At 42.5% G+C, this 288,358-nt stretch overlaps 1 protein-coding gene across 3 annotated transcripts; it reads left to right on the top strand.

Annotated features, from left to right (window-relative positions):
• Positions 1 to 48,843: 48,843 nt before the first annotated feature.
• On the top strand, positions 48,844 to 166,778 carry LOC139415311 (leucine-rich repeat transmembrane protein FLRT2-like). 3 transcript variants are annotated; one of them, XM_071163349.1, is made up of 2 exons: positions 48,844 to 49,196; positions 74,701 to 80,638. In XM_071163349.1, the coding sequence occupies exon 2, from the start codon at positions 75,183 to 75,185 to the stop codon at positions 77,196 to 77,198; it is 2,016 nt and encodes a 671-aa protein (XP_071019450.1). In that variant the 5' UTR covers positions 48,844 to 49,196; positions 74,701 to 75,182; the 3' UTR covers positions 77,199 to 80,638. The 3 variants fall into 3 exon arrangements, 2 of the variants coding, with proteins under 2 accessions (XP_071019450.1, XP_071019451.1); XR_011634956.1 differs by lacking the exon at positions 74,701 to 80,638 and adding an exon at positions 165,498 to 166,778 and having other exon boundaries at positions 49,007 to 49,196; XM_071163350.1 differs by lacking the exon at positions 48,844 to 49,196 and adding an exon at positions 71,983 to 72,441.
• The last annotated feature ends 121,580 nt before the right edge of the window (positions 166,779 to 288,358 follow it).

The raw sequence follows: 288,358 nt of genomic DNA, 5'->3' as shown, positions 1-288,358 counted from the left end.
TGTTTTGTCGAGCGATCGATAAACTTACACAAACGCTTGGATTGCTTTCGCTGTAAAGCATATTTTCAAAATCTGACACAACAGTTGGATTAACAAAAGGCTAAACTGTGTTTTCCTATACTGCACTTGTGATTTAATGAATATAAATATTTTTAGTAATATTGTTTGAATTTTGGGCTATGCAATTCAGCGTTTGTTGATGACAATTATCCCGTTAACGGTATGGCAGCCATAAGAAGTTAACAAACTACAGTTTTGGCAAGTCGGTTAGGATATCTACTTTTTGCTTGATAGAAACATGGCAAACGATGTTTATATTCAATCCTCAGGTTGTTTTTAGCCTAAATAATCGATGATATTTCAACCGGACAATATCGTTGTCAATATAAAAGGTAAACAAGAAAGGCACTCGTTCTGTGACACGGCAGGGTCCACTCATTCAGACTGCTCTTACTCCCTCATTTTTCAGAATATAAGCCAGAAACCATTTCTAAAGACTATTGACATCTAGTGGAAGGCATAGGAACCGTAATTTGAGTCCTAAGTCAATGGATACTGTAATGGCATTGAATGGAAAACTACAACATCAACAAAAAAATCCTACTTCCTGACTGGATTTTTCTCAGGTTTTTGCCTGCCAAATCAGTTCTGTTATACTCACAGACATAACTTTAGAGTGTTTTCTATCCAAATCTACTAATTATATGCATATCCTATTTTCTGGGCCTGAGTAGAAGGCAGTTTAATTTGGGCATGCTTTTCATCCAAAATTACAAATGCTGCCCCCTACCCTAGAGAAGTTAATTTCAAAAAGGCTTTATGGCAAAAGGCTTTACGGCAAAAGCACACCATGCGATTATCTGAGAACAGCGCCCGCATACAAAAGCATGAAGAATTTCAACCAGGCAGGTGCGCCACGAAAGTCAGAAATAGCGATATAATAAATGCCTTACCTTTGATGATCTTCTTCTGTTGGCACTCCAATAGGTCCCAGCTATATCACAAATGGTTCGATAATGTCCTTCTTTATATCCATAAAAATACAGTTTAGCTGGCGCGCTTCAGTTAATAATCCACCCAGTTTCCCTCCATCAAAATGCACACAAAATGAATCCCAAACAAGTCAAACAACGTTTCTAATCAAACCTTAGGTACCCTAAGAAGTGGATAAACAATATAATTTAAGACGGAGAATCGTTATTGTCTTTACCGGAGAAAAATACCAAAGAATGCTCTCTCGTCCATGCGCATGGAAAAGCTACAGCCATCTACAGCCACCTACAAAAGCCAGCCGACATCTAGTGGAAGCCCTAGGAACTGCAATTGGAGGATTTTGCCTTATAATTAAAGTGAAAGCCATTGAAAACAGTGGTAGGCTGAAATTTTTTTTTTTGGGGGGGTGGTTTGTTCTATGGGTTTCGCCTGCCATATCAGTCCTGTTATACTCACAGACATTATTCTAACAGTTTTAGACACTTTAGATTGGTAGATGTGGATAGAAAACAATTACATGCATATCCTAGCTTCTGGGTCTGAGTAACAGGCAGTTTACTTTAGGCACGCTTTTCATCCGGGCGTCAAAATACTGCCCCTTATCCCAAATATGTTTTAAGGACAACAAAGTCAAGGTATTGGAGTGGCCATCACAATCACCTGCTCTGTCAGGAGGAATGGGACAAAATTCACCCAACTTACTGTGGGAAGCTTGTGGAAGGCTACCCAAAATGTTTGACCCAAGTTAAACAATTTAAAGGCAATGCTACCAAATACTAATTGTAGTGTATGTAAACTTCTGACTCACTGGGAATGTGATGAAAAAAATAAAAGCTGAAATAAATAACTATCTCTAATATTATTCTGACATTTCACATTCTTAAAATAAAGTGGTGATCCTAACTGACCTAAAACAGGGCATTTTTACTTGGATTAAATGTCAGGAATTGTGAAAAACTGAGTTTAAAATGCATTCAATGTCTGCTTTTTTATTTTTACCCATCTACAATAGGTGCCCATCTTAGCGATGTATTGGTTGAATCACAAAGTCCATGCAACTTGTTATGTGACTTGTTAAGCACATGTTTACTCCTGAACATATTTAGGCTTGCCAAAGGTGTTGAATACTTATTGACTCAAGACATTTCAGTTTTTAATCTTTAATTAGTTTATAATAAAATGTGTAATTTCACTTTGACATTATGGGGTATTGTGTGTAGGCTAGTGACACAAAATCACAAAATGTGGAAAAAGTCAAGTGGGGGGTTGAATACTGATGGCACTGTATCTAATAAAACACAGTGGGATTTTCTTTAATGGAAGCTTCTCTATTGTTAAACATGGAAAGTGTGGTGAAGTTCTCTTGGCCCTTTATTATTATTTTTTTTACCAATGATCTTCCACTGGCATTAAACAAAGCCTGTGTCCATGTACTGTATGTGGATGATTAAACCCTATATGCGTCAGCTACCACAGCTAGTGAAATCACTGCAACCCTAAACAAAGAGTTGCAGTCAGTTTAAGAATGGGTGGCTAATAACAATCTGGTCTCTTAACTAAGAACATTGTATTTGTTACAAATAATTTCCCTATGTTCTAGACCTCAGCTGAATCTGGTAATGAATGATGTGGCTGTTGAGCAAGTTGTCATGGTCAAACCATATTCATTCAATGGTTGTAAAGATGGGGAAAGGTCTGTCCGTGATAAAGAGATGCAATGCCTGCTTTTTTGCCAGGCTCAAGTTTAATCGTATCTTGATTATGGTCAAATGCTGCAAAGAAGGACCTAGTTAAGCTGCAGCTGGCCCAGAACAGCGTGGCGTGTTTTGCTTTTCATTGTAATCGGTGGGCTAATATTGTAACGATTATTGGAGGACCAATGCGCAGTGTGGTACGTGTTCATGCTCTTTATTACAACAAGCGAACACTGAAACAAAACAATAAGTCAGCTCCTGGCTGACTTACGGCTCTGGCAGGTCCTGGCTGACTGGCTGCTCTGGCAGCTCCTGGCTGACTGGCGGCACTGGCAGCTCCTGGCTGACTGGCGGCACTGGCAGCTCCTGGCTGACGGGAGACTGGCAGCTCAGGACAGACTGGAGGCTCTGGCAGCTCCAGGCAGACTGCCGCCTCTGGCAGCTCCTGGCTGACTTACGGCTCTGGCAGGGCCTGGCTGATTGGCGGCTCTGGCAGCTCCTGGCTGACTGGCGGCACTGGCAGCTCCTGGCTGACAAGAGACTGGCAGCTCAGGACAGACGGGAGACTCTGGCAGCTCCGGACAGACAGGAGAATCTGGCAGCTCAGGACAGACGGGAGACTCTGGCAGCTCCGGACAGACGGGAGACTCTGGCAGCTCCTGGCTGACTGGCGGCTCTGGCAGCTCCTGGCAGACTGGCGGCTCTGGCAGCTCCTGGCAGACTGGCGGCTCTGGCAGCTCCCGGCTGACTTACGGCTCTGGCAGGTCCCGGCTGACTGGCGGATCTGGCAGCTCCCGGCTGACTGGCGGCACTGGCAGCTCCCGGCTGACAGGAGACTGGAAGCTCAGGACAGACGGGAGACTCTGGCAGCTCCGGACAGACGGGAGACTCTGGCAGCTCCGGACAGACGGGAGACTCTGGCAGCTCCGGACAGACGGGAGACTATGGCAGCTCCGGACAGACGGGAGACTCTGGCAGCTCCGGACAGACGGGAGACTCTGGCAGCTCCGGACAGACGGGAGACTCTGGCAGCTCCGGACAGACGGGAGACTCTGGCAGCTCCGGACAGACGGGAGACTCTGGCAGCTCCGGACAGACGGGAGACTCTGGCAGCTCCGGACAGACGGGAGACTCTGGCAGCGCCAGGCAGGAGGAGGACTCTGGCAGCGCTGAGCAGGCGGCGCACCTGTAGGAAGGAGACGGAGAGACAGCCTGGTGCGGGGGGCTGCCACCGGAGGGCTGGTGCGTGGAGGTGGCACCGGATAGACCGGACCGTGAAGGCGCACTGGAGCTCTCGAGCACCGAGCCTGCCCAACCTTACCTGGTTGAATGCTCCCCGTAGCCAGGCCAGTGCGGCGAGGTTGAATAGTCCGCACTGGGCTGTGTTGGCGAACCGGGGACACCATGCGTAAGGCTGGTGCCATGTACCCTGGCCCGAGGAGACGCACTGGAGACCAGATGCGCTGAGCCAGCTTCATGGCCCCTTGCTCGATGCCAATACGAGGCGCTGCTATGTATCGCACCGGGCTATGCCTGCGCACTGGGGACACCGTGCGCCTCACGGCATAACACGGTGACTGCCCAGTCCCTCTCTCTCCACGGTAAGCACGGGGAGTTGGCTCAGGTCTCCTACCTGACTTAGCCACACTCCCCGTGTGCTTCCCCACCAAGAACATTTTGGGGCTGCCTCTCGGGCTTTCAGCCACGCTGCCGTGCTGCCTCCTCATGACGCCGCCTCTCGGCTTTCGCTGCATCCAGCTCTGCCTTGGGGCGGCGATATTCTCCCGGCTGTACCCAGGGTCCCTTGCCATCCAAGATCTCCTCCCAAGTCCAGGAGTCTTGAACCCGCTGCTCCTGGGTTCCACGCTGCTTGGTCCGTTTGTGGTGGGTGTTTCTGTAACGATTCTCGTCCTCCTCTTCTGAGGAGGAGTAGTAAGAAGGATCGAAGGACCAATGCGCAGCATGGTACATGTTCATTCTCTTTATTACAACAAGCGAACACTGAAACAAAACAATAAACGACACGTGAAAATACCAACCGAAAGAGTTCCGTGTGGAACACACAGAAAATAAACACCCACGAAACACAAGTGGGAAAAGGCTACCTAAGTATGATTCTCAATCAGACAACTAACGACACCTGCCTCTGACTGAGAACCATACCAGGCCAAACGCAAACACAACATAGAAAACGGAACATAGACAACCCACCCAACTCACGCCCTGACAATACTATAACAAAGACATAAATACAAGAACTAAGGTCAGAACTTGACAAATATCGATACTATGCATTTCAGTCTCTCTTGGCTAAGAGTTGCGGAAAGACTGACTGCATTGCTTCTTGTTTTTATAAGAAACATCAATTTGCACTGACACACTTAATCCAACAGACATGCCACCATGGGTATTTTCACAGTCCCCATGTCCAGAACAAATTCAAGGAAATTGTCACGTGTGCTCCCATTCCGGCCTCTAGGTCACCAGGCTGCTCGTTAGAGCGCACACCTGTCTCCAGCATTACGTGCATAATGACACTCACCTGGACTCCATCACCTCCTTGCTTACCTGCCCTTTATAAGTCTCTCCCTTTGATTTCTTCCCCAGTCGTCATTGTTCCTTTTTCATGTTGGTGCTGTTTGTGTCTCTTGTTTCAGTCATTTATTAATTAAATGTGTTCACTCCCTGAACTTGCATCCTGACTCAGCGTACATCATTACAGAAACATTCAGTATTATACCGTACAGAGCCATGATTGAATAGAACTCCCTTCCATTTCATATAGCGCAAGTTGAACAGCAAACCTGGTTTTAAAAATCAAATAAAGCAACACCTCGTGGCACAACGCCTCTCCCTCATGTGACCTACATTTTGTGTGTATGTATGGACATGCATGTGTAACTGATAGATGCATAGACACACACACACACACTACATGTTAATGTTTTTAAATGTATGTAAATTGTTAAGTCTTTTGTTTGAAATTCGTTTTTGGTATGTGTCGGATCCCAGAAAGACTAGCTGTCGCCGTTGGCTAATGGGGAACCTAATAAAATCAGTTAATGTTGTACATATGTTCAGAATCTTACATAAACACTGGCTGGACAAAACATATTGTCCTGTTAAAGTGTTTAAGTTCTCAGTTAACTACTTTTAGCTATTAGTCAACTCACTGTAGAAGCTCAAACATAAAATATGACACTGAGAAACTTCCATGAAACCTTTTGGAGAGCAATTCAATTCTATACCGTACAGAAACATCTTGATCTTTATTTTCTCAGTGCATCGTTAAACAGTTGTATACATTTCATTAAGCTAAGTTATAATTAATTACTCCCACCGTGGACCTTTTGGCATCATTATAAGAGATATAAGAGAGAAATTAAAACACACACAAACTGTATAAGTGATAGAAATCAAATGACTGAGAGAGGGCCCACTAATTAAAAGGATCTAACATTAGCTGATTAGTGAAGAGTTCCAGGCTTATCAGAAGCCTTCTCCACCAAAAAAGGAAAAAAGATCTCAAATGAGATGATTGCTATGAAGGCATTTAAGTCAATAGTAGAAGGCTCCATTAAGAGTTTGTTTACGACATTGTTTTGGGGATTTAAGACATTTAGAGTAGTGTTTTTGCTTACGATCACAACATTAAGTCTAGACTATAGACTCTAAACGACCACAGATATTGTCATGTTACAGCACCGTGTGGTACGGAAGTCCAGAAAGTACATATGATTTTTTTTAAGTATTCCCTCCTTTTGCCGAGATTCATTTTGTCATGATCAAGACATAAACATTTTTTTTTTGTAGAAATCACAAAATAAGCTGTGGACGCATTGATGATAGATTGACAGTATAGCTGAGGCGGCATGTTTTTTAATAATTACTACACTAACGGATGGTACATTTCATGCTAGCATCATGCTTTCATTTGTGTTTATAAGTAAGAATGCTAGCAAGCTAAATGGCCCTTACCTTGAGCTAAGGCATTTAAGTCCTGAACGATGCGGACCTCCCAGGCTGTGTGCCACCCCCAAGACCACAGCCAAAAGAATGCAACAGCAACACAACTAATCTGGCTAGTCTTGTGAGTGAGAGAGAGAGCTAGCTAGTTAGGTAGTCTTGTTAGCTAGCTAGCTTGTTATCTGTGCTGGTTGTTAGCTTGCATAACTAATAGTAAGGGACACTTCATGTTTTATGGTGAGCTGCATTCCTGACGGTCTGATCAGATTCAATTTCAGCTTCAGAGCTTGATCAGATTCAAAAGCATCCTCAGAGGCTGATAAATTAGGATTCTGACTTCATAGGTAAAGCTCCTTTACAGGCAGATTAGCAGTCAGTGCATTATGTATACGATCAAGAGTGAGTCCGCTCTATTCCTGGCATGTTGATCAGATTCAATAGCAGCCTCAGAGGCAAATAAATCAGGATGCTGCCTTGTAGGCTGTCTGCAAGGAGCCTTACATGTGAAACAGTCTACAAAGCAGCATCCTGATTTATCTGCCTCTGATGCTGCTATTGAATCTGATCAGCCTGCCAGGAACAGAGTATACCCACTCTGCATAATATCCATCAGCCTATAAATCGCTAACAGTTAATCTGAAGCTTACCTATGAAACAGCTTACACACAGTCTATAACCCTTAGTCTACAATGGTTGCGCGGAAATCTAGATAACATAATACAAAAATCCCCATCAAAATACGTCATTTTTTGCATGGACTGCATCCGCTGATATTGCCCTTCCTAATCTGTGGTGAAAAGTGGCAGAGCTAGAGCGGTGTTTGTCAGACCATGATACATCCCGAAGATTGGCCAGCAAAACTATTATGACCACTCTTGAAAGCTGAGACTCTCACAAACACTATGGTGTTCTCCATTTTGTTATAGGACGCCAAAAGCCCCACAAGACTCGTCTGAAGGTACCAGGTACCAGTTAAAAAATGAATGAAAGTATATATGGAGGAAGTTTAGTGCCTAAAATAAGGGGATAAATACATGTAAAAACAAATCTAAATAGTTTTCTGAACTCTCTCAGATATCGGACAGACACTTCAGAACAAACTTCCTTCAGACTTTTTTGGGAACTATATGTTTTTTACGTGTAGTGAATCTGTTATTCAGAGAGTTTCTATTGGCTAATAGAAGTAACACCAAATTCATTGTTTCATCCTCAATTTTTTTGTTTGTTGATATTCTACCTTAAGGGGTCTTGTAATGCTAAATAATCTCTGGTATGACAATCTTAAAACAATTCCATATGTTAGCTTAGAACCCCCTCTCCCCTGGTTTAGACAGGGTTTAGACTCTAGAGGGTTAAATGCCCCATGAGCACATTATAATCAATGCTGCAGCAGCCACAGGGCTCCTTGATGAGGTGGTTATTGTTCATGGTGCATCTGAACAAATTAATGGATGATGCGTGGTACTTTTTGATTATGTCATTATCTCGACAACCTTTGGAAAGAGCCCTCACTGCTGCTCGATCAGCCTACTTTTCCAACCTGATTGAGGAGAATAAAAACAATCCAACATTTGTTTTTGACACTGTCACAAAGCTAACTAAAAAACAGCATTCCCCAAGTGAGGACGGCCTTCACTTTAGCAGTGATGAATTCATGAACTTTGTCAATATCATTAGAAATTACAGACTCCTTGTTGAATCTGTGTATTTCTCCAAAGCTCAGTTGTCTTGAGTCTGCACAGAACTGTATGTCTCAACACATTCACGAAAATAGTAATGGCCTCTAAGCGTTCCAGCTGCCTACTGGACCCTATTCTTACTGAAAGAGCTACTAATTGTGCTCTTCCCTACAATGTTGAACATAATAACCGTCTCCCTATCCTCTACAATGTCAGCTTTCACTGCTATGGAGATTGATACTGTCACGACTTCTGCCGAAGTCGGTCCTTCTCCTTGTTCGGGCGATTTTCGGAGGTCGACGTCACCAGCTTTCTAGCTACTGCCGATCCACTTTCATCTTCCATTTGCTTTGTCTTTGTTTCACACACCTGCTGTCAAAACAAAACAAAACAAAGATGCTAGTTCTATGTCGAAAGAAACAAAGAGAGCTGCTGTTTGATCTGACAATTAATCTTAATGGTTGTACAGTCATCTCAAATAACATTTTAAAGGGCCTCTGCGTTACTCTGGACCCTGATCTCTCTTTTGACGGGCAGCTTTTTTCCATCTTCGTAACATTGCAAAAATCGGAAACTTTTTGTCCAAATATTATTCAGAAAAGCTCATCCATGCTTATGTCAATTCTAGATTAGACTACTGCAATGCTCTAATCTGTGGCTACCCTGATAAAGCACTAAATACACTTTAGTTAGTTCTGAATATGGATGCTAGAATCTTGAATAGAACCAAAACATTTGATCATATTACTCGAGCGCTAGCCTCTCTACACTGGCTTCCTGTTAAGCCAAGGCTGATTTCAAGACTTTACTGCTAACCTACAAAGCATTACATTGACTTGCTCCTACTAATCTCTCCGATTTGGTCCTGCTGTTCATACCTACACGTACTCTACGGTCACAAGACTCAGGCCTCCTTATTGCCCCTAGAATTTCTAAGCAAACAGCTGAGGCAGGGCTTTCTCCTATAAAGCTAAATTTTTATGGAAGGGTTTGTCTATCCATGTGAAAGACGCAGACTCGGTCATGACCTTTAAGTCTTTACTGAAGTATAATCTCTTCAGTTGGTCCTATGATTTAGTGTAGTCTGGCCCTAGGGTGTGAAGGTGAATAGCAAAGAACTGGAGTGACGAACTGCCCTTGCTGTCACAGCCTTGCCGGCTCCCCACTCTCCACTGGGTTTCTCTGCCTCTGACCCTATTATGGGGGCTGACTCACTGGCTAAGTAGTATTCTCCCTTGCCGTTCCTAGGAGGGGTGCATCATGTCGTGCCAGGCTTTTTTTTCTATTCTCGACTTGAGTGGATTGAGACACTGACGTGATCTTCCTGTCTGATTTTGCGCCCCCTCAGGCTTGTGCAGTGAAGGAGATCTTCATGGGCTATACTCAAACTTGTCTCAGGGAAGTATGTTCATGATCTGTTGATGTTCTCCTAGTGGTGTGGGGGCTATGCTTTGGCAAAGTGGGTGGGGTTATATCCTGCCTCTTTGGCCCTGTCCGGGGGTATCGTCGGAAATGGCCACAGTGTCCCCCGACCCCCCTGTCTCAGCCTCCAGTATATATGCTACAATATTCTATGTGCAGTGGGGCTAGGGTCAGTCTGTCCTATCTGGTGTAATTCTCCAGTCGTATCTGGTGTCCTGTGTGAACTTAAGCATGCTCCCACTAATTCTCCCATCTTCCTCGCTCTCTCTTCCTCTCTCTCTCTTTCCTCCCAGAGGACCTGAGACCTAGGGCCATGCCCCAGGACTACCTGGCCTGATGACTCCTGGCTGTCCTCAGTCCACCTGGTTGTGCTGCTGATCCAGACATGATCCAGACATGCTACTTTGTCTTGCTGCAACTCCAGTTTCAAGTGTTCTACCTGCGGCTATGGAAACCTGTCTTGTTCACCGGATCTGCTACCTTGCCCCGGACCTGCTGTTTTCGACTCTCTCTCTCTCCCTCCTTTATTTCTCTCCCTCCCTGTCTTTCTCCCTCTCTACTGCACCTGCTGTTTCGACCTACTGAATGATCGGCTATGAAAAGTCAACTGACATTTAATCCTGAGGTGCTGGTGTTGAACCCTCTAAAACCATAGTGATTATTATTTGACTCTGCTGGTCATGTATGAGCATTTGAACAACTTGAAGAAGGATCTGGCCTTAATGGCCATGCACTCTTAATCTTCACCTGGCACAGCCAGAAGAGGACTGGCCACCCCTCAGAGCCTGGTTCCTCTCAAGGCTTTTACCTCGGTTCGTGCCTTTCTAGTTTTTCCTAGCCTACATGCTTTTACATCTGTATCTCTTGCTGTTTGGGGTTTTAAGCTGATTTTCTGTATAAGCACTTTGTGACATCTGCTGATGGGCTTTATAAATAAATGTGATGGATTGATTGATAATGCTGTAACCACAAGAACATGATCTTGTGATCTAGACTGTAATGACCAAGTGGGAGACAGAAAGCTGGTTTCAAGTGCAGGGCGCAGCAGGTGTTTAATGTAAAGGACCACAGGAGGAGGCAGGCAACAGTACAGGCAGGGAAAGGGCTAGTAACATCTGAGGCTAAGTTACAGGCAGAGAACAGGCAAAAGGGGTTGTTAGTGAGGCAGGCAAAAATTATCATACACGGGAGGAGTAAATTACGGGGAAAACAGAGCTCTGAATAGAAGTGTGTCACAAACAAACAATACCTCACAAAGTTGGGGTGCAAAGAACTGAACTAAGTAGTGTGTGATAATGGCATACAGGTGTGTCAACATGTGATCAGAATCTGGGTGATTGGGATCTGGAGAGTGAGCTGAACGATCACGGGATCTACGTGTATGAGATTGTGAGTTGGAAGCAGACGTTACATAGACACCACAACTTTTGTTATGGCGATCATGAGATAAATAAGTTGCGATCTCAACATGAGACAACAAATGTTGTCATTTGGTGCGTCTTTAGTAAGTATTAGAAAGATAATACACTGGTAATTGTAAACATACCAGACAATTTTAACGTATTGTCCTAACACTACTTTACATTTAGCTCATTACCAACTATAGGAGAACATTTGCATTTATAGTAGGTTTAAATTGGGTGAAAAAAGTCCACAGTTTGAGTACTGTTACTTTGCAAAGTTATATAATGCATCAATATTTAGCGCTTGCTATCTGCCAATAGATGGATCTCTGCAAAATGTGTGTCCTCAGCTCCTTCACTTCCATTTCCTGAGATGACGTTTCCTTTTATTTTCTCAAGTGTTTTTGTTTGCCTTGAGACAAAAATCAATAAACTCATCCGACCCATTTGGTCATATTGAAACAAGCAACAGGTGGGAAAATGTTCTCGATGTGAGGGGGATATTTCAGCGTCTGAGCCAGTAGGAATATTGCGGGATGAACGCAGGCCTAAATTAGTCACACACAAGGGATTTACATGTTCAAGTGCAGAGTGCAACAGTGTATTTTTTTGGAGAGCAACTGGCGAGACATTATTTTCTCCAGCTTTCCCAGCCACTTTCATTTGGCTGACAGGCAGCACTCAATTTGTTAGGGGACAAAAACTGAGGAACAAAAACTATCAATCAAAAGATCCGGAAGACTGGCGGGCATACCAAGAGCATTTACAACTCAACATCTCTCACAGAGAACAATCCTAATGTCATCTTTTATTTTTAGATGATTCCATATCTCTTACTACCTCTGTCTTTCAATTCAATTGAAGTGCTTTATTGGCATGGGTAACATGTTACCATTGCCAAAGCAAGTGAAGTAGATAATAAACAATAAAAATGAACAGAAAACATTACACTCACAAAAGTTCTTAAAGAATAAAGACGTTTCAAATGTCATATTATGTGCAAAAAGTTCAAGTACAAAAGGGAAAATAAATCAACATACATATGGGTTGTATTTACAATGGTGTTTGTTCTTCATTGCCCTTTTTGTGTGGCAACAGGTTACACATCTTGTTGCTGTGATGGCACATTGTGGTATTTCACCCAATAGATATGGGAGTTTATCAAAATTGGGTTTGTTTTCATATTCTTTGTGGATCTGTGTGATCTGAGGTACGTACAGTGGGGAGAACAAGTATTTGATACACTGCCGATTTTGCAGATTTCCCTACTTACAAAGCATGTAGAGGTCTGTAATTTATATCATAGGTACACTACAACTGTCAGAGACGGAATCTAAAACAAAAATCCAGAGAATCACATTGGATGATTTTTAAGTAATTAATTTGCATTTTATTGCCTGAAATAAGGATTTGATACATCAGAAAAGCAGAACTTAATATTTGGTACAGAAACCTTTGTTTGCAATTACAGAGATCATTAGTTTCCTGTAGTTCTTGACCAGGTTTTCACACAATGCAGCAAGGATTTTGGCCCACTCCTCCATTCAGACCTTCTCCAGATTCTTCAGGTTTCGGGGCTGTCGCTGGGCTATTCAGAATTTCAGCTCCCTCCAAAGATTTTCTATGGGGTTCAGGTCTGGAGACTGGCTAGACCACTCCAGGACCTTGAGATGCTTCTTACGAGCCACTCCTTAGTTGCCCTGGCTGTGTGTTTTGGGTCGTTGTCATGCTGGAAGACCCAGTCACGACCCATCTTCAATGCTCTTACTGAGGGAAGGAGGTTGTTGGCCAAGATCTCGCGATACATGGCCCCCTCCATCCTCCCCTCAATACGGTGCAGTCGCCCTGTCCCCTTTGCAGAAAAGCATCCCCAAAGCATGATGTTTCCACCTCCATGCTTCACGGTTAGGATGGTGTTCTTGGGGTTGTACTCATCCTTCTTCTTCCTCCAAACACGGCGAGTGGAGTTTAGACCAAAAAGCACTATTTTTATCTCATCAGACCACATGATCTTCTCCCATCCCTCCTCTGGATCATCCAGATGGTCATTGGCAAACTTCAGATGGGCCTGGACATGCGCTGGCTTGAGCAGGGGGACCTTGCGTGCGCTGCAGGATTTTAATCCATGACGGCATAGTGTGTTACTAATGGTTTTCTTTGAGACTGTGGTCCCAGGTCTCTTCAGCTCATTGACCAGGTCCTCCCGTGTAGTTCTGGGCTGATCCCTCACCTTCCTCATGATCATTGATGCCCCACGAGGTGAGATATTGCATGGAGCCCCAGACCGAGGGTGATTGACCGTCGTCTTGAACTTCTTCCATTTTCTAATAATTGCGCCAACAGTTGTTGCCTTCTCACCAAGCTGCTTGCCTATTGTCCTGTAGCCCATCCCAGCCTTGTGCAGGTCTACAATTTTATTCCTGATGTCCTTACACAGCTCTCTGGTCTTGGCCATTGTGGAGAGGTTGTAGTCTGTTTGATTGAATGTGTGGACAGGTGTCTTTTATACAGGTAACGAGTTCAAACAGGTGCAGTTAATACAGGTAATGAGTGGAGAACAGGAGGGCTTCTTAAAGAAAACCTAATAGGTCTGTGAGAGCCGGAATTCTTACTGGTTGGTAGGTATCAAATACTTATGTCATGCAATAAAATGCAAATTAATTACTTAAAAATCTTACAATATGATTTTCTGGATTTTTGTTTTAGATTCCTTCTCTCACAGTTGAATTGTACCTATGATAAAAAATTACAGACCTCTACATGCTTTGTAAGTAGGAAAACCTGCAAAATCGGCAGTATATCAAATACTTGTTCTCCCCACTGTATGTGTCTCTAATATGGTCATACATTTGGCAGGAGGTTAGGAAGTGGATATCAGTTTCCACCTCCTTTTGTAGGCAGTGTGCATATAGCCTGTCTTCTCTTGAGAGCCAGGTCTGCCTACGGCAGCCTGTCTCCATAGCAGGGCTATCTATGCTCACTGAGTCTGTACATAGTCAAATCTTTCTGTAAGTTTTGGTCAGTCTGTACTCTCTGTTTAGGGCTAAATAGAAATCTAGTTTGCTCAGTTTTCTGTTGTTAATTATTTAAAGTAATTCATTATATTTTTGTTTTCTCGTGATTTAGTTGTGTCTAATTGTGTTACTGTCCTGGGGCTCTGTGGGGTCTGTTTGTGTTTGTGAGCAGAACTTCAGGACCAGCTTGCTTAGGGGTCTCTCATCTCTCTGTAGGTAATGGCTTTGTTATGGAAAATTTGGGAATCGTTTCCTTTTAGGTTGTTGATGATTTTAACGGCTATTTTCTGGATTAGCGAGTATTGGCTTAATTCTGCTCTGCGTGCATTATTTGGTGTATTACTTTGTACATGGAGAAGATTTTTGCATGCAGAGTCTCAATTTGGTGGTCAAATCCCATTTTGTGAGGACTTGGTTGGTGAGTGGACCCCAGACCTCACAACCGTAAAGGGCAATGCGTTCTATAACTGATTCAAGTATTTTTAGCCAGATCCTAATTAGTATGTCAAATGTTATGTTCCTTTTGATGGCATAGAAGACCTTCTTGCCTTGTTTCTCAGATCGTTCAAAGCTTTGTGGAAGTTGCCTGTGGGGTTGATGTTTAGGCCCGAGGTATGTATAGTTTTTTTGTGTGCTTTAGGTGCATAGATGTAAATTGTATTTGTTGTTCTGGCAACTAGACCTTTTTTGGAACACCATTATTTTTGTCTTCCTGAGATTTACTGTCAGGGCCCAGGTCGGACTGAATCTGTGCAGAAGACCAGAAGATCAGCAAACAGTAGACATTTGACTTCAAATTGTAGTAGGGTGAGGCCGGGTGCTGTAGACTGTTCTAGTGCCCTCGCCAATTCGTTGATATATATGTTGAAGAGGATGGGGCTTAAACTGCAACCCTGTCTCACCACATGGCCATGTGGAACGAAATGTGTTTTTGACCAATTTTAACGTCAAATTTTTTTCCCCCAACATTACTTTCCATCAATTTGTATAGCAGACCCTCATGCCAAATTGAGTCAAAAGTTTTTTTGAAATCAACAAAACATGAGAAGACTTTGCCTTTGTTTTGGTTTGTTTGTTTGTCAATTGGGGTGTGCACGGCGAATGTCGTACTGTAATTTGGTACAAAGACAATTTGTCATTTGCTCAGTACATTGTTTTCACTGAGGAAATGTACTTTCTCTTTCTCCCTCTCTGTCTCTTTCTCTTGCTCCTTATTTCTGTATCGGTCTGTCAATTTCTCTGTATGTCATCCTACATTTCATCACCTGCTGTGATTTTGGAATTGGCAGGGTGGACATGCCATTTGTCAATTACACTAACCCCGGTGTAGACTGGAGTGGTGATGATGGGAAATTGACAGTTGCTGTGCGGGTTGCGTGTCCTGCTGTGTAAGGTGTGTTGGAGGTGTGTGTGTGTGAGGTGTAGGAAGCCCCTGATGTGTTGACACCCATCGTCCCCTGTGAGTTGCGTTAAGCAGTGAGCGGCAAGGGTGTCTCGGCAGACGAGTTGAGGCTCTCAGTCTTCCATCCTCACCTCGCCCCCATTTATCTTTAGAGGGGTGGAATCTCTCTCTCCGTGTTCAGGCACATCCACCACCAGCTTCATAACTCACTCCTCAGTGGGCCTGACAACTTTTGTGTGTGTGTGTGTGTGTGTGTGTGTGTGTGTGTGTGTTTGACAATCCCCCGACACAATCAGCTTTCTGTCCACACTGAAAATGTATCACCGTTTCCTCCTCCTCCCTGGACGTGACGAGACAGGTGTGAACGGTTGCTGGCTCGGCCTTGGATAGACAATAATGTAAACATAGAGGAATGTGATACACATCACAGGCTCTGGTTAGAGGGGGGGGGGGATCTACAAAATAAATTAAACATTATCCTCTGTACGCCCCTCTAAAGTTGCTATTTTAACCAATTGCCATCGTCTGTCAAGTATTGAGCCGCTAAAGGACCAGTTTGCTTTAGCGGTGATTTATGATTTATGCATGGCATATTATCAGTCCTGACTTTAGACATCACTTTAAATGTTTCAGATTCCTGCTCTAAGTAGAGCTGCATTTACCACATACGCACACATGTACGCAAGCATATGCACACACACACACACACACACACGCACACACATGGCGGGTCTCATTTGATGAATGTCCCCAGCCTAGGAGCTCATCTGTTCAGACTGACAGAAGGAAAGGCCATGGGATTAGCCACTTATTAAACAGACAGAGAAGACCCTTCTCGCCTCTTTAATCACCAGTGTTGTTGTGGAGACCGCAGGAAAGTGTTGCCAGTTACCAACCATGAAACCAAAAAGCTAAGAATAGGTAGCACAGCATGTACACAAACATGAAAAAAGAAAGACAAATTGAAATGAGAGAGAGGAACAAAGTTAAAGATGTAGGTTTTTAATTTGATCAATGCAGGAATGTTAAGGACATTTAAAACAGAACAGTTTAAACTTCTTGTGTATTTGAGGTTTAAAAAGGCTTCTAAAGTTAGTAATTTCCACTTTGAAATGTTTGTTCATTAATTATAATCCACATAATAATTCACATAACCTGTTGCTGCAGGATTTTTTTCCCCTGCTGTAGCAAACTCTCAAATTAAGATCCTACATCTGTAGGTGACATTTATAAGTGAAGCTAGCTACCTGCAGGGTGTTTGTGGCTTTTGCTGTTCTTGAATGTCTGATTCATTCTTCTGTTCTTCATTGTATAACCGGAGCCAGGGATGAAATTAGCATATTGGTCAATCCATATCTTGTAACACACTGGATAGTCATTATTTAGGAAGTAAAAATCACACACACTTACAAAGCCCAAAAGAGGATATTTGTTGATACTTATGCCTCATTTCTGCATGGGACATAAGGCAGCTGAGATTCATGCCAATTATCAGCATATTTCAGATATGTGACAGACGGTCCAATCTTTCTTAAGTCACTAGTTTGGGCTTGTAGCTCATCCTAATTTTACATTTACACAAAATAATAATTTTTCAGTTTGAGAGAACGTGAGAACACATGTCCATACCTGTAATTTTAATGAATCATTTCTGCTTGAGATTTTCCTTGGGATTTCAATGATTTAGTTGACAACCCTAAATGAATTTGTGAAAAAGAAGAGCAGGAATGAATTTCATTGTCTTCATTTCCCATTATAAATGAAGAGTTTTCCCAATAATTTTTCTGTGAAACAGGACTAGAGTTTCTTACAGTTACGTTTTTTTTCCCCCCTTGATAAGTCATGCTGTCAGGGAAAACGTACAATCTTAAGACCAATGTTTTTACATTGTGAGTGTAATGTTCCACCATGTTGATGCTTGCTTCCTCCCAGGAAAGTGGACGCATGGCACATCAAAGCCCAGGTGGGGAGTGGGTATCTTACGGGTGAATCGAGTCGGGACAACGTTCACATCCCCAGATAAAAGAGCCAGACTTCACAGACACCACAACAAACCCTCTTCACTCCCACATCCCAGGTTTCACCTGTTACAATGTCGCCTGGCTTCAAAAGGCTCCCGTTTCATCTTTTTGTGTCTAGGTGTGATTGTGTGTGCGTGCACCCTTGTACATGTGTGTGTCTCTGCCAGTACAATATGTGTGTCTGAGCCTGCATGTGCTGATTGTGCATATTTTGAACCATTCGCTCTTTGTCACCTCTGTGAACTGCGATGGCAGTGGCTGAGTGTAGCAGAAGCTTTTGATGCCAGACAGACAATGCATCCTCACACGGAGACAGGATAAGCAGGGAGGTAAGTGTATGTCTGTCTGCCAGCCGGATGCTCCGGTCATGGTCATGCAAAGAACGGAGAGGAGAGAGGTGCTTGTACTACTGCTGACTGTCCTGAGACACCAGGACAGAAGGCCTTGATTTCTGTAGACAGGGAGAAACAAGAAGAGATGCGGTGAGCCTGGCATCATTTGACATTTGACATTCCGTTCACTTTTTTTGTGAGGATCAGGAGAGGATAGGGGAGGAGGGGAATTGGTAGAGAAGAGAAGACAAGAGGACCCAAGCTATGTGGAAATGTTTTAAGAATGTCACAAGGTCAATGAAGACCCATTGAAGGATTTGATGAAAACACAAACGCATTGAATAACAAATTCACTATATGGAACAACAGATTCTGAAGTGTTAGACCTATATCTGAGAGATATAATAAAGATCAGAAAACATTTATTTTTTTTAAACAGCCTCCATATACTGTGCTTCCATTCATTTTTTCAACTGGTCCCGGGGGACCTTCAGACGAGACTTGTGAGGCATCCTAGAGCAAAACAACTTTCAAGTATGAGTTTGTGAGAGTCTCATCTTTCCAAAGAGGGGTCATGTAATTTTTTGATTGTTGAATCTTCAACATAGAAATGTTACTGAAAATTAATTTAAAGAAACCCAAATTATATTTCGAAAGTTAGAGCTAAATATTTGAAGCATATGTTTTCTAATCAGTCTCCCCCATCTACACTGAATGATGTTAACTGTAAGTGTTTTCCCGTAATGATATTAATAATGTAATACTAACAAATGACTCATTTCAGGAATTTCAGGAAACTAGACATATGTCGAATTGCACTTTATTACTTCACAGGAGAGCCACTAGAACGTAAATAAAAAAATGTATTAAATCAAAACATATTTTTTTGCAGAAACGCTTTCTGGAACATGTGAACTGTCATGTGCCTTAATAACACATGTGTATGCCATCTGTAAATACAAATAATATTGTTAAAATGTATCAAATGGCCACCAGGGCAATTTACATTGCCCCCCCCCCTTGTTTTTACACTGCTAACTACTCGCTGTTTATTATCTATGCATAGTCACTTTACCCCTACCTACATGTACAAATGACCTCGACTAACCTGTACCCCTGCACATTGACCCTGTATATAGCCTCGTTATTGTTATTTTATTGTGTTGTTTTTTATTTAATTTTTTACTTAAATATTTGCTTTGCTACATTTCTTGAACCTCATTGTTGGTTTAGGGCTTGTCAGTAAGTGTTTCACGGTATTCGGCGCATGTAGCATGGCATGCAGCATGCTTCAGGCTATAACATGTGCCGGTCACTATGTGTATATAATCCTTTCTAACGCAGCTGTTTTGAAAGACATCACGTCGTATAACTGCAAAGGTGTTGCTTTCCACTTTCTGCAGGACCCAGTTTTGATACCAGTGGAATTAGAGTATGATAGCTCAGGAGATGGAGAAAATTCTGGCATTTGTTTACAAATATGCAGACAGAGTCGAAAAAAGAACACAGAAGGCTGTTGTATAAAACACCTATCTCCGGATTACATCTTCAAAACTAAGGCAACCATGGCATCTGTGACAGAGAGGGAGAACTGTCCATCCATGTATATGGGTATGGTAGTCTAGCTAGCTACATTTTCAGCTATGACATGTTTCTAATTTTGTCAGAAAGTCGTTTTAATTTGAAGTTAAAGCTTACTGTCAGCTAGCTGGCTCACTAGCTAAAGTTACGTGTATGATCTGTGTAGTACTATTATTTGCATCTCTTAACTAGCTAGCTAACATTGAACCTGGTTGGTCAGCTATCTGCAGATTCATGGGTAGTAATGTTATGAATTGGGATTATGGTAAAAAAAATATCTAGCTAGCTACTAAGAACAGATATAGCCCTTGGTTCACTCCAGACCTGACTGCCCTCACCGAGCACAAAAACATCCTGTGGCGGACTGCAATAGCATCGAGTAGTCCCCGCGATATGCAACTGTTCAGGGAAGTCAGGAACCAATACACGCAATCAGTCAGGAAAGCAAAGGCCAGCTTTTTCAAGCAGAAATTTGCATCCTGTAGCTCTAACTCCAAAACGTTCTGTGACACTGTAAAGTTCATGGAGAACAGGAGCACCTCCTCCCAGCTGCCCACTGCACTGAGGCTAGGTAACACGGTGACCACTGATAAATCCATGATAATCGAAAACTTCAACAAGCATTTCTCAACGGCTGGCCATGCCTTCCACCTGGCTACTCCAACCTTGGCCAACCCCCCCCCCCCCCCCCCCCGCAGCTACTCGCCCAAGCCTCCCCAGCTTCTCCTTTACCCAAATCCAGATAGCAGATGTTCTGAAAGAGCTGCAAAACCTGGACCTGTACAAATCAGCTGGGCTTGACAATCTGGACCCTCTATTTCTGAAACTATCTGCCGCCATTGTCGCAACCCCTACTACCAGCCTGTTCAGCCTCTCTTTCATATCGTCTGAGTTCCCCAAGGATTGGAAAGCTGCCGCGGTCATCCCCCTTTTCAAAGGGGGAGACACCCTGGACCCAAACTGTTACAGACATATATCCATCCTGCTTTGCCTATCTAAGGTCTTCGAAAGCCAAGTCAACAAACAGATCACTGACCATCTCGAATCCTACCGTACCTTCTCCGCTGTACAATCTGGTTTCCGAGCCGGTCACGGGTGCACCTCAGCCACGCTCAAGGTACTAAACGATATCATACCCGCCATCGATAAAAGACCGTACTGTGCAGCCGTCTTCATCGACCTGGCCAAGGCTTTCGCCTCTGTCAATCACCATATTCTTATCGGCAGACTCAGTAGCCTCGGTTTTACTAATGACTGCCTTGCCTGCTTCACCAACTACTTTGCAGACAGAGTTCAGTGTGTCAAATCGGAGGGCATGTTGTCCGGTCCTCTGGCAGTCTCTATGGGGGTGCCACAGGGTTCAATTCTCTGGCCGACTCTTTTCTCTGTATATATCAATGATGTTGCTCTTGCTGCGGGCGATTCCCTGATCCACCACTACGCAGACGACGCCATTCTGTATACTTCTGGCCCTTCCTTGGACACTGTGCTATCTAACCTCCAAACAAGCTTCAATGCCATACAACACTCCTTCCGTGGCCTCCAACTACTCTTAAACACTAGTAAAACCAAATGCATTCTTTTCAACCGCTCACTGCCTGCACCCGCACGCCCGACTAGCATCACCACCCTGGATGGTTCAGACCTAGAATATGTGGACATCTATAAGTACCTAGGTGTCTGGCTAGACTGCAAACTCTCCTTCAAAACTCATATCAAACATCTCCAATCTAAAATAAAATCTAGAGTCGGCTTTCTATTTCGCAACAAAGCCTTCTTCACTCACGCCGCCAAACTTACCCTAGTAAAACTGACTATCCTACCGATCCTCGACTTCGGCGATGTCATCTACAAAATAGCTTCCAATACTCTACTCAGCAAACTGGATGCAGTTTATCACAGTGCCATCTGTTTTGTTACTAAAGCACGTTATACCACCATTCCTATACTATTTTTATTTATTTACTTTTCTGCTCTTTTGCACACCAGTATCTCTACCTGCACATGACCATCTGATCATTTTTCACTCCAGTGTTAATCTGCTAAATTGTAATTATTCGCCTACCTCCTCATGCCTTTTGCACACAATGTATATAGACTCTTTCTTTTTTTTCTACTGTGTTATCGACTTGTTTATTGTTTACTCCATGTGTAACTCTGTGTTGTTGTCTGTTCACACTGCTATGCTTTATCTTGGCCAGGTCGCAGTTGTAAATGAGAACTTGTTCTCAAATAGCCTACCTGGTTAAATAAAGGTGAGAGAAAAAACATGTGGAAACAAACGGCTCCGCTATGACAAGTAACCATTTCAATAGAATATTCATGATGTCACTGCGACAACTGTTGATAGATGTATCTGGTAAATTCACTCTGGCTATCTGTTCAGATTTCAGAGCACTCGTCTGAGTGTGCCATAGCGCAGAATAACTGAAAAATGTACGTACACTCAACACCCGTTGAATATGGCCGTTGTCAGGAGACGTTGGCAAAAAGGCATAATAAAATTATTGCCAGCAGCACACTTGCAGTCACCAATGCTCTGGATAACATAAAATCAGCCTAACCAGCTCTGCAAGGGTGAGTAAAATAGTCAGTGAGCTGTTCCCTCATTTGTGTCTGGAAGTTGCTAGAAAAGTTAGCTTGGGTGCTTGACTGCTATTGTTAGAACAGAACGCTCTAATCAACCCTACTCCTCAGCCAGAGCGTCCATTGTGCTCTCTGAATGTATGAATGGACAATGTGACAACGCTCTGAGATTACCAACACCCAGAGCGCACTCTGAGCACACACTGGCACTCCAGATTGAATTTACGAACACACCCACAGTATAAACCAACCTTTAGTCTTCAAATCTGTGGTTGTTTAGTACATGGGCTCATATCTGAATCCTTAAAGAGCTGGGTGGGGCTAAAGCTTAAGAGGGTGTGAATGATCCTGAATAGGTGTAGACAAAGAAGAGCTCTCCAGTAGGTGTACCAAAAGATTCAAGGGACATTTTCTCAAAAGTGTGGTTACAAGTTTATCAACTTTCAAACCAGAACTACTTTCCCATTGTTTCTCAACTGTAGTGTATGATATGCCATTTTCTAGCTCTGAGTCTCTACTTTTATCCAATGTAAAAAAAAAACACTTTCAAATTTTGCTACAAAAGAATCAAGCAGGTCGGTCACAAATGTACAGCAAGATCTTAATAAGCAAAATTATTAAGGCAATTAAATAATTTCCATCTGGAAAAACCCCATGGCTTGATGGCATACCAGTAGAGGTATATCAAACCTTTTTTGATGTACACAAAGATCCATTATTAGCATGTTTGAACTACTATAAAAATGGTAGACAATCAAGAAGGTCTCATTTCACTATTACTGAAACAGGACACAGGTGGTAAGTATAAAGATAAAACTGGAGGCCTTTTACACGTCAATGTTGGGAAGCAAAAATCCTGCCAAAACGCACAGAATGAAAAATATTTGAACAGATATTGTTCATTTTGATCAGACTGTTTTTTTTTTACATGGATGGATGATACATTGGAGATAATATACAACAATGTGAAACATCATAGCAGATTTCGAAAACACTTTTGATAAAGTATGACTCAAATTTATATATACATGCCTGGACTGTTTTAATTCCGGTGAATGTCTTATACAGTGGGTTAAAGTTAATTATTGTGGGCATCCTACAGCCACACAACCGACATGTGAGAGTCTCATCTTTCAGTATAGGGGTCATATCAGTGTGTAGCACAAACTGTTCAGACGCTACAGACGAAGTAGAAGTAGGCAGATTGGTTGTACCGACTTCAGACGAGTCCTGTGGCGCTTGTGGGGGTCATTGAGAAAAACGGAGAACACCATCATGAGAGTTTCATCTTTCTATAGAGTAGGCCAAACCGTCCGTACGCAACAGACATTTCTGTGAGAAGACCGATTTTTGGAATGTCTCATAGTCTGACAAACACTGCTGTAGCTCGGCCAGCTTCCAACGCAGATGCTGAAGGCAGCCCATACAAAAAACCCAGATATCTCTAGCTTTAGGATTTTGATGGGGATTTTTATTATTATGCTTATTACATTTCTCTAGCCTCTCTGGACTAAACCCCAATTATGGTAAGTGTATTCTATTATGTATTGGATCGTTAAAATACACAACTTTTGCATTACCCTGTAGCTTACAAATAAAATGGGGTGATGGTGAAATAAACATACTTGCTATTTATATACCTGAAGATATAAATGAACATAACAGATGAAATTTCAATAGAAATTTTAAAAATAGACTAGATCCTGCAACCATTAACCTGTCTAGGAATGAACCCCTCCGCAACAGCCAGTGAAAGTGCACGGCGCCAAATTCAAAACAACAAAAATCACATAATTAAAATTCCTCAAGCATACAAGTTTTTTACACCATTTTAAAGATGAAATTCTCGTAAATCCGGCCACAGTATCTGATTTCCAAAAGGATTTACAGTGAAAGCACCACAAACGATTGTTAGGTCACCACCAAGCCACAGAGAAACACAGCCATTTTTTCCAGCCAAAGAGAGGAGTCACAAAAAGCAGAAATAGATATAAAATGAATCACTAACCTTTGATGATCTTCATCAGATGACACTTATAGGATTTCACGTTACACAATACATGTATGTTTTGTTTGATAAAGTTCATATTTATATTAAAAAATCTGAGTTTACATTGGCGTGTTACGTTCAGTAGTTCTTAAACATGCGTTAATATTGCAGAGAGCCACATCAATTTACAGAAATACTCATAATAAACATTGAATAAGATACGACTATTATACATGGAACTTTAGATAAACTTCTCCTTAATGCAACCGCTCTGTCATATTTTAAAAAAACTTTACGGAGAAAGCAAACCATGCAATAATCTGAGTACAGCCTTTAGACAACAAAGCAGCCAAAAAGATACCCGCCATATTGGGTAGTCAACATTACTCAGAAATAGCATTTTAAAAATTAACTTACCTTTGATGATCTTCATCAGAATGCACTACCAGGAATCCCAGTTCCACCATAAATGTTTGATTTGTTCGATAATGTCCATCAGTTATGTCCAAATATCTTCTTTTGTTAGGGCAATAACTCCAAAAGCGCGTTCAGGTTGCGCCGAACATCGGACAAAAAGTTCCGTTACAGCCCGTAGAAACATGCCAACCTAAGTTTGGAATCAATCTTTAGGATGTTAACATAAAACTTCATTAATGTTCCAACCGGACAATTCCTTTGTCTGTACAAATGAAGTGGAACGTAGCTACCTTTCACATGAGCGTGCCAGCCCGAGGCTGTGGCAATCTGTCAGACCACTCACTCAAAGAACCCTTATGAGCCCCTCCTTTAGAGTAGAATCCTCAAAACAGGTTCTAAATACTGTTGACATCTAGTGGAAGCCTTGGGAAGTGAAACATAACTAATATCACCCTGTGTCTTCAATGTGGGCTGAGTTGAAAAACTACAAACCTGAGGTTTTTGCCTGCCATATGAGTTCTGTTATACTCACAGACATCATTCAAACAGTTTTAGAAACTTTAGAGTGTATTATATGCATATTATATTTTTTACAGCTGAGTAACAGGCAGCTTCATTTGGGCACGTTTTTCATCCAAGCTACCCAATACTGCCCCCTACCCCAAAGAAGTTAACAGGTAAATAAATGCCTGTCTATTTATGGAAACATCACACTCATTAACTCTTTAGTTATATCACAATTTACTTCTTTAATTATGAGGCTGCCTATTCTAGATGACTCGTTTTTAACATCATTTGAGCAATGATTTTAGTATTTCACTTTATTTGGAATGCTAAACTAGACAAATTAAACATATCTATTTATATAATGAATATGATTTGTAGGGGCTGAAATGATGACATATTAAATCATTAAACCTCTCAATAAAAGCTTTACTCATATGTAAATTACATTTAAATTCGAAATGGTTCCCCAGGGATTATAACGAAAGCCTCATTCATTGTTAAAAAATGGCCTTTTCCCTTTATACAGATTACAATCTCCCAAAGTATCACCCTTCCTTTAACAAGCCATACAAAGCTGTTTACAACTTAAACGTTATCCTTCAGAGAAGACAGAACAAATAATCATAACAAATATTAATGTTGAACTCAAATATACTAATAGATTAAAATAACTTTCTTTGTGGAATAAAAAAGTTATATTTATTAACGATATTATGAATAGGAATGGAGGAATGGGAATGTTTCCTCAATCCAAAGTTACAACAGACTGATTGCAGCATTACTGCAAAACCTGTAGAAGGCAAGTCTAAGCAGGAGAGGGTAGGGAACTTGTTTGTCTGCCATATATTACAGACCAAAATTGGCTGAAAAAGATTAGCATAAATATACCAGTTTAATTTGAGGGCAAAAATGTTGACAGCTGGTATTTTTAATGTACCGATTCCATGGCACAAGGTGTATGAACTGATACACAAAACAATGCTTGATTCAACACAATTTAAAAGATTATAGAACATTTTTGCCACCAACAGAATGTTATATGTGGGGTATACAACCATCTCAGCTCTGCCGATTTTGCTGCAAAGAGACAGAATCATTAGAACATTTATTCTGGTTTTACCATCTTGTATTTTGTTTCTGGTCATTTTTTTTAAAAACATTTCAATTTTACCTTTATTTATTTATTTTATCTTTATTTCTGGTCATAGGTTCAGGAATGGCAGAAAAATCACAATGTTAATTTAAAATGAACCCTACAAATAGCAGTGTTGGGTGATTCTGAAAGCCATAGTCAATCAACAATACAATAATACTTTTCCTTATAATAATATGTATCTTTAATTTGCAATCTCTGTATACTATGCAATTAGAAAGGTTCAAAATTCATGTAAGACGTCACAGCACAGTTGAAAAATATATGGCACATGAAAATCAAAAAAGGGTGGTCTAAGGATATAGGTGGCTTGGACTGAGAGTTGCTGAAGGTTGGGATTATAAAGCTCATGATCGGTAATATTTATTGCTGAAAACACTATACTGTATATAATGTATACTGAACATGTCTGAGTACTATTTATCCACATGTAATGTGTGTATGTAATGTTTTCATGTTTATATATAGTGGGGCAAAAAAGTATTTAGTCAGCCACCAATTGTGCAAGTTCTCCCACTTAAAAAGATGAGAGAGGCCTGTAATTTTCATCATAGGTACACTTCAACTATGACAGACAAAATGAGAAAGAAAAATCCAGAAAATCACATTGTAGGATTTTTAATGAATTTATTTGCAAATTATGGTGGAAAATAAGTATCTGGTCAACAACAGAAGTTTATCGCAATACTTTGTTATATACCCTTTGTTGGCAATGACAGAGGTCAAACGTTTTCTGTAAGTCTTCACACACTGTTGCTGGTATTTTGGCCCATTCCTCCATGCAGATTTCCTCTAGAGCAGTGATGTTTTGGGGCTGTTGCTTGGCAACATGGACTTTCAACTGAGAAAAAAAATCCAGAAAATCACAGTACCATTCAAAATGTTGGACACACTTACTCATTCAAGGGCATTTCTTTATATTTACTATTTTCTATGTTGTAGAATAATAATGAAAAAACACATATGCTGAGCACTTGTTGGCTGCTTTTCCTTCACTCTGCGGTCCAACTCATCCCAAACCATCGCAATTGAGTTGAGGTCAGGTGATTGTGGAGGCCAGTTCAAGTGATGCAGGACCCCATCACTCTCCTTCTTGGTCAAATAGCCCATACACAGCCTGGAAGTGGGTTGGGTCATTGTCCTGTTGAAAAACAAATGATAGTCCCACTAAGCACAAACCAGATGGAATGGCGTATCACTGCAGAATGCTGTGGAACACATGCTGGTTAAGTGTGCCTTGAATTCTAAATGAATCCCTGACAGTGACCCCAGCAAAGCACCCCCACACCATCACACCATGTAGTGGTTTCTTCTGAGCAATTCGAACATGAAGGCCTGATTCACGCAGTCTCCTGTGAACAGTTGATGTTGAGATGTGTCTGTAACTCTGTGAAGCATTTATTTGTGCTGAAATTTCTGAGGATGGTAACTCTATAATGAACTTATCCTCTGCAGCAGAGATAACTATGGGTGTTCCTTTCCTGTGGCAGTCCTCATGAGAGCCAGTTTCTTCATAGCACGTGATGTTTTTTGCGACAGCACCTGAAGAAACTTTAAAAGTTCTCGACATTTTTCACATTTTCCAGGTGACTAGCTCACGGCGCTGGTTGAGAGAATGTCAAGAGTGTGCAAAGCTGTCATCAAGGCAAAGGGTGGCTTCTTTGAAGAATGATCAAATATAAAAATCATTTTGATTTGTTTAACACTTGTTTGTTTACCACATCTTATTTCATAGTTTTGTTGTCTTCACTATTATTCTACAATGTATAAAATAGTAAAAATAAAGAATCCTTGAATGAGTAGGTGTGTCCAAAGGTTTGTGGATGTGCGGCATGTCTAGTGGGGTAAGTGTATGTGTCAGAGCTGTGTGTAAGTTGACTATGCAAACGATCTGGAATTTTCAACAAATTAAGGTTTCTTATACAAATAAGTGGTGCAGTCAGTCTCTGCTCAACACTTAGCCAAGAGAAACTGGCATGCATAGTATTTATATCAGCCCTCTGTTTACAATGAAGAGCAAGACGTGCCACTTTGTTCTGGGCCAGCTGCAGCTTAATGGCTAGGTCTTTCTTTGCAGCCCTTGAGAATAATCAAGATTAGACAAAACTAGAACCTCTGGACTTTCTTTTTGGAGTGTGTTGTCAAGAAATCAGAGTGTCTCTTTATTATGGATATACCTCTCCCCATCTTTGCAACCATTTAATCAGTTTACAATCTGAGGTAACACCAAGTAATTTAGTCTCCTCAACTTGTTTAACAACTCATTTATTACTGACCACCTATCCCAAAACTGACTCCAACTCCTTGTTAAGGTTTTCAGTGACATCATTAGCTGTGGTTGCTGACACGTATATGGTTGAGACATTAGCATACATGGACACACAGGCTTTGTTTAATACCTGTGGCATGTCATTGGTAAAGATTTGAGGGCCTAGAGAGCTGCCCTGCGGTACACCACACCCTACATGTTCGTCATTACAGAGGCTTCCGTTATAGAAAACCCTCTGAATTCTGTTAGATAGATAGCTCTGAATCCACGATATGGCAGAGGTTAAAAGCCATAAAACATACCTTTTCTCAACAACAGGTCATGGTCAATAATATCAAAGGCTGCACTGAAATCTAACAGTACAGCTCCCACAATCTTCATATTATCAATGTATTCCATCCAATAATCAGTAATTTGTGTCAGTGCAGTACATGTTGAGTGCCCTTCTCTATAAGCATGCTGAAAGTCTGTTGTCAATTTGTTTACAGAGAAATAGCATTGTATTTGGTCAAACACTATTTTTTCCAACAGTTTGCTAAGAACTGACAGTAAGCTGATTGGTCAGCTGTTAGAACCAGTAAAGGACACTTTACCTCTCTTGGGTGGCGGAATGGCTTTGATTTCCCTCCAGGCCTGAGGACAAACAACTTCCTCCAGACTAAGATGAACCATTCTTTATGACAGATAGGAGTGGCCACATCCTCAGTATCTTTCCATCTAAGTTGTCAATACCAGGAGGATTGTCATTATTGATCGACAACAATACTTGTTCCACCTCACACACTAACTACTATCAATAGTTAGAAGAAACAATTTCATAAATTCATCAAGTGCAGCGTATGGATGCTCCTTATTAATCACATTAGACCAATAAATATTTACAACATCATTCATTCACATAGCACAATCTTTAAACACTATTTTAGGCCCAGTGAGAGAGGGATAATTCCATCACCCTCTCTGTTCCTCCCCAGGTCAACGGCTCTGTCTTCAAGAGCAGTGTAAGCTAACTAACACACTGCCCTTTCCCACCTGGACAAAAGGAACACCTATGTGAGAATGCTATTCATTGACTACAGCTCATCGTTCAACACCACAGTGCCCTCAAAGCTCATCAATAAGCTAAGGACCCTGGGACTAAACACCTCCCTCCGCAACTGGATCCTGGACTTCCTGACGTGCCGCCCCCAGGTGGTAAGGGTAGGTAACAACACATCCGCCGCGCTGACCCTCAACACAGGGGCCCATCAGGAGTGCCTGCTCAGCCTCCTCTTATACTGCCTGTTCATGACTGCATGGCCAGGCACAAATCCAACACCATCATTACATTTGCAGATGACACAACAGTGGTAGGCCTGATCACCGACAACAACGAGACAGCCTATAGGGAGAAGGTCAGAGACCTGGCCATGTTGTGCCAGAACAGTAACCTCTCCCTCAACGTGATCAAGACAAAACTGATGATTGTGCACTACAGGAAGAAGAAGACCGAGCATGCCCCCATTCTGCAGTGGAGTAGTTTGAAAGCTTCAAGTTCCTTGGTGTCCACATCACCAACAAACCAACATGGTTCAAGCACACCATGACAGTCGTGAAGCGGGCACGACAAAACCTATTCCCCCTCTGGAGACTGAAAATATTTGGCATGGGTCCTCAGATGCTCAAAAGGTTCTACAGCTGCACCATCGAGAACATCCTGACTGGTTGCATCGCTGCCTGGTACGGCAATTGCTCGGCCTCCGACCGCAAGGCACTACAGAGGGTCTAAGCTTCCTGCCATCCAGGACCTCTGTGCCAGGTGGTGTCAGAGGAAGGCCCTAAAAATTGTCAAAGACTCCAACCACACTAGTCATAGACTGTTCTCTCTGCTACCACACAGCAAGTGGTACCGGAGCGCCAAGTCTAGGTTCAGGAGGCTTCTAAACAGTTTCTACCCCCAAGCCATAAGAGTCCTGAACATCAAGTCAAATGGCTACCCAGACTACTCGCGTTGCCCCCCCCCCCCCCCCCCCCCCCCTCCCTCCCCTTCCCCTCTCCACACCACCACCACACTCTGTTGTCATCTATGCATAGTCACTTTAATTAACTCTACATACATGTCCATACAACATCAACTAACCGGTGCCCCCGCAAATTGACTCTGTACCGGCACCCACCTGTATATACTGCTATTTTTTACTGCTGCTCTTTAATTACTTGTTACTTTTATCTCTTATTCCTATCCGTATATTTTTTAAACTGCACTGTCGGTTAGGGGCTCGTAAATAAGCATTTAACTGTATTCGGCACATGTGATTTGATTTGAACTAGATGTACTCTTCAATTGTGTATCACTGCGGAGGAAGAAGCCATGCAATAGAAACTGTTGTTTTAGCACAAGGACTCCCAGAGGGAATGTCCCTCAACAGTATACAATGAGAGGTTCACACTATAGCTCGCATTTACCTCTTAATTTAGTGAGGGATGAGTTCATCTCTCTCGCTCTCTCTCTCTCTATCTGCATAGGCTCCTTGCTGTGTTATAGGACAGCATAGTGCTATATCGATTTTATAAAGCTCTGCTAAATAGCCTTCACAGTTTATAAAACAGGTCATTGACCTAGCATGAGCTGAGCTTCAGGTGATATTCCTGAATGACATGCATTCAATGCTACAGTGCATTCGGAAAGTATTCAGACCCTTTCACTTTTTCCACATGTTGTTATGTTACAGACTTATTCTAAAATGGATTAAATACAAAACAATCCTCATCAGACTTCACAAAATACCCTAAAATGAAAAAGAGGAAACATGTTTTTCGATATTTTTGCAAATGTTAAATAATGAAAACAGAAATACCTTATTTACATAAGTAATCAGACCCTTTCCTATGAGACTCGCAATTGAGCTCAGGTGCATCCTGATCATCCTTGAGATGTTTGTACAACTTGAATGGAGTCCGCCTGTAGTAAATTCAATTGATTGGACACAATTTGGAAAGGCACACACCTGTCTATATAAGGTCCTACAGATGACAGTGCATGTCAGAACTAAAACTCCTGAGTCCTGAGGTCGACGGAATTGTCCATAGAGCTCCGAGACAGGATTGTGTCGAGGCACAGATCTGGGGAAGGGTACCAAAGCATTTCTGCAGCATTGGAGGTCCCCAAGGACACAGTGGCCTACATCATTCTTAAATGGAAGAAGTTTGGAACCACTAAGACTCTTCCTAGAGCTGGCCGCCTGGCCATATTGAGGAATTGGGGGAGAAGGGCCTTGTTCAGGGAGGTGACCAAGAACCTGATGGTCACTCTGACAGAGCTCCAGAGTTACTCTGTGGAGCTGGGAGAACCTTCCAGAAGGACAGCCATCTCTGCAGCACTCCACCAATCAGGCCTTTATGGTAGAGTGGCCAGACGGAAGCCACTCCTCAGTGAAAGGCACATGACAGCGAGCTTGGAGTTTGCCAAAAGGCACCTAATGGACTCTCAGACCATTATAAACAAGATTATCTGGTCTGGTGAAACCAAGATTGAACTCTTTGGCCTGAACGTCAAGCCTCACATCTGGAGGAAACCTGGCAACATCCCTATGGTGAAGGATGGTGGTGGCAGCATCATGTTGAGCTGATGTGTTTCAGAGGCAGGGACTATGAGACTTGTCAGGATCAAGGGAAAGATGAACAGAGCAAATTACATAGAGATCCTCGAGGAAAACCTGCTCCCAAGCCCTCGGGACCTCAGACTGGGATGAAGGTTTGTTTACCTTCCAACAGGACAATGACCCTAAGTACACAGCCCAGACATCGCAGGAGTAGCTTTGGGACAAATCTCTAAATGTCGTTGAGTGGCCCAGCCAACACCCAGACTTGAACCTGATTAAACATCTCTGGAGGGACCGGAAAATAGCTGTGCAGCAACGCTCCCCATCCAACCCGGCAGGCTTGCGAGAATCTGCAGAGAAAAATGGGAGAAACTCCCCAAATACAGGTCTGCCAAGCTTGTAGCGTAATACCCACGAAGACTCAAGGATGTAATCGCTGACGAAAGTACTTCAACAAAGTACTGAGTAAAGGGTCTGAATACTTGTGATATTTCTGTTTTTTATTTTTAATACATTTGGAAACATTTCTACAAAACTGTTTTTTCTTTGTAATTAAGGGGTATTGTGTGTAGATTGATGAGAAGAAAAAACATTTTATTCAATTTTAGTATAAGGCTGTAATGTAACAAAATGTGGAAAAGGTCAAAGTGTCTGAATACTTTCAGAATGCACTGTAAATACTCACTTCCATAGGGTTTAGTCTAGATAAAACCATAATGTATCTGTACCATTTGTTAGAAGAGAATCATATGTGATATTATTCTTTTAAATGTGCATCGTTGGCTCACATATCCTATATCTCCTAGGGCTTATATCCTATGGCTGTTAAACTCTACTTACATAGGAAGCATATTATGCATGTAAGATAAATTCTGCAGTATCTCTCTCTCTCTCCATTTGAGCCGAAAAATAGTAGAAAACGTCATGAGATTTCAATTGATTTTATACTGAAAACAAACAATTCATGGGAGGACTGACCGGGTCTTTTGTGTGTGATAGTCAATGTTCCCACTCTAAATTTACATTATCTTTATATCCTAAAAAAAATATTGATATCAGGTCGAATATTTCATAGAGTATATAGGTAGGTATGTTGGCATCTCACATATTTTAGCCTTTTAGTTATGTCAAACCTGAGAGCATTTTAGTTCTCCTACCCTTTCTGCCGCATGGCTTGCGGTATTTGCATGGTTCACATTCTAGGAAAAGTGCATAACATTTTCAACAGGTGGCTGGCTCTACGTGGTGATATAATGGCATAAAATCCAGCCCGAATCAATATGTTTTTAGAAAAATGTGTGTACTACAGAGGAATGTAATTGGTTCTATTTGAAACAGCGCCCACACCTCTCTCGCTTGCTCGCTCTCTCTCTCTCTCTCGCTCATTCTCTGTCTCTCTGCATGCAATTTTGTCTCAGTGTGGCAGATCAGTGCTTTCTAAATTGTTTATCCAAGTGAAAAAGCACAAATATTTTATTTCATTTGAGAAGATACATGATAAGCCAATGAAGCATGACTCATATTACAGTGAGCAGAAATTAAACCCAAGATTAAAGTGTGGAGAAAGCAAACCCAAGCTTGACAAAACCAAAATAAGCAGCTTTGGGAACACTAATGTAACCCGTCGATAAACAAAATGATAGATCATTACCTAGGATTAATTTTACATTTCTGTAACCCCCAAACTAATTTCCTGATTATCTTGATTAAGATGCGCATAGTTTAGGATAATGTTTTGAATTAATATTTCATCAAATGTTTATAGAACAACATTTATAGCTACTGTAGTCCTTGGTGATACACAAAAGCAGAGATATAACGTTTGTGTGCGTGCGTGCGTGCGTGCGTGCGTCCGTGCGAGTGTAGGAATGTGCAGACAGGAAAACCTGCAGGGCAGTTCTAATACTCCCCAGACTAGTGTTGCTATGACTGAGGCAGGCAGGGGAGAGGGGGTATAGACTTGTCATACCTGAAATAGACCTGATATATTTAACTCCTTCCTTAAATCCCAAGCTAGCATCAAGACAAAGTAGAATATAAACTGAAATACATGTTCAAATCAAAAGTCCCCCCCCCCCCCCTCTGTCTGCTCTCTAGATATAAATCGGGCAGAAAGATTTCACATACTGCTGACAACTTGCACACCTGAGCGATATACTTAATCTACTCACCTGAAAATCAATGAAAGTGTATCAAATCATCCCGAACGCAACATGAACTCTCAACCTATTCCCTCGATGGATGCTCTCCAATCAAACTGAATAGCATGTGGTTTTCCCAGCAAACACACATTACATGTTATAGTCGCAAATCCTAATAAATGTACATCTTTAATTTGCACAGTACTTCCACAGATATTCATATCTAAGAAATCCCAACCTTTGGGATGTTAAACGGCCTATCTGTTAATCCAGAGTTAATTACAGTAGAGATGTGTTCACAAAGCTGCCTTTGTTGTACTTCAGGAGTTTACACAATCAGACTGACATGTCTGACTGTAAGTCGCTTTGGATAAAAGCGTCTGCTAAATGGCATATATTATTATTTTGTTCAAGAGGTGAACTCGCCTAAGGCCGAGTCTTTGACAGCTTTAACTCTCACTGCTATTAAAATGGCCGCTTTTTCCTAACAGCGAAACAACGAAACACTGTCAGCAGGCCCCAGTATGAAACACGATACAATAGCCAATAAAGTTATCACTTAACCCTTGGATCTTATAAACAAAAACACACATACAGTATGTAGGATCTTATTTTGATCACCCTGTTGCAGGAAAACTTTCCTGGATGCAGGACATTTTAAACTTGTAGTGTACTTAAGGTTTAATAAGGCTTCTGAAGCTTGCAATTTCCACAAAGATATCCATTACATTACCAAAGGAGAGTAAGGGAATCCAAATAAATAAATGAATGAATGGAACATGTGTGGTCTGTCTTTTCACATGGCTATTTAGGGTGTTAACCATATTTTCACTGAATAGACAATGTCTTTTTATATTCATATCTTCTTTAGATTTCAATCGCCAAATGATATCAGCTGGGAAACAAACCCAACATGTACAGAATATATCCATAGTTCTAAACACCATGAAGAATAGCGAGGGATCTTTTTGGATACATTGATAATTGGGATCAATCCTCTATCACTGGGTAACCGGGAGACCCTTTATAGCTTATTGTCCTTCATATCCTCGGCTAAGAGAACAATGGACAAATTACATTAAATGACTTCATAGAATAGCCAAACTGACACCATTGATTGGCTTATTATATGGCAACTCCCTCTAACATGGGGTTGGTGGCACGTAGCTGTTGATGAGACCAAAACAGATTCCTGTTGCCATAGGGCAGGCATATGTGTGTAAACTGAAATGGAAGACCTGGTTTCAAATACTATTTGAAATTATTTCAAATGCCTTAGCTATGCTTGATTAAGATTGCCTGTTTCAATGGCACCAATCGATGGCACCAATAAAAATGCTTCCATCTGGCACTCCAGGCAGGTAAAAGCAAACACTCAAATGATTGAAAGATTTCAAATAGTACTTACACCCAGGTCTGGTAGTATGCAGCCATGGTCCCCCAGCTGCCCATGCAGTCATCCTTGCCCTGCCTTTCCTCCGGCCGCCATCACAGCAGCTGAGGATCCATTTTAAGAGTGATGCATTCAACAGCTGGTGCTGCCGAGCCCAGGTCTGGTAGAGGTGGATGAGGAGGAGAGGGGGAGGAGGAGAGGGGGAACTGTCTTTGGAAACACAGGACATGGCACATGTCTGACTGTAGGCAAGCAGCCAAATGGGAAAACAATGTTGAGGAAGGAACATGGACTCTCAATCTTCCTCTCCCTCTCCCTCTCTCTCTCTCTTTTCACATACAGTACATGAATAGATACCTGCCATCATTCACCCTTCGTGTAGAATAGGCTCCTGGAAGCCCTGAGAATAGTTGCGTGCTATACCCATGTGCTGAATGTTTTGGAAAACTGAGAAAGAATTTGGCTGGCGTACACAGCATACTGTCATTGCTGGCCAGGTGTGGACATGCTGAGACAATGCACCACTTGTGGTTTTGATACATGAACTGCTCAAAAAACAAGAAATGTGAAAACCAGTGAATTGTGGACGCAAATCCTTTTTTTGTTTTGTTCTGGGCCCATTTTCCCAAAAGTGATGGAACAAAGTCTTACGAGTGTTTTAAAGACGCATCGTTCTAACAACGGCCGAAAGATGGAACAACACCACACAGATAGTCGGATCAGCTATCTATATTAAATTCTTACCTTAGCATTAGAATTATTTCACAATACTGACGAAGGATCAGCTCCTAGAGAGACACAGTTGAAGTTGGAAGTTTACATACACCTTAGCCAAATACATTTAAACTCAGTTTTTCACAATTCCTAACATTTAATCCAAGTAAAACTGCCCTGTTTTAGGTCAGTTAGGATCATCACTTTATTTTAAGAATGTGAAATGTCAGAATTATTTCAGCTTTTATTTCTTTCATCATATTCCCAGTGGGGTCAGAAGTTTACATACACATACTGTCACGCCCTGACCATAGTTTGCTTTGTATGTTTCTATTGTTTTGTATAGTTTGTTCAAGTGTTCTCTGTTCATTAAACTCACGATGAGCACATACCACGATGCATTTTGGTCCTCCGATCCTTCCAACTACTCCTCCTCGGACTAGGTGGATGACGATCGTGACACATACTCAATTCGTATTTGGTAGCAATGCCTTTAAGTTGTTTAAGTTGGTTCAAATGTTTTGGGTAGCATTCCACAACATTCCCACAATAAGTTGGGTGAATTTTGGCCCATTCCTCCTGACCGAGGTGGTGTAACTGAGTCAGGTTTGTCGGCCACCCTGCTCGCACACGCTTTTTCAGTTGTGCCCATAAATCTTCCATGGGATTTAGGTCAAGGCTTTGTGATGGCCACTCCAATACCTTGACTTTGTTGTCCTTAAGCCATTTTTCTACAACTTTGGAATTATGCTTGGGGTCATTGTACATTTGGAAGACTAATTTGCAATCAAGCTTTAACTTCCTGACTGATGTCTTGAGATGTTTCTTCAATACATCCACATAAAAATGTTCCTCCCTTGAGACGCCATCTAGTTTGTGAAGTGCACCAATCCCTCCTGCAGCAAAGCACCCCCACAACATGATGCTGCCACTCCCGTGCTTCAGGGTTGGGATGGTGTTCTTCGGCTTGCAAGCATCCCCCTTTTTCCTCCAAATATAACGATGGTCATTATAGCCAAACAGTTCTATTTTTGTTTCATCAGATCAGAGAACATTTCTCCAAAAAGTATGATATTTCGCCCCATGTGCAATTGCACACCCTAGTCTAGCTTTTTATTGCAGTTTAAGAGCAGTGGCTTCTTCCTTGCTGAGCAGCCTTTCAGGTTATGTTGATATAGGACTCGTTTTGCTGTGGATGTGGATACATTTGTACCTGTTTCATCCAGCATCTTCACAAGGTCCTTTGCTGTTGTTCTGTGATTGATTTGCACTTTTTGCACCAATGTATGTTCATCTCTAGGAGACAGAACACGTCTCCTTCCTGAGCGGTATGACTGCTGCATGGTCCAATGGTGTTTATACTTGGGTACTATTGTTTGTACAGATGAAAGTGGTACTTTCAGGCATTTGGAAATTGCTCCCAGGAAGGAACCAGATTCTGGAGGTCTACAAGGTCTTGGCTGATTTGATTTTCCCATGATGTCAAGCAAAGAGGCACTGGGATTGAAAGTAGGTCTTGAAATACATTAAATACATCCACAGGTATACCTCCAATAGAATAAAATGATGTCAATTAGCCTATCAGAAGCTTCTAAAGCCATGGCATAGTTTTCTGGAATTTTCCAAGCTGTTTAGGGCTGAGATCCCGCTAACGGGATCGATATGACAACAGCCAGTGAAAGTGCAGGACGCCAAATTTAAAAACAACAGAAATCCCATAATTAAAATTCCTCAAACATAGAAGTATTTCACACCATTTTAAAGACACACTTCTTGTTAATCCCACCACAGTGTCCGATTTCAAATAGGTGTTAGGGCGAAAGCACTACAAACGATTATGTTAGGTCAGAGCCAAGTCACAGAAAAACACAGCCATTTTTCCAGCCAAAGAGAGGAGTCACAAAAATCTGAAAAATATAAAATGAATCACTAACCTTTGATGACCTCCATAGGACTTCATGTTACACAATACATATGTTTTGTTCGATAAAGTTCATATTTATATCAAAACATCTCAGTATACATTGGCGCGTTATGTTCAGTAGTTCCAAAAACATGCAGTGATTTTGCAGAGAGCCACATCAATTTACGGAAATACTCTATTATTATACATATTATAAATGTTGATGAAAATACAAGTGGTTTGCATGGAACTTTAGAAACACTTCTCCTTAATGCAACCGCTGTGTCAGATTTCAAAAAAGCTTTACGGAAAAAGCAAACCATGCTATAATCTGAGTACGGCACTCGGAGACCAAAAAAGCCATAAAGATATCCGCCATATTGTGCAGTCAACATTAGTCAGAAAGAGCATTATAAATATTCACTTACCTTTGATGATCTTCATCAAAATGCACTCCCAGGAATCCCAGTTCCACAATAAATGTTTGTTTTGTTCGATAATGTCCATCATTTATGTACAAATAGCTACTTTTGTTAGCGCATTTTGTAAACAAATCCAAAGTCATGAAGCGCGTTCATTAGGAGCAGACGAAATGGTAAACCGTTCCGTTACAGTCCGTAGAAACATGTCAAACGATGTATATAATCAATCTGTAGGATGTTTTTAACATAATAATGTTCAATAATGTTCCAACCGGAGAATTCCTTTGTCTGTAGAAAAGCAATGGAACGGGTGCTACCTCTCACGTGAACGAGCGTCACGAGCTCAAAGCATTCTGCCAGACCTCTGACTCATTCCCCTCTCATTCACCCCACTTTACAGTAGAAGCATCAAACTAGGTTCTAAAGACTGTTGACATCTAGTGGAAGCCTTAGGAAGTGCAACATGACCAATATCCCACTGTATCTTCAATAGGGAATGAGTTGAAAAACGACCAACCTCAGGTTTTTGCCTGCCATATTTGTTCTGTTATACTCAAAGACATCATTCAAACCGTTTTAGATCCAAATATACTAATAATATGCATATATTAGCAACTGGACTGAGTAGCAGGCAGTATACTCTGGCACCTAATTCAACAAAGCTACTCAATACTGCCCCCAGCCATAAGAAGTTAAAGGCACAGTCAACTTAGCGTATGTAAACTTCTGACCCACTGGAATTATAAGTGAAATAATTTGTCTGTATGTCACGACTTCCACCAAAGGTGGCTCCTCTCTGTTCGGCGGTGCTCGTCATCGCCAGTCTACTAGCTGCCACTGATCCTTTTTCCTTTTCTTGTGGTTTTGTCTGTTTTGTGTTTCACCTGGTTTATTAGGGGGTGTATTTAAATCTCGCCATTTCCTCTGGGATTTGTGCAGGATTGTTTCGGTTGCATTTTCATGGGTTTTGTTTTTTACTTCTTGACGTGCCCATCCCTGTCGCGGGATCATTTTCGTCAGCAACCGCTGAATAGCATAGCGCCACAGTCAAATATTATTACTAAACAATATTCATATTCATGAAATCACAAGTGTAATATTGCAAAACACAGTTTATCCTTTTGTTAATCCACCTGTCGTCTCAGATTTTGAAATGATGCTTTACAGCGAAAGCAATCCAAGCGTTTGTATAAGTTTATCGATAGCCAGCATAGCATTATGTACACTTAGCATCAGGAAGCTTGGTCACAAAAATCAGAAAAGCAATCAAATTAACCGTTTACCTTTGATGATCTTCGGATGTTTTCACTCACGAGACTCCCAGTTACACAACAAATGTTCCTTTTGTTCCATAAAGATTATTTTTATACCCAAAATACCTCCGTTTGTTTATGTTCAGAAATCCACAGGAAAGAGCGGACACGACAACATTCCTCGGGTTGTTTTTAAAATATATATTCGATAATATATCAACCGAGTGTGTAGGTTTTTCAATAACACCGGGTGGAACAATGGCCGCTTTACTCTGTAGCGCAAAACTCACTCTGAGAGCCCCCACAGCTCCACTTACACAATGTGATCTTTCACGCTTTTTTTTCAAAATCAAAGCCTGAAACTATGTCTAAAGACTCTTGACACGTTAGGGAAGCCATAGAAAAAGGAATCTGGTTGATAATCCCTTGATTTCAATATGATTGAAATGCCTAGACTGTTTTATTATTGTTTAATGCAGTCATCTCGATTTGCATCGGTAGTCAACTTCGTTCTTAAGTTATCAGAGGTTCCAGGGAGACAGATAAACATATTGTTTCTACGTTTAGCAGATATCTTCTGTGTATAAAGTGACACGCAGGGCAAACAAAAAAGCATCTAACATCACACTCAGCTGTTCTGCGAGTGGTCTGAGGCAGTCTGTAAATAACGAGTGTTTTCAAGTGCAACTTTACTAATGATGGTTTTGGGAAAAAGCTCAGAGATTTAATGTTCCTACAAAGGGTCTAACAGTGAGCTTAGCCTTCAGATGCTTTTGGAAAACAGAACCCAGTTGTGTTTACATAGGATAAGCCAGGGTGGTGTCAGGTAGCTGAAAAATATGCCTGTCTCTGTCTGTTTCAAGTGTTTATGGACACAGAATTAAGGAAATGGGTGAAAGAGAAAGAGCGATGCAGAGTGAGAGAGAGAGAGCGAGATGTGAGAATTAGAGGGAGCATGCTTAAGTTCACACAGAACACGAGGTCGATAACATTTTCGGCCTTAAAACAATCTCAAAACTTTCACTTCAGATCTCCATCGCAACTCAATCACCTCTCTACCAATGCTCTTCAGCAGCTGTGTGCAAGGTGCCCAATTTCAACAAGTGAGGTTGTAGATACTATGTAAGTTATAAAGTGGGTGCATGCCTCATGAAGGTGTGGCTACGGAAAATATTTGTCAAATGGAAGTAAATCACTCAGGGTGCTTCTGAACAGGAACAGTGGGGACAACCTCTGTATCACTGCCAGCTAGCATTCAACTCAGTGAGAGAGAGAGAGAGAGAGAGAGAGAGAGAGAGAGAGAGAGAGGGAGAAAGAGAGATAGGTGAGAAGGAGAGAGAGACTAGGTTGAGGGAGGGAGAGAGGGAAATAGAAACAGATTGGTGTGAGGGAGAGAGAGAGAGAGAGATGGGGTGAACAGGGGAAAACAGAAAGAGAGAGAGGAATAGAGATAGACAGAGAGAGAGGGAGACAGAAGGGGGAGGTACAGATGGGTGGCTAGCCAGAGGTGATGGTTATTCACATCTCAGGCCTCCATTTTATCATATTTCTATGTTTCACTTCTCTCTCTCTCACTTTGTCTCTCTCTGGTCTGCAGACTACAGACAATCTCAAAAGCTTATGTATTAAATCTATTGCAGCCACTCGGATATCATTTAAGATTTCCCATAGTAATGACGTGTAGAGTAGCCCTCAGATTGAATTGCAACTACACGTTTATTGAACTGGTTACTGTCAGGGCAGGGCTGTTGTATAATGTCTATTATCAGGACCTTCCCGTAAGCTCATCTCCATAGTATGCTTTGTTATTGTTTCAACTGCTGATTGCCACTTTAAAAGGGATGCATTCAGTCATATCCTCCATATATATATTAGACTCCCTGCTGATTGGAAGAAAAGGGTAAAAGATTGAGCTCAGGGAACGAGAGCCAAGTCAGCATTTACTCACTCACTCAAGAAATCATGGAACTCATTTAATCAAAGTGTAAGATCGAATTCTGGAATGAGCACGACTGCAACTCCTTTTAGGTTATTTTTCTGCTGCATCCCAAAACAAGAAATGAATATGTTCCAGTTTAATAATACCTTGCATTGATTATGCACATGCTCCTCCAGTAAGTTTATTTTTTCAAATAGATGGATTTTTTTTATTTTATATGTCTGGTTTTTCTGGGGGGGGGGGGTTAAAAGAGCAGCGCTGTCACATCCCTTTTGTGAGACACGCACGCACACGCACACACATGAACACACATGAATACACACACACACTTCCACCCTGCCACAGACACGCACACACACCCACACACATAACCTCCGGCTGCCCCGGGTGCATCTATGAATATTTTAGTGAGTCAAATGGATATCATATCTGACTGAGTGGACCTGGTACAGGCAGTAACACCACAGGTGGGGCATAAGCAAGAACCAGTACACAATGGCCAGGCCTTGCTGCAGGGTTCAAACAGTATTTTTTTTATTTTTTATATTTTAGCGTTTGTCTGAGCTTGGCCTGGAGTGATAGATGGGCAGTGTTTGGAGTTTTTATGACAATTTCGTTGGTTCCATTTCGCCAGACAAGCTCAATCAAGTCCTTAAATACTATTTGAACCCAGGAATGCTGTCCATGTTAACATAACACAATGGCTATGTATCAGATGATTCTCTGGCCTCGCTCACACGGAGGAACACATCTAGAACAGGATTGGCCCTAAAGCCTTTACAGTACAGGCAGTTTCACACAAACCATGCATTAAAGATTGTACTTTTTGCAATGTAATTTTTATGAAAGAGAAATGCACAAGGAGGGAATGTGATACTTTATTTGATAATAGTTTCCTTAATTTTAGGCAAACGGGAAAACTACACTTTGTAAACTGTAGCCCAGACCTTAAACTCGAGGTCGTACAAAAGCGCAGCGTCAATTATTTGGATATGAGAGGTCCATTATTCTTGGCGGAGGACGCTGAATCTGTTCATGGTTCTTAACTACAGTGACACAACAGAGTTGACAATGCAGCACTACTCGTACTTCTAAGACATCCTCATCTCTTTTCTCAGTGAATTCACCATGTTTCATCACACTGGCTCGCTCACACACACAAAGACACTGCAACACGAAAACTAATATGAGTGACATTCCAGTCGCATACAGTATATGCCTTGCGGTCCTGCTGAATTTCCAGGGAGCATGTACTGTCTGTCTGCCGTTAGTGTAATAACTCATAAAAACCTCTCACCACTGCTGGTAAAGACATTTCTAAAGTAAATGTGGCTCTGGTTGACACCGCAATGTGTGTCTAGTAGGACCGTTGTCAACATGGCACCGCCTGTCAACGTACTGTAGTCATCCTCAGTGTCGCCACGGCACCGCAGTGTATTCTAATCTCTTCTGCAGCTTCGACACAGCAATGAAAACGGTGTGACGCGGCGAACGACGTGTCTGTGTGCTACTGTTGAACATGATGAGGCCTGATGAGGAAACGTCTGGACCCAGTTTTAGAATGCTAGTTTGTGTGTGTATACTGTGTGCATAGCCACGGGAAGTAGGGGTGCTGAGGGTGCTGCAGCACCTCTTTAAAAACAATCGCAATTTTTATTTATTTATATATATATAAAGTAGTGCACTGGGCCTTTACAACTCCTGCTGCAGACCGATATAGCCGGGAAAACCATTTTCTCTCACAAAAGTAGCGCACTGTGCCTTTCCTACCCCTGTATTCAGGGCTGGTCCGGGCCATTCTGAGACAAAAAATAACTAGAATAAAACTAGAATAGTTCTAGTAAGTAAAATTATGTTGAAAACATGTCTAAAATATGTATTTCCTAGACGTGTAAGTTGGGTTCAATTTAGGTTCTGACTAAAAGGTGAAAAGACGTGTTTTCCGGACATTGAAATCAGGTTCATTTTCGGTTCTGAATGAAAGAACAGCCCAAAAACCAACATCCGTGGACGTGGAAATGGAAATTGAGGCTGGTCTGGACTGCACCAAGAAAAGACGTCCAAAAGACACGCACCGTCGGTCCGTGCATGTTTACTTGGGTGTAGCCTACCATATCAGCCTGTAATGGAATTTTATGAATGCACATCTGTGTTAGGCCTACCATTTGTTAAACAGGCTGTTGCTTTGGCTTTATCAGCCCTAATTCCTGTAATCAATTTGGCTATTTAAGATTGAAATACCAGCTAACCAACTTTATCAGGAGTTATCCAGAGCCTATTTGAAATGTGTTTACACACTGGGAAATGCATGATCCTTTTTTATTTTTTTTGGTATGATCAGCTCATCAAAAATATACAGATACAAACTTGAAACCACTGATCATGACAATTTATCCCATGATGTGAAACTCCAGGACTGCAGTTGTGAGTAGCCTGATTTTGCATTCCATATTGTCCATTTTACATTGGCATGTCCTGTTTTTAGGATATATTGTTTGTTAATAACAGGGCAGCACATTTTGCACTTGATTGTGCCCCATTTATATTAGGCTTTTTGACCAGAGAAACCTGCGTGATGAAAAAGTGTCTGACCGTCTCATTACATTGTCATCCATTTCTCCAAGCTGTAGGCTACAGAACAAGCGACATGCTCTTTCTTCCATATACTATATCTGCAACATGATTTATGATAGATCATTTTTTTGACGGAAGGTTGGTGGAGTGTGGCAGCTTGTCCGCTGGGAATGGACAAGCGGAAATATTTTGCGGCCCTTGCCTTTGACAACGAGGGCACTGCTTATCACAGGGCGGCATCAGAGAAATTGTCATCGTTTTTCAGCAGAATTCGGGGAGATTTTCTGTGTGGTTGGAGATGCGTCTTGGTTAGTTTAGCTCCGAAAAATGGCACCATGATCAATCTACCACCGTAGGCGGTCGCCTAATCCTGCCTAATGAGTGATGCCTGTGTTAGCAGACCAACATATCCCTCTGCAGCACGGGAAATATTTATCTGCTTCACAAAAGTAGTTCACTAGGCCTTTACTACTCCTGTATTAGGGGACCGATACAGACGTCTGCAGTGCGGGAAGAAATCCCCACCCCTCATTCCCATTACCCCCAACCCCAAAGATCTTCCCGCGGCTATGTATGTGTGTTTGCATATGTGCGTGCGTGTGTGTATTCGGACTAAGGTGGGGGGTAGTGTTAAATTGATGAGGGATAGGGCTTAGGCATCGGTGTTGCGTGCTGACTAGAGAATCAGGAGGGTTTTCTTTTTCAGTAGCGTGCCACAAACAAGTTTACGACGTATCCATTCCATATGGTTCGTCCAGGAAACAGCCTTTATTAATACCGTTAAGAGCACGTCAAAGAGTGACTTATGGGCCAATGGGAGCGAATGTGAAGGTTACATTGTCCAGGCAGATCGCTCAACGATTGCTTCGAAATTGCTTCGAAGTCTGCCTATCTCCTGAGCCGCTAGGGGCAACAGTCGGCGCTATTACCATCAAGTAGGCTTGGGTTTTGCTGTGGCTTTGTGGATGGGTGTGGCGGATGAGCATAATTCTATGAATCTGTTCAATCCCAGTGGTAGACATTTTAAAATATATATATTATTTTAACCCTATCCCAAACCTTCACGCTGACCTTAAACATTCGGAATGAGTGCCTAAACGTCATGTTTTAAACCTATCCAAACCCTTTACCCTTAACCTTCACATTTGACATTTGGAGAAACGTCTAATTCTGCAGTGAGACTGTGAGAGGTTGTTGACATTGTTGGTGACGTTTAACAAATAAAAGAGGGAGTAAAAAAAAAATGGAAAGAAAAACATTCTCAGGGGGCCCCGTTGGCTTTCGTACGAAGACCATATGCCTCCTCGGCCTGTCAGGAGAGAATCAAGATGGCGGTGGGCCCCTTTGGGGTTCGTACGAAGACCAAATGCCTCCTCAGCATAGCAGACGGTGGCCATGTTAGCGGCCATGTGTCCAGGTGTTGTCTTTTAATTGGCATTTCCGCAAGTAATAAAGATTTTAATTTGCTCTTGATTTTAAAGTGCTTTCATGCTGTCTCCAAAATGATGTAATTTGACAGGCGTCCCGGGCAGGGTAGCAGCGGCCTCAACCCTGCTTGCATTGGTGGAGAGGTGCGCACACACACGCATGCACATGCGCACACACACACACTCTCTTCACTTAAAGGTTGTGAGCTCCCGGCGAGAGGCCACTGTCGGGGATTTCCAGGAATATGTTTTCACTTAAGACTCAAAACACCATAAAGAGAGGTAGTAGTTTGCACAATAAACGTACACTTTCATTTCATTTTGAGCCCTTCCACTGCGGTTTTAGCTGGTGGCTTTATGTTTGTAATGTATAAGAGAGCTGGGGGGCAGTGTATACAACAAACGTTTGATAATTTGAGGTTATGGAATTTCCTTTGATGTGTGCAGTGGGGTTTGTTTCTAGTTGTTGGACAGAGATAGGGAATGTGTTTGTTTACCCAACATCAAACCTTTGCTGCTTCCTATAAACCAAGACAAAACACTTTTGTTTTCATCCCAGTTTAATAATTATAATTTTAAACACCTTTAGTGTAAGCAATTTAAACGGGAATCAGGCCCACAACATGTTTATGACTTCTCACCATAGCAACCTGCCATATCTAATCTTAGTTAGTTTGAAAGCTCCCTCTCTCTCACCCTTCTAATCAAGATTCTGGAAGGAGATAGGTCTCCAATTACTTATATGCTAATGACCTGAGAGTAAACATACAGGGATGTTATTATTTAGGGGTGTGGGGGGGGGACATTTTAAAAGTTATTTTCCTGTTTATGTAGTGCGGATGCCTAGGGGACATGACCAGAGCCAAGTGTTAGTAAGCTGGGCGTGTCGGGACGTGTAACACCGACCTGACTCATTTGGCTGAGACAGATCAGGTGATTCACCAGAGGATTAAACTCAACCTCAAGTTCAACCTGTCAGGCTGTGACAAGGAATTAACATAGAGTACAAACTACATTAGATCAACACATAGCTAGGTACTGAAAACGGACTCAAAACTAAGTTGACACTCAAACAAAGATTTTTAGCATCAAAACTATATTCTGAGAAACATACAGTTCAAATATGGCAGCAATTAGACAAAACATGGCTTGAAAAGTAAGAAGAAACTTTAAGTGAAAAAATAAAAAGCTTTTTATAACTTGTTTTATGCCTGGCACTGTTTTTAAATGTTAGACCTCCCCTGTGCCTATCGGAATTCCAGGAGCAGCAGCATCGCCAAAGAACACAAAAACAAGCTGTTTGCTATCACCGCATTCCCATGGGATTGGACCCACCAGGGTGTGCCCATCCCGCACAAACATACACATACACACTGCACGCCACACTCACACACACTTCCATCCCGTAATGAGGTGGGAGTTTACAGTCCCAAAAGGCCTCAGAAAGGAGGCTATCTGTGCGAGCGATTAGCCAGTCCCGCTCTTGAATCAGCCACAAGAGAAAAAGGGATCAAGATTCCGGAGATGTGGGATGTGGGGCCTGCAGTGTTCATTCACACACTTCCTGTGAAGTTCCCAGAGGCTCTGAAGCAACGCTGATCTGGCAGTTCGAAGCTGAAACAGCAACAGCAGGCAGGGAGAGTAAACAAAGCCCTGAAAAAGAAACAAATAAATGCTCCAACCCCCTGTTACCAGCCCAGTAAGTTATGATTGTTTTGGAACTGATATGGGATGATGAGTTAGTTCATTTAAATTTTTTCAGAAACCAGTTTGTTCCTTTCCTAATTGGCAAGTTTTGTATGGATTTAGCCTGAAGAAAATATGACTAACACCAACAATCTCACACCTCTGTCCTCTCTCCTCAGGTGGAACGGAGGAACATAAAAGAACTATAGAAATCATCTAGTTAGACAGGAGAGGCCCCAGTTCCAACAAAGCAGGCGCCTGTCATTTCCCCCCTCGAGCATTAGACAGTAAAACACACACCTCGGCTGTTGTCTCTGTTCAAAGCACAGAGCCTGTGCAGTTTCTGAGCGAGGGGTAAATCGACAGTGGGTTCGAGTGCTAAATGCGCTTGCTAAATGCGCTCTGTCCTCATGTTCATAGCCTACAGCTCTCAATCCACCTGGGCGCTCCTCTAGCCCTGCGGCATGTCTGACTCCTGGCCCTTCTAAGGAACTGTACGTTATGGATGGCCCCCCCTTCAGTAAAATATATTTTTACCCAACCCTCCCTGCACACGCAAAAAAAGCCAATAACATGTCTACCATTTACACTCTCTTCTTGTACAGACCAGAGCCTTAGGTATGCACTTTTAGAAGCTGTTCTTCTTCATGTCAGCATTACATGGCAACGTAGCAATTTTGATTGTGCACAGGGCTGTGGGCTAGTAGGTTGTGGGTTTCGACGACCGCCTCGGACAAGAGCAGGGGGCAGAGATCTTCTTTGTAAGAGAAAAAATATACGATTCATGCATTTCGATGTAATTTCACATGAGCAGGTTGACGACTATTGGGATGAATCTTGTCCCGGAGGCAGAACTGAGCGATTTCTGCATTGTAAAAATGATCTGAGCATGCACTCTGTACAGTATAACTATAGGCATTCTTTCATTTTATTGAGTCCACAGGCACAGGGTGCACCTGATATTTCGCAACCAGCAGAGAATCAGGGATGAGGGGCAGAATTGGGCAATTTAGAAATGTAATCGATTACAAATTACATGACCCTCTACTAGACTAGATAAAAAAAATACTAAACCCTTCCCCTGACTGAAATTGGAAAAACATGGCCCTCCCCCATTTTTCTCCCAGGCCCAGTTCCAGAAATGTCAAACAGTCCCTAATTCCTCTTTTTTTTTCTCAGTGAATCTCTTGGAACTCCCCCCCATCATTCCCCTGATAACTCCCCCAGGTGCCCTCTAGTGCCCTCTGACCTCTCCATCGCCTCTGCCTCTCTGTGAGCCTGCTCTCACATTCCTCCAAGACACCCCAGCCCTGAAACACGAGACCACGGTGAGCTCATCGCCACTCTCAGGAGTTAAACAACATAACAAAAAAAGACAACCATTGTTGGATGGGTTCAAACTGGTTGTGTGTGTCGGTGTGTGAAGGTTCAGGCTGCTCAGGGGTTAAGTTACATACACTCCTCACACAAGAGGAGGAAGCGAAACGACTGCCGGCGTCCTGCTCTGTCTCTCTCTCTTTCAGCTCTTTCTCTCCTCTCTGACTGGTGCCTGTAGTTTCCTCCCGACACACGTCTGCCGCTTGCTACATGCTGCCCGACAGACACTGCGCTCTTTTAAGATAACGAGCCCTCACTACCCTGCCGTCCAGGAGCTGTCCTGGGATGCTTGTGTAACTCCGGGAGGTCGCCGCTCTCTCTCTGACCCTGATTTGACCACCAGCTGCCTCAAAAACGGTAAGAGCCCCTCTTCTAATGAGTGTCTGACAACATGTGAGAGAAAGTGAGAGAGAGAGAGAGAGAGAGAGAGAGAGCGTGAGAGACTAACAACACCCCACAGCACTTAAAGCAAAGCTCCAAACTCAAACTCCCTGGATCTTTGTGATTCAGGCTGAGATAGCTAGGAGAGCAGAGAAGACACACTTAATCGGTGCAATCATAATTAAACCAATCAGTGCGTCTGCATAAAGAGGTAGAGTTTGAGCGAAGGAAGAACGTATTCCCGAAAGGGAGCAACTTGATCTGAATACAAGGAAGCTATTTCTAAAATGTAAATGGTGCTATTAGATACAGTAGTCTATGCATTTTTAAGGCATTGGAGAAAAAAAATCCAGTTCATTGACTGTTGTACAATTTGAGCTATGTATTTTTGGCCAGTGAAACTTGTTTGTGTAGTGTTTACTACGATCATTCCCTTGTGAAACGTTTCAGAAAGATTGTAATGCGTTCAGACAGAGCAAACCTAGAATGACTTATGGTATTTTTATAGCCTGATAAAGTAGGGTATTATTCTGGGAAGCTGAGAAAGACAGGCTCTTGTGAAGATAATGGTACATCGTAAAAGCTGGTACACACTTTTGATATCTTGTTTAAATATTTTTGAATCACTTTCCAGATGAATATTATAAAATATTTGGTGAGGCGTGGCAATAATTCACTGCTACTTATCAGTGAGAGGTGTTGTTCATTTAATGGGCTTTTATCTGTTGCATTTGACAGGATATGACTGTTGTATACTCTTACGTTAAAATCAAAATGATCAAGAAAAACATTTAGACGCATTAGCCCAACCGTGGAAGAGCTCTGGTTGTGAATGAATTTAAAAAAGGATAAAAAGAGGATAGGATTTGATTTTAGATACCTTCTTTTCACACTTTGTTTGCACTGGGGGTTCTCATACAGTTTTAATTTCAGTGGAAAAAGCAGGAACTCATAAGGCCCTTGCCAAAACTGCAGTTTGTATATTGAACAATTATTGATCAAACCCCACAATATTTTTGTAATACTACCATGTACAATTGTATTATCCCTCCCTTCAAATAACACATTTCTTCAGAAACCAGAACTCTATTCACATACTATTTAATCATGATGTAACTATGACATCAGAACAACATATTGCTACTTGCTATGTGATAGGAGCATCAGGTTTGGTAGCAGGTTTGATACCACTACAAAGAACAGTTACAGGTCTCCACATAGAATACATCATACCAACCCTCCATCAGTGTCTTGAGTCATATGACTGTCGGGAAACTCAGTCATGAATCAAGCATTGTCTAGAGCAGCAACTTGGACTCAGGGCACAGCCCAGAAATACGGGTAGGGAGGCCAGGGAGAGCAGAGCATGCATGGCAAACTGAGAGCCTGGCATAAGGAACCGTACTGAGTTATAACCTACTGCCTTCGACACTCACCTTCTTCTGGGCATCAGAAAAAGGGGGAGAGAGAAATGGCCTCCCGCAGACGATAGAAAAATAGAACCAAATACCCGCGGGTAATGTAATTAGTGCTAAAGGAATGGATCATGTGTAATTGACCTAAAAAGTCTATATGTGGAAAAATATACTGTACTAGAATTTGTGAGCTAACTTTTCCTTGGAACTTGATGACAGATTCATGTAACTAAAATACAAATGTTGTGTGTCTGAATAATTGAAAAAGTATTATCCTAAAATAGTGCATAAGCATAGTACGATATATCAAATAGTTTGATTATTTACATTTTCACCATCGGCCACATTTAATTAGTTCCCCCTGGGCACATACATCAATTCAAAAGCTAGTTTTGATTTGCATTTGCTTGAGTTGTCAATTAATGTGAATTCAATGAACAAAAAATGTCACGTGTCATTGGATTTAGGTTCAAAGTTGGGTGAGAAAAAGACAAAACTCCCATATGTTGATGACTTTCTTCAAATCCAATCGGTTATCCACATTGATTTAATATCATTACATTGCATTTTTTTTGTTTGGAATGACAGTCTTTGATTCCACCAGTTTTTGCCCACTGGGTTGTTTCAAAATTGAGCCCAATACCAGATTAATAAAATATGAATTTTGTTTATTTAGACGTCAATGATTTTTATTTATTGATAGGATTATAAAAAAAAAATAAAGATGAATCTATAACACAAAAACATTATTTTATCTGATTCTAACCCACTTTCAGATGAATCACTTAAAATGGTTTAGCCTTCTCGTGATAACTGCGCTGTGTGCGTCCTCTCTTGGCTGGAGCATGGATATCCAGAGAGCAAAGTAGTTTGTGACTGACTGAATTCTGAGAGTCATTTTATTGGCTGTGAGCAGCAAGGCTGGAAGGGCCATTGTTGTTTGTTTTGGAACGTTCAGAAGGCGGCCAAGAGAGCACTCCGGAGCTCCGAGCTGCCAGCAGCCAAGGCTTCCCGGGCAGTCTCTCTCGCTCTCGCTCTCTCTCGCTCTCGCTCACAGTCTCTCGATTTTCTCCTCTGTCCAGCCACCGTGGACTCATTTAACAGGCATCACGTCTCTGACCACTGCCCACCGACTCCCCCTTCATGCCTTAGTGCCTCTTCCACTCTCAATCAGACAGTAAACCATCAGTCATTATTCATGTTGCTGTTGCAACATCTATTCCATTCCATTCCATATCATTCATCGTGGATATAGTCTGAATTCATTGAGGTTTAGTCAACAAATACATTACCACATATCCAAGATAAACTTTGTGGACCTTGTGCAAGCCTGGCAGGCAGATCTCTTATCCATGTGGCCCGTGATATGTGTGTGTGTGTGTGTGTGTGTGTATTGCTTTGGCAGTAGCCCAACAGAGGGCTGTAGGCCTGGGCAGCAGTGTGATCACCTCTCTGCCTTTTATCAGCCAGAGGGAGAAAGTACTCTCCCCTCTCCCTGCCTATCTTCCAGCAGCCAGTAATGCCAGCCAAGCCACTCACATTTTCACATGACCCACAGACCTGGCCTGGAGCAAAGCAAGGCTAAACTATCATATCCCACGACACACCTTATTTTTGATTGTCAAAAAAATTGACAGCCCTCCAGCTAAACATCTGAGAGAAAGCTTTTGACAAGCCAACTTATCTCAGGCTTAAAAATCAGGTCCACAAAACTGGTTGACTGGCTGGCCTCATTCATATTCTGTCAGAGCTGTTCAAACTTAATGAGTCAGATGTGTTTTTGCTCCGAGAATGGAGAGAAAGTGCATGTGTTTGAATAATCCACATCAAACGAGGCGCTATGTCAGGGGAGGGTTACGCATATATTTTCCTAGTTATTCCCATCCAACACCAGTAAGCAGGACAGGAGCAGCGATGAGAGGAAGAGGTATTGTTTTGATCAGGCAGTAGGAGAGGCAGCCAGGACCAGGATGTTGTTTTCCTGCATGGGGCAGCTAGGACATATGGAGGATATTAGGCTCTGTTATTTTTCTCTCTCAGCCTGACACTGCAGCCCTAGTGAAACATGACTCAGGATGAATGGGTCTTTTAGACCAGTGTCTGTACTGGGATTTTTTTTTTAAAGAAACACACGCATGAACGCACTCAGAAACGCACGCCCACACGCACACACACACAGAGAGCTATCAGATACCTCACGCTGACCCAGCTCTGCCTCTCTCCCCTACCCAATCCTTTTTTGGTGGTTTCTATTCCCATAATGTTATCCCTGATAGAAGAGAAGAAGAAAAAACATCCTTCTGTCTGAATACAGATAAACAAGACATTGACTGACTGTGGTTATCTATATTCCTAAAGTAGGCTACCATCCCGAATCGGCTAGTTGGACTCAATGAAACAAAATGCGGCCACTAGGGGGCCCACATCCATTTATTTACGAACTCAATCAGGAAAAATGGAACACACAAGGTGTAATTTCAAAAATCTCTGGTGCATCAGCAGTTTTCCATTTGTTATGTCAGTCACTCAGTTATCCCATGTCAGCAGTGCTCTGCTGTATGCAGAGGGGGTCCAGATTTAGAGGGAGGGGCCAATACGCAGAGGGGGCCTATACGCAGAAGGTGCCTATTCGCAGAAGGTGCTCCCAATCCAAATCGCTCTTAGGGCCCCACACCGGCTAGAGGCGGCACGGGTTTAGGCCCAGAAGGGCCCATATTCAGAGCCCCTTTGTTTTGATTCTGTCTGAATCGCTGCGGGTTGGACCTCCTTATTAGATTCTGTCTGCGTTTCCACTTGCGGTGCAGACAAGCCTCTGACAGCCTTTATCCAGTTACATCTGAGCCCAACAGCGCTGGGGTTCACTTTTATTCTGCCATTATGAGGGCAGAGGGCTCCTAATGCATATCGCTAATGCCACCTGGAGTTAGAGCAAACAGGGCTGACTGCCACACAGCGGGGCTCCAACGCCACAGCAACAACCCACCGTTTAAACTCAAACAAACTGCAGCCAACCAATCAGAGGGAGTGTCTCAGCCTTGGGCTGACCAGGGTGATTTTTAGCCAGTGAGAGTTATAGAGACATATTTAATGGGCTTACTCGCATCTCTCTTGGAGGGTACAGCAGATCAGGGCTGTCATTTGCTGGAATGTTCTTGTTGCTGGGATTTTTTTTGTTTGCTGCATCGCGTGATGAAGTAGTTAGACTACACATGTCAAGGTTCATCTATCCCTGTGTGTGTGTGTGTGTGCGTGTGCGTGTGCGTGTGCGTGTGTGTGTGTGTGTGTGTGTGTGTGTGTGTGTCTACGTCTGTGTGTATGTTCAGTCAGACAGTACAGAGACCTGTAGTTCTGAAATCTGTATCGTGTCCATTAATTCAGCTCATTCGAGGTGGGATCGGATGGCCTTCCCAGAATCCCCCAGGGACCCCGGCGTTTCTCTTTGAGGGTGCCTCGTCGTCCCCACATGATACAGGATTCAATTTCAAACCCCTCAGCATATCGCCCAGCAATTGCTTTCTACTGCAATTTATTATGGCACATTAAAAGATTCCAAGAAGTGAGTGAGTTTGTGTTGGCACTAAAACAATGGTGGTCAGTTACTTCTCCTTCACACTCAGCATAGCTAGAAGAGTCACCCTTTTTTGTTTCTGCTGAGCTCTAGCTGTTGCAACATCAAGCCCCTAAAAAAAATCTGTCTGTTGCCACTTTTCCATAACAATATCAAAGAAGAGGAGATGGCTGTGGGCCCATTGGTTGACCTGGTCTCCTGGGGCATATAGGCTTACCGGCTCAGAATATGCACTGAGCAGCATCAAAGCCCAGAGCGCTAAGGCTGATAGCTTGTGGTGACATTGCACTGTGGGACTGAGGCAGTCTCGGCCACCATTACACGTATGCCCTGGATCAGCCAGTTAGAATCAATTTTCCACCCAAGATGTCTCCCTGCCTCCCACATGTTGTTGAAGCATATGGCCCATTGAAGCGAGAGGAAAGACAGACAGAGGGAAAAATAAGTCCAGTGGCACTGCTGAAAAAATACAGACTGACACTAGCCTACAGGAAAAGTGCACTAAACTGAAGAAAAAAAACGATTCAAAAAGGCAAGAAACAGAAGCAGTTTTTACTAAAAACATTTAGAGCAAAAAAAGGTGAATTCCTACTGGATTAAAACTTAAAGTTTTGTGTAAAGCCACATCATGATCTACTAAACCCTTCTCTCATCTCCATACAACCACATAGGCTGTGCATTTCAACACTACTTCTGTTGTAGCTATATTCAGAACATAGGACTGTATCAATTCAAGATTTCTCATCGGTAGGTCTTTGCAGGTCGACATGACATTCCTGGGCGCGTCTGTTTTGTGCTGCGCTATTTCAAATGCACTCATGAGTGGAATTTGTTTGGCTTCACTTGAATGTTGCAAGTCAAATGCCATGGAATAGACTGCCTTTAAAACATGCTCATCCTGGGTGTGGTACGTCAATGAAAATAAATGTGACTTTGTGTGTGTGTGTGCGCATCTCTGTAATATGGCTTGGGTTTGTGGATGCGCTACCGCGTATGTGCATGCTGATGTGCCTACATGTGCACGTGTGTGTGTGTGTGTGTGTGTGTGTCTTGACATCTATATGTAAAAGCCCATTACGCAGGGGAATATGTCTATACATGGAGACAATAGGGGTCAAGTGTTCTCCTTTTACACAGAGCAAACGCTCACTCAGGGAGAGGAGATGAAGTGTTGGCCCTGAGAAAATAGTCCCCCAGTGTCTACTGTCTATATAGGCTAAATACCAAACCTGTCACTGGAACCAGATTAGAAAATGATGAAGCTTGAAACGCCCGTTGAATAAATGTATAAGGCATTTTTGTCGATATTCTTCAAGAATCAATCAATTAAATTATCGAAACATTTGCCTTTGACCATCCCCCTTTGTCATTTTTTTAACTCCCTTATATAAAAAACAGTATCTCTAGAATTGTAAAAGTATTAGGATGATAGGAACATTTTACTGTAGATATACAGTACCTGCCTGTACATTAATGTACTTGATTAATAAACAATAAAAGGAGTTAAGCAATCTAGACACACTACACAGAGAGACGTCTGAATCCAAATTAGACTGAAACTCCACATACTATATGAAACAAATATAGTTGACATTTCCCTTATAACTAAGGAAATACAACATCAAAAAAAGCATTTACAAAAGTATCTAGCCCTTAACTAAGGACAAAGGTGTTATTTTTTTAAATCCTTGAACATGAAACAGATTATGAGGTTTGGACGTTATTCAACAAACACACCGCTAATTACTCCATCAATTAAAATCATTAGCGTTTTTGACACTACACATTTAAGTGCTCATTACTCGTGCTTTAGGTTAGCATGAACAAATGTACCAGTACACTGGAGTATGCATGGTAGTGTGTTTTTCTTCTCCGACGCATCCAACACCACCACAGTTTTTCTCTGCAGATGTTCACAGCCAAAAAAGAAGAAGCCATATCAACAACCTGAACATTCTCCTGCTGTCACAACAGAAATCTCCATAATGAGATATAATAAGCTTTAGGGTTTTGGCCGAGTACGCCACGTATTTTTCTGTTACAGACTCGCATTAACTCTCTCCATCTGCTAACACTCGTAGAGTACAGCGAGCAGCTCGGTTTTCCTTCCATTCTCCGATGTTCTACCATGGCCTGGTGGAGAGTAGGGAGAGTTATGTGGCTGTTGTTGAGTTGTGCTGAGTTAGAGCTCCGGAGTGAGCGGCCTTGGACCCTGTTCCGTTGGAAGACTATCAGAGTGCACAGTCATTAGAAATCCCTCATTTTCACTCCACAGTGTAAAAGCCAGAGTGGCATCCGCCTCAATAAGCCCAGCAAAAAGAATCGCCTCCATTGGAGGAAATTGGCTGTGGGTAAAGAGGGAGAGTTTGAGGGTGAAGTTATTCTTTGGTATTTATCGGCTCTGGCTGGCTCGGTAAACAACGCTAGGGAAGAATCAAGTCAGGCTTTTTCCCCCAGTAAGTACTATGAGTATTAAGGATGTGACAAGTAGCTTTTATAAAATCCCTTAATGACCACAGAAAGGATCCCTGTTGAAATGTATATTTTCATTCATCAGGCCCTATGCTATGGCACTATTCTATAAGCCTACTGTGTATCCTCGACTGAGGCCATACTTTACTATGCAATTTACTGTAAACGGCTGAATGACAGCTATATCAAACTAATTGTTGTGTTGTTTTAAAAGCTAATTTTCTAGTGACAGGAAATGCTTTTATTTATTTTTTGATTATTATTTTTTTTTTTACAACTTCTTTATCTGGTAAGAAAACAGGTGTTGTTTGCATTCAGAATGTATCTTCTCTGAAACCAGAGAAAACACTGCTGATTGATCTCAGTTAAATGAATTCCCGTTCACCTGATACTAATCCAGTAGATGATTTCATGGTCTTCCCGAGGGCGTTTTTCACAAAAGAGCGTATTCTCAATCAACATGCCTAGAGACACTGATCAACTCGTGACACAGAAGGTCAATTATGTGCTTTAAACCTTAATAGACCAATGAACTACTTGTGAAAGGGAACCTGATCCTAGATCTATCAACTTCTCGGTGTAGAATTACTGTATTATGTTAGCTTCAACAGAGCCAATACTATAGGCTCTCATTGTTGAGTTAAACTGAACAAGTGAGTAATGGAGCAGTTGGCCTTTGTTCTACTTGGGGGGGGGGTGACAGAGGAGGGAGGGAGGGTAGGGGTAGATGTTTGGCTACGCAGAGCAGGAAAAAAAACGCTGCTGCATTGACAAGAGCGAAAGGGTGTAATTGCTGCCTGGGAAGGGGAAGTGTGAGAGAGGGAGAGCAAGGAATTACCTGACACTCGGTGTGTGTGTGTGTGTGCCTGACACTAGGCTGTTTGTAATTAAATGCTGTCAGTGGGCCGGATAGGTCGGAGTGCGTTGTGAGATTAGTAGGCTCAACTGGGCACGCTCAGTGGCGGTTCTGTTTGCTCTACCTCACCCTGTCTTGTATCCAGTGTAGAAGCCAAGAAAAACTCCAGCAAGATAAGTGACAGGTCTCTCCTCCTCCCTATCACCATTGTGATCTCTCTCTCCCCCCACCTCTCCCTATTCTTGGCATAGTTCAACTTGGATTCCTCTCTGTAAGAGTAATAACAATGACTTTCTGACTGTGTTACTGAAGTGCTCTGATGAATGCTGGGGAGTTGAAAGCACTACTTTCTCTGACACCTGTAGACAGTGGTGTGTGTGTGTGTGTGTGTGTGTGTGTGTGTGTGTGTGTGTGTGTCTGTGTGTGTGTGTGTGTGCGTGCAAGTGTGTGTCTTAGCACTCATCTGTGTCTGTGTCTGTACGCGTGCATGTGAATGAGTGATTACCTGTGTGCACGCATGCGTGCCTGCGTTTGTGAGCTTATGACCCATACCCAAACTGACACAATTCAGTTGGCCATTCTTCCTTTTCACGTAATCTCGTTCCTCTACTGGTCGGATGAGCATAGGGTTTCATAACGCAAGATGGAAGAGAGCCTGTCTCTTGTCAGAGATAGCACTCACCTGAAACAATGTTTCAGGTGACAATAAAACAGGTTTAATTGAGTTACTTTTCCCTCAACTTCTTTCTCTTAGTTTCTAGCAAGTCAAGCTAGTTCACACAGAGCAGCTAATGATAGCTAACTAATTAAAAGCTAGGCTAGGTTGAAGATGGTGTAGCTACACCTCATAAACAAATGTCATGACCATCACAAGAAACTTTTCCGAATTAAAACGTGAGGCTACAGTCATATAATATAATTGGCTTTAACATCCAATGTTGTACGCAACGGACTGCAAATTTGGGATGTGAATGGGGCGTTACATTCTTGCATGCGTGTGTATGTGCAGACAGCATAAATGGCTCCATTTATAAGCTATTCTTGTTAGCCAATCAGTTGAACTGGACCGAAGCCAACGCTCAAGTCCTGAGGTGGGTTTTCTAACACAACCCCTGTGCCACACGACAGTTACCGTTCCCCCAACAAAGTCCAGACATGCACAGATAGCTAGAGAGGAATGTGCTAACACTCTCCTTCCAAAAGATACATTTAAGAGGACATTGTTTGAACCTACATCTCTCTGGCAAACTGCCTCCCCCACAAAATATCTCTAAAACACTTCCATGTGCACATCTAGAGCATTCCCCTGTTCTGACTACCAATCCCAGGCTTTTCACCTCAGTCACTGGACGCCCAGGAGAAAACAGATACTCATGAGAAATACCTGCTCACTGTAATTGGGGGAAAGGGGGATATATTCAACTGACATGTGTCTTCAGTGGGTTAACTGCCTCGCTCAGGGCAGAACTACAGATTTGTACCTTGTCAACTCAGGGATTGATTCGATCCAGCAACCTTTCGGTTCCTGGCCCAACACTCCTACCTGCCATAACAGTTTCGAATAACGCCGGGGGAATTTTTGACATGCCTCACACGTGTTGACTATTGTTTTCGATTTCTCAGGGAAACAGAGCCAAGGTTGTTTTATTACAGTCATAATCTCACACTGCAGACATATCCGTGTGTTAACAGTTGTTGGGCAGGACAGACCTCGATGTCAAATAAAAGTGTCGGATCTAAGGTCGTGGGGAGAACAAAGGGGTTCACTGTTTGTGGGAATACCACTTCACCGTTTCGCGGACGCAAACCTACCGACCTGCGGTTTAAATGAGTTTGTCTTTGCCCTTTTTTTCAGTTTGTTTTCCTCGTGCCTGCTGTTAATGTGAATATGGTCACGCTAAAGCCACCCTAAACCACCACATTAATCACAACAACAGTCTCAACAAGTAGTTCGGCATGACAAATGTGTGTGTGGGCAGTGTGTGCACACGCACAGCAGGGAGCACATGGCGCTTAGTATATGCACTACACACATCAAGATTGTGTTTAATCAGAACCAGGCTTGCTTGCTGTATGTGGCGAAACATTGCATAGAACACGTGGGTTGAATGGCACGTCCATACAACAAAATCTGATTCTGTTCTCAGGGTTCTAAGAACGTTTTTATTTTCTTTCTGACAGGTCACAATAGTACACAGTACTAGCAGTAAATACACCACGCAGAACAAGGATGCTGCTGCATCTAAATATAACACAACATAGTCTCCGCTCCTTTTGGTGTACAAGAACATGGAATTGATGCATGAATTTCTTAGCATCATACTCCTAAATATATGATTCAATAGGGAAATCAATGCATTTCAAGGCACAAACTAGAAACATCGGTTTAGAAAGTGAAAAATCCATTGACGAATGTCAATATGCAGAAATTGCTCCACAATTTCCTGTTTGCTAAAATTCGAATAGTTTGCCTAATTTCAGTTTGTGACAAAACAAGCAGACGTGTAGAGAATCATTGTATAATCTAAAACAAAAATATTGTATTTCCAGCTGTTTGAAGCTGGTGTACAAAACGGAAGAACGGAAAGCATAGAAATAGCGAAAACATAGAACAAATCACCCGCTTCTTAGACTTGCTTTCAATGAGAATGACCGATATAGAACTCAAAGTTCTATGTCAATTTGGTCTGGTTGTCCAAAAAAGTTACATATTGCAGCTTTAAGTTGGCAAAGAAAATGAAATGTGACAAAGCTAAAGAGTTCAGTCTTGCTTCAGACAGATGGAAAATCTAACTAATGGAACTGCCCCCATGGGCAAAACCACATAACATTCATATCAAAGCCAATACATCTACCACATGAATTTCTAACCATGCAATCAGGGCCTTTGGCAAGTCAATGAATACTGTTGATCAGCCAGACGATAAGGGGAACCAACAGTGCACTGGAACTTTGTATGAAAGCAATGTTCTTATGAGTTATAAGACTGTTGATATCAGACCTTAGTTATAGGAATATTGTCCTATCGCAAATCTCGGCAATTTAATCTAGGAGCAACAAATCAAACCCATGACTGGAAGAAAAAAAGGGAGAGAGTTTAAACCTCCAAAGAGTTGACAGTCCGTATCATTGACAAGATTACATTGAGTATCTGAGAGGAAAATCAGTACGTTGTTGCTTTGTGTTTACCTTAACCCTACACAACTGTAACAACATACTAATGGTATTATCATTGCTGCCACTGCATTGCAACGTTCCTTGTGTTGCTTAGTCTTCGATCATCTCTTATTGCACTTTCATGAACATATTTCACTTCGTTGAAGTCCATTAGACCATGATTTCCATTAACCCTTAATGGTGACCAGTTGTCCAGACGTCTTCCACTTCCTCAGTAAAGTGTTGTTTTGGGCAGTGGCCCTTAAAAATAACTAATGAAACTAAAACTATGATCACTCAATTTATCTTAATGCAATCGGACAGGTTTACACACTGTTTTTTACTTACCTGGAACAAGGAAATGAATCTGGAGTTTTGCATTATGAACGGCGAGAGAGAGAATGGACCGGAGGTCCCGAGTAATACAAAATGAAGTCCTGAATTATATAGCGGGACTCCAGCTACTGAACTTTGCTACAATACCATTTTTAATTTATTTTGTCATTTTTTTTGAGTGGCCTGAGAGTCACCGCTGACTGACTCCCGGAAGAATAGAGCGAGGTGATTCTGGCCCGCTCCCTGCAAAGCTGAGAGGAGAGATATTAGCCATATGTGATTAATTTACAGCGCTATGCTTCAATTAATCTGCGCAGGGTGGCAGGCGCCAGGGTTGGGCCCTGTTCCACCTGCGAGAGAGGGAGAGTGAGAGATGAGAAATGGGAGATGAGAGAAAGAGAGAGGTGGGTGTAGAGAGAAAGAGAGTTAAGAGTTATTTTTTGGGGCACCGCAGCCCTGTGAAGGATGAGGGACGAAAGGGGATCCTTTTAATCGATAGATCTTACATAATCACTCACACAAACCCCATTCCCTCCTCTCCCTACTCCTCTTCAGTTACTCTCCATCTCTCACTCTGCCCTCTTCCTCTCCCTCTTTCCCTCTGGAAAGAGTACACTAATACAGAAATATAATAACAGAAGGTCACACTTTATTTGGATAGTCCGGATTCACACTATCTGCTGATAAACAGCTGAGGTTATGTTTAGAATACGTTTTAGGGTTTGGAGGGTTCATTTTAGGGTTTGGATAAGGGTTAGGGCTAGAGCTAAGGTTAGTAGATAGTTAGTTGAAATGTTACTGATTGTCTGTAGCTAGTCTGTAGGATATCTACTATCCCAAAATCTACAATCCCCCAAAAAGTGTTACCTAATATAAACCTGGAAGAGGGAAGCACATGTTCGGAAGGCGCTGTGTGATTCACCAGCCTCGTCTCAACAGCAACTGGGTAGTGTAGTGCTTCTAATCTTCTGATGTTAGAGATCCATAGGAGACCGCCTGAGGATGTTTGCGATACTATTTTCAAATGGGAAGACTCTCACTGTGGCAGTAAGTGAAAGCTAAGGGGTAGAAAATGGTAAATGCGAAAACCACAGTGACCAGATGGTACAGATTGGTATGTGAGGGCTATTGCCTTAGCGAAAGCTATATGGGGTAAATATTTTATTTGCACATCTCGGTAATCTTGTTCAGTAGGGAGTTGGGAGAAGGCGGTAAAGGTCTCGCGAACAAAGAATTAGATATTACATATCATTAACTCATCTAGGAAATAGCAGCTACTAAACAAGTTCTAGGGAGGTAAACGTATAGAATATAACTATCCGAATTTCACAAATACTGTGGATGCACTATGAGATTTAAAACAAATATTCTCATCCAATGCCCCACATTTTTAGCAAAAAATTATTAATAAATAAACAATAAATAAATGTTGGAGTCTTGCCTGTTTTACTTGTTATTTTGGCATTAATACGTGTCAAATATCAGTTTGCAAACAATGTAAATATATATCATTGAGTTAATAAAGCCGCATACAAACATGATCTCGTTTATGTTTTCTTGAGTAAGCCAGCTCAGTGCTTTCTGTGGTGGTGCAGTTGGCCGTGAATGGCTCACTCATGGGGAAACTACGTCACCGCAAAGTCTAAGGGGAGACTTCAAAAATTCAAGCTCTTTGGGTGCTGACATAGCGATTCATTAGAAGTGCCCATCCAAGAAGGCTCAAGGTCATTGGCCACAGATAAAATGGTGTCAAATCACGTTATATGTACAGTAGCTTTGATTGGACTGATCATGTCAACATCATACTTTCAAAATCTTAGCTAGCAATCATCATTTTGAATCAAGTCACTAGCAAATCTTTGTCATATGAAGAGAAATTATTGATAAATTGTATTGGTGCTCATCGGCCATTGGACATAAACATTACACAACAATTTGAAATCGCAAATTCAACAATGAGTGGTTTGGAAGGAAGTGAGCACAGCACAAGGTAAGTTCAAAAATGTATTGTATGCTGCTGCCTAAATGATGTAATATGCCAGGGAGATATGTGTACTGCAGCTAAGAAAGTATTACGAAGTGTATGTTGGGTAGTAAGATGTTAGTAGACCACATGCCCCACGCTAATAATTTGGTCCATTTTACCGCTCTTAATTTTTCCTACTGTTCTGACTTGGTGGTGCACGTGCACATGTAGCCTATAGCCTGTTTTAGAGAAATGTAATCATCGAATATTGTAAGAGCTTTCATTGTCTGCTCATATGACCCTGTTATTTATCCTACGGTTCTGACTTGGTGTACAGGGAGAATACTGTCACTGTACATTTCAAAATAGTTATATTGACAACGTCCGTCTTAGCTCGCTCATTAATGTCTTAATCAAAACTACGGATTGCCCCTCATCCGCTCGTCGTCCCCTTATGTCAATTGTCAGTAGAAATCACATTTGTTTCAACAAGTCAGCCATATCAGCTATATTTTTTTTTAAAAAGGTAGTAAATGAGGCGGAATGAACTGTTTCGCTGCCAGCCAGGTGTAGCAGTGGTAAAGTGTTGGGACAGCTTTATGTAGGCCCTAACAGTTTGTGGTCACCGTTTGTCACCGTTACAGTGCAATTCATGTATTGTTAAGTGTTGTGTAGTGGCTTTGCTGGAATGCATACATTTTTTTATTATTATTATTATACATTATTTTCACCACCAAGATGTAAATCACCACTGTTCTAATCAAAAGAAAATATGTAATCTGCAAAAAAGAATTTGCATCCCAATATTACACTTTATATACATAACGAAATACTGGACTTTCAGCGACTTCATATAAATTGTTAATTCATTATGAAATTATGACATATTAATAATATTCCACCCATGAGGGCATTAGGTAATTTGACTGCAGGAGAGGGCTACCCAAAGTCCTGTATTGTTGGAGGGAAGATTTAGATTGCGAAGAACAATAAGAAGCCCCACAATGCAGCCCCCATACTGTATCCTGAGAAATGTACTTTATCTTTTCAATCAGTCTTAGAACAGTTACAACCCTACGCAAGCGAATTAGCACATTCAAAATCGGGCAACTAATCCACTGTTACTGGGTCATGCTGAGTAGAAAACCCAAGACACAGAAGACTAGAACTATAATTAGGATGTGCACACAGACACACGTGCACACGCATGCACACACACGCACACACTCCATGCTACAGACATCCTCTGGGGATACTCTCGGGAGATAAGCAAGCAGTGATTTTGGCCATACAAATGAAATCACTAGTTTAATTGATGTCGCAGGGTCTTTCTCCACCCTCCTCTAATTAGGAGTCAATGCAATAATGAATGAACTCATCACGAGAATGCAAACACATTGAAATCTAAATATGGAGAACAGACCTGGGTTCAAATACATGAGTATTTAAGTATTTGTCTATTAAATATTTTCAAATGATGTGGTGCCAAATCAATCATTTTTTATTTGAAGTATTTGAATGCATTTCCAAATAATTTCCTATAAATAGCCTACTTTTTGACTTGTACTTGTTTCTAAATGCATGGGAGTGTTTAAATATATGAATATTTGGACATTAAAATATACCTGTCTGCATGTTTTCAAATACCTTTAAATACTTTCATAGGGTATTTCCAAATACATTGCAATATTGAAGTAATGTCATTTGTTTTATATATATCCAAATACTTACTTTGAAATCTATGTGAAGTGAAAGTAAATAAAATCATTGAAATAGTTTGAACACAGGTCTAATGGGGAAATGTATTAATATAGAGGTAAACTCTGGCTTGGGAATTAGTGAATAAATCTTTGGACAGGTAAGGCAATCCAAAAATAAACACTATTTGTCAAAGATACGTTCTATTTCGAGACTATAGCCTATCTTATTTGACCATGCCAGGGCAACTGGCTTTTTGGGTCCAGAGTTTTTTTTGTGGTCAGATCACAAAGCAGGGAAATTGTTCAAGGTTGATGTCGAAATTATACTAGGGGAAATAGTGAGTGCGATTCCTATCAAGTAGGCTTGGGTTTTGATAGGGCACTAAGGGGATGCAGGATAGTTGGAATCCCATGGATGAGGATCAGAAGGTTGCGTTTTCAATCCCAGTCGTGGACACATTTCTTTTAACCCTATCCCAAACCGTAACCCTTACGTTAACCATTCGGAAGGAGTGGCTAAACTTAACCTTTATCTTAAAAAGTTGACCTTTGTAGAAATGGAATGATACAAAGCAGAAGAAGTCAACTCAGGGTGTCAAAAACACTTCAAAATTCGACATTTGGAGAATGTGGCTGAACGTTTAATTCTGCAGTGAGACTGTGAGAACTTGTTGGACAAAGACAGGAACAACTCCTGGCCCTATGAGAGCTGAGCCATATGATGTCAGCAGATCATTCAGGCAGTAGTAGCCAGCTATGTGTCCATCATGCAGACATACTGAGAGGTGAGGTCTGGACAACAGCAGGCAGGCAGAGACTCAGAGAGAGAGCTATAGCCTGGGAGGTACGCGCTAGCTCAAATCCACATCCAGGCTATGAACAGCTAGACTAAGACTTCCTCTCCATTCAGCTCAGGAGGGGAAATTCACCCCAGATGTGACTTCAAACAGAAAGAAATCCGGAGGGATTGGAGGTGGGATAAGCCCCATCCTTTGCGTGACCCAAAGACCTGTTCCTGGCATCGCTCTTTCTCTCTCTTCATCTTTCTTTCTATATCATTCTCTCTGTCAATCTGTTTATTCTCTATCTCTAGAGAATATCTATTTCTCTCCCTGTCGTTCCGTTTCACTCTCTCTCTCTCTCTCTCTCCCTCTGTCTGTCTGTCTACCCACACTCTCCCTCCCTTTCTGCCCTCTCTCTTTCCCCTCTCTCTGCAGTAGGCTACTACAGGGACCAGCTTGTTATCAGTCAGTCTGTTTCTCCGGTGTGACATTATCACAGGGAAGCCTTCAATAAGGGTCTACGGCTACCATTTATACTCCCCCATAATTCACATCATGTCCATGTGAGAGCTGAGCTCCTGATGAATTGACTACCAGGTTGTTTGAGCCCTGCCTCCTCCTTCCTCCCGCCCAACAGTTTGACAAGCAGCTTTATTCTCTTAAAAGGAACTGTAAGCTTTACAGGTTTCTCTTTATTTCATTTAATGGAGTGCCTATATAACACCTGCAGTACATCGACGGAAACACAGTCAACAACTGATATGGCGGTTGACTGTTGAAAATGGGGCTTTTTCTTTGGTGGGAGTTGTGCCGTAAAAATGTAACAATGGTAGATTTATAATTGACATGCATAAAAATGATGAAGGAAAAATGTAATTCATCAACTGTAAGCTTAGAAACAGTGTCCGGCGTTTCTCCCAGTGTTGAGATTATAACGTGTGGTCAACATGACCCACAACCCAGTTAGGCTCTATGCTATTCTGTCACTGAGAGATGCACAGTGGTATGGAAGACAATTCCTGAGAGGAGTGTGTAAAGATGAAGGAGGAGACCTGAGGGGGATGACGTTTTGTCACAAAGTTAGTTTCTCTGCCTAGTATGGTAAATATTCTCCATCTGCTGCATTGTTTGTCTTAAATCTTCTGCATTTCAAATGGAACAGAAACCTTCAGTCGAATATCAGGACGTTTGCGGTTAGGTTCTGTTGACACGCTGCTTGATATTAGTACCTGTGTAAGGGTCACAGTCTGGTACACAAAGTGACGGGAATTGAAAGTATCAAAGTTAAACAGAATTGAAACACAATATCAGCAGGTCTAGCAGGTTCAGTTAGTCAATGATGATTCGCCTATAAAGAACAATAAAAGGATGTGTGGGGGGGTTCACTGGACCTCCTCCATCTGTCTTCAAGAACTAAAAGCTGCCAAGAGGAATGGAAATACTTTAGGTTTAGGAGATTTCCCCAGATTAGAGATGTTTTACTTGTTTTCTCCCTGTGAAGGGTACTTGTCTTGCATTGGAAATTGAAATTACGATCTGTCAAAAATTCAACTTCGAAAGTAATAATGATTGGACCACCACACTGCAACAATAAATCCTACTCATCAAACCCACACAAATTAAACAGGCCTATTTAAGGGATCAGTGGCAGCTAGTAGACCGGCGACGACGACCGCAGAGCGCCACCCGAACAGGAAGGGGAGCCACCTTCGGTGATATTCGTGACACTGTCAGCTCTGCAAAAAATACCAAAATTGGTTAAAGAAAATTGTGATAAATAAAAAAGTTTGCCAGTTTAATTAAGGACCAAAAATTGACAGCTGTGCCATACAGATTGCAAAATAGTTGGGAAGAGATTTACGATGTACCTATTCCGTGGCACATGGCTTATGAACTGACACACAAAATGACTCCGGATTCAAAACTTCAAGTTTTTCAATTTAAGTCATCATACAAAACTCTTGCAACCAATAACAAAAATATATATATCCCCCATATATAACATCTACAACCATCCCAACTCTGCAGATGTTGCTTAAAAGAGACAGAATCATTAGATCATTTGTTTTGCTACTGTCCATGTGTAGCTTGTTTTTGGTCGCAGGTTCAGGAATGGCTGAAGAATTGCAACATTCAAATGGAGTTAACTCTGCCAATAGCACTGCTGGGTGATCTAAAAAGTCAATCAATCAATAATATACTCTAATAATACTCTTAGCAAAAATGTTTATCTTTCATTTATAATCTGGAAAACCTATGAGAATAGAAAGATTCAAAACTTTTGTGAAACATCACAGCACAGTGAAAAAAGATATGGCAAATAGAAATCACAACTGGATGGTCTTCAGAGATAGATGGGAGGGGTTGAGGATAGCTGAAGGACTGAAAACAAACATAAGTTAACTAATGTAAAATATACTGTGTCCATAAAATGTATATAGTATATATAAGATTGAAGTAGAAACCTACTGTAAGTGCTGTTGTCCATTAGTTTACTCCAATTAGGGTAGGGATGGTAGGGTTAGAGGAAAACATATAAATACATACACTACTGTTCAAAGGTTTGGGGCCACTTAGAAATGACCTTGTTTTTTGAAAGAAATGCTATATTTTGTCCCTTAACATAACATCAAATTGATCAGACATTGTTAATGTTGTAAATGACTGTTATAGCTGGAAACGGCTGATTTTTCATGAAATATCTACATAGGCGTACAGAGGCCCATTATCAGCAAACATCACTCCTGTGTTCAAATGGCACGTTGTGTTAGCTAATCCATGTTTATCAATTTTAAAGGCAAATTGATCATTATGAAACCATTTTGCAATTATGTTAGCACAGCTGAAAACATTTGGGCTGATTAAAGAAGCAATAAAGCTGGCCTACTTTTGATTAGTTGAGTATCTGGAGCATCAGCATTTGTGGGTTCGATTACAGAATCAAAATGGCCAGAAACAAATAACTTTCTTGAGAAATGAAGGCTATTCCATGCGAGAAATTGCCAAGAAACTGAAGCTCTCGTACAACGCTGTGTACTACTCCCTTCACAGAAAGGCGCAAACTGGCTCTATCCAGAATAGAGAGAGGAGTGGGAGCGCCCGGAGCACAACTGAGCAAGAAGACAAGTACATTAGAGTGTCTAGTTTGAGAAACAGACGCCTCACAAGTCCTCAACTGGCAGCTTCATTAAAAAGTACCCGCAAACCACCAGTCTCAACATCAACAGTGAAGAGGCGACTCCTGTATGCTGGCCTTCTAGACAGACTTGCAAAGAAAAAACCTTCTCAGACTGGCCAATAAAAATAAAAGATTAAGATGGGCAAAAGAACACAGACACTGGACAGAGGAACTCTGCCTAGAAGGCCAGCATCCCGGAGTCGCCTATTCACTGTTGATGTTGAGACTGGTGTTTTGTGGGTACTATTTAATGAAGCTGCCAGTTGAGGACTTGTGTGGCATCTGTTTCTCAAACTAGTCACTCTAATGTACTTGTCCTCTTGCTCAGCTGTGCACCATGGTCTCCCACTCCTCTTTCTATTCTGGTTAGGCCAGTTTGTGCTGTTCTATTAAGGGAGCAGTACACGGTAGTGTGTATATATATATATATATTATTTTAAATATATATATATATGGGGGATTGGAAATGATGCAGACAATGACATTGATAGAGGCCAAAATCTATTTGCAATATTAAAGCTGATCCACGCCTTAATACACACAGATGGGCATGGTAGCTCAAAAGTAGCTAAAAGTAAACTGGTATTAACACTGGCATACACACACATACATTAAACATTATATCAAACAACTGTAAAAACTTTTCTTGACTTTAGAGAAATATTTTACAACTCCATCATGCCAATTTCCATCCACTGGAATTATGCTGCAAAACATGCAAATTAAAATGGTCTATTTTCCCCTGCATTCTTCATGTCTAATATATAATTCATGCTGTGTACAGTTGTGTGATTTATGGATAAATAACATTTTGTGGACAGGACATGGCAAAGCAGTCCATCTTTGGGATGTTGCTGACAAAATGAAACATGAAAGGCAGAATGAATCTCACAAAATTGTCTCATGCAGAGTCGATAATACAGAAAACCAATGGAATCGCCATCTGCTGGCTTCGAGTTGACTTTTCTTGCTTGGGCGGCGCTCCAAAGGTGCACATCGCATTAGTGCCGTAGGCGCAACATTGCGTTAGGACTAAAAATGTCAGCAAGCACTGGTGACAAAACACAGCAGCATTCTGGTTTTCATGGCATTTCTCTGCTATTTCGAGACTAGCTAAATCTGCAGCAAGGGCAGAGAAGTGGTCATATCAATATTTTTTATTTTTTATTTTTGTACATTTCAGAAGTGATATTTGGCTGTAAGGCTAGCATGAGGGACAAGAAGTAGCTAGCCGCAAAGAGGTTTGTTTTCAGAAATGTCTGCTAACTGTGTATGCTGCTAGGTATAACCAGCTAGTTACTAGCTAGTTCAATTTCTCTCACAATTCTAAAGCCAATCATTTTTTTAATAAAAACAGCATATTATTGACCTGAAAGGTTAGTTGTGCTAGCTTATCCAAGGTCAGTGACACATAGAGAAACAATATACTGTCTACCTATGGGAACAACTGCAACCTTTTTGCAAGCAACATTACAAATATTATTGAAATCAAATAAAATTAACCTCATTTTTTATTTTCAAACTAAATTACAAGGTTGGATTTGCACTAAACGATTGTATATGTCAGCACTTTAAAAGCATGTACAAAATCTGGTGTAAGGTTTGCCTTACATACATTGTCTACTGGTATCATTTTACATTAAGAACATGTAAATTATCTACATGTAAATGTGTGAGTTTAGCTATTCTCTGCCTCAGCTGACGGGTGTCCATAGGCCAGTAACAACATAGCATGGCAGCAACACAACAGCACAAAACATGGTACAAATATTATTGGGCACAGACAACAGCACGAAGTGCAAGAAGGTAGAGACAACAATACATCAAGTAAAGCAGCCACAACTGTCAGTAAGAGTTTAGATTTTTATATATATATATACTGAGAGAGCGTAAAAATCAAATAAAACGATTGGACATCTTACAGCTAGACAAAAATAAAATGTTAATTTGTGAAAACAACACAGCGACAGAACCCCTTTTATTGCAGGGTTGTGATTAGTGATTAATCAACACTGACACTAGTTCATTTTGAATAATAGCTTAAGAAATAAAACAAGTTTAAACACTTCATATTTAAAGAATCAATACTTCAAAATGTACAAAAAAGATTGTCGTAGTCATAGACTGTTCTCTCTGTTACTGCACAGAAAGTGGTACCAGGGCGCCAAGTCTAGGACCAAAAGGCTCCTACTCCCAAGCCATAAGAGTGCTGAACAATTAATCAAATGGACACCCGGTCCATTTACATTTTTTTATAATGTCCTCTCACAAAATGACTTGCCCAATCCAGTAGCCTACACTTTCCCTTTACTGACAGCCAGAGCTGCAATTTTTGTTTTTAATTTACAATCATTCATCAAGAACTCTAGCTAAACAGGTGTAAAGTCAGCTACCTAGTTAGCTAAATAGCTGCTCAGTTGAGTTAGCCTACAAAGTGGCCCACTGTAGCCAGCAATCTAGTTGGCTAGTGAGCAAATAATACATTGTTTTTTAACATTTTATAAATGAATTTATTGACTTGAATAGGTTTTTGGGCATCCAACAGCCATGTGGATGAGTGGAGATGAGGCAAAAAGTGTCACCAGAGCGGTTTAGAATGTGTTTACCAGCATAATTCACTTTCAATAGAAAAATATATATGAATCGCAAACTGTAGGCAACACTTGATAACTTTAAAATGAGCATGAAAGGGTGTGCAAAGCTGTCATCAAGGCAAAGGGTGGCTACTTTGAAGAATCTAAAATCTAAAATGTATGTTGATTTAATTAACACTATTTTGGTTACTACATGATTCCATATTTGTTATTTCATAGTTTTGATGTCTTCACTATTAATGTACAATGTAGAACATAGGCAAAATAAAGAAAAACCCTCGAATGAGTAGGTGTGTCCAAACTTTTGACTGTAAATGTAGACAGAATTAAGCATAGAGGTCTGCCGTCCTGAAAACCGAATAGAAATGTGAAGTGAGCATGGAAATGTAGGCTACTTTATCCAGGTCAGTCTAGTCGTTGCGTTTTGGACCATTGCTAATAAACTATTGTGTATAGGAAAACTATATAGTGACAAATGCGTAGGCTGAATATAAAGTTCTCCAGAAAAACAAGAAAGTTGAAATTCCCTGAAAACAGAGAAAGTATGAGGGCAGCAGTGTTGGGAGGAGCAGTACGTGGCTCCTAGCCATCTCTCTCCGAGCTGCACCGGGAGACGCATTCTTTATTCAGGGAAGGGTAGGGTAGGAGGGACCTGAGCGACGATGGGAGAGGGAGAGAAGAGAGCGAGAGAGAGAGAGAGAGCGCAAGACAGAGTTGAGCGGTGCACTGCACACACATCACTATCAACGGAATTCATTTTAGCAAACATCTCTCTGGGATTCCGAGCATAGAAGGCAAGTTTATCGTCCCCAAAACAACCCGGATACCTTGGCAAGTGCGTGTTCACTGTTTCGAGAGAAGTCGGTGCTGCCTCTGGTCCATATAGTCCCACTCTCCCGCTCGAATGCATTGCCCAAGGTTTTGAGGCGGGCTGAGCTGAGTGTAGTCATAGGTTGAGCTGCATGCCCCGGAATTGCAGAAAAGTGCGGACAGAGCAGAAGATTGTTCCCCGACTCAGGCAGCATGTTGTCCGGTAGACCCACGGGTGGCATGGCGCTTGGAAGCGATTCGCACAAACAATACCGAATGGCGCTGGATCATTGCGCACGGTCATATTCTAGGATTGCATGAAGGATAAAGAAAAGAGTTGAACATGGTACAGGGGCATACAATGAATATGGATAAAGCCTCGTCTAAGGTAGGCTACAGTAGCCCAAATGTTTAATAGCAGCATAAAGGCTATATAAACAACTATACTACAACTTATTTAAATAGTTTATATAGAGTTCTAGGCTGTATGAGTAGATTGAACTAGATTAGATTTATTATGGATATATATACATAGATGCACTGCCATTGTTAAGAGCTATGGTGCTAATTTTATTCCCAGCCAAACTGATGCCTAATATATTCTATTCTCCTCACAACCCTCTGCTATCTCTAAAGGAAATGTGGTCAATTTGTAAATTCTCAGTTCGTTTTCTATCGTTTATTTATCAATCCATTATTAGATGTCAAAGATCAATGCTTAGCTACAAAGCGCATTGCTTTAGATTTTTGTTTTTCTTCAGAGAAAAGCAAAGCCTCCGTTTTCATTTGCAATCTCAATGCTCAGCACGGCTCTCAATCCCTTTTGTAATAATTCATTCAATTGAACACCACTCGCTGGGCTGCCTTTGAAGTAGCCTACACCTGATCCGCTTCTTATCGCCTTTTAAATAGCCTATCCTTTTAAAAAACTTTTAATTGCGTTTCTGTCGTTTAATCCAGTCCTAATCGGATTGAACCTGGCCTCAACCGAAAAACGTTATTTTATCTTTTCACACATACACCTTGCTCTCTGCCCATGTCGTTTTTGGGTTTGGATACATTAAAGGGCAACTTTATTGTGTCCATAGGATAATTTTGTTTAGCCTTGCTTAGATGTATTTTTACTCCACAATTCATTCCAATGTCCACAGTCTTTATTTATGCAGCTATAATCATTTGAGATGTTTTTGCTGTGGCAGCACATTTATTGCAGCTTGTGGTATCTCCTTATTTCCCCTGAAGCTTATTCTATTAAATGTAGCTCCTTTCAATTTAGAAAAGTAGATCACAGATGTATTTCATATTGTTTTGCTTCATCCTTATAAGTAGCAGTGGTGCCACATCTCACCACTCATCAACCTATAATTGCAGAGAACCTTAATCTCCCCCTATGCCCATACCTCCTATCCTATATGACCTACGCCCTCTATATACAATTCAGACCATCAAACCCATTATTTTTAAATGTATGGGCCTCTTGAGCATTGACATGTGCAGTGTTCCTGTTAAGTTAAAAGCACTGGTGACAAGCAGTATCTTTCAATCTTCTGGATAGAACATGTGTGATGGGCAACTCGAATACTGGGATGTGGGGAGCTGAGGCCTTACTGTAACTGGGTGGCCTTGTGCCCACGCTAAACCTCTAAACCATTTTGAGAAATAGTCCAGTATCGATCATTTATCACAGGTGGAGGAGCTAACTTATTTTCCAATCCCATTCCATTTGACAGGCTGTGTTTGTCACTCTGGGATTGGTATAAAGTCCCACTATACATCCCCCACCCCACACACTCCCCTTTCATTTCATTTTTGCGGTGCCTTATATCATGTATATGTGCTGGAGATGGTTGGTGGTTTGTCTGGCCTACTTATGTAATGTGCATGGTGCACCTTAAGAGGTAAAACAACACCTCTCTCTGTCTACTGTAAGCACAATGTGTTCATCAGCTCTAACTTCAAAGCACTGTCTGCTCTAACAAAGGCAAAGAAAAAGAAGAGACTATTTTCACACAAGTCAAAGGGCTGCCCAATAAGTCTTTCAGGCAGTATTTTTTGCTTTCAGGCAGTATTTTTTGCTTTCGGGCAGTATTTTTATCTCCTTTCTGTTGCTTTTTCTCATTTTATGTCTCCGTTATGTCTAATTTATGTTTCAGACAGTTAAAAATAATTGCAATGTGTGTATTAGTGTGTAGTTCAGCACTGAGGCATTGACTTGTTGTTGTAGAAAGCGCAGAATGTCCATGCTGTTCTAGCAGCTATTATATTCTCTCCTCTATGACTGAGAGGAAGGAATGAAAGCCCCTTTATGTCTGCTAAACCGGATGTGCTAGAGCGCTCCTGCATTTTTATCAGATGGTTTGAAATTTTGAAAGAAATAGCCTGTGCATAAATTTCAAAGGTGTCAGTGTGTGTGGATCTCTGTGCGGGTTAAGTATGATTGTGTGTGTGTGTGAGAGTGTGTGTCTACGATCTATGTGTTTATGGGTCTGAATATGTATGTGAAATAGAGTCATTTTTTCAGCCTTTGTGTGCACGTGAGTTATAGACAGCTCTTTTTTTCTCACGGAGCGAAACAGACCACCCCTGAACCGAACCCCCCCCCCCCCACCCTCCATTTATCTCACCTTTCTTTTGTCTTGTGGAACAGGTCTCTGGATCCAAATGTCACACCACCTGGACGCTGCCCCGGGCGGGGACCAGCAGTGTGTGACGTTGACAGGCGTGTGGCGAGGAGAGGAGAGAAGGAGGTCCCGGACACGGTAGCTCTCAGCTGCGACTTGGCATTAAATTGGCCCAGGCTTGGCCCTGTGCTTTGAGGAGGAGCTGAGATTGTGGAGCCCTGCCATGGTCTAATATATCAGCATGGATGGAGTCAGAGTCAGCTTCAGTCAGAGGACCTGCTCTTCCTAATGCGACACTCTTTCCTCTTAAAGCTGAGGACTAACCAATTACAGGGGGATTAAGCCTAACCCTATGGCTTCCTGTTCTACCACCCCGCGAAGAAGTGAACTGAGCATTATCAAACTATTTTAGGGGATTTACTTCATCGCCTTCAATCCTTTTCCCTTTTTAATAAATTTTATTGTGTGTTGCTTTTTAAGGCCGTTCCCCTCCTTCTGTTTTTCCACTATGGAGTTTCAGGTCAGGCTGTGGAATAAAAATTGGGGTTCATTTCTGCGTTTCTGGTTGACAGTCCTCCTGAGCCTCAACTTGCACTTCAGCCGCCCCGCAGCCTCGTGCCCGGAGGAGTGCCGCTGCGACAAAACATTTGTTTACTGCAACGAGCGGAGCCTGACATCGGTACCTCTGGGGGTGACAGAGGGCTACAAGATCCTCTACCTCCACAACAACCAGATCAACAATGCTGGGTTCCCATGGGAACTACACAATGTGGCCTCCGTGGAGACGGTGTTTCTCTACGGCAACCAGCTGGATGAGTTTCCTCTCAACCTGCCCAAGAACATCCGGGTGCTCCACCTGCAGGAGAACAACATCCAGACCATCTCCAGGGCTGCCTTGGCCCAGCTTCCCCGCCTAGAGGAGCTCCACCTGGATGATAACTCCATCTCTACCGTGGGGGTGGAGGAGGGGGCGTTCCGGGAGGCCGTCAGCCTCAAGCTGCTCTTCCTCACCAAGAACCACCTGAGCAGTGTCCCCATTGGTCTTCCGGAGGACCTCAAGGAGCTGCGATTGGACGAGAACCGCATCGCCATCATCGCTGAGGAAGCGTTTCAGAACGTGACGCGGCTCCAACGCCTATTGCTGGATGGGAACTTGTTGACGGACGAGGGCGTGGCCCCGGGGACGTTCCAGGAGCTGTCCACCCTCCGGGAGCTGGCGCTGGCTCGTAACTCTCTGACGTTCCCCCCACCCCTCCTCCCGACCCAGTCCCTTGTCAAGCTCAGCCTGCAGGATAATCAGATGGACCATATTCCAGTGATGGCCTTCTCCGACCTTCAGAGGCTCGAAAGACTGGATATATCCAATAACCAGTTGCAGACACTGACACAGGGGGTCTTTGACGGCCTCATCAGCCTCAGACAGCTCACCGTTCGGAACAACCCGTGGCGCTGTGACTGCACTGTCAAATGGGTGGTGGTGTGGCTCAAGTCACTGCCAGGCTCCATCAACGTGCGCGGGTTCATGTGCCAGAGCCCCGAGAGGGTGCGCGGCATGGCAATCAGAGAACTTACCCTGGATGCTATCCAGTGCTCAGGTGGGACAGACCTCCAGCATGACCTCTGGCCCACCCTGCGCTCTACGCCCCCACACCCCCAACTCCCCACCACCGCCTCCACCACCTTCCTTACCACCGCCATGACCACTTCCATCCCCATCTCCACATCCTCCTCTTACCTCACATCGCCCTCCCTTCCCCCTGCCCTGCCTCCCCACCCTGCTGGACCCCTGCCCCCTTACGAGGATCCCCTACAGATATCCTTCCACGTGGTCAACGCCTCCTGCATCGATGTGAGCTGGGCTTCCTACTTCACCGTTACGGCCTACAAGGTGACCTGGGTCAAGATGGGCAAGAGCCTAATGAGCGACGTCAGCCGCGAGAGGACGCTGAGTGGGGACAGGCGGAAGCTAAGCTTGACCAACCTGGAGCCAAAGTCAGTGTACCGGATCTGTGTGTATGTACTGGACACCCTCAACTCCTACCGCCCAGGTGAGGATACAATATGCTCAGAGGCCAGGACCAAGTCGGCCTCATCCAACTCCAATAACAACAAGGCCACAGGGTCAGAGCAAGCCCAACAGGATGCCCACTCCACCCTCCTTTTGGCCGGGGTGATCGGTGGGGCCGTCCTGGTCGTCCTGGTAATACTGCTGAGCCTGTTTTGTTGGCACATGCACAAGAAGAGCCGCTCGGAGTCGTCCAAGTGGAAATACAACCGGGGCAGGAGAAAAGACGACTACTGCGAGGCAGGTACCAAAAAGGATAACTCTATACTGGAAATGACTGAGACCAGCTTTCAGATAGTCTCGCTGAACAATGAGCAACTTTTGAAAGGGGATTTCAGGATTCAGCCCATCTACACACCCAACGGAGGCATCGGCTTCAGAGACTGCCACCTCAGTGACAATAGCTTAGCCTACTGCAAGAGCAGCAATGTTCCCAGCACCGAGTTCTGCCACACGTGATGCTTCTCACAGGATATTCCCACGCTGGTTGTCTGACAGAAAGAAACAACAAAGTAGTTAAATATACTGTACCATATATATTTCCAAGTTCTGTCTACGATGTAATTTATACTGTGGACAATAATGTGGAATTCTATCTGCAATCTTTTTTATTCTTAGTAAAAAAAGGAATACATATGTTTTTTTTTAATCAGCGGGATTTAAATACAGTAAGTGGTTTTTGCTCAAGTATTCTCTGTACATAGACATTTGTACAATATGGCACGCTGGGTTGGTTCTGACGAACGGTGTCCTGTCTGTCAGGTTTTTGGGTTGTTGGGCGCTATGAGGGCTGGGATTCTTTGCTAACCACAGAAGCAAAAATATGGCCTTTGTGCAGAGCCACCCCCTCACAGAAACACTAGTTAAGATAACACAGTGGTCTGGGAAGTCTGGGAAAACTAACACTGCTGATTAGACTGCAGTGGAAAATAAGCACTGGTGGTATTTTTTTTAAGAATCAAAGTGCACTTCCTAATGCAACAGAGAGTGTAAGCAGCCATTCAAATGAGCTTTTTGTGGAAATCCCATCAGAGGAATGGGCACACTTTTCAACACCCCCTTTTGCCCTCACAAGACTAAGTGAACACGTTTGAATGTGGAAGGGATGGGAGGAAGACTACCTTAACAGGACTAAGTGAACACTTTTCAAGGTGGTAGGGATGAGAGGGATAATGCCGTCGCTGTTGGATATAGATTTGCCTCCAATGATACAGGAGTTTTTTTCTCCAGTTGTGGCCACTAGGGGGCATGTTTTCTCAGTCAGTGTAGAGTAGAGCGAGGTACAGGTAGTCTAAGAGATCCCTTACCTCCAGCATCCCATGAGTCCATTACCTCAGATGCATTACATTACTCATTCTCAAATGGCATTGTTTAGAGTATTAATGGTCGCGGAGCTACTTATGGAATCATTTAAAATGAACAGTGCTCAGCTCTGTTGTTCAGCGGCTAAATGATACAGATATTATCATGGCGGAGGTCCACGAGGTTGCGTTGCGTGTCTTGTCTTTGCCGGGTGGTGTCTGCCGCGATGATGAATGTGGAGGAGATACACTCACAGTTATACATTCCTCTGCCTTTCTTAAGTCCTTTATTGTTAAGTACTCAAATGAAAATTGAGTGAGTCAGAATAAACAATCAAGGCGTTTTATCTGTTATCTGCTTTACAATGTGTTGATAGAAGGACTTTCCTACTGTAGCATGTGATGTGTTTTATTGTCTACATGGGATTGACCACTCTATTGATTGATTGATTGATTGGTTCGAGCTACACGTTCATCGTCAATTCCAAACCATGTCGGCTCCCAGTTAGGAATGCCTGGTGCCACTGAGGAGTCTTTGTTATGCACTTCTTACTCAGACTTTATTTGCTTTGACAAGATTTTATTTTGCAGACCGAGTTCAAAGAATCCCCCCCCCCCCCCCCCCCTCTGCCCCGCTCATAATCCTCATCCGAAAAAGGGAGAAAATATGCAGACCTTATTTTTCACTTCGCCGTTCGAATCACAAGCTGGGAAGAGGGAGAAGAGTGCGAGAGAGAGAGTGAGGGGAAGGTCAAATGACGAGAGTTAACCATTCACAGGGCACCAAGTCACTGGGTTAAATACAGCGTAAAACCACGACATTGCATTGGTTTGGCAAGAATTTGAAAGTATCAATAGGAAATACAATTTTTAAGGGTGGAACTCTCGTTTTGTGCTCGGGTGTTAATGGACGTTGTCTCTCTTTGAAGAATTGCCATGCCAGTGCACATCTGCCCTTAGTAATAACTCCTTTAGTAGATCCAGAAATAGTAGGTAGGGAACTTATGACGCAATAGACACTATAATGCCATTATTCACGTTGATGCTTAAGCTTTCATGTGTGCTTTCATAGGGTTTTGAGTCAAATTTATATTCATACATCAGAAATACATTTGTGTCATTTAGAAATAACAGTTGCTCTTCTGTGGTTATCAAAGGGTCTCCACTTGGTCTACGAACGTACACATATCTGTTTATCAGCCTGTGTTAAACCCCCACCAGCGGAAGCTGACCTGAAGTCAGTTTGATACACATTAGAAGTTACGTTACGTCCAATAAACCCCACTGGCGTAAACTAACCTAAGGTCAGTTTGACACTGCTACATGGCAAGTTATGTAAAACATCCCACCAACATTTACTGACCTAAGGTCACACTGCTACATGGCCGTAGTGCTTTAACAGGTTGTGCATCCACTGAACACTTCATCCTACCTGCCTGTGGCAAAGTCGGCCTGTCTGACAATAATCCCATACAGCAAAGTATCTTTATTTTCATTAGTGATTAGGATTTAAATGTAATGTTAGTATTTCAGGCCAACCTGTTGCAACACTTTTCCCCAAATTAAAGAATGTTCCAAGAAGTGATAGAGGTCCATTTATTGCCTTACTTTTATGCAGTACTGTACCGGCTAACTGCACTTAGTTTGTTCAAGGACTTTTTCAGAGAAGAAGCAATTTATAAACTGTGAAAGAGACAATGGCAGTAATTGAATAGTTACTGTATGGAAAGCACATATTTTCATATTGGTGAAAAAACTACGAGTGACAGACAGCAATAGACCCAACACATAATTAATGAAAGCCTGTTCATTCGTAACGACGCCCTCGAGTGGTGCTGGGTAATGATACAAAGTGACTGAGAAGCCTTGTTGTTTGTTTGTGGCAGTACATTACTCTAAATTCCCTCCCTCATTTGAAGAAAGTACACAAACGCAATGGCGTGACCAATGGAATTAGACCGAACACATTAGAGAAAGAGGGAGAAAGAGTGAAAGAAAAAGAGAGACTGCAACCTCTGTTTGTTACTGTTTCAGGCTTTGATAGTAACTTCCTTTAAGCTCGTTCATTCTCATTGGAATAATTATGTTAAATCACTGAGAGGTTAAAATCAAAATAAGCACCAAAGTGAATCAAAGTGAACATAAAAGTCTTCAGAAAACTAGAAGTCTTCAGCAAACAATTCATGGGTGTTTGAAGTAATGACATTTTCTGTGTTTTGGATAATAAACACTTTCTCTTACAACTGCTGGGTCGAATTAATGGAAATAATATGAACAACGACAGGTTATTTGTTCATGTATCATTTAACAGAAGAAAGTATGCGGAAAATTAACAATGCATGTCATTTGGCTTGGGGTTCTCGGCTATTATGGCTTTTCGTTTCGACATTGAGTTGTTTTGACTTTAACAACATAAACTAATATGCTACTTAGGAACCAAAGTTACATTTCTTTTCTCATGATAAAATATTGTTGTTGTCCCATGTATGTGCCTTGAGGTTAACTTACGATGTAAAGTCCTTGAAACCTTTAAATGTTTTTGCACAAAATGTAAATATAGAAGTTAAGCTTTTTGCAAATAAAAGAGCCATTATGTGATATGTGATTTGATATCATTCATTGTCATTTCAGTCAGAAGATTATAGGCCCATTGAAACATATCATTAACACTCCCCTCCATATTTATTTGGACAGTGAAGCATTTTTATTTGTTTGGCTCTGTACTTAATGTGACAGTATTACCTTTTGTTTGAGGGTATTTTCATAAATATCTGTTTTACCATTTAGAAAAGAACACACTTTATGTATTTGGACAAATTGACTTACGGTGTATTAAAGTAGTCAACAGTTTAGTATTTTAGTCGCATATTCCGAGTACACAATGGCTACATCAAGCTTGTGACTACAAACGTGTTGGGTCGCAAAGATCATACCCCCCCCCAAAAAATGCTAACATCCCATGTTATTGGTAATGGTGAGAGGTTAGCGTGTTTTGTTGTAACCTCTATAACTTTCTCACTCATCATTTTTCACTATTTTTCTTAGTCATGGCATTGTCAGGACTAATTTAGATTTCAGAAAAATCCAATTTACAGTACTCCAGTCATCAATCACCAATCAGTTCCTATTGAGCAAAATCTAATCCGAATCAACCAAAACAAGATATAAATGTATCCAACAAGGTTGTAGAGTCACAAACATGATGTAGTCATTGCGTGCTATAAATATGGGATCAAATACTACACGTTTTACTGCTTTAATACACTATAAGTGAATTTGTCCAAATATTTATGATTTCTTCAAATGGGGGTTTTAGATATGGGCCGGCAGGTAGCCTAGCAGCTAGAGCGTTGTGCCCGTAACCGAAAGGTTGCTGGATTGAATCCCCTGGCTGACAAGGTAAAAATCTGTCGTTCTGCTCCTGAACAAGGCTGTTAACCCACTGACTTGCCTAGTTAACATATGTTTATGAAAATACCCTCAAATTAAAAGGTGATTAAAAGGTGACATCATCTACTGTCGCCTCATATGAAACATTTGATTTCAAATCCAAAATGCTGGAGTATAAAGCAAAAAAATAACAAATCTTCAAAAGTCAAAATAAATAGGGAGAAGAGTGTATTTTAGATGTCAATCGATGTACTGAAGAGGTACTTTTCCTGGACTTGTACCACTGACCTTGTTATCCTGCATGGGGCTGTGTGTGTGTGTGTTCTGGATATATCTACAGAGATATATACTTATTCTTATTTGACCTTTCCATCCACTTAGTCTTACAGTGTGTTACCAATAGTTATCCGTCACATGTCACAGTATACTGCTTAGCTTTCAGTTGAACACAGTACTGTTCAACACAAGTGCATCCCTATTTAAATGCTATATTCCTATCCACAATGTAATGTTTTTTTTCTCAACAGAAATCTAACATTCCTGCCCACTTCTCCACAATGCCTTTACAACACATTAGCCTCATCTTAATTCACTCTGACAATTAACCACACACACCAAACGTTATTGCTAATGACTCGGATATCCGTAATATCACTGAATTAGCAGACAATGTGCTGGCAATGGACACCACGTTCGATAGGCCTAGATCTCATGAAATATAAATCCGGCATTCTGATTCATTAAGGGAACATATGTATTCTCATATTCTTCCATCAGAAAAATTACATTTTGTTCTGGTCTGTATCACTCCTCATGATTGGTGGTAACATGGTCTCATTGGAATAATGTAAAAAATTACATTTAGCCATTGTAGTTACAGTACATGTCACCTCAGATTACATATTACATATTAATCAGTATACACTTGAAGTCTGAAGTTTACCGACACCTTAGCCAAATACGTTTAAATTCCTGACATTTAATCCTAGTAATAATTCCCTGTTTAAGGTCAATTACGATCACCATTTTATTTTAAGGATGTGAAATGTCAGAATAATAGTAGAGAGAATGATTTATTTCAGCTTTTATTTCTTTCATCACATTCCCAGTGGGTCAGAAGTTCACACACTCAATTAGTATATGGTAGCATTGCCTTTAAATTGTTTAACTTGGGTCAAACGTTTCGGGTAGCCTTCCACAAGTTTCCCACAATAAATTGGGTGAATTTTGTCCCATTCCTCCTGACAGAGCTGGTGTAACTGAGTCAGGTTAGTAGGCCTCCTTGCACGCACACGCTTTTTCAGTTCTGCACACACATTTTCTATAGGATTGAGGTCAGGGCTTTGTGATGGCCACTCCAATACCTTGACTTTGTTGTCACAACATGATGCTGCCACCCCGTGATTCACGGTTGGGATGGTGTTCTTTGGCTTGCATGCCTCTCCCTTTTTCCTCCAAACATAACGATGGTCATTAGGGCCAAGCAGTTCTACTTTTGTTTCATCAGACCAGAGGACTATCTTTGTCCCCATGTGCAGTTGCAAACCGTAGTCTGTTTTTTTTATGGGGGTTTTGGAGCAGTGGTTTCTTCCTTGCTTAGCGGCCTTTCAGGCTATGCCGATATAGGACTATTTTTACTGTGGATAAAGATACTTTTGTACTGGTTTCCTCCAGCATCTTCACAAGGTCCTTTGTTGTTGTTCTGGGATGGATTTGCACTTTTCGCACCAAAGTACGTTCATCTCTAGGAGACAGAACGTACTTCCTTCCTGAGCGGTAGGTATAACAGCTGCGTGGTCCCATGGTGTTTATACTTACGTGGTACCTTCAGGCGTTTGGAAATTTCTCCCAAGGATGAACCAGACTTGTGGAGGTCTACAATGTTTTTTTCTGAGGTCTTGGCTGATTTCTTTTGAATTTCCGATGATGTCAAACAAAGAGGCACTGAGTTTGAAGGTAGGCCTTGAAATACATCCACAGGTACACCTCCAATTGCCTCAAATGATGTCAATTAGCCTATCAGAAGCTTCTAAAGCCATGACATCATTTTCTGGAATTTTCCAAGCTGTTTAAAGGCACAGTCAACTCAGTGTATGTAAACTTCAGACCCACAGGAATTGTGAAACAGTGAATTATAAGTGAAATAATCTGCCTGTAAACAATTGTTGGAAATATTACTTGTGTCATGCACAAAGTAGATGTCCTAACCAACTTGCCAAAACTATAGTTTGTTAACAAGAAATTTGTGGAGTGGGTGAAAAATGAGTTTTAATGACTCCAACCTATGTGTATGTAAACTTCCGACTTCAACTGTATATTTCCCAAGCCCTTAAAATTACTCGTAACAGCAAACTGGAAATAGTTCAACCAGTCAATGGACTCATTAAATGTAACATTGATGTCCAGTAAGTGTAGTCAACTGGGATTCCACTTGAGCAGTTTGCCTGCCAAAAGCACTAATTCTGACTCAATTCCCCTGATTCCATCCCCTTCAATAGGCTTTAATTACGGCCTGCGTGGAGGTGAGGCCTTGCCCTCTGTTCCTGTTCTGTAGGGTTAATTTGAGTCACAATGGGTCACTGAATTTCTGCCCGTCTGCTTCCACTAAAGAGGGTCATCATCATTAGGTACAGGGAGAGAGCAAATCCACTGAAGATCATTGCCTTGGCATCCCGCTCTGGGTGAAATCATATGAAAACACAAATGAGTGGAGACATTTTTAAGTAGGCTACCGCTTAGTGAGTAAAATGTTTTGGCCCAGGGGTTGATAGGAACATGGAGTTTTACTTTATTTTGTACTACTTTTCCTAAATCTAGGCACTGGTTTTCCTAAAAGCTTGCTTTGCACAAAATAAGATGCTGGTAGCTGTACCCACAAACTTTACCTTCATGGCCAAAACATTGGATTCCATAGAAATCCCAAGGCTACCTATTTCTGAAGTTTACGCAGTAAAATAAATGTTTAAGAACAAGTGTACACATCTTTATGCAACCTTATGCTTTGAGATGTGAGGAAATGTCCACCCAACTACAAATTACCTGTCTAGAAATGACTGGTACTAGTAAACAAATGTATACAGACCGTTCCTTCCAATGTTTCTACAACTGGATTGAAAATATGAGCAGTGTAACCCGATGGAGATTACTGACTAATATACCCTATTTACCAGAAAGGAACACTAGTGTGAAAACATGACAGGTTTACAGCCACAAAAGAGACTTGCTTTCAGAACCCAGTAAAAAATCTCTTCCCTACTTTTCCAAACATACCATCCTCAAAATACATTCTGTTTTGCCTCTCAGAACTTCTACAAGCAGACGCATCCCAGCTACTCCCGGACCTAATTGGCGACAAAATGTTTTTCTGACTAAAATAACCGTCTAAAATCTGCTCCAAGCAGTAGTTCCCCAGAGACCCAGCTATGGCAGTGCTGAGGCTGTCAACATCTCATGGATGTCTCTCCAGTCCCTACACTCCCAATAACAACCACGGGCTGTCTTGCTCCATCCATACTCCCCATCTCATGAACGGCTGTCTTTACCCCACTAAAATCAAAATTTTACTATGATGTTTTTGATTGCGGTAGAAAATGTAGAATTGTCCCTTTTGGAATCCAGAAGTGGATTATAAGAGAACATTTAAAAAGCACTGGCCTAAATTCATGTTATGCTTGTCTTGAACTAGATCAAACCTCACTATTATGTATGTCTCTAGATCAATCGTCAGAATACTGTATGTCTCAGAATCCCTGAGTTACCTATTTTTCCAGTGCTGCTAAAATAGGTCTCAAGTATGTTAATTACCTCTGTGCTAAATAATTGAATAACACAGTTGGTAAACAATTAGCATATTCCATTCATTCAGTTGATTCATCTATAACCCGCTTAGCATCAGTTAGCATACTGACATCAGAATAGTATCAATGTCATCTACGCATTTCTTATTGGTGCAAAATGTATCTTTCCATCTCAGGTGTTGGATTACAAGAATGTAATTGTTTTTTGGCCATTACCTGCTATAGCTTATTATAATCAGGTAATAAGCACTCTGTACTTGGAAAGATCACAGGGAAATTGATTATTTAAGCAATAAGGCCCGAGGGGGTGTGGTAAATGGCCAATATACCACAGCTAAGGGCTGTGTCCTAGCACTCTGCGTTGTGTCATGTATAAGAACAGCCCTTAGTCGTTGTATATTGGCCATATACCACAAACCCCCGAGGTGCCTTTATTGCTATTATAAACTGGTTGCCAATGTAATTAGAGCAGTAAAAAATACATGTTTTGTCATACCCATGGTATACGGTCTGATATACCACGGCTTTCAGCCAATCAGTATTCAAGGCTCGAACCACCCAGTGTAACAACGTGCACTGAGAGTCGGGAAGCAAGTTCAGGGAGTGAATGTTTTAATAAATAAACGCAACATAATACAAAACAAGAAACACGAACAACGCACAGACATGACACTGAAACAGAAACAAGAACGCCTTGGTATAGAACCAACGGGAGTAACATATATAGGGAAGGTAATCAGGGAAGTGATGGAGTCCAGGTGAGTCTGATGACGCGCAGGTGCGCGCAACTTTGGTGACAGGTGTGAGCCATAACGAGCAGCCTGGTGACCTCGAGGCCGGAGAGGGAGCACATGTGACACCCTGTTAATAATGAACTATATGGAACAGAAGAATGAATCAAATGCATTGATATAATAGAATAGAACAAGATGATAAATATAATACAATACTAGAATAGGACAATGATTGGAGTGTGTTGTGTAAATGTTCCATTTGACTGTCGTTCCGCATGTGTTGAGGGAGAGAAAAAAACATTAATGTCAACTGCCTCTTGAGTTTTCAATGGAATACACTACTGAAATGCAACAGCAGAAGATGCTCATTTCCGAGAAGCTTTATGCATGCAGAGCCAAAACGAAGCACACTGGAAATAAGGAAATTCAAATGCCCAAATTGCCTCTGCAATAAACACATTTACATTTAAGGCCGCAAAAAAGTAATGGACTGCTAAATGTGTACCAAGCATTTAAATAAATAATTAAAACACCAACTGCCAGGATAAACTTAGAGCAAATTCCCTGACAGACTCCTAGATTAAATTTTCAACTCTCTTTTTCCCCGGGACAGCATGGAGCATGGTAGGAACTCCATATGCGCTGGGCTACAGGGTCAAGGGGGGGGGGGGGTCACAATTCCAGGTGGGACAGAGCAGCTGTGACCTTGACACACCATTTGGGAAAACCCGTAATGAAGGAAGACGTTGATGATTAGTAAGAGGCGAAAGGTCTCTCATCGCTTTCAGAACAACAAACCAAGAGGTGAACTCCAAAATGTTGCTCTTGTTTTAATGTTCTAAAAAGAACAGTTTGTTTACAGTGAGTGCCAGATCAATTAATCGTCAAAATTGAACTATACTGTACTTTTCAGCATTGTTACAGAGAAACAACAAACTGCTAGAAACACCATGGAAATGATTGGGTGTTACAGTACCTTCAGTCAGACTTCAAAATGTGCAGCTCGTTTTCTGCAACAGCTTTGAAACTGTCCATCTCCCCCTCATAAAACTACATTTTCTCTCATTTGATTTTTCACAAGAAAACATTCCTTAGAGACTACAGGCCAACAAGCTAAAAAACCAACAACCAGTCAAAAACAAATTGGAGCCCCTGATGATTGCACTGTACTGAGAAGACTGGGAAATACAATGGCGCTACCGTGTATTGGTGTATCTAGTGCGGAAGGGCTTTGGATTAAACATGCACATTAAACAAGCTGTTATCGTCTCTCTCTCTCTATATAAATGTGTCTCTCAATCACACTCTCTGTATTTCTCTCTCTTTCTCTCTCACTGTTAGCACTAGAAGTAGCTGAGACAAAAACCAGCCTAGTGTGAACACTATCCCATGAGAAAACTACAAGAACATGGCTTGGGGTGGAAAGGTGGCGTTAGATCACAGCAAAAAAAAGAGTCCACTCCTCCTCATACAAAACCCAGACTCTTGTCTCACAGCTGGGGAAAAACCATGGTCTCACGGCTGCTTAAATGTAACGACATGCACGCTCGTTGGTAGACTTCTGGTCCAGAGTGCACATTAAATGTTAATGAGTTGGAACACGGACAGCGAAGCAAGAGGCTCAAACTGCCAATTAGGCATATGCTGCAGACGCTACTCGTGTTTCAGATAGGACCATCTGATAGCGATTCAGCTTGGCGCACGGATCTGACTCCCTCTATGAGACGTGGAGACGCTCCAATGGTGAGTCATTAACCACAGACATCCCTTGAAACCACTTAAGAAAAAAAGGGGCCCACTGATTGGACGCCACTCATTCAAAACCTCTCTCTCCTCTCTCTCTCTCTCTCATTCATCCAGGCCCCTACCCTCTTCTTACTGTAAGCACTTTAACCCAGTGCTTATCTTAGATTTAGTGACGCAAAATGTATTTTTCTCCCATCACTGTTTTGCTTTAACTCTGTAACCCGTTATTTGAAAAGTTTCATATGAACAAATGTTAATTCAATGTTAATGTTAATTTTGGCTAGTGTCAAACATCAGGTTTAAAAAATGCCCTGAAGTCTTTGCAAATCAAGAGACTTTATACAGCTAACTCAAATATACATGGGTCATGTTCCGCTGTTCTCCAACAGTACACCTACTTTCTCAACAGTGGTATGACTACCTCTCAGACCGAGGTTGTTTTCCTTGACCATGAGGCCAGTGAACCAACATCCAAACCCTATAGGGGCTCTGTGTCATACAAGCTCAGACTAGGACCTCATATCACTCCCTGCGTTGTTAGAAGTTCATTTTCTCCCGATATGCACACAGTAAAATTGATAGTGACAACTCAATTTTCCACATTCCAGGCCCCTGCACGGAGCGGCGTCCCCTCAGTCCAAACCGCACATATCTGCAGACAACCGACCGGCCGCCTTGCCTTGCATGGAGAGAGAGGAGAAAGTTGGTGCCAAAAGCAGTTTGCTCGGCATCCCTTTAACCTTGGCATGATTACCTGTGAGGCAGTTTAATTTAATCAGTCTCCCCCTCGTTCGGCTTGGAGCGAGCAGTGGCTCATTGTGTGTGCGGCAGTACAGCAGTAGGCTATAGCACACCTCGCTGTCTCTGTAACAGAGACAAGGTTAGCGATAGAACAGATCTCCAGGGACCCTCTGCCTCCTCCTCCTCCTTATCCACACAATGGGCTGACAGACAGAGGAATTAGCCCCACGCCAGGCATCTCCATCAAACAGGCCCGTCATTAATTATGCCATCAATCATGGCCTGCATGACATGCAAGTTCACAATTAGCGGCTATTGGAATGTAGCTCGGAGTCATTGGGCATCGTGCCACATTTCCAGCTCCTTGGGGAAATAAAGGCCATAGATGGCCTATACACTCTGAAAAAAGGTTCCAAAAGGGTTCTGCGGCTGTCCCCATAGGAGAACCATTTTTAGTTCCAGGTAGAACCCTCTGTGGAAAGGGTTATACATGGGAACCAAAAGGGGTTTAATCAAATGCATTTATATAGCCCTTAGTACATCAGCTGATATCTCAAAGTGCTGTACACAAACCCAGCCTAAAACCCCAAACAGCAAGCAATGCAGGTGTAGAAGCACAGTGGCTAGGAAAAACTCCCTAGAGAGGCCAAAACCTAGGAAAAAACCTAGAGAGGAACCAGGCTATGAGGGGTGGCCAGTCCTCTTCTGGCTGTGCCGGTCGGAGATTATAACAGAACATGGCCAAGATGTTCAAATGTTCATAAATGACCAGCATGGTCAAATAATAATAATCACAGTAGTTGTCAAGGGTGCAGCAAGTCAGCACCTCAGGAGTAAATGTCAGTTGGCTTTTCATAACCGATCATTAAGAGTATCTCTACCACTCCTGCTGTCTCTAGAGAGTTGAAAACAGCAGGTCTGGGACAGGTAGCGCGTCCGGTGAACAGGTCAGGATTCCATAGCCGCAGGCAGAACAGTTGAAACTGGAGCAGCAGCACGGCCAGGTGAACTGGGGACAGCAAGGAGTCATCATGCCAGGTAGTCCTGAGGCATGGTCCTAGGGCTCAGGTCCTCCGAGAGAGAGAAAGAAAGAGAGAATTAGAGAGAGCATACTTAAATACACACAACACTGGATAAGACAGGATAAGTACTCCAGATATAACAAACTGACCCTAGCCCCCGACACATAAACTAGGGCAGCATAAATACTGGAGGCTGAGACAGGAGGGGTCAGGAGACACTGTGGCCCCATCCGATGATACCCCCAGACAGGGCCAAAAAGGAAGGATATAACCCCACCCACTTTGCCAAAGCACAGCCCCCACACGACTAAAGGGATATCTTCAACCACCAACTTACCATCCTGAGACAAGGCCGAGTATAGCCCACAAAGATCTCCGCCACGGCACAACCCAAGGGGGGGGCGCCAACCCAGACAGGAAGATCACATCAGTGACTCAACCCACTCAAGTGACGCACCCCTCATAGGGACGGCATGAAAGAGCACCAGTAAGCCAGTGACTCAGCCCCTGTAATAGGGTTAGAGGTAGAGAATCCCAGTGGAAAGAGGGGAACCGGCCAGGCAGAGACAGCAAGGGCGGTCCGTTGCTCCAGAGCCTTTCCGTTCACCTTCACACTCCTGGGCCAGACTACACTCAATCATATGACCCACTGAAGAGATGAGTCTTCAGTAAAGACTTAAAGGTTGAGACCGAGATTGCGTCTCCCACATGGGTAGGCAGACCATTCCGTAAAAATGGAGCTCTATAGGAGAAAGCTCTGCCTCCAGCTGTTTGCTTAGAAATTCTAGGGACAATTAGGAGGCCTGCGTCTTGTGACTGTAGCGTACATGTAGGTATGTATGGCAGGACCAAATCAGAGAGATAGGTAGGAGCAAGCCCATGTAATGCTTTGTAGGTTAGCAGTAAAACCTTGAAATCAGCCCTTGCCTTGACAGGAAGCCAGTGTAGGGAGGCTAGCACTGGAGTAATATGATCTAATTTTTTGGTTCTAGTCAGGATTCCAGCAGCCGTATTTAGCACTAACTGAAGTTTATTTAGTGCTTTATCCGGGTAGCCGGAAAGTAGAGCATTGCAGTAGTCTAACATAGAAGTAACAAAAGCATGGATTAAGGAGCATGGAGTTTTCTGCATCATTTTTGGACAGAAAGTTTCTGATTTTTGCAATGTTACGTAGATGGAAAAAGCTGTCCTTGAAACAGTCTTGATATGTTCGTCAAAAGAGAGATATGGGTCCAGAGTAACGCCGAGGTCCTTCAGTTTTATTTGAGACGACTGACTATACAGCCATTAAGATTAATTGTCAGATTCAACAGAAGATCTCTTTGTTTCTTGGGACCTAGAACAAGCATCGCTGTTTTGTCCGAGTTTAAAAGTAGAACGTTTGCAGCCATCCAATTCCTTATGTCTGAAACACAGGCTTCTAGTGAGGGCAATTTTGGGGCTTCACCATGTTTCATTGAAATGTACAGCTGTGTGTCATCTGCATAGCAGTGAAAGTTAACATTATGTTTTCGAATGACATCCCCAAGAGGTAAAATATATAGTGAAAACAATTGTGGTCCTAAAACGGAACCTTGAGGAACACCGGCATTTACAGTTGATTTGTCAGAGGACAAACCATTCACAGAGACAAACTGATATCTTTCCGAGAGATAAGATCTAAACCAGGCCAGAACTTGTCCGTGTAGACCAATTTGGGTTTCCAATCTCTCCAAAAGAATGTGGTGATCGATGGTATCAAAAGCAGCACTAAGGTCTAGCAGCACAAGGACAGATGCTGAGCCTCGGTCTGATGCCATTAAAAGGTAATTTACCACCTTCACAAGTGCAGTCTCAGTGCTATGATGGGGTCTAAAACCAGACTGAAGCATTTTGTATACATTGTTTGTCTTCAGGAAGGCTGTGATTTGCTGAGCAACAACCTTTTCTAAAATGTTTGAGAGGAATGGAAGATCCAATATAGGCCGATAGTTTTTTATATTTTCTGGGTCAAGGTTTGGCTTTTTCAAGAGAGGCTTTATTACTGCCACTTTCAGTGAGTTTGGTACACATCTGGTGGATAGAGAGCCGTTTATTGTGTTCAACATAGGAGGGCCAAGCACAGGAAGCAGATCTTTCAGTAGTTTAGTTGGAATAGGGTCCAGTATGCAGCTTGAAGGTTTAGAGGCCATGATTATTTTAATCATTGTGTCAAGAGATATAGCACTAAAACACTTGAGTGTCTCTCTTGATCCTAGGTCCTGGCGGAGTTGTGCAGACTCAGGACAACTGAGCTTTGAAGGAATACGCAGATTTAAAGAGGAGTCCATCATTTGCTTTCTAATAATCATGATCTTTTCCTCAAAGAAATTTAGGATTGTTCTTATTTTCCTCAATTAAGTTGGAAAAATAGGATGATCGAGCAGCAGTAAGGGCTCTTCGATACTGCACGGTACTGTCCTTCCAAGCTAGTTGGAAGACTTCCAGTTTGGTGTGGCACCATTTCCGTTCCAATTTTCTGGAAGCTTGCTTTCAGAGCTCGGGTATTTTCTGTATACCAGGGAGCTAGTTTCTTATAAGAAATGTTTTTAGTTTTTAGGGGTGCAACTGCATCTAGGGTAAATTGAGTTCCTCAGTTAGGTGGTTAACTGATTTTTGTCCTCTGACGTCCTTGGGTAGACTGAGGGAGTCTGGAAGGGCATCAAGGATTCTTTCTGTTGTCTGTGAATTTATAGCTCGACTTTTGATGCTCCTTGGTTGGGGTTTGAGCAGATTATTTGTTGCAAATGCAAAAATAATAAAATGGTGGTCTGATAGTCCAGGATTATGAGGAAAAACATTAAGATCCACAACATTTATTCCATGGGACAAAACTCGGACCAGAGTATGACTGTGACAGTGAGTAGGTCCAGAGACATGTTGGACAAAACTGACTCGGTGACCGCTCCGAAAGCCTTTTGGAGTGGGTCTGTGGACTTTTCCATGTGAATATTAAAGTCACCAAAAATTTGAATATTATCTGCTATGACTATAAGGTCCGATAGGAATTCAGGGAACTCAATGAGGAACGCTGTATATGGCCCAGGAGGCCTGTAAACAGTAGCTATAAAAAAGTGATTGAGTAGGCTGCATAGATTTCATGACTAGAAGCTCAAAAGAGGAAAACGTCATTTTGATTTTTTTAAATTGAAATTTGCTATTGTAAATGTTAGCAACACCTCCGCCTTTGCGGGATGCACGGGGGATATGGTCACTAGTGTAACCAGGAGGTGAGGCCTCATTTAACACAGTAAATTCATCAGGCTTAAGACATGTTTCAGTCAGGCCAATCACATCAAGATTATGATCAGTGATTAGTTAATTGACTATAATTGCCTTTGAAGTGAGGTATCACGATCTCTTTCAATAATAACAGGAATGGAAGAGGTATTTATCCTAGTGAGATGGCAAAGGCGAACACCGCCATGTTTAATTTTGCCCAACCCAGGTCGAGGCACAGACACAGTCTCAATGGGGATAGCTGAGCTGGCTACACCGACTGTGCTAGTGGCAGACTCCACTAAGCTGGCAGGCTGGCTAACAGCCTGCTGCCTGGCCTGCACCTTATTTCATTGTGGAGCTAGAGGAGTTAGAGCCCTGTCTATGATGGTAGATAAGATGAGAGCACCCCTCCAGCTAGGATGGAGTCCGTCACTGCTCAGCAGGCCAGGCTTGGTCCTGTTTGTGGGTGAGTCCCAGAAAGAGGGCCAATTATCTACAAATTCTATAATTTGGGAGGGGCAAAAAAACAGTTTTCAACCAGCGATTGAGTTGTGAGACTCTGCTGTAGAGCTCATCACCCCCTAACTGGGAGGGGGCCAGAGACAATCACTCGATGCCGACACATCTTTCTAGCTGATTTCCACGCTGAAGCTATGTTGCGCTTGGTGACCTCTGACTGTTTCATCCTAACATCGTTGGTGCCGACGTGGATAACAATATCTCTATACTCTCTACACTCGCCAGCATTAGCTTTAGCCAGCACCGTCTTCAGATTAGCCTTAACTTCGGTAGCCCTGCCCCCTGGTAAACAGTGTATGATCGCTGGATGATTCGTTTTAAGTCTACTGCGGGTAATGGAGTCGCCATTGACTAGGGTTTTCAGTTTGTCAGAGCTAATGGTGGGAAGCTTCGGCATCTCAGACCCCGTAACGGGAGGAGTAGAGACAAGAGAAGGCTCGGCCTCAGACTCCGACTCACTGCTTAATGGGGAAAACCGGTTGAAAGTTTCTGTCCGAGGGGATTTATACTAACATTACTATCTGTACTTACTGGTGGCACAGATGCCGTTTCATCCTTTCCTACACTGAAATTACCCTTGCCTAACGATTGCGTCTGAAGCTGGGCTTGCAGCACAGCTATCCTCGCCGTAAGGCAATTGTTCTCCTGTATATTATGAGTACAGCGACTGCAATTAGAAGGCATCATGTTAATGTTACTACTTAACTTCGGCTGTTGGAGGTCCTGACGAACCACGTTCAGATAAATCGTCCGGAGTGAAAAAGTTGAATGAGCGAGGGGAAAAAACAAAAATATAAACGGTAATTAAAAAGTAAAAACCGTAAAGTTGTCAGGTAGCAAAGTAAGGTTGGCAACAAAACGCACAGCAACACGTAAACAAGTCTGCAAGGTGTGACCAGGTTCTTCAGAGAGTTCTCCTAAGGGGACAGCCAAATAACAATTTTTTGTCTAGATAGCACCTTTCTTTATAAGAGTTGTACACCACTGAGGAATGAGAGGAGAGTGACTGGAAATGGAGTTTGGAATGTATTGTATAGTGGTGAGTCTAGTGGATGTCCATGCATTGATATTATGTGTAATGTGGAAATACTGTATGTTTGCTGAATAATAAAGAAATAAATTATATAGAAATGGAAACCATGTAACTGATGCTGGAAACTTGACATTTAAGAAATGTCAAAATAATGGTATCAATGATGTTTTGTAGATTGATAGCGTTTTGATAATTTCTTCTTTCAATACACCAAATAAAAGCCCAAATGACATTAGCTTTGATCAGGTATTTGGAAAACAAAATTAATCTAATACCTGCATAAATGAAATATTATTCGATAACATAGCCTTCCGGGCCACATTCTCATAGCTCTTAAACTGTGCACGGTGTGAGATGGCTGCTCGCCGCGTGCCGATGGCTCTGCCTCTGTCTCAGTAGATACTGCAGCCGTATAGACAAACCTAGCTGATAAATTGGTGGGCAGAACTGAACACAAACTGATCCATTAGATTAGTAATGAATGTGTTTTCTCTCAGCAGCACATCACTCAGTGTGTGTGTGTGTGTGTGTTCATTGAGATGACTGTTCATTGAGTCACTGATACCTCCCCCACAGGAAATAATATAGAGCCAATATCAGGTCTCACTCAGATCTTAATTCCTCCGAGCTGCTCTAACATCTTCAAAAACAATGGACTCTTTTTAGTTGAATCTGGGCAATACTTTAGCTGTAGTGTTGGCTATATGCCTAAAACAAATAAACTCAGCAAAAGAAGAAACGTCAATTTTTCAGGACCCTTTCTTTCAAAGGTAATTCCTAAAAATCCAAGTACCTTCACAGATCTTCATTGTAAAGGGTATAAGCACAGTTCAATGAACCATAAACAATTAATGAACATGCACCTCTGGAACAGTCTTTAAGACACTAACAGCTTACGGACGGTAGGTAATTAAGGTCACAGTTATGAAAACTTAGGACACTAAAGAGGCCTTTCTACTGACTCTGAAAAATAGCAAAAGAAAGATGCCCAGGGTCCCTGCTCATCTGCGTGAACGTGCCTTAGGCATGCTGCAAGGAGGCATGAGGACTGCAGATGTGGCAAGGGCAATACATTCCAATGTCCGTACAGTGAAATGCCTCAGACAGCGCTACAGGGAGACAGGACGGACAGCTGATCATCCTCGCTGTGGCAGACCATGTGTAACAACACCTGCACAGGATCGGTACATCCGAACATCACACCTGCTGAACAGGTACAGGATGGCAACAACAACTGCCCGAGTTACACCAGGAATGCACAATCCCTACATCAGTAATCAGATTGTCCACAATAGGCTAAGAGAAGCTGGACTGAGTGCTTGCAGGCCTGTTGTAAGGCAGGTCCTTACCAGACATCACTGGCAACAACGTCGACTATGGGCACACACCCACCGTCGCTGGACCAGACAGGACTGGCAAAAGGTGCCCTTCACTGACGAGTCACTGTTTTGTCTCACCAGGTGATGGTGGGATTCGCGTTTATCGTCGAAGGAAGGGGCGTTACACAGAGGCCTGTACTCTGGAGCGGGATCGATTTGGAGGTGGAGGGTCCGTCATGGTGTGTCACAGCATCATCGGATTGAGCTTGTTGTCATTGCAGGCCATTTCAACGCTGTGCGTTACAGGGAAGACATCCTCCTCCAGCATGACAATGCCACGAGCCATACTGCTCATGATTTCCTTCAAGACAGGAATGTCAGTGTTCTGCCATGGCCAGCGAAGAGCCCGGATCTCAATCCCATTGAGCATGTCTGGGACCTGTTGGATCGGAGGGCTAGGGCCATTCCTCTCAGAAATGTCCGGGAACTTGCAGGTGCCTTGGTGGAAGAGTGGGGTAACATCTCATAGCAAGATCTGGCAAATCTGATACAGTCCATGAGGAGGAGATGCACTGAGGTACTTAATGCAGCTGGGGACCACACCAGATACTGACTGTTACCTTTGATTTTGACCCCCCCCCCTTTGTTCAGGGACACATTATTCAATTTCTCTTGGTCACATGTCTGTGGAACGTGTTCAGTTTATGTCTCAGTTGTTGAATCTTGTTGTGTTCATACAAATATTTACACACGTTAAGTTTGCTGAAAATAAACACAGATGACAGTGAGAGGACGTTTCTTTTTTTACAGAGTTTAGTATTGATGCTAGGGGGTCAAGATGACTATTGATTTGGTAAAATCTCACTCAGTGCTCAAATTGAATAAATGGGACATTCAAGGATAGGACTGCGTGGTACTCTGTTAAAATGAAAGCAGGGACGAAAGCAGACCTTACAGGGGCAGGTGTTATTTTTTTATAGGTCTACCTGTGCTGCTGCTGCCTGACACACGTGTATCTCCCGACTGAAGAAGGGATGCAGTTGAGTTGGAGGGCCGTTGATGCAGCACCTCCTCTCTATGTCTTTCTACCTCTCTCTGCTCAGAGTATCAGCCAACCAGAATTAATGTTATTGATTATAATGTCGGCTAACTCAAGCGTTAACAAGTGTTAATCAAATCTTATGCTGCTGTGGCAGTACTGTTGATATTTAAACTAGGTAGCTAGCTACACACATTCGACTGCATCTCTCAAGTCATGCATGTTTCGACACCCGCCACGCACAATCCTCGTACAGGGCAGACTGGGAAAAAGGTGTAATCGGCACGCGCAAGCTCCTTACAGCGCAGATCAACAGGTGCAACCAACCCGGGGTGGAAGGTGGCGAACTTGACCACATCACAATGACTTGCAGTGGGTTCCAGAAAATATTTTTGGGGGATATTATACCACCACCTAAAAGGGCACTTTGGAGACTGGAAGGACAAAGGGGCATGTGCTCTGCATAGGTAGAGCCCTATCTGTGCACGTGCCTAATTGACAGCAGTTGTCCAACTATTCAGCCATTAGACAACATTTTATGAAATGAGCCGGATAGGATGCCAGAAAGCAAAATATGAATATTGTATGCAATCTTAGCATTGAACTCAGGGACGCAACTTTCACTGCGGATGGGGGGGTCATGTTCCCTTCACATTCCGAAATTGTACTTTTACTAATGACTGATCATTATCAGTGATATAGCTGGCAAGATAACTGCTATTTAACTTAATAGAAAATAAATAAACGAGTGTTTATTCCCAGTGCTGAGCAATTAGCTTGTGTAACTGACATGCAACATCAGCTAATGTTTCATCCCCTCTCGACTGAGGTGAGCAATTTAGCTAGCTAGTAGCTAACTTCTAACAGCCAGTTCAGCTCTATTCTCTAGCTATCTGTCAGATAGCAATATGAGGTGGTTATTATTACTATCTAACAGCTATTGTTTGTGTGGAAATACTTTGTTGTTGTTTTGTCTCGTTTCAACAGAAGTAAATTAATTTGGCTAGCTTTCGGCAACTGACGTATAGTTATAGCGTGAGCTGGCCAAAAGCGTTAGCTATTATTTTTGCCTCAATCATACTAGACCTGAATTAAGCCATGAAACCAGCAACCAAACAATTGAATACCGATATTCTAAAGTGTTTTCAGTGCAAAGTTAGTTTTTATTAATCAGTATAGCAATGCAAGGTTTTTGATCTGTCATTTTCCCTAGCTAGTTCCCTACTTTTCACACTAACACAGTAATATAGAGCTCTACAGGCTTCACTCTCATGGTGCACATTCAGTACACAACACTATGCTCATCATGTCTTAGCAGGATCAGATAGCCAGGGAAGACCAGTCTCAGGTGACTTTTGCAGCATATTAACAATATCAGTGAATGATACAAAGTTCCATCTTGAGTTGATGGGTAGACCTACAGTAGCCACATGACAGCAGCTAAGTGTAAAGCCACAGTCTGGGATCTGGGAATGATGGTAATTTCAGTTATTGAACCATTGATTCTATAATGTACACCAAGGTACTTCTAATGTTGTGACTCATCTTAGGAGGATCAGATGGTGACAGGGGTCTCAGCAGGGTCATGCAGCCAGGGAAGACCAGTCTGTGATGGTGAATTTTTGCAGATACAACACTTTACTCTCTCTGTGCATCAAACATTGGACAAGCCAGATGCTTCAAAGATTAAAAATATTCTAAGGCAGTCTGAAAAACCTCCAGAATTGATTTCCAAACTGTATCAAGGGTTGATAAAGGCTTTTCTCAATGACACAAAACATGTAAAAAACAAATATGAGGAAGACTTGGTAAAAGCTATTGATGATGATGAATGGATACAGATGTGTTTGAATGCCCAGTCATGTTCATATAATCTCAGACATAAATTACTGCATTTTAAGACCATCCATAGAACAAACTATATGCAACTGAATTACATGCACTCAGTAATATAATTCCTCTGAGGCGTTAAACACAAAAGGGGACATATTTGCATGTGCTATGTTCTTGTGAAGGCTGGCTAAATTCTAGCAAAGGGTATGTTCTCCCTGTTTTTGTTTGTTTGGAAATGTTGATACTGGAGACTGTTATCAGAAGAAACTGTGCAACCAAGTATTTATAGTGGCTAAGAAATGCATTGCCATTAATTGGAAGGTTGGTTATCCTCCCACAGTGTCAAAATGAATGCCAGAAATGTCAAGTTATGTATCACTAGATTTGATTTATTACAAGAATAAGGGTAAAATGGGCAACTTTCATAAGGTCTGGATGCCTTATATGGAATACAGTATGATAAAATTAGTCAGTACTGAAAACATGCCCACGTCAGAGGAGATATCTAGTTAGGCAATCCCTAGCTGCTCAGCTGCTCAGTCCTGGCCCTGAGGGTCTGCCGTCCTGTGGTATGTCACTCTGGCCTTGAACTAACACACCCAAAACCAATAATGAATGTTTCAGTAAGATCCTAAAGCTGAGTGGGTTGGGGCGCCGCAGGGCGGGGGACCCCTAGGGACAGGACCGGGCGATCCAGCTATATTCTGTGCAAGTAAAAAGAGCTCTACAGTACTATTAGGTCTATGGTATTAATACTGAACACAAATATAAACGCAACAATTCAAAAGATTTTGTTGAGTTACAGATCATAAAAGGAAATAAGTCAATTGAAATAAATTCATTAGGCCCTAATATATAGATTTCACATGATTTGGTAGCGGTGCACAAAAGGGATTTATTACGGACAGAAATACTCATCAGCACCCTATCCTCCCTCAGATGATCTCGTTGGTGAAGAAACCAGATGTGGAGGTCCTGGGCTGGCGTGGTTACACGTGGTCTGCAGTTGTGAGCCGGTTGGACATACTGCCAAATTCTCTTAAACGACGTTAGAGGCAGATTATGGTAGACAAATTAATATTGAATTACCTGACAACAGCTCAGGTGGACATTCCTGCAATTGCACGCTCCCTCAAAACTTGAGATATCTGTGGCATTGTGTTGTGTGACAAAACGGGATGTTTTAGAGTGGCCATGTATTGTCCCCAGTACAAGGTAAACCTGTGTGCTGATCATGCCGTTTAATCAGCTTCTTGATAAGCCACACCTATTAGGTGGATGGATTATCTTGACAAAGGTTCAAATGCTATCTAACAGGGATGTAAACAGGCTTGTTGTGCTTATGGAACATTGCTTGGATCTTTTATTTCAGCTCAAGAAACATGGGACCAACACTTTACATGTTGCGTTTAGATATATTTTCACTGTATATGGAGGATTTGCTGTTTTTGTGTGTTAATGTATATTTTTGTGTGGGTGTTAATGTTCATTTTCTGGGTTGTTTGTTTTACTTTCTTTTCCAAACCTTTCCCTTGGAAAGGTGGAAAGGAAATTATGTTGGTAGAGAGTTGAATTATGTACTAGACTGTTGGGGATCGGGCTTGCTGGCGGCTCCGTCTGGCTGAAATTTGATAAAGAGGATCAAAAATCTTCTATTTTTTTAAAGAATTGTAAAAAAATTTAGTCTATTGGCTAAAGGTGCAGCACAATATTGATTATGAATTACCTTTAATCTAGTTTAGTCTTATCAATCACTGAAACATATTTAATCATCTCTTATCTAGCTTGATGATGTTGCCATTTTTGCTTACTTTTTGTTGTTCTAAATAGACACAACATATTGGATTGTGTAGAAATGCAAGATATGAGCTTTAGATGACCCAAAAAAGTCCTCCCCCAGCCCCCCCGCCAAGTTATGCCCATCCCCAATTCTAAAACCAAAGTTGCGCCCCTGGTTGAACTCCAACAAAAGAAGAAACTGTAATTGAGAAAACAAAAAGTGCAGAGGAGATTTTGAAGATAGTCAATACAGAGAAAGAGAACAGGGAGAGGAATCGGCTTAATATAAATATTTATTGTAGGTGAATAATATGAAAGCAAGGACAAGGAAAACAATGCAACACACTCACCTTTGCTCCTCTTGAAGAAATGCACTGAAATATAACAACACTTGAGCTAAGGGCTCATTCCAAAACTGTGCACACATTACAGAGCCTGTTATTCATTGTCCACAAAGATAATGGAAAAATAAAAAGCTCCATACTCAACTAGCACACCGTGGACCGGATCCGGACAAAGAACGGGGTCAACTGCAGGTCCCAAAATAAAATAAAAATTTTTACTCCATCGAACTTCGACCCCTGGTATCATATAAACACACAGAAGGGCAAAACATCTGCTTTAATAATAAAGAAAATAAAATTTCTGCCCTATGAAAAATGTGTAGAATTGGGGGAAATTAGTTTTAAAACTGCAACAGTTTCTCCCCGCCAACAAGAGGGGTGTGAAAGGTTTGGGGTCGAATGGATTGCGAGGAGGCGATTTTGTGTATCCCTGGAAATAATATGAATTCATGTAAACAATGCAGTTTTGAAAACTTAGCTTGTCCCAAAAAATGTGTCTCTGGTACAACTTACCCTGGATAAGTTGAGCCACTGAACAGGGTGAGTTAAAGAGATTCTTGATTTGGTTTAGTATACTATTTAGACAGTAGTTCTGAAACTATCAATCACGAGGCAAAAGTGGTCCCCGAAAATGGCGTCCTACGTTACATATATTGCCATCTCTCCACTGTGTCCACTGAGCCGTTGGGTCCAGCCTGCAACCTCAATGGATAATGCTGGGAAGGCCTCTTACTAGATGTCACTCAAATACGAGGGGCTGAAGCTCAACGGCCCGGACTCAAATTGCTAGGGGCTGGCCCTTGTGGGGGGAAGTGGCACAGCACAGCTTCAAGAAAACAGTCGCTTTCAAAATATGGATTTTGTGGCTAATTGAGGTAAGACAGTAATTCTACTCATAGATTATGCATGTATGAACTACACATTGACACATCCTGTCCAAACCATGAGGTATAAAAAATACTTTCGTATTCGCCAAAGTCACATGAAATATTACCACTACCCGTCTATGTTTATTTCCCAAACAAAATTAAACACAATCACAATCACTGTCTTTTAATGATTTTAAGCATATTTTAACAAAGGCTTAACACCTACCAAACACTTTGTACTTGTACGTTGTTACCTCTCCTTGCATTACGCTTGGGAAGAAAACACTTACATTTGCTCAACTTGCATATCGGCTCAACCTACCCCAAGGCAAACATTTTGACTATATTAACCCACAGCTACAAGGATGCACTTTCATGCTAGGGTTAGGACTTCACATTAAAGCTTATAGAGATTCCAACTGATTATATAGAACAATCTTAATTAAAATGATCTAGATTGGTTTAGATACAAGCATCATGAAACCTCTAACACATCAATTCGTTTGACTTGGTGGAAATCTGTTTTTTGACCTAACTTCCTCACCACTTTTCCACGTGTTTTTTTCCTTCAGAGTCCATGAAATGGTGACCTCTTCCTAAATATTTGGTCAAATTATACATTTTCTGTATGATTTTCGAGAAAGAACAGGGGCTCAATTTACCCCACTCGCCCTAGTGGTTGAACAACAAAAACTAAGTTTCTACCCCCCACCCGTAAAGTCGTAGTATCATGGTAGGTCACCTGTCAAGTCAATCGGTCAATCAGTCAGTCAGTAATTGCTGCAGATGTGCTCAATAGTGCTTTAGTGGTTGCTCAACTAAAAGTTTTGAGATTATGCTGTGGGATTTAGAGGTCATTTGGGGTTTAGTACGGTACCCTGCATCACTGTGTCACTGCTCCAGACCAGCGCAAGGGGGATTTAGAGCACTGATTATGCTTACTGGAAAATACTCTTTCAAAATTATTGGAAGAGGCAAGTGGAAGGGGGAAAAGACAGCATTCAGAGGTCAAGACAGCGCTGCTCTGAGACAAGCATGGGGACTGGTCTTGATAAATCAATGAGATTTTTATTTTCACTGAATCTCCGTTTGGATATTGGTTAGACTACAATTAGGGTGTGGAAATGTTAGGATTATTTTGCTCTTACTGTAGCCTACTCCCGACCGGTCACATTGCAGAGCGCCATTATGGGCTATTAGCAGGACAATAGACTCTTGCCAAGAAGGAGGGTAGGGGTAGAATTGTATCTTCAAATGTATTTGTTAGTTAGGTTGACTGTATCACAACCGGTCGTGATTGGGATTCCCATTGGGCGGCGCACAATTGTCGCAGAATCGGCCAGGTTTCAGTGTAGGCGATCATTGTAAAGAAGAATTTGGTCTTAATGGTCTTAACTGACTTGCCTATTAAATAGAGGTCACATTGTACAGCCCCATATTTTCCTAACAGAAACCCTGAAGGTTTAGTTTTTAGTTTTTCTTGGAATAGAAACACCATAATATTTATCAAATGAATTAAGCAACATGTCTTAATCCCACATACTATGTTCTTACAAAAAAGGTTTTAAATTCTCTAGTACAGCCAATATTGAAGACTGTTAAATGCTTGTCAAAGATGCACTCTGGTGGACAAACTAGCACTATCAAGCATTAATGGCAGACAATTAAATAACGTACCATAGAATTCTGCGGCAGCCCGCAAGTTGTGCTGTAGAATGAAGCAACTTTTACAGGAAGAACCACTGTATGGTACTCCCCAAAGCATGGTGCAACACTCAGGGGTGTGTCACAATGTACTTTGTCAGCCTCCTCTGCTTCCTTCTCCTGGTGCTGGACAGTGCCCCAATGTGCGGCTGCCTTGAGAAGCATTTTGGGGGACTTCATAGGGAAAATGCAGTGCAGGGTATTGTCTGCAGAATGACAGTCCCAGGACGCCAAGGGGTGTGGTGCTCCTCCAGCAGCTCTCTTGTGAGGTTCTCTCAGTACTTTTGGTAGGTAATCACCTTGCCTATGGGGGAGAGGGAGTGGGGAGGATGAGGGAGTGGAGAGGGTGATGAGGGTGTGGGAAGGTGGGTAAGATATTGTCAATATAATTGCATAATGGAAGTGTATGAGGTTTATCTGTGAACTTTATGTCCAATTTCAAAAAAACTTGTTCAGTTATCATCTCACTTGTTAGCTGGCAGTGAACTATGTGGCCATTGAAGACAGCAGTGTCGATCAGATGGAAAAATATATTTTTATACCACTTGGTGGTTTTCTGAGCAAATGCCACAAAACTGTTTATTATGTCCACCTTATCCACTGTCCCCATTTTGCGATTATAGTCAAGCACAGTCTGGTTAGATCTTTCTCTCTCCCACCAGGTGGTATACCTTCCCTGTGGCTCTCTCTTCCCTGTAGCCCCAAGGCGTAGCAATTGGTCTCCTCCACTATGTCTCCTACCAGCTCCTCTGTTTGAAACCGCTTGAAGCACTCTGCCTCAGAGAGAGATGGCAAGAGGCTTTGCACTTCAGACAGGGACTCACCAAAGCCAACAGCAAGACCAGAAGGGTGAAATGGCTGGCAGCCTTCCAATCACTGCAGTCCTCCTGCACCTCACCAAATGTTGGTCTGCCTCCATCACCACCAGCATCTTAAGTGAGACCTGGGACTTCCTTGTTGGGCAAGGATTCCTCAGATTTTCAATGGCCACAAGTTTGGGAGGCAGCTCCTCACTTTCATACTTAGACTAAGTGTCAGAATTCACAAAAATCTCTATAATTTCCGCATTTGTGAGTTGTCTCCTTTTGAAAGGAATTGCTAATGCTACAGCGTAGCCCACAAGCTACATTTATAAACAACAACACTGAATGGATCTGAGTGGGAGTCAGGGGTAATGTTATTGGCTGCCGGTGTGGTACTGAAGATTTGTTGCAACAAATGGTTTGTTTACATAGCAGGTTAGGATAATTAACGTGTTTCAAGTAAGCTTCCGGAAGTGAATAATGGTAAATGACACTGTTTGCACACCGCAAACAGTCCCAACTCGTCTTGTCACCTTGTCTTATATTTGGTTGGTGTGGAAAAAGAAACATGGCAGTGCACACAAACTCTACCCACCGATATTAGAAAGTGTTTTACTCAATTATTTTGGTCACTGGTTAGCTCACCCGTCATGTGGTAAATGGTGAATATTATGTTTTCTGTCAGGTGAGAGTTACCTAAATATGACTGCTTCTGTTAGTTCACTCTTTCTCAGTTAGTGTTAGGACTAACATAGCCTACATTTTCCAATTTGGATGAGAATTGTTTTGTGCTGTTGAGACTTCTTTGAATGTCTGAACATTGCATCCAAATATAAACTCCTCTCTTTAAGGACATGAAGTTGTAAAGATTGTGTTTGTGCAAAATGTTTCTCTGAAAAAAGAGGTCGGTTCCTCTCCTTGTTCGGGCGGCGTTAGGCGGTCGACGTCACCGGTCTTCTAGCCATCGCTGATCCATCTTTCATTTTCCATTGGTTTTGTCTTTATTTTCTACACACATGGTTTTCATTATCCAATTACATGTTCATGTATTTAACCCTCTGTTTCCCCCATGTTTGTTGTGCGTGATTATTTCTACGTTCAGTTCGATTCATGATGACTGTTTTTTTGACGGGTGCTGTGTTCACCCGTGTGCAGTATTTGGTGTATTTGTTTACCTTGGGCCTTTATTTTTTGAGTAAAGTGTGTTGCTCACTCATTTTGCTCTCCTGTGCCTGACTTCATGCACCAGCTACACTCACCTTCTGACAGTTGCTGAGACTGCTTGTCTCTTTCCAGTGATCCTGCCGATCAAGGATGAGTTTGAGGAGCTATTTGACGATGCTGCTAGCTAGCCTAGCTGCTAGCTAGCTGCATATCAAAATAGCAGGGTTTTCTTAGCTGTTGTGAATGGTACTGCAGATTGTCCCACGTTTCTGGCTGTCTATATCCCTGTTCTTTGTTGTTTTCAATCTTCCCTGCTCTTTGTTGTTTTCAATCTTCCCCATGACCTATCGCGAGGGACAATCAAGGCGGAACAACATGGTTGTGGACGGAATTGTAGAATCTCCACATGAGACCTGGACGGAGCCTGAGAACAAAGTGAGGCAAATCTCTGAGAAATTGAAGATGGACCACAGGAAGATTGAGGTGGAGCGCGCATACAGGACTGGAAAACCCACCACCGGCCCAGGTGATAGTGGTCAAGTTCTTGAGGTTCAAGGACAAGGTAGCTGTTCTTGAAAGAGCCAAGAACTTGAGAGGAACTTATATCTTCCTCGATGAGGACTGTCCTGAAGCTGTGTGCCAGAAGAGGAAAGAACTGATCCCAGCCATGAAAGCTGCCAGAGCGCGTGGGGACATTGCTTACATCCACTATGACAGGCTCATTGTCCACCCTCCCTCCCAGAAGCCTGGGATGAGATAGTGAAGCCTATGGGTTCGTAGCTTCAACCCTGCAGCACACACAGCAATTGATTAATAGACTGCTGAATGTATTTTTTTTCCCTTGCTTTGTTTGCTCTTTTCTGTGTTATGTTTATCTCTGATAAGCTACCCAGGAACGGGCGGAAAAGTTTATGAAATCAATAAACATTCATATTAGCCATTTCTGAGACTCACTTAGATAATTACTTTGATGATACAACAGTAGCATCTATAGAAGAGACAGAAATTCTTATGGGGGAGGTGTTACTGTACATATTCAGAGCCATATCCCTGTAATGCTTAGAGAAGTTCTTAAGTCAAATGCTATTGAAGTGTTGTGGTTGCAGGTTCACTTGGCACATTAAAAGCCTTTTCTTTTGGGGTGTTGCTATAGGCCACCATGTGCTAACAATCAGTATCTAAATAATATGAGTGAAATGCTTGATAGTGTATGTGATGTAAACAGAGGTCTACTTTTTGGGGACCTGAATATTGACTGGTTTTCATCAAGCTGTCTGCTCAAGAGGAAGCTTCTTACTGTAACCAGTGCCTGTAATTCGGTTCAAGTTATTAATCAACCTAGCAAGGTGTTTACAAACACTACAGGAACAAGATCATCCACATGTATCGATCACATTTTGACTAATACTGTAGAACTTTGTATTACTATCCGTACCAATTGGATGCAGTGATCACAATATAGTGGCTATATGCAGGAAAGCCAAAGTTCCAACATCTGGGCCTAAAATAGTGTATAAGCGATCATACAAAAGACTTTGCTGTGACTTTTGTGGATGATGTTAAAAATATTTATTGGTCTGATGTGATTAATGACGAGCATCCAGACACCGCACTTGATGTATGTATGAAATTGCTTTTTCCAATTATTGATAAACATGCACCTCTTAAGAAACATATTTTTAGAACTGTTAAGGCTCCATTGATTGATGAGGAATTGAAAAACTGTATGGTTGAAAGTGATGGAGCAAAACGAGTCTAACTGGCTTACTTACTGCAAATTGAGAAATTATTTGACAACAAAAAGAAGAAGAAACTATACTATGAAGCCAAGATCAATGATATAAAGAATGATGGAAAAAAACTTTAAATGAAATTATGGGCAGAAAGACAAATTCAACACCACCTTTCATCGAATCAGCTTATTCATCACGAAACCATTTGATGTTGCCAATTATTTACATGATTCTTTAATTGGCAAAGTGGACAAACTTAGGCAAAGTGTGTCAACAATGAGCAATTGTATTTATGCAGAAAAAAAAACAAATAATGAAAGAAAAGCATTGCATGTTTGAATTTTATAAAATTAGTGTGGGAAAGGTGGAAAAATTATTGTTATCGATCAGTAATGACAAACCTCCTGGCATTGACAACTTAAATGGAAAGATACTGAGGATGGTAACTGACTCTATAGCCACACTTATCTGTCATCTTTTTAATCTGAGCCTAGAGGAAAGCCAAAGTAATTCCGCTACCCAAGAGCGGTAAAGCGGCCTTTACTGGTTCTAACAGCACACCTATAAGCTTGCTGCCAGCTCTTAGCAAACTGTTGGAAAACATTGTGTTTGACCAAATACAATGCTATTCCTCTGTAAACAAATTAACAGACTTTCAGCATGCTTATAGAGAAGGGCACTCAACATGTACTGCAATGACACAAATGACTGATGATTGGTTGAAATAAATTGATAATAAGAAGATTGTGGGAGCTGTACTGTTAGATTTCAGTGCAGCCTTTGATGTTATGGCTTTTCAGCTCTGAATCCACGATATGACAGAGGTTATCTATCTAATAGAACTCAAAGGGTTTTCTTTAATGGAAGCTTCTCTAATGTCAAACATGTAAAGTGTGGTGTACCGCAGGGCAGCTCTCTAGGTCCTCTACTCTTTTCTATTTTTACCAATGACCTGCCACTGGCATTAAACGATGAATGTGTCTATGTATGCTGATGAATCAACTATGTACGCATCAGCAACCACCTCTAATGAGGTCACTGAAATCCTTATTAAGGAGTTACAGTCTGTTTGGAAATGGGTGGCCAGTAATAAACTGGTCCTGAACATCTCTAAAACTATGACGGTTGTATTTGGTACAAATCATTCCCCAAGTTCTAGACCTCAGCTGAATCTGGTAATGAAAGGTATAGTTGTTGAACTAGTTGAGGACACTAAATTACTTGGCGTTACTTTAGATTGTAAACTGTCATGGTCAAAACTTATAGATTCAATGGTTGAAAAAATGGGTAGAGGTATGGCCATAATAACGAGATACTCTGCTTTTTGGACACCACAGTCCAAAAAGCAAGTTCTGCAGACTCTAGTTTGGTCTAATCTTGATTATTGTCCAGTCGTGTGGTCCAGTGCTGCAAGGAAAGACCTAGTAAAGCTGCAGCTGGCCCAAAACGGAGCGACACATTTTGCTCTTAATTGAAACCAGAGGGATGATATGAATACTATGCATGCCAGTCTCGCTTGGCTAAGAGTTGAGGAGAGACTGACTGCATCACTTCTTCTTTTTATAAGAAACATTAATGTGTTGAAAATTTCTAATTGTTTGCATAGTCAATTTACACACAGCTCTGACACACATACTTATCCCACCAGACATGCCACCAGGGGTCTTTTCACAGTCCCCAAATCCAGAACAAATTAAAGAAAGCGTACAGTATTCCATAGAGCCCTAATTGCATGAAACTTCCTTCCATCTCATATGGCTCAAATAAACAGCAAACCTGGTTTCAAAAACAGATAAAGCAGCACCTCGCTGCATAGCACCTCTCCCCTATTTGACCTAGATAGTTTGTGTATATGCATTGATATGTAGGCTACGTGTGCCTTTTTTTTATGCAGTTCTGTCATTGAGCTGTTCTTGTCTATTGATGTTCTGTATTATGTTTCATGTTTTGTGTGGACCCCAGGAAGAGTGCCTGCTGCTTTTGCAACAGCTAATGGGGATCTTAATAAAATACGCAAATACTCTCCTGGAAAGGCTTATCATTGCTGCGGGGACTTGTTCCCATTCAGCCACAAGAGCATTAGTGAGGTTGGGCACTGATGTTGTGGGATTAGGCCTGGCTTGCAGTCAGCATGTGTGTGCATGCATAACGACACATTGTGTCGAAGTCAAGAAGTCATGCAGCAGAACAGCAGTCCCTCTCTCTGGGACTGGACTGCCCCATTTACTGTAGCAACTAGTAGAGGGGGGAAAAATGCTGGTACACAGATGCATTATGTTTTGTTCTAGTCAATGACAATACATGTTGCAAAGCAAATACCTGCGTAAAATATCTCTCATTGCATAGCATGCTAGGGCATCATATCTCTAGTTGTGTTTTTTTTGCCTAAGAAAATTGACCCAACATCAAGCTTGTGAAGGGGGATGCACATTTATGATAGCTAGTGACTGAGGATGAAACAAATGGGCAAAAAGATGGCATTCACAATGTCACAATTTTATTTTATTTTTTTAAATAGCAATAGACACTACCATTTATTTGGGCCAGAGAAAATGACCAATTTCCTGTAGATACTAGAATTTGCGTACTCATGGATACGAAGCCTCAGAAATAAAATATTAGGAACCACTACCAGTTTTTTGTTTCAGATAACATTATTTACAAGTCTAATGATGTTTTGATAATAATTAAGTTGATATTTTGCTATGATTGTTGCTTTTTACAATTGTTTCCTCTCAGTTGGTGATCCATGTCTGTAAAATATGTTGGTAGTATGAGGGTTAACAACATGCCGCTGCTGTCCAGTGTCCACTGACCCACCTTCAGATCCAAAGGCAGGAATGCAATGGATACGATACCACCAAATTATGTTTGATTGGGTGGAAGGGGTAAAGTGGCGCCGGATGCCCACAGGACGTCACCAGCTCACCCCTCAGCCCCTCTCAGGACACAACAAAGACCTGTGAGGAGAGAAGCAAGAAGAGGGCAAACACTGGCTGGACACAAAAAAGGACAGGAACTCTGAGGCCCTAACAAGAGCATTAATTTGGTCAATCTGGTGCCAGGTGAGTCTAGTGCCAGATATACTTTAAATCTTGTAGCTTTAATTAAAGAACAACTCAGTGTTGTGCCTTCTGCTTCAGAGTGAATTTGGGCATTTCCTGTTTAATTCATTTGACTTGAGTTCCATGTGTTCTAATGTTAACCTTTTCATATAAATGTCCACTTTACGAAAGCCCTCACAAAGGTTTAACAAAGAGGTGGATATTATAATTAGTAAAAGCACAACGAATGGGAAAAGACCGTAATGACATTCATTGTGCTATTAACAGCGACATTTATTCTGATTTATCAATGCAAGATTTGACAGTCGTTATTGATGAAATCGTATAAATAAAATGGGTAGACTCATGATTATAAATATCAGAGCGCAATGTACTGCCAGAGAAAAGTAATTGTCTTTCAGGAAACCTTGACCATAGACATGTAGTCTGTTTTCAACAGCTGTAGCTATTCAGAATACTGTGGCTTGTCATATTCACATAACGTACAAAAAACTTGAATACATCAACATATCAATCAAGTGTTTTTCACACAGTGTCATAGATAAGATGAGGAAATTTGACAAGTGCGATACTAAATGTATGCACAATACATTGGAAAAAACGCCAGAATCTGATTACCAGACCAATCCTGTCACACATTCTCGTCACACATTCTCTCTCAGGATAGAGATAGCATGTTATGATTTTACTGCTTTCTCCTCCTTTTTCTTGCAGTCCATATTGCGTTATAGATCTGAACGACCTGACACATAGACCTGCCCATTCCGGGCCACTGATATTGCGCCATAGATCCCTGCAACATGACAGAAACACCAATAGGCTGTTGAATAAAGCAGCATTAGAGGAAAGAGAAACCTGGGTGGAAGAGACATAAATCTGATTCCAGACCTGGTTTAACATGGAGCTCAAAGGAGGGTCAAAATAATTTTACAATCGTTTCGTTCTGAAAATAAGCATATTTTTGTTTTGTTTACGTTCCTCTGTTCCCGGCCAGCAAAATAAAGTTCTAAACCAGTTCAAACTCCAAAAAAGAAACGGTTTAAAGCGTTCCTTTCTGTTGCTGTTTAAACCTCTAGCTCGACATTAAATTACTTCACCAATGGATAGAGCAGCTTGCTATGGAGCAGGCAAGCTATGTACATGCATTGGACTTAGAAGTGTAGTGGAAGGTGCAAGATGTGACTGAAAAGTTGCTGGTGAAGAGAGAGCTGGGTATAAAGCCCGTGGCATCTTGTTGTTTTGACATGCATTATCTGAATTTGGCCCACATAATTAAACCGATGGAGGAGCTTTGAATGTCTTTGAACTTCAGAGAGTAGTGCAGAAGTCCCGAGTGGTGCAGCGGTCTAAGGCACTGCGTCTCAGTGTTAGAGACATCACTACAGACCTGGGTTCGATCCGGGAGTCCCATAGATCTCAGTTTACATTGGCACGTTACGTTCAGTAATGTTTTGCTTCCAAAACATCCAGTGATTTTGCAGAGAGCCACATCAATTTACAGAAATAGCATCATAAACTTTATTAGAAGATACAAGTGTTATGCACAGAATTAGAGATATCCTTCTCCTTAATGCAACCACTGTGTCAGATTTTAAAAAAAACTTTACGGAAAAAGCAAACCATGCAATAATCTGAGTATGGCGCTCACAACAAATCAAGCTATACAGATATCCATGTTGGAGTTGACAGAAGTCAGAAATAGCGTTATAAATATTCACTTTCCTTTGATGATCTTCATCAGAATGGAATCCCAGTTCGATAAAGTCCATTTATGTCCAAATACCTCCTTTTGTTAGCACGTTCAGTTCATAAATCCAAACTCACGACGTGCGGGCAGGCCCAGGGGGATGTTCAGAAGAAAAGTCATATTACAGTTCACAGAAACATGTCAAACGATGTATAGAATCAATCTTTAGGATGTTTTTATCATAAATCTTCAATAATGTTCCAACCGGAGTATTCCTGTCTTCAGAAATGCAATGGAACGCAAGCTAACTCTCACGTGAACGCGCATGACCAGCTCATACCACTCTGACAGGCCACTGACTCATTCAAACATGGTTCTAAAGACTGTTGACATATAGTGGAAGCCTTAGGAAGTGCAATTTGACCCCATAGACACTGTATATCCGCTAGGCAAGAGTAGGAATACTACAAAACTCAGATTTCCCACTTCCTGGTTGGATTTTTCTCAGGTTTTTGCCTGCCATATGGGTTCTTTCATACTAACAGACATCATTCAAACAGTTTTAGAAACTACAGAGTGTTTTCTATCCAAATCTACTAATACTATGCATATTTTAGCAATTTGGACTGAGTAGCAGGCAGTTTACTCTAAGCACGCTTTTCATCCAAACGTGAAAATGCTGCCCCCTATCCCAAACAGGTTAATGAAAAATCTCTCTCCCAAATTTCTGAATCACACCTGTAACATCAGTAGCTACAGTAGACTATGCTTCCTTCGGAGGTAGGGCAGGCTGACACTGAAATACATTCTGAATGACAGTGAGGCGCATTTTTTGCGTTTTTTTTAAGGAACTCTATTAAAGTTCCCAGGCTTTTAAAATAACGGTTATGTTACGGAACAGTATAGATCACTTTCTTTCTCGGTTCTAGTTCTGTTCCTCTAAAAATGTTGTTCTTCGGTTTTCAGTTATTTTCCATGAGCTGGTTCCCCTGGTCAGTGCCACACTAAATCAATAAGACACTCGTTAGGAACACCTCGCTCACTGTCTGATAAACTTACAACCAGAAAGCGTATACGTGGTGATGAGCTTTTAGTGCACTTCAGCAGTGCCACCTATCAAAATGAGAGTCGAATCTTAACTTTGTGATGCGCACACCTGGACCATTGCGTAACTCATGTGTTGATGTCAAAAACTCAGGTAAGGTTTCAAGGTAAAACGTAAGTGGTAAAGGTGAAAAAGGGGTGTAGAGGTTTTTTCTTAAAATCAAAGTGAAGGCAACAGATGTAGGATCTTAATTTGAGCCAATATTCTACAGCAGGAAAATAATCCTGCAGTAACAGGAAATGTGAATTATGATTAAAGGACATTTTTGTAGGGGTTGATACATTTTTCTTAAGTGAAAATCAAGTCTGAAATTTCAAAGTGGATATTACAAACTCCAGAAGCCTTTTTAAACTTCAAATACACTGCACATTTCAAATGTCCTACAGTCAGGAAAAGTTATCCTGCAACAGGATGATCAAATAAAGATCCTACATTTAAAGATTAAGATTTCTACTAGATTCATCCTATAACATATATATTATATGGTCTTTCTCAAGGTGTTTTTTTTTTTTTTTTAAGAACTCAACACTTTCTGTGGGACTCCCATCCCATCATTGACAGGGACAGGTTTGTTGCCCTTTAGACTGATTGTGTTTCCTGTATAAGGTTAAATGGGCATTTCCCTTCCCAGGGTGTGTATCGTGAGCTATTGTGTCCTTGACATTTACAATAGCGGAGGAGAATGACATAATCTCACAATCGTGTAGAAATGGGATACAGGAGCTGCAGGCGAAGGTGCGAGCCTGATCGACAGGATTCATTTCTACCCTCATCGTTCTGTTGCTGCTGTGACAGAATATCCATGGTAATTTTATCAACCTACTATCAATTGTGCTTTCACGCTACTACTCACAGACGTTCTCAACCATAAAATTACAGACTGTCATCTCGACTTGGTGAAAGTGTAAGGCCCCAATCACAGGATTTCAACCACTCTCTCTCTCTTTTGCTGCTGTGATATATAATATCCACTGTAATTCTATTAAAGGCCCAGTGCAGTCCAAAACATGATTTTCCTATGTTTTCTATATATTTCCACACTATGAGGTTGGAATAATACTGTAACATTTTTTAAATGATGCCCTTTACTCTCCATCTTTTCCATCCCAACTATAGAATGAAGCTGATCCCGAGACGAGTTAACAGTGGGTGGGTTGATGTGACTGGTGTAGATTGACGCTGTGTTGTGTTTTGATCGGCTTACAAACAATCAGGGTTGGTGTTGAGCTTTGATTCTCTGATAATGACAGGAAAAACTTCCAAACACAAATGCTGTGCTGCACTTATACGCCAACTCTTCCCCTCCACATGCGTACAGAAGACAGGGTGCAATGTAACAATCGGTAACACTTCATTTTAAATAATCCTTATTACACCGTAACAAGAATTGTAATTAAGTTGAATAATTCACAGGAACACAAGCATTTCGCTACACCCGCAATAGCATCTGCTAAATTATGTATGCGTATGTGACCAATAACATTTGTTAATTGCAGTTATGCAACAACAAATTCTTGTTACCTTGCGCACCATATTTCAGTCTGCACAAATGATGTGTTAGCCAATTGAAAACCAACCACCTCGTGGTTGCCCAGGCCCAAGCCTAACGGCAAAAACGGGATCAGAAACAGTCAGCATGCCAATGGCACGCGAGACATCTGTGGCATTGTGCTGTGTGCCAAAACTGTGCCTTTTATTGTCCCCAGCAGAAGGTGCACCTGTGTAATGATCATGCTGTTTACCCAGCTTCTTGATATGCCACGCCTGTCAAGTGGATGGATTATCTTGGCAAAGGAGAAATGCTCACTAACAGGGATTTTAACAACACTTCTCTGGAGTCCAGAGCAAGGAAAATCATACAGCCTACTTGTAGCAGAGACTGCAGGATCAGATGGAAAGCATATTCTGTCTGCACCGAGGGTAGCCTGTCTGTACATTGCTCGCTGCCAGCTGGGTAGCCCTGTTCTTCGTCACAAATAAAGTGATAAATTCCCCAGAATATGTTACATCCTCATCCCATAATATTGAAAGCAGTACGATGTTACACCTGCTTATCTTTAGACATATAGACAGTAGCCACCCAAACTAGTTGTTCAGGCTCTGATCTTGTCCCATCTTGATTACTGTCCGGTAATATGGTCAGCAAAGAAAGGCCTGGCAAAGCTGCAGCTGGATCGAAACAAAGCAACACTTCTTGCCCAGAACTAACATCAACAACATGCATGGCAATCTTTCCTGGTTGAGGGATGATGAACTGCTTCTATTGTAGTTTTTATGAGAAGCATTACTGTAATAAAAATTCCAGATTGTCTGTATAATCAAATAACATTCAGCTCAGATACTCATACATATCCCACGAGACATGCCACAAAGGGTCCCTTCACAGTTCCGAAGTCCAAAGCAAATTCATCTCCAATTACCCCCCCCAAAAAAATAAATATTACACAACACCTCATGGAACAGTAGGGACTGTGAGGGGAGACACACACAAACATACACTGCATAGTCACCAACACCTGCATAGTCACCTGAGGGGAGACACACTAACTAAGTACCGGTGCCCACTGTATATATACTGGTGCACAATGAACACAATAAAATAACAATAATGTGCATAAATACAAGGGGTACCGGTACGGAGTCAATGTGAAGGGGTACAGGTTTGTCGATGTAATTTGTACATGTGGTAAAGTGACTATGCATGATAATAAACAGCGTGTTGCAGCAGTGTTAAAACAAGGGGGGGGGGGGGGGGGGGGGGGTCAATGCAAATAGTCCAGGTGGACATTTGATTAATAGTTCAGCAGTCGTGCTGGAGGTAGAAGCTGTTAAGTAGCCTTTTGGACCTAGGCTTGGCACTCCTGTACTGATAGCCATATGGTAAAGGAGAGAACAATCCATGACTTGGATGACTGGAGTCTTTGATAATTTTTGGGGCCTTCCTCTGACACCACCCAGTATATATTTCCTGGAAGCTTGGACTCAATGATGTACTGGGCCGTACGCACTACCCTCTGTAGCACCTTATGGTCGGATGCCGAGCAGTTGTCATACCAGGCAATGATGTAACTGGTCAGGATGCTCTCAATGGTGCAGTTGTAGAACTTTTGAGGATCTGGGAAAAGGCGTTGTGCCCTCTTCACAACTTTCTTGGTGTTTTTGATGTGGACACCAAGGAACTTGAAACTCTCGACCAACTCCACTACATCCCAGTCGATGTGAATGGGGGCGTGTTCTGTCCTCCTTTTCCACAATCATCTCCTTTGTCTTGCTCATAATGAGGGAGAAGTTGTTGTCCTGTCTCTGATCTCCTCCCTATAGGCTGTCATCGTTGTCGTTGATCAGGCCTACCACCGTTGTGTCATCAGCAAACTTAATGATGGTGTTGGAGTTGTGCTTGGCCACACAGTAGTGGGTGAACAGGGAGTACCGGAGGGGACCCCATGTTGAGGATCAGCTTGGCAGATGTGTTGTTGCCTACCCCTACCACCTGGGGGCGGCCCATCAGGAAGTCCAGGATCCAGTTTCAGAGGGAGGTGTTTAGTCCCATGGTCCTTAGCTTAGTGTTGAGCTTTGTGGGCACTATGGTGTTGAACGCTGAGCTGTAGCCAATGAGTAGCAGTCTCACATAATTTAGGTGTTCCTTTTGTCCAGGTGGGAAAGGGCAGTGTGGAGTGCGATTGAGATTGCGTCATCTGTGGATCTGTTGGGGCGGTATGCGAATTGGAGTGGGTCTAGTGTTTCCGGGATGATGGTGTTGATGTGAGCCATGAAAAGCCTTTCAAATCACTTCATGGCTACTGACGTGAGTGCTACGGGTTGTCCGCTTGAAACATGTACTGTAAGTATTACAGACTCGGTCAGGGAGAGGTTGAAAATGTCAGTGAAGACACTTGCCAGTTGGTCCGCACTTGCTCTGAGTACACGTCCTGGTAAGCGCGCATTAAAGGCATTTAGTTTGTCTGGTAGGATCACATCACTGGGAAGCTCACCCTGGGTTTCCATAGTAGTCCGTAATAGTTTGCAAGCCCTGCCACAACCGGTGTAGTAGGACTCAATCTTCTTATAAGCGTCTGGATTAGTGTACCGCACCTTGAAAGCGGCATCTCTAGTCTTTTAGCTCGGTGCGGATGTTGTCTGTAATCCATGGCTTCTGGTTGGGATATGTACGTATGGTCACTGTGGGGATGACATCATCGATGCACTTCTTGATGAAGGCGGTGACTGATTTGGTATACTCCTCAATGCCATTGGATGAATCTCGGAATGTATTCCAGTCTTTGCTAGCAAAACAGTCCTGTAGCATAGCATCCACGTCATCTGACCACTTCTGTATTGAGTGAGTCACTGGTACTTCCTGCTTTAGTTTTTGCTTGTAAGCAGGAATCAGGATAGAATTTTGGTAGATATGCCAAATGGAGGGCGAGGGAGAGCTTTGTACTTGCCTCTATGTGTGGAGTAAAGGTGGTGTACATGTAACATGAGGTAAAACAGATTTATGTTTGCCTGCATTAAAGTCTCCTGCCACTAGGAGCGCCACTTCTGAATGAGCTTTTTCTTGTTCGCTTATGGCCTTATGCAGCTCGTTGAGTGCGATCTTAGTGCCAGTGTCTGTTTGTGGTGGTAAATAAACGGCTACGAAAAATATAGATAAACTCTCTTGGTAGATGGTGTGGTCTACAGCTTATCATGAGGTACTCTACCTCAGGCAAGCAATACCTCGAGGCTACCTTAATATTAGACATTGCGCACCAGCTGTTACTGACGAACAGACACACACCTTCACCCCTCGTCTTACCGGACGTAGCTGTTCTTTCCTGCCAATGCATGGAAAACCCAGCCAACAGTATATTATCTGTGTCGTCATTCAGCAACCACTCGATGAAACATAAGATATTACAGTTTTTAAGGGTAGTTTCGAATGGCGCTCATCCAGTTTATTCTCCAGTGATTGCACGTTGGCCAATAGAACGGTTGGAAGAGGCGGGTTACACTCTCGCCGACAAATTCTCACAAGGCACTTCAATCTACGCCCCCTGTATTTCCTTATTTTCTTAATGCGAGTGACGGGGATTTGGGCCTTGTCTGGGAGCAACATTATATGCTTCGCGTCAGACTCATCAAATAAAAAAATCTTTGTCCAGTTCGAGGTGAGTAATCGCTATTCTGATATCTAGAAGCTCTTTTCAAAAAAAGAGACGGTAGCATCAACATTATGTACAAAATAAGTTACAAGCAATGCGAGAGAAAAAAACACAAAACAGCACAATTGGTTCTGAGCTTCTAAAATGCCAGCCATCCCCTCCGGCACCATTCTTAAAGGTAGGCCTACTCTGTTTTTGCCCGGCAAAACTGGAGGATTTTAAACTAGTTATTTATGGTCACTAATCTGGATATGCACACCTCTTTTGGGCGTCAATGCTGATGACTGGTCATTGGTCAACAATTAAGAAGCACAACTTTTTGGTTCTGAACCACAGATTAGAATTTAACTATGACTTGTGGGCAGTGGGTTCAGAACAACAATGACACCTTTTTTTAGAAAACCAACATTTCGGGTGAAATTATACCACCACAAAGGTTGTAGAGGGTGCAACAGGTCAGCACCTCAGTTTTAAAAGTCATAGCAGAGCATTCAGAGATCGAGAGAGCGAGAGTGAGGGAGAGAGCAAGAGGGTCGAAAACAGCAGATCCAGGACAAGGTAGCACGTCCGATGAACAGGTCAGGGTTCCTTAGCCGCAGGCAGGACAGTTGAAACTGGAGCAGCAGCATGTTTGGTGAACAGGTAAGGTTTCCATAGCCGAAGGGAAAGACAGCAGAAACTGGATCAGCAAGGAGTCATCAGGCCAGGTAATCCTGGTTGTGTTTTTTTGCATTGGAAAGCGGACTTAACTAACATCAGGCTTGTGAAGTGGGCATACACATTTATGATAGCCAGTGACTGAGGATGAACCGGTATTTAGATCAAATGCATTCGATTTTTCATTAGTACATTGTGAATGACAAGCCCATTAAATCTATTTTGGGGTATCTACAATTATCTTTATTTTTTATATTCAGCAGGTAAGGGCAACGTATTTCAGATAATTTGTCTTCATTGATGATTTCATGTGAGCTTGGTTGCATCCCCCATCTTAAAGTGTAAGAAGGAATTTGATATCACAAAGTATGCTGTATTTCCATTTGTCCTGGATTGCCATTTCGCATTTAGCAAGCCCCACCTCACCCCAGCAATGCGAAGAGAAAATACAGAGAAAATAAATGTATGTATGTGTCTAACACATCCAAAATGTCCCAGATATGTTAATATACAAATCATATGCAATAGTGGCATTTTATACCAGTGCAGCAAGCTAGTGGACTCTATCAAGTACTGGTCTGTGGGTATGGTTGATGTCAAAATATGCATCAGATTTTTATCTCCCCTTCGCTGTTTACTGTTTGTTGTGATCTGGTCCCTGAAAACTGTCTCCACTTCTTTCCTCTGCAAGAACTATGAGCCAAATGTCAGAGAAATTGTGGACTAATATGCAATGCATTGAGAGATATTTTTTATTTTGCATTTTCCATGCGATAGCAAGATGTATAGCGAATGAAGATGATACACATCTAGCTAACGTTAGTAGCTAGCTATCTAGCTACTTTACCATTTACAACATGCTCACTCATAGCTATGTGAATGAATGTGTATTGTTATTAACTAAAAATCATTGCATGAGAGCTGCATATGTGTCTGCGTTTTTGCGTCCCATAGGAAAATCCTTCCTGGTTGTAATGTTGACTCAACAACAGAGATGGTCTAATGTCATCTTTGACAACACTGTCACTGGTCCTGCCATGCATGCGAAGCTAGCTTGCATGCTCTTTGATAACTGGTTTACATTGCTAGCTAACTTAGCTTGTCAAACTGTTTTTTCTTTGCAATTTCTCCACAATGGCACTTATTAGTGCCTTTAATCTCATGATATAGGGACCTCACTGTCACCACTGGTCATGTAGCTAGCCACATTCCCCAGCAGGGTTGAATCAGTTTCGATTGGACTAGAGCTTGCTAGGCTAGCTAGGTAGCTAACGCTGGCTAACTAGCTTGCACAGATTTTCTTCCTAGCTAATGCTACCGTCACTGGCATGCTAATGTTGGCTAGCTAATGATGATACACCATAGTCGTGGGTCCGTAAAATCAAATCAAATCAAAGCAAATTTTATTTGTCACATACACATGGTTAGCAGATGTTAATGCGAGTGTAGCGAAATCAAGCAAACAGTAATTAATTCATGACAAAATCAAGTTTTGACATTGTAGTGGCTGTTTTTTGTTTAGAGACATTACAAATACCATTTTGGCATTTATTTATCTAATCAGGTTTCGGCATGAGAAAATGACTGAAGTCCCAAATTCCAGCGAGATACTGCAGTGTATTAGCAAAGACATGACATCAGTCAAGACACCTCATGGTATCAAGAATAAGATCAAACTAATTATTCCCCACACGGTAGGTTCTTATCATTGCTGCTAGCTGCAGAATCTCGCCATCCGGAATCACAACAACACACAGACTTCTGCCCCATTGAATCGCACTCATCATTTTTGTGATGTTGTCAGCTAACATGTCTACCTGCTCTATGGAGGATGGTGGGCCACATAATAACATGTAACCCACTATTGTATGCTCTGGTACTGCTCAGTAATCAGTTGTCTTCCCTACATACACAAACACAACAGCATTAAGATATCGTCATGCATCCTGGAAATATAGACCCGCTATCAAACAGATACAATAGGAATATTTATGATGAATGTTAACTTCACTTTTTGATAGCTGATCAATAGACAACTTTTCAAGTCAAATTTGCTGGCGTCCAAAAATCCAATATGGCGGCATAATAACATTTCATGGAGGTTAAATCACCTGTAAATATGAATTTTGTAAATGAGAGGCATTTTTCAGATTTGTGTACAACACACTATAAAGACTATTAGTGTAAATCAATTTTTTATGAATCAGATATGGCCAACATGATTACCCTCAAACACCACATAAGTAGCCATTGTTCATGTTGTATTATGTTATTCTTAAAAGGGTTTCATAAGGCTCCTGGTATAGCTACGACTTTGAGCGGCACTGCCTTGACTCTGTTGTGTTTGAATAGCCTACTAGTTTTTCAATGTGTGTTTATGTTTTATTCTCATTCACACTTACAGCATATCAACAACGGGCAATTCCACAAAAATAAATTAACAAGCCTTTCACGACACAAGCACACAGTAGCATAACCAAGTAACAGGAAAGCAACCGTAATAATATGGTCAGCTACTCTAATAGTGTATATGTACAGCCCTCTTTTCCCCACTAAAACTAAGTATGGAAGTATGGAAGGTTGATTCAATGTTTTTGAGGTGACCAGGACATCAGTGTGCCCTAACTGGTGAGACAAAGTAGCCAGTGGTGGTTGTAGTTCTGGGGCCTGACAGCTAACTGAACATTATGGGCATTTTTAATGTGTATGACCCGCGGGATATTGGGGCTGTGTCCTGTGGTGTGATCAGTTTCAATTTATATAGTTTGGTATTGGCATTCAGCAGATGCAGCTTGCATGGAAAATCAATCAATCAAATGTATTTATCAAGCTCTTTTTACATCAGCAGATGTCACAAAGTGATATACAGAAACCCAGCCTAAAACACCAAACAATGCAGATGTAGGTGTGACGGTATTCCTGTGGTGAAGTAGAGGCGGACCAAAATTCAGCATGGTTTCTTTGATTCATGTTTAATAACAAAAAGATAAACACGAACACTACAAAACAATAAACGTGGAAAACCAAAAAACAGCCCTATCTGGTGCAAAACACAGAGACAGGAACAATCACCCACAAACACACAGTGAAACCCAGGTTACCTAAGTATGATTCTCAATCAGAGACAACTAATGACACCTGCCTCTGATTGAGAACCATACTAGGCCGAAACATAGAAATACCCAAAACATAGAAAATCAAACATAGACTACCCACCCAACTCACGCCCTTACCATACTAAATAAATACAAAACAAAGGAAATAAAGGTCAGAACGTGACAGTAGGAGCATGGTGGCCAGGAAAAACTGCCTAGAAAGGCAGGAACCTAGGAAGAACCCTAGAGAGGAACCAGGTTCTGAGGGGTGGCCAGTCCTCTGATGGCTGTGCCATGTGGAGATTATAAAAGTATGTGCGTGCCATTAAGGCCAGATTGTTCTTCAAGATGTTCAAATGTTCATACATGACCAGCAGGTTCAAATAATAATCACAGTGGTTGTAAAGGGTACAACAGGTCAGCACCTCAGGAGTAAATGTCAGTTGGCTTTTTATAGCCAAGCATTCAGAGGTCCAATGAGACCCATTGACTAACTGGAATGTTATCCCAGCCTGAATGATACTGGGGATACTCCATTAGTGGAATGGTTGCTTGTCTGGTTGTGAAGGGAAATCTGTGAAAGGGCTGTCACAAACAGACTTGCCTTTAGATCTTTCCAAAGCCTAATTGGCCTGTGAGTTTTTTGTGTTGGATGTGGAAAAAAGTCCTGCGGTCATTGTAAGGGATGACCAAGCAGGCAACGAGAGAAGACTGAGTACAGGTGCAATTATTAGGGGGTTTATTTTATTTTTACCAAGTAAAGGAAATCAAAATCCAAGGTGCATTAAAAGAGTACTTAAAGGTCTGTAAATTCATGCAAACATAGATAAATGTATAACTGAGGTCTACAAAACAGAATGGAGGTGGTACCAACCTCCAAGCCACTCGATTTCAAGATAATAAGATGTGCCAATCAGCAGCAAGCCCTCTAACGAGCACGCCTGGCCAACATCCTGCAGACAAGGCACCAGAAAAGAGCTGCAAAAACTCAAAGGGTAAAACATATAAACAATTGTTAGATTAAAATGACGCTACAAATGTAAATCTGAGTGTACACTCAACTTAGAATGAATATACAGTCTTTGATATTTGAAATGAAAGCCATGTGTTGAGTCATTATTTGTTTGGAAACTAAATGTTTGGTGCAAATTCATTTTAAACTTCAAAGGATGGGGATATTTAGCTGTGCGGCTACATATTCTTTATATTCCTTTGGAAGTCGGGTAGGGTGATAATTTGATGATATTAACTGGTGGTTGGTATTGATTACATACTGGAGCAACCAATCAGGAGATGTGGAGAGTGACAGAGCCTGTGAGGATGACCTCAGGGTCGCAGGGTTGGGTACATTACTTTCTAAATGTAATCTGTTACATTTACTAGTTTCCTGTTCAAAATTGTAATCAGTTACTTTTAGATGACTTTCCCCTTAAGAACCATTAGAAGAAGACAAAAATGAATGTTAACAATTGAACAACATCTACTGCAGGATAAATCAATGTTAAAGTTTACATAGCTGGCCATATATGGATGTTCAGTTTTACTTTATGGGTTGGTTATGTAGGCTTCTTCTAACCCATCGCTTTCTACTACATATAATACTATGATTAAATTATACTGTTACATTAAAAACCAAAGTCTGTCAGAATTCCAGTCATTGCAATACATATTATACCCCTTGATTTTCAAGTATAGATTAGCCAAATTGTATAACCTGAGCATGACCCCGAAACTAAGGACTTATTAGCCAGCCCTACTCCGTTGTTTATGATTTTGTGGTCATGGAGGACTAATTGGGCTCATTGATTCGAGTTGAAAAATAAATGCTGCGCTCATGGAAAGGCATGCTTTAAGCTCTACTGAAAAGTGAACGTGTGTCCATTAGGCCTATGGATTTTTTTTATCAGCATGAATTAGAATGAGCAATAAAAGACCCACTTTTATTCCATAGGCTTGGACCGCACTATTCATGTTACGACTCTCGTTGGTAGAAGGAAGAGTGGACCAAAGTGCAGCGTGGAAAGTGTTCATGATTCTTTTATTTCAAAAACACTCAAACAAAATAACAAACGTGAAAGCGAAAGCGCACAGTTCTGTCAGGCAGAAAACAAGACCCCCAAAACCCAAAAGGAAAATTAATACTTATGTATGATCCCCAATCAGAGACAACGATAGACAGCTGCCTCTGATTGGGAAACACACACGGCCGAAAACAGACTGTTACACCCTGACCTAACCAAACATAGAAAATGATAAGGAACTCTAAGGTCAGGGCGTGACAGTACCCCCCCCCCCCCCCAAACATGCGGACTCTGGCCGCAAACCTGAACCTATAGGGGAGGGTCCGGGTGGGCATCTACTTCTCGGTGGAGGCTCCGGTGCGGGACGCAGGCCCCGCTCAGCTTTAGGCTCCCCCCACTTCGGTGGCGCCTCTGGTGCAGGGATCATTGCCGGGGCCTACGGACCGTAGATTGTCGTTGCAGTTCGCCAGCACAACGTGAAAGCAATAGTGCACAGTTTTGTCAGGCAGAAATCATGAAATAGAAAACAACATCCCACAAAACACAAAAGGAAAATTACAACTTATGTATGATCCCCAATGAGAGACAATGATAGACAGCTGCCTCTGAATGGGAAACACACACGGCCAAAAAGAAAGAAGTAGAAAGCATAGACTTTCCCACCCAAGTCACACCCTGACCTAACCAAACATAGAAAATAATAAGGAACTCTGTTTTTTCACTTGCTGTCCACTGGTTTCAAAAACAATGATTGATAGGCAGCTTAAACTTCTTGAATTCAACCAATATTGGGTTGAAATACACATTTAGATTTGTGAACAGCCGTCCACAATCCGAAAGGTGCAAATAGCTAAATGAGAGAGCAGCAGTGTGATTCACATCAATTTGCTATGTAGATATCAATAATATGTGATATCCCTATCGCCGCAGACTACACCACTGCTGTCATCCTTACCTCCAAGTGTTTATTCAAATTGGATAATCTTTGGATGCTGACAGCTGTCGCTCCATTGGCTGTAGCCTACAAAATCCTATTCCTGCTCTCTTCCCACGATCCATCAACCACATTTGGTGTGTCAGCATAGTGGTCTCTGACTTGTGGTCAGACTCGCTTAGGTGGAACTTGCACCTTTTTTCAGAGAAGTGTCAAAGATTTTCTTTTTGGCAAACATCCTTTCTGAATTTTAAGGTAATCCTCAAGTTTTTCGAAAGTATCTGTAATCTGATTACAATATTTTAGCTGGTAACGTAACGGATTACAGCTACCGTTTTTTGTAATCCCTTACATGTAATGGATTACATGTCATCTGTTACTACGCAACCCTGTGCAGTGGTTATTTAGGTCATATACTATGAGTAAAACTTACTGTATGCTTCCCAGTCGAAACAGTTCAGGCATAAATTGTGATGTTTTTCTTAGTTTTGGTATTCGGCAGGGGGTTTTCGGCTGATCGTGCACATTTACTCTTGAGTCATGCTGAAGTTCGGTAGCTAGAGTTTATGTCCGGTTTGTCATTGATTGGTCAACAGTACTACTCCTAGAAAGAGTGGGAACATGAAGTGTTTGTTGTAGGAGGTCCTAACAGGATAAGAGTGCACCGGAACATAACAAATGCAGTGAGCCAGCAGAAGGTCATATTGGATTCAGGCAGACGTATTGGACTAAATGATATGACTTAAGAGCCCAATGCCGGAGGTGCAAGTTATACCACAATGGGGGCAAGTTGTAGAGCTTGGGAGAGGGTGTGAGAGTCCAGAGTTGGATTCTTTCCTTTCCTTGGAGCCTCACAGTTGTCTCATTGGTCCTCCGAGGCTCAAATGCTTGGTGTTGCCATTCCAAGCAGTCTGCTGCCTTTTTATATATCCAGACAAAGATGTTTGAGTGTATATGGTGGGCATATTGAATTCCTAACATAGTTGAAGTACACAAACAAGTTGAGTACAGGCCATACAGTACATGTACCCCAAAAAAAATGTCAAACGTGCACATGTACAAGTGATTAAATCACCATTTAATGGTATTGTGGCAGCCATATTGGATATCGGACGACATATTGGATGTGGAGTCAAGTCTAGAGGGACCCTCTAAATGTAAGAGTTGGTGCTTAACATGTAAAATCCACGGTGGAAACTTTGAGAAAATGTGACAGTTTCAGTGTCTGAGACCACTTACCTTCGAGCCAGTTAAAATAGCCATCAAAACACATGTAACTGTATGCATTTTTGTCAGGCAGGACCACAGCACAGAATGAGAACAATTTTGACTTAGAAAGTTGTCTGTTAAACAGCTACCAAAAAGATATGTTTATTAATCATAAATATTTGTATTTCTGCCTATTGTACCTGTCTGTTTACAGGTCTATATTCTCAAAATGCTTTAAGATATCCTAATGCTGTTCATGTATGTAGGACAGAGAACTGACTGCTTGTATTACATGTTTTAGCGTTATCAGAGCTTGCAATTTTGGGTTACATGAACAAATGTGGCCCACCCCCTCCAACCAGGCATTATTCAGCACTTTTTGAGTTAAGGGGGTGTGTCACAATATCTATCCACTTTTGCAGTATATGGGAGACCTTAAAAATATGTAAAAACAAGTTTGTGCTTTGTTATGCCTCGGGTATGGGGTATCTCAAAAACAAAAGCCCTTTTGGGTTGGTCACTAGCCTTGTCAGGGACCGTCTCCGTGACAAGCCTTCTAGTGTTTCAACTAGAATGATGGGGTTAAAAATATGTTTGTGTAATCTTGCAATCGGATTAAGTTTCGGTCTTCCTGTTACAAGCTGCCGGGTGACAGCGGTATTGTGTCTCATGGCTCAAAGGCTTCTTAATGAATATGCTGCTGCCTCCCTGATAAAAAATGCCATCTCCAATCTGCCTCTGGATATCTCTTCTGTTATTTAATTCTAGCATGTCAGCTTTTTCGCCATATTGTCTTAGAATGCTTATCCAGTTGATTGAATATAAACCAAAATGCACAGGGAAGTTTACACAGCGAGATAGAAAGTTGATCTCTGGAATCAACCGGTTTTTGATAGATTTAAAGCCTTTTCTCACAAACAGCGTTGCATTTTTATCGTCTGAATCCCTGAAAAATATGGATTCCGATTTTGACGCAAGAAAAACATTCAAATCAAGTGCCTTTTAAGTTTATGTTAAATTGCTTGCTCCTGGGTAGGTACATGATAATTACAATATGCAACTACATTGGTCTTACATTAAACATGATTTGGTATAGCCTTCGAGCCAGGTCGGTATATAGAAATAAAAAAAATGAAAATGACAATTAGTTAATGACAGGTGGTGCCATGTTACAATTGCTGTTAGCAGGTTATTTATTAACCCTGGTATTTATTACATGTGGCTCCGATTGAAGTAGCACCTTGTAGTTAGTTATATGTAACAAGGTCAGATTTTGTTGTTTTGTACACATGATTGCATTGCAAATTTACAAAACAGAGAGAAACTAATTAATTCATTAATTTAATAAACAAACCTTGTGGCCGTGTGTGGCTGGCCTGTCAGTGGTAGAACACGTGTCCCAGAGAACACTTTGTAATGGTCAACAGACTATTTTCCCGTACACAAGACATGTTCTCGTATTTCTTTATTTTTGTCCGAACTCAGTGAGAAAGGACCTTTAGTGTGGCTGCGTGAAGTTAGCAAGTGTTATCTAGAAGTTACAAAGTCAAACCATTACCAAGTACAGTACCCAAGCTTATAGGGCTGGGAGTCTTTCTTGACCGTGTCATCTTGACATACACTGAGTGTACATAATATTGACTTGCATCCCCCCACCCCCTGGCCCATGTTGACTCCAATGCTTTCCACAGTTGTATCAAGTTGGCTGAATGTCCTTTGGCTGGAGGACCATTCTTGATACTCACGAGAAACTGTTGAGTGAAAAAAAACAGCAGCGTTGCAGTTCTTGACACAAACCAGTGCGCCTGCACCTACTACCACACCCCGTTCAAAAACACTTCAATCATTTGTCTTGCCTGTTCACCCTCTGAATGGCACACATACATAATCCATTTCTCAATTGTATCAAGGGTTACAAATCCTTCTTTAACCTGTCTCCTCCCCTTCATCTACACAGATTGAACTGGATTTAATAAGTGACATCAGTAAAGGATCATAGCTTTCATCTGGTCATGTCATGGAAAAAGCAGATGTTCATAATGTTTTGTACACTCAGTATACTTTGCAGATGCTATATATTAACTGCTTTGAAACATGACCAAACTTCATGATTCACAAAACACATACAGCAATGTTGGATAACACACAGTTGTGTATCCTGACACAGCTGTGTACTCCATCTGCAGACTGCTCCTCTCCCCCTACACATGATGTGTTTACATTACATCTTCAGTATCATGGACCGTGACTGGGTGCCTGGCATCAGGCCACAGCAAAACATCCCCATGATGACGTACTGTATGTGAGTACGTACGTCTCAAACGATATTTCAGACACCACTGGCCCGCTTTTGACGAAGCTTGGATGAATGATCTCTTACCATCAACATCGGACATTAACAAAACTTCAAGGGGTCGCTATAGTAACAGCAAGGAGAAATATAATTGATTGTTTGTTTCTCTCTCTCATTAATCCCCAGAACATTTTATTATTATCTTTCTATTATTTTTCAATTTTTCTCTCTCAGTTGTTGGGAAGGGCCCGTTAGTAAGCACTTCGCTGTTGGTCCACACCTGTTGTTTACGAAGCATGTGACAAATAACATTCGACTTGAACATAAGTTTGAATAATTGGCCCTAATTGGCCCGAGGGGGGGGGCACTGCAGAATTTGTGGGGGGGACGACCTGTTTATTACTCTTATGGAACTCTGAACTCTGAAGACACGGCGGCATTCATTTTCAAATGTGACGGTTTGGCAATTATTAGCATGCACATTTTAATTCACTTGTCCTGTCTCCCTCACCGTTAATGCGGTCTTCAATTAATTGTTGAAGGGTAACATTTCTAAAATGACAGTAATTACTTCGTACTCAGTAGAAACTGTAGCTCTCCCATTAATTTAGACCGCCGTGGCACAAATGCCACAGATGCACCCTAGTGTCCTTTCAAGGAACACTTGAGATTTATGATTCTGAATATCGGGCTGCATGACTGTGACTAGGTATACATATGATTTTTTGATAATAATAATTATGCCGACAAACAATGCAGACCATCAGGGGACGTTGAAAACATATGGACAAACACAAGTAGCACATATGGTATTTACTACTACGTGCCCTCAATATTATTTCATATTTAGTGGGAATGTGAGTGAGGAGCAATGAGAGGTTCTGTTTTTGACTGTGCTGTTATTAAAAACAATCACACACACAGCAAGAGAAGCCTCTGTTCCTGCTTAATTGGTTCCATGTAGTAAAAGAATTCAGAGCAAAGGGGCATGAGGGGAGGAATCTATGGGAGTGTGTGTGTACATTCAAAGGCTCAGGGTACAGACAATAGTGGCAGCCCAGGACTTGGCCAGGGATAATAGTGACTACCATCTCTGGCATGAGATGACTGTACTAGTGTAGTGACTAAGGAGGAGCAGCGACCCTGCTGTTTCAGGGTGATTACACTACCACCTGTGCAATAAAGGCCCAAACCTCTTGGCAGAGGGTGGAGTATTATGTTGCACAGGGAGGCTATACGCTACCTGCCAAAAGTACATTAGAAGCCAGATGCACCAGGTGAAACAAACTTGCATAAACCACAAACTTACCAGAAATTGTTGTCAGAACCAACAGTCCAAATAGCAAATCCACTCTGTGGGGGATTAATTTCAAGGAAACAGATAATAAAGCATGCAAAAAAGTCAAACAAACAGAAATGCAAAAGATAAAATAGAATAATGGCTCTGAACTAATCAATGTTGTGGAATCTGGGAGAAAAGATGCCTCACGAAGCCAGCTAGATCTACCCAGGGTTTGGAAAGCTAACCAGCTTCAGTTAGCCTCACATTCCAACTCAGACTTCATCCGTACTATGACGGTGGATATTGCTCATCCACCTGCTGCTAGCTCTAGCAGGCTTGTAACAGTGTGTGCATGTCGCACATGGCTAGTCGATGGTCAAACTCTTCATTTAGACAATGCTGAAATATCAACCCATGGGCGAGTCAGTCCCCACATTTTAATTTGTGCTGAAATCAAAATGAAAGAATAGATACCTTGCAAATTCAGCAGGAAATTGGTTTTAAGAAGTGCAGTCTTTATTTGATTAATTATCATTAATGCCATCTTTGGTGTGCTTATGAATGCACAAGCACCTTTCTCCGCACTCCTATCGACATTTTTTTATCTATTAAGTCATAGAAAAGTGTTACATTACGTGAAGTTTAAAATGCATTCTGTCATTACTAAACATGGAATGTGATACACTGAGTGTACAAAACACTTTCCTAATAAGTTAAGTTGCACCCTCCTTTGCCCTCAGAACAGCCTCAATTCGTCGGGGCATGTATTCTACAAAGTGTCAAGAGTTCCACCTGGATTAATCTGGTCAGTCTATGTCACGGAGAGAGCAGGTATTCTTAATGTTTTGTACTGAGTGTATATTTTAACATTACAATTTTTTACGCAGAAAGAAATATTGAATAAGACTCTTCATCAAATAAAGAGGATGGTAATGGGAATCTATTTTCATTGGTCCCCAACTTGCGGAACAGTAATTTTATTCAGGGTGTCACGGGCGTCGTTGGAAGTAGACCAAAGTGCAGCGTGGTGAGCGTACATTTTATTTTAAAATGTCGCCAAAAGAAACAACCGTGAAGCTTACAGGGCTAAGTGCCACCAACAAAGTTAACTACCCACACTGAAGGAGGGAAAAAGGGCTACCTAAGTATGATTCCCAATCAGAGACAACGATAGACAGCTGTCCCTGATTGAGAACCATACCCGGCCAACACATAGAATGCCCACCCAAATCACACCCTGACCAAACCAAAAAGAGGCATAAAAAAGGCTCTTTAAGGTCAGGGCGTGACAGTACCCCCCCAGAGGTGCAGACTCCGGCCGCAAAACCTGAACCTATAGGGGAGGGTCTGGGTGGGCATCTATCCGCTGTGGCGGTAGACCCCGCTCCACCTCTGGCTCACCCCGCTTTGGTGGCGCCTCTGGTGTGAGGACCCTTGCCACTGACCCCGGACTGGGGACCCTCGTTGCGGGCCATCGCTGGAGGCCGTCACTGGGCACCGTCACCGGAGGCTTCTTGCCATGGATCATCACCGGAGGCTTCTTCCTGGGCACAGACACAGGACTCACCAGGCTGGGGAGACACACAGGAGGCCTGGTCCTTGAAGCAGGCACAGGAATCACCGGGCTGGAGAGACACACAGGAGGCCTGGTGCGTGGGGCGGGAATCGGATACACTGGGCCGTGAAGGTGCACTGGCGGTCTCGAGCGCAGAGCTGGCACAACCCATTCTGGCTGGATGCCCACTTCCCCCCTGCAAATGCGGGACGCTGGCACAGAGCACACCGGCCTGTGAATGCTCACTCGAGACACCGTGCGCATCACCCATAACACGATGCCTGACCAGTCGTATGCTCCCCACGGTAATCACGGGGAGTTGGCTCAGGTCTAAACTCCGACTCCGCTAATCTACCCGTGTGCTGCCCCCTCCATTTTTATTTGGGGGGGGGGGGGGGGCGCTGCCTCTCATGCCTGCTTCGCTGACTTGCCTCCTCATATAGCCACTGCTCCGCCTTAGCTGCCTCCATCTCCTCCCTCGGATGGCGATACTCCCCGTCCTGCGTCCAGGGTCCCTTTCTGTTCAGGATCTCCTCCCATGTCCAGGAGTCCTCTTTACCACGCTGCTTGGTCCTTTGGTGATGGGTAGTTCTGTCACGGGCGTCGTTGGAAGTAGACCAAAGTGCAGCATGGTGAGCGTACATTTTATTTAAAAATGTCGCCAAAAGAAACAACCGTGAAGCTTACAGGGCTAAGTGCCACTAACAAAGTTAACTACCCACACTGAAGGAGGGGAAAAGGGCTACCTAAGTATGTTTCCCAATCAGAGACAACGATAGACAGCTGTCCCTGATTGAGAACCATTCCCAGCCAACACATAGAAACACAAATCATAGAAATAAAGGACATAGAATGCCCACCCAAATCACACCCTGACCAAACCAAAAAGAGACATAAAAAAGGCTCTTTAAGGTCAGGGCGTGACACAGGGTAAGTGGAGATAGTTAGTTCTGAAGTTGAACTCCGAGTTCAATAAAGTTACCTCGCTAACTCTTCAAACCTGCTTTGGAGGATACCCCTCTGAAATCCATCTTTTTAGCCAAAAATTATAGGCTCTCCAGACAATGGGCCTGCAGCCTAATTCAAGATAGCACCTGTGGGTTAGACACGCCTCCAACCACACCCATAACTACAGCCTTAAAGGCCTACTGCCTAATCAAATCAAATCAAATGTATTTTTATTTTGTCTTTTTTTATTTATATAGTCCTTCGTACATCAGCTGATATCTCAAAGTGCTGTACAGAAACCCAGCCTAAAACCCCAAACAGCAAGCAATGCAGGTGTAGAAGCACGGTGGCTAGGAAAAACTCCCTAGAAAGGCCAAAACCTAGGAAGAAACCTAGAGAGGAACCAGGCTATGTGGGGTGGCCAGTCCTCTTCTGGCTGTGCCGGGTGGAGATAATAACAGAACATGGCCAAGATGTTCAAATGTTCATAAATGACCAGCATGGTCGAATAATAATAAGGCAGAACAGTTGAAACTGGAGCAGCAGCACGGTCAGGTGGACTGGGGACAGCAAGGAGTCATCATGTCAGGTAGTCCTGGGGCATGGTCCTAGGGCTCAGGTCAGTTGAAACTGGAGCAGCAGCACGGCCAGGTGGACTGGGGACAGCAAGGAGTCATCATGTCTGGTAGTCCTGGGGCATGGTCCTAGGGCTCAGGTACCCCGAGAGAGAGAAAGAAAGAGAGAATGAGAGAATTAGAGAACGCACACTTAGATTCACACAGGACACCGAATAGGACAGGAGAAGTACTCCAGATATAACAAACTGACCCTAGCCCCCCCGACACATAAACTACTGCAGCATAAATACTGGAGGCTGAGATAGGAGGGGTCAGGAGACACCTAATACACGCCTAATAAGCAAGTAATTAGTCAAACATACAAGTATTTCACACCATTTTAAGGATACACTTGTTGTTAATCCCACCACAGTGTCCGATTTCAAATAGGCTTTACTGCGAACGCACCACAAACAATTATGTTAGGTGAGTGCCTATTCACAGAAAAACACTTTTCAAGCCAAAGAGAGGAGTAACAAAAAGCAGAAAGAGATAAATTAAATAGTAACCTTTGATGATCTTCATCAGATGACACTCATAGGACTTCATGTTACATAATAAATACAAGCGTTATGCATGGAACTTTAGATAAACTTCTCCTTAATGCAACCGCTGTGTCAGATTTCGAAAAAAGCAAACCATGCAATAATCTGAGTACAGTGCTCAGTGACCAAAACAAGCCAAACAGATATCTGCCATGTTGTGTAGTCAACAGAAGTCAGAAATAGCATTATAAATATGCACTTACCTTTGATGATCTTCATCAGAATGCACTCCCAGGAATCCCAGTTCCACAATAAATGTTTGATTTGTTTGATAAAGTTCATAATTTATGTCCAAATACCTCCTTTTGTTAGCGCGTTTGGTAAACAAATCCAAACTCACGACTCGCGTGCAAGTCCAGCGGAAATTACGGACGAAAAGTCCAAAAAGTTATATTACAGGTCGTAGAAACAATCTTTAGGATGTTTTTAACATAAATATTCAATAATGTTCCAACCGGAGAATTCCATTGTCTGTAGAAATGCAATGGAATAGAGCTCGCTCTCAGGTGAACGAGCATGGTCAGCTCATGGCACTCTGCCAGACACCTGGCTCAAACAGCCCTTATGGGTCCCCACTTCACAGTAGAAACATCAAACAAGGTTCTAAAGACTGATGACATCTAGTGGAAGCCTTAGGAAGTACAATATGACCAATATCCCACTGTGTATTCAATAGGCAATAAGAGTTGAAAACAAAACTTAGATTTCCCACTTCCTGGTTGGATTTTTTCTCAGGTTTTTGCCTGCCATATGAGTTCTGTTATACTCACATACATCATTCAAACAGTTTTAGAAACTTCAGATGATTGTTTTCTATCCAAATATACCAATTAGCTTCTAGGACTGAGTAGCAGGTAGTTTACTCTGGGCACCTTATTCATCCAAGCTACTCAATACTGCCCCCAGCCATAAGAAGTTTTAACAAGCCAAGTGAACATATTTACACATTATTTTTATAGTTTCATAATTTCAATCATTTCAGGGGCAAAGTTTCATTTAGTTTTTAATGTATGCTACACAGGGGTATGCAACTCAATCAACCACTCTCTTTATAATCTCTGTGAGTAGACGTCTACCCTTAGACCTGAAACAAAATGTCTGGACTTACTTGACTTATAATTCAAATTATTCAAAAAGGCCTTGCTGTTGTAAAAAAAACGGATTGACATGTGATGTAATTGACTGTGTGATGTCATAAATGGTGTATGCGTATCTGATGCCTGGAGGGGCTCCGCTCTATCCTGCCAAACAGACAGCTCCCTCTCTTTCTCCCTGTCCCACACATTCTCTCACCTCTCTCCCTTCTCTCTTCGTAGCAGTTAGAACATAATTACTGTCTTTCCCCACTGACCTCCAATCTCCAGCTCCAGTCATCCATCTTTCATACCCCACACACAGACCTTTCACATTGCTATCCGACCCAAGTCCCCAATTAATTGCTGCAGTGGACCTTTTCACAGTCCATTGTGTTCATATATATTTCAGGTTAAATTACATACATATATACTGTATATAGTGAGATTTCAGCGTTAATCGATTCCACATGGAGTTACTGTATGTTGAGATAAGCTATGTATAATAAACTATGTGTAATGAACTAAATTCATAATGCATTACGGTGCTTCGCAGGCGGTTCATAGATCATAGGAAATGTTATGCAAATAGATATATTAGATAAGAACAGACATTTTCACATGTGAATATTTAAAGAATATAAAAGTTGCAATCAGACCCTTATGAATAAGATATGAAGCCATTGCCAACTAATTAAAGTGATTTACAGTTTATATGGAGAATACCAAAGTGTTTGCTACATGTGCCAATCAAATTCATCATCATTGTTCACAACAAATTCACAATGAGCAAAAAAAAAAAATGAGCGTTCAGTTTGGCTCTCCTGCTTTTTTGCCAAAACAGTGGAAATGTCCAGACAATTTCACCACTTTCAACCAATTGAAGTCTGAAAGGCGAGAAAGAAGATGTCTTGCAGAAAGAGAATGGTTGGTGAACATCACCGGTTTTCATTGTGCCTGTGAGGGCTGGAGATGTGACAGTTTGACAAGGCTGAAACCACAGGGGATGTGCCCTGCAAGACCCAACAGGAAATGAAATATGGATTGTCTCTATTTGCCATTGACACTGTGTGTGTGTGTGTGTGTGTGTGTGTGTGTGTGTGTGTGTGTGTGTGTGTGTGTGTGTGTGTGTGTGTGTGTGTGTGTGTGTGTGTGTGTGTGTGTGTGTGTGTGTGTGTGTGTGTGTGTGTGTGTGTGTGTGTGTGTCAGAGACGAAGACTAACAGATAGCATATGTACTGTATGCACTGCACAGGTGTATGAGTGCATTGAAATACATTCCAATATTCAACTACTTGTATTTTGAAAGAAAATATATCCAAATATACCTACTTCGAAATGTCTTTGATTGTAATTTAAATATATTGGTGTGCATGGATATAGGCTACTGTATATCTAATACTGTATGTATGTGTCCCAAATGTCACCCTATTCCTTATATAGTGCACAACTTTTGACCAAGGCAATAGGGCTCTATTTGGAATGCAAACTGAGTGAAGAACATCTGTCTCTCTCACCTCCCTGGACAGAGACTGGCAGATGGCCATCCCAGCAGGACACGGTGACAGCCAGGTGACAAGTGTGTGTGTGTGTGTGTGTGTGTGTGTGTGATAGAGTGCATTCGTGTGTGCAGGCATCTGTGTGTGTGCGTGCGCATGCCTGTGTGTGACACATATGGCCGGTGACACAACAGACAGGAGACCTCTCTTTCATTTATCCTCACAGGGGAGACAGGAGACACTCTTCCTCTCCTCCAGGCTCAACCCTACATCCTGGTGCCTGGCCACTCAGAGATGAAAGAGAATATTGTTAATTGTGATATAATGGAATGCAAATGCTCCCATCCCCTCTCCAACTTCCAATTGGAGCGTTCCATACTCCCCCCCCATTTGGAATTTTCCGAAAAGGTTATGAAAGAGGATGGAATTGGGCTGATACATGAATGTGGTATAATATTGAACTGTGCATGGTGAGATCAGGGAGATTTCTATTCCACACACTGTCTAATCACCCTATTGATTCACAAATATGGAATAGCCAAACAGAGAAACAAGGATAAACTAACAGTATTCACACTGATGTTGTTCATACCTGCAAAATGATGACAACACCACACCCATACGTGTCTGATAATTGTAGAGGCTACCCAAGTGGAAGTGGCTGTGAAGGTGTGACAAACACTCACACACACAACACTCTCATGGCTTCAAGTTAATTGTTAAATCATCAGTCTGAAGATGCAGCTCTCAGTAACAACGTAAACACAGGGATGATTGCTTTTTCAATTTCTCCCTCTGACCAACGGGCCATGCCGTTGAGTGTGGTGACAGGAAACTGTAATTACGACGTTGCATATACCGCCGCTGAGCGCTTCTGCTGCCGCCATGCGTAAGAAACGGATCTAGCACTTTAATTACATATCAGCTGCTTAAAAGTGACAGCCTCCAGAGCATCCTGAACCTCTCCTGTCTCTCTCCTCCTTTGTCTTGTCTTTCCTGTCTCTCCCATCCTCCTGTGCAAACACACCCCAAACAGGAAATGCGATCAACAACTATGTCAGTATGGTCTGGATCAGGGAACACAAGTATTGAGGAACTTGAGAAAATGGTGTAACAAAAATGGACACCAATGATGTGTTCATCTCGAGTTAGAATGGAACCTGTAGGAAGTGTGTGGGCTAGGGCTGAGAGTCAGTCTTTCCATCTTGTCAGCCTACTCCCAATCTTTTACATTTGTGTCATTTAGCAGACACTTATCGAGAGCGACTATCACAGTAAGTAATTTTTTTCCTCAATAAAGTCAAGTGTGAGTTAGTATAGGAAAGTATCCTTTGGTCGTGTGAGGTGGCGCATGGAGGGGTGCTGTGAGATTATTTACGATACTTCTTAAAAAAGGTAGGGTTTCAGATGTTTTCGGAAGATGGGCAGAGACTCTGCTGTCCTAGCTTCAACCAACCCCTGGGGGACACCAGTAGTGAAAGTATCTGGTGCAGACACAGATCCTCTCCACGTCACCTGGTAGGAGCAGCCTGCCAGGTAGGATGCAATTAAATTCAAGTCAGCAGAGTCTGAGTCACCCAGCCCTGAAAGGGTGGAGAGGAGGAGCTGATGGTTCGAAGGCAGTGGATAGATCTAGGAGGATGAGAGCAAAGGAGAGAGTCAGATTTGGCAGTGCGGAGAGTCTCCGTGACAGAGAAGAGCAGTCTCGGTTGAGTGACCGGTCTTGAAGCTTGACTGGTTAGGGTCAAGAAGATCGTTCTGAGAGAGATAGTGGGTCAGAGACAGCACACTCAAGTGTTTTGCAAAGAAAATAGAAAAAAGTCTGTAATTTTTGACATCAGAGGAGACGAATGTTGCTTTCTTGAGTAGGGCCATTTTGAAGTCAGAGCCAGTGGTCAGGGATGAGGGAAGTAAGGAATGGGAGAAGGTCTCCAGAGATGGTCTGGAGATAGGAGAAGGGGATGGGTTTGAGCAGGCAGGTTGTCAGGTGGCCGGACCTCACTAGTAGCTGGATTTCATCTTCAGTAGAGAGAGAGGGGGAAAGAGGTAAAGGCGTATAGTAGTTATGTGTGAGTGGGACCAGTTGACTCAATAAACTGAGTGAATGAGGAGCGGATGTCGTCAATCTCAGATGCCTGCAGCCCTATTCTATAAGCTCGCAATGAGTCACTCAGCCTCGAAGCAGGAGGGGAGGGCTGAGCCGGCCGGGAGGAAAGAGGACATAGAATGCGGAAAGGTAGGAGAGTAAGGTGGAAGAGGCAGAATCAGGATACAGGAGGGAGAAGGATTTAGCAGAATGAAGAGATGATAGGAGAGAGTTGTGGGAGATAGAGAGTGAAGATTGCACTGGTGCATTAACATCTGGGTAGGGATTGAGTTGCTGTAGTGTTGGAGTAAAGGGACACAGAAAACTTGGGTTGAGAGACATGGGTTGTAGTGAGGCCAACAGCCTCTAGTAAATGTAAAGGTAAAGTGTGTTGCCTGCCTTGTGAGTGGGAGGGGACTGGGAAAAGGTCAAAAGAGGTAAGGAGGGGAAAGAGAGAGTTGGAAATAAATTAGTTGAAGTCGCCAACTACAAAGAGAGTTGAGCCATGTTCAGAAAATGAGCTTATCAAGGTGTTAAGCTCATAGAGGAACTCTAAGGACACCTGGTGGGTGATAGATAACAACAATATTAAGCTTGAGTGGACAAGTGACAGAATGGAATTCAAATGAGTTGATGGACAGGTGAGAAAAAACATTCAATTAGAAGAAACGAGTAGCCATGTGCCACCACCGTGACAACCAGATGCTCTCGGACTATGAGAGAAAACAGTTAGATGAAGAGAGCGGCATTGTTCTCTGGGGTGATTATGTCTCCATCAGGGCCAAAAAGTCAATAGACTGAAGGGCAGAATTGGCTGAGATGAATTCGGCATTCTTGACGCAGATCTGCATTTCGAAACACTGCCAGAGACCGGGAATTCCACATGGGTTGTACGTGCAGAGTGTGCTAAATTAGAAAGGTTGTAGCCAAGGGTTGGGGATCATCTGTAAAGCCTACACGGAGAGGAGCGAACTGGTATAGAAAACACACACACATACCGTAGTTGCCAAAGCTACAAAAGAGCAATATGAAATGATCTGAAAATAATTAGGGAAAATACTAAAGTGAGAGTGTGGTATGGAGCCTTCCTCTCTTAACTCGGCAGAACAACTCTGCAGAATCGTCTTTGTTTCAGCTATGGTCTTAGTTCTGCGGCAAAACCACCACTTACAGCTGCCACTGAGAGAAAAGGGGAGAGACTGTAGTACTAATTGCTAATTGCATTGAAAAGGTGAAGAGCACACCCCCGTTACTACTTGCTGATTGCCTAGGAGAGGAGAAACCACTCCCCCTCCAATATAGCCACTGATTACCAAAACAACAACAGCCACAAATTGCCCTGCACCACAATCCTGGTTGATGTGTCAACGATCATCTGCGCAATAAAAGCAGTCAGCAGTTCACACACCATGAAGGCTACTGGTAGGACAGGCATCACTTAAACTAGCAAAAAATACAGTACAAGACAACAACAGATAAAGACAAAAATTATGTTACGAGTCATCTAGCTATATATTATTATACAATTTGCTGGTACATTTTTCACTCAAGCGGAGGTTTTGTAGGTGTAAGAGATTCCCCTCATACTGGGCATAATTTATATAATGGACTTTCCTACATTGGTGACTTATACTGCATTCATAACCAACTGGGAAGTTGGTGATTACCAGTTGTAAAGTCTTAAATATGTGACACCACCTGGATTTGGTCTTATGTAGCAACATTTGCAATTCAGTTTTTTACATTGGCTAAAAGTAGAGCCTCAGAGCTACAAAATCACACACTGCATTTGTGGAAAACAATGGGAAAGTAATTCTGCTTTGAATGTTGATCAACTTGTAAACTCACTTTTGAGAAAAACGTCTTTCAATAGTTTGGTACTACTATTGGAGAGCCCTTCTTCGTCTACACCCATTCAGCATTGTTCACACCCTCTTAAGCCTTAGCCCCACCCATCTCTTTAAGGGTTGATCTGAGTGTTCTGTACTAACTTGCCAGCTACTTCCAGACATCTAAGAGAGAGAAAACAGCTCACTGAACATTACGCACCCTATCACTCGATCTCCGGTTTCACGTTCAGAGAGCACACTGGAGCGAAATGCTTGTGCTTCTAGTTTCGACAATGCAGTAATAACCAATGAGTAATCTAACCTAACAATTTCACAACAACTACCTTCTCTTGTATTGGCTGCAATCCCGCTAACAGGACCAAAATGACAACTACCAGTGAAAATAGAGGGTGCCAAATTCAAACCAAAGAAATCTCATAATTACAATTCCTAAAACATACAGTGGGGCAAAAAAGTATTTAGTCAGCCGCCAATTGTGCAAGTTCTCCCACTTAAAAAGATGAGAGAGGCCTGTAATTTTCATCATAGGTACACTTCAACTATGACAGACAAAATGAGAAAAAGAAATCAGAAAATCACATTGTAGGATTTTTAATGAATTTATTTGCAAATTATGGTGGAAAATAAGTATTTGGTCAATAAAAAAAGTTTATCTCAATACTTTGTCATTGCCAACAAAGGGTATATAACAGAGGTCAAATGTTTTCTGTAAGTCTTCACAAGGTTTTCACACACTGTTGCTGGCATTTTGGCCCATCCTCCATGCAGATCTCCTCTAGAGCAGTGATGTTTTGTGGCTGTTGCTGGGCAACACAGACTTTCAACTCCCTCCAAAGATTTTCTATGGGGTTGAGATCTGGAGACTGGCTAGGCCACTCCAGGACCTTGAAATGCTTCTTACGAAGCCACTCCTTCGTTGCCCGGGCGGTGTGTTTGGGATCATTGTCCTGCTGAAAGACCCAGCCACGTTTCATCTTCAATGCTTCAATTCATCTTCCCTTGCTGATGGAAGGAGGTTTTCACTCAAAATCGCACGATTCATTCTGTCCTTTACACGGATCAGTCGTCCTGGCAGAAAAACAGCGCAAAAGCATGATGTTTCCACCCCAATGCTTCACAGGTATGGTGTTCTTTGGATGCAACTCAGCATTCTTTGTCCTCCAAACACAACGAGTTTTGGTTTCATCTGACCATATGACATTCTCCCAATCTTCTTCTGGATCATCCAAATGCTCTCTAGCAAACTTCAGACGGGCCTGGACATGTACTGGCTTAAGAAGGGGGACACGTCTGGCACTGCAGGATTTGAGTCCCTGGCGGCGTAGTATGTTACTGATGGTAGGCTTTGTTACTTTGGTCCCAGCTCTCTGCAGGTCATTCACTAGGTCCCCCTGTGTGGTTCTGGGATTTTTGCTCACCGTTCTTGTGATCATTTTGACCCCACAGGGTGAGATCTTGCGTGGAGCCCCAGATCGAGGGAGATTATCAGTGGTCTTGTATGTCTTCCATTTCCTAATAATTGCTCCCACAGTTGATTTCTTCAAACCAAGCTGCTTACCTATTGCAGATCAGTCTTCCCAGCCTGGTGCAGGTCTACAATTTTGTTTCTGGTGTCCTTTGACAGCTCTTTGGTCTTGGCCATAGTGGAGTTTGGAGTGTGACTGTTTGAGGTTGTGGACAGGTGTCTTTTATACTGATAACAAGTTCAAACAGGTGCCATTAATACAGGTCATGAGTGGAGGACAGAGGATCCTCTTAAAGAAGAAGTTACAGGTCTGTGTGAGCCAGAAATCGTGCTTGTTTGTAGGTGACAAAATACTTATTTTCCACCATAATTTGCAAATAATTTCATAAAAAATCCTACAATGTGATTTTCTGGATTGTTTTTCTAATTTTGTCTGTCATAGTTGAAGTGTACCTATGATGAAAATTACAGGCCTCTCTCATATTTTTAAGTGGGAGAACTTGCACAATTGGTGGCTGACTAAATACTTTTTGCCCCACTGTACATGTGTCTTATATCATTTTTTTTACCCCTTTTTCTCCCCAATTTCGTGGTATCCAATTGTTTTTAGTAGCTACTATCTTGTCTCATCTTTACAACTCCCGTACGGGCTCAGGAGAGACGAAGGTTGAAAGTCATGCGTCCCCCGATACACAACCCAACCAAGCCGCACTGCTTCTTAACACAGCGCGCATCCAACCCGGAAGCCAGCTGCACCAATGTGTCGGAGGAAACACCGTGCACCTGGCAACCTTGGTTAGGGCGCACTGCGCCCGGCCCGCCACAGGAGTCGCTGGTGCACGATGAGACAAGGATATCCCTACCGGCCAAGCCCTCCCTAACCCGGACAACGCTAGGCCAATTGTGAATCGCCCCTTCATCAGATGACACTCATAGGACTTCATGTTACACAATACATGCATGTGTTGTTTGATAAAGTTCAAATTTGTATAAAAAAATCTGAGTTTACATTGGTGTATTAGATTCACTAGTTCCAAAAACATCAAGTGATTTTGCATAGCCACATCGTTTCAACAGAAATACTCATCATAAATGTAGATGATAATACAAGTTATACACATGGAATTATAGATATACCTCTCCTTAATGCAACCGCTGTGTCAAATTTCAATAAAGGTTTACGGAAAAAGCAACCCATGCAATAATCTGAGACGGAGCTCAGAACAGTAGCCAAATTAGCAGCCATGTTTGAGTCAACAGAAACCAGAAAATACATGATAAATGTTTCCTTACCTTTGATGAACTTCATCAGAATGCAGTCCTAGGAATCCCAGGTCCACAATAAATGCTTGATTTGTTCGAAAATGTCCATTATTTATGTCCAATTAGCTACTTTGGTTAGCGCGTTTGGTAAACAATTCCAAAGTCAAAAAGCGCGTCCACTATAATGTGACGAAATGTCCAAAAGTTGGTGAAAGCATGGTCAACTTGTGGCAGTGGTGACTATTTCCTGTCTCATTCGACCCCCCTTCACATTAGTCATCAGACAAAGTTCTATTGACTGTTGCCATCTAGTGGAAGGCGTAGGAAGTGAAAACCCATATCTCGCTGTAATTTCAATGAGAGCTTGGTTGAAAATCTGCCACCCCCAGAAAAAGTACAAACAGGAAGTGGAATTTCTCAGGTTTTTGCCTGCAATATGAGTTCTGTTATACTCACAGACATAATTCAGCAGTTTTAGAAACTTCAGAGTGTTTTCTATCCAATACTAATAATAATATGCATATATTAGCAACTGAGACTGAGGAGCTGGCCATTTACAATGGGCACCTTTGCATCCAACTCTATACTGCCACTGCGAACATAAAAAGTTATACACACAAGTGTAAAGGGAGGAAGAATATGTACATAAAGATATATGAATGAGTGATGGTACAGAACGGTATAGGCAAGATGCAGTAGATGGTATTGAGTACAGTATATACATATGAGATGAGTAATGTAGGGTATGTAAACATATAAAAATGGCATTGTTTAAAGTGGCTAGTGATACATGTATTACATAAAGATGGCAAGATGCAGTAGATGGTACAGAGTACAGTATATATACATATGAGATGAGTAAAGTAGGGTATGTACATTTTTTACATACATTTTTCCAATATTAAAGTGGCTGGAGTTGAGTCAGTATGCATATGAGATGAGTAATGTAGGGTATGTACATTTTTTACATGCATTTTTCCAATTGAGTCAGTATTTTGGCGGCAGCCACTCAATGTTAGTGGTGGCTGTTTAACAGTCTGATGGCCTTGAGATAGAAGCTGTTTTTCAGTCTCTTGGTCCCTGCTTTGATGCACCTGTACCGACCTCGCCTTCTGGATGATAGCGGGGTGAACAGGCAGTGGCGGTTGTTGTCCTTGATGATCTTTATGCCTTCCTGTGACATCGGGTGGTGTAGGTGTCCTCGAGTTGCCCCCAGTGATGCATTGTGCAGACCTCACTACCCTCTGGAGAGCCTTACGGTTGTGTGCGGAGCAGTTGCCGTACCAGGCGGTGATACAGCCCGACAGGATGCTCTTGATTGTGCATCTGTAAAAGTTTGTGAGTGCTTTTGGTGACAAGCCAAATGTCTTCAGCCTCCTGAGGTTGAAGAGGCGCTGCGGAGGCGCACGCTGTCTGTGTGGGTGGACCAATTCAGTTTGGCCGTGATGTGTACGCCGAGGAATTTAAAACATACTACCCTCTCCACTACTGTCCCATCGATGTGGATAGGGGGGGTGCTCCCTCTGCTGTTTCCTGAAGTCCACGATCATCTCCTTTGTTTTGTTGACGTTGAGTGTGAGGTTATTTTCCTGACACCACACTCCGAGGGCCCTCACCTCCTCCCTGTAGGCCGTCTCGTCGTTGTTGGTAATCAAGCCTACCACTGTTGTGTCGTCTGCAAACTTGATGATTGAGTTGTGCATGGCCAAGCAGTTGTGGGTAAACAAGGAGAACAGGAGAGGGCTCAGTTCCTACCCTTGTGGGGCCCCAGTGATGAGGATCAGCAGGGTGGAGATGTTGTTACCTACCATCAACACCTAGGGGAGGCCCGTCAGGAAGTCCAGTACCCAGTTGCACAGGGCGGGTTCGAGACCCAGGGTTGAGACCCAGGGTCTCGAGCTTGATGATGAGTTTGGAGGGTACTATGGTGTTAAATGCTGACCTGTTGTCGATGAACAGCATTCTCACATATGTATTCCTCTTGTCCAGATGGGTTAGGGTAGTGTGCAGTGTGGTTGAGATTGTGTCGTCTGTGGACCTCTTGGGTCGGTAAGCAAAGTGGAGTGGGTCTAGGGTGTCAGGTGATATGGTCATTGACTAGTCTCTCAAAGCACTTCATGATGACAGAAGTGAGTGCTACGGGGCAGTAGTGGTTTAGCTGTTCCTGTGGGAACAGGAACAATGGTGGCCCTGTTGAAGCATGTGGGAACAGCAGACTGGGATAAGGATTGATTGAATATGTCCGTAAATACACCAGCCAGCTGGTCTGCGCATGCTCTGAGGACGTGGCTGGGGAGGCCATCTGGGCCTGCAGCCTTGCGAGGGTTAACACGTTTAAATGATGAGGTTTGCTGGATGGGCTATTTACAGATGAGCTATGTACAGGTGCAGTGATCTGTGAGCTGCTCTGACAGCTGGTGCTTAAAGCTAGTGGGGGAGGTAAGAGTCTCTTGCTTCAGAGATTTTTGCAGTTCGTTCCAGTCATTGGCAGCAGAGAACTGGAAGAGGCGGCTAAAAGTAGAATTGGCTTTGGGGGTGACCAGTGAGATAGACCTGCTGGAGCACGTACTACGGGTGGGTGCTGCTATGGTGACCAGTGAGCTGAGATAAGGCGGGGCTTTACCTAGCAGAGACTTGTAGATGACCTGGAGCCGGTGTGTTTGGCGACGAGTATGAAGCGAGGGCCAGCTTACGAGAGCATACAGGTCGCCGTGGTGGGTAGTGTATGGGGCTTTGATGACAAAACGGATGGCACTGTGATATACTGCATCTAATTTGTTGAGTAGAGTGGTGGAGGCTATTTTGTAAATGACATCGCCGAAGTCGAGGATCGGAAGGGTGGTCAGAATTATAAGGGTATGTTTGACAGCATGAGTGAAGGATGCTTTGTTGCGAAATAGGAAGCCAATTCTAGATTTAATTTTGGAAAGGAGATGTTTAATATGAGTCTGGAAGGAGAGTTTACATTCTACCCAGACACCTAGGTATTTGTAGTTGTCCACATATTCTAAGTCAGAAACGTCCAGAGTGGTGATGCTGGACCGGCGGGCAGGTGCGGGCTATAACTAGTCGAGCAAATGTGTCTGAGATACAAAGAATATGATCATACACATAACGTTAGCTAACAACCCAGCCAGCTAACATTAGCTAGCTAACAGCACACTTGAAATGAAACCACTATCTGGCAAAATTAAAAATGTGCAATATCTGAAGATCTTAACTGTATACATCATGGTTGGATGCATCTCCTGTCTGATGCCATGCATGGTTTCCTTAGTTTGACGATGTAATACAGACTGGTGTTCTCCTTAGCTATCATACTCGAATTCCACTGATTTCAAAACTTGGTCCTCCAGAAAGTGTAGAGCATACACATAACATTAGCTAGCGGTTAACAGTACACTTTAACTTCTTGAGCATACTTGAGACGCAGACGTCTCAAGTATGCCCCTGGAAATGCAAATGCGCTACGCTAAATGCTAAATGTACTCGTTACAACTCAATCTTTGATCAAAATTCACAAGCAGGGTATTGAATTAAAGCTACACTCGTTGTGAACCTAGCCAGCAAGTCAGATTTTTAAAATGCTTTTCGGCGAAAGCATGAGAAGCTATTATCTGATAGCATGCACCCCCCAAAATGCCAGCACGACACGTAAACAACAGATTTTGCGGTAGCCGGCGCTACCCAAAACGCAGAAATAAAATATAAAACATTCATTACCTTTGACGAGCTTCTTTCTTGGCACTCCTATATGCCCCATAAACATCACTATTGGGTCTTTTTTTCGTTTAAATCGGTCCATATATACCCAAAATAGCTTTGTATGGAAGCTGTGTCATTCAGAAAAAAATAACGTTTTTAAACGCTGCGTAATTTTTTAAAATTAAAAAAGTCGACGATAAACTTTCACAAAACACTTCGAAATCCTTTTGTAATCCAACTTTAGGTATTAGTAAACGTTTATAATCTATCAAAATGATTACAGGGCGATGTCTTTTCAATAGGTCTTCACTTGCAAAAACAATGGCTTCTAATATCTCCCTCAACTGCATCCGGGTGAAGACTGGGAAACTGGAGGTCAGATAGAAGGATTTTCCAACAATTAATTCAATTGAAAATTAGGACAATGGCGCCATCGTGCGGAATTTGTATGAATTTCAGGCAGATCGCCATTAAATTCTGTTCTCTTTTAATAACTGGTGGAAGTGACTTATGGAAATTATTTTTAGCTTTCAGAGAGCAGTTTTTCTTGCGTTTTTCAATGAAACACACGATCTGTTATAGTCACAGCCGTGATTTAACCAGTTTTATAAACTTCAGAGTGTTTTCTATCCACACATACTAATCATATGCATATACTATAGTCCTGGCATGAGTAGCAGGACGCTGAAAAGTTGCGCGATTTTTAACAGAATTTTCGAAAAAGGAAGGGGTAGAAGTAAGAGGTTTTAACTTGACATTAGGTTTATGCAGATTTACTACACAATATTTCAAAAATTGCCGTGTTCGACACGATCACCTTAATAACATACTGAGCAGCTCCAATAGACAGACGCGTGCTATATGGTAGACCAATCCAAACTTATCTCTCAGCATGTCCAAATTACTTGGGGCAGCAGTTAGCCTAGTGGTTAGGGCGTTGGACTAGTAACCGAAAGGTTGCAAGATCAAATCCCCAAGCTGATAAGGTCAAAATCTGTCATCTTGCCCTTGAACAAGGCAGATAACTTCTTTGGGATAGGGGGCAGCATTTTCACTTTTGGATGAATAGCGTGCCCAGAGTGAACTGCCTCCTACTCAGTCCCAGATACTAATATATGCATATTATTATTAGTATTGGATAGAAAACTGTTTGAATGATGTCTGTGAGTAACAGAACTCATATGGCAGGCAAAAACTTGAGAAAAAATCCAAACAGGAAGTGGGAAATCTGAGGTTTGTAGTTTTTGAACTCAGCCCCTATCGAATTCACAGTGGGATATGGGTTATTTTGCACTTCCTACGGCTTACACTAGATGTCAACCATCTTTAGAACATTGTTTCAGGCTGCTCGTGTGAAGGGGGCCCGGATGGGAGCTGTTTGACTTTGGGGTTGCCAGCAGCCTCGTTCTCAGTCACGTGCATTTCACATGAGAGGCATCTCTTGTTCCATTGCTTTTCTACAGGCAATGGAATTCTCTGGTTGGAACATTACTGAACATTTATGATAAAACCATCCTAAAGATTTATTCTATACTTAGTTTGACAAGTTTCCTCGACCTGTAATATAACTTTTTGAACTTTTCGTCCGACTAGACCTGAACGCGCTTTTGGATTTGTTTACCAAACGCCCTAAGAAAAGAAGCTATTTGGACATAAATGGACATAAACGATGGACATTATCGAACAAAACAAGCATTTATTGTGGATCTGTGATTCCTGGAAGTGCATTCTGATGAAGATCATCAAAGGTAAGGGAATAATTATAATGCTATTTCTGACTAATGTTGACTACCCAACATGGCGGATATTTCTCTAGCTGGTTTGGGCTCTGAGCGCCGTTCTCAGATTATGCTTTTTCCGTAAAGTATTTTTAAATCTGACACAGCAGTTGCATTAAGGAGAAGTGTATCTAAAGTTCCATGCATAACACTTGAATTTCCATCAACATTTATAATGAGTATAAGCTGTGAATTCATGTGGCTCTCTGCAATATTACTGCATGTTTTGTAACTACTGAACATAACACACCAATGTAAAATAAGATTTTTGGATATAAATATGAACTTTACCGAACAAAACATACATGTATTGTGTAACATGAAGTCCTATGAGTGTCATCTGATGAAGATCATCCAAGGTTAGTGATTCATTTTTATCTCTATTTGTGCTTTTTGTGACTCCTCTCTTTGGCTGGAAAAATGGCTGTGTTTTTCTGTGAGTTGGTGGTTACCTAACATAATTGTTTGTGGAGCTTTTGCTGTAAAGCATTTTTGAAATCAGACACTGTGGCTGGATTAACGAGAATTGTATCTTTAAAATAATACTTGTATGTTTGAGAAATTTGATTTATGAGATTTCTGTTGATTTATATTTGGCGCTCTGCAAATTCATTGGCTGTTGGTGAGGGGTTCCTCGCAAGGGGTTCCTTTGATATTAAGACACATGAAAGTTCACATGTTCAAGTAGGCATTTCTGGCAAATTACGCATTTTTTTATTTTTTATTTAAATGACGTTCAAATAGCTGTCCTGTGAAGTCATGACTTACGACGTATACCTAGTTTCCTGAATGGGTCACATAAGAGTTGGACGTATTCAAATGCTTTAAACTCATTGAGAAACACTGACTGTGTAATGGCCAACAAGCTGCGTCAACCATAAACTAAAAGTACAGCAATCATGCATGTAACAAATCATAGTGTTCCAAAACCATATAAATGGCTTTTTTGTCGTTACATTTAACCACCATGAGGTTTTACTAAGCTAACATTTGCACTTTTTTAAGGTATCTTTACTTTTACTTTTTACTTTAATTCAAGTATGATAATTGAGTACTTTTTCCAGTGCTGGTTCTGAACACACCATTAAATCCATAACAGTTTAGTTTACTTTAATAGGATCCACATTAGCTACTGCACATGCAGCAGCTACTCTTCCTGAGGTTCACATAAAATGTACAGAACAGTTATAGACAAGAAAACAAAATACAAAAAATACATAAAATAAGAGTTATATATTGGAAAGACACCAAGAGACAACAAAAATACTATTTACACACTATTCATATATACATTTTCATATTCTTATATACAGTACAGTTAAATTAGATCTGTTAAACAGAATGCAAGAGGGATAAAGGACATGATCAGAATGTGGCACACCACGTTTGCACATTGTCAACAAGTAGTATAGAGTGTTCAGAAGCGACAACACACATCTATTGTCTCTCTCACTCTCTTTATTCATTCAAATTACATTTGCAATATGCAATTCCACAAGTGATGAACTGGTTGATAGGCAACACAGAAACAATGCCACCCATTTTCCTTCCCAAAATACTGTCCTCAAGAAATCTTATTGCCAATTGTCTCTCTAGACTTTTTAAAATGCATGTATAGAAGGGCTCAAGCCAGACTCCCAACGTCATGGAAAGGAAAATATGATGATGTCGCCTGCCTAGTCTGGCGCTGCCAAATTGGAACCCCGGGCAAATTGTTTGTCAAATTAAATTGTAACAATATAGCAAACACAATTAATTTTTTGTTGGGCCAATAAATCTGCTCTGTACTTTTATAAGAGCCTTGTTTGTTTTTATGTTGTTTAGGCTTGTTTGAATTTCAAGGTTCAAATTAATCAGCCTCTGCAGGTGCATGAAACGAAGGCGGCTGTGCTTGCTTCACAATAGAAAAAACAAATGGGATTTTTTTTCTATTCTTTCTTTCTTTCCCCTCTGTAACTAAGCAGTGGGGCTGCAGATCCCTCACTTTTCAATCTGTTCCTTCTTTTCACAGCTGCTCTGAGCTATCACAGAGCTATCATTTCAAGCACTCCCACCTTCATTACAATCACAGAAGTCACACGACAACCTGTGTCCACCCCCCTTCATACAGACCTATACAGGTTGTCCTCACATGAGTCCTAAACCCACTGGTTACTACGGTAACACTTATTGATGACTACCCTCTTCATAATGCATTATAAGCACATGCTGTATATATAAACCTTATGAGCTATGTATAGTGGAATTATAACGCACAACATAGGTGTTAATATCTGCTCATAAACCAAATCAAAGTGAATTTGTCATGTGCACAGGATGTAATCAGTACAGTGAAATACTTACTTGCAAGCATTTCCTTAACAATGCAGTATTCACTATCAAAGGTAAAAAAATAGAACATCCATAAAGAGCACACGAGAATATACGCTATATGCAAGGTCAGTACCAGTTTCAATGTGACATTTTTCACATGCTCTTGTATAAGCCTTTATAAAAACTTCCGAACTGGCAGCCGACATGCACTCAATAGTATATCCACTCAATAGTACTTTACCAATGCGCTCTCATAGCTTGTTTTATATGACATGGGACAATCTAGCCTGATCGATTGGCTGTCATTGAAATGAGTGAGGAAAATCCTGAGTGTCAAGACCATTATCAGCCTCGATTATCAGCCTCCATTATCAGCCTCATGTTTATGAGTTAAGAGATAAGCTTCAATGGGTTGAAGCCTATGCCAATTTGGTCATGCTCCCATCAGGCTTTGAGGGGACAATAGGGAAAGGTGAGAATCAACAAATTGCTGCTTCGGTCAACACATTCATTAGAAGATGAGTGCCAACACAGTTCAAGTCAAAGGGAGAAGATGAGCGTCAACAAATAGATGCTTATGTCAATACATTGCCTTCAATGGGAAAATATGAGTGTTAAACAATTGACTCTTATGGCAAAACATTTAAAGTTAATGGGAGAAGATGAGTCAACAAATTGATGCTTACGTCAATACATTGCATACCATGGGAAATATATGTGTCACAGCATTCAATTTTGTCAATTCACTGCATTTAATGTGTCACAACGTTCGTAATAATGATGGTCGGACCAAGGCGCAGCGTACTTTGAGTTCGACATACTTTTAATGAATAAAGTGAAACTAAAGTAAATACAAAACAAACAAAGAATAAACTAACCATGACGACAATGCAGTGCGATCAGGCAACTAAACATAAACAATATCCCATAACCCACAGGTGGAAAAATGCAACTTAAGTATGATCCCCAATTAGAGACAACGATTACCAGCTGCCTCTAATTGGGAATCATACACAAACACCAACATAGAAAAATAGACCTAGAACCCCACATAGAAATAATAAACTAGACTAAACACCCCTAGTCACGCCCTGACCTACTCTACCATTGAAAATACAGGCTTTCTATGGTCAGGACGTGACAGTACCCCCACCCCCAAAGGTGTGGACTCCGACCGCAAAACCTGAAACAAAAAAGGGAGGGTTAGGGGGGGTGTCTAGTGTCGGTGGCGGCTCTGGTGCGGGGCGAAGTACCCGCTCATCCACCAGCATCGGGGGTGGCTCTAGTGCGGGACGAAGTATCCAGCCTGCAGATCCAGCCATGGACCCAGGCTGAACACTTTGTCTGGACTGGGCATCGGCGCAGGGGAAGGCTTCCGCCATGGAGCGGGACTGGACGCTGTGCCTGGACTGGGCATCGGCGCGGGGGAATGCTCCGGCCATGGAGCTGGAGGTTTCGAACCGTTGACCGTCTTAGGCGGTTCCGGACCGTGGACCGTATCAGGAGGTTCCGGACTGTGGACCATCTCAGGATGTTCCGGACTGTGGACCATCTCAGGAGGTTCCGAACTGTGGACCGTCGTTGGAGGTTCCGGACTGTGAAACGTCGCCGGAAGCTCTGGACTGGGAACTGTTGCCGGAAGCTCTGGACTGGGAACTGTCGCCGGAAACTCAGGACTGGGAACCGTCACCGGAAGCTCTGGACTGGGGATCGTCGCTGGAAGCCTGGTGCATGGGGCCGGCACTGGTGGTACCGGGCTGGTGACATGCACTTCAGGGCGAGTGCGGGGAGGAGGCACAGGACGTACTGGACTGGGGAGGCGCACTGGAGGCCTGATGCGTGGGGCCGGTACAGGTGGCACCGGACTAGTGACACGTACTTCAGGGCGAGTGCGGAAGAGCAGGCACAGGACGTACCTGACTGCGGACACGCACTTCAGGGAGAGTGCGAGTAGCAGGCACAGGACGTACCTGACTGCGAACACGCACTTGAGGGAGAGTACGAGAAGCAGGCACAGGACGTAGCGGACTGGGGACACGCACTTCAGGGAGAGTGCGAGGAGCAGGCACAGTACGTACTGGGCTGTGGAGACGTACAGGAGACCTGGTGCGTATAGCCGGCATCAATGGTACCAGTTCGATAACACACCTCGCCTGGTAAGTGCGAGGAGCTGGCACAGGACATACTGGGCTGTGAAGGCACACTGGAGACCTGGTGCGTATAGCCGGCATTAATTGTACCCAAACTTTAACACACTTCGCACGGCAAGTACGAGGAGCTGTCACAGGACGTACTGGGCTGTGAAGGCGCACTGGAAACCTGGTGCGTATAGCCGGCATCAATTGTACCGGAACTTTAACACACTTCTCAGGACAAGTACGGGGAGCTGACTCAGGTGGCATCGGACGGCTAACACGCTCCTCAGGGCGAATGCCGTGCATACTACTCCAAACCAACAGCTCTCTCGCTTCACTCTCCTCCAATTTATCCAACAACTCCTCTAAGGTCTCTAACTCTCCCCTCCGTTCACTCTCCTCAAATTGATCCAATAACTCCTCGACGGTCTCTGACTCACTCCTCAGCTCCGCCGACCACCCCATGAGCCCCCCAAAATTTTTTTGTCACTGTCCTTCCTTCATAGCTTGCGTCTCCCACCATGGAACAGACAGACAGACAGACAGACAGGCAAACAGGCAAACAGACATATAAACACAGACATATAAACTCTACCTCCTCTTTATCCCCTCCCCTTCTCTTCTCTCTCTCCCTCTTCTCTCTCTTGCTCTGCTTCCATCTCTTTTTCCCTCCTCTTTCTTCCCCCTCCCTCCTTCACTCTCTCCCTTTCTCTCTCTCCTCTATCCCCTCCTTCCCTCAATCTCTACTTCTCTCTCCCTTCTCCTTACATCTCTCTCTCTCTCCATCCTCTCTATCACCTCGGTCTGACTCTCTCCTATCTCTCACCCTCCCACCTTCACTCTCTCTCCCGTCTCTCTCTCACTCTCCCCCTACTCCCTCTCCCTCACTTCCTATCTTCTCATCTCTCTCTCTTTGCCTCTGCCTCCTCTATGACACATAGAGGGGTTAGCTGACAACGTCACAAAAACAATGCACACGCTTCAATAGGGCAGAAGGCAGTGTGTTATGTGATCTATGACCAGATAGCTGGCAACAATATCAAGAAGCTGTTATGTGGGGAATCGTAGGTGGCTCGTTTCAGCTAGTTCTATAATGTTATTGATACCATGTCTTGTTTTGAGGTGTTTTGACTGATGTTACAATTATGATAAAAACGTTTTTACAGAAAGACAGGCAGACATGCAGGCAGGCAGACACACAGACAGACGGGCAGACAGTTACAAGTTTCAAGTCAAACATTTTTGTTTTGTTGCCCAATATCCTCTTCAGAATTAATTCTAACAAGGCTCTTAGTTTCTAGAACTGCAAGACCATTGTGTCCAATGGAGGTCAACAATTATTTTGGGTTGATTGACTTCAAATGTCATATGCAGGGTCAAATATGTACAATTTTCAAAGATTCAACCTTTGTAACCCTTTGGAAACCTCGCCTATGACCTCCAATTAAGCCACGTTCTGTAGTTGCAGGAAGCTGAAATGTATTGCTTCCTGGGGACACTCTTTAACAATGCCCTGAGTTAAGTTTTTACATTAGGAATGAACCATTCTGCAGAGGATGGAAGACAGTGTTTTTGTGTAACTGCAGGGAGAGAATAGAATACCATGTTGAGAATGAATTAAGCCACTTCCTGTTACCACAGGAAGCTGAACCTCAACACAGGGCATCCCTACAAGATCACGATGGGTTGTGTGGAAGGACGGTTAGCTAGCTCAATTGCAGTCCATGGGGGAGTCATGGTTATGTGAGGGCTGCAGATAATGTTTTTTTATGAAAGAAAAGCCTTGTTCTCTGTGGGACCAAGTTTTTACTGTGAAAAGTTGAGGTGTAGGCTTCAGGTGTTCAGGAGTAGGCTAGCGTTCATCGGGAGCGTCTGTTGAATGATCACATGTGAATTTTGCTTCTAGCCTCAACCGTTCTGAAGATGTCACTCTAAAGCACATTAACTCTAGGTCAGGCTTCAAGGGAGGCGTACCTTCTACCATGTAGTGGGGGGAGGGGCAGATTCATTAATTCTTAATTGGATTAAGGTTAAGGTTATGTCTAAAGTTGAGACCCTAACCCTATTCCGCATTCCAAACCTTAACCGTAACCCACTTTCATGTCCACTTCCAGCTCAACCCTAACACTAACAAAGCTTAACCTCAAAAAATCTAACCATGGATCATTTAGCTATTTGGTTTTGAATTTCAGGACCCCTTTAGGTATCCCCCCAAAATGTAAATAATTTTTTGATAGAATATTGAATTTGGCCTTTACTACTATAGCCAATAGAAACATATTTAATATCACATTATTAAATGGTTTAAAAAATGACAGTAAAAACATGTATCATAAGGAATACGGTTTTGAAGTGTGTGTCCTACATCTAGGAGATAAAGGCTCGGGAAATATTTTAGACGTTTTGTTATACATGTTTAACCCCATATTATTTGAGTCACAAATCTACAGTACCTCCATACTTCCTTTTGTTTGTATGGGTTACCTTTAGACGAGTCACTTGTGGGGGGAAAATGAAAAATGAATTTCCTTTCCGCCCCAATACAGATGATGCAATTGCCACCACTCTACACACTGCCCTATCCAATCTGGACAAGAGGAAACCTATGTAAGAATTCTGTTGATTAACTATAGCTCAGCATTCAACACCATAGTACCCTTCAAGCTCATCATTAAGTTTGAGGCCCTGGGTCTGAACCCCGCCCTTTTCATCTGGAACCTTGACTTCCTGACGGGCCGCCCCCAAGTGGTGAAGGTAGGAAACATCACCTTCACTCCACAGATGCGCAATTGAAACTTACTGCTAGATTTGGGGTAAACCTAACTGATCTTTCAGTTGCACCGCAAAGTCTGTAGCATTACTCTACACATTACGCATTACGCATCATTGGGGGAAAACTACCTGCCCTCCAGGACACCTAACAGCACCCGATGTCACAGGAAGGCCAAAAAGATTGTCAAGGACATCAACCACCCGAGCCACTGTTCACCCCGCTATCATCCAGAAGGCGAGGTCAGTACAGGTGCATCAAAGCTAGGACCGAGAGACTGAAAAACAGCTTTAATCTCAAGGCCATCAGACTGTTAAACAGCCATCACTAGCACATTAGAGGCTGCTGCATATAGGCATAGACTAGGAATTACTGGCCACTTTAAGGAATTGAACACTAGTCACTTAATAATGTTTACATATCTGGATTTTACTCATCTCAATAGTATTCTATACTATTCTACGGTATCTTAGTCACTTAATGTTTACTTCTGGCATTACTCATCTCATAAGTATATACTGTTTTCTATACTATTCTACGATATCTCATTCACTGAATAATTCTTACATATCTTGCATTACTCATCTCGTATGTATATACTGTTTTTCTATACTATTCTACTGCATCTTAGTCCGTTCCGCTCTGACATAACTCATTCATGTGTATATAATTCATTCCAACTTAGATTTGTGTGTATTGGGAATATGTTGTGTATTTTTTTTTTTATATTACTTGTTAGATATTACTGCACTATCGGAGCTCAAAACACAAGCATTTCGCTATACCTGCAAAAACAACTGCTAACCACGTGTATGTGACCAATACAATTTGATTTGATTAATAGCAATGAGCATCATTAGGTGAATGTAACGGTTTTCTTGGTGAGAAGGAGAGTCGGACCAAAATGCAGCGTGTAGATTGCGATCCATGTTTAATGAACAACGTAAACACGAATTAACACAAACACTACAAAACAAAAGAACGTAATGAACGAAAACCGAAACAGCCTATACTTGTGTAAACTAACACAGAATAAGGACATCAGAACACTAAGGACAATCAACCACAAACACACAGTGAAACCCAGGCTACCTAAATATGGTTCCCAATCAGAGACAATGACTAACACCTGCCTCTGATTGAGAACCATATCAGGCCAGACATAGAAATAGACAAACCAGACATCCAACATAGAATGCCCACCCAGTTCACGTCCTGACCAACACTAAAACAAGGAAAACACACACGAACGATGGTCAGAATGTGACAGTACCCCCCCTCCAAGGTGCGGACTCCGGACGCACAACTTATAGGGGAGGGTGTGGGTGGGCATCTGTCCGCGGTGGCGGCTCTGGCGCTGTACGTGGACCCCACTCCATAATAGTTTTAGTCCACCTCCTTAGCGTCCCTAGATAGGCGACCCCCCTTAATGGCGGCTCGGGACAGAGGGGCAGCTCGGGACAGAGGAACAGCTCGGGACAGGGGTAGCTCGGGACTGAGGGGTAGCTCGGGACTGAGGGGTAGCTCGGGACTGAGGGGTAGCTCGGGACTGAGGGGTAGCTCGGGACTGAGAGGAAGCTCAGCACTGAGAGGAAGCTCAGCACTGAGAGGAAGCCCAGGCAGGTAGTTGGCTCTGGCAGATCCCGGCTGGCTGGCAGTTCTGGCAGATCCTGGCTGACTGGCAGTTCTGGCAGATCCTGGCTGACTGGCAGTTCTGGCAGATCCCAGCTGACTGGCGGATCCTGGTTGACTGGCAGATCCGGAAGAGTCTGGTTGACTGGCGGATCTGGAAGAGTCTGGTTGACTGGCAGATCTGGAAGAGTCTGGCTGACTGGCAGATCTGGAAGAGTCTGGCTGACTGGCAGATCTGGAAGAGTCTGGCTGACTGGCAGATCTGGAAGAGTCTGGCTGACTGGCAGATCTGGAAGAGTCTGGCAGACTGGCAGATCTGGAAGAGTCTGGCTGACTGGCAGATCTGGAAGAGTCTGGCTGACTGGCAGATCTGGAAGAGTCTGGCTGACAGGCAGATCTGGAAGAGTCTGGCTGACTGGCAGATCTGGAAGTCTGGCTGACTGGCAGATCTGGAAGAGTCTGGCTGACTGGCAGATCTGGAAGAGTCTGGCTGACTGGCTGCACTGGCTGCTCCATGCTGACTGGCTGCACTGGCTGCTCCATGCTGACTGGCTGCTCCATGCTGACTGGCGACTCTGGCTGCTCCATGCTGACTGGCGGCTCTGGCTGCTCCATGCTGACTGGCGGCCCTGACTGCGCCATGCTGACTGGCGGCCCTGACTGCTCCATGCTGACTGGCGGCCCTGGCTGCTCCATGCTGACTGGCGTCCCTGGCTGCTCCATGCTGACTGGCGGCCCTGGCTGCTCCATGCTGACTGGCGGCCCTGGCTGCTCCATGCTGACTGGCGGCCCTGGCTGCTCCATGCTGACTGGCGGCCCTGGCTGCTCCATGCTGACTGGCTGCCCTGGCTGCTCCATGCTGACTGGCGGCTCTGGCTGCTCCATGCAGACTGGCTGCTCCATGCTGACTGGCATCTCTGGCTGCTCCATGCTGACTGGCTGCTCTGGCTGCTCCATGCTGACTGGCTGCTCTGGCTGCTCCATGCTGACTGGCTGCTCTGGCTGCTCCATGCTGACTGGCTGCTCTGGCTGCTCCATGCTGACTGGCGGCTCTGGCTGCTCCATGCTGACTGGCGGCTCTGGCTGCTCCATGCTGACTGGCGGCTCTGGCTGCTCCATGCTGACTGGCGGCCCTGGCTGCTCCATGCTAACTGGCGGCCCTGGCTGCTCCATGCTAACTGGCGGCTCTGGCTGCTCCATGCTACCTGGCGGCTCTGGCGGCTCCATGCAGACTGGCAGCTCTGGCGGCTCCATGCAGATTGGCAGCTCTGGCGGCTCCTTGCAGATTGGCAGCTTTGGCGGCATCCTGCAGACTGGCAGCTCTGACGGCTCCTTGCAGACTTTCAGCTCCTTGCAGACTGGCAGCTCCTTGCAGACTGGCAGCTCCTTGCAGACTGGCAGTTCTGAACAGGAGGGAGACTCCGACAGCGCTGGAGAGGAGGAAGGCTCCGGCAGCGCTAGACAGGCGAGGCGCACTGTAGGCCTGATGCGTGGTGCTGGCACTGGTGGTACTGGGCCGAGGACACGCACAGGAAGCCTGGTGTGGGGAGCTGCTACCGGAGGGCTGGGGTGTGGAGGTGGTACTGGAAAGACCGGACCGTGCAGGCGCACTGGAGCTCTTGAGCACCGAGCCTGCCCAACCTTACCTGGTTGAATGCTCACGGTTGCCCTGCCAGTGCGGCGAGGTGGAATAGCCCGCACTGGGCTATGCAGGCGAACCGGAGACACCGAGCGCAAGGCTGGTGCCATGTAAGCCGGCCCAAGGAGACGCACTGGGGACCAGCTGCGTAGAGCCGGCTTCATGGCACTTGGCTCGATGCTCACTCTAGCCCGGCCGATACGAGGAGCTGGAATGTACCGCACCGGGCTATGCACCCGCACTGGAGACACCGTGCGCACCACAGCATAACACGGTGCCTGCCCGGTCTCTCTAGCCCCCCGGTAAGCACAGGGAGTTTGCGCAGGTCTCCTACCTGGCGTAGCCATACTCCCTGTTAGCCCCCCCCCCAATACATTTTTGGGGCTGACTCTCAGGCTTCCATCCGCGTCGCCGTGCTGCCTCCTCATACCAGCGCCTCTCTGCTTTCGCCGCCTCCAGTTCCTCTTTGGGGCGGCGATATTCTCCAGGCTGTGCCCAGGGTCCTTTACCGTCCAAATCGTCCTCCCAAGTCCATTTCTCCAAGTAATGCAGCCTCTCCCACTGCTGCTGCTGCTCCTGCCTCTGTTCCTTCTCCTGCTGCTGCTGCCTGTTGACACACCGCTTGGTCCTGTTGTGGTGGGTGATTCTGTAACGGTTTTCTTGGTGAGAAGGAGAGTCGGACCAAAATGCAGCGTGTAGACTGCGATCCATGTTTAATGAACAACGTAAACACGAATTAACACAAACACTACAAAACAAAAGAACGTAATGAACGAAAACCGAAACAGCCTATACTTGTGTAAACTAACACAGAATAAGGACATCAGAACACTAAGGACAATCACCCACAAACACACAGTGAAACCCAGGCTACCTAAATATGGTTCCCAATCAGAGACAATGACTAACACCTGCCTCTGATTGAGAACCATATCAGGCCAGACATAGAAATAGACAAACAAGACATCCAACATAGAATGCCCACCCAGTTCACGTCCTGACCAACACTAAAACAAGGAAAACACACACGAATGATGGTCAGAACGTGTCAGTGAAGTACATCTTTTCAAATTGATTGCAATTGATTGACATGAGCTTCAACCATGAGACTTTTCTTTTTGCATTGAATGCAATGTGTAATAATTATATTTTCCTATAGACTGGAAAGTATTGACAATCATAATTTGGGTGAATCTCATATTTTCCAATTGAATGCAATGTATTGACATGAGCTTTAGCTCTGTGACACTCATCTTTTCCCTTTACATGGAATGTATTGACATAATCATACATTGGTTGACAATCACCTTTTCCCATTGACTACAAATATATTCACATAAATACCAACCTACTGACACTCATCTTTTCCCCATGACTTGAATTCATTGACATAAGGATACATTTTTGGACACTCATCATCTCCCATTGACTGCAAATGCATTGACATAAGCATAAACTCTGTGAAGCTCATCTTTTCCCAAACTTGAAAATGTATTGACGTAAGTGTCAATCCTGTGACACTCACCTTCTGCCATTGAATGTAATGTATTGGCATAAGGATCAACCATGTGACACGTTTCTTGTCCTAATTTGATGACGCTCATCTTTTCCCATTTTCACCGCAAAGCCTGCTGGGAGCATGGCCAATTCGCATAAATATCAACTGTTTGAAGCTTAACTTTTTGCAAAAAAAAACGTGTCAGGGTGGTGTTTTCCTATGATATCATATTTTAGCGTTATTTTAGAGATACTGAGACTGACACAACATATGGCTGATGTGCAAGAGCTCTCCAAAAATAGAATGCTCTTAGTAAGGTATTGTTCTTATTTGGCATTTCAAATTTCACTTGCTGATAACCCAACCAATTCAATTATTTGTCAAGTATTGCTTTTTTTTACGCAGGTTTCATTGCCTGCATGCAATGTGGCTCATCATTATTTAATAAAGCCAAATCGATTTAATCGGTTTCAGGGCTTGCATGTTAATATGTCTCTCCTCATTCTAAGAGCTCTTGAATACTGTTGCCATGCATAAGAGATGGAGAAAGATAGCATTTGTGCTGTGTGTATTTCTATTATGTCCTTCGTTAAAGACCTTCTAAATGGATCAATCGAGTCAATGTCACAGCAGAATCCATCTCTTTACATCTCAGGATGGATATTTTGCCTCTCCCCTCGTCATTTTAACAAAAATGTGCCTCTGAAGGTGTGAGGTGAGCTAGCTAGCAGAGAAATAAATAGGATGCTAACAGGACAGCACAGAGGGCAAGGTGAACGTGCACACACTACACTGTAGGCTTTAGCCGCCCACAAAAAGAAACAGAGATAAGAATTGTGTGAAGGTCGTAAAGAGGATCTCACTCTCACCACAGAGATGAGCTTACTGATACTGTCCGGTCATGAGGAGATTATCTCTCTCTCTCTCTCTCTCTACCTATCTATCTCTCCATCTTCCGCTCCCTCTCTGTCTCTCTCTCTCTCTTCCTCTCGCTCTCTCCATCCGTCTGTCTTTGTCTGTCTCTCTCTATCCATCTCTCTTTCTCTCCATCCACCTCTCTTCCTTCTTCTCCCTCTCTCTCCCTTCTTCTCCCTCTCTCTCCCCATCTCACAGGTGTGTCCCAGATTGTCGAAGAAGGGCTATCTGTTGCTGTGAGTATGAGGGACCTTTCTTAATGGTTTAATAGGGATAAATGTCATATCATGTGTGGAATTACTCGTAGTTATAAATTGGAGCAGGATTCAAATAGAGAGATGTTTACCACTGTGACCATATTGTGTGAAATTAAATGCATCATTTTTTTGTAGTTGTTGTTGCCTTTGTTAGCCTCATTCACTCCCCTGAATGTCTTTAGAAGAACAGACTTTAGAATATCTTTCTGTAGGTAGGAAAACACTCACAGTCCAAACAAATCAAAGAACACTTTCTTGATTCTGCGGGCTATTTTATTTGACCAGGTTAGTTCTTACTGGAATATAAAAATATATTTTACAAGTCAGACCCTGGACCTTGCATTTTCTAACTTTTTGATTTAGTCAGAGAATATAGACAACGGTGAACCTATAAAACACAATTTCACACCTATATCAAGCTCTGTCTATAGCTTAGAGCATGAGATCAGATAGATCAGAACCTGAGATCGTATAGATGCCTCCAGGCTCATAATAGCTTGCTAACTGAGTCAAAGTAAGATTTGACCTTTTCTTACCTTATATACAGAGGAAAAGATCAAACATGTGTGTCTATTGTCAGAGCGGGGGATGTTTTGATCAATACTGTGTGACAGGAGCGACTTGATGAATAAAACATTGATGGAATGAAAACTGTGTTATGTTCAGTTTTGTACTGTAAGGGTATATAATGGAGAGAAAAATGTGAGAAATGTCAAATATATATATATATTTTTATATTTTTCTCTCCTACTTCAAAGGACATGGTGGCTGAGCCACTGCTGAGAAAAATAACCGCTGAACCTTGCCCTCTTTATTTCAGCTTAAAGGAAAAAGTCATATTTGGCCTAGAGGGAGATATTAGTCCTCAATGCCTCCCACTGGGCACAGATGTCATTTCAAGGTCTATTTTTTATTTACATTTGGTTGAGTGGTCAACTAATGAGAATTCAACGTGAAATCAACAAAACATTTCACCATGTCATTGGATTTATGTTAAACGTTGGTTGAAAAAAAAGACAAAATCCCCTTACTTTGATGACTTTTTGCAAATCCAATCAGTTTTCCATGTTGTTTCAATGTCATCTCATAGATTTTTTTGTTGTTGAAATGACATGGAAACAATGTTGATGCAAAAACTCTTTGACCAGTGGGCGCTTGGGGATATATTTCAAAAGCAGCCCATTCAGGCTCTAACAGAGTTGCGGGGTTAAATGTTCCTTATAGAAGATGGGATAACCAGTGACGATGACTTTGGGCATTTTAGTTCCATGCAAATAAAATTGATAAATAATTATTTTTCATCTTCTAACCTTCCCAGCAACCCAGGAGCCGACCTTGTACAGTTATCGCACCTTTGTTCATTCGATATAAATTAAAAACGTCAAACAAGCCTCTGAACCTTAACAAAAAATTGTTGAATTTAATCAAATATATATATATATTCTATATCTTCTCTTCACTTTCTAACTATTCCTGATGATTAAATAAATAAATAAACTGAGTTTACTTAGACAACCCAAGCAAGCAGCCAGCAGGACACACTCAGTCAAAATAGGTGGCTTTTCAAAACAAGAAAAGTTGTAATCTTATACTGACAAGTTAGGCAATGTGGAGAGGCAGGATGGCATCCTTAATACCTTCATCCCACCTCTTCTTCAAAATCCATATTCCTCCCAAATTATACGTACGAGGCTGACAGAGCACTTTCAACGTCTGTGATGAGAGCTGAGATGTAAAAATGAAAGGTCACAATTTTTTGACAAGTCAGTTTCCACAGGTCTCCACAGGTAGTCCCCTTCGTTTGGAGCTCAACAGAGGTGTCCATGTCTCTCTGTAGAACTGAGTGCGGGTGATGGAGACAGGAAGGGTAAGGGAAGGTGAGTTTAGAGGAGGGAGGGGAAGGGTGAGGGAGTGTTGTAACGTGAACAGGGAAAGGGAATGAGATGTGGGGGACTCAGGGAGAAAGGCAGAAGTCAACACTTCAGCTACATCACTGACAACTCATTTCACCACGAGTATATTGCTGTGATTTATACATTGCAGTAGTGTTCTGTTTCTGAATAATTCCACAGTGATGGAATTATGCTAAGACTCAGATTTTTAACTTTGAAAAATATACCAAACCAACCCATTGATTTCAAACTCTATGCACAACGACTACATTTAAAAAAATGATGTACTTGAAAAACTGTGCAGATGCAAAGTTTGGAAATATAACTTTTTACCAAACATATCTGTGCAGTTCATCATGTATGAAATACCTTACTTACATACGGTTGAACTCGGAAGTTTACATACACTTAGGTTGGAGTCATAAAAACTAATTTTTCAACCACTCCACACATTTCTTGTTAATAAACAAACTGTAGTTTAGGCTAGTTGGCTAGAACATCTACTTTGTGCATGACACAAGTATTTTTTTCCAACAATTGTTTACAGACAGATTATTTCACTTATAATTCACTGTATCACAATTCCAGTGGGTCAGAAGATTACATACACTAAGTTGACTGTGCTTTTAAACAGCTTGGCCAATTCAAGGAAAATGATGTCATGGCTTTAGAAGCTTCTGTTAGGCTAATTGGAGGTGTACCTGTGGATGTATTTCAAGGCCTACCTTCAAACTCAGTGTGATGTCAAACTTTGCTTGACATCATGGGAAAATCAAATGAAATCAGCCAAGACCTCAGAAAATAAATGGTAGACCTCCACAAGTCTGGTTCATCCTTGGGAGCAATTTAATGCCTGAAGATAACAAATTCATCTGTACAAACAATAGTACACAAGTATAAACACCATACCGCTCAGGAAGGAGATGCGTTCTGTCTCCTAGAGATGAACGTACTTTGGTGCGAAAAGTGCAAATTAATCCCAGAACAACAGCAAAGGACCTTGTGAAGATGATGGAGGAAACAGGCACAAAGGTTGTATATCCACAGTAAAACGAGTCCTATATCGACATGACCTGAAAGGCCGCTCAGCAAGGAAGAAGCTACTGCTCCAAAACTGCCATAAAAATGCCAGACTACGGTTTGCAACTGCACATGGGGACAAAGATTGTACTTTTTGGAGACATTTCCTCTGGTTTTATGAAACAAAAATAGAACAATTTGGCCATAATGACCATCGTTATGTTTGGAGGCTTGCAAGCCGAAGAACACCATCCCAACTGTGAAGCATGGGGGTGGCAGCACCATGTTGAGGGGGTACTTTGCTGCAGGAGGGACTGGTGCAGTTCATAAAATGATGGCATCATGAGGATTGAAAATTATGTGGATATAATGAAGCAACATTTTAAATCTGTGTATTCCTCCAAAGCTCAGTTGTCCTGAGTCTGCACAACTCTGCCAGGACCTAGGATCAAGGGAGACACTCAAGTGTTTAGTACTATATCTCTTGACACAATGATGAAAACATTATGGCCTCTAAACCTTCAAGATGCATACTGGTTCCTATTCCAACTAAACTACTGAAAGAGCTGCTTCCTGTGCTTGGCCCTCCTATGTTGAACATAATAAATGGCCCTCTATCCACCAGATGTGTACCAAACTCACTAAAAGTGGCAGTAATAAAGCCTCTCTTGAAAAAGCCAAACCTTGATGCAGAAAATATAAGACAACTATCGGCCTATATTGAATCTCCCATTCCTCTCAAAAATGTTAGAAAAGCTGTTGCGCAGCAACTCACTGCCTTCCTGAAGACAAACAATGTATACAAAATGCTCCAGTCTGGTTTTAGACACCATCGTAGCACCGAGGCTGCACTTGTGAAGATGGTAAATGACCTTTTAATGGCGTCAGACCGAGGCTCTGCATCTGTCCTCGTGCTCCTAGACCTTAGCGCTGCTTTTGACACCATCGATCACCACATTCTTTTGGAGAGATTGGAAACCCAAATTGGTCTACACGGACAACATCTGGCCTGGTTTAGATCTTATCTGTTGGAAAGATATTGGTTTGTCTCTGTGGATGGTTTGTCCTCTCATAAATAAACTGTTGCGCAGACTCGGTCTCAACCTTTAAGTCTTTATTGAAGATGCTACTCTTCAGTAGGTCCTATGATTGAGTGTAGTCTGGCCCAGGAATGTGAAGGGAACCGCCCTTGCTGTCTCTGCCTGGCCGGTTCCCTTCTCTCCACTGGGATTCTCTGTCTCTAACCCTATTATAGGGGCTGAGTCACTGGCTTACTGGTGCTCTTCCATGCCGTCCCTAGGAGGGGTGCGTGACTTGAGTGGGTTGAGTCACTAACGTGATCTTCCTGTCTGGGTTGGCGCTCCCCCTTGGGTTGTACCGTGGCGGAGATCGTTGTACCCAGCCTTGTCTCAGGATGCTAAGTTGGTTGTTGAAGATATCCCTCTAGTGGTGTGGGGGCTGTGCTTTGGCAAAGTGGGTGGGGTGCTTTGGCCCTGTCTGGGGGTATTGTCTAATGGGGCCACCATGTCTCCCGACCCCTCCTATCTCAGCCTCTAGTATTTATGCTGTAGTAGTTTATGTGTCTTGGGTCTAGGGTCAGTTTGTTATATCTGGAGTATTTCTCCTGTCTTATCCAGTGTCCTGTGTGATTTTAAGTATGCTCTCTCTAATTCTCTCTATCTTTCTTTCTTTCTTTCTCTAGGAGGACCTGGGCCCTAGGACCATGCCTCATGACTACCTGGCCTGATGACTCCTTGCTGTCCCCAGTCCACCTGGCCATGCTGCTGCTCCAGTTTCAACTGTTCTGCCTGCGGCTATGGAACCCTGACCTGTTCACCGGACATGCCGCCTGTCCCAGACCTGCTGTTTTCAACTCTCTAGAGACAGCAGGATCGGTAGAGATTCTCTGAACAATCGGCTATGAAAGCCAACTGACATTTACTCCTGAGGTGCTGACCTGTTGCACCCTTGACAACCACTGTGACTATTAGTATTTGACCCTGCTGGTCATCTATGCACATTTGAATATCTTGGCCATGTTCTGTTTTAATCTCCACCTGGCACAGCCAGAAGAGGACTGGCCACCCCTCATAGCCTGGTTCCTCTCTAGGTTTCTTCCTAGGTTCTGGCCTTTCTAATGAGTTTTTCCTAGCCACTGTGCTTCTACACCTGCATTGGTTGCTGTTTGGTTTCTGTACAGCACTTTGAGATATGAGCTGATGTAAGAAGGGCTTTTTAAATACATTTGATTTGATTTGATATTCCACATGAGAAATTGGCAAGAAACTGAAGATCTCTTACAAATCTGTGTCTTACTCCCTTCACAGAACAGAGCAAACTGTCTCTAACCAGAATAGAAAGAGGAGTGGGAGGCCCAGCTGCACAACTGAGCAAGAGGACAAGTACATTAATGTGTCAAGTTTGAGAAACAGCCGCCTCACAAGTCCTCAGCTGGCAGCTTCATTAAATGGTACCTGCAAAACACCATTCTCAAAGTCAACAGTGAAGAGGCGACTCCGGGATGCTGGTCTTCTAGGCAGTTGCAAAGATAAAGCCATACTTCAGACTGGCCAAATTAAAAGAGAAGATTAAGATGGGCAAAAGAACACAGGCACTGGACAGAGGATCTCTGCCTAGAAGGCCAGCATCCCGGAGTCGGGCCAGTAACCGAAAGATTGCTGGATCGAATCCCCGAGCTGACAACGTCAGGTCTGTCATTCTGCCCCTGAACAAGGCAGTTAACCCACTTGTACCCGGTAGGCCGTCATTGCAAATAAGAAATTGTTCTTAACTGACTTGCCTAGTTAAATAAAAGGTTAAAGAAAATGTTTTCAATGCTAACAACGTGCACATTGGAACACATGAGTGATGGTTGCTGATAATGGGCCTCTGTCCACTTATGTAGATATTCCATAGAAAAAACTGCCATTTCCAGCTACAATTGTTATTTACAACATTAACAATGTCTACACTGTATTTCTGATCAATTTGATATTATTTTAATGGACAAAAAATGTATCTTCTCAGGTAATAACAGATTTATAATGCGAGCTAATCAGTTTTCTGCAACCTATCAGACCACTACTTATGACAGAACTTTGATTTCAATATAGCTACAGTGTGTCAAGGGATGTGATTTAAAAAAATATATATATGCTGCAGACTAACGTGTTCTTCTGCCAATTTAGTTGTTGGGAATAGCATCATACGATAAGATGATGCAAAAAATATGTTTGTAGGAAAAGGCTATGAATGTTTGTGCACATGGAAGTCAGTGATTTATGTTTACTATAGGTTAATGAGGAAACAAATTGTGATGTGACAAATAAAATTGACTAAAATGAAAGGGCAAAATGACCCACTACTAAAATACCCCGTGTTTTTGTCATTTGTACAATAACTAGACTAAATCATTATTCGAATGAAAATAATGCAATATCGCCAAGCATTTGTATAGTATTGAGCTTTCGTCAACTTACGCCCCACTCTGTTCACGCTTTTTGCCTCGCTAACTTTCGGTGCAAGTCGCTTCCTTCCGTTGAAAATAAATGGCCTACGTCAATGCTAGTGGACTATGAAGTAGACTCACTATTGAGGTTGAGAACGCAATCTACGGTTTGATGTGATATTTAACACAGAACCTTGGAGGGTAAGCTCCAAGAGACTGTCAAACATAATCATATGGGATAGGGGAAGTAATTCAACCGTGGCTGTTTTGATTATTTCTGTTTCTCCTCTAGAGACTGTTTGGGCTCGCTTATCGCACAAATAACCATTTAACCTAAAAGTTGAATACTAAATGAGACTGATCTTAGGATAAGGAGACTGCTGGGATAAAAACAAGTCTATTCCTCGACTACTCTACTTTAGGCTCAATCCCAGTTTGTCTGTGTCCAGGAATCTTTGCAATATTATATCATATTATACTGAGAAAAAGTCACTAGGTCAATGATAATGCATTATGCTAGCATATCAAGAACGGAAAATATATTGAGAATACATTATAAATTATAGATGTGATATGAGCCATTGAACTTGGGATGGAGATCATGCACACACAGAATGCTATTCTGAGATGGCACTTGCTTCTTTCACACTCTTATCATGCCTCCAGTGGGTGTCTAGCCCTGCTGGGAAATGACTAGATGTGTGTACAAAAGGCCCTGAATACAGAACGGATCGGATCAAAGCACAGAGGTAGTCCCGTCAAAGAATCCTGCAATTGGTCTGAGACAGAACACATAGAAGAGTGTTGTAATGGCTGTGCATGTCTATCATTGGTCAAAAGAGCTGTCCCCTGAGAGGAATACACAAACACACACACACACACACACACATGCACATGGGCAAAAGCATGCCGGTACGCACTCATATAAACACACACTCAAAAGAGACAATTTCAAAAAGAGCCTGGAATGTTTTGCACCATACCCCAGTCTTTAAAGAAGATATATTTTGTTATGCATCCCCTTTTCTCCATTTGTGACTTTTGGTTCCTTAGAGTATAGTAGATGGAGTTGCCATATTTCAGTACCAAGGCAGCACTTCAAGGAGAAGGGAGGCAGTTGAAAATACAAAAAAAAATGCAAGGTTGCAAGGTTTGGTCGATGAAATAGATGTGATCCATCACTACCTGTATAGATACCACACCATTCAAACATCCCATCCAAACGTGATCCAAAGCTTTATCGATAGGCTCTCAAAACATCAGCAGGCTTCCAGCATTCCATCAACAACAGCATTGTTGCCTTAGCACACTTATGATTCCGGAGTGATGGCACAGAAAGCCCACCGCTGTCACTCTCCAATGTAACCTGTGTCACACAGCGGTGACAGACTTAATTGGTCTGATCAGCATGCTGAGGTGAGAACTGAGGTGAGAACTTTACATCTCATCTCCCATGCTCTGTAGGTTCTAATTAACATTCAGCCAATCAGTGGCCAGTGATTGTCAGCACAATATAGATGTTTTCTCATGCCACTTCAGCCATTAGTGAAGCATGCATTTATATACAGTCAGCTCCAAAGTTATTGGCACCCTTGTTAAAGATGGGCAAAAAAGACTATAAAATAAATAATACAAATAATACAAATACTGAACTATATTGTGTGATGCTCAAAGAAATTGGGAAATTATATTATTTTATATCACTGTACACATTTTGTTTAACAAGTAATAAAAAAAAATCTAAAAAATATATTATTGGCACCCCTGTTTTCAATACTCCAGTACCCTCAACTTTTGAGGATAACAACATTGAGCCTTTTTTCTAAATGTTTTTATGAGATTGGAGAGCACATTGGGAGGGATCTTGACCATTCCTACATAGCACCGCCTAGAGCTTGCTAAAGGGCATTGGCTCTTGGATTGGAAAGGGGTGCTATGATAAGAGGACATGAAAATAGAGCTCTTTGGCCCTACACACCCGTGGTGGGTTTGGCGTCGAAAAACGTAAGCATATGTAGAAAAGTACCTCATACCTACTGTAAAATATGGTAATTGATCTTTGATGTTATTGGGCTATTTTGCTTCCACGGGTCTTGAGGCCCTTGTTAAGATGAATGGCATCATGAACTTTACCAAGTAGCAGGATATTTTTGACAAAAAACAGGTTCCCTCTGCCAGGCTGAATGTGGGTTACAAATGGATCTTCCAGCAAGACAATAACCCCAGGCACACATCAAAATCCACATAGAAATGGACGTAAACCCCAATGAAAACCTGTGGTTTGAATTGAAGAGGGCAGTCTGAAGAGGGCATCCCTTTCTTTCAGTCAAATTACCTAGTGGCATCATGGGTGGAATGTTATTCGTATTTTTATCATTACGCAGAAAATCTGGTGTTTTTATGTCAAACGGTTTAGTTATATTTCAGTCTTCAGTGATGTATTTGACGTGCCATATTGGGATGCAAATTCTAAGTTGAATACATGCCAACTTTATATCTGAGAAGCTACAGGTGTCTTGTTTTTTTTTAAACCAATGTGTGTGAGTTGTAAACTTTTGTTTCTACGTAGATTTGTTTAAGACTACCAAGAAAAACTCTGTGTGACCCTGATTTAACCCACTGATTTAAACCACTGATTAAGCCCACTGATTTAGCCCACTGCAGTAAAAGGATAAGCACAGATAAGGGATGTCAATGATCTGGAAAGATTCCAATGTGTTCTACAATCTCATAAAACATTTTAGAAAAATGCTCATTGTCATTATCCTAGCAAGGGGAGGATGTATTGAAAACAGAGGTGCCAATCGTTTTTGGACGTGACTGTATGTCACATATTAACTCAGTACTTGTCAGACAAAGAGTAGTTGATTTATCAGTGAAGTTTAATGGATCTTTACTTATACATGATAATTATTTGAGCGTGTTTATGAGATAGTTGTGAGAAGAGCCATATATAGATGCAGTACACTCCCTATATATACACTCCCTATATATACACTCCCTTACGTATGTTCTGTGTTTTTTATTTGACTTTACACTCCAGCATTTTGGATTTGAGATCAAATCTTTCACATGAGGTTACAGTACAGAATGCAGTTTATAGATACACCCCCCCCCCCCCCCCCCAACCCCATTTGAAGATTACATAAGTATTTGCACAAATTTCACTTATAGTGTGGGGGCTTATACTGAGGATGTATTTTAGGCTATTCTGTATTGCCTATTCAAGTTGCAGTTAGAGCTGCTGGCCACTGTTTCCTCCTGCATGTTGTTGGAAGACCAATGCAAAAGCAAAATGAAGATTGGGAAACTCAAGTGATGCTTCATGGTAATCATAAATTGATTTAATGTGAGCATTTTTTTGTCCAATAAACAAATTACGTAACAATTAGTTGAACTCTGACATGAACTACACCTCAAAACGCCCAACAGGAAATGTGTCCAAATACTGTACATACAGTATGACATCTTCAAATGGGGGGACTAGATATATAATGTGCTTTCATTCCAAACGTAAATCAGATATGTGTGAAAATACCCTGCAATAAAAGGTGGTATTTTGAATTGTCACCTCATATGAAACATTTGATCTCAAATTCTACATGCTGGAGTATAGAGACAAAAGGAAATGTTTAGGACCATTTTCTAAATACATAAGAAAGGGAGTGTGCATACACATACAGTGAGTGAACAAAACATTAAGGAACGCCTGTTCTTTCCATGACATAGACTGACCAGGTGAATCCAGGTGAAAGCTATGATCCCATGCTGATGTCACCGGTGAATCAATGTAAATTCCATAAAAAATAAATCCCCATCACAAACCGTCAGTTTAAGCTAGAGATAATCTGTTGTTTTTTTTTTGCATTGGATGCATCTCAATCCACCGCATCTGCCTGTCGCACTTCCGCATCCTGCAGTGAAAGATGGCAGAGCTAGAGCAGTGTTTGTCAGACATGAGACAACACGAAAATCGGTATTTTCACGAAAACATCTTTAGCATCTTAACGGTTTGACCTAGAAAACCAGTATGGACAGGGCGAGACTCTCACTAACACGATGGGGGTCTCCTTTTTCCTCTACGACTCCCACAAGTGTCAGGGGACTTGTTTGAAGTTGGTACCGTCGATGTGCCAACATCTGTTTGTAGCCTCCGAACCATTTGGGCTACAAACTAATGTGACCCTACTGTGGAAAAAGGTAACCAGTATCGGTTTTAAAAAATGAATGGAAGTATGAAGGTAGTTTTGTGCCTATCCAAAAAAGGGGTTAAATATGTGTGCTAAAATATTTATATTGTATACATATATTTTTTTTCTTATATCTCATAGATATAGGACAAATACTTCACAACCTTGTTTCTTATGATTATTTTTTTGACTGTCTTTCTTTCCATTTATGAATGTGTTATTCAACGCGTTTTTCTGGGGTACGCTAGTATTCAATATTTCATAAAATAATATTTTATATATATTTTTTGATTTCTAAAGGGGTCCTAAATGATAGCTAGTATGACCATCTTAAACAATTCCATATGTCAGCTTAGAACCCCCCCCATGGATTGTGTATGTGTGCCATTCAGAAGGTGAACGGGAAAAACAAGATATTTTAGTGCATTTGAACGGGGTATGGTAGTAGATGCCAGGCGCACCGGTTTGAGTGTGTCAAGAACTGCAACACTGCTGGGTTTTTACACTCAACAGTTTTCTGTGTGTATCAAGAATGGTCCACCACCCAAAGGGCATTCAGCCAACTTGATACAACTGTACAGTATCATTGGAGCATTGAAGTCAACATCCCTGTGGAACACTTTCGACATATTGTAGGGTCCATGTCCTGACGAATTGAGGCTGTTCAGAGGGCAATATTAAGAAGGTGTTTCTAATTCTTTCTCCACTCAATGTGTGTGGATCTGATTATGAGGGATTGGTGTGCTTGATGGTCAACAAATATCTAATGAGATATGTGCAGTTATTCAGACTTTTAACCACTTTGGAGATATATATGGAAAATGACAAAAAAATCAAATCAAATCAAATTTTATTTGTCACATACACATGGTTAGCAGATGTTAATGCGAGTGTAGCGAAATGCTTGTGCTTCTAGTTCCGACAATGCAGTAATAACAAGTAATCTAACTAACAATTCCAAAACTACTGTCTTGTACACAGTGTAAGGGGATAAAGAATATGTACATAAGGATATATGAATGAGTGATGGTCCAGAGCAGCATAGGCAAGATACAGTAGATGGTATTGAGTACAGTATGTACAAATGAGATGAGTATGTAAACAAAGTGGCATAGTTTAAAGTGGCTAGTGATACATGTATTACATAAGGATACAGTCGATGATATAGAGTACAGTATATACGTATGCATATGAGATGAATAATGTAGGGTAAGTAACATTATATAAGGTAGCATTGTTTAAAGTGGCTAGTGATATATATACATCATTTCCCATCAATTCCCATTATTAAAGTGGCTGGAGTTGAGTCAGTGTCAGTGTGTTGGCAGCAGCCACTCAGTGTTAGTGGTGGCTGTTTAACAGTCTGATGGCCTTGAGATATAAGCTGTTTTTCAGTCTCTCGGTCCCAGCTTTGATGCACCTGTACTGACCTCGCCTTCTGGATGATAGCGGGGTGAACAGGCAGTGGCTCGGGTGGTTGATGTCCTTGATGATCTTTATGGCCTTCCTGTGACATCGGGTGGTGTAGGTGTCCTGGAGGGCAGGTAGTTTGCCCCCGGTGATGCGTTGTGCAGACCTCACTACCCTCTGGAGAGCCTTACGGTTGAGGGCGGTGCAGTTGCCATACCAGGCGGTGATACAGCCCGCCAGGATGCTCTCGATTGTGCATCTGTAGAAGTTTGTGAGTGCTTTTGGTGACAAGCCGAATTTCTTCAGCCTCCTGAGGTTGAAGAGGCGCTGCTGCGCCTTCTTCACGATGCTGTCTGTGTGAGTGGACCAATTCAGTTTGTCTGTGATGTGTATGCCGAGGAACTTAAAACTTGCTACCCTCTCCACTACTGTTCCTTCGATGTGGATAGGGGGGTGTTCCCTCTGCTGTTTCCTGAAGTCCACAATCATCTCCTTAGTTTTGTTGACGTTGAGTGTGAGGTTATTTTCCTGACACCACACTCCGAGGGCCCTCACCTCCTCCCTGTAGGCCGTCTCGTCGTTGTTGGTAATCAAGCCTACCACTGTTGTGTCGTCCGCAAACTTGATGATTGAGTTGGAGGCGTGCGTGGCCACGCAGTCGTGGGTGAACAGGGAGTACAGGAGAGGGCTCAGAACGCACCCCTGGGCCCCAGTGTTGAGGATCAGCGGGGAGGAGATGTTGTTGCCTACCCTCACCACCTGGGGGCGGCCCGTCAGGAAGTCCAGTACCCAGTTGCACAGGGCGGGGTCGAGACCCAGGGTCTCGAGCTTGATGACGAGCTTGGAGGGTACTATGGTGTTGAATGCCGAGCTGTAGTCGATGAACAGCATTCTCACATAGGTATTCCTCTTGTCCAGATGGGTTAGGGCAGTGTGCAGTGTGGTTGAGATTGCATCGTCTGTGGACCTATTTGGGCGGTAAGCAAATTGGAGTGGGTCTAGGGTGTCAGGTAGGGTGGAGGTGATATGGTCCTTGACTAGTCTCTCAAAGCACTTCATGATGTAGTAGTCGTTTAGCTCAGTTACCTTAGCTTTCTTGGGAACAGGAACAATGGTGGCCCTCTTGAAGCATGTGGGAACAGCAGACTGGTATAGGGATTGATTGAATATGTCCGTAAACGCTCTGAGGGCGCGGCTGGGGATGCCGTCTGGGCCTGCAGCCTTGCGAGGGTTAACACGTTTAAATGTCTTACTCACCTCGGCTGCAGTGAAGGAGAGACCGCATGTTTTCGTTGCAGGCCGTGTCAGTGGCACTGTATTGTCCTCAAAGCGGGCAAAAAAGTTATTTAGTCTGCCTGGGAGCAAGACATCCTGGTCCGTGACTGGGCTGGATTTCTTCCTGTAGTCCGTGATTGACTGTAGACCCTGCCACATGCCTCTTGTGTCTGAGCCGTTGAATTGAGATTCTACTTTGTCTCTGTACTGGCGCTTAGCTTGTTTGATAGCCTTGCGGAGGGAATAGCTGCACTGTTTGTATTCGGCCATGTTACCAGACACCTTGCCCTGATTAAAAGCAGTGGTTCGCGCTTTCAGTTTCACACGAATGCTGCCATCAATCCACGGTTTCTGGTTAGGGAATGTTTTAATCGTTGCTATGGGAACGACATCTTCAACGCACGTTCTAATGAACTCGCACACCGAATCAGCGTATTCGTCAATGTTGTTATCTGACGCAATACGAAACATCTCCCAGTCCACGTGATGGAAGCAGTCTTGGAGTGTGGAGTCAGCTTGGTCGGACCAGCGTTGGACAGACCTCAGCGTGGGAGCCTCTTGTTTTAGTTTCTGTCTGTAGGCAGGGATCAACAAAATGGAGTCGTGGTCAGCTTTTCCGAAAGGGGGGCGGGGCAGGGCCTTATATGCGTCGCGGAAGTTAGAGTAACAATTATCCAAGGTCTTTCCACCCCTGGTTGCGCAATCGATATGCTGATAAAATTTAGGGAGTCTTGTTTTCAGATTAGCCTTGTTAAAATCCCCAGCTACAATGAATGCAGCCTCCGGATAAATCGTTTCCAGTTTGCAGAGAGTTAAATAAAGTTTGTTCAGAGCCATCGATGTGTCTGCTTGGGGGGGGATATATACGGCCCCTCTTCTTACCAGAAAGATGTTTGTTTCTGTCAGCGCGATGCGTGGAGAAACCCGTTGGAGTGAATCAAAGGACGTTAGTCTCTGATGTCCCTCTGGAATGCTACCCTTGCTCGGATTTCATCAACCTTGTTGTCAAGAGACTGGACATTGGCAAGAAGAATGCTAGGGAGTGGTGCACGGTGTGCTCGTCTCCGGAGTCTGACCAGAAGACCGCCTCGTTTCCCTCTCTTTCGGAGTCGTTTTTTTGGGTCGCTGCATAGGATCCACTCCGTTGTCCTGTTTGTAAGGCAGAACACAGGGTCCGCGTCACGAAAAACATATTCAAACATATCCTTCTCAAGAATAAATCCTACTTCCCATGTGTACATCCACAGCCAGCCCTACAGTGGGCTCCCGAGTAGAGCAGCAGTCTAAGGCACTGCATCTCTGTGCTAGAGGTGTTACTACAGACGACCTGGTTCAATTCCAGGCTGTACCACAACCAGCCGTGATTGGGAGTCCCACAGGGTGGTGCACAATTGACCCAACATCGTCTGGGTTTGGCCGGCGAAGGCTGTCAATGTAAATTTTGTTCTTAACTGACTTGCCTGGTTAAATAAAGGTTATATAATAAATCAAAATATAGCTCCTATGTTGGAGGGAGAGGCAGCAGTGGTCTACCAGCACACACTGTTGCCAGGAGTAACAGAGCAGCACCAGATCAGGGGTAGGAAAGGGATGGAACACTGTCTGTCTGACAGACTGACAGTCATCTCAACACTGTCTGACTGACAGTCATCTCAACACTGTCTGCCTGACAGACGGACAGATGCCTGGACATCACAACATTAAATGGTGAGTACATTACAGGAAATTGTTCTATGTGCATATGATGCACACAAAATACAGATTTCACCTTCCTGAACGATGGATTGTCTGTGTGTGAGTATAATCAATATCTTTTCATGAAGAGTTACGACCAACGTCATCCCATTTAACAGACATCCAGGAGTCATTGGAAGGCTTGAGAGGACTGAGAGAAACAAAGGCATGAGTTTTCCATTTTCTCTCCCAACAGGAAGCCTGTAGTCAGAACTCTGTGGGGCCTTGTCAGATAAATTGGCTATTGTGTGTTTGTTGCATTGGTAAAAATCCTTTAAACGGTTTTAGTTTTCAGGCTGAACAAGTCAATAGCACTTTTCCAGCGGACGCACATGCTCAATCTTTTTATCTCTCTCTCTCCCTCTCTCTCCCTCTCTCTCTCTTTCTCTCTCCTATCTCCCTCTTTCTCTCTCCTCTCTCCCTCACCCACTTCCTCTCTCTCTCTCTCTGTCTCTCGCTCTATTTCTCCTGCTTTTGCTGAAGAGTATCAGTACCCATCCGCAGCAGAAGATTTGTTACGACAAGTGGGGAATCTAAATGCAAAGCTGACAATCAATTCACTGTGAGATTGTCTCGCCAATGGAATTTTTCTAGTCTTGATTTCAGTTTCTATTTGTGGGTGCGTCCTTCAACGCCAAGCCCAGCATCTGTCTCAATCAATGAAAGGGAGTGCCAGGGGGCTGTCGACACTCCCTCCTCCCCTAGCCCGGCCTATGCCACCACTACACACACTGCTGCCTCTCAGGGCAGAGTGGGGTTAGGAGAGGAGATTAGAGGACGGATAGGACAGAGGGAGGCCAAACCTCTGTTGTAAGATCTCTATACGGGAAGCTAAACTGTGAGCTCATTGTTATTTTCTCCAAATATATGAGGAAAGGGATTTATTTTGTACAATGATCTTTTTTCAACTTACTGTTGAGCGTTAGAACAGTAGAATACACAAGGTGCAAGTTTAAAATGTGATTGTGCGTCAGCAGTCGTTCTCTTGTTTTGTCAATCACTGACAACCACTCAATTAGATATGTCAGCTAAAAATGGTTTAATTGGTAAGTTAGTCTAGCCAGTTATCTAAACTCGTAGTAATCATGGGCGAATTCCGAACGGACATGCAGGGCATGTGCCAATGGGCCCTGACCTCCAGGAGACACCCATTTGATTTTGTTTGTCAATCTCAGTCCGATTCAGTGCATTCGGAAAGTATTCAGACCCCTTGACTTTTTCCACATTTTGTTACGTCACAGCCTTATTCTGTCAAAGTTGACAAAGTTAAAACAGGTTTTGAAAAGTTTAGATATTTGGCTAACTAACTTACCAATTAAACAATTGTTTTATTTAATCCATTTTAGAATAAGGCTGAAATGTAACAAAATGTGGATAATATCAATTGGTCTGAACACTTTCTGTATGCACTGGAAAAGTTCTATATATTATTGAATAAATGTTTTGATTGTTTGTGAGAATGCCAACACGTCCCCGTGGGGAAAGATTCTATTGGGGAAAGGTTCCCGTGGGGGTTTCCATTGAAGCCAAGAAGGTGGGGAGTGAGTGAGTGAGTGAGTGAGTGAGTGAGTGAGTGAGTGTGTGTGTGTGTGTGTGTGTGTTTGCTCAAATATACATGTATGTGGGGTCTGGGAGAGGGAGTGTGTCCATCTGATGAATAGATCTCAATTATATACACTAGTTGTAGTCTCACTTTATGACAATCAGATTCAATTAACTACATTTTTCAGAAAGAAATCCAATTTGACTATAACACAGAAGGAGGGTAAAGGGAAATTTGCATTTATACTACAAACATGTAGATCCACCACATGGCACAATGGGTAGAATTGCAGGAAATTTACTTAAAAATGCACAACAACAAAAATATCTCTACCCCATAGCAAAAATTGCAACATTTTCTCTTTGCCCGATGGTAACTATGACATAATTTATATCACTATCATGCACAAAGATGGCTCTGTTGCGGAAAGATTGATACATGTTTGATCGTGTCTTGATGCTGTATTGTTTGTCCTTCATGTTCTAATACTTTAATGTTACCCCTTCCTTGTGTTTCTTGTAATAAAGAATACAAATGAATTAATAAATTAATTGTAAAAAACACATCAGTCAGAAAGTTAAAGCTTGGTCACAAATTGGTCTTCCAACTGGACAATGACCCCAAGCAAACATCCAAAGTTGTGGCAAAATGGCTTAAGGACAACAAAGTCAAGGTGTTGGAGTGGCCATCACAAAGCCTTGACCTCAATCCTATAGAAAATTTGTGGGCAGAACTGAAAAATTGTGCGAGAGCAAGTTGACCTACAAACCTAACTCAAGTTACACTAGCTCTGTCAGGTGGAATGGGCCAAAATGTACCCAATTTATTGTGGGAAGCTTGTGGAAGGCTACCCGAAACGTTTGACCCAAGTTAAACAATCTAAAGGCAATACTTCCAAATTCGAATGGAGTGTATGTAAACTTCTGACCCACTGGGAATTTTTACTAACATTAAATGTCAGGAATTGTGAAAAACTGAGTTGGCTATGGTGTATGTACATTTCCGACTTCAACTGTATATACCCAAAAGTGTCCTAAAATTCTAAATGAAATAAATTATTAATAAATTATCCATTACATGAGCATCTTAAAACAATTCCACATGTCAGCTTATATCCCCCCAGCACCCCCACCCCCAACATCTTAAATGTTTTTTTCAGAAGAAACATTGAACATCTAATAGTCAGATCATAGAGTAAAATCAGGTACTAATCTTTTTGGCCATTTTCTGGTATTTGTGGTGGAACACTGGGTGGTTCGAGGATAACACGTCACCCAAGGATAGATAGGCTAGAAATGTTTTAACAACTAAACAAATGTGTGAAGCTCGCATTCAATTGCCACTCCCTGTTTTATATAACAAGCTTCCATTCCCCCTGTCAAAAGGGGATTCATGGCTGATTTTAGAAGAAATCATCAACCCTGTTTAGGTCAACCCTGTTAATTAATTAGGTATTTAAAAAGGTGCACTCCGGGATCTTTAGCACGAGAAATTTGAATCATATTGCACGAATTGGATTCCTGACATATCAAGAGAATGGCAAAATTCATAACATATCACATGAGATGGACGACATAGCACACAAAAAACGGCGACCCGTTTTGACTCAAGAGCACCATATTCAAACTACTGGCTGAAAATATCCCAAGGGTCTTACTATAGTCATTTTATGAATACATTTGATTTAACCTCTTGAGATGGGAAAAATTATTTTTTCATGAAGTTGAACATGAGTCAAAAGACGCCGAATTGGTTGAATGACCCCAATATATTTTTTTACAAGACGTAGCTATCACTTCAGTACCAAGTCAGTAATAACTAACCTCTTCATTTACCCAGGATGCATTGCAGCTCCATTCATCGAAGGCCCTCCTTTCTTCTTCCTGTTTTCATGTAGCAAGGTCTTTGTTCATATCAACAGATCTTTACTGAGTCTTAGACTGAATCGTAAGAGTCCTGAAGAGGTCAGGCAACAAATTGGTCCAACACCCTGTGAAAGATGAGGAGAGAGAGAGAGAGGACAGTTTAGCTGCTGTTTTGAAAGCCCACTGACACTCCATATTCATCATATTGTAGGTTTTCAGACGATATATGGCTTTTCAACTTAAACTCAGTGTGTTGATCAATTGCGCTCTGTGAGCTATCTAACCACCACAATAACCTGTAGGCTACAGGCTTGGACATAACAGCCAGGGACTTTTTATTTTATGTTCAGCGCGATGTTACATTTAGAGTGTACATTCACCACACTGTAGGGCTATACTGGAGTAATAGTTATAAGGATAGCTGGGTTGAATAGAAGGATAAACATCTTTGCGATGTTGTGTCTAGAACTGGCATCCAATTCAGCATGTGTTCAGCCAAGGAGGCAAGGACTGTACTCATTCTAGTCAGTCAAATCAAACTTTCACACAGGCACTGTCACGCCCTGGCCTTAGTATTCTGTGTTTTCTTTATTATTTTGGTTTAGCCAGGGTGTGACATGGGTGATTATGTCTTTGTTTTGTCTAGGGGTTTTGTAGTTTGATGGGGTTGTGTTCTGTGTAGTATTCTAGGTAAGTCTATGGTTGCCTAGAGTGGTTCTCAATCAGAGGCAGGTGTTTATCGTTGTCTCTGATTGAGAAACATATTTAGGCAGCCATATTCTTTGGGTATTTCGTGGGTGATTGTTCCTGTCTCTGTGTTTTGCACCAGTTAGGACTGTTTCGGTTTTGCCACGTTTTCTTGTTTTGTATATGTACAGTGCCTTGCGAAAGTATTCGGCCCCCTTGAACTTTGCGACCTTTTGCCACATTTCAGGCTTCAAACATAAAGATATAAAACTGTATTTTTTTGTGAAGAATCAACAACAAGTGGGACACAATCATGAAGTGGAACGACATTTATTGGATATTTCAAACTTTTTTAACAAATCAAAAACTGAAAAATTGGGCGTGCAAAATTATTCAGCCCCTTTACTTTCAGTGCAGCAAACTCTCTCCAGAAGTTCAGTGAGGATCTCTGAATGATCCAATGTTGACCTAAATGACTAATGATGATAAATACAATCCACCTGTGTGTAAGCAAGTCTCCGTATAAATGCACCTGCACTGTGATAGTCTCAGAGGTCCGTTAAAAGCGCAGAGAGCATCATGAAGAACAAGGAACACACCAGGCAGGTCCGAGATACTGTTGTGAAGAAGTTTAAAGCCGGATTTGAATACAAAAATATTTCCCAAGCTTTAAACATCCCAAGGAGCACTGTGCAAGCGATAATATTGAAATGGAAGGAGTATCAGACCACTGCAAATCTACCAAGACCTGGCCGTCCCTCTAAACTTTCAGCTCATACAAGGAGAAGACTGATCAGAGATGCAGCCAAGAGGCCCATGATCACTCTGGATGAACTGCAGTGATCTACAGCTGAGGTGGGAGACTCTGTCCATAGGACAACAATCAGTCAGTCGTATACTGCACAAATCTGGCCTTTATGGAAGAGTGGCAAGAAGAAAGCCATTTCTTAAAGATATCCATAAAAAGTGTCGTTTAAAGTTTGCCACAAGCCACCTGGGAGACACACCAAACATGTGGAAGAAGGTGCTCTGGTCAGATGAAACCAAAATTGAACTTTTTGGCAACAATGCAATGGCGTAAAAGCAACACAGCTCATCACCCTGAACACACCATCCCCACTGTCAAACATGGTGGTGGAAGCATCATGGTTTGGGCCTGCTTTTCTTCAGTAGGGACAGGGAAGATGGTTAAAATTGATGGGAAGATGGATGGAGCCAAATACAGGACCATTCTGGAAGAAAACCTGATGGAGTCTGCAAAAGACCTGAGACTGGGACGGAGATTTGTCTTCCAACAACACAATGATCCAAAACATAAAGCAAAATCTACAATGGAATGGTTCAATAATAAACATATCCAGGTGTTAGAATGGCCAAGTCAAAGTCCAGACCTGAATCCAATCGAGAATCTGTGGAAAGAACTGAAAACTGCTGTTCACAAATGCTCTCCATCCAACCTCGCTGAGCTCGAGCTGTTTTGCAAGGAGGAATGGGAAAAAATGTCAGTCTCTCGATGTGCAAAACTGATAGAGACATACCCCAAGCGACTTACAGCTGTAATCGCAGCAAAAGGTGGCGCTACAAAGTATTAACTTAAGGGGGCTGAATAATTTTGCACGCCCAATTTTTCAGTTTTTGATTTGTTAAAAAAGTTTGAAATATCCAATAAATGTCGTTCCACTTCATGATTGTGTCCCACTTGTTGTTGATTCTTCACAAAAAAATACAGTTTTATATCTTTATGTTTGAAGCCTGAAATGTGGCAAAAGGGTCGCAAAGTTCAAGGGGGCCGAATACTTTCGCAAGGCACTGTATATTGTTCACGTTATCATCTTTATTAAAGACGTTCAACCATAACCACGCTCAATTTTGGTCCTCCTCTCCTTCCCAGGAAGAAAACCGTTACAGAATCACCCACCACACCCGCACCAAGCGGTGTGGTGACAGGCAGCGGCAGCAGGAGCAGCGCAAGAAGGAATGGACATGGGAGGACAAATTGGACGGTAAAGGACACCACGTACCAGGCCTGCAGTGCGCTTCGCCTGTCCAGAGCTGCTGGAGTCTCGCGTCTGTCCAGGGCTGCTAGAGCCGCCAGTCAGCCAGGATCCTCCAGAGTCGCCAGTCAGCCAGGATCCGCCAGAGTCGCCAGTCAGCCAGGATCCGCCAGAGTCGCCAGTCAGCCAGGATCCGCCAGAGTCGCCAGTCAGCCAGGATCCGCCAGAGTCGCCAGTCAGCCAGGATCCGCCAGTCAGCCAGGATCCGCCAGTCAGCCAGGATCCGCCAGTCAGCCAGGATCCGCCAGTCAGCCAGGATCTGCCAGAGCCGCCAGTCAGCCAGGATCTGCCAGAGCTCAGGCAGGTTGACGGCTATCTCTCAGTCCCGAGCTACCCCTCAGTCCCGAGCTACCCCTCAGTCCCGAGCTACCCCTCAGTCCAGTGGGGCCCTTTGTTAGGGTTACTAGGCCAAGGTCGACGGCGAGGGTCGACACTCAAAGGACGCTAAGGAGGTGGACAAAGACTATGGTGGAGTGGGATCCACGTCCAGCGCCAGAGCCGCCAACGTGGACAGATGCCCACCCAGACCCTCCCCTATGGGTTTAGGTGTGCGGCCGGGAATCCGCACCTTTGGGGGGAGGAGGGGTACTGTCACGCCCTGGCCTTAATATTCTGTGTTTTCGAGTTGGCGAGTGGGCAACCCGCCTCTACCATCCGTCCTATTGGCCAACGTGCAATCATTGGAGAATAAAATGGATGAGCTCCGTTCAAGACTATCCTACCAATGGGACATTAAAAACTGTAATATATTGTGTTTCACCAAGCTCTTTTTTTTTTTTTACTTTAGTATATTTTGTAAATATTTTTCTTAACTGTTATTTTTCTTAAAGCTGCATTGTTGGTTAAGGGCTTGTAAGTAAGCATTTCATGGTATTTGGCGCATGTGACAAATACAATTTGATTAGATTGTAATTAGGATTACAAAATCCCGGTAACGTTCCTAAAATTCCCAGATTTTCCAGAAACCCTAAATGGAAGATTCATGGAATTAGCAGGAAATACGGAATCCTCCAATAAGATTTATTGTATAAGGTCCTGCCCAGGACTACAGCAAAAACATGCTAAACATCCATAGGCCCTCAGGCTAGAAACCTTCTCACTTCAACAACATGTTCACTTGCCCTTGGAAGCTCTCTAACTCCATGGTGTCACTTACCTGGCTAATGACTCCCATTCTCCTACAGAGAGACCTATTAGAGACCTGACACTACAACGAACCATGACTCTCAGCTTCCAGGCCTAAAAGATTGTTTCCAAAGTGGTGGGTAGGAAGGAAGGAGGGCTTTTCTCATCAATCATCATTTCATGGGGTCCTTCCCTATGGGGTTTGAGGGGTAACTCTTATTGGACCAGTGTTTAGCAGGTTTGCCAATGGGCTGGGACGAGGTTGGAGACCGGCAAGGGTTGTTACACCATTACTGTTCGCTAAAATCTTTACACATTCTCCAGTAATGCCCTCCAAGATTGAGACATGTAGTGAGTGGAAGTACAGACCATACTTTTTTTCAAAATGTCTAAATATACAGCACCAGTGAAAAAAGATTGGACACACCTACTCATTCAAGGATTTTTCTTTATTTTTACAATTTTTTTTTACAAGCATGTGCAAGGCTGTCATCAAGGCAGAGGGTGGCTACTTTGAAGAACCTCAAATATAAAATTGTTTAACCCTTTTGGGTGTTATTTCATAGTTTTGATGTCTTCACTATTATACTACAATGGAGCAAATAGTCAAATCAAGAAAATCCCTTGAATGAGTAGGTGTGTCCACAAAATGTTGATTGGTACTGTAGATCACATTTCCCAATTACTTCACATGAGTTGCTTTGATCTGCTCCTAAATGACCAAATGGCTGTGTTCTATGAGTTCATCTCAAACATCTTCAATCTGAACTCTGTCAAGTTTCAAGTTTTATTAGTCATATTTGCGGTATACGCATGGTAGACACTACATCGTCCAATGAAATGCTTCCTTGCAGGTTCCTTCTCGACAATGCAACAATAAGAAGTAATGAAAAGCAAGAATATGAACATGAATTATGCTGGCTCAATAAAAAAGAAATAAACATTTTTGCATTTTGCAAGAGTGAATGCAAGGAGCGGAGAATCAGAGCAGGTGGTCAGTCCATTTCAAGTGTTCAGCAGTCTGATGGCTTGTTGATAGAAACTATCTCTAAGCCTGGTGGTATCATATCTTGTGCTCCGATACCGTCTGCCTGATGGTTAGATGGAGAACAGCTTCTGGCTGGGGTGAGTGGGGTGCTTGATTATGCTGTGTGCCAAATGTTGTGGTAGAATGGGTGGTAGCACGGTCCCAGTGATGTACTGGGCTGTCTTCACCACCCGCTGGAGGGCCTTGTGGTCAGAGACGCAGCAATTCCTGTACCAAGCCGTGATGCAACCGTTCAAGACGCTCTCAACGGTGCAGTGGTAGTATTTGGAGAGGACATGTGGCCTCCTTAAAATCAAATCAAATTGTTTTTGTCATGTGCCGAATACAACAGGTGTAGACCGTACAGTCAAATGCTTACCTACAAGCCATTAAAATGCAGTTTTAAGAAAAATAAGTGTTATGAAAGTATTTATTAAAATAAACTGAAGTAAAAAAATAAATGTTTACAAAATTAGTAAAAAAAAGAAGAAAATAGAAATATAACAAATAATTTAAGAGCAACAATAAAAATAAAAATAACAGTAACGAGACTAAATACAGGTGGTAACTGTACAGAGTCAATGTGCAGGGGCACAGGTTAGTCGAGGTAATTTAAGTAATATGTACATGTAGGTAGAGGTAAAGTTACTATGCATAGATAATAAACAGAGAGCAGCAGCAGCGTACAAATGGGGGGGAGCCATTTGATTAGCTGTTCAAGAGTCTTATGGCTTAGGGGTAGAAACTGTTAAGAAGAAACTGTCATGCCTTCTTGACAAGAGTTGTGGTGTTGTTGGTCCATGACAAGTCCTCGGTGATGCCGAGGAACATGAAACTTCTACAGAGTCTTGTTTGCTTCCTGAAGTCAACAATCAACTTCTTTGTTTTGCTGACGTTGAGTGAGAGGTTGTTGTCATGACACCACAATGCCAGTTCACTTACCTCCTCCCAAAAGGCTGAGCTTGCTGCTGAGCTTGGAGGGAACAATAGTGTTGAATGCTGAACTGTCGTCAACGAACAGCATTCTGACATAAGAGTTCCTCTTGTCCAGATGTGTTACTGCCGTGTGAATGGAGATGGAAACGGCATCTTCCATGGATCTCTTGGAGCAGTAGGCAAATTGGAGTGGGTCCAGTGTGCCTGGTGTAACAGTTGTTAAAGTACTTTGTGAATTTCACCAGGTTCATACCTATATTAATAGAGCATGTTGATTTGTTATTATGCAGGCCTGCATCCGGGGAACAGGGGAGTGTGTACTTGCATTCTGCCCTGCGTGCTCGTGCTTACATCATTTTGATGCACTATGAAAGGTAGGCAGGCTTTTTCTGTCGTCTTCAGAACAGTTAGATTTATTTAAGCACAAAGTCACACACACAGTGTTTTGTTCATGAATAACCTTGTATATTTAAAGGTTACTCGTAACTGGATAGTATTGTTAAGATGCAATTGTACTTTTTTAGTATGATATTAACATTCTGAATGCAACATGTCGTTGCCAGCTAGCTAAGGTATTAGCTAGCGATTGTATGTGTGAACGATGGCTAGTTCCCCAAATGATCCCAGTCCCTATTATTGTGCGTTTGTTATAAAAAGAAGTGACGTTTCGCAGAACATATTTGTGCTCTACAAATGTTTTGTCTTTTCTTTTGGATGCAGGTATGTGGTTTTATCTATGTCAAATGTATGTTATGTGTAGATACATAATCAGGAGAGGCTGTGCTCATTTATGTAGTCTAGCAAATAATGTTGAATCACTATGAGAAAAAGAGGCGACGATTCGCAGAACATATTTGTGCTCTACAAATGTTTTGTCTTTTCTTTTGGATACAAAGAGGGGATTCTGATTCATTAAAACAATCTGATCTCCTACGTCTATAGTCTCAATCAACCACACACAACGCAGAGCTACAGTGGTGCAGTACAGCACAGGTTACATTGATGCCTTCTAGACCCGGATTCATCGTTGATCATTGGTGCCTTCTAGACCCGGATTGATCGTTGATCAGCTCACTGCGGTGCTGCTGCTCTAGAGACTCTGTTCACAACATTGAGATACTCTTGTAGCCTTGTGGCAAAAAGCGGAACTGCAGTCTACTTTCTTTCCTGTTTTTTTTTCTGAAAACAATGTATTGAGAGCGTTGTTTATGGTTAACTAACATAGAAGTGGGTTCATCAACAGGAATTTTAACATAACATTAGTGTTTTAGTGACATGGCATCTTATAATGGTGATGATGAACCCAAATTCACTGCTGGGAGGGGGAGGATTTTCTCATATCCTCATCAAACCCCTGTAAAGAGTGTAGGTTCCCCTCATGATTTGTTCCACTAAAAATTCTGATATAAGCATTTCGTCTAGTGTTAATCCAAATGCTCATGTAGATGGGTTAGCTGAGCCGGTCACTCAGCTAGCCCAGGAAATAGGGAGCTCCATTAGGGAAGAACTACAGAGTGGCAGATCCAGCACTCATGTGCCACCAGTAAGTACAGAGAAGAAAAGTGATCATCACTCAGAGTCAGCAGGATATGTAGACCTCAGTAAAATGAAGTTCATCATGCAATCAGACGAGAACGAACCTCCTACACATAGAGGAGATGGCACAGACAAAAGCTCCATTCATGAATGGAGAGAAATTGATGAGAATATACTTGAAGAGGAAGGGATGCCCTGTTGGGGAACAATTGGATGAGATGATAAGTCGATTATCTGGCAAAGCAAGACACATGGTAAAGATACATTTACGCAATGAGACAACTTCTGATGCTACAGAGAAGCCAGAGATTATATTTGACATCCTGAAACAGAATTTCAGCGAATTGGCCTACTCATACATGCCTTTGGCTGATTTTTACAATACTTAACCTGTACCTGGAGAGACTGTTATGGAGTATTGGGTTCAACTGAACAAGGCTGTAGCTGTCGCTGAAGAGAGCCATAAGAGACAAGGTAAGAATATTGACCACTCCTACTCAGATGTCGTCATGATGTTTGTAACATACTGCCCTGACCCCAAACTGGCAGCAGTATTCCAATACAAGTCTGCTGAAAAATGGACAGCGAGTGAAGTACAGGAGAGAATCTATGAACATGAACCATGTGTCATTCTACCGCTGTATCCTCAAAGCAAAAACAGTACATCCCCAGACTACTCGGTTTGAAGGCGGGGCCAATGCTGGTGCGTGCAGTAACACTTCTTTCACATCAAGCACCAAACAAGATGGACAGAGTACAAGTATTGAGAGGCTCATTCTCCTGCTTGAATGTACCTTAGAGAAGAGCATTCCACCTGTTATGGTTTCACAGACACAGCCCAAGGTGCCATATTTCCCTGCCTAGCCCTTCAGCCACAGGGAATGCAGGGTTTGTGGCTCAACAGATTACTCCACTGTGATGCACTGTATACATGAGGACCTGTGCCTCTGGTGCTTTTCCCCCGATCATTGGAAGTCAAATTGTCCAGAACAGGGGGAACGCTACTCCACCACAGCAGCAGAGAATCCCACACAGCAGCAACCGTTAAACTGACATGCCAACAGGTGAACGGGGGAAATGTGGGTGTTCAACTGTCTGCCCCCAAGAAAGAATCTGAGGATCTCAAGAAAACATATGAGATGTGCTCTGATGCGAAAGAAGGAGAGAAATTTGTTATGTTAGGTTAATAAGAGGTTGAGACTATTTCAGATGTGTTTTACACCTCTGTGTCTGTACATGGGAAAGTGCAGTTTAAGGGCGTGCTTGACACTGGATCTATTGCCTGTACGTTGAGTGAACATGCTGAGCAGAGAATTTTGGAAGCAGATGCCATTCCTCAGCATTATCAGCCTCCTACAGAGTTAGTGTTGGTGGGGTGTGGGGGGAGGAAGGCCTGTTTTTATGACTTGGGATTGATGTTAAAGTGCCCACCCTAGTTATTCATGGACAGCGTGATGATCTCATCCTGGGATCGAATGTCATTAAGCATCTATTGCATGAGACGAAGGGCACTGACGAATACTGGAAGCTAGTCAACAACATGGATAGCCAGACCTACTCAACAGAGGGTGAGCAGTTTCTGCAGATGATGAAAGGTGTCGCAAGATGGAAGTGACAGCAAGTTGATGGCAAGATCCTGAGTGTGAATCTCACTCAAGCTGTGACTCTGTTTCCCAAGAGTGAACACTTAGTTTGGGGTAAACTTCCTAAAAATGTGGCTTTGTCTCCAGGCAGCACTGCAATAGTTGAGCCAACGGTCATGCCCAGAAACATACTTGTGGGTAGACATATTATGCCCAAGTGGGGAGATGGCTGGGTCCCTATAAACATCTCACTCTAAGACGTAACATGAAGCTGGCCGATGTGTCTAACATTGAAGTCGGAAGTTTACATATACCTTTGCCAAATACATTTAAACTCAGTTTTTCACAATTCCTGACATTTAATCCTAGTAAAAATTCCCTGTCTCGGATCACCACTTTATTTGAAGAATGTGAAATGTCAGAATAGTAGTAGAGAGAATGATTGATTTATTTCAGCTTTTATTTCTTTCATCACATTCCCAGTGGATCAGAAGTTTATATACACTCAATTAGTATTTGGTAGCATTGCCTTTAAATGGTTTGACTTGGGTTAAAAGTTTTGGGTAGCCTTCCACAACATACCCATAATAAGTTGGGTGAATTTTGGCCCATTCGTCCTGACAGAGCTGGTGTAACTGAGTCAGGTTTGTAGGCCTCCTTGCTTGCACACGCTTCTTCCATTCTACCCACAAATGTTCTATAAGATTGAGGTCAGGGCTTGTGATGGCCACTCCAATACCTTGACTTTCATGTCCTTAAGCAATTTTGCCACAACTTTGGAAGTATGCTTGGGGACATTGTCCATTTGGAAGACCCATTTGCGACCAAGCTTTAACTTCCTGACTGATGTCTTGAGATGTTGCTTCAATATATCCACATCACTTTCCTCCTCATAAAGCCATCAATTTTGTGAAGTGCACCAGTCCCTCCTTCAGCAAAGCACCCCCACAACATGATGCTGTCACCCCAGTGATTCAGGGTTGGGATGGTGTTCTTCGGCTTGCAAGCCTCCCCCTTTTTCCTCCAAACATAATGATGGTCATTATGGCCAAACAGTTCTATTTTTGTTTCATCAGACCAGAGGTAATTTCTCCAAAAAGTATGATCTTTGTCCCCATGTGCAGTTGCGAACGGTAGTCTGGATTTGTTATGGAGATTTGGAGCAGTGGCTTCTTCCTTGCTGAGCGGCCTTTCAGGTTGTGTCGATATAGGACTCGTTTTACTGTGGATATACAACCTTTGTGCCTGTTTCCTCCAGCATCTTCACAAAGTCCTTTGCTGTTGTTCTGTGATTAATTTGCACTTTTCGCACCAAAGTACGTTAATCTCTAGGAGACAGAACGCATCTCCTTCCTGAGCGGTATGGTGTTTATTGTTTGTACAGATGAATTTGGTAACTTCAGGCATTAGGAAATTGCTCCCAAGGATGAACCAGACTTGTGGAGGTCTACCATTTTTTTCTGAGGTCTTGGCTGATTTCATTTGATTTTCCATGATGTTAAGCAAAGTTTGACATCACACTGAGTTTAAAGGTAGGCCTTGAAATACATCCACAGGTACACCTCCAATTGACTCAGAGGATGTCAATTAGCCTATCAGAAGCTTCTAAAGCCATGACATAATTTTCTGTAATTTTCCAAGCACAGTCAACTTAGTGTATGTAAATTTCTGACTCACTGGAATTGTGATACAGTGATTTATAAATGAAATAATCTGTCTGTTAACAATTGTTGGAAAAATGGCTTGTGTCATACACAAAGTAGATGTCCTAAACGACTTGACAAAACTATAGTTTGTTGACATGAAATGTGTGGAGTGGTTGAACAATTAGTTTTAAATGTCCAACCTAAGTGTATGTAAACTTCTGACTTTAACTGTACATGCTTGGCTGTTGAGGATGCAAAAATCTTTCAGGGCCTTCATGAAGTGAGGAAAACCCCAATGGAACAGAAGCAAGGTGATATTGGCTGCCACAACCTGAAATAAAAGCTGTCAGATCTAGGTTTTGGAGACTTTGACATTAATGGATGCAAGGTGACTGACCAGTGGAAGGAGAAGCTTGTGAATAGCATCACCATTTATGAAGACATCTTCTGAAGACATAATCTGGACTGCAGAGAAGCCAGGGCTTATGTTCACCATTTCCACCTGGTTGATGACAGACCCGTCCGCCTACCATACAGAAGAGTTCCGCCTGCTCATTACCTAAAGCTGAGGAAGGTATTGACATATATGGAGGAATTAGGTCTCATGCGCAAGTCAGTTAGTGAGTATGCCTCCCCTTTAGTCATGGTATGGAAGAAAGACGGGAGTCTGAGGTTATGCACAGACTTCAGGTGAATGAATGCGCGAACGGTGAAGGACGCTCATCCCCTTCCTCATCAAGCAGATTGCCTAGCAGCCCTTGGTGGCAGTGCATTTTTCAGCACCATGGACTTGACCTCAGGATTTTATAAAATTCCAGTTCATGAAGAGGACAAGAAGTACACAGCCTTTACCACACCGATGGGACTTTATGAGTACAATCACATGCCACAAGGTCTGTGTAACAGCCCAGCCTCTTTCATGAGAATGATATTATTAAGTATATTTGGGGACCTACATTTCTCAAATCTCCTTTGTTACCTAGATGACTTGTTGGTCTTTGTACCCACCGAGGAACTGGCTCCGCAGTGACTCGAAGTTGTGTTTAGCCGTCAAAGGATAGCTGACGCTATCGGATTGGACTGAGTAGTGCGTCATTGCATTCCAGAAGCTGAAGGATGCTCTTCTGAAATGTTTTGTGTCGTGATAGCTCACCCTGATTTTGAGAGGCCGTTCATTCTCTTCACTGACGCGTCTTTGAATGGCCTCGGGGCTGAGCTTTGTCAAGTGCCTGAAGGTGAAGATAAAGCAAGGCCCGTAGCATTCTTTAACTTCTTCTTCGCTCTTTTAATTTTTGGATGAAAAACGTTCCCGTTTTAAACAAGATATTTTGTCACGAAAAGATGCTCGACTATGCATATAATTGACAGCTTTGGAAAGAAAACACTCTTTCCAAAACTGTAAAGATATTGTCTGTGAGTGCCACAGAACTGATGTTACAGGCGAAAGCCAGATAAAAATCCAACCAGGAAGTGCCCCATTTTTTGAAAGCCCTGCATGCCAATGACTCCTTATATGGCTGTGGAGGAGCTAGGAGTCAGCTTACGTTTTCCACGTTTTCCCCAAGGTGTCTGCAGCATTGTGACGTATTTGTAGGCATATCATTGGAAGATTGACCATAAGTGACTACATCTACCAGGTGGTTGCTTGGTGTCCTCCGTCACAATTATTGCGTAATCTCCAGCTGCAGTATTTTTCCGTTTGCCTTTGATGAGAAACTGACTGCCAGGAATGATTTTTCATCGAATAGAATTGTGAAAAACACCTTGAGGATTGATTCTAAACAACATTTGCCATGTTTCTGTCGATATTATGGAGCTAATTTGGAAAAAAGTTTGGCGTTTTGTTTTTTTTTCTTAGCCAAACGTGATGAACAAAACGGAGCTATTTCTCTTACACAAATAATATTTTTGGAAAAAATGAACATTTGCTATCTAATCTAACTATCTCGTCATTGAAAACATCCGAAGTTCTTCAAAGGTAAATTATTTTATTTGAATGCTTTTCTTGTTTTTGTGAAAATGTTGCCTGCTGAATGCTAGGCTTAATGCTATGCTAGGCTATCAATACTCTTACACAAATGCTTGTGTAGCTTTGGTTAAAGCATATTGTTAACAAAAGGCTAAGCTTGTGTTTCAATATCTATCTATTTATCTATAATATCTATTTCATTTCATTTGCGATTTTCATGAATAGGAAACGTTGTGTTATGGTAATGAGCTTGAGGCTGTGACTACGCTCCCGGATACGGGATTGCTCGACGCTAGAGGTTAAAAAACTGTAGAAATATATATTTAAAAAATAATAATAATCAATGATTGTCAAGTTCCGTTACTGTATGTAAGTCACAAAGAAGGTATCCAGCACACAGAAATGGAGTGTGTGTAAGAAATTCAGTCACTGGCTTAATTAACCTCTCTGGGATATCTACCTGGCCAAAAGCCAGTGAAAATGCAGAGCGCCAAATTCAAATAAATTACTATAAAAATCTAACTCATGAAATCACACATGTAAGATACCAAATTAAATCTATACTTGTTGTGAATCCAGCCAACAGGTCAGATTTAAAAAAGGCTTTTCGGCGAAATAAAACAATGCTATTATCTGAGGATAGTACCTCTGCCAAATAAGTTCTGTTATACTCACAGACATCATTCAAACAGTTTTAGAAACTGCAGAGTATTTTCTATCCGAAGCTACCAATAATATGCATATCCCAGCTTCTGGGCCTGAGTAGCAGGCAGTTTACTTTGGGCACACTTTTCATCCGGACATGAAAATAGTGCCCCCTAGCCTTAAAACCTCTTGGAACTCTTGGGGCAGTATTGTCATTTTTGGAGAAAAAAACATTCCCGTTTTAAACAGGATATTTTGTCAGGAAAAGATGCTAGAATATGCATACAATTAACAGCTTTCGATAGAAAACACTCTAACGTTTCCAAAACTGTAAAGATATTGTCTGTGAGTATAACATAACTGATGTTGCAAGCGAAAGCCTGAGAAAAATCCAATTCGGAAGTGCCCCAGGTTTTGAAAGCGCTGCGTTCCAATGAATCCCTATTTGGCTGTGAATGTACCATCAACGAGCTTACGCTTTCTACGTATTCCCCAAGGTGTCTACAGCATTGTGACGTAGTTTTACGCATTTCTGTTGAAGAATAGACGTATGGGGGCACATTGCGTAAGTGGTCACATGGTGGCTCCGAGAGAGATTCTCGCGTAAAGTACAGAGGTAGCCATTACTCCAATCGGTCCTAGAGAAAAAGAAATTGTCCCGACGGATATATTATCAAATAGATATTAGAAAAACACCTTGAGGATGGATTCTAAACAATGTTTGCCATGTTTCTGTCAATATTATGGAGCTCATTTGGAAAAAAAATTGGCGTTGTGGTGACCGCAATTTCTGGGCGATTTCTCAGCCAAACGTGAAGAACAAACGGAGCTGTTTCGCCTACAAAAATAAACTTTGGCTATCTACCTGGGAGTCTCGTGAGTGAAAACATCCGAAGTTCATCAAAGGTTAAACAATTTAATTTGATTGCTTTTCTGATTTCCGTGACAAGGTTGCCTGCTGCTAGCAAGGCATAATGCTATGCTAGGCTATATAAACTTACACAAATGCTTGTCTAGAGTTGGCTGTAAAGCATATTTTGAACATCTGAGATTACAGGGTGATTAACAAAAGGCTAAGCTGTGTCTCAATATATTTCATTTGTGATTTTCATGAATAGGAATATTTTCTAGGGATATTTATGTCCGCTGCGTTATGCTAATTAGTTTCAGGCGATGATTACGCTCCCGCATGCGGGTTTGAGAGTCGCTAGAGGTGTTTTAACTGACTTGCCTAGTTAAATAAAGGTAATAATAAAATAAATAAATAAGGAACTGCCCACCAGACGAGACCGATATAATGTTTATTCTAAAGTGTTGTTGCTGATGAAGCAGTGGGGCCGCTTGATCCTAAGAGAGGGGAGTTCTCTATCGTGTCATTAAGGAGAGTCACACAACCGGAGAAAGTTCCAATATGTCTTACCAGAGGAGACTCAATGCAATGACCGCCATTCACAACCTTGCAGGACATCAAGGCCAAGCTAGAAATCTGGCCTGACAGGGGTTTTTCTGGCCTTCAATGGAGAGAGACATCAAGGAGTATGCCAGAGATGCGTTCTTGCAAAGACTCAAGAGCCAGCGGCTAGAGCACCGTTAGAGAGCATCAAAACCTGCTCTCCCATGGAGTTGGACAGCGGAAGAAAGTAAGAAGAATTCAGTTGACGTTCTGGTGGTGACTGACCACTTCACTGAACTTGCCCATGCATGGCCATGCAGAAACCAGACAGACAAGCAAGTAGCTCATAAACTGTGGGATCATGTATTCTGTGTCTGTCAAGGCTGTGGGTAACTGGTGAAAGGAGTCAGGCGCAGGAGAGCTGAGATGCATGGACAATGTATTTAACACAAGATAACACCAGTATAAACACAATACTATGGTGTGGGAAAAATACCGGTACCATGGAATAAACGGGCATAATGACAAAACCTGGCAACAAAATACCAGCCGTCAGTAACAGCCTGAACAATAAAACAAACACGTACACCAACATGGGGGAAACCAGAGGGTTAAATAATGAACATGTAATGGGGGAATTGAAACCAGGTGTGTCGAAAACAAAGACAAAACAAATGGAAAATGAAAAGTGGATCGCGATGGCTAGAAGGCCGGTGACGTCGACCGCCAAACGCCGCTTGAACAATGAGAGGGACCGACTCTCGTCGTGACAGTGTCTATGGATTTGCTGCTCTCCGGTGTCCAAAAGTCAAGAACCACAGCATATCACCCTAGGGGGAATGGAGAGACTGAACGCTTCAACAGGAATTTAGGCAGCATGCTCAGGAGTCTGCCCCTGAAAACCAAAGAACATTGGTCTGAACAAATCCAGTCATTGACATTCACCTACAATGTCACTGTTCACAAGACTACGGGCTATGCTCCATTCTTTCTCATGTTTGGTAGGGTCCCTTGGCTACCGGTGGATGTGATGTTCCACAATGTCTTGGACGACTCCAGCATTTTGGATAGCAACAAGTATGTCGAGACTTTGATCACCAGGCTGAAGGATGCTATGAGTGTTGCCCAAAGGCACACTGTCAAGCAACAGAGATGACAAGGTCAGGAGTACGGCAACCGGGTTAAGGGCATCAGTTTGTCCATGGGGGATTGTGTCCTCATCTCCAAGAAGGGTGAAAGTGGCCACAGCAAGTTGGCTGACAAGTGGAATCCCGAGATTTTAACAGTGAATTTTTACAATCAATCCACAAACTCACATGTACATAATCCAAGACCATTACAGCAGGCAGAAGGTGGTTCAGAGGAATCTACTGCTGCCAGTGAATTCCCTGCCATTTGAAATTGATGATCCAGAGCACCTCAATGACAGTGATGCTGCAGGACCTTCAATCAATGTAGATGCAGGAGAGGCCGCTCACTCCTGCAATGGACTGAACAGCAAAGACATGGAGGACTCTGGGGAGGAAAGTACATCTTGGATGGTGAAGGATTCAAGTGATTACTCCAAGCTCTGGAAATCATGTAAAGACAGAACCAGAAAAACCTCGCCTGCCTGAGGAAAATGACCTGGGAAGCACCTCTGAGATCCTGGATCTGATTCTTCAAACCCTCCTCTGATCAATTAACTAAGACCGGAACCACTGTTAGTCGCCATGGTCCCTAGCCCAGTCCACTGTAATGCACCTGATAAAAGCTGCCAAGTCGAAGGTTGCACAAGGGCGGGGAGGGTAGTTAAACCAGTCAAGAGACTAATTGAGTCAATCCCCCAGAAGCTGCAAGTTTAGCATAGTACAGAGATATAGTACAAAATGAGCCTTAACAATGTTTTTTTAAGGCTAAGAAGGTAGATATAGTGTAAGAGGCACTATGCATCTAGGGGAAGTCGAAGGCCTGACACACTTTCACTTGCTCTGACCCCTATGGGTAGCTTTGACCTGAATTATGCCTTGAACTTGGTAGATTATTTTGTTTTGTTTTGGTGAAATTGGTGAAATTTGTGAATTTCACTAGGTTCATATATTAATATATTATGTTGATTTGTTATTATGCAGGCCTGCATCCTGGGAATAGGGGAGTGTGTACTTACGTTTTGCCCTGCGTGCTCATGCTCAAATTATTTTGATGCACTACGAGAGGTAGGCACCCTTTTTCTGTCGTCTTTAGAAAAGTTTGATTCCTTTAAAACCTCTTAGAGCCATGTGAGACGCTAGCGTCCCACCTAGTCAACAGGAAATGGAAGTGCGCAATGCCAAATGCTAATAGTACTCGATAAAACTCAAACTTTCATTAAAACATACATGCAGGGTACTGAATTAAAGCTACACTCGTTGTGAATCTAGCCAACATGTCAGATTTTTAAAATGCTTTCCGGCGAAAGCATGAGAAGCTATTATCTGATAGCATGCAACACCCCGAAATACCTGAAGGGGACGTAAACAAAAGAATTAGCGTAGCCGGCGCTACACAAAACGCAGAAATAAAATATAAAACATTAATTACCTTTGACGAGCTTCTTTGTTGGCACTCCTATATGTCCCATAAACATCACAATTGGGTCTTTTTCCCGATTAAATCCGTCCATGTATACCCAAAATGTCCATTTATATAGCCCGTCTGATCCATGGAAAAGCACCGTTCCAAAACGCAACGTCATTTTTTTAAATTAAAAAAGTTGCCTATAAACTTTGACAAAACACTTCAAACTACTTTTGTAACCCAACTTTAGGTATTTGTAAATGTTAATAATCGATCAAATTGATCACGGGGCGATCTGTATTCAATAGCAGCTACTCTTGTAATCATCGTACATTGTCTCTCTCCCATAAGCCTCTTCCTGTTTACTGGATGACAGGAAGGGCATATTTCTCATTCCACCAAGGATTAAAACAAACGAAATTGACAGTACTGGCGACATCGTGTGCTGGAGACACCATCTATTTTCTCTTGCCATAGACAATTCAGAGACTGGCAGATGAATACTTTTTTTTTTTTTTTGTGACCAGGTTTTTCTTGGGATTTCGCTTGCTGTTCACGTTCTGTTATAGTCACAGACATGATTTAACCAGTTTTAGAAACTTCAGAGTGTTTTCTATCCACACATACTAATCATATGCATATACTATATTCCTGGCATGAGTAGCAGGACGTTGAAATGTTGCGCGATTTTTAACTAAATGTTGAAAAAATGCAGGGGAGCCCTAAAGCACAAAGTCACACACACAGTGTTCTGTTCATGAATAATGTTGTATATTTAGAGGTTACTCATAAGTGGATGGTATTGGTAAGATGTACTTGTACTTTTTAGGATGATATTAACATTCTGAATTCAACGTGGTTACTAGCTAGCTAAGTTATTAGCTAGCAATTGTATGTGTGAATGATGGCTAGCTCCTCGAATGATCACAATCCCTTGTATAGTGCGTCTGTTGTAGGAAGAGGTGACGATTCGCAGAACATATTTGTGCTCTGCAAATGTTTTGTCTTTTCTTTTGGATACAGAGAGTGAATTCATTAAAACAATCTGATCTCCTACGTCTATAGTCTCAATCAACCACACACAACGCAGAGCTACAGCTGTGCAGCACAGCGCCAGTTACACTGGCATGCTGTCCTTGATGTGGGCCATGACCAGCCTCTCGAAGCACTTCATAATGACAGAGGTTAGCACGACAGGGCGATAGTCATTTGGGAATGTCACCTTGTGTTTCTTGGGCACTGGGACGATGGTTGTCTATTTAAAGCAGGTTAGGACTACAGCCTGAGACAAGGACAGGTTGAAGAAGTCAGAGAAGACGCCCGCCAGCTGGTCAGCACACACTCTGAGGACGCGACCAGGGATGCCATCTGGGCCGGCGGCTTTGTAAGTATTCACTCTTTTGAGAGTTTTTCTCACGTCAGCCTTGGAGAGCGAAAACACCTGGTTATCCAGACCAGTGACAGTCTTCCTGAATGGCTCGTTATTGTCTACCTCAAAGCAAGCATAGAATGTTTTAAGCTAATTTTGGATGGAGGCTTCGGTGGGCACCGCAGGGCTGGATTTGCCTTTGTAGTCTATGACGGGCTGTAGTCCTTCCCACATGCGACGTGAGTCTGAGTTGTCGAACATCAATTCAGTTTGAGTCGGTATTGTCTTTTTGCATCCCTAATTGATTTGGGGAGCTCATACCTGCTTGCCCTGTACGCGCCACCGAGTCATCATGGGTCATTCTGCTGACATTGAAGGCTGCAGTGTGGGCTCTCAGCATTGTATGGATATCTCCATTCATCCAGGGTTTTTGGTTGTGGTATTTCCGGATTGTTATTGTGGGTACACCATCATCAACACATATACGTGTCATGGATGTTTGTGCATACTTGGTCAAGCACGTTGGATCCTCTTGTGGGGCAGGACACATGTTTGTGATATTTTGGGAAGATGTGTTTTAGACAGGCTTGTTAAAAGTCAGCCGTGACAATTAAAGACTGCTTCCTGGTGAGAGGAGTCTTGCTAACCAATTCACAAAGAACGCTCTCTCTCTCTCTTTGAACATTACTTTTGGTTGAGGCCCTAATTGTTTGAATGGCTCTTTAATCAGACCAGGATATGGGAAAATAGCAGTCTTTTAAAGGGTTGAAGTGGACTGTTGAAGTAAAAAGGAGCGGCTTACTTCTAAATGCTGTCCCCAATGCCTGTATAGCTCTAATGTACTGTGTGTTGGAGGGCATTATCTCTGCTCCCGACCAACCAGGCCTACTCATCAGCAACTTGAAGGGTTCCGAATAGAAATGGGACAAACACAATTTCATGAGCAGGCCCTTTAGAGTTGACTGGTCAACTCTGCACATGCAACATTTCTCTTCACTAACTCTCTCCATCTCTTTCTCTGTCTCTCTCATACAACACAATGACAAATGCAAAAGGACACATTTTCACAGAGTTGTTTAATGGGTAAATGAGAAAGCGCATTTAGATGTGTGTAGATGAGTGGGAGTGTCCAGCACACTGCACATCCCCACAGTGCTGTGTCCGTACTGTCTTATGAACACGTTGTTTATCACCCCCAGGGATGATTGAGTAATAAAACACATTTGTTCATCTCCATAAGGAAGCTGTTGCATACTTTGCCCTATCTGGTAGTCTTTATCTCCTGTGAATAATCACGTCGGCCAGTGTTTCTCTCTCCTCTTTTCTCATCTCTGACCAACATAAGAATTCAACTTATTTTAAGGGAGAGAGACTAAAAAAAATCTTAAAGACAAATTTAGGGCAATTTTTGTGTTGAAGGCAGCAGTCACATTAACCTTGCAATCTTTCTCTCATTCACTAAATTCTGGGGTCAAGCGTTCTTTTACCCTTGTAATCTATTGTATTGAAATGTATAAATTTGTCACCCCAATATGTCTTAATAAACGCTAAAGCTATTCAAATTCTCATTTTAATTGGAGGACTTAACAACTGATTAATTCCATATCTCATATGAAGGGCTTCATACAGTAAATCCATTGGATTACCAGAAGGTGACAATCCACAGCAATGCCAGAGCAAAATATGACAGCTAACCATAGAAATATGGTTAATTCTATGCTACCAATGAGTTGTCTTGACAACTGACAGCTTGTACACATTTGAATCTCTGTTGGTTATTTAAGTGATAATGCCGATATGGGATATATTGGCACGGATGTTGTAAACTGTGCCAATCTATCTTCCAAACATCAGCTTCGAGGTCAATATCACTTTCATGATTTACATATTTACATAAAACAATTTATTTTGATTAATTTATTCATACTATTTCATCCTTCCACAAGAATTAGTACCGACAAAAGTCTAGGGCTGCTACCCAAGGCGGCTGGTCGTTTTTTTGTATCGGTTAGTTTGCCAGAGACCCAGTCGTTAATTTTTTTTTGTTCTGTACCTATGGACTTGGCCCAGTCGTTCAATCTAAATATTTTATTGCCAGACTAGCTGGCAACATTCTTATCCCTTGCTTGTTAGCTAGCCAACTACGGCTTACAGTCACATCAAATAGTGCAGCCAGAATAACAAAAAATAGGGCATTTGTATTTGTTTAAGCTGGTTTCTTGAGACATTTATTTGGATACATCCATAACAATGAGCTAATGAGGCCATTTTCTATTGATATTTCTTTGTATATATCCATAGAAATTATGCTGATTCATGATTTCGACTGGCTAAGGAAAGATACCTGCCTGTCTGTCTCATCCCGACTCCAGACACATTCACTACTATGCAACATCTGGAGATCGAATTTGAATATTGAAACAATGTTGAAAATATCGGAGACACAGACAGTAAGGTTTATACAAATCTCCACTGTTGAAAACGTAATATTAGTCTAAAAGAAATGTGAGATCATCTCTAAATGCTTTTTATAGTGGAGATCAAGTTTAGAAATAGGCTGGCTGGGCTGATGAGACAGTACTTTGCCCATTCAGATGGAAGAGTAAATAGGCATTTTAACTTCATAGATTTAACAAGTGGTAACTTGTGTAATAGACACCGGATGGAATGTGGTTTTAACCAATCAGCATTCAGGATGAGACCCACATTCGGGATGTGACTAGGGTGGGCATTCTAGTTTCTTTATTTCTATGTTTTCTATTTCTTTGATTTTCGCCGAGTGTGGTTCTCAATCAGAGGCAGCTGTCTATCGTTGTCTCTGATTGGGAATCATACTTAGGCAGCCTTTTTTCCCACCTGTGTTTTGTGGGTAGTTGTTTTCGGTAAAGTTTATTTGCCTTACAGAACTGTTCGTTCTTTCACTTTGTTATTTTGTTCGAGTGTTTTGATAAATAAAAATCATGAACACTTACCACGCTGCGCTGCGCTTTGGTCCGATCCTCATTCTGACGAGAGACGTTACACCCACCTGTTGTATAATGGTTAATAAAGAGAGCTACTTGAAGAAACCATACAACCTCTGTTCTCTGTTTCATCATTATGCCCAACAAGTTAATCATACCCTCTCAAAAAGCTTTATATTTTAACGTTTATTTTGTATTTCTAAGAAAGTACATTGTGATTCGTACATTGATTCGTGTCATTCGTACAATGTATCTTGGCAACAGTGGTTTTATGGTAGAGAGGTTTCTTTTTAAGTAGCTCGGTGAACAATAATCTTCATATTTCAAATGAATCGTCCACCCTCACCAAATGTTATAACCCCAGTGAATGTGTACCAAATAAAATACTGGTTGTATTGTCACAGACAACTGCAGGTTTAAATTGTGGTATAAAATGTGTATACTAACCCTAAAAACACCAACGCATTTTAATCTGAAAAGCTCCAGCACCAACGGGGGTCATTTTCTTTTACCTCAAATTAGTAAAAAAAACTGTCTGTCAAGGAGTAAAACTTTTTCAAAAACAAGTTGTTGGTTATTAACTATATATTTTACATTTATTAAATATTTACAGTCACATTTGATGTTTGAAACGTATGTTTTTGTATGTTTTGCATGATTTGAACATATATTTAAATAAATGTCATACATAGCAACTCATTAAAATGTTGTTGTTTTTTAGTGATGTGTTTCTGTGATACTCAGAGGCTGAGAAATTGGATATTGAGCTAATCTGACATACTGGTATGACTGACGATAGCCACCAATATAGGCATTATACAGTAGGCAACATGGGCTCCGGTGCCATCAGACTTTTAGCTCTAACTTTGGAACACTATGGGCTATCAACTCAGTTCCAATTGTATCTGAAAGATGAAACTCTCAATTTGGTATGGAGACATGGGGCCAAATCTGGGGTGGCTCCATATCTACACTACGTAACCATAAGTATATGACACCTACTCGGCGAACATCTCATTCCCAAATCATGGGCATTAATATGGACTTGGTCCCCCCCCCCCCTTTGTAATAACAGCCTCCACTCTTCTGGGAAGGCTTTCCACTAAATGTTGGATCATTGCTGCGGGGACTTGCTTCCATTCAGCCACAAGAGCATTAGTGAGGTCGGGCACTGAACCCAGATTTGTCCATCGGACTGCCAGATGGTGAAGCGTGACTCATCACTCCAGAGAACATTTCCACTGATCCAGAGTCCAATTGCAGCGAGCTTTACACCCATCCAGCCCACACTTGGCATTGTGCATGGTGATCTTAGGCTTGTGTGCGGCTGCTTGGCCATGGAAACTCATTTCATAAAGCTCCCAACGATCAAGTCTCGTGCTGATGTTGCTTCCAGAGGCAGTTTGGTACTTGGTAGTGAGTGTTGCAACCGAGGACAGGCGATTTTACGCGCTGTGCGCTTCCGTGCTCAGCAGTCCGATTTTTTCAGCTTGTGTGGCCTACTACTTCATGGCTGAGCTGTTGTTGCTCCTAGATGTTTCCACTTCACAACAACATCACTTATAGTTGATATTTTACAAACTGACTTGTTGGAAAGGTGAAATCCTATGACGGTGCCACATTGAAAGTCAATGAGCTCTTCATTAAGGCCATTCTACTGCCAATGTTTGCCTATGAATGCATGGCTGTGTGCTCAATTTTATACACCTGTCAGCAACAGGTGTGGCTGAAATAGCCTAATCTACTCATTTGAAGGGGTCTCTACATACTTTTGTATATATAGTGTATATCTTGTCAGGATACCCTTGAGAGGATAACAACACTAAGGTTGTTAGTGTTGGCAGTTTCAGAGGTGGAGCTGCGTTAGGTCTGTCAAATCCACAAGCAACTCCTTGTAGTAGCTTACAGCGAACATTGCCATTGACATGGTAATTGCAAATAAATAGTTCAAACTGGTCAACAACTCAAGTTATCCCCTCCAGGAGAATGAGTCTTGGTCAGAAACCTTACTGCCCAGAATAGGCTGAGCTCTCTTCAAGAATAATTCCTCATTCCCTTTCTAGCACAGCCATCTGACCACAAGTGAAGGGTTTAAACAAACACAGTATCTGGCACACACAGTACTTGAGATCTTTATATGGATATTTATTGGATTATAATGATTAAGGATATATTTATTTAAATCTTTATCTTCACTGCCAATGCAATCTGATTGAATCGAGGCCTGAGCCCCTTTTCTAAATGCTTAATGAGATTGGAGAACACATTGGGAGGGATCTTCGACCATTCCTCCATACATAATCTTTCTAGATCCTTGATATCCTTTCTCTACATTTATGGACAATTCAAACCACATGTTTTCAGTGGGGTTCAAGTCCAGAACTGAGACTTGATTTTGTGGAAAATTAGCCTTTTAAATTGTGTATGGGGTTATTGTCTTGGTGGAAGATCCACTTGCGGACAAGTGTGAGCCTCCTGGCAGACGCAACCAGGTTTTTGGCAAAAATGTCCAGGTAATTATGGAAGTTAAGATATTATGACGTTTTTTAACCCTTAGCGTCAAGATCAAATCAAATGTTATTTGTCACATACACATGGCTAGCAGATGTTAATGTGAGTGTAGCGAAATGCTTGTGCTTGTAGTTCCGACAGTGCAGTAATATCTAACAAGTAATCTTACAAATTCACAACAACTACCTTATACACACAATGTAAGGGGATGGAATAAGAATATGTACCTATAAATATATGGATGAGCGACTGCCGTGTGGCATTGGCAAGATGCAATAGATGGTATAAAATACATTATACACATGAGTTGAGTAATGTAGGATATGTAAACATTTTTAAAGTGGCATTATTTAAAGTGACTAGTGATCCATTATTAAATCCATGTATTAAAGTGGAGAGTCTGTATGTTGGCAGCAGCCTCTCAATGTTAGTGATGGCTGTTTAACAGTCTGATGGCCTTGAGATAGAAGCTGTTTTTCAGTCTCTCGGTCACCGCTTTGATGCACCTGTACTGACCTCGCCTTCTGGATGATAGCGGGGTGAACAGGCAGAGGCTCAGGTGGTTGTTGTCCTTGATGATCTTTTTGGCCTTCCTGTGACATCGGGTGATGTAGTTGTCCTGGAGAGCAGGTAGTTTGCCCTCAGTGATGCGTTGTGCAGACCGCACTACCCTCTGGAGAGCCTTGCTGTTGAGGGTGGTGCAGTTGCCGTACCAGGAGGTGATATAGCCCGACGGGATGCTCTCGATTGTGCATCTCTAGAAGTTTGTGAGGGTTTAGGGTGAAAAGACACATTTCTTCATTCTCCTGAGGTTGATGAGGCACTGTTGCTCCTTCTTCACCACGCTGTCTGTGTGGGTGGACCATTTCAGTTTGTCTGTGATGTGTACGCAGAGGAACTTAAAACCTTCCACCTTCTCCGCTACTGCCCTGTCGATGTAGATAGAGGGGTGCTCCCTCGGCTGTTTCCTGAAGTCCACGATCATCTCCTTTGTTTTGAAGATGTTGAGCGAGAGGATATTTTCCTGACACCACACTCCGAGTGCACTCATCTCCTCCCTGAAGGCTGTCTCATCATTGTTGGTAATCAAGCCTTCAACATACAGTTGAAGTCAGGAGTTTACGTACACCTTAGCCAAATACATTTAAACTCAGTTTTTCACAATTCCTGACATTTAATCCTAGTAAAAATTCCCTGTCTCGGATCACCACTTTACTTTAAGAATGTGAAATGTCAGAATAATAGTAGAGAGAATGATTTATTTCAGATTTGTATTCTTTCATCACATTCCCAGTGGGTCAGAAGTTAACATACACTCAATTAGTATTTGGTAGCGTTACCTTTATATTGTTTAACCTGGGTCAAATGTTTCAGGTAGCCTTCAACAAGCTTCCCACGATAAGTTGGGGGAATTTTGGCCCAATCCTCCTGACAGAGCTGGTGTATCTGAGTCGCACATGCTTTTTCAGTTCTGCCCACACATTTCTGTAGGCTTGAGGTCATGGCTTTGTGATGGCCACTCCAATATCTTGAATTTGGAAGTATGCTTGGGGTCATTGTCCATTTGGAAGACCCATTTGCAACCAAGCTGTAACTTCCTGACTGATGTCTAGAGATGTGACTTCAATACATCCACAGTTTTCTTTCCTCATGATGCCATATATTTTGTGAAGTGCACCAGTCCCTCCTGCAGCAAAGCACCATCTCAACATGATGCTGCCACCTCCCCCGGTTAGGATGGTGTTCTTTGGGTTGCAAACATCCCCCTTTTTCCTCCAGACATAACGATGGTCATTATGGCCAAACAGTTCTATTTTTGTTTAATCAGATGAGAGAACATTTCTCCAAAAACAATCTTTGTCCCCATGTGCAGTTGCAAACTGTAGTCTGGCTTTTTTATGGAGGTTTTGGAGCAGTGGCTTCATCCTTGCTGAGCTGCCTTTCAGGTTACGTCTATATAGAACTAATTTTACTGTGGACATCGATACTTTTTTACCTGTTTCCTCCAGCATCTTCACAAGGTCCTTTGCTGTTGTTCTGGGATTGATTTGCACTTTTCGCACCAATGTATGTTAATCTCTAGGAGACAGAACACGTCTCCTTCCTGAGCGGTATTACGTCTGTGTGATCCCATGGTGTTTATACTTGCGTACTACTGTTTGTACAGATGAACGTGCAATCTTCAGGCGTTTGAAAATTGCTCCCAAGGATGAACCAGACTTGTGGAGGTCTACAATTTTTTTTCTGAGGTCTTGGCTGATTTCTTTTGATTTTCCCATGATATCAAGCAAAGAGGCACTGAGTCCACAGGTACACCTCCAATTTACTCAAATGATGTGAATTAGCGTATCAGAAGCTTCTAAAGCCATGATATAATTTTCTGGAATTTTCCAAGTTGGCACAGTCAACTTAGTGTATGTACATTTCTGACCCACTGGAATTGTGATACAGTGGATTATAAGTGCAATAATCTATCTGTAAGCAATTGTTGGAAAAATTACTTGTGTCATGTACAAAGTAGATGTCCTAACCGACTTGCCAAAACTATAGTTTGTTAACAAGACATTTGTGGAGTGGTTGAAAAACGAGTTTTAATGACTCCAACCTAAGTGTATGTTAACTTCCGACTTCAACTGTATTCATAGGTATTCCTCTTGTCACAGAACAGCGCAAACTGGCTCTAACCAGAATAGAAAGAGGAGTGGTATGCCCGGTGCACAACTGAGCAAGAGGACAAGGACAGAGTGTGTAGTTTGAGAAACAAATATGCAGTGACAATGAAAACCACCCCATGCATTACAAAATTCTCCCAAAATATTTATTGAGAACAGTTTATAGAAGTAAATGTATGCCCACTGTCTAAGTGAAATAAGCAGGTGTTATGTGTTGTTGAAAAAACAATGGGAATTTAGGAAACCCAACAGGACACACACACACACACTCACACACAAACACAGTTTAACCAGGCATTTCCACCCTAACGTGCGTCCTTGCATTCTCCCTCAGCAGAGTGAAGCAGACAGCCAGTAATAACCTCTCTCTGATGTATTATAACTGTGGGGGCCATCGCTGGCCAGGCTGTTTTAGTTTGCTGACCCGGGGCCTGTATGCTCTGCCTGTGGAGCTCCTTTTGTTCCCCCTCTCCCTCTGTCGAGGTGCCCTGTGTCCTCCATCCCTTTTCACCAGAGATCTGCGCTGCCTTCAGGAACTAGACTGTGAATAAGAGAGGAGGAAAGGGGGGGGGGTGACTTTGCCTGCACGCCAGTGCTGTTATTTTCTTCATCGCAGAACCTGCCTTGACACAAATAATAGAATGCATTTGGTGCCTTTCAAAAAAGCACAGAGAGAGAAAGAGACTGCCAACCCTAGGCTATGCAAATCTTTCGCCGCCGAGATTAGAAATCTAGTGATCTGACTGAACTGAAACACTTCATTCCTCTTTTTCCTCTCTCCCTCTTTCTCCCTCTCATTCCCTGTCTACCTCCCGCCGCTCTCTCCTCCCTCCCTCTGCTTTCTTTTTCTGTACGTGTGACTGGCACCACCATATGCTTTCAGTGCCCAGGAGATGGACAGAGCTGTGGTTTATGGCCGCAGGGTAGTGAATGGTAGACTGGCACCCTGGCTCATTTTAGAACAATTCACAACGGGCTGCCACACGATTTTCTTCTTTGAAATTCCGAGGGCCACGATTCACTGCTTTGTAATTCAGAAGGCCCTGTGATTACTCAAGCGTGTGCCTTCAATTAAGCTGCACTGTGTTAAGTGAAACGTGCAATTTGCAAGGCAAGCATGAGCAAGCTCTCCAAATACAACAGGCCAACCAGTGGACGGAAGGAAGAAAAGTATTGATGAAGAAAATCATTCAAATCGATCAATTTACTCAGCTGGCTACAATTAAAAGCATTTGATTTTTGTGGGGATATTTGAACCAAAGCTAAATGTAGCAATACCAGAATAATTGATTTGAATATTATCAAAACTTTGCAAGGTTGAACAACAAAGCAAGGTAATCAACCACTTGAATGTAGTATTTTATCGACTGCAAGTTCACAATGAGTTCAGTCCTGGGTTAATGTTTACGCTGTCCTACATGCCCCACAGCAATCCTTCTCAGTTGTTTATTATCATAGTCTCAAGCTTCCACCACTTCTACCGCATTTGACAGATACAGAGATGAAGAAATATTACATTATTATTGCCTTACCTCAGCCTCATGGGCTTTGATTGTCTCTCAAACTGCTGTCACTGTCAGGGATCCCCCTTACTGCTGCTCAGTCCATTCACCAGCTCCGGTGGTCTACGTCACCGGCATTCTAGGAGTCACTGAACTGCATCGTTACCATCAACCCCGGACTGTCTTGGTTCATTACGCACACCTGGTTCCCATTTCCATTGATTATTATGTGTATATGTGTGCCCTCTGTTCCCCTTTCTCCTTGTCGGTTATTGTTCCATGTCCGTTGGTCTTGTCCTCTGTGGTTTCGGCTTTCATATCACACGTTACTGTGCTCTTGTTATTACCGGTCTCGTCCCGTGTATTGTTTACGGGTCTCATCCCGTGTATTTATTCGAGATTTACACCTTGCTCTTTGTTTTGGTTACAGCTTGCTGTTAAATATTACGTGTTTGTTTTTGGCTTCGTCCCCGTCATGTACACTATCTTGGGTGAAGTAATAAAAAAAACTATTTTGTATTCCTGCGTCTGTCTCCTATCATTTATACAATGTCACAGAATATCCGTCCCGAGCTGGCGACCATCGTAGAGACAGTCTCTCCATGTCAACATGGGCAGCATGCTGACAACCATCCTGCTTTTGGAGGGGAATGTGCAGTCCCTCCAGCACTGGTTCCGGCACCAGCCCTCACATCACCACTACCTGCCTCCGTCCCATCTGAGCCGGTCCACAGAGTACCCCTGTCCCTCCCGGGGGGCTTTGATGGCGCACCAGCGAGATGCAAAGGATTCCTTCTACCATGCAACCTGTACCTCGCTCGCTATGACGAGGCTGTCTCCGGGAGAGAGCACTGACCGGAAGGGCCCTGGACTGGGGAGCCGTGGTCTAGGAAACGGGCGGGCCCGAGGTTGAATCCTACGAGTGCTTCACCCTCCTCTTTCTCTCTGTGTTCGATCATCCTGTGGAGGGCCGGGAGCGGGTTGAGAGCCTACTCCGCCTATGCCAAGGATCTAGGACCTCCTCGTAGTTCGCCCTGGAGTTCCAGTGCATCGCGGACTCCACCGGTTGGAACAAGTCGGCTCTGGTCACTGTGTTTCGCAGCGGACTGCGGGAGGTGGTACAGATGGAGTTAGCCTGCAGTGATGACAACCTGTCACTCAACCAGCTCATCAGCATGGCGACCCAGTTGGACAACCTCCTGCGGTCCCGATGAAGACCTGTGCGGTATCCGGAGCCCAGGGCTAGACCTGCTCTGTGGCCGGAGCCAGTGGAGGTGGGCTCTGCACGTTTGCCCGAGGCAGAGCGTAGAAGGAGGAGGAATCTGTGCCTCTGATCCTATGGTGGAGATAAGTGTAATTTCTCTCTGACCTGCCCTCTCTCCACTAATAGGGGAGGAGGTGACAAGCCAGGGAATTCCCTTGCTCCAGGATGCAAGATCTCCCCTCCTTTTCTGTCTACTCAACCAGTGTGTTTTCCCATCAAATTCCCTGAGTACCCTAGCCGCTCACCACCGTTAGCTCTGATTGATTCCGGAGCTGCACTGGCTACTGCATTACACATCCATTTGGTTCCCCTACAGTCACCCATTCCAGTTTGTTCCAGTAGGGACAGGGCTCGTAGGTCACATCACGGTTCCTGTTTCTCTGATGATCTTTGACAATCATGTAGAACAGATCACCTTTTTGATTACAGACACCACCACGCACCCCGTCTCACCTGGTTGTGTAGGCATAACCCTGTTATTTCCTGGTCTGAGAGGAGACTGCTGGGTTGGTCATAGGAGGTGTTTCGCGGTGTCTGTCAACACCACTACAGTTATAGTCCGGGCCACGCCCCACAAGTAGATTTCCTGGAGGAGTACCCGGATCTGCACTGGGTTTTCTTGAAGACCTAGGCTGCACGGCTGCCTCCTCATCGCCTCTGGGACTGTGCCATTGGCCTGCAGTCTGATGCAGCCTTCCGGAGAGGACAGTCTATCCCCTCTCCTATGCGGAGACTGAGGCCATGGAGACCTACATACAGGAGAGCCGCCAGCAGGTTTTTATCCGACCCTCTACGTCACCAGCCTCCTCAAGCTTATTTTTTTGTGAAGAAGAAAGATGGGGGACTGCACCCCTGCATTGATTATTTAACACTGAACAAAGCCACCGTTAAGTACAGCTATCTTTTACCCCTCATCCCAACCATCATCAAACAAATGCACAGGGCACAATACTTCATGAAATTAGACTGGAGCAGCGCCTACAATTTGGTGCGCATTTGTGTAGTCGACGAATGGAAACCTGCCTTTTTCACGACCATGGGCCATTATGAGTATCTCGTCATGCCCTTTGGCCTGTCTAATGCTCCTTCGTCTTCCAGGCCTTTATTAACAAAGTGTTTCGGGGCATGCTGGGACGGGGCGTAGTAGTTTATATAGATGACATTTGTCTACTCTGCTGACAGTGCACAGCATGTCTCATTAGTCAGGTCTGTGCTGGGAAGACTATTGGAGCATGATCTACAGTGCCTTGCGAAAGTATTCGGCCCCCTTGAACTTTGCGACCTTTTGCCACATTTCAGGCTTCAAACATAAAGATATAAAACTGTATTTTTTTGTGAAGAATCAACAACAAGTGGGACACAATCATGAAGTGGAACGACATTTATTGGATATTTCAAACTTTTTAAACAAATCAAAAACTGAAAAATTGGGCGTGCAAAATTATTCAGCCCCCTTAAGTTAATACTTTGTAGCGCCACCTTTTGCTGCGATTACAGCTGTAAGTCGCTTGGGGTATGTCTCTATCAGTTTTGCACATCGAGAGACTGACATTTTTTCCCATTCCTCCTTGCAAAACAGCTCGAGCTCAGTGAGGTTGGATGGAGAGCATTTGTGAACAGCAGTTTTCAGTTCTTTCCACCGATTCTCGATTGGATTCAGGTCTGGACTTTGACTTGGCCATTCTAACACCTGGATATGTTTATTTTTGAACCATTCCATTGTAGATGTTGCTTTATGTTTTGGATCATTGTCTTGTTGGAAGACAAATCTCCGTCCCAGTCTCAGGTCTTTTGCAGACTCCATCAGGTTTTCTTCCAGAATGGTCCTGTATTTGGCTCCATCCATCTTCCCATCAATTTTAACCATCTTCCCTGTCCCTGCTGAAGAAAAGCAGGCCCAAACCATGATGCTGCCACCACCATGTTTGACAGTGGGGATGGTGTGTTCAGCTGTGTTGCTTTTTAGCCAAACATAACGTTTTGCATTGTTGCCAAAAAGTTCAATTTTGGTTTCATCTGACCAGAGCACCTTCTTCCACATGTTTGGTGTGTCTCCCAGGTGGCTTGTGGCAAACTTTAAATGACACTTTTTATGGATATCTTTAAGAAATGGCTTTCTTCTTGCCACTCTTCCATAAAGGCCAGATTTGTGCAATATACGACTGATTGTTGTCCTATGGACAGAGTCTCCCACCTCAGCTGTAGATCTCTGCAGTTCATCCAGAGTGATCATGGGCCTCTTGGCTGCATCTCTGATCAGTCTTCTCCTTGTATGAGCTGAAAGTTTAGAGGGAGGTCTGGTCAGGTCTTGGTAGATTTGCAGTGGTCTGATACTCCTTCCATTTCAATATTATCGCTTGCACAGTGCTCCTTGGGATGTTTAAAGCTTGGGAAATATTTTTGTATCAAAATCCGACTTTAAACTTCTTCACAACAGTATCTCGGACCTGCCTGGTGTGTTCCTTGTTCTTCATGATGGCCTCTGCGCTTTTAACGGACCTCTGAGACTATCACAGTGCAGGTGCATTTATACGGAGACTTGATTACACACAGGTGGATTGTATTTATCATCATTAGTCATTTAGGTCAACATTGGATCATTCAGAGATCCTCACTGAACTTCTGGAGAGAGTTTGCTGCACTGAAAGTAAAGGGGCTGAATAATTTTGCACGCCCAATTTTTCAGTTTTTGATTTGTTAAAAAAGTTTGAAATATCCAATAAATGTTGTTCCACTTCATGATTGTGTCCCACTTGTTGTTGATTCTTCACAAAAAAATACAGTTTTATATCTTTATGTTTGAAGCCTGAAATGTGGCAAAAGGTCGCAAAGTTCAAGGGGGCCGAATACTTTCACAAGGCACTGTTTATGCTAAACAAGAGAAACGTTTGTTTTTCCAGCGGTCAGTGTCCTTTTTGGGCTACCTCATACAGTCGGAAGTTTACATACACCTTAGCCAAATACATTTAAACTCTGTTTTTCACAGTTCCTGACATTTAATCCTAGTACAAATTCCCTGTCTTGGGTCAGTTAGGATCACCACTTTATTTTAAGAATATGAAATGTCAGAATAATAGTAGAGTGATTTTTTTCAGCTATTATTTCTTTCATCAGATTCCCAGTGAGTCAGAAGTTTACATACTTCCACTCAAATGGCGCCGGAAGAAATGGCAGCAGTTTTACAGGCGCCCAACCAATTGTGCTATTATGTGGTTTCTCACGTTATTTGTAACTAATTTTGTACATAATGTTTCTGCAACCGTATCTTACGGCAAAAAATACCTTCTGGATATCACGATAGCGATCACGCACCTCGGATTAGATGAAGATTTATTCTTTAACAAATAAGACGCACAAGACATTCTCCAAACACCCGGCAGGGCCGACATCCAAGTTATTTGCAAGAGGAAGCGATGCAGGTAAAGAGGACAAAGAGCAAAGACAAAGAGGACAAATGATAAATACAATCCACCTGTGTGGTCAGGACCCAAAAAAGGCGAGTGGGAAAGCTGCCATTTCCGTCAATACTACTCGCCAACGTGCAATCGTTGGACAATAAACTAGACTTCAAAAACTGTAATATCCTATGTTTCACAGAATCGTGGCTGAATGATGACATGGATATTCAGCTAGCTGGATACACTCTGCACCGGCAAGATAGAACAGCCCACTTTGGTAAGACAAGAGGGGGCAGTCTGTGCATATTTGTAAACAACAGTTGATGCACGAAATTTAAGGAAGTCTCTAGATTTTGCTCGCCTGAAGTAGAGTATATTGTGATAATTTACAGGCCACACTACTTGCCTAGAGAGTTTTCAGCTATACTTTTCGTGGCTGTTTATTTACCACCACAGACAGATGCTGGCACTAAGACCTCAGTCAGTTGTATAAGGAAATAAGCAAACAGGAAACCACTCACGCAGAGGCGGTGCTCCTAGTGGCCGGAGACTTTAATGCAGGGAAATTTAAATCAGTTCTACCAAATTTCCATCAACATGTTAAATGTGCAACCAGAGGTAAAAAAATTCTAGGTCACCTGTACTCCACGCACAGAGACACGTACAAAGCTCTCCCTCGCCCTCCATTTGGAAAATCTGTCCACAAATGTATCTTCTTGATTCCTGCTTACAAGCAACAATTAAAGCAGGAAGCACCAGTGACTTGGTCTATAAAAAAGTGGTCAGATGAAGCAGATGCTAAACTACAGGACTGTTTTGCTATCACAGACTGGAACATGTTCCGGTATTCTTCCGATGGCATTGAGGGGTACACCACATCAGTCACTGGCTTTATCAATAATTGCTAATAACTCCAACCTAAGTGTATGTAAACTTTCGACTTCAACTGTATCTACGGAAGGAGTGGAGATGGAGGAGCAATGCATCAGTGCAGTCAGGTCATGGCCCATCCCCAAATCTGTGAAAGCAGTCTAGCGTTTCCTGGGGTTCGCCAAATATTTCCGGAGGTTCATCCGAAGCTTCAGCTCAGTGGTCGCACCTCTTAGCTGCCTGCTGAGAGGAGCCCCGCAGCGGCTTTGTTTGACTACGAAGGCAGAGAGGGCGTTTGAGACACTAAAGTCAAAACTGCTCCCGTGCTGGCACATCCCGACACCTCTCTCCCTTTCATCGTCGAGGTTGTATGCTTTTGAAGTAGGAGTCGGGCAGTACTGTCCCAGCACACCGGAACCCCTCCAAAGCTGCAGCCCTGTGCCGCCTTCTCCAAGGAGCTGAGCCTCGCCCAGAGGAACCACGATATAGGGAACCAGGGACTCTTGGTGGTCAAGAAGGCTCTGAAAGCGTAGAGGCACTGGCTGGAGACGTCCAAACACCCTTTCCTGGTGTGGAGGGGCAGTGAAGAGGCTAAACCCGATACAGGCCTGGTGGGCTCTATTCTTTACCAGGTTCCAATTCACGCTTTCCTATAGGCCAGGCTCAAAGAATGTGAAGGCAGACGCCCTGTAACGCCTCTATGACGCAGAGGAGAGGCAGAGAAAGGAGATCCCCATCATCCCTCCGTCTAGTATCATCGCGTCAGCAGTGTGTGATGTGGACGCTGACATAAGGCAGGTCCTGCGCACGGAATCCACACCTGCACAGTGCCCGGAAAAGCGCTCCTACGTGCCCACGGGTCTGTGGGACCGCCACCTTACCTGGGCACACACGGCGTCTGTGTCGGGTCATCCTGGGATAAGTCGCATTATCACTTGCCTGACAGAGAAGTACCAGTGGCCCTCCTTAGCTAGGAACGCCCGGGTTTACATCTCTTCCTGCTCCATCTGTGCCCAGTCAAAGACACCCAAACACCTCCCTTATGGAAAGATCCTTCCCCTGCCAGTTCCACAATGATCCTGGTCTCACCTCTCGGTGGAGTTTGTCACTGACCTTCCCCCCTCCCAGGGGAACACCACCGTTCTCGTCGTTGTGGACCGGTTTTCCAAAGCTTGTCCCATCCTTCCTCTGCCTGTGCTCCCGTCGGCCATGCAAACCATGGAGGCTCTGTTTGCGCACATCTTCTGGCACTACAGGATCCTAGAGAACATTGTGTCATACCGTTGTCCTCAGTTTACCTCACGCATATGGAAAGCGTTCATGGAACGCCTGGCGGTCACAGTCAATCTCACCTCCGGGTACCGTCCTCAAACTAATGGGCAGGTGGAGTGGGTCAATCAGAAAGTGGGCAGGTTCCTGAGGTGTTACTTTCAGGACGGGCCGGGGGAGTGGGTGGATTTTATACCTTGGGCTGAGTACGTGCTGAATTCCCTCCGCTACTCCTCCACTAACCTCACTCCTTTCCAGTGAGTTTTGGGGTATCAGACGGCCCTGGCACCTTGACATCCGAACCATACCGAGGCCCCTGCAGTGGACGAGTGGTTTTGACGTGCCTAGGAGACCTGGAACGCTCCGCACACTCGTCTCCAGCACGCCGTGCGTTGGCACAAGGAACAGGCCAACCGTCACCGCAGTGAGGCGCCTGTTATCCTTCCATGCACCCGGGTCTGGCTCTCCACCTGTCTACATCACCGGCCTTCTAGGAGTCACTGAACTGGATCGTTACCACCAACAAATGACTGTCTTGTCTCATTACACATACCTGTTTCTCATTTCCCCTAATTAGTATGTGTATATGTGTGCCCTCTGTTCCCGTTTGTCCTCCTTGACGGTTATTTTTCCATGTCCGTTGATCTTGTAAGTACCTGTGCTCTGTTGTTTAGGCTTTCGTACTACGAGTTATAGTGCTCTTGTTATTACCGGTGTAGTCCCATGTATTGTTAACGGGTCTCATCCCGTGTATTTATTAGAGGTTTACACCTCGCTCTTTGTTTGGGTTACACCCCGGTGTTATATATTACATATTTGTTTTGGGCTTCGTCCCCGTCATATTCATGATGTATACTATCTTGGGTGAATTAATACAAACCCCTATTTTGTATTACTGCGCCTGTCTCCTATCATTTATACAACGTGACAGTCACAACAGTGTTAATGAACTGCAATGAGCAAAAACATATTTAGGCATCTGCTTTATCGGTTTTAACTGTGACTGACATTTTGGGAGTTTAGCGTGAAGGAGCTCCAGCTATTTTTACCGTCGCTGTAAGGCATGCTTACTGTAAAAATCACAGCTTGCTGCCAGGAACGAAGGAAAATCCAATTTTGGGAACACCTCTGTTTATTTATTTTTGAAGAAGTTGAAGAATGTTGTGTGTGTGTGTGTGTGTGTGTGTGTGTGTGTGTGTGTGTGTGTGTGTGTGTGTGTGTGTGTGTGTGTGTGTGTGTGTGCGTGTGTGTGTGTGTGTGTGTACGTGTTGTAAGCATCAAAGTGCAATGCGCTAATTAGGTCAAAAGGGATGTGTTAGCATGTGACAGAAAGTTAGTCCTGAGAATGCTATGAAAAATAAAGCTGGAAAAGCTTATCTTTAACCACTTTGGGTTCTTAACGTGTGTACCGTATGTTATGTAACGCAGAGCTTAATTATGTTCCCTCCAGTTCAAACGTAATTGCATTTCTAACAAACAACTTCTTATCTTTCAGTGATATGCCATCACATGCGCTGTGACATTTCACCAAATTTAATTGCAGACGTAAAGAATTAAAACGTAAAGAGGAGTCAGAGCAATTGTGTTGTTCAGCTTTTAATGTCAGGCAAAAACACTTAATTAAAAATAATCTATTCTTCTTGCCTGGTTTTTGGACAATATGCATTTTTCAGGGATTGGGTTTTTATGGCTTCATCCTGCTCAGTCTGTGACTAAAATAATCTACTATTTACATTTTGAGTAGCGTAAGGTTTTATATTGAGTCTATGTTTCCTCTTCTCTGCTGTGTGTTTGTAGAGTTTAATACTTCCATGCTACTGTATTCCATGGTTACATCCTTTCAACATAGACAGGTAGGGAAATGAAGAGGATGGGACCTTACAGAGAATGCCCATCACTGATAATGCACTGCTAGTCATTTCTATACTATGATCTGTGATACATAACCCCCATATGGCATTAATTATCTTTCGGTCGGGGGGGGGGGGGGGGGGGGGGGGGACCTCTGAGAGATGTGATTCCTGTTATCTTAGCCAAATCTATTGTGCTGTTTGGGCCTTAGACCAGCCAGTCAGTCATGCTGTGTAGGGATTGTACTACTCTTTTCCCGTGCCAAGCCCTTGTTAAGCTGGTATGAGGTGAGAGAAGTCAGGTATGAGAGAGAGGCAGGCACCAGAACCTGCTGTTTTGGGTGTGTTGGCGTCAGTGGATGGGCTTTCTGTTATCATGGATACCTACTAGAATCACATCAGAGTATCAGAGCCTGGTCACTATTAGGGAGGTACGGAGTATGGTCATTTTACAAGTTGCCAATGAAACCATTTAAGTTCAGTATTTGGCACACAGTTGAATGACAAGCACACAACTGCAAGCAACTGTTTAAGACATCAAAGGTCTGTAAGTCAAGATGTTATCTTTATCTAATGTGGCAGAACATCAGAACATCGGTAACATTTTACATGAAGTTGATCTCTCTTGTACCTGTGTAGCAACACTGTAGTTATTACATAGTACTTAAGTTTACATTTTGAGTTTACAATTACATTCCATTACTATGTCTATTTATTTGTTGATCTTTACACCGATTCTTAAAGGGATAGTTCACCCAAATGATATAGTGACATATTGGTTTCCTTACCCTGTAAGAAATGTATGTACAAGGTATTGCAGCAAACCATGCTTTGGTTTTGTTTACCTAGCCACTATTTAAAATGCTAAGCTTTGCTGACATATGGAATTGTTTTAACATGGTCATACTTTGGATCATTTAGCTCTTTTTGAATTTTGAATTTGATTTACAATTTTTGGACCCATTTAGGTATTGAATGACTTGATCAAAAACTGCTTTTGGCCTACTACTAAAGCCCGTAGAAATACATTGAATAACACATTCATAAATGGCAAAAAGCACAGTCAAAAAGAAATGCCTATCCTAAATCTAGGAGATATAAAAGAAACTCAGGTAATATATGTATCTAAAAATTTAGAACACCGACTCATTCAAGGGTTTTTCTGAATTTTGTACTATTTTCTACATTGTAGAATAATAGTGAAGACATCAAAGCCCCCCTTTGCCTTTATGACAGCTTTGCACACTCTTGGTATTCTCTCAACCAGCTTCATGATGTAGTCACCTGGAATGTGTTTAAATTAACACGTGTGCCTTTTAAAAGTAAATTTGTGGAATTTCTTTCCTTATTAAAAATTTTACTAATAGTAAGACATTTCTGTCCTGCTAGTGTCTGTGTTTTCATGGGCTCCACTCTAGTTCCCTGCAGCTAATCTGGTCGTATGGTCACCAGAGATGGCAAATTAGTTAAAAACTACATTACATAGACAAGAATAGAACAATCCCTCATCGTCTCAAAATCATCCTTGTATCTGGGAAACTATGCCAGGGTAGGGTTAAGACAACAACCCACATGCAGATAACGACAGGATGAACCCAGAGTGGCTTATGATGCACCAATCTGCATGGGATGGGTGGAACCAATCAATGCTAAGCATTTTTTGAGTGAGCTGTATATATATATATATATATATATAGTATATATATATAGTACTCTGCATTTGTGTAAAGGTTAGGTTACTCGGTCCAACCCTCAAGGGTGGGGGTCGACCAGCCTCATTATTGCAATAATGTATCGATATTAAATAAAGATGATTGTTTTAAGAAATGACTAAGTGTCTCTCAGTACTGAATTTCCACGACACTGTCCATCATTACTTTAAGACATGAAAGTCAGTCAATCCGGAAAATGTCAAGAACTTTGAATGTTACTTCATGTGCAGTTGCAAAACCATCAAGCACTTTGTTGAACTGGCTCTCATGAGGACCGCCACAGGATTGGAAGACCCAGAGTTACCTCTGCTGTGGAGCATAAGTTCATTAAAGTTACCAGCCTCAGAAATTGCAGCCCAAATAAATTCTTCACAGAGTTCAAGTAACAGACACATCTCAACATCAACTGTTAAGGGAAGACTGTGTGAATCAGGCCTTCATGGTCAAATTGCTGCAAAGGAACCACAACTACATAACACCAATAATAAGAAGAAACACTAACAATGGACATTGGACTGGTGGAAATTTGTCCTTTGTCCTTTTTGGTTCCAACCGCGGTGTCTTTGTGAGACACGGTGTGGGTGAACAGATGATATCTGCATGTGTATTTCATCACAGTAAAGCATGGAGGAGGAGGTGTTATGGTGTGGGGGTGTTTTGTTGGTGACACTGGATTTGATTTAACCAGCATGGCTACCACAGCATTCTGCAGCGTTACGCCATCCCATCTGGTTTGGGCTATCATTTGTTTTCAACAGGACAATGACCAATCACACCTCCAGGCTGTTTAAGGGCTTTTCTACCAAGAAGGAGAGTGCTGCAAAATATATTTTGATTTGTTGAACACTTTTTTTGTTACTACGTGATTCCATATGTGTTGTTTCATAGTTTTGATGTCTTCACTATTATTCTACAATGTAGAAAATAATAAAACAATAAATAAGAAAAAGCCTTGAATGAGTAGGTGAACTAAAACATTTTTGACTGTTTCCACATTTTGTTACGTTACAGACTTATTCTAAGATGGATTAAAAACAAGTATCCTCAGCAATCTACACACAATAAACCATAATGACAAAGCGAAAGGGGGGGGGGGGGGTTTCGCATGATTTGCAACTTATTTCGTAGAAAACGTTTCTGCCTATGTATCGTACAGCAAAAACCTAGTAGATTTTAAGAAATCCTGCTATGCCCTCTGACGCACAATCAAACAGGCAAAGAACCAATACAGGACTAAGATTGAAATGTACTACACCCCGGCTCTGACGCTCGTTGGATGTGGCAGGGCATGCAAACTATTACAGACTACAAAGGGCAGCCGCGAGCTATCCAGTGACACGAGCCTTCCAGATGAGCTAAATCACCTCTATGCTCACTTCGTGGTAAGCAACACTGAGGCATGAATGAGAGCATCAGCGGTTCCGGACGACTGTGTGATCACGCTCTTCGTAGCCGACTTGAGTAAGACCTTTAACGGGTCAACATTAACAAGGCCGCTGGGCCAGACGGATTACCAGGAAGTGTTCTCCAGGCATGTGCTGGCAGATGTCTTCACTGACATTTTCAACATGTCCCCGATTGAGTCTGTAATACCAACATGTTTCAAGCAGAACACCATTGTCCCTGTGCCATAGAACACTAAGGTAACTTGCATAAATGACTACAGACCCGTGCACTCACGTCCGTAGCCACAAAGTGCTTTGAATGGCTGGTAATGGCTCACATTAACACCATTAGATGATACAATCTCTATTGCACTCCACACTGCCCTTTCCCACGTGGACAAAAATAACACCTACGTGAGAATGCTATTAATTGACTACTGCTCAGCATTCAACACCACATTGACCTCAAAGCTCATCACTAAGCTAAGGATCCAGGGACTAAACACCTCCCTCTGCAACTGTATCCTGGACTCCCTGATAGGCCGCCCCCAAGTGGTGAGGGTAGGTAGTAACACATCTGCCAAGCTGTTCCTCAACACTGGAGCTCAGTCCCCTCATGTACTCCCAGTTCACACACGACTGCATGGCCAGGCACGACTCCAACACTCTCATTAAGTTTGCAGACGACACAAAAGTGGTAGGCCTGATCACCGACAACGAGACAGCCAATAGGGAGGAGGTCAGAGACCTGGTCGGGTGGTACCAGACTAACAACCTCTCCCTCAACATAATCAAGACAAAAGAGATGATTGTGGACTACAGGAAAAGGAGGACCGAGCACGCCCCCATTCTCATCGATGGTAATGTAGTGTGGAGCAGGTTGTGAGCTTCAAGTTCCTTGGTGTCCACATCACCAACAAACTAGAATGGTCCAAGCACAGCAAGTCAATCGTGAAGAGGGCACAACAAAACCTATTCCACCTCAGCAGACTGAAAAGATTTGGCATGGGTCCTCAGATCCTCAAAAGGTTCTACAGCTGCAACATCGAAAACATCCTGACTGGTTGGATCACTGCCTGGTACAGCAACGGCTTGGCCTCCGACAGCAAGGCACTACAGAGAGTAGTGCGTATGGCCCAGTACATCACTGGGGCTAAGCTGCCTGCCATAATGGACCTCTATACCCTGCGGTGTCAGTGGAAGGCCCTAAAAATGTTCAAAGACCCCAGCCACCACAGTCACAGCCTGTTGTCTCTGCTAACGCATGACAAGTGGTATCGGAGCGCCAAGTCAAAGACCAAAAGGATTCTCTGCAGCTTTTACCCTAAAGCCATACGACTCCTGAACAGGTAATGAAATGGCTAATCAAATGGTCTTGGCCATTGTGGAGAGGTTGGAGTCTGTTTGATTGAGTGTGCGGATAGGTGTCTTTTATACAGGTAACAGGTTCAAACAGGTGCAGTTAATACAGGTAATGAGTGGAGAACAGGAGGGCTTCTTAAAGAAAAATTAACAGGCCTGTGAGAGCCGGAATTCTTACTGGTTGGTAGGAGATCAAATACTTATGTCATGCAATAAAATGCTAATTAATTACTTGAAAATCATACAATGTGATTTTCTGGATTTTTGTTTTAGATTCCGACTCTCACAGTTGAAGTGTACCTATGATAAAACATTACAGACCTCTACATGCTTTGTAAGTAGGAAAACCTGCAAAATCGGCAGTGTATCAAATACTTGTTCTCCCCACTGTACATACAGTTGAAGTCAGAAGTTTATGTACACCTTAGCCAAAAACATTTAAACTCAGTTCTTTCACAATTCCTGACATTTAGTCCTAGTAAAAATTCCCTGTATTAGGTCAGTTAGGATCACCACATTATTTTAAGAATAGTAGAGAGAATGATTTATTTCAGCTTGATTTCTTTCATCACATTCCCAGTGAGTCAGAAGTTTACATGCACTCAATTAGTATTTGGTAGTATTGCCTTTAAATTGTTTAACTTGGGTCAAACGTTTCGGGTAGCCTTCCACAAGCTTCCCACAATAAGTTGGGTGAATTTTGGCCCATTCCTCCTGACAGAGCTGGTTTAACTGAGTTTGTAGACCTCCTTTGCTCGCTCACGCTTTTTCAGTTCTGCCCACCCATTTTCTATAGGATTGAGGTCAGGGCTTTGTGATGGCCACTCCAATAACTTGACTTTGTTGTCCTTAAGCCATTTTGCCACAACTTTGGAAGCATGCTTGGGGTCATTGTCCATTTGGAAGACCCATTTGCGACCAAGCTTTAACTTCCTGACTGATGTCTTGAGATGTTGCTTCAATATATCCACAGAATTTTCATCCCTCATGATGCCATCTATTTTGTGAAGTGCACCAGTCCCTCCTGCAGCAAAGCACCAACACAACATGATGCTGCCACCCCCGTGCTTCACGGTTGGGATGGTGTTCTTCGGCTTGCAAGCCTCATTACGTCATTACGGCCAAACAGTTGTATTTTGTTTCATCAGACCAGAGGACATTTCTCCAAAAAGTACGATCTTTGTCTCCATGAGCAGTTGCAAACCGTAGTGTGGCTTTTTTATGGCGGTTTTGGAGCAGTGGCTTCTTCCTTGCTGAGCGGCCTTTCAGGTTATGTTGATATAGGACTTGTTTTACTGTGGATATAGATACTTTTGTGCCTGTTTCCTCCAGCATCTTCAGAATGTCCTTTGCTGTTGTTCTGGGATTGATTTGCACTTTTCGCACCAAATTACGTTCATCTCTAGGAGACAGAATGTGACTCCTTCCTGAGCGGTTTGACGGCTATGTAGTCCCATGGTGTTTAGACTTGCGTACTATTGTTTGTACAGATGAACGTGGTACCTTCAGGCGTTTGGAAATTGCTCCATAGGATGAACCTGTCTTGTTGAGGTCTACAATGTTTTTTCTGAGGTCTTGGCTGATATCTTTTGAATTTCCCATGATGTCAAGTAAAGAGGCACTGAGTTTGAATGTAGGCCTTGAAATACATCCACAGGTACACCTCCAATTGACTCAAATTATGTCAATTAGTCTATCAGAAGCTTCTAAAGCCAAGACATAATTTTCTGGAATTTTCCAAGCTGTTTAAAAGCACAGTCAACTTAGTGTATGTATGTAAACTTCTGACCCAGTGAATTAGAAGTGGAATAATCTGTCTATAAGCAATTGTTGGAAAAATGACTTGTGTTATGCACAAAGTGGATGTCCTAACCGACTTGCCAAAACTATAGTTTGTTAACAAGACATTCGTGGCGTGGTTGAAAACAAGTTTTAATGACTCCAGCTCAAGTGTATGTTCTCAATTAGGCGGACTAACTGTAAGAGAACTGTAAAATGAAAGTGAAAATAACAGTAATGAAGCTATATTCCAATGGTACCGGTACAAGGTCAAAAGAGCTGTTGGTGGGTGGGGGTAGCGGGACACAATGCAAATAGTCTGGGTAGCCAATGTACGGGGGGGGGGGGGGGGTGTATCATGTAAATGTATCACGTAGTAAAACTGAATAAACCTAATGTCAAGTTAAAGCGTACTGTTAGCTAGCTAACGTTAGCCGGCTGGCTGATTCGCTAGCTAAAGTTACGTGTAAGCTTTCTACTTTCTGGAGGATCGCGTTTTGAAATCAATGGAATTCGAATATGATAGGTATATAAGGGCAACCATGGCATCCGACAGGAGACGCATCCAACCATGTTGTAAACGGGTAAGATAGTCTAGCTAGCTATATTTTTGGATATTACACGTTTTAAATTTAGACAGAAATTGGTTTCATTTCAAGTAACATGTGTACTGTTAGCTAGCTAACATTAGCTGGCTGACTCACTAGCTAGCGTTATGTGTATGATCTTATTATTTGTATCTCAGACACATTTGCTTGACTTGCTGTTAGCTAGCTAACATTGAACCTGGTTGGTTCATGCAGAGTAGTAAACGTCATGAACTGGGATTATGGTTCATTGTTTAGCTAGCTAGCTAGCTACATGTCTTAACAAAAGACTCCACTATGCAAGTATCCCTTTCAATAGAATGTCACTGCAACAACCGTTGATAGATATACTAGCTGTTAAATCTGCTCTCGTTATCTACTTCGTTTTCAGACCACGAGTAAGATAGTTCAGCTAGCAACTTTTTCAGATATTACACATTTCTAATTTTGACAAAGTATTTTCATTTTAAAGTGTACTGTTAGCTAGGTAGCTAACATTAGCTGGCTGGCTCGATAACTACCGTTACATGTATGATCTTATAATTAGTATTTCATAGCCTCTAGTTATAGCCTAATGTTAGCTAGCTAACATTGAGCCTGGTTGATTAGCTATCTGCAGATTCATGAGTTGGGAATATTTTTCATTGTTTACCTAGCTACATGTCTTAACAAAATACTATCGTCTTAGTGTGCCAGAGCTCAGAATAACTGATACATTTATGAATGCTCGACACCCGTTGAATATGGCTGTTGTCAGTAAACGTCGGAAAAAAAGCGCAATTACATTTTTGCCAGCAGCACAGTTACAGTCACCAATGGTATGGATAACATGAAACCAGCTCTGCTAGGGCAAGTAAAATGGTCATCGTGGGGTGTTCTCTCATTATGTGTCTGGAAGTAACTAGCAAGCTAGCCAATGTTAGCCAGTTAGCTTAGCTGCTTGACTGCCGGTGTGAGGTCAGAACGTTCAGATCAATCCTACTCATCAGCCAGAAATTCCAGTGTGAGCTCAATACGAAACGCTCTGAATTTACGGATGGACAATCTGACAGCACAGTTGCAGTCACCAACACTCTGGATAACATAACAGCCTAACCAGCTCTGGTTGGGCAAGTAATGTTCAGTGAGCTGTTATCTCTCACTTAGATGTCTGGAAGTAGCTAGCAAGTTAGCTTGTGTGCTTGACTGCTGATGTTCGTACAGAATGCTCAGATCAACTCTTACAGAGATGGGTGGGGCTAAAGCTTAAGAGGGTGTGAACGATGCTGAATGGGTGTAGACAAAGAAGAACTCTACAATAGTAGTACCAAAACATTCAAAGGCCATTTTCTCAAAAGTTAGTTTAAAAGTTTAACAACTTTCAAAGCTAAATTACTTTCCCATTGTGCCTCAATTGTAGTGTATGATATACACTTTTGTAGCTCTGAGTCTCTACTTTTATCCAATGTAAAAAACACAATTTCAAATTTTGCTATATAAGACCGATTTGAGCTGGTCGTGACATTTTAACCCCTTTCTTTTGGGTAGGCACAAAACTACCTTCATACTTCCACTCATTTTGTAAAAAAAAATGGTACCAGTTACCTTCAGACGAGTCCCTTGGCACTTGTAGGGGGTCGTAGAACAAAATAGAGAACACCATCGTGCTCATGAGAATCTCCCACATTCACAGTGGGGTCCCATTAGTTGGTAGCCCAAATGGTTTGGATGCCAAGTTGGCCCATTGACGGTACCGACTTCAGACGAGTCTCGTGCAGGTTGTAGAGCAGAACGTAGACCACCGTCTTCCCTTTCCATAGAGTGGTAATAGTTTGTAGTCATTCAAACTGTTCGGAACGCTAATTACGTTTTAGTGAGAAGACCGATTTTCAGGATGTCTCATGGTCTGACAAACATCACTCTAGCTCTGCCATCTTTCACCGCAGATGCGGAAGTGCGACAGGCGAATGTGGTGGATTGAGACGCATCCCATGCAAAAAAAACTGATATCTCTAGCTTAAACTGACAGATTTTGATGGGGAATTTTTTTGTTATGTAACAACCAACTCTAAAGGATGAACTAATTTACCGCATGGTGATGTCACCATGGAAAGGCTTAAACTCCATCCCACCAAAACAGCAAGAATTTCAGGTTGTCTTTTCAAACAGCTCTTAGACAAAAAGGGCATTATCATAATTTTCACAATTTTCAGAATATTATTCCAGCCTCATAGTGTGGAAATATATTTTAAAAACAGAAAATCACGTTTTAGACTGCAGTGGGAGACGAATAAGTCCTTTTGTAATTTGGGTGAACTATCCCTTTGAGAGTACTGTGACAGTAGACTAACAGTGAGCTATTTTGAATTCTGCATGCACTACGGAATGTAGGTGCTGCTGGCAATTTCCTTCACAATCAGTGTTCAAACTCAGGCAATTTGACACATCTCCTTGTCTGCACAGCACATCATCTTGATGAATGAAGGGGATCTGAGAGACAATAGTAGATACTTCACTTACTATTCAGATTATTAGGACCAGCGTCGATCAGATTTACGACTGTAATTTTGTCAGGACATGCTTGTGTTTTTTCCCCATTTACATAAGGTTTATAGAGCCGTGAAGGCATTTGCATAATGGAAGCTCAAAGTGATATGCTGATGGAAGCAGAAGGGAGGGTGCCTACTAAACTTTTATGTACGACGGTAAAAGGTGAAAGCAAATACTCACTCTCACTCACACACAAATACACACTCATACTAATGGATCTAGCAAAGGGAAATGCAAGGAGCTGTCTTTTCTTGCTGCTCACTTAAACAAGCAGGGAAGTCAATATACTGTAGATAATAAAGAAAACAACCTAAAGTCAATGGGGCAATCCATGCACAGAGATGCAACTAAACCAACGCAACATGATTGGGTACTCCCAATAACAATAAAATAAACAACCTATTGATTAACAAATGTTAACTGTACGAAACACATTTATGCTGTCACGACCCATTGCAACACATTTCGTTCTGTCCCTTTACGATCATACATTTCTCATGAAAAGTATTTTTTCAAGATACTATCCCAAAAGGCATCCTTTTTCCCACATATAGTGCCCTATTTGGGAGACACCCTATCACACAAACAATAATACAAAGAGTAGCATATGTTTCTCATGACAGTACTAAGAGCAGCACATTGAACAGGAGGCGTCCACAAGGACATGTCACAACTGACATCCCATCCCCTTTACTTTTGTCCAGGACCCGCAGAGCTTTGGTGAAAATAGGTTCACTATGTAGGGAATAGGGTACCAACGGGACACATCCTAACTTCCTTAGGCCACAGCTAAATGCTGGTTGTTCTCATTCCTGGCAGTTAAACACCGCCTATGGTCAGCTAGCGACTGGCTCGCCCTTCTTCTGCATCTTCTTCCTTTATAATTAGCTACCAGAAAGGACTGGAGCAGGACTTAAAAGGGCATGGGTTAGAGACACCATGTATACATGCACCCCCATTCTGCTCCACAGGCCCTCAGGGTCTCTCACACATACACAGACACACACAGAGAAACACACAAACATGCACACTGACATGCAAGCACACATGTACAGTACACACGCGCACACACATCTTGCCAAGCACCTACTCTCTTTTTCACAGGCCCTCATAGTCTCCTTTACAAGCACTTAGGAGTGGACCGAGGGAGAGACTGCACACTACTGTGAAAGAGTATGGGTTAGTAGGGTTCACGCTCAAGACAAGCCGTCTACAGGGAGAAGCTAGAGGAGGTTGTAGTTCTACAACTCTGAGGAGCTTAACAGTGTTCTGGGGTTGGTCTGTGGGAAGCAAGAGTGGTCGAGAGTCACACCACTCGAGTACCGAGGCCACATTTGTGTTGGTTTCTTAAAGACTAAACTGAAGTCTCTTTGCCTCCTTCTGAGAGGAAAGAGGAGTTGCACTGAGACAATCAGACACTTTTTGCTCATCGCTGTCCCCTCCCTTCCCTGTGTCGCCCTTCTCCTGTTGACCGTCCATCTGCATCACTGGTCATGTGTTGTACTGACAGCTCTGACAGGCCGGTATGGTAGACCTGACGTGTGTGTATGTGTGGGGACAGGGAGAGATATTATCGCTACATGTTTTTCTCACCAGGGGGTTCTAATATGCGAGCCCAGACTGTGAGCCCAGCTGCTCAGACATGTTAGCTAGCAGTCTGCTGACCGCTAGCTGGATAAGGTCATGCTATTTGACCTTTTCTAAGACCGTCTGATTGGTTGTGACAAGCTACATGATGCCTTTTTCAGCGCTATCAAAATAAAGGCTAATTTACTAATATCAGCATCAAAAGAAGATCTGTTTACCAGTGACAAGGTTAGCCCTCAATAATGAGGTGAGATGTTTCATTCAATGTCACATCCGTAAATTATTCATACACCCGCTAGTATGAACAAGTATATCATTTGTTTCATTTGATGCCACATAGTATTTTTAAACAATACTCACTGGTAGGTTCTCTCGAGTGGCGCAGCAGTCTAAGGTACTGCATCTCAGTGCTAGAGGTGTCACTACAGACCCTGGTTTGATTCCAGGCTGTATCACAACCAGCCGTGATTGGGAGTCCCATAGAGTGGGTCACAATTGGCCCAGCGTCGTCCGGGTTTGGCCTGGGGTAGGCCGTCATTGTAAATAAGAATTTGTTCTTAACTGACTTGCCTGGTTAAAAATAACGATAACTAAGTATGTGGTTTGTATTCTAAAAACAAAATGTTCTCATTTGTTTGCTCATTACTGGCTGATTTTTAACTTGTTCGTTATTGGCTTGAAGTAAACATGTTTTTTACCACACACAACCCGTATAATTCACAATCCATGCGTTATCACAACAATCTGTTTTCGGGACATTCACCAAAGATGCAAACAACAACAACAGGAAAGCCGTGATAAAAATAAATCCTTCAATCTGACAGTTCCTTGGTTGAGCTACATCATAGAGGGAGAGGGTGATGTGTGATTGGGCAGGGTGAGGAACGTGAGGCCTTCTGCCTACTCACCTCCTATGTGTGTGCATCTGTCCGTGTGTGTGTGTGTGTGTGTGTGTGTGTGTGAGGCAGACAGATGGCAGGGTTGGGTGCCAACCAGGGCTGGCCTGCTACGGCTACAAGGTGGGCCTGTGTGAGAGACAAATACCACACAGCCAAGCTGGAGAACGATCAAACCAACGGCTTTCTCAGAGGGTAATAATTACTGAGGCAGGTACTGTTGAGTCAGAGAGAGCCCTGGCTTTGAAAATAGAATGAAATGAGCTTTTACGGGTGATGATCATTACGGAATTGCAAACATAAGCATTTATTACGGCCAAAGTTATATTTCAAACACGTTGCATGTGAGTTTCCTTGTTCACGTTTTACTCTGGACATAAATACAGATGAATACAGACAGATGGATTGAAATTCTGAAATTAAATTGGAAAAAGTGTCAATTGCAACCGGATGTGAAAACCAGACAAATCTGGCCATCTCAATGGGCAGAATAAAACTGTGTAAAAAAACATGCAGTTTCAGTACAAATGCAGCTTAGAAAAAGCACACAAAGCGGTACTCTATGAGTCACTTGCTGCCAATCCCCCTCTCGTCCTCTCCTCTCCAGGGCGAGGCTCTTGGAGTGTCTCTGTTCTCCTCTTAGCTGGTGATCAATACCATACTGTTCTGGTCAGACTACCACAGGGTCTATAGGAAGATGAAGTGGATGGCACTGCTGTGTAGCAGACCCGGGTTTAAGTAGTCCTGGTTTTCTTTCAAATACTTTTCAGGATTTGATTGAGCCTGGCCTGAAGTGCCAGATACAGGTGTGGGTTGCACTTTTGGGACTATTCCATTGGTTTTATTGTGCCAGGCTAGCTAAATCAAAGCACAGCTAAAGTTTTTTGGGGAGTATTTGAACCCAGGTCTTTTTGTTTAGAACAGCTGACTGGTATGCAAAGGCTGTAGTCTAACGTGTCGCCCACCCTACCCTTCTGCCTGGTGGACTGAGTCACAGCCCGGCGGAGTGAGCAGGGGAGGAGTGGGATGGAGTGGAGAGAAGTAAAGAGAGGCCCATAGCGGTAATGCTTTCTGAGGCCCGGTAGGATAGTTTCAAGGACGTATCTGGCAATGTGTCCACTCTAAAAGCATTGGAACAGGTGACCTGCTCCGTCAAGCCACAGGTTCTTGTACTACATCCTCCATCACAGCCAGAGCTATTGTGTTGTAAACTATGGGTGACTTCTGCGGACTGGCTAACTGTCAAACTATGGAGAGAGAGCTAGAGAAAGAGAGAGGGAGAGAAAGAGAGAGCGAGAGAGTGTGCGAGAGAGTGCGAAACCACACTGTTTTCCTTCCATCCTGATTTATATATAAAATCAAGTTAAGGTGTAAGGGCCGTTTTATACACTAACATTTATTTATGCACATACTGTATATTCTTATTGGGTTATTCATTGTATTGTATTTAGCCCGAGGTGTAGCTTTCTTTTATAATGGCTGTAGAGCTCTTCTGACAGCTGTGCTATTGACAGACTTGTATGGATTTCATTTTTATCCACAGGACAGTGCCTGTGGTCTGTGTGTATGCGCACATGCATGCCTGCGTGTGTGAATGTGCATGCATACGCACGCCGTTCTCATCGACGAGGCTGTAGTGGAGCAGGTTGAGAGCTTCAAGTTCCTTGGTGTCCACATCACCAGCAAACTATCATGATCCAAACAAACCAAGACAGTCGTGAAGAGGCCACATCAACACCTATAACCCCTGAGGAGACTGAAACGATTTGTCATGGGTCCTCAGATCCTCAAAAAGTTCTACAGCTACACCATTGAGAGCATCCTGACTGGCTGCATCACCGCCTTGTATGGCAACTGCTCGGCATCCGACCGTAAGGCACTACAGAGGGTAGTGCGTGTGGCCCAGTACATCAATGGGGCCAAGCTTCCTGTTACCCTAGTCATACATAGACTTTTCTCTTTGCTACCGCACGACAAGCGGTATCGGAGTGCCAAGTCAAAGTCCAAAATACTTCTTAACAGCTTCTACCCCCTAACCGTTAGACTCCTGAACAGCTAATCAAATGGCTCCCCAGACTATTTGCATTCCCACCCCCATTTTAGGTTGCTGCTACTCTCTGTTTATTATCTGTGCATGGTCACTTTACCTCTACCTACATGTATATTACCTCAATTACCTTGACTAAACACATTGACTCTCTACCGGTAACCCCTGTATATAGCCGAGCTACAGTTATTTTGTTGTTACTTTATTTTTTATTTTTTTTAATTATTCAGTTTATTTTAGTAAATACTTTCTTAACACTTATTTTTCTTAAAACTGCAGTGTTGGTTAAGGACTTGTAAGTAAGCATTTCACTGCATTTCACTACACCCGTTGCATTCGGTTCATTTGATTTGATTTTGTGTGTGTGTTGTGTAAAGTCTAACATGTAAATTCCATCTTTTTATTTTTCAGGTGGGGGGGGGGGGTGGATTGTGTTTAAGACAGCAGTCCGTTCTACTCGTCACCATCGCTCTCAACAAGGTCTCAGCCATAGGTGTTGCTATACATCAACGTAGCGGTGATCAATAGTGATTGATCCCCCTCATCTTTGGGGAATATCAGTAGCGTGTCTCTGCCTCTCGCTTGTGATGCATCTCGGTAATTGATATGGAAGACAAGAGGTAACTGTAGCATAACTTTTTAACCTTGTGAGAATCCCCGATAAATCTAAATGAGATACTGCAGCTTCACAGAGGCATCCTATCAGAACCTATACCTTTACCATGTTGCTATTTTTTACATAACAAGCCATTACAGCGGAGGGCCAAGGGGTCACGAAGAGAGCGAGAAGCATGGAGCTTTCAGACTGCTGTCACGGCCTGGGGAATTCTGCAGTTGCTATATCCATTTTTTGGACTTATAAATGAATAATAATATACCCTTTGATTCATGAAGAATATAACTTAGAAATGCCTCAGCGGCTGAATTGAACTTTCGTACCCCATCAGAACCCAAAATATAAGCTTGGTTTACGCCAATGTTTGTAAACAATGTAAATGTAAACAAACACTGTACAGTCTCAAGACATGGTTAAAGCTATCCATCTGAAATCATGGATGGTCAAGTTTTTTATCCATAGAGCTCTCTTTGAATTTCAGAGTAGTTACATTTTTTCCAGCCCCATCCCACTGCTTTTTACCAAAGCAGTGGTTGGGGGAGGCTTTGTTATTTTTTCAACTGCGGATTGCCTCTATAAGTACCTAACAGTCATTGCTGCATTGTAAAAGAGGCAGGAGTTTGAATTCTAACCCAAATCACATTTGTCTCACAGTCAAGATAGTCTGGTCTTGATCTAATTGTCAATATCCTTGCTACAAAAAAATGTATTCTAGCATTTGTGTTAACTATTTCATAGCAAATGGAATACCTAAAATCCTTCAAATCCAACTCTTACTTATAAGCAATGGATTCCATTATCTATTGCTGTATCCCTTTTGTAAAAGGTATTATCTATTTGGGATTTCGTCGAGAGCTTGATGATTGCTCTTCAATTTCAACCTTGTTCTGTTATGAATTGTACTTCAACTGACTGGGAGGAGGAGGAAAAATGACATTGATACTGTCCACATCACCAATGAAACATGACAAGCAATGATGCCTCTACTGGAACAAGCAAAACAACATAAAGACATCACCATCTGCAGGGAATCAATGTACAGCCCGTTCAACCAACCAACCGTGCGCTAAGCGATGAGCTCGGCTAGTTCCCCAGTCTCTGATGAAAACGCATCCAAAACATCATTTGTATGTATGGATTTATGGCTTGTGTATCTGAGCATGTTCCTGGGGAAATGGCTTTCTTTCTATTCATAGTCCCTCCTATCCATAGTCAAATTGGATGATACTGAGAAAGAAGCATACAGATCCCTGATCCCAGCCCCTCTCGTGTTCTGAAGACTTCCTGGAAGCTGGGTGGGTTGTTACCAGGGGGTAGAGGGGCTATGCAGACAGGCAAGGAGGTAGGGAGGAAGGGTGGCAGACAAACAGGTACACTCTTAGAAAAAGAAGGTGCTTTGTAATACCTAAAAGTGTTTTTCAGCTGTCCCCATATGAGAATCCTTTGAACAACCCTTTTTGGTTCCAGGTCGAACCCGGGCTTCTGCATGGAACCCAAAAAGTTTCTACCTGGAAACAAAACGGGTTCAACCTGGAACCAAAAAGGGTTCGGCCTATGGGGACAACCGAAGAACTCTTGATTAACTATTTTGTCTAAGAGTGTAGGCAGACAGGTATGGAGGCAATAGGCAGGGAGTCAGGCAAGCAGGCAGGCAAGGAGGCAGGCAGATTGGGAAGGAGGGAGGGAGGGATATTTCCTGGTAGCTGGGTTGGATTGGGGGACAAGGGCCACAGAGACAGGCAACAGGCAAGTAGAGATGGAGAATGGAGACCTATAGTACAATTAACATTACAGTAAAAGGTTCTAAGGATGGCTAAAACCATTAAATCAAACCAAGCTTTATTTATACAACACATTGTGCTTCACAGGAAAAAAACGAATGAAAACAATGATCACCCTCTAATGATGCTTTAGCCAAAGGCCATGCATGATGACTCTACAGTCAGAACCAACCAATACATGTGGAAAAAAAGATGAGGTCGAGACATTAACTGCGTCCCAAATGGCACCCTATTCCCTACTTAACGCACTTTAGGGAATAGGGTGCCATTTGGGATGCAAAAATGGAATCACAGAGTCACAGAGTTCAGCCTCGGGGACTGAATAAATGCTGCTTATCTCAATCATAATAGATGGGTTGTTCTAGATCCACGCAGTTCTAAGAACACATAATAATTCAATTTCTGCGGACGATGCACATCTGAATCGATAACAAGAGCCTGCTGATGCCAATGGTTCATGAACACGTGAGTACATAGCGAGCTCTCATTACCCACATGTGCAGCTACTGTAGGGCTGTAATTTCATGCAATCATACCTTCCTCTGATGGTGACTCTGAACTGCTGGGCATCAGCTATCTTGCCTAAATGGTGTCAGGCTCTAATTTCCCACAGAATTGTGGCAACATTCAAAACATACAGTACCATACAAATTGTGGCTTTGCTTCCTTATATGGGGTTGAGAGTGTGTGTGTGTGTGTGTGTGTGTGTGTGTGTGTGTGTGTGTGTGTGTGTGTGTGTGTGTGTGTGTGTGTGTGTGTGTGTGTGTGTGTGTGTGATGCTCAAACTGGGCCTGTCTAGTGAACAGCAAATGCCTATCACTCTTTTCCTGCCATCGCTAGAGTCACTGTGATGCCTTGGCGTATTGGCATCTGTGGCGGCAGGTCGATAAGGATTTTAACCGCATCTTAAAATGGGTAATGGTGGCCTTTATGTGCGTCATTGTCACTTACCTAAAAGTCATGGCTCCTAACCACTGCAATCCATCACCGGCTGCCACCATGCAGCCTTTCCCCTTAACTGATCCAGTTTATAAGTGTGTGAGTGTGTGTTTGTGCGTGCGAGTGTGTTTGCTCTCAAAGTCACTTTAGTTTATGATGAAACATAATGGCTCTATGGGAGACTGACACTGCTACACAGACAAGGGTGGAAAGCCTGCTTTGGAAGCACCCACCTACACGGACACCTACTATTTCCTCTCCATCGTATTAAAATGTCTTTGTTTTCCAGATGTCCCTGAAAACCCACAGTTTGCACGTCACTTTAAATGGGGAGATTGCTGTTCTCACGGTCTGAAGTTGAAGACTTTTCCCTTTAGATGGCTGTTATTCTGCAGAAAAGCTCTCCATATGCACCAGACTTTCAAGGCACCCCTTCAACCAAGTGCTCTCAGTCGGTAAACAGCTCTAACATCAAAAACCTCATCAAACTGAAAGGTGAAAATCAGGCAAAGTCTGGGAGAAAGTCTGCTTTATTGCTTCAGGACTTTTAAAGCACTTTAGGATGTTGAGATTCTTTCCACTTCAGGAAAGTGGAGAGAGAGACTGTTCTCAATTAAAATGGTTAATTTCGAAAGGTGCATCCTTTTTCATTTAAGCTTACGTGTCGGCCTTTTTCGTTAAAGTAATCGCATAATCCCCACCCACCTTCAGCTTAATGACTCAGATTTGCAAGTGCTTTTTTTACTGTATCTTTTAAATGGTATCTATCCTTGAAGAAAGTTTGTTTCCATCTGATTTGCTGTCAGCCCTTGTGTATAAACCCTGGAGCATGTTGTCTGTCCTACATTTTTGGTACTTGAAACAGCCCTGTTCATCTTTCAGAGCTGAAATCATTCTTCTTACAAATGTCTCCACCTATTTATTCCCTGCTGGTTTAAAGTCCCTTGACTCACTCCTGAACCGATGCTCACTTTCAAATTAACTTTTAGTTAACCCTTTATCCAAAATGTTGTTTTTTTTACCACAAAAACCCACCCCAAGGCCTTCCGAGTGGTGCAGTGGTCTAAGACACCGCATCGCAGTGCTAGCTGTGCCTCCAGAGATGCTGGTTCAAGTCCAGGCTCTGTCGCAGGCGGCTGCAACTGGGAGACCCATGGGGCGGCGCACAATTGACCCAGAGTCGTCCGGGTTAGGGGAGGGTTTGGTTGGCAGGGATGTTCTTGTCCCATCGTGTACTAGCGACTCCTGTGGCGGGCCGGGCGCAAGGCATGCAGACACAGTCGCCAGGTGTACGTGTTTCCTCCGACACGTTGGTGCGGCTACCTTATGGGTTAAGTGGGCATTATGTCAAGAAGCGGCTTGGCTGAGTTGTGTTTTGGCTCCCGACCGTCCATACCGGAGTTGCAGCGATAGGACCAATTGGATACCACGAAAAAGGGGTACAAAAATAACAAATAAAAATAAACAGGGTAAAATTGTTGTTAACAAGCGACCATCTCACAAACCTGTAACTTCATAGATCTGCACTTCAGTTTGTACATGGAAACTCTATCAGGAGAGAGAGAACAAATTAAATACAAATTAAGCACGAGGCCAGTTATATAAAAAAACAATTGTTTACATGGAATATTCTTTATGAAGCCCTTGGTGTGCACCAGGAGGTCTGTTGGCAAAGGAGTGACTTCATTTTTATGTATGTTTGTTTACTAGGCTCTGGCAACCGCTGTAACCTCACTTAAAATGTTGTGGCTGACTGATGAAGATGTTTAGTTGCCCTGAGCAACAGTGAGAAGCCACAGAGACTGAAGCCTGGCAGGCAGGCAAGTTTAAGCCTGGCAGAAATGCTCGTTAGCCCAAGCCATGTTGTCATGGTTAATTAAATACCTAACCCTGATTTTGTTTTCTTGAGTGCTCTCTTGTTTGACCCTTTCCATAAAAACCATGGGAATGGAAGAGCTGATATTGCATATAGTCTCTCTCTTGTCTCCCTGTTGACGACAAACAAGGTTTGGTGTAAATATGTTGTCTTTGGTCTAACTACAATGACGTTGGTCTATTTCCCCCACATGGGGCTTTTAAGACAAGTGAAAGGTTGACAGGTAAAACATTGCTCTCTGTCGGGGCTGATAGGTTGAGCAGAACACAAGCCTGCTCTGAATAACAGCTCCCATCCTTACAACGTCCTCCTCTGCAGCTCCCACGGCCCGCCTAACGATTTTCAGGACATTACGAACTCAGCACAAGCCATTCGTTTCGACCCAATTCCCCGGGAAAAGTAACGAATGGAAGGGGGAAAAAAAGGGGGCAAAACAACAAGATACGGGTAGTCTGAATGGTGTACGTAAACGCACGCCGTCAACTGGCGTCCTGTAAAGGAACACAGCGGAAGAAGAAACTTCATTTAGTATTTTGTTTCCATCTAGCTAAAGTGTCAGTACTGCCGAATCAGCTGCTGTGTGCTGTGCTTGTTACCCGGCACTCTCATTTACATATAGAGCACCCAGCCTTAAAGGTAAGTGGACTTTAACAGTGTGATAGCTCTCCTGTTTATTGCTTTTCATGCTGCAGTGAATACCTGAGAGGTGCAACTTTTCAAACGTGACAGTGAAATCCATAGACAAATGACCGTCGGACACCACGGCTTTTGGAAGAGTCACTCTAAAGAGAGTGGTGAATGACGGCTATTATACAACCACCTTGGCAAACGGTATACTGGTGTACTATAGGTCGTCTTAGTATTGTGATGATGGTTTATTGGCCGTTGTGATATGATGACGATGACAATGTGACAGATACACAAACATGAGTGATAACGGATTAGGCTACAGCCAATGGCAACATGTCATCCAGTGCCCGAGCACCCGCCCCTTTTGCTCCTGCAATGAGAAAGGGCTGTCGAAGCCTTAAAGGCTTTTTTTACTACTTAGTAATTCAATCTTTTGTAACTTTTCTCCTTTTTTAATTTTAAATGCTCTAATTTTCCCATCAAACTAGATTTTTTTTAAAATTTTGTTCACCTGCCCCCACAAAGATCTGTGCATGTCCCTGCAACAAGTGGATCTGCTTTTCGAAAACGTTCTATGAAATTTAGCAAATAATCCATTAGAATGAATTTCCATTTCCAATATTAACTTGACAAGTCGGACCATGCTATAAAAGACACACAACTGTCATTGCGTCAGAAAAGCATTAGTTTGCATTTTCCCCAAAAATGATGCAATCCATCAACGTCAACTAATCTGAATGGAAAATGATATTACGAACCCAGAAACAACTTTTGTTGTCTCGTCCAGTCAGTGCACCGTGATGTATTACTCTGGCATTATGCTAAACATCATCTCTGCTGCAGGACTTTCCAAGTGATTTATAGACATTCTATTTGCTTGTAAACCATTGAAAGGAAAGGACAAACAGAAAAGGACAGGGAAATGTGTCAACTGTTGTCGTCAATGATAATAAAACACAGTGGGGGATATCAACACTTTGACCAACAGTAAAAATATCAACAGTCGTCTCAGACACCAGGTGCAAGCTTGTGTAGACAGAAATAGAGTGGGTGACATTCAATTGAATTAAATCAAAATCAAAATCAGATAATTTAGCCGATGCGTAGCCTAACCTTATTTTATCCAAAGCAACTTACAGCAATTGACACACACAATATGTCATACATGCGGGGGAATCAAACCCATATCTCTTTGTTACGAGCACAATCCCAGCAGTCAAAGTTGGTTGACATGTCGTCATTGGGGTGAACCAACCAACCAATTGATCTATTGAACCAACTGATTCACACATGCAAAGGGAAGCATGCGATCCAATCCCACGGAGACAGAGGAGGCAATCATCACTCAAATAAAGACCCCAGTGCTCCCGGTGCCCCTGGTCCTACAGAGGCTCTATCCTTATTAACTTTCCTTATTAACCACCACGGACGAGAGAGAGACACGGTCGACAGAGGTGATTGACTAAGACTGAGGCATGCTTTCAGCCAGATTACCCTTTAGCCTTGGGAGAAGATGCACTGTGACTTTGACTACTTATTGCTTCCCACCAAAACGGATCATACATCTATGGTATCGATCGGCCCCAGTGCTTCAGAGCTCTAATTGCGGCATGGCTTTGCATTTCTCCGACAGTAATAGGTTACACAGAAGAATAAAGATGCAGTCGCAGGATATTGATCAGCAGGAATCCACACCTCAAGGCAAAATTAATGAGACAATGCATGAGGGTCGATACAATTTTCCCTCAATCTGCAGACGGAAGGTTTTTCTATTCCCTTTCCCTCCCTCTATCTCTTGTATGCTGATTTGGTCTCCCTTTTCAAATGGCTGGTCTCAGACTGTTTAGAGTTCATCATACAGTATCAATTGTAAAACAGCTAGATATCGCAATATGGATTAGTGGAGAGGGATGCTCCGAATTGTTTAACTGTAACTTAGACATGTCATTGTGGCAATGTACAACTGTAAATTAATAGCCAAGGCTGTGTCATCGGATTAATTATGTTACAGCAAATCTGATTGTCCAATATGTAGAAGAGTTCATTGGCACCATATCCCCTATCCTCAGATGTCAGCACATCGATAACAACAAGACGGGAGACATTCTAAATTCAGATTACATGTGGGACAGGTTGGAAACACACCACATTGATAACACAGCCATAAACACACGGTGTTATCATGAGAAGCATTGCACCACAAAGAACTCATCCCATCTGGCACTCCATGCAGACTCAATCCAATGTACAGTGCCTTGCGAAAGTATTCGGCCCCCTTGAACTTTGCGACCTTTTGCCACATTTCAGGTTTCAAACATAAAGATATAAAACTGTATTTTTTTGTGAAGAATCAACAACAAGTGGGACACAATCATGAAGTGGAACGACATTTATTGGATATTTCAAACTTTTTTAACAAATCAAAAACTGAAAAATTGGGCGTGCAAAATTATTCAGCCCCCTTAAGTTAATACTTTGTAGCGCCACCTTTTACTGCGATTACAGGTGTAAGTCGCTTGGGGTATGTCTCTATCAGTTTTGCACATCGAGAGACTGACATTTTTTCCCATTCCTCCTTGCAAAGCAGCTCGAGCTCAGTGAGGTTGGATGGAGAGCATTTGTGAACAGCAGTTTTCAGTTCTTTCCACAGATTCTCGATTGGATTCAGGTCTGGACTTTGACTTGACTAACACCTGGATATGTTTATTTTTGAACCATTCTATTGTAGATTTTGCTTTATGTTTTGGATCATTGTCTTGTTGGAAGACAAATCTCCGTCCCAGTCTCAGGTCTTTTGCAGACTCCATCAGGTTTTCTTCCAGAATGGTCCTGTATTTGGCTCCATCCATCTTCCCATCAATTTTAACCATCTTCCCTGTCCCTGCTGAAGAAAAGCAGGCCCAAACCATGATGCTGCCACCACCATGTTTGACAGTGGGGATGGTGTGTTCAGCTGTGTTGCTTTTACGCCAAACCTAACGTTTTGCATTGTTGCCAAAAAGTTCAATTTTGGTTTCATCTGACCAGAGCACCTTCTTCCACATGTTTGGTGTGTCTCCCAGGTGGCTTGTGGCAAACTTTAAACAACACTTTTTATGGATATCTTTAAGAAATGGCTTTCTTCTTGCCACTCTTCCATAAAGGCCAGATTTGTGCAATATTCGACTGATTGTTGTGCTATGGACAGAGTCTACCACCTCAGCTGTAGATCTATGCAGTTCATCCAGAGTGATCATGGGCCTCTTGGCTGCATCTCTGAACAGTCTTCTCCTTGTATGAGCTGAAAGTTTAGAGGGACGGCCAGGTCTTGGTAGATTTGCAGTGGTCTGATACTCCTTCCATTTCAATATTATCGCTTGCACAGTGCTCCTTGGGATGTTTAAAGCTTGGGAAATCTTTTTGTATCCAAATCCGGCTTTAAACTTCTTCACAACAGTATCTCGGACCTGCCTGGTGTGTTCCTTGTTCTTCATGATGGCCTCTGCGCTTTTAACGGACCTCTGAGACTATCACAGTGCAGGTGCATTTATACGGAGACTTGATTACACACAGGTGGATTGTATTTATCATCATTAGTCATTTAGGTCAACATTGGATCATTCAGAGATCCTCACTGAACTTCTGGAGAGAGTTTGCTGCACTGAAAGTAAAGGGGCTGAATAATTTTGCACGCCCAATTTTTCAGTTTTTGATTTGTTAAAAAAGTTTGAAATATCCAATAAATGTTGTTCCACTTCATGATTGTGTCCCACTTGTTGTTGATTCTTCACAAAAAAATACAGTTTTATATCTTTATGTTTGAAGCCTGAAATGTGGCAAAAGGTCGCAAAGTTCAAGGGGGCCGAATACTTTCGCAAGGCACTGTAACTGAAGCAAAATTAAACGATTTAGAATAGGCCTCCCGAGTGGCGCAGCGGTCTAAGGCACTGCATCACAGTGCTATCGGTGTCACTACAGACCTGGGTTCGATCCCAGGCTGTATCACGTGATTGGGAGTCCCATAGGGCGGTATAAAATTGGCCCAGCGTATTCCGAGTTAGGGGAGGGTTTGACCAGGGGGGCATTACTTGGCTCAGTGCGCTCTAGCGACTCCTTGTGGCGAGCTGGACGCCTGCAGGCTGACATCAGTCGTCAGTTGAACGGTGTTTCCTCCGACACATTGGTGTGGCTGGCTTCCGGGTGGGCGGGTGTTAAGAAGCGTGGTTTGGCGGGTCATGTTTCGGAGGACGCATGACTCGACCTTCACCTCTTGAGTCTGTTGGGGAGTTACAGCGATGAGACAAGATCAAAATTGTGGAGAAAATATATATTATATATGATTTAGAATAATATTTGAGGTCTGGAATGTTGGATCTGTGGAAGTACAGTATGTGCCTGGACTGTGTTTGTGGAGATCATTAAGAGAGGGGTCTCTCACAGGTGGATAGTGATCAGCACTCATACATGTAATTACACATGCCCCAGTTGAGGTTCCCTGGATGGGTGGGTCTCCTATGGTTGTTAACCGCAACAATGCAACGGTGCAACGGCAACAATGCAAACTGAACGCTTTCTGTTTTCTCCCAGCACGCTTAGCAACAGGAAGCCAGAGTTTCATCAGCGCCCGGTCCACCTCGCCTAATTAACAGTTTTACACCCCTTTTCACTTTTAGGCACAGTATATTAGTGTACACATCTCACTGCATCTGTTCATTACCAACACAAGCACACCTGATTCAACTAGAGCTTGATCCTGGAGCATGGGCCACTGACAACAATGTGCTCGTAGTGGAGTGGATCAAACAAGTGGAACTGGCTGGGGGTACTCTAGGATAGGCTTCTAACTGCTTGCTGAATCACAAACCTGCCAGTCAGGTTGCCTACTTGCCTCTGAGTTTGATAGGCGACTTCCTACACCGTAACAGGACTCTGTAAAAATATTTAACGGGAAGACAGGGGACAGAAGCATCTCCACCCCGAAGTTCTCTAGGTTTTGTAACACACAAGGTCGTCAATCATCTATAGGACCCAATAACCCTCCTGAGAATGGTCCACATTAAAATTATAGCTATTTTACTGAGTCGGCAGGCACTATGTCCAATCCCTCCCCTGTTAACGGCTTTAATTAACGTCCTCTGGGAATGATCATCTGATCACAGGTGGCAATGACCAACACCAACAACAGGAAATGATGACGTCATCAAACCACATCAGCATTCACAGCAGGGAGCGCCTATCGGGCACTCCCATTCCTGTTGCTACCACTCCTCCATCTCTCACACTGAAGGGGGGTATAGACTCAGCCAGCCTCTCTCCCTGAACCGACCACCATTATTTACCTTTCTTACAGCCTCTTGATGTATGTCTATAGTCTGTAGGAGAGAGGGCTAACCCATTAATTCAGATTACGCTGTGTTGTAAGGGCTCCGGTGGGAGGAGTGACTGGTGTGCGTGTGTGTGTGTGTGTCGAAATCAAATTTTACTTTTATGTGTGTGTGTGTGTGTGTGTGTGTGTATGTGTATGTGTGTGTGTGTGTGTGTGTGTGTGTGTGTGTGTGTGTGTGTGTGTGTGTGTGTGTGTGTGTGTGTGTGTGTGTGTGTATTTTCGTCCTCCCCAAGTAGTACAGTGATTAATGAGGTGGCCATATCAGAGAGGCCCTTATCAAGTAACGGAACGCTCCACGCTCACAGAAGCAGGAGCAGCAGACAAAGCCAGGGTTAGATGGCTGGATGGCTGGGTGTTTAGCTGGTAAAGTGGGACCCCATGGCAGCTAGGGGAACTAGCTGTGCCTGCATAGCCATGCATGTTAATGACACCGCTGTCGATCATTAGGCAAGCGCCTCCGAGAACATTAACCATTCACCCTCCCTCGTAAATTGTAACAGAGACGAGATGAGATTATATGCTCTTGGGGTTTTCTCTCTTAGTCTCTTTATGATTTAATGGACAGTGGCATGTGCTAGTAGCATGTGATTGGCATGTAGGATTTTTATGACAGCGTGCAATTGGCCAACATTTTTATGTGGCAGTTTGAATGAAGGTTTTGAACAGATCTGATAAAACCTGCAGGAGAAATCAGTACATCAGTCTCTTCCAACCAACCCGGCAGCGTCATAAATGATCTTCCTCCGCATCTCCTCAGATACTTTGCATCCAACGTTATCAACTTAACGCATCAGATTCCTTAAGAAAAGCTGAGTTAGCCAAAGGCCCGAACACAAGATACAGTATCATCGTCATTATCGTTCCTGAGCTCCTCGAGAGGCAGATTGAATCGTCTATCTGATGATCTGCAGCCAGTGCAGCGTTATATCACTACTGTCCCCTGATCAGTATCACTAATGGACTAGGAATAGAATACAAGATAACAGCTTCACAGTCTTATCAAGCGTAACCTTAAACGATGCATAAGGTTTTTAATACAAATAATGAGGAGCTTGTGTAAAAAAGAAAAAATCATTTTGTATATAGTGCAACATATACAGTACCAGTCAAAAGTTGGGACACACCTGCTCATTCCAGGGTTTTTCTTTATTTTTTAAAACTATTTTCTACATTGTAGAATATTAGTGAAGACATCAAAACTATGAAATTACACACATGAAATCATGCAGTAACCAAAGAAAAGTGTTAAACAAATCAAAATATATTTTATATTTAAGATTCTTCAAAGTAGCCACCCTTTGCCCTTATGACAGCTTTGCACACTCTTGGCATTCTCTTAACCAGCTCCATGAGGTAGTCACCTGGAATGCATTTCAATGAACAGATGTGCCTTGTTAAAAGTGAATTTGTGGAATTTCTTTCCTTGATGCGTTTGAGCCAATCAGTTGTGCTGTGACAAGGCAGGCGGGGTATACAGAAAATATCTCTGTTTGGTAAAAGCCCAAGTCCATGTTATTACTTTAAGACATGAAGGTCAGTCAATCCAGAAAATGTCAATAAACTTGAACGTTTCTTCAAGTGCAGTCACAAAAACCCTCAAGTTCAATGATACGTAAAATACATTTTTATTTTTGTAACACTTTTTTGGTCACTACGTGATTCCGTATGTGTTTTTAACGTCTTCACTGTTATTCTAAAACATGGGAAGGTGTGTCCAAACTCTTGTATATGAAAGACCAAAACTTGTAAGTATCCATAGAGGATTTGTTTCATAACATAAAACAAGAAAAATTGTCCATTTTCCAAATATGTGGGCGAGGCAAACGCAGCACAATTGTTTCAAGTAAATATAACTGAAAACCATTCCTGAAATCAAACTTCAAACAAATAAGCCTATGCATGGAAAGTCTTTGAAGACTCTCCTCGGAGTATAGAATGTAAACAACACCTAATAGAACATTTTAGCACATAAGCACCTGCGCATTACACATGAAACCAAACATAGAATCTACGAATCCCCAATAGTGTTGCTTACTTTGTATTAAATGACTGCACTTTCTTGACTAAGAAAATGTTGAAGGATCAGAATGAAAAAAAAGCTAAATTAATACTTAATGACCATGGCAGTATTATCATTACCTCCGGTCTCTGGGTTAGTAACTATGGGTATTTGTGGTGAGAGTGAAACCACAAAACAATTTGAAAACCTTGTTTAAAGGGGGGAGGGATAGCTCTGCAACAAGAGTGTGTGTGTGTGTGTCCTTTTGTGTGCATTCTGTTTTAATTGTTGACCAATTGTCTTTCCTGTCTGATTTAGTGTGCAAAGTTCCTAATTGTTAGTTATGTGCCTGCCATGCGGTCTCTGCATTGTGTGTTTATCCAATTTGGAGTGTGACGCTGTTGGCTGCAGAGTGGAGTGGCAGTGGGACCATTCAATCTAATGAATATTCTTTCCTCGCTTTACCGTGAAATTAAAAGCGTGCGACACACAAATGTATCCTCTCCACAGAGTGAGGCCTTTCCTTTTTGTCCTCTTGTCTCTTCCCTCTCCTCCCTCTCTCATTCCTCCTGAGCGTTGGAGAGGTCCGCTAGTCACATTAGCTCTGCCTGTGCTTTTTCATGTTGTCTTTCCCAAGTGGCACCACTACCACCATTAGCCCAGGCAGCACTGTAAATTCAGACTGCCTGCCTGGGCAGACCGAAGAATGGCATCCAAACCAAAAGCAAAAGCACCTCTCCCTTTCTTTAATTAGCATTTTACCAACATCAAAATATTTCCCACGTCCTCCCAGGACCAAGCTCCTCCTGAATTAATTATTAACAGTCTTGCCTCCTTCCTCCTTTTTCTTTCCTTTGAAAGCAGTCACGCTTTTCTCTCCCTATCCTCTCTCTGTCTTCCTTCCTATTTTTGTTCTCTTTCCTCTACCTCTGTCTCTTTTATCCCCCCTACCCCCCTCTCTCACCCCATCTCTCTCTTGCTCACACTCTCTTTCTCTCTCTCTCTCCCTCTGGGATGAACTCTCAGGACAACACTTCCTTTAGGTGTGCATTACTTATATAGGACATGTTTTGTGTGTAAAATCGTGAATTTGGGCTTGATTCAAGACTGCTTGGTTATTCATGATTGCTGGAGTGCAGCAATAGATGGTGCTGGACCAGAGTTTGCAGCCATTACAGCAACACAAGTACACTACAGTTTTTTTCAAATATGTGTGCTTAAAAAAAAATGATATCATATTATTAATGTTCCTTCCTTGTAATATAGTTAATCTCAAAGCAATGATTAAACTCGGAAATAGCGTCAGACTTCACACTTAAGTCTGCCTTTCTGGACTATATTCAGAATCAGAATTACTCTCTGAAACAGAGTTTTGCAGACGATAATCTGCCCAGATAGAAAATAAATGATTGCAGACAGAGCTGCAGCAAGACTTGAACACATAAACTTTATTTAATCTACAGGGAGTAACATCTTCTTTCAATCGTTCATTTAACAGTGAGGCCAGACCCTGAAAGGAGAGGTGAGGGTTGAATTCCAGCCACAGTTACCCCAGAGATTATGTTGAAAAGACGGGAGATAACCCTTATCCTTGCTCTGGTCCACTGACTGAATGGTTTTTGTGTGTGTGTGTGTGTGTGTGTGTGTGTGTGTGTGTGTGTGTGTGTGTGTGTGTGTGTGTGTGTGTGTGTGTGTGTGTGTGTGTGTGTGTGTGTGTGTGTGTGTGTGTGTGTGTGTGTGTGCGTGCGTGTGCGTGCGTGCGTGGCCCAAGACACCTCTCTCATCTCACCTCATTCCAAAAATCATCCTGTTCCCATTTCATCAAATTACTAATGGGATAGGGGAGGCTGCTGTAAGAGAGGGACAGTGACATAGATTACACACAGTACTGGTTAAGTCTGAGCTTAACCTGAAAATGCATCCAGCCTAAAACCAAAAAGGCCGTATTCACAGGTGTTGTTTTGTACTCTTTTTTGCTAATTTACATTAAGATACACTGAGTCTTTGTAAGAAATAAGTAGCATGGTTTACCATGCTGTGTATGAATGTTTGAATCACAGATATGTTATGTATGTTATTACTGTGTTATAGCATAAGATACATATTTGTATAGGTATTCACAATTTGCTGTATAGAGCTAGTCAGAAAACTTGCATAAAATCTCTAAAGCTTACAAAAGCCCAAACCCAGTCACTTCTTACATTTCTTAAAAGGGCTCCCTTTCACTGCTACAGCAGAGTCCTTGACTCTTTCTCATATTGAGCTAACAAGTCATCGCCTCACGGTTTGTGAGGCAATTTAATGCCTACACTCGGGGAGAGTGGCAATACTCTGCTAGCTAAATTACAGTTGTTATCGCACTTGTTCAAAAGTCTCCCAAGAGGAAATATCACGTACTGTACCCCCACACATACTTACAAGTTGCAAATGACTGTAGAAAAGTCAGCTGCATTATGGGTAATACACTTACTAGTATTGCTAAAGCAGTGAGTTTTTGATTTGTCATCAATGTCCTAAACTGCCAAAGTGTATTTGTCAGGCAAGTGCATGAACATACATTTGAAATAAACCAGACTATGGCAAACAATATAACGGAACAATATTTCCCGTTGGTATTTAATCCCTTTGTGTGTTTCCATTCTCTTACACATGCACCATAAAGGGATTTGGGCTGGAATGGAAAGTGCTAAATGTTTTGGGACAAATGTCAAGTCTATATAACATACTTTATTTTCTGTCTGTAAAAATGCAGAGTTTGCATTCTCTTTCAACACCACACCCATACTACACTCTTAGGGGGAATAAAATGCTATTTGGGACCTAAAGTGGTAATTCGGCTGTCCCCATAGGATAACCCTTTGCAGAACTCTTTATGGTTCCAGGTAGAACCCTTTTGGGTTCCATCTAGGACCCTTTCAACAGATCTTACTACATGGAACCTAAAGGGGTTAGAACTGGGACCAAAATTGGTTCTCCTATGGAGACAACCTGAAGAACCCTTTTGGGTTCCATCTAGGACCCTTTCAACAGATCTTACTACATGGAACCTAAAGGGGTTAGAACTGGGACCAAAATTGGTTCTCCTATGGAGACAACTGAAGAACCCTTTTGGGTTCCATCTAGGACCCTTTCAACAGATCTTACTACATGGAACCTAAAGGGGTTAGAACTGGGACCAAAATTGGTTCTCCTATGGAGACAACTGAAGAACCCTTTTGAAACCCTTTTTTCAAGCAGTGTAGTTAACTTTCTGCCACATGACAAAATCCAATGTAAAGCAGCATTATGTTGGCAACAAAGAAAGTAATTTGATAACCCTAATTATTGTTGGATAAAATAAAGGAACGTTCTCTTCGTTTTTTTTTCCAACAGAAATGTGCTGCCGTTATGTTTAATATTTCCCAAACACCAAATAACACTCACTCTGGCGTTGGAAGCCTAATGTATTCAGCATGGTGGAACTGAGCAGAACACAGCCATAAAGTCCCCGAAGCTCATCCAATCCAATCATTGTCTCCTATTAGTGCAGACCTCTGCGGAAAATTGGAGTACAGGAAAACAAAGGAGGGTGAGAAAAAGGGAGGATGCCTTAGACAGAATTCTGTCAGCCTTTCTCCCACCTGACCACACACACACACACACACACACAAACACACACCCACACGCATTGTGAGGTCACTTTTACAGTGAATCAGCTGAATGACGTTCACAGCAGGATGAAGATGATCCATGAAAGAGCAGGAACTCCCCCCTCAAAAAAAAAAAGTTTCTGGTTGAAACAACCTATGTGGCATTGATAGTAGTCATAAGAATCAAGTGTAGTTCAAAAAATGTACTGAAAAGTAGAAGTAGGATAACTTTGGTCATAATGTAAATATTTTCCTTAACAGATTTTTGTGAGATTTAATTAGAGTCTATGGGCCCGAGACTGGGTTTCCACTAAGCTAACAGGTGGAAGTGTTTTAGGATGGTCATATCAAGGACCATTTAGCTATTTGATTTGGAATTGTAGGACCCCTTTAGGTATAAAAATATATATCTAAAGACAATATTTGATGAAACATTGAATTTGTCCTTAATGCTCTTGGTCAATAGGAACATATTGAATAACATTCATACCTGGAAGAAAAATTAACAATCAAAAAATAAGTACTTTCCTACATCTGAGAGATATACGGTGCCTTCACAAAGTGTTCACACCCTCTGACTTTTTCCACACGTTGTTGTGTTACAGACAAAAAATTTTAATAGATAAAATTTTGATTTTTTTTCTGTCACTGGCCTACACAAAATACCCCATCATGTCAAAGTGGAATTATGTTTTTACAAATCTTTGCAAATGAATACAAAATGAAAAGCTGAAATATCTGGAGTCAATAAGTATTCCCTTTGTTATGGCAAGCATAAACACGTTCAGTAGTTATTATTTTCTTAACAACATGATTTTTCAATGACTACATCTTCTCTGCACCCCACACATAAAATCATTTGTAAGGTCCCTCAGTTGAGCAGTGAATTTCAAAAACAGATTAAAATACAAAGACCAGGGAGGTTTTCCAATGCCACAAACAGTTACTAGCCTACAGTATTAGTAGATGGGTAAAATATTGAAAATTCCTTTGAACATTAATTACACTTTGAATGGTGTATCAATAGACCCAGTAAATACAAAGATGGAGGCTTCCTTCGTAACTTGACAGACTTGCAGTTGCTGGAGAGGAAGGAAACTTGGCAGTAAAGTACTGGGCGTTGTGGAGCAAAACATGTACGTGTTCGTGAGAGTCTCTGCTTTCGATGGTGGGGTCATATTAGTTTGTAGCCCAAATGGTACAGACCTTTCCATGAGAAGACCGATTTCCGGGATGACTATTGGTCTGACAAACACCGCTGTAGCTCATCCACCTTCCGCCGTCGAAGCAGAAAGCCGACATCAGCGGACGCGGTAGATTGAGATGCGGCCCATGCAAAAAATACACTAAACAAAAATATAAATGCAACATGCTTCAATTTCAAAGATTTTACTGAGTAAAAGTTCATATGAGGAAATCGGTCAATTTAAATAGATTCATTAAGACCTAATCTATGAATTTTCCATGACTGAGAATACAAATATGCATATGTTGGTCAAAGATACCTTAAAAAAGGGGTGTGGATCAGAAAACCACTATTTGCCTCACACGGCGTGAAATATCTCCTTCACATAGAATTGATCAGGCTGTTGATTGTGGCCAGTGAAATCTTGTCCCACTCCTCTTCAATGGCTGTGTGAAGTTGCTGGATATTGGCGGGAACTGGAACACACTGTTGTAAACATTGATCCAGAGCATCCCAAAAATGCTCAATCGGTGACATGTATGGTGAGTATGCAGGTCATGGAAAAACTGGGACATTTTCAGCTTCAAGGAATTGTGTACAGATCCTTGCAACATGGGGTCGTGCATTATCATGCTGAAACATGAGGTGATGGCGGCAGATGAATGGCACGACAATGGGCATTAGGATTTCGTCACAGTATCTCTGTGCATTCAAATTGCCATCGATAAAATGCAATTGTGCTCATTGTCAGTAGCTTATTCCTTCCCATACAATAACCCCAATGCACCATGGGGCACTCTGTTCACAACATTGACATCAGCAAACTGCTCGCCCACCCGACGCCATACACTCTGTCTACCATCTGCCCGGTACAGTTGAAACCGGCATTCATCCGTGAAGAGCACACAGGGAGCATTTGAAGGGGAGCATTTGCCCACTAAAGTCGGTTATGACACCGAACTACAGTCAGGTCAAGACCCTGGTGGGGACGAAGAGCACACAGAAGAGCTTCCCTGAGACGGTTTCTGACAGTTTGTACAGATATTTTGTAGTTGTGAAAACCCACAGTTTCCTCAGCTGTCCAGGTGGCTGGTCTCAGACGAACTCGCAGCGGAAGATCCAGATGTGGAGGTCCTGGGCTGGCGTAGAAACATGTGGTCTATTCTTGTGAGGCCGGTTGGACGTACGGCCAAATTCTCTAAAATGACGTTGGATGCAGCTTATGGTTGAGCATTGAACATTAAATTATCTGGCAACAGCTCTGATGGACATTCCTGCAGTCAGTATGCCAATTGCACGCTCCCTAAAAATGTGAAAGATCTGTGGGATTAGGCCTTGTCCATCTTGCGCATGGACTACCCTACAGCCTACCCTATACCCTACACAGGACTACCCTACAGCCTGTTCAGTTTGAGAAGGGGAGCACAAAGAGGAGATGGAGATCAACTTTGATAGGTCACCTTTGATAGCTTGCTAATACTATAATTGATTTTTATTAAAAACAATATGTTTCTTGCCATGATTAACCTCACAATAAGCCAGATTTGAGTAACTGACATTGTGGTTCTAAAACTTCAAGCAGCAGTTGCGGCACAATCAATCAGAAATGGACAACTCATGGTGCCTCATGGTTCCGTGTCAATGAAGCGCTGTTAAGTTAAAACCAAGACTCGAATTGAGGGGATATGAGAGGGTAGGATATACCACAGGCCTGATTTTTTTAAATAACATTACAAAAAGCACAGGCTTGTATAGAAAGTGAAAAGCTTTCAGTACAATAGAAGATGTTAAAACCCAGACAGCTGAAGATTTTTAAGAAAATAAAATGGATCCGATTATATAAAATGATCTAAACAGCGATGCTTTATGCTAGAAACAAGCTGTAAAATACCCAAGAACGACGTGAACTCCGATGCAAATTAGGATATCAGTTTTGTTTCTTTGACATTCAGAGGCAAAGCTACAACCTTCTATAGCCGAGGAGATAAAATGTTTTACTTTGCTTGGGAAATAATCTAATACTGCCACTATCAATTGATTAAGCTTTTCACTTTCTGTACAATAGAAGATGTTAAAACCCAGACAGCTTTAAGGGAAACACTTGTGACCTTCTCTCGTTGGGTTAAGCCATGGAAGTAGAGTAACCAGTAGTTAAAGCTTACACTTTTCTGCGTCTCTATCTGGGCCTACTCTGTCTGGCGTGGAAAGGTAGGCCTAACTTTTGAATGTACCATGCTCAGATTTCTAATGACGGCTCAGAATATTTGCATCCCCACCCCTTTACCCTGCTGCTACTCTGTTTATTATCTATGCATAGTCACTTCAACTCTACCGACTGTACATGTACATGTTACCTCAATTACCTCAACTAACCGATGCCCCCGCTCATTGAGTCTGTACTGGTACCCCCTGTATATAGGCTCGCTATTGTTATTTTACTGCTGCTCTAGAGCTAGGCTCCTTTTTTTCAAATTCAGCCTGACTGAGGTGCCCAAAGTAAACTGCCTGTTCCACATACCCTGAAGCCAGGATATGCATATAATTCGTACAATTTGAAAGAAAAAACTTTGAAGTTTGTATAAAAGTTTAAATAATGTAGGAGACTATAACACAATAGATATAGTAGGAGAAAATTCAAAGAAAAACCAACCGGGAATTATTTTCTTTTGAGAGACCATGCTTTTACAAATGAAAGTATAGGGGCATTCTGAATTCTAGCTCCCAGGATGCAATTCCTATGGCTTCCACGGGGCGTCAGCAGTCTATGTTCAAGGTTTCAGGCTTGTAACTTCCAAAACGAATAAGAAATATTTTCGTACAAGAACACAGTCTTGGAAATTCGTGTTTGGGCGTGCAATGAAGACAAGACGCACCTGTTAAAATTGGTTTCCTATTGAACATGCTTCTTTCCGTAAGAAATATTATATTTTAATTACAGGTATCTGAGGAGTAAATAGAAATGTATTTTGACTTTTTGAAACAAAGTTTAGCGATAGATTTTTGGATTCCTTTCTCTCCATGTTGAACGAATGGTTTACTCAGATTGATGGCGCCAACTAAACAGACTTTTTGGGATATAAAATAAGGATTTTATCTAACAAAACAACACTACATGTTATAGCTGGGACCTTTTGGATGACAAATCAGAGGAAGATTTTCAAAAAGTAAGTGAATATTCAATTGCTATTAGTGAATTTATAAAACCTGTGCCGGTGGAAAAATATTTTGATGTGGGGCGCCGTCCTCAAACAATCGCATGGCATGTGTTCGCTGTAATGGCTACTGTAAACCGGACAGTGCAGTTAGATTAACAAGAATTTAAGCCTTCAACCGATATAAGACCGGTTTATACCTAAATGTTTAATATCCATCATGTGTATAATTATTTATTGAATTGAACGCCCTCCTGTTTCACCGGAAGTTGTCCCACTAGCGGGACGTCAAGCCCAAACAGGTTTTTAATTACTTGTTACTTTTATTTTTTACACATCTATTTTTTACTTAACACTTATTTTTCTTAAAACTACATTGTTGGTTAAGGGCTTGTAAGTAATCATTTCACTGTAAGGTCCCCCCACCTGTTGTACTCAGCGCATGTGACAAATACATTTTGATTTGATTATTTACAAACAGGGACAGTGTTGTTGCAAACAAGACACACTGATTTGGTATTGGAGAAATATGATAAGATGAATACATAGGCCTATCTCTCTGTCCATTCGTAGCATGTCATTTCTGTAATTTGTATGGTATTACAAAATATTCTATTAATGTGTTTAATGATGTAGAACTGCATGAAATTTTAATAAAAAGGAAAATATTTCCCGGACCTGCAAATACAATGATAGATTCATGCAATGCTTTTACCATAAAGGAGATCTTTCCACCCCTACTCTTGTCCACGGTGGTCTGTGAGCCCACAACCTTCTGTTCAGCAGCCCTGAGCGCTATCAAAAGTCCTGTGTTGCCATGTAATACTTACAGGACGAAGAACAGTTTGTAAGACTGCATATTTAAGGCTCTGGTCTGTACAAGAAGAGAGGGTAAATGATAGACATGTTCTCTGCTATCCCCTTTATGTTTGAATTATTATTATTTGGGGTATAGGGGAGGGTCACTCTTTATTTTCAAGTGTTCAGGGACGGTTGAGGTAAATATATATTTTGCTGAAGGGAGGACCAACCATTTTCATTTCAGAGAGGTCTAATTTTCTAAAATTTTCTCAATTACAAAGAAATATCCCTTACGTTAGCTAACTTTCTCGTCACTTTCCCTTCCCCTATTGTGTTGAACTATTGGGTTTGGTGTTATTAGTTAAAATTAGAGGATAAGTTGTTCAACTCTAACGGTAAACAACTTGATCAAGCCTATAAATATGCAAAACTGTTAACAAAACAATTGCACATTAATAAGGGTAGTTGTGGCTTCAGCAACTTGAACCAGAACTGACATTCGAGCAGTGAGGTTAATTTCTCCCCCCCTCTCCTTGTCTGTGCAGGACATCCCACCCATCCCACCCTGACACCCAGACAGATGTAAATAACTTGGGAGCCTCCCAGGCACCATGATAATCACCATATCCCAGGATTTTATTCGGGAGTGTGCAACATCACAGTGTTAGACACATACTGCACTGTTAAACCTAGAAACATAAGCATTTCGCTGCACCTGCTATGACATCTGCTAATAAACGTTGATTTGATTTGAGATGGAAATAGATTCACCCATGTTATTGCTAATCGTGCAGATTTGTCAGCTCATTGTCGTTTATGAAGCTCATTCCGAAATACAGACGTGATTTCTGTCCCAGGGGATTGCACCGTGTGGAAGTCTTTAATTTAGAGTTTGATGGGGCGTTAGTGAAGGGCTGGAATAAAAACCTGCAAACTCCAGTACTGTGTATAGAAAAAAACATACTGAACAAGCTTATGTTGGAAGTGAATTTAATTGAGATGTCCCTCACTTTGGAATGCCTTGTTTTGTACAGTGGACTGTGTTTTAATAAGAACTCATGCACAGATACAGGAAAACCAATACAAATGTTCACATTTGTTCTGAAATTAAGTGTTGATGCCTGTACATTTTTCTGGTATTGAGGCTTGGGCATCTAGTGGATACAGTTCTGTCTAATCCCTTACAAAAAGAGAGGAAGGCATCAATACAATACTATTACAATGCTGTATTTATTTTACTGAATAGATATTCCTGTCTGATATGCACTTATAATATTATATTGGACATGTTATCCTTTGTCGCGTGCCAGTGTTTGTTGTGTATGCAGTGTATTTACCTTACATTGGGATGAAGAAGATTAGACCTTCAAATCTAGTTAGATTGCATCATATCACTGTAGTGATCAATTAATATCAAAGTATGTTATCTTGAACATCAGTGTCATTTATCAATATGCACAGGTGTGATAGTTATATGAATTAATCACAATGCAAACCTAGTCGTTAGAAGAAAAAACATGAGCTATTCTGGCTATTAATAATTCATAAACATTCAGTATAATAGCTTTTTTTCCCTCAAAATAATTGTAGCTCGTATCTTGCATGCAAGCATACCTGTCATATTTCCAGCAGAAGATCAAGCAATATGTGAAAGGAGGCTCTACACCGTTGAATAATTGTACTAGTCGGTGTCAATTTAATTCATTAACAGGCGCTGAGGAGATCGATTCTGCTACTTGTTTACTTGTTATTCGTGTCAGATATTTCCATTTTGGGATAGCTGTTCAGTGAATTGCTAGCACTAGTTGCTCACTCTGCTACAGTGGCTACAAAGTAAACAAACAAACGTCTTGTAAACAAACAAACGTCACTCACTCAGGGGAACACAGTTTCATGTGAAGCTGCCAGGTAGGCAGCAGGCAGCTGCATTTGGATTGGGATACAGCCAAAGTAATTTGCATATCCCTCCCTGGCAAGGGTGGAGCCACTGGGCAGCAGCATGCAATGCTGCTCAGAAAAATAGGAAAAGACTCAGAAAAATAGGAAAAATGTGATGTACTTAAATGACAGATTTCTCAAGGTAGGAATATCCCAAAAATATGGTCAATGGCTCATTCGAGAGAACACAACCTCCCGTGTTATGACCTTGACCAGTATTGAAATCTGACATGTACGGTAGACATTTTATGAATCTAAAAGTCATCTTCCTATTAACTTCTAGAGTAGTGAGAGCGCCTTTCTCACAATGCTAAGTCTTACCGGCTGTATTTCTGCCAGTGTGAAGGGCAAGAGCTCATGATACACATGAAAACATTAAATGATCCTGGGAATCGATAGAACATTGCTCAGAGATGCCCAAAAACGATATAACATTCAAAATGTGTTAATCTTTCCTTTAATCTCAGAGGGCTAATGCAGTGGGCTTTAGATCAATGGGCTAACATGGTCTTGAGCCAACAAGCAAGCCGGCCACCAGGTACAGTACAAGTCAGTCCTCTGACTCTAGCATATTGGAGCTGGCAGAATACAATATGCGTTTCATACACAGTGGAGCATCTTGAAAAACCACACAAAGGCAGTAGACAGTGGGGGCGTTTTGCAATAAAACAAAAGGTAATGTATTCTGCTTCAAAGCTTTTATTCACCCCTGACTCTCAGGTCTGTCATTGCAGTTTAACCCTCGCTAATCTTCCTTCAGTCCTCCGTCAACTCCTGTTATAAACACATATCAACATAATTATACCATAGATGTCTGGTGATTCACGACTATGCATTTATTCACTTTGATATGCAAATGAATATCACATTTCCTTGAAATGAGGAAACAGACTCGAGTAAATCGTTTTGACTTCCCTTCTGAACTTCTCCTTTGTTTCTATTTCACTCAACAACTCTCATGATATTCTCCCCTTTTTTCACTTCCCAATAGCATTTCCCATCTGTTTGTCCTGAAAGGAAATGTAAAGCCCCCGAGGTGTCTTTGAGGTACACACGTATAACACTAATTGGTCTTTTGACTGCATTTGCTCTCTATAATGACACTATCTCAGTGTGTCTGTCTGTGTCAAGTGTACAGTCCCTGTAAGACAGCTCTTATAGTCAAAGCTGAGCATTAATGGTCTGAAATAACAGTCAATTTGATCAGGTCAGGATTGGAATGGACGGGCTGTCTTTGTTCTCTGTCTGATGCCTTCAAGCAACCCCAAAGCACTGGCTGAAAGATTGGTCCATTAAAGGAACTGAAATATATATATTTTTTTAGCTTTGTCATTTAAATCATCTCTTGGTGAAAAGCTCTGAAAAGAAAAGAGGGGGAAATAAAAGAGCAAAAACTAATTTATGTCTCGAGGAGTCAGAGATGACCTTTTTGTAAAAGAGTTGCCACTGAGGAGAATATTTCATATTATGGAGAATTGGAGCTTAGTGAAACATCCCACTCAGTCAAGTTTAATTTCAGACTGTGTAAGCGTAACTATTGTCTCATTTGAAATGCAAAAGGGACAGCACAGTTTTGTTGCAGTTTGTTTCTCATAAGCCCAATGTTATGCAATGATGCTCATTCAATTTATACGTTTTTCATAGTCAATTCCGGGATGCATGTGGCAGAAGGTTTTTAAGGCCATATCATCTCTTTGCCCCTTCTCACAGAAGCTGTATGGTTGTGTTTGTATAGTATGTATGTTCTTGACCCAACAAGCTTTCACGGTCTCATTGCGGAATTAGACGTTCATCCACGTTTCCAAACGGTCAAATTTTGAAGTTGTTCCTATCTTCAAATTTAGGACTGTTTTTTTTTGCTGCTTCTGCTGCTCTGTATCATTCCATTGAGTACCACAGTGTGAGTCATAATACCTGGAAATGATTCCATGTTGTTATTGTTGCAGTTAATAATTCCATCTTGGATTTTAGAACTACTTCATATAAGGTCTGTGTTTCGTGTGGGTTTACCCCGGCGAGACGTTTTAATTACCGCCCAAAATTTGTCTCGGACAAGGTAACTTTTATCAATAATTTAAGTCAATTGAGGTGAATATATTGATCAAACTCAGCTCCCTTGAGAGAGAATAACACAGCTATCAAATCGTCAAGCCAAGGTAAGTCTACACCAAACACACAATTAATGTGAAAAATGAATTGCAGATTATGGGTATTATGACGTGTCTACTGTGGCGGAATATTTCTCGAAGCATCAAATTTTGAAGTTAGCGGTTACATTTAGGCACTCATTCTGAATGATTTAAAAAACTTTTTCAGGATTGGTGGGTCTCCTGCGGGACGGTTGAGCTAATGTAGGCTAATGCGATTAGCAAGGAGGTTGTAAGTAACAAGAACATTTTCCAGGACATCGAGATATCTGATATTGGCAGAAAGCTTAAATTCTTGTTAATCTAACTGCACTGCCCAATTTACAGTAGCTATTACAGTGAAATAATACCATGCTATTGTTTGAGGAGAGTGCACAGTTTTGAACATGAAAAATTATTAATAAACAAATTAGGCACATTTGGGCAGTCTTGATACAACGTTTTGAACTGAAATGCAATGGTTCCTTGGATCCTTCTAAAACTTTGCACATACACATACAAAATCGAAGTTGTACCTGGGCTGGAATAATACATAATGGCCTTTCTCTTGCATTTCAAATATGTTTTTTTTCTCTTTGTATTATCCTTTATCAGATCTAATGTGTTATATTCTCCTACATTCTTTTAATATCCCCACAAACTTTAAAGTGTTTCCTTTCAAATGGTACCAAGAATATGCATATCCTTGCTTCAGGGCCTGAGCTACAGTCAGTTAGATTTTGGTATGTCATTTTAGGTAAAAATCTAAAAGAAATGGGCCAATCCTTTAGAGGTTTTAAGGTTAGGATTAAGTTTAGGATAGGGTTAAAACCAAAAAGAAATAACCTGTGTCCACGAATGGGATTAAATACACAACCTTTTGATCCACAGTCATGGGATTATGTCATGGGATTATGCCCATCCACCGCCCCGGTCCAGCCTACTCGATAGTAATGGCGCTCACAGTTGCCCCCTAGTGGCCGGTTTGAAGGCATTTCCCAATGTCCTCAGGACATAGATACTGTAGATGTCCAATTTCAATCAATCTTGATGTGCATGACCTTGGCAGAGCATATTCTTTATGGACTCATTGCATGTAGGCTATCCACCTTGAAGGAACAATATGATGTCACATGACTTGACTAGGAATGGAAAGGGCTTTCTCAGATTGAACATTCCCTTGACTTGAACATTCCCTTAGAGATTCGTATACCACATGTCGATTTCATGACTTGCGGATCTTTCCACAAACACTACGTCCACGAGAATTCAAAGTTCAAGTTCTACATTGTTTATGAGTTGGATAAATCAGTAACAGTAAAAGTTAAGACAACAACACATTTGACAACTCAATCAAATGCAAAACTAGATGTTGAAATGACATCTGTGCCTAGTGGGTAGGATCTGTCTCCTATATAGTGTACTGTCTCACTGTCAACCATCTCTGTCAATTAGAAGACATTTCGAAAAAAGCCCATGTTCATATATAAATTCAACCAATGAACCGTGATATTGCACTCATCTACTGTAATTCAATCTACTCATACTTGAATACAATACAGGATATTTGCAATAGAGCCTGTGCATGGTCAGAACGCATGATAGCTGATAGTTCAAGTCAGTCACGCATCAGTGGGACTCCCTCGTGGTAACTGTTCAAACTCATGCGGAAGACTACTTATTTCTCACATACAGTGCTTATCATGAGTAGTCACCCCTCTTGGATTTCTTCAAATGTTATGTTATAAAGTGGGGTTAACATGGATTTCATTGTCCTTTTTGTCAATACTCTTTAATGTCAAAGTGGAAGAACAATTCCATTTCTTTTTAAGATTCATGAAAAATAAAACACTAATATATATTGATTAGATTAGTATTCAAATCCTTGAATCAATACTTGTGAAAAACACCTTTGGCAGCAATTAAAGCTGTGAATCTTCTTGGGTAAGTCTCTAAGAACATTGCACACCTGGATTGTGCAATATTTGCCGATTATTCTTTAAAAAAATATTCAATCTCTGTCAAGGTGTTGGGGAGCATAGCTAGACAGCCATTTTCAAGTGTTGCAATAGATTTTCAAGCTGATTTGAGTCAAAACTGTAACTTGGCCACTGAAGAACATTCACTGTGTTCTTGGTAAGCAACTCCAGTGTATATTTGGCCTTGTGTTGTAGGTTATTGTCCTGCTAAAAAGGTGAATTGCTCTCCCAGTGTCTGGTGTAAAGCAGACTGAAGCAGGTTTTCGCCTGTGCTTAGCTTCATCCTGTTTCTTTTTATCCTGAAAACCCCCCAAGTCTTTGTCGATGTTAAGCATACCCATACCATGATGCAGCCACCACCATGCTTGAAAATAAATAGGCAGTTAAACAATGGCGTGTTTTGCACCATTACTTCAGTGCCTTGTTGCATACAGGATGCATGTTTAGGAATATTTTTTTAGGTCATTGTTGTGGAGTCACTACAATGTTGTTGATCCATCCTCATCTTTCTCCCATGACAGCCATTGAACTCTCTTGCGGTTTTAAAATCACCAATGGACTCATGGTGACATCCCTGAGCGGTTTCCTTCCTGTCCTGCAGACAGGTAAAGAAGGATAACTGTATATTTGACGTGTCTGGGTGGTTTAATACATCAATGTATCATATTACAAATACATAAATACATTTTTATTTTCACATCATTTATAAACAACAGGTGTAGACTAACAGTGAAATGCTTACTTACAGGTAATTCTCCACCAATGCAGAGTGAAAGATAAAGATTTTTTTTTTATTTTATTTGAAATGAAAATGAAACGAGGAATAAATACACAGTGAATAAGGAATAACAATAATTAGTAAAAAAATAACATGGCTTTATACAGGGAGCAACAGTACCGAGTCGTTTCGCAGGGGTATGAGGTAATTGAGGCAGCTATGTACACAGGGGTAAAGGGGTAAAGTGACCAGGCAACAGGATAGATAAGACTGCAGCAGCAGCGTGGTGAGTGTGAACGTGTGTGTGTGTGTGTGTGCGTTTCAAGTTTTAAGTACAGTGAAATGCCTTTCTTGCAAGCTCTAACCCCAACCCCAATGCAGTAATCAATAACAATGTAGTAATCAATAACAATGTAGTAATCAATAACAATGTAATACCAAAAATAACAGGGTAGAACAAAAACACAGAAGATATCAAATAAAACATGTAAATAAACATACTATAGAAAGTTCAGTTCCAGTACCATTTTTACAATGTGCAGGACTACTGGATCGATAGAGGTCGATATGTATAGGGGTAAGGTGACTAGGCATCAGGATGATTGTGTGTAGTGGGTGTGTGTATGTGTTGGGGTGTTAGTGTAAGTATGTATGAGTGTGTGGGTAGTGTCCAGTGTGTGTACATAGAATCAGTACAAGAGAATTAGTCCAAAAAAGGGTCTATGCAGGTAGTCCGGGTAGCATTCTTGGGGCTAGAAGCTGTTCAGGGTCCTGTTTGGTTCCATACGTGGTTCACTGGTACCGCTAGGGTGGCTGGAGTCTTTGACAATTTTCTTGGGCCTTCATCTGCTTTGCAGTTGCCGTACCAAGCGGTGATGCAGCCAGTCTAGATCAGATCAAATCAAATGTATTTACTGTATATAGCCCTTCGTACATCAGCTGATATCTCAAAGTGCTAAAACCCCAAACAGCAAGCAATGCAGGTGTTCAAGCACGTTGGATAGGAAAAACTCCCTAGAAAGGCCAAAACCTAGGAAACCTAGAAAGGAACCAGGCTATGAGGGGTGGCCAGTCCTCTTCTGGATGTGCCGGGTGAAGAGTATAACAGAACATGGCCAAGATGTTCAAATGTTCATAAATGACCAGCATGGTCAAATAATAGGTCTGGGACAAGTAGCACGTCCGGTGAACAGGTCAGGATTCCATAGCCGCAGGCAGAACAGTTGAAACTGGAGCAGCAGCACGGCCAGGTGGACTGGGGACAGCAAGGAGTCATCATGCCAGGCAGTCCTGAGTCATGGTCCTAGGGCTCAGGTCCTTCGAGAGAGAGAAAGAAAGAGAGAAAGAGAGAATTAGAGAGAGCATACTTAATTCACACAGGAAACCAGATAAGACAGGAGAAGTACTCCAGATATAACAAACTGACCCTAGCCCCCTGTCACAGCCCCTCTGCAGTGCAGGGGCGGTTCCTCCTGCAGGCAGAGGAGGGTCGTTAGTGATTGGAGTCACCTGGGCTCAGGGTATTTAAACTGCTTCACTAATCACTCTCTCTCTCTCTCTGCTCCTCCAGGTATGATCCTGTTTTGTTTATTCCTTTGTAGTTTTGCATAGTTTTCACTCAATCATTCACACACACAGATTCACACATCCCTGCACTTTACATACACCTTACATTATGATACTTTCTCACCTCATTCCTTTTTCTTTGTTTAAAGTTAATAGTTTTGGTTTACAACCTTTTTGATTGGCCTATACCTGTTGTTCGTGTCCCCTCATTTTTGCCACTCGCTATGAGCCGGCCTGTGACACCTCCCAACACAAACTACTGCAGCATAAATACTGGAGGCTGAGGCAGGAGGGGTCAGTAGACACTGTGGCCCCATCCGATGTGGCCCCATCCGATGATACCCCCGAACAGGGCCAAACAGGAAATGATGCCCTCAATGTTGTAAGTTGTATAACTTTTTGAGGATCTGAGGGCCCAGCCTCTTGAGGGGAAAGAGGCACTGTCGTGCCCTTTTCATAACTGTGTGGGTGTGTGGGCCATGTTAATTCCTTAGTGATGTGGACACTGAAGATCTGAAGCTCTGAAGCTCCCGACCTGCTCCACTACTAGTCCCTCCATCTTGCTGACATTGAGGAAGAGTTTGTTGTCTCTGACCTCCTCCCTGACCACCGCAAATTTGATGATGGTGTTGGAGTGGTGTGCAGCCACGCAGTTGTGGGTGAAAAGGGAATACAGGAGGGGTCTAGGCACAACCCCCTGAGAGGCCTCAGTGTTGATGGTCAGCTTTGCGGATGTGTTGCTGCCAACCCTGACTGTCTAGGGGCGTCCCGTCAGAAAGTCTAGGATCCAGTGGAAGAGGGAGATTGTCAGTCCCAGGGTCCTGAGCTTGGTGATGACCTCGGATGGGACTATGGTGTTGAACACTGAGCTGTAGTCAATGATCATCATTCTTATATAGGTATTCCTTTTGTCCAGGTGGGAAAGGGCATTGTGGAGTGCAATAGACATTGCATCATCTGTGGATCTGTTTGGGCAGTATGCAAAATCCAGGGTCCAGGGTGTGTGGGATGATGGTGTTGATGTGAGCCATGGCCAGCCTTTCAAGGCATTTCATGGCTGTCATGGCTATAGATATAAGTGCCACTGGCCGAAAGGGATTTAGGAAGGTTGCCTTGGCGTTCTTGGGCACAGGGACTATAGTGGCCTGCTTGAAAGAAGTTGGTATCACAGACCGGGTCAGGGATATATCGAAAATATCAGCTGGTCAACACATGCTGTGCCTTTGCGTCATGGTACTCTGCCTGGCCCGTGGCTTTGCACATTTTAAACTGTTTAAAGGTCTTACCCACATCGGCTACAGAGAGTGAGAACACACAGTAGTCCGAAACAGCTAGTGCTCTCAGGCATGGTTCAGTGTTGCTTGCCTCAAAGCGAGCATAGAAGCCATTTAGGCTCGCATCACCAGGCAGGTTGTAATAGTTTGCAAGCCCTGCCACATCAAATCAAATCAAATGTTACTGATCACATACACATGGTTAGCCTCTCTTGGGTAGAGGGCAGTATTTTGAAGTTTGGATGACAAACATGCCCAAAGTAATCTGCCTGTTACTCAGGCCCAGAAGCTAGGATATACATATGCATCCTAGTATTGGATAGAAAACACTCTAAAGTTTCCAGAACTGATATGGCAGGTGAAAACCTGAGGAAAATCGATCCAGGAAGTGGGATTTTTTGATGTTGGTAGTTTTCAATTGAATGCCTATAGAGTCTATAAATGGTTAGGACCCAGATTGCAGTTCCTATGGCTTCCACTAGATGTCAACAACAAGTGCGGTCTTAGTTCCAGCATCGGTTTGTGGTGGTAAATAGACAGCTACGAAAAATATAGATGAAAACTGTATTGCTAAATAGTATGGTCGGCAGCTTATCATGAGGTAACTTAGGTGAGAAAAAACTCTAACTTTAGAGATTGCGCATTAGCTGTTGTTAACAAAGAGAGATCCCCATCCCCTCTTCTTCTTACCCGAGTCTGCCACCCGGTCTTGATGATGCATAGAAAAACTATCAAAATGTAAATATTATCCATTCCCCATTCAGCCACACCTTTGAGAAAGACAGGAATTTACAATGTTTCAGGTCCCTTTGATAGGATAGTTTCAAACGGAGCTCGAGTTCTTCAGTGACTGCACATTTGCAAATAGAACAGAGGGCAATGGCGGTCTATTTGCTCACTGTAGTCTCCTAAGGCTACAGGCTCCTGCCTTACGTTGTTCATGGTGCTAGCCCTGCTTGTTTTATTTGCAAGCAACTTGTTCGCCAATGACAGTGAAGTGAAGAAATTGTCCATTGTGTCATTTCTCCCCTTGCAAAATTTTACGTGCCTCCTAAGAGGAGGGAGGTGCAGGAGTCAGGAGTCAGGAGCAGGAGAGCAAGGAAGTCCCAGTAGCACAATCGTTTCTTAGAAGTCCCAACTCAACAACAACAGGTGGAGGAACATGCCCAAACGAAGTCGCCACACACAGGGAATAAATGCAACACACGGAGGAGAAACCTCTACCCCTAATTACAGTCCAAAACGGTACAACGACCGTGAGAAAGAAAAACCTGTGGCGCAAACACGCACCCCAAACAGAGCAACAACAGCAAATAATCCCGCACAAAGTATAGCAGGAAGCAGAGGTTAATAAACCCACCGAAATTAACTAATAGGACACAGGTGTAAAGAAAAAAGAGACAGACACAAACGAAAAGGAAAAATGGATCGGTGGAAGCGATGAGGCCGGCGACTACGACCGCCGTGCACCGCCAGAACAGGGAGAGGAGCCACCTTCAGTGGAAATTTTGACACAAACTTAAAAAACCTTTTGTGACTAGGGGGCAGTATTTTCATTTTTGGAAAAATAACGTTCCCGTAGTAAACGGGATATTTTGTCAGGACAAGGTGCTAGAATATGCAAATAATTGACAGCTTAGGATAGAAAACACTCTAAAGTTTCCAAAACTGTAAAAAATATTGTCTGTGAGTATAACAGAACTGATGTTGCAGGCGAAAGCCTGAGAAAAATCCAAACAGGAAGGGACTCTTATTTAAAATCAATTCAAATCAAATTTTATTTGTCACATACACATGGTTAGCAGATGTTATTAATGCAAGTGTAGCGAAATGCTTGCGCTTCTAGTTCCGACAATGCAGTAATAACCAACAAGTAATCTAACTAACAATTCCAAAACTACTGTCTTATACACAGTGTAAGGGGATAAAGAATATGTACATAAGGATATATGAATGAGTGATGGTACAGAGCAGCATAGGCAGGATACAGTAGATGGTATCGAGTACAGTATATACATGAGGTGAGTATGTAAACAAAGTGACATAGTTAAAGTGGCTAGTGATACATGTATTACATAAGGATGCAGTCGATGATATAGAGTACAGTATATACGTTTGCATATGAGATGAATAATGTAGGGTAAGTAACATTATATAAGGTAGCATTGTTTAAAGTGGCTAGTGATATATTTACATCATTTCCCATCAATTCCCATTATTAAAGTGGCTGGAGTTGAGTCAGTGTCAGTGTGTTGGCAGCAGCCACTCAATGTTAGTGGTGGCTGTTTAACAGTCTGATGGCCTTGAGATAGAAGCTGTTTTTCAGTCTCTCTGTCCCAGCTTTGATGCACCTGTACTGACCTCGCCTTCTGGATGATAGCGGGGTGAACAGGCAGTGGCTCGGGTGGTTGATGTCCTTGATGATCTTTATGGCCTTCCTGTAACATCGGGTGGTGTAGGTGTCCTGGATGGCAGGTAGTTTGCCCCCGGTGATGCGTTGTGCAGACCTCACTACCCTCTGGAGAGCCTTACGGTTGTGGGCGGAGCAGTTTCCGTACCAGGCGGTGATACAGCCCGCCAGGATGCTCTCGATTGTGCATCTGTAGAAGTTTGTGAGTGCTTTTGGTGACAAACCAAATTTCTTCAGCCTCCTGAGGTTGAAGAGGCGCTGCTGCGCCTTCTTCACGATGTTGTCTGTGTGGACCAATTCAGTTTGTCTGTGATGTGTATGCAGAGGAACTTAAAACTTGCTACCCTCTCCACTACTGTTCCATCGATGTGGATAACACCTCTGCTGTTTCCTGAAGTCCACAATCATCTCCTTAGTTTTGTTGACGTTGAGTGTGAGGTTATTTTCCTGACACCACACTCCGAGGGCCCTCACCTCCTCCCTGTAGGCCGTCTCGTCGTTGTTGGTAATCAAGCCTACCACTGTTGTGTCGTCCACAAACTTGATGATTGAGTTGGAGGCGTGCGTGGCCACGCAGTCGTGGGTGAACAGGGAGTACAGGAGAGGGCTCAGAACGCACCCTTGTGGGGCCCCAGTGTTGAGGATCAGCGGGGTGGAGATGTTGTTGCCTACCCTCACCACCTGGGGGCGGCCCGTCAGGAAGTCCAGTACCCAGTTGCACAGGGCGGGGTCGAGACCCAGGGTCTCGAGCTTGATGACGAGCTTGGAGGGTACTATGGTGTTGAATGCCGAGCTGTAGTCGATGAACAGCATTCTCACATAGGTATTCCTCTTGTCCAGATGGGTTAGGGCAGTGTGCAGTGTGGTTGAGATTGCATCGTCTGTGGACCTATTTGCGCGGTAAGCAAATTGGAGTGGGTCTAGGGTGTCGGGTAGGGTGGAGGTGATATGGTCCTTGACTAGTCTCTCAAAGCACTTCATGATGACGGAAGTGAGTGCTACGGGGCGGTAGTCGTTTAGCTCAGTTACCTTAGCTTTCTTGGGAACAGGAACAATGGTGGCCCTCTTGAAGCATGTGGGAACAGCAGACTGGTATAGGGATTGATTGAATATGTCCGTAAACACACCGGCCAGCTGGTCTGCGCATGCTCTGAGGGCGCGGCTGGGGATGCCGTCTGGGCCTGCAGCCTTGTGAGGCTAAACACGTTTAAATGTCTTACTCACCTCGGCTGCAGTGAAGGAGAGTCCGCATGTTTTCGTTGCAGGCCGTGTCAGTGGCACTGTATTGTCCTCAAAGCGGGCAAAAAAGTTATTTAGTCTGCCTGGGAGCAGGACATCCTGGTCCGTGACTGGGCTGGATTTCTTCTTGTAGTCCGTGATTGACTGTAGACCCTGCCACATGCCTCTTGTGTCTGAGCCGTTGAATTGAGATTCTACTTTGTCTCTGTACTGACGCTTAGCTTGTTTGATAGCCTTGCGGAGGGAATAGCTGCACTGTTTCTATTCGGTCATGTTACCAGTCACCTTGCCCTGATTAAAAGCAGTGGTTCGCGCTTTCAGTTTCACGCGAATGCTGCCATCAATCCAAGGTTTCTGGTTAGGGAATGTTTTAATCGTTGCTATGGGAACGACATCTTCAACGCACGTTCTAATGAACTCGCACACCGAATCAGCGTATTCGTCAATATTGTTATCTGACGCAATACGAAACATGTCCCAGTCCACGTGATGGAAGCAGTCTTGGAGTGTGGAGTCAGCTTGGTCGGACCAGCGTTGGACAGACCTCAGCGTGGGAGCCTCTTGTTTTAGTTTCTGTCTGTAGGCAGGGATCAACAAAATGTAGTCGTGGTCAGCTTTTCCGAAAGGATGGCGGGGCAGGGCCTTATATGCGTCGCGGAAGTTAGAGTAACAATGATCCAAGGTTTTTCCACCCCTGGTTGCGCAATCGATATGCTGATAAAATTTTGGGAGTCTTGTTTTCAGATTAGCCTTGTTAAAATCCCCAGCAACAATGAATGCAGCCTCCGGATAAATGGATTCCAGTTTGCAAAGAGTCAAATAAAGTTCGTTCAGAGCCATCGATGTGTCTGCTTGGGGGGGGATATATACGGCTGTGATTATAATCGAAGAGAATTCTCTTGGTAGATAATGCGGTCTACATTTGATTGTGAGGAATTCTAAATCAGGTGAACAGAAAGATTTGAGTTCCTGTATGTTTCTTTCATCACACCATGTCTCGTTAGTCATAAGACATACGCCCCCGCCCCTCTTCTTACCAGAAAGATGTTTGTTTCTGTCGGCGCGATGCGTGGAGAAACCCGCTGGCTGCACCGCCCCCGATAGCGTCTCTCCAGTGAGCCATGTTTCCGTGAAGCAAAGAACGTTACAGTCTCTGATGTCCCTCTGGAATGCTACCCTTGCTCGGATTTCATCAACCTTGTTGTCAAGAGACTGGACATTGGCGAGAAGGATGCTAGGGAGTGGTGCACGATGTGCCCGTCTTCGGAGTCTGACCAGAAGACCGCCTCGTTTCCCTCTTTTTCGGAGTCGTTTTTTTTGGGTCGCTGAATGGGATCCATTCCGTTGTCCTGGGTGAAAGGCAGAACACAGGATCCGCATCGCGAAAATCATATTCTTGGTCGTACTGATGGTGAGTTGACGCTAATCTTATATTCAGTAGTTCTTCTCGAATGTATGTAATGAAACCTAAGATGACCTGGGGTACTAATGTAAGAAATAACACGTAAAAAAACAAAACACTGCATGGTTTCCTAGGAACGCGAAGCGAGGCGGCCATTTCTGTCGGCGCCGGAAGTTAGAAGGCTCTGAATGGGCTATCAACCAGATTACTTTTTCTATGGCTTCCCTGATGTGTCTAGTGTCACAATGCATAGTTTCAGGCTTTTATTTTGAAAAATGAGTCTGAACGTCAACATTGCGTCAGTGGTCAGCTGAAGTCTCTCAGAGTGTTTGGTGCGTAAAGGACAAATGCGGCCATTGTTTCTCTCTATCCTACTAAGAAGCCACCGGTCCCGGTTGATATATTATCGAATAGAAATTTGAAAAACACCTTGAGGATTGATTATAAACAACGTTTGCCATGTTTCTGTCGATATGATGGAGCTAATTTGGAATATTTTTCGGCGTTTTCGTGACTGCAATTTCTCAGCCAAACGTGAAGAACAAATGGAGCTATTTCACCTACAAAAAATGATCTTTTTGGAAAAAAGGAACATTGGCTATCTAACTGGGAGTCTCGTGAGTGAAAACATCCGAAGCTCATCAAAGGTAAACGATTTAAGTTGATTGCTTTTCTGATTTCCGTGACCAAGTTACCTGCTGCTAGCTGGACAAAATGCTATGCTAGGCTATCGATAAACTTACACAAATGCTTGTCGAGCTTTGGCTGTAAAGCATATTTTGAAAATCTGAGATGACAGGGCGATTAACAAAAGGCAAAGCTGTGTCGCAATATGTTTCACTTGTGATTTTCATGAATAGGAATATTTTCTAGGAATATTTATGCCCGTTGCGTTATGCTAATTAGCGTCAGTCGATGATTACGCTCCCTCATGCGGGATGGGGAGTCACTAAAGGTTCCACAAGTCTCATCTAGAAGAAAAAGAAATGCACACCTATTTAGGTGACGTGCTGGCTAGCGGAGTAGAAAACTTGGAAATAAAAGAGCGGCACACTCTAGGAGCTCAGATGGAAACATTTTATTACCAACGTTTCGACAGCCAAGCTCTCTTCATCAGGGTATAATCACAAACACTGCGGGATGACTCGTTTATGTAGTGTCAAAAGACACAGGTGTCTGTAATCATGGCCAAGAGTGGCCTAATATCATTGGTTAATTATCAAATATTAAAATGTCATACAAATAACAGAATACAAACAACAAATGGATAGCATATGAGCATACATTTATTTGACTACACAAGCTTACAAACAATTACAATGGCAAAGTCACAAGAATGGCTTCAGATCAAAGTCTACGTTGAGACCGAAGGGCGCAAGGGTCTTTAAGTTAAAGATCCAGGCAACCTCTCGTTTTAACAATAAATTATCAAGGTCCACAAGTCTCATCACCAAATTCTCAGACACTCGCGCACCTGCTGCGCAAACCAATCTTTTCCAAAATATTGAAAGCCATTTAGCATGTACAATTACACATGCTCTCACTGTGTAGCCTACTCAGAGTAAACCAGAGTAGACTGATACGAATGCTAGGATTCAGTGAATTGATATGGAGTACATACAGTTCTGAGATTAGAATTAGAATGGAGCTGGCCACTATGTTTTCACAGAAACTTCTCACAAACACAGTCTTCACAACCTCATGTCATCAATGTGAGCAGTTTACTTTTGGATGCAGATTTTCAGACATTCACAGAAGTAACAACAGCATAACACAATTCTCATCCATATCGAAAAATGTAGGCTACTTTAGTTCTAGCGGCAACAAGGAAAGAATGAGCTAACGCAAGCGGTCATATTTAGCTAACTCTTGGCTGACAGAAACCATAATATGAATGAGCTAATATCAATGACTATTTACAATGTATCACATCACAGGTGAGCTCACCAGTGATCAAAATAACTCTAAAACTCTTTCTAAAAGTTGAAAGTAATCTAACGGTGGGTAGAGTTTGTGCGAGCCGCCATTGCTTTTCCACATCAACCAAAGATAAGACGAGGTGACAAAATGAGTTGGGTCTGTTTGCAATACGCATGTTGAAGGGGGGGTGTCGTCTACCATCATTCACTTCCAATCATTAACTTCTGGAAGTTTACTCAAAAAACGAGTGAACCATCCCTTCACTGCATTTTGTTATAACATATTTGGCCTGACAAACACTTATGTGAAACCCAAAATGTATCGAATGAACAAAAATGCTTCCACACAGATCCTGACAGTAGGACGTGGAAACTTTGAATGTGTGGAAATGGAAATGTGACTTTTGTACAAACTTTCCAGTTTTCCGTACTGCATGTGGTATATTGTGTTGTGTTTGTGTATTTGTATGCTGACGTCACAAAATGAATTTCCATGTAAATGGGCAATAATGTATATCATATCGTATAGTTGGTAAATAGCTTAGCATTAGCTCATCATAATGCTAACCTTCAAAAAAGTATTTTACACACGTGTCCATTACAATCTATGCAAGAATTGAAATGTATGATTTGCCACCACTACTTGAAAACATGTGAATAAAACACAAAATAAATAATTACCACACACACCCTTTCCTGATAGTGATTTACTGATACGAGTGGAGCGTGCTGCTGATATGATTTATAGCCACAGATGGTTTGTTTATGTTTCTACCATTGTGGCGGAGATGGAGTAGGCCAACAACAGGGGTGTAATCATTACTCCAAACAGTTGCGAAACATTCTGTTTTACAATGAAAACTAACATTTCAATTGGACAGGTTCAGCAAACAGGGAGGGACTTACCTAAATCTGTCCAATAAAAACACTTGTTTTTGTTCCAAAAATAACATTTGGCAACTGTTTGGAGCAATGGTTACAGCCCAGCTCTATCTAGTAGTCATGTTGGGGAAAACAGTTGTTGACAGTTGTTGATCAGACCGGCAACTTCATTGCGTCAATGCTGAGCAATAAATTCTGCAGTCAAACTTTCTTCATTATGTTATCCAAAATATTTACTGGATACGCGTGCAACAAAAGTCCAACATACAGCTACAACGTCATTGCGTTTTGGTACACAAGAAGTACACGCTGCGTTTGCCGTTCAGCATTGTGTTGCAGAGGCAGTTGCAGTGCGTTCTGTGTGGTGCATATTTTGGATTTATCTAACATATTAATCAAATTGTATGCATAGACAGCTTGACATAAATGGTTGCAGAAGGTGAATGTTGAACTTTTGCTCAACACATATCCAGATGACGCAGTTACCATTTTGCGCAATGTCGCTGTAGGTGTGATCGAGGCGTAACACAAACCCTTTACCTAATCTTAACCTAACCGACTACATGAATTCACCTAACCTGCTGCATTAGTTCTCCTAACCTGCCACGTTAATTCACCTAACCTGCCATGTTAAATATCCTACACATCACCCTGGTGTAACGGATGTCTTCGTCTGAAGCCGAGTATGAAATATCGGACCAATGCGCAGCGTGGTAAGTGTCCATGTTAATTTATTAACTGAACACACAAAACAAAATAATGAAGTGAATGGAAGAAACAAAACAGTTCTGCAAGGTGTCAGAAAACAAACACCACAAACAAGAGTGGGAAAACAGGCTACCTAAGTATGGTTCTCAATCAGAGACAACGATTGACAGCTGCCTCTGATTGGGAACCATACCAGGCCAAACACATAGAAATATAAACACAAGAACAAAACATAGAATGCCCACCCCAACTCACGCCCTGACCAACTTAAAATAGAAACATACAAAAGGTACTAAGGTCAGGACGTGACACCTGGACACTCACTCTGAGCCATTCAATGTTGTTGTTTATGTACGTAGCTAGTTGGCTAAGCTGTAGGATTAGCAATGTCTTTAAAACAAAGACAACTCAAAAATGTGGTAAAAATCTGACAATGAGTCTGAGTATGAAAGTGAGGAATCAGATTCTGACAGTGAAGTGCTGCCCCCCAACCTTTATTTCCATTGAGAACCCTGAATCTGAGGACCCCTTTACCACTGATGAAGTCCCAAGTCCCTCTGAAGATGCTGGTGGTGATGGAGGCAGAATAACAGTGGGTGAAGTGCAGGAGGTCTACAGTAGCTGGAAGGCCTCCAGCCATTTCACCCTTCCTGGCCCTGCTGTTGGCTTTAATGAGTCCCAGTCTAGAGTACAAAGCCTCTTGCCATCTCCCTCTGAGGCAGAGTGCATCAAACCGTTTCTGGCAGAGGAACTGGTGGGAGACATAGTGAAGGAGACCAATCGCAATGCCATGGAGCTAAAGGAGAAGAGAGAACCACGGGGAAGGTAGACCACCAGATGGGAGAGAGAAAGATCAAACCAGACTGTGTGCTTGACTATAGCCTCAAAATGGGGGCAGGTGGACATGATAAACAGCTTTGTGGAATATGGTCGGAAAACCACCTAGTGGTATAAGAAGATATTTTATCCAATAGATCGACACTGCTGCCTTTAATGGCCACATTACTGTACAAGGTTTTTTGCAATTGGACATACAGTTCACATACAAAAAGCATAGAGTTCCATTATGCAATTACATTTGCAAAATCTCTCACCTACCTCCCTATCCCCTCATCATCCTCTCCACTCCCTCGCCCCCATTGGTGAAATGGTTACCTACCAAAAGTACAGAGAGAACCTCATGAGAGAGCTGCTGGATGAGCACCACACCCCTCGGTGTCCATCCACCGGGGGCTGTCCTGCTGCAGACAATCCTCTGCACTGCATTTTCCGTATGAAGTCGGGGGGGTAGGCAGTTTAATTGGAGATGCTCAAATGTCTGCTTAATTGACCTGGGGAAACACTGGGGGAGTGCCTGGGCTTTCATCAAAGAGCGAAGTTTGTCCGGCTCATCTAATCCTCGCCTTCAATTAGCATAGCACGATTCAAGCATAAATTGTCCGCCAAAGGAAAATGGGCTAGTTCTATGTGAATTAATGAGGAGGCGGAACGCAGCTCTTTTCAAATTGTTATTAAAACATAAAACTGTTAGATTTTTTATTGACAAGTTGAAACAGTTTATAGATAACGAGCAGGCAGTGCCTTGGTTTGAGAGCAGGCGGGTTAACGGTCCTGTTACTTAACAATTACATTTTGGAATAGTAATCCACAGTTTCTATGCGACTAGTCATACTGTATAAATTCCAAATCAGACAGCTGTGGTGAAAACAGGATGTTTCAGTACAATTTTATAAATTCCGACAGATAATTTGTTTGTCCGACATGGTGGGATGTTTTTGTGTCTATCAAATGAATTATGCGAGAAAGGGAAGTGGAAACGCCTTTATGCTAAAATATCGATATAGTAACCATCATATCAAAGTAAACTTTGAATCACGCAATGACATAGTGTGTGGTTCTCCAACCATGACTTTGGAAACCATTCAATTTAATAGGCTCCAGATGAAATAAGCTATGATGAACTTCACAGGTGGTGAAAGTGCACGGTGATGCTCCATTCCATAAAATAGTGAGGGTCTTATTTTGGTGACATGCTCAAAAAACAGAAATACCTTATTTGTACCTTGGGGAGGCAGGTAGCCTAGTGGTTAGAGCGTTGGACGAGTAACCGAGAGGTTGCAAGATCGAATCCCCGAGCTGACAAGGTAAAAATATGTAGTTCTGCTCCTGAACAAAGTAGTTCACCCACTGTTCCTAGGCTGTCATTGAAAATAAGAATTTGTTCTTAACTGACTTGCCTAGTTTAATAAAGATACAATTACACAAGTATTCAGACACTTTGCTATGAGACTTGAAAATTGCAGTTCAGAGCAAAAGTCAAGCCATGAGTTTGAAGTAATTGTCAGTACAGCTGGGGCAGATCTGGGGCAGGGTACCAAAACATTTATGCATTATTGAAGGTCCCCAAGAACACAGTGCCCTCCCTAATTCTTAAATGGAAGAAGTTGGGAACCACTAAGACTTCCTAAAGCTGGCCTAGCCAAACTGAGCAATCGGGGGAGAAGGGCCTTGGTCAGGGAGGCGATCAAGAACCTGATGGTCACTCTGACATAGCTCTAGAGTTCATCTGTGGAGATGGGAGAACCTTCTTGAAGGACAACCATCTCTACAGCACTCCACCAATTAGGCCTTTATGGTAGAGTGGCCAGACGGAAGCCACTCCTAGGTAAACGGCACATGACAGCCCTCTTGTAATTTGCAAAAAGCACCTAAAGACTCTCAGACTATGAGAAACAAGATTCTCTGGTCTGATAAAACCAAGATTGAACACTTTGGCCTGAATGGCACATCTGGAGGAAAACTGGCACCATCCCTACGGTGAAGCATGGTGTTGGCATATCATGCTGTGGGGATGTTTTTCAGTGGCAGGGACTGGGACACTAGTCAGGATTGAGGCAAAGATGAAAGGAGCAAAGTACAGAGAGATCATTGATGAAAACCTTCTCCAGAGCGCTCAGGACCTCAGACTGGGGCGACGGTTAAACCTTCCAACAGGACAACGACCCTAAGCACACAGCCAAGACAACACAGGAGTGACTTCGGGAGAAGTCTCTGAATGTCCTTGAGTACCCAACCAGAGCTCAAACATCTATGAATAGACCTGAAAGTAGCTGTGATTAGGAGCACACTCTTAAAGGGAGTGATCCTAATCTCAGCTTGTTATCTGTATAAAAGACACCTGTCCACAGAAGCAATCAATCAGATTCCAAACTCTCCACCATGACCAAGACCAAAGAGCTCGCCAAGGATGTCAGGGACAAGATTGTAGACCTACACAAGGCTGGAAAGGGCTTCAAGGCCATCGCCAAGCAGCTTGGTGAGAATGTGGCATAAGTTGGTGCGATTATTCGCAAATGGAAGAAACACAAAAGAACTGTCAATCTACCTCAGCCTGGGGCTCATTGCAAGATCTCACCTCGTGGAGTTGCAATGATCATAAGAACAGTGAGGAATCAGCCCAGGACTACACGGGAGGATCTTGTCAATGATCTCAAGGCAGCTGGGACCATAGTCACCAAGAAAATAATTGGTAACACACTACACTGTGAAGGACTGAAATCCTGCAGCGCTCGCAAGGTCCCCCTGCTCAAGAAAGCACATATACAGTGGGGCAAAAAAGTATTTAGTCAGCCACCAATTGTGCAATTTCTCCTACTTAAAAAGATGAGAGAGGCCTGTAATTTTCATCATAGGTACACTTCAACTATGACAGACAAAATGAGGGAAAAAAATCCAGAAAATCACATTTTAGGATTTTTTATGAATTTATTTGCAAATTATGGTGGAAAATAAGTATTGCAAAATAATTACATTTTCTAATAATGGCGCCAACAGTTGTTGCCTTCTCACCAAGCTGCTTGCCTCCTGTCCTGTAGCCCATCCCAGCCTTTTGAATCTCACTGTGTGAGAAGCCTGCAAGTAAACAATACAATTTGATTTGACTGGATTTCATTTGTCGTCACCAGTGGGATCCAGGTGACCAGGACTGGCCCTCGTTATCTGATATATTTTCCACACACATACTGTACAGTAATTCTGTAAATCATTTACAGTAATTGTCCACAAACCTTTTTCAAATGCACATGACATCCAATGTATCTTAAATAATACAAATTATATACAAAATAGATGGCGAGAGGGAGTAGGCATGCCGCTTGCTTGACTCTGAAAAAGTGTCTTGCGTCTGACTGGTAGCTGTACTGTCTCTGGTCGGAAGAAGGGATTGTGGGCTGTGAGAGGAAAACGGCACTTGAACATGAACCTTCACTTGAACGTGTACGTGAATGGCAGGAGCACTGCTGCAGCTTGACAGAATGTCCTACAGCGGGACACCCCGTGAATGAGGCGATGGGGAAAAAAACACAGTGAACTTTAGATTTGTATTTATTAGTACGTCATCACGCACTGATTTGTAAGTGCATGATGAAACACACTACTGGTTTGGAAAATATTTTCTTTATGCAGATATTAGAATATTCACATGAAAATCTGTTGCCAGTTGAATGGATTCCTTGCTGGTAAGCGCATTCAGACATCACGTGCATAAAGATCCTGGGTGGACCGTCAGAGATATTTGGAACTCACACGTGAAAAGGTTAAATAATCATGTGAGTGAGCCCATGTAACTCATGTCATTTGTTAAGCCAAATTTTACTCCTGGACTAATATAGGCTTGCATAAATAAAAGGGGGTGAATACCATATTTTAGTTATTGAATTTGTATTCATTTCTAAACATTTGTAGAATGTTCTTTTGATTTTGACATTGTGGAGCATTTTGTGTAGATCAATGACAACAAATCACAGTTAAATCTATTTCATTCCCACTTTGTAACGCAACAAAATTATAAAAATTACAAGGGCGGTTATTACTCATGATACCCGCTGTACAGTACATGCGATTATTCTCAGATGAGAGTGTGAGCTGTGCTGATGAAGACATTCTCATTCACCCTGCTCTCCATGTGAACTTAAAGCCTTGGGCTTGTCAATAAGCCACTAATGCCCGTAATGGGAATTTGCTCTGCTGGCGCGAAACTTTGGTTTCACTGAGGAACAGAGATCTATGGGAATGAAATTACTAATTGAATTGGAGTGCCTTTCCTTAAATGTGATTTGTGATAACCACCATGAGGACAGTGCAGTGCTTGGTTTGTTGTTACTCATGCCAAGCAGGAGAAACTCAGGTAATGTTTTGTAATTAATGTTTTGTATTTATTTCACCATTATTTTATCAGGCAGTCATACTGTGGCATGCACATACACATATTGTGGAATAAAAAGAGGACACAGCTAATGGAGAGTATGCAATAAGGAGGTTCTGGGTTTAAGTTTCTTGGTTTGATCACTGAGAGTGCTGCTATAGCCATAATCATCAACATAAAGGTTTAGGATCAGGATGCCAGGCTTAAATTAACCCTCTAGCGTCTAAGCCCTCTCTAAACCCTCTCTAAGCCAGGGGAGGGGGCAGTTTAAGCTAACATATGGAATTGTTTTTAGATCATCATACCAAGGATCATTTAGCGATTTGATTTAGAATTTTAAGACCCCTTAACCTTTGAGTTCCAAATATCTCTAACTGTCGTCCCAGCGTTTTCTCTATGCATGTGATGTCAGAATGTACTCACTGTTCCAAAATGTAATTTTTACACCACAGGAAAGTTAACCCACACTGCCCTCAAACTAAGACATGCTGCCTGCTAATTATCTATAAGTTAGGTTTCAATTTTCAAATTATTTTCAAACAAGTTTAATTTTCTAACAGTTTGAATTGAGGTGTGTTCTGCCTCCTGTTTAATTCACATAGAAGTAGCCCATTTCACTGTTGCGGGAACAATTTATGTTTGAGGCTTTACTGAGCCGGACCAACTTCTCTCTTCGAGGAGAGCCCAAGCTCTTCCCCAGTGTTTCCGCAGATAAAGAATATAGACATTTGCTCAGTCTTGCACAAACTTTTTTCCCCCTGGCACCTTTTCTGTCTGGCGCTCGCATTGCCTTCATTGTTGTTTTCCTTACAAATAATAACTGTGGACATGTGTGCATTCCTATCAGAGTATTGCCTTATTTTCTGTATATCATGTTGTTTCTACTGTAGCATGTATGTACAGCTGAAGTCGGAAGTTTACATACACCTTAGCCAAATACATTTAAACTCAATTTTTCACAATTCCTGACATTTAATCCTAGTAAAAATCCCCTGTTTTAGGTCAGTTAGGATCACCACATTATTTTAAGAACGTGAAATGTCAGAATAATAGATAGATAAATAGAGAAATATTTATTTCAGCTTTTATTTCTTTCATCACATTCCCAGTGGGTCAGAAGTTTATATACACTCAATTAGTATTTGGTAGCGTTGTCTTTAAATTGTTTATCTTGTGTCAAATGTTTCAGGGAGCCATCCACAAGCTTCCCACAATAAGTTGGGTGAATTTTGGTCCATTCCTCCTGACAGAGCTGGTGTAACTGAGTCAGGTTTGTAAGGCCTCCTTGCTCACACGCTTTTTCAGTTCTGCCCAGAAAATGTTCTATAGGATTGAGGTCAGGGCTTTGTGATGGCCACTCCAATACCTTGACTTTATTGTCCTTAAGCCATTTTGCCACAACTTTGGAAGTATGTTTGGGGTCGTTGTCCATTTGGAAGACCCATTTGCGACCAAGCTTTAACTTCCTGACTGATGTCTTGAGATGTTACTTCAATATATCCACATATTTTCATCCCTCATGATGCCATCTATTTTGTGATGTGCACCAGTCCCTCCTGCAGCAAAGCACCCCCACAACATGATGCTGCCACACCAGTCTTCCCCTTTTCCCTCCAAACATAACGATGGTCATTATGGCCAAACAGTTCTATTTTTATTTCTCCAAAAAGTACGATCTTTGTCCCCATGTGCAGTTACAAACCGTAGTCTGGCATTTTTATGGCGGTTTTGGAACAGTGGCTTCTTCCTTGCTGAGAGGCCTTTCAGGTTATGTCTATATTGGACTCGTTTTACTGTGGATGTGGATACTTTTGTACCTGTTTCCTCCAGCATCTTCACAAGGTCTTTTGCTGTTGTTCTGGGATTGATTTGCACTTTTCACACCAAAGTACGTTCATCTCTAGGAGACAGAACGTGTCTCCTTCCTGAGCGGTATGCTGCGTGGTCCCATGGTGTTTATACTTGCTTGCTATTGTTTGTACAGATGAACGTGGTACTTTCAGGCATTTGGAAATTGCTCCCAAGGATGAACCAGACTTTTTTTGTGAGTTCTTGGCTGATTTCTTTTGATTTTCCCATGATGTCAAGCAAAGAGGCACTGAGTTTGAAGGTAGGCCTTAAAATACATTCACAGGTACACCGCCAATTGACTCAAATTATGTCAATTACCCTATCAGAAGCTTCTAAAGCCATGACATCATTTTCTGGAATTTTCCAAGCTGTTTAAAGGCACAGTCAAATTAGTGTATGTAAACCCACTGGAATTGTGATACTGCGAATTATAAGTGAAATAATGTCTTTAAACAATAGTTGGAAAAATGACTTGTGTCAGGCACAAAGTAGATGTCCTAACCGACTTGCCAAAACTATAGTTTATTCACAAGAAATGTGTGAAGTGGTTGAAAAATTAGTTTTAATGACTCCAACCTAAGTGTATGTAAACTTCTGACTTCAACTGTATGTATGGAGAATAACGTTTCACAGTTTTATTCTCTTTTTTTCAAGTATTGAGATTATTGCATGGATTGTAATGGACACCTACAATATGTGTAAAATACTTTTTTGAATGTTGTACTGATTATGATGAGCTAATGCTATGCTATTTCGCAGCTATGTGTGACGCCATGTTTCTTGACATCATACTATGCATTCCGGTTGTCACGTAAATGTTTGTCAGACCAAAGATGTTATAACAAAATGCGGTGAAGGAATGGTTTACTCATCTTTCGTGTAAATTTCTGGGTGTTGAATGAAGGGAAGTGAATGATTGTAGATGACACACCCCCTTCAACATACATACTGCAAACAGACCAAACTCATCTTGTCTCCTCTTCTTACCTTTGGTTGACTCGAAAAAAACAAATGTGGTGGTGTGCGCAAACTACCCATCATCAGATTACTTTCGAGTCTTAGAAAGTGTTTTACTAAATTATTTCAATCAATGGTGAGTTTACCCGTGATGTGATGAATTGTAAATAGTAATTGCTATTAGCTAATTAATATTTTGGTTTCTGTCAGCCGAGCTAAATATGTCAATCTTTCCTCAGTTAGTGCTAGGACTAATGTAGCCTACATTTACCGGTTTTGATGATTATGTCAGGCTGTTGCTACTTCTGAACATTGCATCCAAAAATAAACTGGTCACATTCAGAACATAACTTTGTAAGGACTGTATTTGGGCAAACTGTTTTGGTGAAAAAAACAGTATGGCCAGTTACGTTAATCGAAACTGGACTATCTAAATAAGCGTTCTAATCACACCGTTTTGAGAGTACGCTGCAGGGACCATTGTAGAATGATCGCACCCATTTGCTGGTACTAATCAAAGGGTTAAGCTATCAATATATATATATATGTCACGCCCTGACCGTAGATTGCTTTGTAGGTTTCTATTTTTAGTTTGGTCAGGGTGTGATGTGGGTGGGTGTTCTATGTTGTAGGTCTAGGTTTTCTTTTTCTACGTGTTTGGCCTGGTATGGTTCTCAATCAGAGAGCAGCTGTCTATCGTTGTCTCTGATTGAGAGCCATACTTACGTAGCATGTTTTCCCATTTTGAGTTGTGGGTGATTATTTTCTGGTTAGTGTTTGTTGCACCTGTCAGAACTGTTCGTTTATCGTTTTGTTGTTTTTGTTTGTGTATTCATTCTTGATAAAAAATATTGTGGATACGTACCACGCTGCACTTTGGTACTCCTCTCCTTCCAACAACTAAAATCGCTACAAAATCACCCACCAAGGAAGGACCAAGCAGCGTGGTAACGAGAGGCAGCGAGATCTGGACTATGAGACAACTTGGGAGGAGGTAGAAAGGTGGTCGGTCGACCCAGGGAGAGTGCCGGAGCCCGTCTGGGATTCTCTGGAACAGTGCAAGGAGGGTTACAGGAGAATGGAGTTGGCGACACGAACACGGCAGCACGAGAGGCAGCCCCAAAATATTTTTTGGGGGGGTCACACGGGGAGATTGGCGGAGTCAGGCGATAGACCTAAGCCAACTCCCCGTGCTTACCGGAAGAAGCGCAGTACTGGTCAGGCACCGTGTTATGCGGTCAAGCGCACGGTGTCGCCAGTACGTGCTCATAGCCCGGAGCGCTATAGGCCAGTCCCCCACAAATGCCATGCGAGAGTGGGCATCCAGCCAGGGCGTATTGTGCCGGCTCAGCGTGTCTGTGCCGGCTCAGCGTGTCTGGTCTCCGGTACACCGTTTCGGCCCAGGGTATCCTGCGCCGGCTCTGCGTGCTGTGTCTCCGGGGCGCTGGGAGACGCAGGTGATGTGAGATGTGGGTATTGAGCCTAAGGGAGAGTTGCGAGTGGTATGCACCAGATCTCCAGTGCTCACCCACAGCCCGGTTCAACCTGTGCCTGCACTCTGGAGGGTCCAGGCTAAAGTGGTCATCCAGCCTGGAAGAGTGTTACCAATGCTGCGCTCCTGTGCTCCCCCACAGCCCGGTGCCTCCTCCGCGCACCAGGCCTCCTGTAGGTCTCCCAGCCTGATGGGTCCTGTGGCAGCCCCACGCACCAGGCTGTCTCTCTGTCTCCTCCTTCCAGGTTCTCCCGTCTGTCCGGAGCTGCCAGAGATGCCTGTCTGTCCGGAGCTGCCAGAGCCGCCCGTCAGTTGCCAGAGCCGCCCGACAGTCAGGAGCTGCCAGAGCCACCCGTCAGTCAGGAGCTGCCAGAGCCGCCCTTCACTCCGGCGCTGCCAGAGTCGCCCTTCACTCCCGCCTGTCCTGGGCCCGCTGCAAGGGTCCCCAGTCCGAGGTCGGCGGCAAGGGTCGCCGCTCTTAAGGCGCCACTTGAATGGGCCAAGAGCCACCACCGCGGAGAGATGCCCAACCAGACCCTCCCTTATGGGTTTAGCGTTTGTGGCCGGAGTCCGCACCTTTGGGGGTAGATTGCTTTGTAGGTTTCTATTTTTAGTTTGGTCAGGGTGTGATGTGGGTGGGTATTCTATGTTGTAGGTCTAGGTTGTTTGTTTTTTTTCTCCTTCCACCAACGAATATCATTACTATATATATATATATATATTGGATAAAACATTACATTTGGCATTACTGCTATTAGCCATATAACAGTTTCAGTATATGGAAAATAGTCTAAAAATAAAATCTAAAAGACGCAATGTCTGTCCTATATCTGAGAGATTAAAGAAAGATCAGGAAACTATTTTGTTTTGTTTTCACATGTATTTATCCCCTTATTTTAGGCACTAAACTTTCTCCATATATACTTCCATTCATTTTTTTAAACTGGTATCTTTTATAACTGGACCTTCAGACGAGTCTTGTGTGCATCATAGAGAAAAACTGAGATTACCATCGTCTTTCAATAGAGTGGTCATAATACTGTCAATATATACTGACAAACACCGTTCTAGCTCTGCCAATTCTCACCGCAGATGCGGACGGGTGATATTGGCGGATGTGGTGGATTGAGACGCAGCCCATGCAAAAAATAAAAACAGATACTGTATCTCCTACCATACCTTTCTCTGTACGTTATGCCCTGAATCTATGCTACCACGCCCAGAAATATGCTCTCTATTCCAAACGCACTAGACGACCAGTTCTTATAGCCTTTAGCCGTAGCCTTATCCTACTCCTCCTCTGTTCCTCTGGTTATTTAGAGGTTAGCCCAGGCCCTGTAGACCCCAGTACCACACCTATTCCCCAGGCACTATCATTTCCCCAGGTCACTTGAGTAGCAGCTACAATTAATAACTGTGCAAGCAAACACTACAAAATAGGCCTTCTTCACAATGAGTGTATCCAGATCTCTTGACTGATGATGAACATTTACAACTAGCTGCGGTGCATCCATGGCCATCTGTTCAGCGTTATGTGGCCACTTGCCCCCTCGACTCTTCACCGCCTCCACATTGAGACCTGCTGGACAGCCCTGATCCTTGACGCATTTCACCCTAACTGTGCACTCAGGGAACATGATCCCCATCACAGTTACAGCATTTTACATTCACAGTAACATGTTCCTCCCGTTTGCAAACACTTAACGCGTGGCCAAACTTTTTGCACTTCTTGCTTTTTCGTGGCTTTTGCACGAACGGTCATATCTTATATATCCCAGCTTTACAGGGGTTGGGAGAAACTCTTCATCAAACATCAGTATTACAGATAGACGTTCCACTTTTTTCACATCCACCATACAGGTCAAGCAACGTACATTAATTACTTCTGGAATTTTCAGCCTTAGATATTGATTGTCAATGTTCAACAGAGAACAGAGAACACTTTTTACCAGTGCCCTGTTCCGAAAATCAAAGCTGTCCATTTTATGAGTTGATCATTTCGCAATGCTTTCTCCTTTTGCTCTTTAGATACCCAAGATGTCAACACCATGCCATTCCTGGTTACTTTGACTGCATTCACCTGTCCTTGCGCCTTCCTCGCGACCTCAAAATGGTCTCCCAAATTAACATTCTTATCTACAAAAAGGACTACAACAGGAAGCGATTCATCAGACTCATTTTCCACAACTATTTTTATTTTCATGATTCATTTCACTGTTGTCCACTCATCCGTCTCACTATCTTTACTCGACACACACACATTCAAACCAGGAAGTGACTATAGGTGTGGCTAAGGATTGACCAGGATGGAGCCCACAGTCTATACTATATCAAGGAACCATGGAACTTTGTGAGTTAAAAAAACATATTTCACATTCAGAAAAACACTTTGTCTTATACAATGCTAAGGTTATCAACAAAATTAGCACCTCTTGCCTCTGATTCAATTACTGTTCCTTTAAAGAGCTTATGGATGAAGAGACTCGTTATAATTGAAAGTATTATGAGTAAAGCCTAACAATGATGTTTGTTCAAATTTTAAAACTAAAACTGGACTGTGAATGTAAACTGGAAACTGGCTTTACAGCAAACCAAGTGGAGTGCTGGGTGTTAGTCTGACACACAAACTCTGGCTTTAATAAACCTGAACTTCATCTTCCGTAGAAGTCCAAAGAGATATGCTGTGTTCCTTACACTGTTAAGTCTCTCCAAGTCCAAACAGGATTTCTTAGAAAGCATGTAAATCAATTCAAAATAAGCTCTAGTCTCAAATCCTTCCTTTTCATTATGAGGATGCCTAGCAACTCTTGGCACAATGAGACAGCAGCATCCATTACACAAGTACTTGAGGCCGGGCCCAAATGCCTCCACTTTCCTCAAGCTTCATGATGGTGTCTTACCACCGTCTTACCAAGTCCACTTTTAATGCCTAGTAAAATATGTGTTCTATTTAATTAATTGAACTGCAAGCCCACCAGTCCTGTAATTCCTGGGCTATTACTTCCTTACATTTTTTATTACGGATTTCTGCAGATTAATTGAGGGTGAATCCTTCTCTCCCTCTGGCTGGCTTCAATCAATTTTACAGGGAGATAAAAATCAGTGGATCTTACTAACCTAAAGGATTTGATGTTGTGGCGCTACACTCTTAGAAAAAATGGGTTCCAAAATGATTATTTTGGCTGTCCCCGTAGGATTGCTCTTTTTGGTTCCAGGTAAAAACCCTTTTGGTTCCAGGAAGAATCATTTAAAATCAAATCAAATTGTATTAGTCACATGCGCCAAATACAACAGGTGTAGGTAGACCTTACACTGAAATGCTTATTGATGAGCCCCTAACCAACAATGCAGTTTAAAATAAAAAGGATAAGAAAAATAAATAAAAGTAACAAGAAATTAGCGAGACTATATATAGGGGGGTACCGGTACAGAGTCAATGTGCGGGGGCACCGGTTAGTTGAGGTAATATGTTAATGTAGGTAGAGTTATAAAAGTGACTATGCATAGATGATAACAACAGAGAGTAGCAGCGGTGTAAAAGAGGGAGGGGGCAATGCAAATAGTCTGGGTAGCCATTTGATTAGGTGTTCAGGAGTCTTATGGCTTGGGGGTGGAAGCTGTTTAGAAGCCTCTTGGACCTAGACTTGGCACTCCGGCACCGCATGCTGTGCGGTTGCAGAGAGAACAGTCTATGACTAGGGTGGTTGGAATCTTTGACAATTTTTAGGGCCTTCCTTTGACACTGCCTGGTATAGAGGTCCTGGGTGGCAGGAAGCTTGGTCCCAGTGATGTACTGGGCCGTTCACACTACCCTCTGTAGTGCCTTGCGGTCGGAGGCCGAGCAGTTGCCATACCAGGAAGTGAATCAATGCTCTCGATGTTGCAGCTGTAGAACCTTTTGAGGATCTGAGGACCCGTGCCAAATCTTTTCAGTCTCCTGAGGGGGAATAGGTTTTGTCGTGCCTCTTGTTGTGCTTGGACCATGTTAGTTTGTTGGTGATGTGGACACCAAGGAACTGTAAGCTCTCAACCTGCTCCACTGCAGCCCCTTCGATGAGAATGGGGGTGTGATCGGTCCTCTTTTTCCTGCAATCCACAATCATCTCCTTTGTCTTGATCACGTTGAGGTTGTGGTTCTGGCACCACACGGCCAGGTCTCTGACCTCCTCCCTATAGGCTGTCTCATCGTTGTTGGTGATCAGACCTACCACTGTTGTGTCATCTGAAAACGTATTGATGGTGTTGGAGTCGTGCCTGGCCGTACAGTCATGAGTGAACAGGGAGTACAGGAGGGGACTGAGCACGCACCCTTGAGGGGCCCCTGTGTTGAGTATCAGAATGGCGGATGTTTTGTTGCCTACCCTTGCCACCTGGGGGCGGGCCGTCAGGAAGTCCAGGATCCAGTTGCAGAGGGAGGTGTTTAGTCCCAGGGTCCTTAGCTTATTGATGAGCTTTGAGGGCAGTATGGTGTTGAACGCTGTTTGTGATTTTATGAAGCATGTGCTGGTTGAAAAATATGTAGGGCGCCGTCCTCAGACAATCGCATGGCATGCTTTCGCCGTAAAGCCTTTTTTAGATCGGACAACGCAGTTATATTAACAAAAATGTAAGCTTTTAAATGATATAGGATACTTTTATGTTCATGAATGTTTAATATTACGATTATTTATTTGAATTGCACCCTCCAATTTCAACGGATGTTGTCGGCTGGTGTTCCGCAGCCAGACGCCTATCCCTAATTAACATGCTGATAGAAATTTGGTAAAACGGATTTATGTTTCCCTTTATTAAAGTCCCCGGCTACTAGTAGCGCCGCCTCTGGGTGAGCTCTTTCTTGTTTGCTTATGGGGATATACAGATCATTCAGTGCTGTCTTAGTGCCAGCATCTGACAGTGGTGGTATGTAAACAGCTATGAATAATACTGATGAAAACTATCTAGGCACAAGGCGAGACCCAAATGCAGACACAGGAGGCAGATGGTTGAGCTCCGATATTTATTATAACAAAAGGGGTAGGCAAAAGACAGGTCGGGGACAGGCGAGAGTTCATAAACCAGGTCAGAGTCCCAACAGTACCAGGCGAAAGGCAGGCTCGAGGTCAGGACAGGCAGGGGTTCAGTGATCAGGTCCGAGTCTAAACAGTACAAGGGGATAGGCAGGCTCGAGGTCAGAACTGGCAGAGTCGTCAGGCAGGCAGGGTCGGTGTCAGGACAGGCAAGGGTCAAAACCAGGAGGGCTAGGAAAAATCAGAGACTGGGAAAAATAGGAGCTAGAAAAAACACTGGTTGACTTTGCAAAACATGACAAACTGGCACAGAGAGACAGGAAACACAGGGATAAATTCACCGGGGATAGCTTGAGACCTCCATAGATATAGTGCACCAGCTGTTATTTACAAAAATACAGTGCCTTGCGAAAGTATTCGGCCCCCTTGAACTTTGCGACCTTTTGCCACATTTCAGGCTTCAAACATAAAGATATAAAATGTATGTATTTTTTTCTGAAGAATCAACAACAAGTGGGACACAATCATGAAGTGGAACGACATTTATTGGATATTTCAAACTTTTTTAACAAATCAAAAACTGAAATATTGGGCGTGCAAAATTATTCAGCCCCTTTACTTTCAGTGCAGCAAACTCTCTCCAGAAGTTCAGTGAGGATCTCTGAATGATCCAATGTTGACCTAAATGACTAATGATGATAAATACAATCCACCTGTGTGTAATCAAGTCTCTGTATAAATGCACCTGCACTGTGATAGTCTCAGAGGTCCGTTAAAAGCGCAGAGAGCATCATGAAAAAAATACAGTTTTATATCTTTATGTTTGAAATGTTGCAAAAGGTCGCAAAGTTCAAGGGGGCCGAATACTTTCGCAAGGCACTGTACATAGTCCGCCGCCCCTTGTCTTACCAGACGCCACTGATCTATCCTGCCGGTACAGCCTATATCTAGCCAGCTGTATGTTGATAATGTCGTTGTTCAGCCACGACTCGGTGAAGCATAACATATTACCGTTTTGAATGTCCTGTTAGTAGTTTAATCTTGGGCGTAGGTCATCGATTTTATTCTCCAAAGGTTGCACATTTGCTAGCAGAATGGAAGGAAGTGGTGGGTGTATTCAATCGCCTACGAGTTCTCAGAATGCAGCTCGCCCTTTGGCCCCTTTTTCTCTGCCTCTTCTTCACGCAAATCACGGGGATCTGGGCCTGTTCCAGAGAAAGCAATATATAGTTCGCGTCGGGCTCGTCAGACTCGTTAAAGGAAAAAAAGGACTGCCAGTCTGTGGTGAGTAATCGTAGTCCTGATGTCCAGAAGTTATTTTGGGGTAATAAGAGATGGTATCAGGAACATTATGAACAAAATAAATAAATAAACAAAAACAAAAAAAACACTTGGTTGGGGACAAGTAAAACTGCCTTCTTCTCCGGCACAAACCGGTTCTACTTGGAACCAAAAGGGTTCTACCTGGAACTAACAAAGGTTCTCTAAAAGGGTTATCCTATGGGAACAGTTGAATAACTCTTTTATGTTCTAGATATAACTTTTGTTTTCTAAGAATGTACACATGGATAAAAAGGTATTCATTCCAAGCATTTCTGATTCTCAGATTCATTCATACCTTTGCTTTGTTTAGATAAATTCATAAAAACAAAAGTACATTATTGAATGAGAAACCTTGCTGAATCTCTAGGATTTAAAACAAAGGCTTTCTACACCTGAGGATAGCCTTGGGATGAGCTGTAATGTGATTTGAAGAATAAGAGCAAAGAATGAAGGCTTCCCTCCTACATTTAAGGATATTTAAGGGGCAAAACTGTCATTTCAACCCCAAAGATCAGGAGGGTAAATTATTGGAGGGACAATTATGACACCTGAGAGGCCGGAAAAATGGCAGCTCAGAAAGGTGCACTGCTAAATGACTAAATGTAAAATGTTCTCTCTCAAGCAGAGAAAAAAGTGGTCTCTTGAACTTTGCATTGAATGTGACCAGAAACATCCATCTCTGGAAGGATTAGAAGGAAAGGAGGTGTAGAAAACGGGTGACCTAACAAACAGTGGCTGATGGAGATTCATACCGACATTAATTCCAGCTCTTGAGAGGCGAGCATTTATTTTGGGGGGCTTTGCTCCCCCTCTTCTCTCGCTCTCTCATCCAGGCAAGCGAGAGACGTTATCTCCTATCACCTATCTCTGACATTTTCACATTTAGATCTTGTCACAGACTCAGACTGTGTAGCTGTAGAAGCAACCTGCCTCTTGATGCACTGTCTCCTCAGATAGTGTTGTGCTGCTTGGCGGTCTGAACAGCTGTGGTAAGAGGAGAGTGTTCTGTCGGGTATGTGCTTGTACTGGTTCTCTCTTGTGGTTGTAGCTTGCTATCTCGACAACAGACATGACAGGATATTAAAAGGACCGGGAGGGGTGATGGGTGATGTTCCATCAATATCACACCCCCCCCCCCCCCCCCCCCCCTCCTTCTCCAATTGCTTGCTCTTAGCGGTGATGTACAGCTGTGTGTGAACAGTTGTCGGCCTGTGTTGCTTTCAAAGCCTCCACAGTTGTGGGAGTGAGGTAGTGATAGTCTGGTTTTCAGTATGTGTGTGTGTTTTCAGGATGTGTGTTGCTTGCGTGTGTGTGTGTGCGTGTGCATGTGTGCGTGTGTGCGTGTGTGCGTGTGTGTGTGTGTGTGTGTGTGTGTGTGTGCGTGTGTGCGTGCGTGCGTGCGTGCGTGCGTGTGTGTACATGGTAAAAGGGAGCATAGATGTTGCCAACCAAAATAAAAAGACAGGCCTCTACATACTGCTCCAGGACTATACCTCCCACACATGTCCACCAAAACATCTGACTTGGTGCTGCTCTGTGTTCAAACTTTTATAGGGTGTTGCTACAAACTGAGGATAGGTGTATGCTAGCGGTTGCCGTACCCTTCTTTTACTAGGAATGAGTATTCTCTGCCTCAGGATCAGTGAGAAGGCAGCTTGTTCGTGTTAACAATGTGACAACATGGACATTCACTACCAAAGTATGTGGACAGCTGCTCGTTGAACATCTCATTCTACCCGAAACACGCCAACATTATGTACAGATGTGATTAATTCTGCCTGTTTTGAGGGTAAACTAGTGTTCATGAGGAGATGTCATCTAGGTAATATACCACATGACCAAAATATTGTGGACACCTGCTCGTCGAACATCTCATTCCAAAATCATGTGCATTAATATGGAGTCCGTCCCCCCCTTTTCTGCTAAAACAGCCTCCACTCTTCTGGGAAGGCTTTCCACTAGATGTTGGAACATTGCTGCGGGGACTTGCTTCCATTCAGCCACAAGAGCATTAGTGAGGTTGGGCACTGATGTTGGGCGTTTAGGCCTGGCTCGCAGTCGGCGTTCAAATTCATCCCAAAGGTGTTGAAGTCAGGGTTCTGTGCAAGCTAGTCAAGTTCTTCCACGCCGATTTCGACAAACCATTTCTGCATGGACGTCGCTTTGTGCACGGAGGCATTGTCATGCTGAAATAGGAAAGGGCCTTGCCAGAATGTTAGAAGCCCAGAAGTGTCTGGAATGTAAATTTCCCTTCACTGGGCGTAGCCTACACTATGAAAAACTGCCCTAGGCCATTATTCCATCTCCACCAAACTTTACAGTTGGCACTATGCATTTTGGCAGGTAGCGTTCTCAGATTCATCCATCGGACTGCAAGATGGTGAACCCGTGATTCATCACTCTAGAGAACGCGGTTCCGCTGCTCCAGACTCCAATTGCGGCG

This window comes from Oncorhynchus clarkii, chromosome 8 (assembly GCF_045791955.1).
Source record: "Oncorhynchus clarkii lewisi isolate Uvic-CL-2024 chromosome 8, UVic_Ocla_1.0, whole genome shotgun sequence".
Lineage (NCBI taxonomy): Eukaryota > Metazoa > Chordata > Actinopteri > Salmoniformes > Salmonidae > Oncorhynchus > Oncorhynchus clarkii.
This window is presented reverse-complemented; position numbering and strand designations above follow the sequence as displayed.

Excerpts from the sequence above, each read along its gene's own strand:
- LOC139415311 (XM_071163349.1), top strand. The coding sequence starts at position 75,183 with ATGGAGTTTCAGGTCAGGCTGTGGAATAAAAATTGGGGTTCATTTCTG.